The following is a 231,601-nucleotide window of genomic DNA, read 5'->3' on the forward strand; positions in this document are numbered from 1 at the left end:
AAAGTTTTTTCAAACATAACTTAATCCCAAAAGTGAGGAATATTTTAACATACATTTTGCATCAGTAAAATTTATCAGAAAAAAGTTATATAGGAACAAACGTTAATTAACTCAGTATCATATTAGTATCATAATAAATTATCTTCTGTTTGAAATTCTGAAAAGACGTTTGTAAATGAGACTTGATTAAAAAACAGTTGAAAAAATCATTTTATATTAGACTTTAAAAAAATCTGAACACACTCAAAAAAAAAAAATGGTTTATAACCATGAAAATTTGGGTACTTATACAGATTACAGACCGTGTTGAAATAATAATGTTAGTTAGAAACCAATTCTTAACATTGGTAATGGGCTTATTTAAAAAAAAAAAAAAACTATTCTGTACTTTCGCCTAATAATTTAATGAACAAAAGATATAAATATCGAATTCCACTTGAAAATCATTTCTAAAAATTACAAAAATTTGAATGACAAAATTTTAGAAATTAAGACAGGACGCCATGTTTTTTAGGTTTTTTTTTTTTGCTTGTTTTTATTTGCAAAGTATTAAAAAGTTGTTTGGTTTGTGAAAAATATCAACGTTTTTTTTATCATTTTGGCTTATCTGGGTGGCATAATGGTTAGAGTGTTTTCGAATAGACCAGGAAACCAGGGTTTAATCTTTGGTTGAATCATACCAAAGACTGAAAATAGTACTTAATGCCTCCTTGCTAAACACTCGGCATAATAATAAGGTGAGGATCCAAAGTAAGTGGAGCAATTTAGGGAAAACAGTATCGCTCTCCCCTACATCTTGGTGTCATGGTGTTGCAGGCAATGAAAAAGGAGACTTACAGTTGTCTTTGCCTAGAGGTGATAATCTGAGACACAGTAAGTATTGGAAACGATTAATTTGAAACAAGTTATTATTTCTATAGGATTTGAACGTAGAAGATTTGAATGTATTATCCCACAAGCATCAGCATCATCCATTAGACCAATCACACACTGGGTATATTTTAATGACAACAACAAACCGAAAAATGGTCAAAAAACAAATATATAACAATTAAATGTTACCAAAGGCAAGATGTTACTCTTCTACTTACCTGGTTAAGTTTTTTTGTTATTTAATTCATTTTAAGCATTTATTAAGTTTTAAATGCAAGTAGTTCCAAGCACTCAAAACAATAACAAAGATGGCAGACTGTGGAGTCTCGATAATCGTTCAAAACTCAAAAATAAAACAAAATGCTAATAGAAATCCACCCATTAAATGTCATGGTGATATTTATTTACTGGATTTCTACTATTATTTTTTGTTTATTTTCGAGTTTTGAACGATTCTCGAGACTCCAAAGGTAGCAGCCTCATGTTCAGTATCTTTATTGTCATTTGAAAGTGCTCAGCACTACTTGCGTTTAAGATTAAATAAATACTGTAAGTTTAAACACCAAAACTTATCCAGGTAGGTAGAAGAGTAACTTAGCTTGCATTTGGTAACATTTATTTGTTATATATTTGTTTTCGACCACATCTTTGGTGTCTTGTCTATAGTAAAACATGCCTCCCACACAGCCTCCCTACAAAAGGTGGATAAAATTTGATTTATAAAGTTTTTTTTTAATTAAAAATTACCAGCTAGCTTGATTTTTTTTTGCTGTAGTTTTGTCATAAAATCTTGCAAAAAGTGAGTCCATATCATCTGTGTCCGGGCAGACTTGTTCAAGCAAATCAAAGCTACAAGATGACGATTGGCTGCTGTCATTATCCAAAACAGATATATGTTTCGCTTTGATCTTTCGCAATTTCTTCTCAACTGACACTTTCAACTCATGAACCGATATTGCTCCCAACGTTAACAAGCTGTTCTCTCGGAAATCTTCATCAGTCGATTGCAGCACTATACTCCAAATAGCATCACTGATCGTGTTAATGGCATAGTCCTCTTCTTTTTTCTTTCGATCAGCTGTTATCTTGTGTGCTAAAAGTTTGTCCGTCACATGTTGTACAGATTCTTTGATTTTGTCTTTATTCCTGTGCAACACGGATCCGAAATTATTATACAGTTCGGCCAGAATGTTTATATCACCAAAGTCAGCTGCATGACTAATTTCAAATAGCAAGTAAATCACAATGTGACCATAACTTTCATGTGATGTTTTCATCATTTTTGGCTGCACGACAACAAACCATTCAGGTTTTAACGAAGGATTCACAGAAGTATTTGGGAAATTAGTAAATGTCATTTGTAATCCATATTTTTCCCAATGAACCAAATTAAACATGTCTTCATTGACAACAGGAGTATGTAAAGGTTCACCATTTGGGCCAAATATAAAGAATTCAATTAAATACATCTTGTCTTCATCATTATAATTGTTGCCTTGTATATTCAATCCAATTGATGAAAATTTAAGAAAGTGGTTGCTAACATTTTGTTGATTGAAAACATTCACTGCTACTGAGAGACCTATAATAGGTTCAGAATGTAAACTCTTTGTGATAGCCTGTTTAGCATGTGACCCTGTGATATTTAATATCTTCTTCTCGTTAATTTCAAACGTCAGAGTCGAAGATAAGTTTGGGTAGCAGGAAATCCCAGCTAATTCTAGGGAGTATTTAAAAACATGAGTAGGGTTGAAAATCTTCAATTTTTTAAGATATTCGTAAACACTTCTACTTTCAACCGCCATGTGTTGGAATCTCTGGGAAACTCTGAAATACCAGCAGGTCTGATATTCCAACTTCGTGTCAAGTCGACATGAACTACTTTTGTTAATTTGATTCTCACCTGTCTGAGGATGTTCTGAAATAGTATAACTTCTTTGAATTACCTCATTCGAAACGGAACTTGTTTCTATCTCAAATAATTGGCATTCGTTTTTGACAAATACTTGCATCTTTTTTATAATCAGCATCAAAGCCTTTAAGAAACCTTTCTGTAGATAGATGGAAATGTCTGGTATCTTATATCTCCCTGAAACAACAATTGTGTAGAAATAGTGACCCTTTTCCACTGTTGACTCTGGGCTTGAAGTGTTGATATCTATCCCAACCACAGAGGAATATCCAGAATTCAACATTTTCTTTTGTTCAAAGAAAATAATATTAACTAATTCCTCTACAGCAGAATGAATTGGCATGTTTTCCATTTAATTTTGTTTTTTCAAAGAAAAATATGAACTTTACCTTTATTTAAAGTTTGTGTTTGATGTTTAACTTGTATCGTCTGCTAAAAATTGTAAGCTGTGCGAGTTACCTCCCCCTAGACGAGCGGGCGTCAGGGGGCGCAGTAGTGTTAATTTCAACCAATGGCGATCGAGCATTTTATTCACTGCGGAAATCTGTAGCCTCTATTTCTTCCAGAAGGTAAAATTTTGTATATTTTTTTTATTTTTCAATAATTATTTGGATTATTAATTATTTATTTTCTCAAATTAATTAAATTTAAACTTATCGAAGTATACTGTAAGTATTTTTATGTATTAATTTATATTTTTTGTGTTCGCCTTTGTCTTTTAATTCGACCATGTGTTTTTTGTGTCTGGAAATCGGAGGTCGAGGGTAAAAAAAGAAAAGAGCAGAAAATTTAAACTTTTGTGTATATTCATGTTCACCTCATGGCTTTTATGTTTAGTTTATTTTCTGAGATATTTAGTTTTCTTAAATGCAATTCCTTCGAGGAGCACCGCTCCTTCGTTGATTTACGAACAAATATGAACCGTAATAACTTGACTTTTGTCTAAATTCTTTCCATCCGTCGTATTTAAAGACTTCAAGAAGGTGAATACTCTTACGAGCTACAAACCCTTGTACACCCTCGACGTAAATACCCCCGAAAAAAAACAACAAGCAGCAAAGTCTCATCCGTACACAGTTGAGATCCCCAGATGTAAGAAAGCCTTCTACTCTAATAGCTTCTTCGCCAGAACTGCTAAACTTTGGAACTCTCTTCCGGGATTCTGCTTTTCCATGCAGAAGTTCAAGTGTAATATGAACAGACATCTTGCTGCTCAACTCCCTACATAGTATCTCTGCACGAGTCGTGCAGCGTGCACTGTTTCTTGTTTGAGGTGAACATGTAAAAAATTAAAATAAAAAAATATCCCAAATGTAATAATTCTTATTTCAGTCACCTCAATTATTTTGAGTTAAATGAGTTTATTTTTATTTTAACCGTGTATATATATATATATATATATATATATATATATATATATATGAGAGAGAGAGAGAGAGTAATAATAACTAAAAACAGTAACCGGTACTTGTTCAGTTTAATCAAGACATTAAAAAATGAAAATATCGAAAAAGGTTATATTGTACGTATCCGTTATGGACCGAAATCCCCTCGAAAAACAAATCACTTAATTTCATCAAGTAGCTTTTTTATACAGCGAAAAAAAAAATACAATTTCGGGTTTGTATTACTGTACACATAGATTCGAAAAAGTTGTCAAAAAACAAATATATAACAAATAAATGTTATCAAAGGCAAGATAAGTTACTTTTCTACCAAACTGGATATATTTTTCGTGTTTTTATTCAATGTAACATGTTTATTCAGCTCGAAAAACATACACTGTTTACCGATGTAATATATATTGGAAAATTCAAGATGGCGCCTCACTCCCTCTTTAACACGGTAAGTTTGGGAAAAGATGTTATAAATAAAAAACTAGAAAAAATACTATTAAAAAACCCGCCGAATATGTCAAGCTATGTCACAGTAACATATATTGAGCGAGTTATTAACAGTATTTTATCCAGTTTATTATTTATATCACCTTTTCCCAAACATACCGTGTTAAAGAGGGAGTCAGACGCCATCTTGAATTTTCCAATACATACATCGGTAAACACTATGGTTTTCGAGCTGAATTGAATAAAAACACGAAAAATATATCCAGTTTGGTAGAAAAGTAACTTATCTTGCCTTTAACATTTATTTGTTATGTATTTGTTTTTTGACAACTTTTTCGAATCTATGTATACAGTAATACAAACTCATAATTTCTTATGATACCGAACAAAAGGTTCGATTTTTAGGAATTAAGGCTAGTATTAAAGATGGGGAGGGAATGTCGGCGCTTTACATTGAGTTATCTACCCGTGGCGAGTTCAAAAACTTCCAAAATGGCTGACTTCAACGCGCTGTCATAAAAACGTGTTTTTCCGCTGTAAAAACAAAAATATTCGATCAAATTAAGTGAAATTTTTTTTTCGGAGATCTTCAGTTCAAAACGGATACGTACAATATAACCTTTTTTCGATATTTTCATTTTTTTAATGTCTTGATTAAACTGTACAAGTACCATCACCATCTTTAAACAAGTCAAGAAAAGGCTAAAAAAAAAAAAAAACGGACTCTGGTTCATAATTGGCGATTCAGAAGCATAGGCGACTCTAAGTTTGACCGTCGGTGTCAGGCGAACTTTCCTGTTTTAATTTTAAATAAATTTGTAAAATATATTAAACAAAAATAAATAAAAGTGTGTTCAAAAGTTTCACATATTTTCTTTCATGTCAATTTGCTTTTTTATTTTTGATTAAAACAGGAAGTCCAGAACATTTTCGTATCGAGACTAGGTTTTTTTCACCTAACACCGATATGATGGTATGGTCGCCTATGCTTCTGAGTTGACTCATAACCTTAGCCCTATTTGCCTCCATGTGAGAGCAGAGATCAGTTAGATACAAGCTCGTTTTTTTTTTTTATTTGCCCCCCCCCCAGGAGCATTCTGAATAATGTAGAATACAGACCGTTGTGATTCTTACATCTTTGAAGTCTCGATAATAACTAAAAAATAAGGCAATACTGTTAGAAACCTACCCAATATTTTTTTTTTTTTTAACTTTTTTTAAAACTCTTTGTCACCCCCAAACAAGGTATATCGCCATTTGAAAGGAAAGAGGCTACTATTTGGGATTATGTCTAACAGCGGACTGTGGGGAGTTGAGCAGTGAGATTTGTTCACATTGCATTTAAACTTCTGCTATTTAGTACACACTTAGGAAAGCAGGAAACAACTCCAAAATCTCAAAAAGTTTGAGGGGAGAAACTATTAGAGTACAGGGCTTTCCAGCGTCTAAGAATGTAAACGGTGAAGGAGTGGGATTTTGCTGCTTGTTATGTTAATCGGGGAATGTAAATTAAAGGAGCACAAATGATATCAGTTCATCAGAACACATTCCATTAAAGTACTTGCAAAACAGGCACGGGGATGCAACATTGCGGTGATGGGACAGAAGTTGGAGCTTGGCCGACAATGTGGGACCTATTAGATTTTAGACTCTCTTTTTGGACGTTGTCTAAGAGTGTGAGACTAGTGGTAGATGCACCAGCCCAGATGTGACAACAATACTTCATACACGAGCAAATTGTAAGTTTGTAGAGATAGAGGATACTTTCTGGTGTGAGTAGTTTTCTAGCACGGTAGACGTTGTGACGTGATCAGATGGCAAGGCAGACCAAGAGTCACAGGTAAAGTGAAAATTAATGCCGAATCAACCCTATTTAGTCAGAAATTGGGCATAGGATGTTATTTTAAATCAACAGGCTATAACTATTTCCTATATTTTTTCTATATAATACTTGTCGGCTAAACTTCTCATGAACGACTGTTGAGATAAGATAATTGTTTTGGCTTCACTTGAACAGCAGCCCAGGTGCAAAGAGTTATTATTAAAAATTAAAAAATTAAAAATTGACATTTTGATATTTGGACTGGTCCCATGAGATGACCTGTGTTGACCCCCATGTCATTCTTACTGTGAGAATCGAAGAGTTTCACAGTGAGGGTAAAAACCAGTTGATTTGGATTAACCAATCGTTACGAGCCAGGGTATAATGTAGATCTCCTAATTGGTTATTGAGGATGGATGCGATCGCTGTCCCCACACATCTACCTCCACATAAAAAGAGCTGCACAAAGCAATTTTAATAGGGAAAGAAAGAGATAGAAGGATTCCGCTTAGCAAGAAGTCTAGAGAATCCATGTGGGATCCCCACTCGTGACTCCCCTCAGAACATCAAGCAAAACAGGTCCGAAAAGGAGAGTGAACTGATGGGCTAGTTAGTTCTTATCAAAGTCCAACCATAATCCAGAAATTACTGAGAAAAAGTTTTAAGTGAGAATTCCCAGAGTAAAGAATTTTGGTGTGGTGAAGGCAATAGTGAGAACCCCATTCAAATAGCTGTCTAAACGAGAGAGAACAGTGATTACCTCCACTGCCTTTCTAATAGAAACCTAGAATTACTATTACAACAAGTGTCTAGCCAGCACGCTACGAAAAAAAAAAAAGATGTGTGAACAGTTTTTTTTTGTTTTTTTTATTTCATTTTGTTTTTTTTATCAACAACTCTGTATAATTTTGTTAATACTTTACAGAATGCCCAATTATTAGTATAACCCGACGTGCCCCACCTTTGGTAGGTACTCTAGTACATGAGCTCGTTTTAGCCCTTTCCAATCACAGAACACCCACAAAAGTTCAACAGTTATTCTGGTTACCTAGAACAGCTCTCACAACACGACAGTTTGACTTAGATCGTCTACACGGGGACAGAGTTTGACGAGGGATTCTGGTTCTTCTGTTTCAACAAGAAAAGTCTGCCGATTCAGGGAGATAGATGTGGCCACACGCCACATTGTGATTGTTTTTGTTGATTCACAGGCCACAACCATCTCCTGGCGTCGAGGTAGGTACTTCTCTCCTAATAGATGGCTCCTGAAATATAAGTTGACCATCCGGTCTGGTAGCAATGTAATGACCTTCGCAGAAGCAATAAGTAAAACTCCAGTCGTTGATTTTCTTTTTTAGAAAAATTATATTAACAGAAACTATATAACTATAAAGTTCTAATATAATACCACTGTACAAAGATACGAGGGGTGTGCAATAAGTAATGCCCCTAATCCACTTCCCATAGCAGTAAAACAACAAAACTTAGCACAGTTATTAGTCTTTCTCTACATAGGAACCACCCAGAGTTATGTATTTCTCCCATCGTTTGATGCAGCTCTGGAGACCGTTTTTGTAGAACACCCCAGGTTGGTCCTCCAACCACGACGTGATTTCAGAAATAAAGGTCAGGAGAGTAGGGAGGATGGGAAAGATTTCATAGCCACATGCCCGTGCTTCTGATTTGTCGACATGCAAGTTGTGGACCGAAGCGTTGTCCTGCAGGAGGAGGGTACCTTTGCTGATTTTGTCCCGCCTCTTGATTTTGATAGCTTCCCTTAATTTCCTCAAAAGTGAAGCATAATAGGCTCCTGTAATTGTGGTACTCTTTGCCAGGAAATGTGTCATCACTACTCCATCCTGGTCCCAGAAGACTGTGAGCATGACCTTGGCAGCGGAGGGCTGCACACTTGCCTTCTTTGGAGTTGGCGAGTCCAAGTGCTTCCACTACATTGACTGGGCTTTGGTCTCTGGATCATAGTGATGGACCCAGGTTTCATCCTGTGTAATCAGTCTTTTGAAAAACTTTGACTCATCTTCTTGGCACATCTCCAAATTCATCTTCGAGCACTCAGCGCGTTCTCGCTTCTGGAATGGTGTGAGCTACCTGGGAATCCATCTGGCGGACACTTTATGCATATGCAAATGATCATGAATGATAGTTTCCACAGACCCTGTACTAATCTTGACATCTTGGGCTATTTGGCGAATAGTTAGTAATGCACCGATCTGTCAAAATGGCAACCTCAACTTGACAGACAGATGCTTCATCAATGGCAGAGGGAGGGGGGCGACCAGGTCTGGGAGCTGTTTCCACAGACTTCCGGCCATGTTTGAATTCACGATGCCAGCGTTTTACAAAGTCATATGATGGGGCATTATCACCAGAAGTTTCTTTCATTTCATCAAAAGTCTCCTGTGGTGTGCGTCCTTTCAAATACAAAAACTGGATCACTGCTCGACATTCAACAGGCTCCATTTCACACCTGACTCAGTCCAAACACCTGTAAAACAGAAACCACAATGAATTCAGAGCTGTAATTTGCTACATAACCGGTAGAGATATAAATAATTGCACATGCAAAATTTCAGCTAGATCAGACAACTGGAAGTGGGTCAGGGGCATTACTTATTGCATACCCCGCGTAAATGTATAGACAGTTGAAACCAAATCCCTTCAGAGTCCACAGTCAACACACATTGCATTTTCCGCAACTTATGGCGCTTAGTAATAATATTGTTTGTGCAAAATACGATATGTGACAAAAGTATTCAGTTGAGAAGACATTTCCAGATATTCCATAGTTGGATATCTTGTGAACTAGACTTTTATGCAAAGACCTATTGCTCTCCTGAGAGGAAATCTCCGTTGAAAAATTCACTGATCCTATATGAAATTACTGTCAGTACATCAGCTGTAGATCTCACCTGACGGAAACCATATTGCTTGTCGCTGTATAATTTTGTTAATTTTTATTGTATACTTTACAATAATGTGCTTTTCTTATATTTTATTGCAATAAATCGAATACTGAAGAACAATAAAAGTGAAGGAACTGATTTGTTTTGTCACCACTTCCGGTAGCAGCTACACTGAAAGTTAGGAAGTACATTAGTTGACTATAACCACACTTGATCTCTGTATGAGATACATAGATGTTCAAATATTCCATTAAAGTTATCGTTTACATCTCAAATGTTGAATTAGTAAAGAACTTAATAATATCAATTAGTTTAATTAATATTATTAGTTAGGATGTGGTCTCTTGGTCTTGGATTTCAGGACAAGAATTCATCTAGTCTGGTGGAGTGTTGTTACTTGAGGTACCATCACTTGCAGAAAGTGCACCATTTCTCGTAAAAGCCACTGTGGGTTACCCATACTGAAGAGATCTTATTTGGGCCAAAAACCTTATGTGGTTTTGAATATTTGGTCGGGGTTTACTTGTGAAAAGAATCCTTAGGCCCAGTTGCCTTGACAAACCTCTGTACAGAGAAACTTTAGACACTCGAGGATAGTGTCTAGTAGGCATCTGTTTCTGATTGTGGTTTATAGAAGAAACTGGAAATTGCCACAGCAGTTTACTAACCTGAAGTTCAGGAAAAAATTAAAAAAATTTAGTGTTAATTTACTGTCTAATGATGAGTCGGGTTGTTACAACAGAATATTCTTTTCATTCTTTTGACTCTCGGTATATACCCGACACAGACGCACTTAATCAACCGAGAACTACATCCGTCTATATAAAAACATACAAGATAATATATGCTCAAGAATGAAAAGAATATGCTGTTGTCACAGACCTAGTAATGAGTCGGCTATTTCTGATCTGTTCAGTAAATTGTCATCAGAAAAATTCACATCATTTTCTGTACAAGTACCAAAAGTTTTTATTCTTTTAAACTTCATTTTAAATGTGTGTTCCGTCGAAACTTAATTTTATTTAGAACTCAATTTAATTAAATAAACAAAAACGCAAACAAATCTTTATGATGTATGTACCTGTCACGGAACGAAGATGTCATATTCCGAAAATCATCTAAATTGATCAAGTAATTTTTTTATACTAAGAAAATCCAATTTTATCAAAAACAAGATGGAGGTTGTGAGACACCATGTTTTTTAGAATGTGTTAAGATTCAAGGGCGACAATTCAATTTAACTACTGAGATTTTGTTTGGATTCAAAATAATAAAATTTTTTAGTGACTAAAAATCATACATTTTTGATTTTCTTAGTTAAAAACCAAAACCAAACTACTTGATCAATTTATGTGACGTTTGGAATATGACATTTTCATTCAGTGACAGGTACATACATCATAAAAATATGTGAGTATTTTTTTCTTAAGTCGAATTCTAAATAAGAACCCATAATTATTTTACACTCTTGCTTCATTCTATCAAAATTCTTTCTGTCTTTCAGATTTGCCGTATCAACATGGATTCTACTTCCACTGAAATGCTGTCATCGCTAACAGCATCAAACATCAACACGTTTACTGACACAAACCTGACTGACTATATCGACATTGTCACCACTTACAAATGTCGTTTCTGCAGCTTCACGTCTTCCTATCCGCAGGGGGTCAGCAGTCACGTGCGCAATGTGCACATGAAACCGAGCACTGCTCTTCCTCCTGCCCCTCCTCCGCCACCACCACCACCACCACCTCATAGCTTGACATCCATGGACATTCCCACTCCACCGATTGTTGAGCAGGTTGAAAAATTTACCTCTGACAGCACCGTTGAAGAACGCATCAAAGAAACTTTAAAAATACAGTCCTCTGAAGCTTCGACAACTTTGCAGCCGTTTTCAGCATCTGACCATATTTCTATTGTTGATAAATCGCAGATATCGACCCTAATAGGATCGCCGACCAGTGGGGGTCAACAGGTTATCTTTACCCAGGCAGCTGGAACCCAACCCCAAGTAATAACCAGGCAGAATGACTCTACTGGTAATATTGTATCATCTTCTTACCTCCCGATGGAGACTGCAGTCACTGATGGCAGCTCTTTGACATTTCTCAGCCAGTCGTCACTAGAATCGCAGACTTTTAACCATTTTTCTGTTGCCTCTTCCGATTCCATATTGCCTGACACCCAAGTTTGTTTTAGCCCTGTAAAGACAAAAGAGTTGTTTCTCTGCGGTCGGTGTACTGTGGGTTTTGACTCTATCGAAGATTGCAAAACGCACATGATCCAGGTGCACAATGCTCTACCATTGGGATATGGGACAAACTCAAATGTCAAGCGAGTCAGCGTTGGCACCCAGGTAATGGCGACAAAAAAGAAACCAGGTCGGAAACGCAAGAATCCTGTACCCGTCAGATCGCCATCACCAACATCTGATAAAGATTGGGAAGAAGGTGACTCAACTGAGTGGTTCTCAACCAAGGGTCGAAACCGTCGCAAGATCCGGCCACCGAAGGCCCTGAAAGATGATTATTATTTAGGTAAAAATAAGAAGCGGACGAAGGAAGCATCGGTGCTCAATGAGGGTTATGACCTTAAGTGCACAATACAAGGTTGTTTTGCAAAGTTTAAGAAAGAACAAAGCCTAAAGATTCACAAGATGTGCCATATGAAAGAGAATGATAAATCCAGCTTTGTCTGTACGGTTTGCGCCCTGGAGTTTTCTGCGTGGAAACATCTTCGGATGCACTTATGGCGGAACCACTCTATTGACACAGATCTGTTCTCTTGTAATAGCTGTGACTTTCGGACGGACACGGTCCATAAGCTTTTAGTGCATAAAGAGATACATGGAGACGAGAGGCCTTACACGTGTGACGTGTGTTGGAAAGGATTCAAGCAGTTTAGCCAGATGCGCAACCATCAAATGATCCATGTGGAATATCAGTCCAACGAGTCCGACCGATGGTACACAACAAAGCAGTGCGAAATCTGCAAACGGTCATTTGCCAATCAAAAATGTCTGAATAAACACATCCAAGCTGTCCACAGTAAAATCAAGCCATACGTCTGTACATATTGTGGACATTCGATGGCACGGAAAGCAATGTTACAGCTGCATATACGTATTCATACTGGGGAAAAACCATTCAAGTAAGTGTGAAGAAAGTGTAGTACCTGTTCTGTTTTTGCTTTTTTTTTTTAAATTTAAATTACTATAAATTCATTACTTTTATTTAGGAAAAAAGTGTAGTTCCTGTTTTAATGTTTTTTTTTTTTGTTTTTTTAATTTTAATTTGTAATAAATTCATCATTATTGGCGCAGAAGAAAATGTAGTATCTGTTCTAATGTTTTTTTGTTTTAAAAAAAATTAATTACTTTTGGCTAGGAAGAAAGTGTAGTACTTGTTCTGATGTTTTTGTTTTCCTTTATTTTTAAATTTTAAACTGCAATAAATTAATTATTTTTGGCTAGGAAGATGTAATGTCTGTTCTAACGTTTCTGTTTCTATTTTTATTTAGATACTATAAATTGCAATAAATTGCTTTTTAATCCTTTGAATAAAAGCGATTATAAACAAACATGATGATGCAACACTGTGCAAATTTTTTTAGAAACTACAATCTGGTTTATATATATTATTTCTTAATTGGAATTCATTTTTGAGATGAGCATTATATATAGTAATTTATTTTTATTTCGGACTATTAGTCTCATCTTTATTAGTTGTTGTTTTTCATCTTTATTGGTTGTTGTTTTTCACGACGTTTCGTCCGACTATTCCTCTGGCCTTCGTCAGATGGTAACCGCGACGGATAGGAACTTTGAATCTCCTAACTGCATTCTCAGCAATCACTACCATCCGGAATTGTTGCCGTCTCACCACGTTTTGGCCAAGTAAGCCACTGGCACGCTTTGGGTAGGATTGAAACTAAATAAAGATGAGACTAATAGTCCGAAATCAAAATAAATTAATATATATAATGCTCATCTCAAAAATGAATTCCAATTAAGGAATAATATATATACCAATCGATACGGACACAACTATGGAAGATCAGATAATAAATAAATGTGGATTTATAAGATCAAAGAATCCAACCTCGATCGCCCTTCGGGGCCCGTGGCGCAGTTGATAGACGTTGAATCTCTGCAGTTCCAAATGGACATTGTCTGAAGATAGCGGTTTCAATCCTACCCAAAGCGTGCCAGAGGTTTACTTGGCCAAAACGTGGTGAGACGACAACAACAACAGTTAGGAGATTCGAAGTTCCTATCCGTCGCGGTTACCACCTGACGAAGGCCAGAGGAATAGTTGGCCGAAACGTTGTGAAAAACAACAACCAATAAAGATAAAAACAACAACTAATAAAGATGAGAATAATAGTCCGAAATAAAAAAAAATTAATACAATCTGGTTTCTAAAACTTTTTTGGAATCAATTATGATTCAGAGATCCCAGAAAAAATCCAATATGAAAAAGACAAATTCAGGTCGACACCAGTTTCTTTTGGTTTGACTATTCTGCACAGAAAACAAATGGATAATAAATCAAAACTGCCTGAAGACGACTGTTGAAACTCAGTCAAAAATACTTGCAAAAAACAACCAAAAGAAAAGAAACAGATGAACCAAGATGACTATGGAACTTTCTTGCACAGATTCAACCTAGAAATAAGAACGACAATTTGAAAAATTAAAAAATTATAAAAAAAGCTCATTAAGCAATAACACTCTGTGCTATTCAACAATACTTGTCTGAATATGTATATATATATATATATATATATATATATATATAATTTAAAATTTAACTCTAACTTTTTTCTATTCTCTCTTCTATTTCAGGTGTGATGTGTGCCAATATGCGACGGGTGATCACAATTCTCTTCGTCGTCATAAGATGCGGCATACCGGTTTGCGTCCATATAAATGTCAATATTGTGCGTATTCCTGTATTCAAGCCATATCGCTGAAAACACATATGAAGAACAAACACCCAGGATCTTCCGGAATCTATCACTGTGATATCTGCAACTACAGAACTGTAAATTCTACAAGTTTTACGAACCACGTCAACGACCATAAGAATGGTTTGATTGAAATGCAACAAGAACCGACAGCCACCAGCAGCGAGATGACAGCGATGACGACATCGACTGTAACAACAACCACAGCGCAATCCACCTCCCTGGGGAGTAAGGTCAAAGTGCAAAGGGTCAGTGATATTGACAGTGCATCTGCTATTCAAGCCCACGTAGCAACTGTTGAAGACGGAGTCACACATCTAAGTCCAGACGATATAGTCAAAATAGCACAAGCCAGCAGTGATGGTCTCGTTTCAACAGATCTCACAGCAGCGGAACTTATTTATGCTATTGCCAATTCGACTCAGCACGATAACCCGGTGTTGGCCGGGATGCAGGGCACCATAAACATATCTTCGAAAGAGGGTGTGAACACACACACTATCACATTACATCTGCCACCAACGTCGCAATCGGGAGTCGTTACTGGAGATGCAAGCTCTTCACAGTCAGGATCAGGGGGGCCAACGTTATTAATGGTTCAACCCATTGAGTTGTGTTCTGTCGATAACGAAGGTACCACACAGACAGTGTCCGCTGAAAATATTCAAGTCGCTTTTGAACAAGCGGAAACTTCCGCAGTCATGAACTCAGAAAATGTCATGAAGACAAGCGAAAAATCCATAACTGATAATTCTTTGCTATGATTACGGATTAAAAGTTATTTGCTGTAAATTTATTTTTATTTCTGGACACTGCGACACAATTATCTTAGAAAACAAAAATAAGAAGGTTTGTGTAAAATGCCAAATCTATAATTCTTCAATTCTTTAAAATGCAAGCAACTAATTCTTAAAACTATGAGACTAAGTTGTATTTGAATTATCAACTCAGTTATTTTCATAATGTTTCAGCTGATGTAACCTCCGACCTTCTTCACATGTATCTTGTCGAACCCTGGAATCTGTACAGAATTTAGAATGGAACCTTTTATTTAATCCATGGGAGTAGCATGTTCTCATTCCATCAGCCACGACCAGATAGAAGTCTTTCAATTGTATTCTTAGTATCGTCTGCACTGAGGATTGAACTTTCAAACTTAAGAAGAGTTTCACTTAAAACTGAATTTTACCTAGTACTTTATCCGTTATGCCACAAGCCCTTGTAATTATGAGAATAACACTTGAATTATTTTTCTCAAGCCCTCGACCTGCCAATATGTCTACACCTCGGCAATGTTGAATGAATACAGCTCGTGGCATAAACCAAATCGAATAGCAAAATGCAACAAGCCATACAAAGAGGTAAATTCACTAAAGAATGGTTCAAAGCATAGTGCTTCTTTAGGCCAGGATTTGATTCTGGCATTCAGTAATGACATTTAAATCTTTCGGTGTTTTTCAATCCAACACTAGCAGATGTATCATCATTGTTTTCATCTCAAGAGAAGAAAAGTAGCTTTTGCTCCTTGGAACAATCGGCCAGAGGAAGTCGTGATTATACTTATCATAATCAGGTTTCAAAATGCACTGGAAGAAGCATAGAATGGTTGGAAATGACTTATATACCATACATTACGACCGTGTAATCCCTACAGCTACCTACCTTGAAAATGCTGCTGTGAAACCTGACATAGTTATATGGAATAAGTCAGAAAGAGTGGCAACCTTGGTTGAAGTGAGTGTCCCTAATGATGGAGGTCTGAACAGAGCTGAAAGAGAGAAAAAGACCAAATATCAAAGTCTCATGTATGATATTTTTTACTTTGATATAATTTACCTTGATAGAGTTCAAAATAGACTTTGTAGCCTCGTAGGAGATGTCCTTTTCTCTTCCTTGCAACCTCTATCTCACAGAAGAGATGTTGCGAGTTTGTCTCTGATGTATCGTTATTTTCATGGAAAGTGTTCGACTGAGCTTCAATCTATGGTTCCCCCTCGCCAAACTTTCACAAAAAACACTCATCTAGTTGTAAACACTATCAATAATTTCCCCCACTCTTTATCTGTGCCTAAACCTAAACGTAGATTCCATGAACAAAGCTTCTTTCTTAGAACTGCACGCCTGTGGAATTGTCTTCCGTTTTCCTGCTTTCTGGCTCACTACAATATGGTTGTGTTCAAGTCTAACGTAAATAAGTTCTTGATGAGCCGTTCCATATAAGTTATCAAATTTACCAAATTTTCATTACTAATGATTACTATATTGTCCAATTTCTACTGTACACTTTTTAACCCTTATCCTTGAGTGGCTTCTTGGCCTTGATAATGTGGTGACGCCTATGTAAAAAAAAAAAAAAGAAAAAATGATATGGAAAGAAATTGGAATCTTAGGGAGATATCAGTCATACCAGTTATTATAGGTGCCACAGGACTTATGAATAAGAACCTGAAGTCCTACCTAACTAATATTCCTAGTGAACCAAATGCAAAAGAAATCCAGACAATTACACTTAAGGGAACAGCGAGGATACTAAAAAGAGCTCACGGTTGGTTTCAATAAAAAGCAGGGCAATGTTGGCAGCTAGTTTGGCTGCCCCATACCCAGCTTTACAATCTTCAAAGGAAGAAAATTAAAAAAAAAGAATGGTATTATCATGAGTTGCACCTTCCTCTTGGTGCGAATTGCAAACTCACATGACTTATTTTTCACCATTTCTTCCGAGCCAGGGCAAGTTGGTTGATGGACACCTAAATATTGAGAAATATCCAATCAAAAACGTTTTCTCTCCACCTTCCCCTTCGCTTTCCTCTGCCTCTTTTACCTTCTAACATAACTTCCAAAGCATAACTTTAACAAATCAGTGGTTGATTGTTTCACATGGCCAAAAAGTTTTTTGCAAAGTAATTTGATGGATGATGAATAGTTTTTTTGTTTTTGTTTTTTTTCTCTGTCGGACGATGTCCTGTAATTAAATGCATTACATGATTTTGAAACACCTCAATGCGATTGGCTAGTTATTTCTCCCATGTGATACTATCAAGGCCATATAAAACTACTGAGAGGATATAAACTTTTATTTTAAAAGTTATCGGCACCGTTTTTGATTTTAAAATGCAATGTTATCCATCTTTTTAACTGATTTGCTGCATTTTACTATCTTCTGCCAATGTCCACAGACAATAATGAACTGAAGCAAATACATTGAGGATATTGTGAAGGTTGCTGCAAAGAAGGTGGGTTCCCCTTATCATGCTAGAAAACTACCTGAGAATATCCTGTACCTCTACAAGGCCACCATTCACCCATGCATGGAGTATTGTTTCCACATCTCGGCTGGTGCATCTCTGCCTCTTGGATAGGGTCCAAAAAAAGGTCTCCAATCCAATAGGTCCCACTTTGTCAACTAAGCTCCAACCCCTGTCCCATCGCCGCAATGTTGCATCCCTGTGGAATGTGCACTTGTGCCCCCTCGACAAACTTGCTTAGCAGCAAAATCACACCCCTTCACTGTTGAGGTCCCTAGACGTCAGAAAGTATTCTACTCTAATAGCTTCTTCCCTAGAATGGCTAGACTTTGGAAATCTCTTCCTACTACCTGCTTTCCTTACTGTACTGATATGCAGAAGTTCAAATGTAACGTAAACCAACATTTTAATCTTTCTTAGGCATTGTCTCAAATAGTAGCCCCTTACATCCAAGTGGCAATATTGAAGGGAAGTAAAACAAAACAAAAAAAAAAAAAGAATCTATTGAATTTCAAACTAAACTCTCACAAAAATAACTAGGAATGATAAATTAACACTTCTTCTGCACTTCTACTTGATCGTGGCTGACAGAATAAGAACAATCTACCCTTGTCTATTGAATTAAAGGTTCAGTTAGAAATTCTGTATGCATTACAAGTTCAATATAAAGCTTTATAAGTTCGAAAAGATACATTTGAAGAAGGTCAAAGGTTACATTTGCTGAAAAGTGAGAATAATCGTAGAAATGAGAACAGTAGTCCGAAAGATACAAATTAGCAATCCTCATCTCAAAAATTCTAAAATATGCAACGATTTTTTTCTAATTCAATGTTTTAATTTCCCCCAAAAATCAAATACTTATCCAATTTTGATTAGATTCTTAGCAATTTTTTCCATAAATTATATATTTTATAAGAAATATGCATTCACAAATTTAATATGTCTAGTTGAAAGCTTCTTTTTTTAAAACTTTTGCTTGCCCCCATACAAGACATAGTATCACTGAAGCATAAAAATTGCTAAGAATCTAATCAAAATTGGATAATTACTTGATTTTTTGGGGACAAAAGTGTTCCGCATATGGTCTGATAGTAGATTTGTGGAAATGGAGACTAGTCTCACATGTGAGAAAGTGTTTAGAAGAATAGCGATAGGGAGAACCGATTTTATGAGAAGCAGAAAGAGCAATCTAGGGATCTCAACTGTGAAGGGGTGGGATTTTGCTGTTTGTCGGGGATATTTATGTCAAGGGGGTAGAAGTACTTGCAGTTCTTCGGAGCATTTACCGTTAAAGTACTTGTAGAACAGGCAAAGGGATGCTACATTTTGTCGATGCGGCAGAGGCTGAAGCTTAGATGACAGTTCAGGACCTATTAAGTTGGCGACTCTCTTTTGAACCGAATAAAACTTGAGCTGAAATCGAAGCCAAAACCTAAAGCCAGTGAGTCAAGTACGATAACCATTAGGCCAGCTTGACATGATCTTTAAAAAGTGTTTTCAAATTTACTTTTTCTTAACATAAGGAATCTGTCATTTTTCCATTTTGACCCTTTAGCAGCCCTTTTTCCCCGGATGTAAACCAACTAAAAAGTTTTTCACCTGTCTGAATACCCTATATACAAAATTTCAAGTCTAGATCCAAAATGTATTGAGTATATAGGTTAAGAAGTGTTCTCTCACTCACATTCTTACCTTTATAGGTGTGTAAATTATATTAAATATCAGTCGATTAATATTCTACACATTTATTTTCATGAGTTTGATGAAATTTCAGTTTGGAATAAATTAACGTAATTTCACAATTTTTTTTTTTTTTTTGTTATTTATTATTCAAATCAATTTGAATTCTTTGGACTACTGTTCTCATCTTGGATGTTATTTACACATTTCGGACGATATAATCTCTGACCTTCTTTTAGTATATCTTGTTGAACTCTGAAATCTTCACAGAATTTTGAATGGGACGATTTATTTAATCTATGGGAGTAGCATAATCTTATTCTGTCAGCAATGACCAGATGGAAGTCTTAATTAATTTGCAACTGTAATCTTATGATCAGCCATCACGTAAATAACTATCGATCAATATATGGTACAAATTAATTTTCCTGATTTTGACGAAATTTCAGTTTTGAACAGATTGATGTAATTTTTTGTTTTTGTAATATGCTATTGAAAAAGTGACGCTATATATTTTTCCAAACAATATTAGCGATACAAATAATAAAACTAAGGAAACCTCTAAAGCACTATTAATTCCATTCATACCATCAGAGGGATAGGGTATTTCTATCTTTACTGCTACTGATTCATCTTAATTCTGTGCTGATTAAAGGGAAGTATCAGTTTTCTTTTGCTCAAAAATCTCCAAAAAATCACTCTTAAATCATAACGTTAAAAATCTCCAATCTTTCGTTTTTCTACACCTGTGTGTGTGTGTGTGAAAATAAAAGTGATTTTGTTTGTGTGTGGAACATTCTCTACCAAACTACTCTGTCAATTTTTGGTATACAAACTTGAAACTTGATATATAGGGGATTTGGACCTGTGGAACAAATTCAATTTAATTTTTAGCCAGTAAAAATAGCTGCTAAGAGGTCAAAATTTAAAAAATAATTTAACCTTGGCAGGAGTAAGTTGACTAAACGTCAGCTTCACGCAGAGTTAAAATTGTAAATGATTATGGGTTTGTTTTACAATTCACAGAGCTACAAAAAAGTGATAAAAATCCAAATATATAACAAATAAATGTTAGCAAAAGCAAGATAAGTTACTCTTCTACCTATCTGGAAAAGTTTTGAGTGTTTTTACTTATTTTAAAACGTGTAATCAGTTAAAAAAACATAGACTATAAAGCAATCGGTATGAACACGAAAATGGCAGCGAAAACTAACAGCCTACATATTTAAAGTTCTGATAATGCCTTAAACATAAAATTAAACAAAATGTTGTTAGAAACCAACCTAATATATGTTAATTTTTTAATCGTGTTAAATAAATCGGTAAACTTCCTTTTCAAAATAACAATTGCTAATAATAAAAATGTTATGTTGCGAAGCTCCTCATTTTCGCTCGACTGCAGCATAATGACAGATTAGATGAATCTGCAATGTGAAATATGCCAAACAAATATAAGCCAAACAAGCGAGATGGATTTGCTGAAAGCTCTACATTTGCCAGCATAGATATTATCTTAGGGATGAATTGATTGCATTAAGATCATGTGACGCATTTATCCTGAATAAACGATTCCAGAAAAATCAAAGTCTTATATCGCATGAAAGCTGACTAGCCAATGAAAACTTGGAAACAAGTCTTTAGATGACTATGGAAAGGAATTTGAAGAAAGTTGAACCTGATTGAAGAGTGAAATTGTAAAATATTTAAAAACATTCGTCTCCCTAAGCAAGAGGAAAAAAATAACATTAAATGAATAGAAAGAAATAGATGAAATTTTGGGCAACTATCAGGTGACGTATAACAGAATTTGATCGCTGTGTATATCTATCTATATTATTTATTGGTAGTTGCAACTCAATGAATGTTAATTTTTTTAAAGTATAAATAAACAATAGGAAGTTAAATTCCAGCATCCATGTCTTTATTCATCTTTTTAAAAATCCATATCTTGACAAATCATTTCGTTGGCACACAACCATAATAATAATAGAGTTCTATATCGTGGATTTTCCGTAAGTACAACTCATCAAAAGAAATTTTCCAAAACATCAGAAAATAAAAAAAATAATAACATTCACATTATTAAAATAGTATGAGTGTTGTTTTTGTTTCCTTGATTTTCTTATGATTTGGGATTTACTTGCTAATGAGTTGCACTTAAGAAAAATCCATCATATATAACTCTGTTATACTTTTCCATGTGTTGATGCAACAGTCTGTCAAGATTTTTTTTTTTTTTTTTTTTTTTATGAATAAATATTAGAATCCAACTATCTATGGTTTTATATGTATACTAGAAGACTGCCCGGTCATAAAATACGCATGAATATTGAATTTCAATTAATGCAGATTTCTTATTTATTATAAACAAAAATACCGTAGGTATGAAACGTAACGCTAAATTCCTTTAAAAAAAAAAAAAAAATGAAGTAAAGAAAATGGAAAGAAACTGACGTGTATGCGAGTATTATGTTTTTTCTAAACAGTTCACTTTTTGTAAGTAAAAAAGAAATACTCAAGCCGAGATCGAAACCAAAACCTAAAGACAGTGAATCAAGTACGATAACCATTAGACCAGCTTGACATGGTCTTTAAAAAGTGTTTTCAAACCTACTTATTCTTAACATAAAGAAGCTGTCATGTTTCACAACCGCGCATACGCAGTCGTGAAACAGTTGACAAACAGATAAAAATCTGATGATCCCTCAAGTATCAATTTTTCAATTTTGACCACTTATCAGCCTTCATTTCCAGATAAAAACCCATTAAAAAGTTTTCCACATGTCTGAATATCCTATATACCAAACTTCAAGCCTGTAGATCAAAAATTCGTTGAGTATATAGGTTGAGAAGTGTCCTCACACACATTCTCACTTTTCTAGATATAAGTGTTGTAAGAAAATGGTTAACAATGGAAATGTAATGGAGGGAAGAAAGGAATCTTTTGAAAATGTTATTTTAAAATGAAATTTGGCATTTGTAATTTTTTTTTTTTCAATTTATTTATTTTCTTTGAAAAAAATGTATAAACAAAATTATTTTTTTAAGTTGTTTTTACAAATATTTATTTGTCTTTTAAGGCATGAAAAAATATTTAATAAAAAATAAAAGAAAAAATTGATTTTCTGAAAATGTTTGTGCGTTTATTTTTTAAATATTTTTTTGTGTGTGTGTGTGTTTTTTTTGTTTCATCTAAGAAACCAGTAAATAAGGTCGAGTCGTTGCTTGGAGTTTGTTGCGAAAGTGGAAATGAAAGGCTAGAAAACTATTGTTGCTGTTTGGTTGTTAAGATTTCTGCATTAGAGTTAAGAGAAAATTATGTCTCACAATGATTTGAAGTCTTCATCATTGGTTGCAGCTATTTGTTAACTCACAGGATTTCAGGTTTTTACCCACGACATCAGGAACAGAAAGTTTGTTCTAGAGCACACGAGGAAATGATTCCGAAGCAACATTGTCACTTTTACTTCATTGATTTGCAGTTCTGTATTTAAGACGTCTTTGCTTGCCACATGCAGGGGTAGAGATGACATCTTGATTCAGATTTTCATCAGGCATGTTAGCCGGGTTACAACCCTAATAGTGCTTGAGGCGAAACCTATCCATTATGGCTGACTCTACCACAAACCAGAGTTTAAGACAGCATAGCTCTGACACTATTGACATGTAAGGAAGAGTTGAACTTTAGAGAGGAGCTGCTGTTGATGCTAGCCTTTGCTCGAATATATACTGAATTACCTTGCCTAATGTTACATGCAAAGGAATACTTACTTATACATGTAGATATTGAAATCGGCAAATGTGTATTATAATAAAGATTATGGATCAAATAGATTTGAGGCACTCCAGAGTGAATAACAACCTTTTCTGTCCTCGGTTAGTGAAGAAGAAATCCTTCTAGAATGAGACAATTTTTATTTTTGTTCCTATCCAAAGTGCCCCTTTTTGAGGAGCTAACTTTTCTCCACATTAAAAACCGACCTTGTGTCTGCCCTTGTGGGGAGGCAAGTAAATAGGAACAACCAAAAGTGCACATTTTTTTTTTTTTTTTTTTTTTTTTTTTTTTTTTTTACTGCCGGTTTTCTTATAAAATGAAGATTTTTATAGTGAAAAAAAATCTAAATATTTTTTAATAAAATCCAATATTTAAATTATTTACAGAAATTGTCATGGTAAAACATCTTTGTACAACATCATTTTATTTGCTTCTATCCGTTTTTTTTTATTTATATATTTTACTTAAAAATAATTTTTATAAATAAAATAAAAACTATGTATTTAAAGTTTACAAAACATTACAAAACAAAACATCTACAAGTTTGTTGAATGATTTTTATATATTTTGCTTAAATGATTTTTGTAAATAAAATAAAACTATGTACTTAAAAATCTCCAAATTTACAAAACATTCCATTAAAATACTAGTAAAACAAGTACAGGGATGCAATATTGTAGTGATGAGACAGAGATTGGAGCTTGATTGACAGTGCGGGATTAGCTAGATTAGAGACTATTTTTGGACCCTGTTCAATAGAGAAATAATAGTGATTGTTTACAAAGAAATGAAAAATACATTCTGGTGGATTTAACTTTATAAATAAATTATTTAAAAAGAAAATGATTTTAAAAAAGCTTCTTTTAGTATTTTATGCTCTTGATTTGAATATAATAATTATAGCTGCCTGTGTGTATGTTTGCTCAGCTAAAAGTAAAAAACGATAAAACAAATACCCACAAAGTTGGTATATTGTTAACCAGCATTGGCCTGGATGAATAATATCTAAAATGTAGAAAAAAATATTAATTCTCTGGGGTCAGTTTTTCGGCATTATTATGTACTTATTTGCAAAGAAAGTGCCGACTCATTCTTAGAGAAATTTATTATATACAAGAGAGTTGTCTGGTTGTCTGTGTATGCATTCAGCTAGAGAGGAATGGGCTAAGCAGAAGAGAAAAGATTGGGGAGAGAAAGATAAAGAGACACATAGAGAGGGGGTGGAGAGATAATTTATAAAAATTGTGTATATGTCCAGAGAAAGGAATGGGCTGAGTGAAGAAGAAATGTGACTGCACTGAGGGAAAGAGAGATAGACGTTTTAATAGAAATATGTTATAATTTTGCACCAGGCAATGCTGGATAGCCCTGTTAGTTCATAAACTAAATATATATGTGTATGTATATATATATATATATATATAGAGAGAGAGAGAGAGAGAAAAATTTTATGAATATAAACAAATTTACATGGTTGCGACACTAAACATGCTAATGTTTAAGACAAATGGTTGATTAAAACCAGAAGTTCTCATCAGGCGACATAAACATACTTATATGTCTACTCTGTGGAACATATAGGGATGAAAAACATAAGACGTTGTCGTCAGTGAAATTTTTGTTGATTAATTTAATCATGAAATAATTTAAAAATTGAACAGTGGCACATATCGACAAAAGTTATTTTCACAACTGATTGAATTCAGAAAGGTTATAATCGTGTATTGAGTGACAGTGTTTCGATTCTGAATAATGAAGGCAGATGTGATACTACCCGCCCCCACATGATATTTGTGGATTGTTTCAGAGTTTGTGTTTTTTGTTTTACTTTTTTTATACTTGCGAACCCATGCGAACCCCATTCGACAGCTACCAATGTGAGAGACGACAACACTGCCAGAAGAGAAAAGGAAGGAGAAGAAGACCGTGGAAACAACATTAAGATCACTGTGTGTTGTCGAGCATGGGAAGCACACATGATCTCACACAGAAAAGGGCTTACTAAAATCATAAGATTAAGATATTTTATTTGATAGCTGAAGTTGAATAATGTCTATACTTTGAAAGATTATGTTAGTCTAGAGTTGAAATTAAAGTTTGTCTTTGAACTGACAAATACCGTTAAATGTCTGTGCAAAAAAAGGTTTTTCTTCTTCAGCTTGCAACGTTCTCAGTAAACACAAAAAACAACAATCCTTTTTTTGTTTTGCTGCTCATAGAAAATCACCATTTCTTTTTTCCCACTGAGATGCGAATAAACCGTACATTCAAACGACTCCAAGTCAACAAAAAATGTTTTCGCCAGTGAAAGAAATACCAGATTTTTATACGCTCAAATTCGACCACGTCTAAATTTGCACGTTATGTTTTCGTTTTGTATCAGTCGGGTTTTGAGTTAGAGTGCCGGTGACCTTTTACAATACGCACACGCACTACTCTTGGACGCTTGTTTCTTTGACCGTTGTCACAGTTGGGTCAGAAATTAACAATGGAAATAAATTATTTGCTTGGACAGTCTGATTTTCAAGGAATAATTTTCAGAAAAAAAACATTTTATGTTGGCAAATTCAAAAAATTATGAAAGTTCACTTATAATGTAACATGTTACATAATGTAACTTGTTACATAATGTAACATGGTTGTTACAGTTTAACTGTGTCGTTACATTTCAACTACTGCTTTTTCGACCATGTGATGCATTTTCTCTCTTGCCATCCAAGAGTCAAAACACGTCTGATCGCTTCCTTTGCTCAACCATGTGCGACCCTTTTTTATTTTCCTTTTTCTCTTCTTCCTGCAACATCAGCGCATGTACACTTGCTTAATTTGCATATGTGCTAAAACGGCTGCTGCTGTTAATATTTTCGCTAGTCAGCTATCCTATGGCTGCTGCTGATTTCATTTGGTGCAATACAATAGAAGTGCACTGATTTGTTGCAATAATATCTGATTAATAACCTGTTAACAAATACGTAGGCTAATTTTGAACTATCATGACCCAGAATTAAGATCCATTCTTAAGGGTAAAACAAGGGTTTTCATTGGCTGACCAATCATAAGAAAACAGAAAATATGAATTGTGGTTGGATAACGAATCACAAAACTCAATAAAAAGTTTCTAATAAAATAACTGACAAATAATAAATCAAATAGAACTGCAGAAACGTTGTGTAGATAACAGTCAAGATGAGAACGTTAGTCCAATGAATCCAATTAATACAAGCATTCATCCCTCATCTAAAAAACTCAAAACTGGAAATCAATCGGGGGAAATGCCAAATTGAATATCTGTCTTTTGTGTTTTTACTTCGGATTTTAACAACAATTCCGTTGTCCATAACCGTTTTCTATTTTTAACGTGTTGGTGCCAAGTTGACCCTGTTTTCTGGACTGCTCCTTTTCTCTTAGAATGGTGTTGTTATTTAATGCCGAACCTTAGAACGGTGTAGCTGGAATTCATGATAGAGAAGGCCAACAAAGACAATTCAATCTTAAAATAACTTATTTACGTGACAATGAGATTATGTGTAAACATGGCAGGCTAGAAAGAAAATGGCTGCACAACTCTTAGAATATTTCCGAAGTTTCTGGCAGTGTGACGTTGATTAATTTTATCTTCAGATTGACCTGTAATATGAACCCTCTGAAACTATAACAATTCAATTACTGCTTTGGTTCACGTTATACTTAAACTAGCCTGGGTATCCAGCATTCCCCCAGGTGTTTGTAGGTGTGTGTTGGGCAAAAAAAAAATGGTAGTAGGCAGGCAGGTTTGAATCCGTGATGCGAAGGCGGAAAAGAAAGTGAAAGAAAATCTGACATCTTACCGCTACTCCATGAGGCGACTGGAAGTTCGGACGTTAAAATTAGGCAAAGTCAATCCAACCGATACAATGACTTGCAAAAATGGCTTGCAAAAAATTGACTCTTCCTTGTAGAAAACTGCCCAGTTGAGGGTGAAGAAATTAATGTTTTTGGCCAATTTTTCGATATTTGTCGTCTGAGACGTTGACCTTCAAAATGATACTGATCTTGTGAAAATCCGTCGCGTCTGTCGAAAATTTTAGGCAGACATACATACATACATACATACATACATACATACATGAGGATGATGATTGCAACGTCTTGTCAGACGAATGCCACTCTCTCAGACACTTAAAATCTATGAGCCCAAAAATGACTTCCATCGCCACAGGACCATTTTTATAGACAAATGCCTGAGGGAGTATCTGTACACAGATGATGTTACAGAGTCTTAGCTTTGTACGACAGCTAAGTCTCTCTCTTGGTTCAAAATGTTGAGATCCAGCAACAAGCAAGAGCAAGATAGCCAGCAACAAGTTAAACTGCAGACCAGCTTAATGCAGGTACTGGTCTCCCGTTTTATGGTTTTTTAAATCAGAGATTTACTTTTCCTAGAAAGGTTGCCTTCACCACGGCTTACGGAAGCCCTCTCCACCCCAGCATATACATACACACAAATACACACGGTGCTAGTTGGCCGTTGACCCCGAAAAAGGGTTCATTTACCCTTTGAAAGGTCTTGTTTTCAATCCTTCAGGCAGACTAGCCGCCCTCCTCACCAAACAAGTCTGGTGGGGGAACCAGTTTAGTCGCTGGTGACCCGACCATGAGGCAGGTAGTACTGGGTTACATGGTACCAGTAGCATATGACATAACCTGACATACATACATACATACATACATACATACATACATACATACATTTAAACAGACAGGTGAGATTTATATTATAAATTATAATATGTGAAACGCAAAGCGGTAATGTATTGTGCAAATAACACTCAATATGAGAACATTAGTCTGGTTAATCAAAATAATGCAATTATCCATCATCTAAAAAATTCAAAAATGTAAAAGAACTGATATTTGAAGAATTCACACGAAGTGTGTTGGTTGGCTCAGTAGATGACAGTCAGTCAGTCTGTTAAATTAATAGAAAGAACTGAAATCATTAACCAATCAAATGTATCGTGGCCATTACTCTCAAACTGTGTTTGCTACAGTTTAAACCTCTCTCTCATACCCCAAACATCGTCTGGCATCATCGAAAGGAAACAAACAAACTAAATAAATCCGACTTAGCTTTTCCCCCTGCTTTAGCAAAAGGCTTTTATTAACGTTACTTTCCGAACAATGTTTGCTTCTTGTTTTTTCTAACTGTTCATTTCGTCTGCCATGAGATTAACAAAACTCTACCGTCTCTTTTTTTTCCCCCCACCCTCGACACAAATGAATTATCGTATCATCATTGTTATCTTTTTTGTTTTTACACGGAAATAAAAAAATGTCTTAAACAATGAGGTGCCAAGTAGGACGTCCCCAAGTACGAAAGGGCGAATGCGGTATTATGGTGAAAGAAGATTCTAGCTAAGAGAAACTTTTGTTTAGTTCTAGAGTGACAAGGATGACCAACGACCCCCATCTGCCTCCTTTTTGGGTTGGCCTTGTGCCTAAGTTTTTTGTTCATGTTCTTTTTTTTGCCTGAATAAAAGATTTAATATCTCAAAGTGTAGTATCTGTCTTCAGATGCTGCCCTTCAATTTCTTGTTCTTTGTCCGTGGAGGAGAAATCCTTCACGACTGAGATAATTTTTATTTTTGTTCCTTTTCTCCACGTTAAAAAACGACCCTGGTGTCTAACTCTGCCCCGTGGGGAGGCATTGTAAATAGGAACATAATCAAGTTATCTAAATTAATTTTTTTCAATAAAGCTGTAGTGTTGTTTTCTTTAGAGCGCCAGTTTTATTATTATTCTCAGTACTTTATTTAATGTAACAAAGTTTTATAACATTAATAACAAAAAATGTAAAATACAACGATATCGTAATTTTTCTTAAACAAAACATCGAGTAAATGTAAGACAAAAAAGGATATTTTTTTCAACTACTTTAGTAAAATAGAGTTACCTCCCTTTCAAATTAACGGCATTCGATATTTATCTTTTCAATGACAATAACCTCCACGTTTTGTGCTGTAAATAACGAATTGTTTCCCTTTCATATTTCTTTTATTTTTTAAATTTTTTTGCGAATTCTTTTCTTAGAATCAACCAACCAAATATCGCAACACCGAAACGAAAAAGTATTTTTAGTTTTGGAGAAAGTATTACAAGATGGAGGTACAACACCTTAGGCATTTATTTATCAAGGTGTTTCGTTGAAAAAAGGTAAGTTCTGTAGGACGGCACCCTATGTTAATCGTCCTCAGTGAGATTCTACTTTTTAGGCGATTACATGTAAATAGAAATTAAGAAAATGCCCAAGACTAAAAAACAAAGAAGAAGAAGAATTGGTTATATATCCTTAAAAACATTATCTGATCCGTAAATTGGTGATTATTTTACGTTAAATTTATATGTTAAGCTGATCTCCAACTCTAAAGCCTAAAATATTGATTTTTTTTTTTTTTTTTTTTCTCATCAGTATATTCAGGGCAGGCTTTTTATATGTAATCGCTTCAAAAAACAACAACAAAAAAAAACAAAAACAGAATCTAATGGGGGGGGAGGAAGTGAACTAATGTAGGGTTTAATAATACTAGAAGTTCTTAACAAAAACGGGATGTTTTATCCGACAATAGTTTTAATTATCATTTTTTTTTATTATTATGGCGATGCAAATGTATATTAGCTTATCTTCACATAGATCAACTTCTATAATATCTTGTAACAAAATGTCATCAAACGAAAGGGAAACAAATCCCTTTTATAAACATCAACGATATATACATTTATTTGACTTACACCGTTGGGTGTAGCTTGCCAAAAATTAAGACAGTATCACAGTGAAGTTAGTAATAATAAATTAAGAAAGTTCAGCCGCCAAAAATATTTTCTTTGCACAGTTTATCTTAGAAGAGATAGCCTTACTCAGTTATCAAGTTGACAAGAAGACGAGGAGTAGGAAACGGTCGACATCTTTCTTCATTGGGGCCTGGAAGGATGACGGCTGTGTAATTCCCAATGGGTATGGTAGTAATCCTTCAATAGTTTAATCGCAATTAGTGCACCCTAGAGGCTGTTTGGTCATTGTGTGATCAAACTACCCAGTAGGGGCTGTTCTCTGCAAGAGGAAAGGGGTTTGTATTACTGTACACATAGATTCGAAAAAGTTGTCAAAAAACAAATATATAACAAATAAATGTTATCCAAGGCAAGATAAATTACTTTTCTACCAAACTGGATATAATTTTCGTGTTTTTATTCAATTTAACATGTTTATTCAGCTCGAAAAGCATACAGTGTTTACCGATGTATTGGAAAATTCAAAATGGCGGCCGACTCTCTCTTCAACAAATACTTCAATAAATACTGTTAGAAAGTTGCTCAATATATGTTACCGTGACATAACTTGACATATATTCGGTGTTTTTTTAATAGTATTTTGTCTAGTTTATTATTTATAACACCGTTTCCCGAACTTACCGTGTTAAAGAGAAAGTCGGCCGCCATTTTGAATTTTCCAATACATCGGTAAACACTGTATGCTTTTCGAGCTGAATAAACATGTTAAATTGAATAAAAACACGAAAATTATATCCAGTTTGGTAGAAAAGTAATTTATCTTGCCTTTGATAACATTTATTTGTTATATATTTGTTTTTTGACAACTTTTTCGAATCTATGTGTACAGTAATACAAACCCGAGGAAAGATATGTAGATGTTCTCTGCAAGAGGAAAGATATGTAGATGTTACAAATGATTTTTTCATTCAAACTTTCAAAGAATCTTGTCTCCTCTATCGTGGTTATTCTACCCACAGGTACATTGATTTTTTTTGTTTGTTTTGTAGAAGACTAGGATATATAAATCCTAATCCCATTACAAAAGAAAATAATGAAACGAATGGAATGAAGGAAACAAAACTCAATTGCTGGATAAAATAAACGTGTCGTTTATTTACTGTTGAAAAATGAATGTTTTAGGTATAACACGTGTTCATGTCCGCGCGGGTGTAACCATCGTTTGTTGCGGGACTGGTAGTGTAGAAAGAAAAGGAAATGTGTGTTCATCTCAAGTTCGGGTCACTATCGTTTGTTCGCGCGTGGGAAGAGAAGTGAGTGATGTAGTGGAAAATGGGAATGATAGTCCAGCGTGTAGACAAAGAAAAGGATAGAGGGTTGACATCAGTTAAACTGCGCGCCATGTTAGCAGTCAGCTACGTGGTGGTGTTCTCTAGCACAAGTTGTAGATAGAGAGAGAGAGAGAGAGAGTCAATCCAGTTCATGGAGAGAGAAAGCATATAAGGTGTACGTACGGTCTGTTAGCTTTTTGCCCCTCATGGTAGCAAGTGGCGTGAGGTGTGCGCGCCTGCCGAAATGGCGGCGGCTGGTGCGCCGACCACTCACCTCGGAAGGCGAGTTGGAAAAGGGCTGGAAACAGCTTGTCTCTTGCTTTTATAGTTGTTTCCGGTGGTCTTTTACGCATGTGTGGATTTCCTTTGAAAGGGGAAGTGACGTTGTCATTGTGTGCGTACATGTGCGTACGTTAGTGTGTGTGTGTATACACGTGAATGTGAGTGTATGTATGCGAACGTGAATATATCTACTTGTGTGTACATGTGTGCGTATGTTTGTGTGCGCGTATGTATATGACAAGTAATATAGCTTGAGATGTGATCGCGTGCTTTTGTGTGAGACTAGAAAAGGCTCGCGCAGTTTACAAACTATTTTGTGATGAAAAACTGTATATTTTTCTTATTGTTTTGTTTTTCTTTGGAATAAAATCGATTGTGTGAGAACTTTTATCGATGGAACACACATGAAACTCCTTCGAAGTAATCTCCTCCAGCTGTAATGCATTTGTTGTATTATTCCAACAACTTCTAGAAAGCCACATGGAAGTCCTATTGTATGAGCGTATCAATAACCCTCATCACAGACTCTTTCATCTCCTCAATTGTCCCATAACTACAGCCTTTAAAGTTTTACTTGAGCTTAGAGGATAACCAAAAATCACAGGGAGCAAGGTCCGAATTATAGTGAGGGTGAGGAACTGTTTTTATGCCAATTTTAATCATGACAATAAAATCTTCCGCATCTTCAGTTCCTTGTGAATAATTGTGTGTACAGTTTCCACACTGGCATCAAACTGTACACTTATTGTCTCGATAGACTCACGATGGTCCTTATCCATGAAATTCTCTGCTGTTCTTACTTCTTTACTCCTCCCACACCTCTCATCATCCCTCACAGACCCCCTGCCTTCCTTTAATCTCTTATGCCACTCAAAAACTGATGCTTGATTCATGCAAAATAGTTCAAAAGCAGGCTGAAGCATTCCATACGTTTCTGTGGCATTTTTTCCAAGTTTAAAACACAATCTTGTTGTATATCGTTCTTCTAAAGTGTCCTCACGTCCAGATTGTATTTTTGAAATTCACCAGCTGTGACAGTCAGGCTTTAGTAGGGTGTATTCCAATTCCTGCTGTAGCTGTTCATTTGAACCTGAAATCATAAAAATTGGTCATTGCATAAAATCTATAGCAATCACATACTGAATTTTCAAAAATCTACAACAATTTTGAATGTCTGTACAAAAACGTCTGCAATCTTATTGAAAGCACCTTGTATAAAAAAAATAATAAAAATTAAGATTTAACGGTTAGAAAGATCAGACGAGTGTGAAATTGTTCTTAATGAATATTGTTAATTATTAAAAATAAAACTGAAATATTTTGGGGAGTGTGGAACCACCCTCTAATTGCCCTTGCTCCCAGGTCCACTCTGACCCAGAGTGGTAGTACCTGTTAGGGTCCTAACTATGGGTTAAGTAGAAACCGACTTGAAAAAAAACAAATATATTCTATTAAAAATTTTTCTTCAAAATCACTGGATTCGGCATTAAATAACCTGAAAAGGGTTGATATGCCGTGAAACAAAAACAACCAACCAACCACCACCATGGCATATAAGAGGAAGAAAAAAATAAGAAAGGAAAAAAAAATAAAACAAAAGAACAACTGTCCAATTTCCTAAAGATGAATATTTTATTATTCGAAAATTTGAAAAAAAGAAATGCAATTTTTTTTTAATAAATAGCAATCTATAAATATAGAAGCAAAAATATGTATGTATGTATGTTCACTTTTTGTGTATGTCCGAGAAAGGCTTCTTTCCGAGAAGCAATCGATCGACTCACTTCTTCTTAAAACTTTTTATATCACGTCTAAATAATGATATCTACGACTTAACAACGAGGGTCGCCTGTCTATTTAATTTGCTCGACTTTGAAAAGATAAATATTCAACATTTTTTGCTCGCCGCATGTGGATTAGACTTTTTTGTATAATAAAAGCGAAACTACTGATGGTATTTTTCCGGTCACAATCGCCCGAAATGTCCGAAAGCAATCAGCTTTGATCAATGTGGAGTTTTTCCTTGACAATTGCTATTCAGTTTGGACAATCCCCTTTTTATCGGAAGCTGGTTTCCCCCCAACATCTTTGGGAGAAAAAAAAAAATCCTTCCCACAGTACTGTCAATTCTAAATACTTAAATAAATTCAAACATGTTTCCGTTCCTATTTCGTGGTGGCCCAGTGGTTAACGTCGCACGTTTTTTTTCACACTTTGATTTCCAACTTCGACTCAAAAGGTTCGGGTTCGGTCCTTCATACTTACCCACCAAAACTTTTTTTTAATTTAAACCCCCCCCCCCCGACACAAAAACCCGAGTGTTTTGATTTACCCAAAACAACACACACCTCCAAACATCCGGGCAACGCCGGGTACCCTCCGCTAGTATTTATTAAAAACAATTTCACACTCGTCTGGTCTTTTGAATTGTTAAATCTTAAATTATTATCGAGTGTTTTAGACAATGAATTCCTTTTTATTAATAAAAATTATTTTTTGTTCAATGCTGTGCAGGAGATTAAGATTTCTATGTAAGTTAAAATTCAAATTAGTTTAATTCCTATTTCAATCACGTAAATTTTTTAGAGTAATTTTTATTAGTCATCATCATCATCATCATCATCAGTTTAACATCCGTTTTACAGGCATGTGTTGAACGGTTTTTAGAAATACATTTCTAAACTAACATATCTCTGGCCAGGTCTTTATCTATTCCTCTTTCTCTCAGGCCCATTTTTATCACTTCCTCCTATGTTTATTTTTTTAGCCTTTCCCTGTAAACTGAACTTGCTACCTCAACTGTTCTACATCTACTCTCATCCATTCTTTCAACTTGGCCATACCATCAGTCTCCTTTTCTGCACACATTTCCCAATACTGTTTGCATGTGATCTTCCGCTGAGGTCACCAGTGTAGGAAAGCGCATATAAGCACGTTAGAAAATATCAGCAGTATCCGAAGAATGAATGGCAAGCGATTGTATTAGCAGCAGGAGCAGCGATTGGATGCGTATGCAAATTGGCAAGGATGCACAAACTGGCATGAAGAGAAGAGGGAAAAAGAGGGACACCACGTGGTCGAGAAACAAAGTTGACACCGAAGGAGACAGACATGTAAAGTGAAGGTGAGAATGGGCCGGCTGTGGTCAGCGTGCAGTTAGATGAAAGACAAACGCAGCCAGGTTAGATGGACGTGTGGCAGCAAGAGGTTTTTTTAAGTGGTACCGAGATGGGAGAGCAACAGTAATAAAAACTTTTTCTTTCTTTTTTTTTTTTTTTTTTTTTTACACAGTGATCACCACTTATCAAGGGCCGGAAGCCACTCAGGGATAAGGGTTATTGCAAGTACATTACGTTAGTGTGGAGATTTGATGAAGTGTTTAATTAAGGGGGCGGTTCATTAGGAATTTGTTAACATTGGACTTGAAGACATCCAAGTTGTAGTCCGGAGGGAAGCAGGCAGACGGAACAGAGTTCCACAGGCATGCAGTTCTAAGAAAGAAGCTTTGTTCATGGAATCTGCGTTTTGATTTAGGCACAGATATAGAGTGGGGGAAATTTTTCACAGTGGATTCAGCTAGACGGGTGTTTTTCGTGAAAGATTGGCGAGGGAGGACCAGAGATTGGAGTTCAGACGAGTACCTGCAATGGAAATAACGATAAAACAAGGAAAGGCTCGCAACGTCTCTTCTGTGGGAGAGAGGTTGCAGGGTAGAGAAAAAGGCATCCCCCACTAAGCCACAAAGTCTATTTTGTACTCTGTCAAGGCAGGATAGGCTGTTTTTAGCAGCTCCTGCCCAGATATGGCAACAGTATTCCATCCTTGGACGTACTTGGCTTTTATATAGATAGAGAATTGCATCAGTAGATTCTTTCCTTTGTTTGTAACTGTGATGTTACAATCAGATCTAAGCCTATTTTTAAAACTCCCATTCCACATCCATTGTTTTTTCTCTTCATGCAACGCATGTCCTCAACCTTCATTGGCCAGATTTCACTTCCATACATCATCACACTGCATACACATGCCTGATAGACTCTTTCTATGGTTGACAGTGGTAATCCTTTGTTGGTTAGTTACTCCATCAACTCCTAACTCTTGCATTCATACTTTCATCAGCTAGTGCTCCAATTCTAACCCCAAAACTTTCATCCATTCTTTCAATGTGACTAAACCAACAAAGTCTCCTGTTGTCCACACATATTTCTCTGTTATGATGTCATCAGATCCAAGTTTGTTTTTAATATTCATGTTACACATCCATTGTATCATTCTCATAATTTTTCTTTGCCTGATAGACTCTTCGCTTGGTCAATGTTGGTAACACTATGCTGGTTAGTTATGAGAGAAGTTCTCTAGACTTACATCACCACTCGTATTCTTTGAGTTTTTTAAATCTGTCTGTGAGAATAACTTTCCAGATTGAGGAGAAATATTTGAAGAATGTTCACCACAAAAAAAAAAAAAAAATAGAAATTTAAATTTTTTTAACAATTTCAATCAAATCAGATATTACATATTTTTATTTGTCACCACTTACTTTTGGTGGTGCCGAAAACTTTCTGGCAGATGTTTAGGAGACTAGAGACCTCAGGATGCTGGTTGAATTTTAATTGAAACTAAAGTTTTCTCAATTTATTTTTCAAATTCCAGACTGGGCTTCACACAGAGATCACCAAATTCCGAATAGATTCCGTTCCTTCCAATCGACGTCTCTTCAACCAGATCAGCGTTATTTGATAACAACTCTAAGAATATCACCAGAATGTTCCGAGGCAACCGCAGAACACACGCTGAAGGCAAAGCTTTGTTAATCCTGGTTTTTCTTTTTTTCTTTTGGTATTTGTTCCAGCGGCAGAACTTTGTGTCGATAACCAACAACATGAAATATTCTTTGAAGGAAAACCGTAATGTCAGCAGTGATTCAGAATTGCAAAGACTTTTTCGGATTTTTACGTTCCGACAAAACACCATAGATCAGCAACATGGCAAAAAACAGATTTTGTCGGAACAAAAAACAGATTTTGTCGGAAAAAAAAAACAGATTTTGTCGGAACAAAAAACAGCCGAGGAAAGTGAAAACGACAAAGAAAAATGGATTTAAAAATAAAATTTGTGAAATTTTTTAAAAATTGTGAAAAAAAAAAAAAAAAAATCAATTATTTGAAGAATAAAATTATGGTGCAAACTTTTTCATCAAATATCAATAAAATTTTTTTTTAAATATGATAACTCTCTTGCTTTGGGATTGAGTTATGTTTGAAAAAATAATCCATTTTAATTATTCTTGATAGCCATTATTTGCAATTTAATCATTAAATCACTCATCTCTTATTAAGTTTCTGTCTATCACTTTCATCCTCTCAAATTGTTGTGTAATTCCTGTTCTTACTCTCTGTTGTTTGATCCCTTCATTCTTATTTTATATAGTACTAGCGCTAGCGGGGGAGAGGGCTGTGCCCAGTCGTAAAATATACTTAAATATGATATCTTAATTTGTCCAAATTTTGAATATATTATTATAGAGTCGTGATTTCAAAAGTAAAAAAAAAAAAGTATTTGGGTGCCTGAGACTGCAAATACCTTTTTTATTTTTCCATGATGCCATATTGAATTCAATATGGCGTAATGGAAAAATAAAAAGGTATTTGCAGTCTCTCTTCCAATTTTCGGATTTTAATCATGTCAAATCACACTTCAATTCCTTTTGACAGATTGAGTGTTGCTATTTCATCTGATGAGTTAAGGGCATAATAGATTCACTGATTGATATAATAATTAAGTGATTGATTTTGTGCTACGAAACAGATAGTGCCAAGAATTGTATAAGCCAACTGAATTAAAGGAATAAATTATAAGATGGTCAACATCATGAATTTTGGAATATAACCATTATATGTCATTTATTCTCTATATTGCTCTGTAATTACATTGAGCTTCTTAAATAAGGATTGATATATATTATAAGAAAATACATTTTTACAGAAATATATGTGTGTGTGTGTTTTGTAATTGTAGATTCTTTTAGAAGTCGGCTTATGCAAGTGCTAAGTCTGCAATGAGTTAAATATATTATAAGAAAATACATTTTTACAGAAATATATGTGTGTGTGTGTGTGTATCTGGGCAGGAGCTGCTAAAAACAGCCTATCCTGCCTTGACAGAGTACAAAATAGACTTCGTGGCTTAGTGGGGAATGCCCTTTTCTCTTCCCTGCAACTTCTCTCCCACAGAAGAGACATTGCGAGCCTATCCTTGTTTTATCGTTATTTCCATTGCAGGTGCTCGTCTGAACTCCAATCTCTGGTCCCCCCTCGTCAATCTTTCACGAAAAACACCCGTCTAGCTGAATCCACTGTGAAAAATTTCCCCCACTCTTTATCTGTGCCTAAATTAAAACGTAGATTCCATGAACAAAGCTTCTTTCTTAGAACTGCACGCCTGTGGAACTCTGTTCCATCTGCCTGCTTCCCACCTGACTACAACTTGGATGTGTTCAAGTCCAACGTTAACAAATTCCTAATGAACCGCCCTCTTAAGTAAACACTTCATTAAATTTCCACACTAACATACTGTACTTACAATAACCCATATCCCCGAGTGGCTTCCGGGCCTTGATAAGTGGTGACCACCGTCTAAAAAAAAAAAAAAAAGGTAAATAATAAAGTAGGTAAATAATTTTAATAAGTAGGTAAAAAATGTCAGAAACGGAGGGAAACTTCTTAAAAGTTCGACTTGACAGCCCAGAAAAGTCAGTCGCAAAAAGGTCAAATTTAATTATAATTTGAAATTTGCTCATTAAGTCGCTTGTCTCTTATTTAGTTGATCAACATTTATTTCTTTTAGGCTTTTTTTTTCATATATGAACAAAAGACATGGTAAAATATTCTTTCTTCATATAATATACTAGTGCTGGTGGTGCGGGGGGGGGGGGACTTTGCCCGGTCATAAAATATGCTTAAATATAATATTTTAATTTGTCCAGACTATGTATATATTATTATAGAGTCATGATTTCTAAAATAAAATAAAAATATTTGGGTGCCATCAGCTAGAATCGAAAGCAAAACTGTAGCATTCAAAGCTGGTGACGTTACCACTGCAACAACATGACACGTATATAAAGTGATTAAAAATTAAAAATAAACCAAGATGAATGTACAAAATGTTTAACGATTTTTACAATTTTGACCAATTTTTGACCCCTTAAAAACATTTCAAGCCTCTAGCGCCGCTCTGTGACTTAGTTTTGGAGGAGATAGATTTGGAAATATGGAGACTGACAGACAGACCAACATAATACCGTTAATATATTAGATATACACAAAATATATGGTAAAATAGTCCTAGGTTTGATTATTGAATTATGTTTGTGAAATTAAAATTTTTTTAATAAGTGTTAAATGGAATAAATTCTAATCTAGCAAACAGCAATTCTTCCTTCTTTTGTCAGAAACATCACTCATGGAATGTGAGGATTAAAAACAAAATAAGCGAAGCAACTATCATGCAGCTGCCGAAAGTAAACGCAAGATCCACTTTCTATTCTCCTTAAATTGTTTTTCGCCGTAATTTACAATTTACTCACCAAATCATCTATTTCTTACCAAGGTTCTGTCTATAACTCTCACCCTCTCTCACTCTATGTTTATCTCATTTTATACACTGCTTATACTCTCATTTCAGTAACTCTCTCTCATTTTGTGTCTGTTTACTTTCAGATGTAATAAGACTAACTATAAAAGAGAAAATTAGAATAATCTATAATATAAATCTCACCTTTCTGTTTAAATGTATGTATGTATGTATGTATGTATGTGTGTTTGTATGTCTGCCTAAAACTTCCGACAGAGGAGACAGATTTTCACAAGATCGATATTGTTTTAAAGCTCGACCCTTCGGACAACAAATATCGAAAAATTGGCTAAAAACATTAATTTCTTAACCCTCAACTGAGCACTTTTCTACAGGGGGGAGGGGGTCGCTTTTTTGCCGATATTTTTGAAAGTCATCACCTTTTTTCTATTCACCAGCCTTAATTTAAACCTTTGCCACTTCCGGTTTGGCGATGAACGCAATGGCAAAGATGTCATTTCTTTTTCGTGTTCTTTTCGTCCTTCGTGGTACGGGTTCAAGCCTGCCTGCCTACTACCACTTTTTTATTTGCTCAACACACACCTCCAAACACCCGGGCAACACCGGGCACCCAGGCTAGTTCATTATAAACACAGAGGGAATATCACGAAAGTGGTAATATTATCTAACATGTAACTGGGGAGAAAGTGAGAGAGAGAAAGTGAGAGAGACAGAGAAAGAGAGAGAGAGAAAGTGAGAGAGACAGAGAAAGAGAGAGAGAGAAAGTGAGAGACAGAGAAAGAGAGAGAGAGTGAGAGACAGAGAAAGAGAGAGAGAGAGAAAAAGTGAGAGACACAGAGAAAGTGAGAGAGAGAGAGAAAGTGAGAGACAGAGAAAGAGAGAGAAAAAAGTGAGAGAGACAGAGAAAGTGAGAGAAAGAGAGAGAGAGAAAGTGAGAGAGAGAGAGAGAGAAAGTGAGAGAGAGAGAAAGAGAGAGAGAGAGAAAGTGAGAGAGAGAGAGAGATCCAAACTATTTTTTTATGTATAAATTGTAACAAAGAATTATTTTATTGTCAATAACCTGATGCAACGATAATAAATGAAAATTGGTCAGAAACAAAGTTTGATTTTTTAACTTAAATGCTACCTGGGTCTTTATTTATTTTACTGCTTATTCACCCCAAACAAGGCACAGTGCCACTTTGATATAAGGGGCTACTATTTAAGATAAAATTAGTAGGCATACTATGTTGGGAGTTGAGCAGCAAGATGTCTGTTTACATTACACTTGAACTTTTGCGTGTCAGTGCAGTCAGGGAAGCAAGGACCCAGGAAGGAATTCCAAAGTCTAGCAAATTGAGAAAGAAACTATTCGAGTAGAAGGCTTTCCAGCATCTAGAGATCTCAAAAGTGAAGGGGTGGAATTTTGCTGCTTGTTGGGATAGTTGGGGGTATTTATGTAGAGGGGGGTACAAGGGCTTGAAGTTCGTTAGATAACTTTTGAAATAGTATTAGGTTAAGAAGAAAGTTCTTGCAGAATTTTAAATTTTGATTTCAAATGATGTATTTTTAAATAAGTTTGCGTTATAATAACTTTACTTTATATATTATTTCAAAGAACGTTTTCGCTCTATCTATTCGTTTGAATTACAATCGTTTTAAAACAATTATGTCTTCTTTTCAGAACGTTTAATACAAGATGGAAAAGAGCAAATTTGCACAATTTTCTTATTTCAATTCAAGCTAGGCCAAAAAACTGCTGAAACAGCTCGTAATATCAACAAAGCGTTTGGCCCTGGAACTACTATTGAACGCACAGCACAATGGTTGTTTAAGAAATTTTGTGGCGGTGACAAGAGTCTTAAAGATGATGAGTGTAGTGGTTGGCCATCAGATGTTGATAATCAATTAAGAGCCTTAGTTGAAGCCAATCCACACATAACCGATTGAGAACTTGCTTCTGAATTAGATGTAACATATACGACGATTTCCAATCACTTGAGAGAGATTGGAAAGACAAAAAAATCTTGATAAATGGGTGCCTCATGAATGGAACAACAATCAAAAGAAATGCTGTTATGAAGTGTCATGTTCCCTTCTTTTACGCAATAATAATAACTCATTTCTCAACAAGGTTGTGACCTGTGATGAAAAGTGGGTTCTTTAAGACAACCAACAATGTGCAGCTCAGTGGTTAGACACTGACGGAGCTCCACAACACATCCTGAAGCCAGAGTTGCACCAAAAGAAGGTCATGCCGACCGGTCTCATCCATTACATTTTTTTGAATGCGGGTGAAGCCATTACGGTGGGAAAGTATTATTAACAAATGGATGAAATGCATCAGAAACCTTGACAACAATACCCAGCATTAGTCAACAGAAAAGGCCCAATTTTTCTCCACGACAATGCCTGACCATATGTTGCTAAACCAACCTTGCAGAAGTTAAATGAATTGGCTACAAAACTTTGCCTCATCCACCATAATCTCCAAACCTCTCACCTACCGACTACCACATTTTCAAGCATCTTGACAACTTTCTGCATGAGAAATATTTCAAAATCCTGAGCAATATCAAAAACACTTTCAGCAACTTCATTGCCACTAGAACACAAGATTTTTACGCTACTGACATAAATACACTTGTTTTGTGTTGGCAAAAGTGTATTCATTCTGATTGTGCTTATTTCAATCAATAATTTTTGTTTGAGCCGAGAAATGTTCATCTGAATTTAAAAGTAAAAATCGCAAGAACTTTCTTGTCAACCTGATATATGTTAGGAATCTGTTTAAATTGAATTTGAAGGCTACCATGTTATCGTCTGCAAAGAAGCAGTTCCATGGCAATGTATTCCACGAATGGGCACATAAAGAAAGAAAAGGAAGTTATTTTTCATTGTGATAGAAAAACAAGTTCTTGCTGTGAATATTTCGCAAAGATTAGAGCTTAGTCAAACACTTTCCATGAAACTAATAATAGAATAGAAAGAGACTCGCAACAGCCACTGAGATTTTTTTTTTTTTTATTACATTTTCACCCCAAACAAGGCACATTGCCACTTTGGTGTAGGGGGCTACTATCAGGGGAAACATCTACTGGGGTACTATGTAGGGATTTGGGCAGCAAGATGTTGGTTCACGTTGCACTTGAATTTATGCATGACAGTACAGTTGGGGAAGCAGTGACCTGGAATGGAATTCCAAAGTCTAGCAGTTCTGGGGAAGAAACTACTGGAGTAGAAAGATCTTTTACATCTAGGGATCTCTACAGTGTGGGGGTGGGATTTTGCAGCTTGTTGGGTCTGTCGGGGGTGTTCATGTCGTGGGGGCACAAGTGCTTGCAGTTCATCAGAGCATTCACCATTAAAATACTTGTAGAACAGGCAGAGGGATGCAACGTTTCGTCGATGGGACAGAGGCTGAAGCTTAGATGCCAGTTCAGGGCCTATCAGATTTGCGACTCTCTTTTGAACCCTGTCAAGGAGCGAGAGACTAGTAGCAGATGCACCAGCCCAAATATGACAGCAATACTCCATACATGGGCGAATGGTGGCCTTATAGAGGTACAGGATACTTTCGGGTGTTAGTAGTTTTCTAGCACGGTAGAGAGAGCCCACCTTCCTCGCAGCGGCCCTGGCAATGCCCTCGATGTAATTGTTCCAACTCATGTTTCTTGTGAACGTTAGGCCAAGGAGCTTGAAAGACGTACTCTCAGATAAAGAGTCATTGGCCATTGCTATAGGTGGTAGAGAAGATTTCTTGTAATTATTGAATGAAACCAGTTAAGTCTTGGCGGCATTGAACGTGACCATCCATTTTTGTCCCCATTCCACTACTGATTGGAGGTCATCCTCTAGTGTTTCTGCCATTACTTTAGATATATGTTCATTTGTTTTCCTGTCGTGCCTGCTATAGAGTGTAAAGGATTGTGAATAATGTTTGCTCGATGCAGAGGACAACTCGATAGATATTTACTGATATTAGACTTGAAAACAAACTTGTTCTTATCTGTATGGAAGCAGCTCGATAGTAACGTGTTCCACAGGTAGACAATTGTTGGAAAGAAACTCTGTTCATGAAAGTTCTGTTTGATTTAAGGTACACAAAGGAAGAAAAGAGATTTGTTTGCAGTGTTCCTAGAAAGATGCGTTCTTGCTGTGAATGTTTTATGAGGTGGACCAGAGATTGAAGCTCAGTCGAACACCTACCATGGAAACACTGATGGAGTAGAGAAAGAGGCTGTAGGGGAGATATCATCTCCCACTAGATTGCAAAGTTGATTCTGTACTTTTTCATGGCAGGAAAGAATATTCTTAGTGGTACATCAACAGTTGTAACAAAAGTACTCCATCTTTGGTATGTATCTGACTCATATTCAGGTAAAGGATTACATGAGGAGTACATCAGATACTCTTATTGTATAATTCATTCTGACAAACGTTATCTTCTATAATATAAATCTCATCTGTCTGTTTAAATGTATGTATGTTTGTATGTTTGCCTAAAACTTTCGACAGAGGTGATGGATTTTCATGAGATTGGTATCGTTTTGAAGCTCGACCCTTCAGACGACAAATATCGAAAAATTGGCTAAAAACATTAATTCCTTTACCCTCAACTGGACACTTTTCTACAAAGAGGGGTCGCTTTTTTCGCCGATATTTTTGAAAATCATCCCCTCTTTTCGATTGACTAGCCTTAATTTAAACCTTCATCACCTCCAGTTTGGCGATGGGCGCAACAGTAAAGACGTTACTTGTTTTTTTTTTTTACACGTTCTTTTCCTCCTTCACGGTATGGGTTCAAGCCTGCCTGCCTGCCTACTAGTTTTTTTTTTTTGTTTTTTTTTTGCTCAACATGCACCTCCAATGATTGTATCAGAATTGGGAAAAATTTTGGAGTCGTCCCATCACTAATATATATATATATATATATATATATATATATATATAGTTTCAAAGCTTAATACAGCTAAAAAATATAACACCAACAGATCTGTTAAAAACGATAAAATCGTGCATAAAATTTGAAAAGGCTTCATAGCTCAGTGGTAAAATGCAATGTTATGGATTGTGTAGTCATTGGTTCGATCCTTGCGAAAAACTTTAATCATGTTGACAAAGGCAGATAGCTAGAAACACGCATGTCAATGGACAACTTTTATGCACATAAAAATATTAAAAAATAAATAAATAAAATTAAATTAAATACGCCTCATCAATAAAAGGGGCGAGACGTATTTATATGCAAAATAAAGAGCAGTTAACTCCCTCAATGCTACGCCGCTACGGTAGCAAATTAAAAATTACAAACAATGTTTCAACGCTGTTAATATTGCTAAAAAAAAAAAAATAACAACAGATCACATATATTTTATTTATTAAATATTTAAATAATTTTATTTAAATATTTATGAAATATTTTTTATTTGCATAAAACTTATCCATTAACATGCATTTCTGGGTATCACCTGTCGTTAGCATGGCTAAACTTTTTTAACAAGGATTGCACTTGTAACAGTTTATCCATTCTGACGACGGGTGATATCCAGAAACACGTTTTCATGTATAACTTTTGTGCACGTAAAAAATATTTAATGAATATTTAAATAAGAAAATATTTAATGCATACAATTATTATTATTATTATTATTATTATTATTATTATTATTATTAATAATAATAATAATAATAATAATAATAATAATAATAATAATAAAAAGTATGTCCCAAAAGAAGGGCGACACAAACTAACAAAGGGCAGGTAACTCCTTCAACGATTAGGTAAGAAAAACAATTAAATACAACAGAATTGCTAATGAAAAAATTAACTAAAAAACCCCAATACTTGAAAATGGATTCTATCATAAAAGATGAATGGTAGCTTTATGACGTCATCCATCTTTGTGATGTCATCCAGTGTGTACAATGACAAGATACAAACAAAGAAACAAACAAGATGTCAACAAAGTTATTCACTAGACTTGACTAATGTGCATACTTCAAAGAGCCTCGTCACATGCTTGAGAACAAACTTCTTCCACCCTTCACAGTTTGGGGCCAGTCTTTCAGCTGTCAGGAGCGGTATACTTGTCTCAACCTTCGTCTGGTCAGTTCATTTTCTTCGTGATTGTCCTCTTGATCTTTTTACAATTTTCTTTATATGATTTCTTTACCTAGATATATCTGAGGCTTTTGACAGGGTATGGCACGATGGTCTTCTCAGGAAAATCAGATCATGCGATATCACTGGACGAATACTTAACATAATTAAATCCTTCTTAAATAAGAGAAGATTCCAGTAGTTGTCGTACGTCAAAACAATATGATATAAATACGGGTGTGCCTCAGGGGTCGATCCTTGGAACTTATTCCTAATATTCATAAATGACCTCCCTGATGAAATTGTCTGAGATGGGTATATTTGCTGATGACACCACACTCTATAATAGGCACGATAGGAAAACAAATGAACACATATCTATGGAAATGGCAGAAACACTAGAGGATGACCTCCAATCAGTAGTGGAATGGGGACAAAAATGGATGGTCACATTCAATGCTGCCAAGCTTAAGCTTGTTTCTTTTAATAATTACAAGAAACCTTCTCAGCCACCAATAGCCATGGCTAAGTATAACCTGAAAGTACTTTGTTCAAACTCCTTGGAACATTAGTTGGAACAGATACATTGAGAACATTGCCAAGGCTGTTGCAAAGAAGGTAGGCTCTCTCTACAGTGCTAGAAAGTTACTTACGCCTGAAAGTATCCTGTGCCTCTAGAAGGCCACTATTCGCTCATGTATGGAGTATTGTTGTCAAAATTGGGCTGGTTCATCTGTTACTAGTCTCTAGCTCCTGGACTGGGTTCAAAAAAGAATCGCCAACCTGATAGGTTCTGAACTGTCATCTAAGCTTCAACCTCTGTCCCATCAACGAAATGTTGCTCCCCTCTGCCTGTTCTACAAGTATTTTAATGGTGAATGCTCTGACGAACTACAAGCACGTGTACCCCCTCGACATGAATACCCCCGACAAACCCAACAAGCAGCAAAATCCCACCTATACACAGTAGAGATCCCTAGATGTAAGAAGGCCTTCTACTCTAATAGTAATAATACTCTAACTGCCGGAACAGATACTACACTTTTATAACAGAATATATATATATAAAAGTTTTTTAATTTTTTTCATAATATTATTATTTTGTATTCCTGCACGTCACCAATTAAAAACGAATAAAGAAAAGTTATAAGCTTTTATACTTTTCGCATTCTTTTTTATTCATATATATATATATATATATATATATATATATATATATATATATATATATATATATATATATATATATATATATATATAAAACAGTTTCACCCAGAATAATCTACCATTTATTTTATAAATTAAATATTGCTGCAGACGAGCAGTTTACAATAAATATGAAAAAAAAGTCAAAAGGAAACCAAACTTTTTATTCTTGGTTTTATTCTCCCAGCTTGAAACCTAAGGTAGCATGTTGATATGATGTTCTGTAATATTATTAATGAACAAATATTATTAAGGATTTGACAAGAGAGAATGTTCTTATCGTTGTTTCTACTCTCGAGTATATCCGACACAGAGAATCAATCGGAAATCACATCACTTTTTTTAAAAACGTATAAGATATTAACTGATATATACTTGCGAGTCAAAGTAATGAAGAGAATATCGTCTTGTCATAAACCTACTCATTATTAAATTATCGGATACTCTGTTGGATTTCTTTCTGCCAATTATATCGATAGATTGCTCAACTATTTGATGTAAGTTAAAAATCTTTTCCATTTTTTTTTCGTCGCAGTACTTACTATAACAACAACCGATTTTCCTCTACTTTAGATACGGTTGTTTGTATACACTCATCTTTTAAACGTATTTTTAGCGAAAACATTTGTTGCGTTCTCACAATTGGTATAAATTCCAAAATATACGAAAAATTATCCAGTAGATGTGTTAAACAAAATCATTCACAATTACGTTCTCTTAAAAAAAAAATGATGGACCTTTAATTTAAGTCAAGGGAATATGTCAGTTTATTCATACTGAACTGGTCGCACAACTGTTCCGTGGTAAAACATACGATAAAACTCGATAATTCGATTATTTTTCTACTGGATCGTTTTTCGTAATTTTTTTTAATTTGTGCTAATTTCAACATGCCACGTAAGTATTAATAATGTTTTCACCTGAAATGCGTTGGTTTATAGGATCATTAATCTACGCAAACACCCAAATTTTATAGTAAAAAAAAGGGGGCGGGAGCTGAAGATCGATGTATACTTTGGTGAATGAAGTTGGACCCGGAAATGCGTTACCAGCTGATTCAAGGGGCGTAACTCTGCTCTCCGCTGCCTTCTTTAATTATCTTTTTGCAGGAGATTTCTAAAGGTGGCCAGGTCACCAGCATCTAAAACTCCTGCGCGCTCGCTCTCTCTCTCGGAGAATCATTTTAACTTTTTACAGCACTACCAAAAAAGTAAGTAAACGCACACATATAACCACCAATGTCTTTTTAGTTCTTCAGGATACAAAAACGTACTTTTATGAATATATTAGTACGTTAAATAGCCACCAAGTACTACTCTCTTGTCTTATAAAACTATATATATGTTGTTGTTCCCTTTTTTTTTTTTTTAAATATCCGTTTTTTATGTATATTGACAGACTTTTATATACTTAATTATCTTTAACATATTTTTGTTAATTTAAAAACAAAAACAAAAAGAAGAACGAACGCTAAACTATTTGAAATATCAATCCTTTTTTCATTTCATGTCTTTAAATTAAAAAAAAAAAACCTTAAGGATTTTAATTTTTTAAAATTTTAGTTTGCATATAAGTTGTTTATTTTAATTTCTTCTTTTTTTAATGCATATAAAAATGGATCGCTAATTATTTTAATCGATTAACTCCCATTAACGAGGAAATAAATTATTACAATAATCATAGATTTTATATATATATATATATATATATATATATATATATATATATATAGAAATCGATTACTGCAATATATTACAACTTGGATTATTCAGACGACCATTTTCATCAGTTTGGCCGATGTCATCTCCGACCTTCTTCAGGTGTATATTTTCAAACTTTGGAACCGTCTATTCGAAACTGGAACCCTTTATTTAATCCACTGGAGGTAGATTGTTTTTATTTTGTCAGCCATGACTAAGCAGAAATTTTAATTATTATTTTATTCTTAGTTATAATCGCCCGTAGTAAGAATTGAACCATCAACCTCCAGAACTGACGGTTACAGCCGACGTCTTCAACAGTTACACCATATGTCCCCGATGGACTAAATAAACGTGTAAATTTTAGATAGTATTTTCAAGTTAAAATTTTTACGGTATCTTTTGTTTATAAAATTGTTAGGTGAAAGTCCAGAAGACTTTTTTTTACCCCACCCCCACCCCGTGTTAAGAATGGGTTTTTAAACATTATTACGTGCTTATTAAGAATTATTTAATTTAAAAACAAATATATATATATATATATATATATATATATATTTATGATTTACGTACTCATTATGGAACCAAAATATCATATTCCAAAAATTACGTAAATTGATGGGGTAGTTATATATATATATATATATATATATATATATATATAAAATCGTTTTTAAATAGTTTTGAGCGATTTCAAGAGTACATTTTATCCATTATAAGGTTGATTTTGATCTCGGTAGTTAAATTGAGTTGTCTCTTTATGAATTTTAATACATTAAAAAAAGATTTTTCGGTATACCGATTTTTCTGTATTTTTTAAATATTTTTTATTATTATTAAAGTCGAATTCTAAATAAGAACTTAAAGTACTAGTGCACTTATTGATCCGTGCTGAAATAATAACGTTATTATTTAAAAAGCCATTATGGAAGGGAAGGTGTTTTGTACCTATTCTGTACTTTAACCTTACAATTGAATAAAAAAACACATCATATTATTTTTTTTCAGCACGGTTCGTAATCTGCATAAATACCAACAAATGATTTGGTTTAAAATTTTGTTGAGGTTTTCGAGTTAAAAAAAAAATGAACCTGTTGAAGGTTACGTCGGCCGAAACGTTGTAAAAATAACAACCAATATGAAAATAGTTGTCTGAATACTTGAAATTATCTAAATGTTACAAATGTTGCTTTTTATTTATTTTTAAGTAATAATTACGCACTTAAAATATATATTAACTCATTAATTATTTACGAAGATTGTTTATTTCTGTTTTGAGATATTTATTTATTTTTCAATTTCATATCTACTAACAAAAAATCGGAATTCTTATCCAGAATCCAACAAAAAGAAGACTACAAAAAAAAAACAAAAAAAACAATTCGATGCTTGTTAGAATAGAATCGACAGATCGATTTTTTTTTTTTTTTAATATGTCGTTTTAAGCAAAAACAAGGTGCTTGTCCACTTATCGAACCGCATTTCACGGGGAACGTGGACCCTGTGTAAACTGGTTTTAATTTAATGGCCGCTCCCTGGGGGTTTCTTTCACTTTCTTCGTACTTTTTTTTTTTTTTAATCGAGCGTGTATTTATTACTTTTTAATTTTTTTTTATTTCGGTCGACCTAGACGAGAGGATCCAAAATGGCCGACCAGGACTGAGATATGACACGTGACCGGATGTAAAGGAAGAAATATCTCATGTATTTAATTTAAGCCGTCGTTTCGTATCTTACAACATATACAACAAATAAATGTTAAATAATAATGAAACCTTACCAAAACAAAACGAAGTAAAAAAAAAAAAAAAAAAAAAATATCTGACAATTCATCGGCTCTAGCTGAAATAATTTATTAAGGAAACAACGGCTCTAGCTGAAATAATTTATTAAGGAAACAACGGCTCGAGCTTATACTAATAAATAGCAACTTACACACAAATAAATGTTAAATAATAATGAAACCTTACCAAAACAAAACGAAGTAAAAAAAAAAAAAATATCTGACAATTCATCGGCTCTAACTGAAATAATTTATTAAGGAAACAACGGCTCGAGCTGAAATAATTTATTAAGGAAACAACGGCTCTAGCTGAAATAATTTATTATTTATTTGTTGTATATGTTGTAAGATACGAAACGACGGCTTAAATTAAATACATGAGATATTTCTTCCTTTACATCCGGTCACGTGTCATATCTCAGTCCTGGTCGGCCATTTTGGATCCTCTCGTCTAGGTCGACCGAAGGTACCATTTGGGACAACAACAAAAAAAAAAGAGCATTATTTGAATGTGTATGAAAAAAGTGGGGAAAATATAATAAAAACAAATAAAATAAAAACAAATAAAATAAAAGTATAAATTTGGTGCTAGTAGTAGTAGTAGTAGTAGTAGTACACTTACTGACCCGCGCTATTTTTTAAATTGTATTTCGAAGTTTAATTAAAGTTTTATGTTTTTTGGGGGGGTTTGTATTACTGTACACATAGATTCGAAAAAGTTGTCAAAAAAAGAAATATATAACAAATAAATGTTATCAAAGGCAAGATAAGTTATTTCAGCAGGGTTCAATAAGTACAAAACTTAGTACCAAAAACAATAATACTTATTTGTCATGTTGAAAATAGTAATATATCCAAAAATTACGAAAATACATAGAGTAGAAAATTATTTATAGTTAAAAGAAATTTTTACGGAAAATTGGAAAGAAAAGCTAAAGCATTTTCCTTAGCTGTAAACACCTTGAAAATTGCGAATATAGGGGACATACTTATCTCCCTTTTACTTTAATGGGTGGCATTCGTTTAGCCTTATAGCGATAGACTTTTCTTTCTTTTTTTTTTTTTGCAGCAGTTGTTCTACCTGATGAATTTTCGTAATTTTTGGATATATTACTATTTTCGACATGATAATTAAGTTGTGTTGTAGTGTTGTAGTACAACAGTAACACTGTTGTTGTACTGTTCTGACTTGAAATCATGTTTTAAAAAAGCGATCTGTCGCCTCTATTGTAACAAGGAAACTCATGATGTATTGATGTAACGTACCCGTCACGGAACAAAAATCTCATATAACAAGTTTTCATACTTAGGCACTTATGTTACCGTGTTGAAATAATCACGTTAAGAAAGCCATTCTTAGCATGAGGAGGGGAGGGTGTTTTTAATTATTCTGTACTTTCACCTAACAATTTAATAAAAAGATATTGTAAAATTTTAATTAATTTATTTAAAAAGGCATCGTTTTTCCCCTTTTTTTTTTTTTAACGATTTTTCGCATAGCTATTAAGACCGACTTTAAAATCTCGGTTGTTCGAATTGAGTTACCTTCCTTAAATATGGAGGATCAAAATACACGATTATTGTTTATCATAAATTTTTAAACAACAAATGATTTTTGGAGTATGACATTTCCGATCCGTGACAAGCATGTACATCATAAATATTGTCCTGTATTTTTTTTTTAATTAGGTTGAATTCTGAGCTTGCAAAAAAAAATAAATAAATAAAAAAATAAATGTTGCAAAATTTGGCGGACCTGAAGAATTTTTACCCCCCCTCTCTATTTTTTTATTTACATCTTTTTTTCAAATTTTTTCGGCAGATTATTATCAAATGAATACTAGTCTACCAGATTATAAAAAAGAATTCAATATTTAAATATTTGTAGAAGCGCTCAGTTTCTAATGCAACGTAAATCTTTTTTCTTTTTTTTTTTTTTATATGGTAGTCACCACTTATCAAGGCCCGGAAGCCACTCGGGGATAAGGGTTATTGCGTGTACAGTAATCAATGGGACAATATCGTAGTAATCGTTAGTATTGAAGATTTGATAAAGTGTCTTACTTAAGGGGGCGGTTTATCAGGAATTTGTTAATGTTGGACTTGAAGACCTCCAATTTGTAGGCAGGTGGGAAACAGGCAAACGGAAGAGAGTTCCACAGGCGTGCACTTCTAAGGAAGAAGCTTTGTTAATGGAATCTACGTTTTGATTTAGGCACAGATATAGAGTGGGGAAAATTATTGACAGTGGTTTCAGCTAGATGGGTGTTTTTCGTGAAAGATTGGCGAGGGGGGCCAGAGATTGGAGCTCAGACGAGCACTTCCCATGGAAATAACGATAAAACAAAGACAGGCTCGCAACGTCTCTTCTGTGGGAGAGAGGTTGCATCCCCCACAAAGTCTATTTTGTACTCTGTCAAGGCAGGATAGGTTGTTTTTAGCAGCTCCTGCCAGTACACTATCCTTGAACGTACTTCGCTTTTATATAGATAGAGAATTGCATCAGTAATGAGATACCTTCTGGAGCGGTAGAATTCTACCATTTTTCCAGCGACCTTGACAGCAGACTTGATGTACGTGTTCCATTTCAGATCAGGAGTAAAGGTCAATCCCAGAAGCTTGTCAAAACATGGAGCCTCCCCAAGACGAGAGCCGTCCATTTCAATTGATGCCAGATGGGGATCAGAGCGTTGATGATAGGAGCTTGGTTTTAGATGCATTAAAAGTAACCAGCCACATCTTCCCCCACTGTACCACACGCTCAAGATCAGAGGAGAGAGAATCAGATTTGTCATTTACGACCTTTGATGTGTTGTCATAGATGGTCGTGTCATCAGCATAGATGTCAACAAATGATTTCAGTATATGATTTGGGAGATCATTGATGTAGATCAGGAAGAGAGTTAGGCCTAGGATGGACCCCTGAGGGACTCCAGCATTAATACCTGTGGGCCTCTGATTTCTGCCCATCAACCACTACTCTTCTGAGCCTATCAGAGAGAAATTATTTAATGATTAAGAAAATATTTCCAGTTATACCGTAACTGGAAATCTTGTGAAGTAGGCCCTTACGCCATACTTTATTGAAGGCCTTTGATATGTCAAGAGCAATTGCCCTAGAAAAGAAGCCTTTGTCGAGAGATTCACTAATCCTATGAGATATAACCGTTAGCCCATCTGCTGTAGATCTTGCAGAACGGAAACCATATTGCATGTCACTAAGAAGGTTGTTTCTGATGAGGTGGTTGACTACTTTATTTAATATGGATTCCAGCAACTTACTCATGACACACAGGAGACTTATTGGTCTATACTGAGAGGGAGATGACTTATCACCTGAATTCTTAAATACAGGACATACTAATGAGGTTTTCCAGGGTGTTGGGAAACACTTCTTAAGGCACCGCTTAAACAGTTTTGTAAGTATGGGGGCAAGTTCTGGTTGAAGCTTTTTCCACACTATAATTGGAATGCCGTCAGGGCCAGTAGCTTTACTGGAATCAAGGTTCTTGATTAGCTTGGTGACCTCATGCACAGATATTTGCATAGCGTGTTGTCTGTTATAGGAGGAAATATGGGGAGTTGATGGCCTTCGTTGCATAGGGTAGAATTAGCTGCAAATTTCTTGGCAAATAGTTTGGCCTTGTCGGATGCCGACGAGATTATCTCAGGTTCACTGATCATCCATTTTAGAACCGCTCGAGGTTTTTAGGCCAAATTTCATGAATTGAGCATTTTTAAAGCAGTTCACCCTTTTTTCTTCTGTTTTTTTTTTTTTAGATTATTTAAAAATCCAAAGGTTTTAAATAAAAAGGCTTAAAAATACGAAATTGGTAAAACTTGGTCTGAAAACATTGAGTGGTTCTAAAATGGGGGATCGATTTACTAGAACGTTGCATTAGAAATTGAGTACCCCCTACAAATATTTAAATATTAATTCTTTTTTCATTTTTTTTTTTTAATAATCTGGTAGACTAGTGTTCATTCGATAATAATCCGCTGAAAAAAATAAAAAAGAATAGGGGGGGGCAAGATTCTTCAGCTCCGCCCAAAATTTATAGTTTGAATATAGGATTGTGTAACTAATACCCAGAGTCCACTCAGAAACGCAAACCACCTAGTGGTATCAGTAGACGTTGTACTCGAATCCTAAACCCAAGGTGAAGAGCCATTGCTCAAAATAAGGTATTACAGAAGAGGGGACTGGGAAGCCATCAGAGAACGTATCAGAGATGCCCCATAGACCGATATCTTTTCTCTCCCTTCTGAACAGTGTGCCAATGAAACAACTGAATAGTGCGAAGCAGGCATTGAAGCACATGTCCCTGCACGGAAGTATTATAACACGCCCCCACTCACCTCCATGGTTCACTACAGATTGTGCAGCTGCCATTGCACAAAGACAGCATGCACTCTGCTGGTTCGTGCATCATAAGTAAAATGCAAATAGACAAAACTTCATCGATGCTAGAAATCATATTCAGAAAGTAATAACCACAGCCAAAAGAAAGCATGATGAAATAATTAGGGAACGCATTGAATCGCAAAAGATAGAAACTCGGGATTTCTGGAAAATCTATAATAGTGTAATAAAGGGCAATCAGTAATTCCCCCCACTATCCAATGACCAGAAGGTCGCATGCATGGCAACCGAAAAGGCGGGATTGCTTACTCTGTGATTCGCCTCCAACTCAACCTTAGAGCCAACAAACAACTTCCAAACTATGCGGACTGAAGCCAGAATTGATGATTTGAAAATCAACCTTTCTCATGTCTGCGATATCATGAAAAGCTTAGGCACCTCCAAGGCATGTGGCCTGATCTCATCCCTGCTATACTAATTAAGAAATGCTCAGCTGAGCTAGCCCCCCATACTTTCCAAAACCCTACAACAATCTCTTGTTGAATCCTGCTTCACTGATAACTGGAAGATAACTTCTATGGTATAAGTGTACAAGAATTCTCGCGAAAGAACTGACCCTTTTATCAATCTCCTCCCCCATCTTTGCTAAAATCTTTGAGACGCTAATCAATCGCGCACTAGTCCACCACTTTGCAAAAGCTAATCTTCTTTCTGACAAACAGTATGGATTTAGGCAATGTCGTTCAACTGCAGATATTTTAAGTCATCTCTGAATGCATATACCATGCAGTGGATAAGGTAGGTGAAGCCAGGGCTGTAACCCTCAATATATCCAAGGCCTTTGACAAAGTCTGGTATGAAGGGCTGCTAAAGAAATTCAAATCATACGGTATAACTGGACGAATATTAAATATAATTAGATTCTTCTGACGAAGGCCGGAGGAATAGCTGGCCGAAACGTTGTGGAAAACAACGAAAAAAAAAGATGAGAATAATAGTCCACAATAAATAAATTAATATTCTTGGACCTATCATACATTTAATAAAACACAATCAAATAAAAAAAAATACAAATTAAAAAGTGAAATCAATATATAATTAATAACATTTGCATCCAATAAAAAATAAAATTTCGCAATTTCACAATTTCTGGAAGCTTTCATCTTCAATGCATAATTATTAGGGATTGTTTTAGCTTGAATCGAGTAAAGCAACTGGTCCTGACGGTATTCCAAAAAATTTCAACTGGAACTAGCTCACATACTTACAAAGCTGATTAAACATTGCCTTAAGGAGAAATGCTTCTCAACACCCTGGAAAACTTCATCAGTCTGCTCCATATTTAAGAATTCCGGAGATTCGTTTTCAGCATACCCCAAAAACTCTAGAAATAAGTTTTTTAAGGTAGATTTTGTGTTGGTCTACCAGGCCACAATTACCGTCATTATACGTGCCGCTCTAAATAAGCATCCAATAAATTTATAGGAATACCCCCCCCTCCTTTAAACACATTGCGGCATACCTGGCGTCTCTTGGAAATGCTTATTTTTAAAAATTTTTTATAATTCTCAAATTATAAATAAAATAACACGTCTTATTTCCTTTTTATGAGTGTCAGTTATTAATGCAGACCCACGATAATATTGTGCTCTGTTTTAATCAAAATGAACTATTTTTTGGGTCTTGTTAAGATGGTTGACAAATTGATTTTTAAAAAAATATGTTGTTTTAAACAAAAACAATATTATGTACTTAATTGTCAAGTCGAAAATAGTAATATATCAAAAAATTATGAAAATTCATCTTAGTAGAACAACTGATACTGTATTTTTAGTAAAAAAGAAAAAAAGTATATCGCTATGGACAACAAATATGAACAAATAATCTAAAATATGCGTTCCGAGTTATGTCCCCTCGTTATTTTACTTTATAATATCAAAGAAAAATGCAGTGTTATTCAATTTTCTATAAAAAATACTTTGACCTAAAAATAACTTTCTACTTGATGAATTTTCGTAATTTTGGGATATATTACTATTTTCGACATGACAATTATGTATGTAATATTGTTTTTGCTTAAAATGACATATTAAAAAAATCGACCTGTTAAAAGAAGCACCTATTTTTTTTATTCCAGTACCTTGAGTAATCTAGTTTCAAAATGTTTTTATTTTTCGAAATGGTTTTATATAATAAAAAAATATAGTGTAAAAATTTTTAAGAAAAGCCGAACTATTTCACATCTGAAGTATTTTATTTTAGCAAAAAATCTGAAGAAAAAGACCGATTAACGTTCAATTTTCAATTATAAGCAAACTAGAAACCATTACGTATTCTTCACAAAGTAAAATATTTCAAAGAAAAGATTATTTTTTATGTAAACTTTTCAAGCCGTGCCACTATATTGTGTTCCGCAGATGGGCACTTCTATGGAAAGAAACTTTGTTCATGGAAATTACGTTTAGATTTAGGTTGAGAAAAAGGGAATCTTGAAATATATTTTTCTATGTATCTATAAAAGTGAGAATGTGTGTGTGTGTGTGTATGTGTGTGTGTGTGTGTGTGTGTGTGAGGACACTTCTCAACCTATATACTCAACGGATTTTTTGATCTATAGACTTGAAATTTGGTATATAGGATATTCAGACACGTGAAAAACTTTTTAATCAGTTATCATCTGGAAAAACAAGCTGCTAAGGGGTCAAATTAAAAAATTGGTATGCGGGAGTTGTCTGATTTTTATCTGTTTATCAACTGTTTCATGAATGTGCATGTGTGAATGGTTACCATGACAGAATACCTTTGTTAAAAATATGTAGGTTTGAAAGCCCTTTATAAAGATCATATCAAGCTAGTCTAATGGTTATCATACTTAATGTCTTTAGGTTTTAGTTTCGATCTTAGCTCGAGTTTTTTTTTTTTTTTTTTTACAAGAAGTGAACTGTTTAGAAAAAATATAATACTTGCATCACAGTTTCTGTATGAATTAAAATATAATATTTATGCATATTTTATGACCGGGCAACGCTGGGTGGCCTGCTAGAATTATATAAAACCATTCTGGAAATAAAAAGAAAAGAAGATTTTAAAGTAAAAGACTAAAAAATATATTTTGAATATAACCTATTTAAAAAAAGTAATAAATATATAATCCGCAAAAGAAACATTTCAAAGTAAAGACTTTTTTTTATGTAAAATTTAAAAATTAAATTTAAATTTTGTAAATATTAATCAGAAAGGACTTTACCTCAGTATACACTGGTATGAATTCTGTTAAACAAAAAAGCAGAAATCAATGTCAATTTATTTAACTAAATCCTATTTTTCTTTAAAACAACTTTTAATTATCAGGTGAGGATGGGGGCAGACAGTGGTAACAGGTTCATTATGGTTGTTACTTTGCTCTCCATGGCTGCCAGGGTCCATCAACTTTTGAAAGAATCTGAACATTTCTACTTGCCAACAACTACTTCTACCAACTCTTCTGCTCTTCACTTCACTATGTTGGAATTTTTTTTATTATTTATGAGGAATTTTCGTTTCTACCTTTCGTGCATATTTGTCTATTTTATAACAAAAAAATGTACCTATTTATCTGTGCACGCATGAAGATATGAAAATTAACATTTTATTTAAAATTTTAGGTAAATTTTGGAAGTTTCTAAAGTTTAATTTTTGTGTTTCAATGGATGTATATTTTGTAATAATGGTTTAAAAGTTAGGGGGATAACAATCTGACGTAACAAAAATGGAGATAAAATAAGTAACAATGTATAAATATTGATTCTGTTGATTCATTTAACCCTTATCCCCGAGTGGTTTGCGGGCCTTGATAAGTGGTGACTTCCATGTAAAAAAAAAAAAAAAAAAAAAAATAGCATAAACTGATGACGTCATTACTTTTCTTACTCAATTGGAAGTTCCTAATCTAATATATAAAATGCTATATGTCTGTCTCCATATTTTCAAACTCCGAAACTAAAGCGGCGCTAGGGGCCTCGAATGATTGGATTTTTTTATGGACCGTTCTTTTATGGGGCTTTAGCCAGTTAAAATAATTTTTAAGGGGTCAAAAATGGGTCCAAATTTTAAAAAATCGTTGTATATTTTGTACGTTCATCTTAGTTTATTTTTAATTTTTAATCAGTTCATATGCATGTCACATTGGTGCTGTGGTAACGTCACCAGCTTTGAATGCTACAGTTTTGCTTTTGGTTTCGATTCTAGCTGATGGCACCCAAATACTTTTTTTTTTTACTTTTGAAATGAATACATTATAGCAATATATACAAAATCTAGACAAATCAAAATATCATATTTAAGCATATTTTCCGCCGCTAGTGTAAATATATTTTTAGAAAATTTAAAACTTCTCTTTTGTTGGCGCTTGTCATGTCATTCTGGGTGTTAATAAATGTTTTTATTAATTTGATTTTTATTTTCAAAAATAATTCTCAAGTTAAATGATGGAAAAAGCGAATGTCAATTATTGTCAAAATATATGTCAACAATTTAAAATGTCAATCAAAATATTGTTTTGTTGTTCGTTAATGAAAGATTTAGACATATGTATAATATTAAAATGGAAGACGAGGAATCATCAGACAAAATAAGGAAAAGTTGAGGGAAAATTAAGGGAAAAAAATCTCAATGGCCATGGCATTTTGAAGCTAAATACTGTTAATTAGTGTTGAGCTTTTCTTATCTTGATAAGTTTTGCTTTGTTAAAGATTCACTCTTTGATAACATATATATATATCTATAATATAAAACTGTGTGTGTGTGTGTTCGTGGTCACGAATAGGCTCCTACATGGTTGACTATTTTAAAAAACTGATCACATATAATGATAGAAGATGTATCGAGACACAGGAATGGGTATGTTTGATCTGGCAGAACGGTGGTTCATTAAAATTGTGGGGTCTGCGGTCGCGCCTTGTCCACAAAGTATGGAAATAAAAAATTAAAAAAAAAAAAAAAAAAAAACGTCTACAAGTGTTTTTGATATAGATGTACATAAGAATACTTTGATAAGTATGTTTTAACTTAAATAGAGCTGGTATAATAAAATTGTGAGGTCTGCGTTCGTGCCTGGCCTCCATAGAATGGAAATAGGCACAAACTTTAATAAAGACTTTTTTTCATATCTATCTGCATAAGTATAATTTGATAATTATGTTTCAGTTTGAAGAAATATGGTATAATAAAATTATGGAGTGTTCGTTCGCACCTGACCTCCATAGAATCGAAATATGTCACAAAGTTTAATAAGGTTTTTTAATATAGATCCACAGAATATTGTGATAAGTGTTTCAGTGTGAACAGGTATGGTATAATAAATTATGGGGTTTATCTATTTTATTTTTACTTTCATCATATTTTGCTTTGGTTTTGATACACCCAAATTCGAAGCTATCTCTTCACCCCCCTTCCTTTTTATAACCTGTCATGCTTTCATAAATCAGAGTCTATTTTCTGTAGGCTGTTTTTGAACCCAGTCAACGACGGGTACTTTTGCTAGTATATATATATATATATATATATATATATATATGTGTATGTGTATATCTCTGCAGAATGCATGTTTGCATCTGTTCTTAATTTTTATATTGATACATTTATGAGGCCACTTTTTGCCCATGTGTATGTGGTTCTCGTCTCTGGGTGGTTTATACTTAAAAAAAAAAAAAAATTTATTTACTGTTAGGTCCTACCTGGTATAGTCTGAGAATTAAGTTGATCATGTTTTAATAATATACTAGCAGGGTGATCCGACGTTGCCAGGGATTGAATGATAATGAATGTTTCACATTCCCATATTTTTATTGTCATTGAAATATCGCCTATTTTTCAATCAAATTGACTGACTGCTCTAGTTGGGGACCCATCATAGTGCACCGGGAGGAAACTCACATATCTTTCACAGTGACTAAGTTCACAATACATTGTAGTCTACATTGCACTGTAGAGAACTTACTGTTTTTATAAAATTACTTTTATATGTAATGGCTTGAATTAAAGTTTAAAATGCAAAAGTTAAGTATCATACTTTAAGTGTGCTATAAACAGAAACATTCATTTCAAATGCACCCCTGTCATATTGAAGAACCTGCTGTTGATTTTATATGTTGGGCCTTTCAGCTTGTGTGATCATAAAACTTCTCAAATGCACTTGTGATATTAGGCTGTGTAAGGTGTTAATTTTGGTCAAAATCACCTGTTCCTTTTTTCATTGAATTATTTCATTTATTGATATTTATCGAAGACATTCTGATACAAAACCTATCTAAGAACACTGCCAGGCACATAAAGTACCTTTGTGTGAAATGTCATAAAAATCAACCCAGCTGTTTTTTGATTCCATAGAAAACGAACTCACAAATGCACACAAATTTCCTTTTATGCAATAGTAAAGAAGAGAGGAAGTAATTTACAAAATCATTGAAATGTCTTGCATGTTTAAGAAACGGAAATTCATCCTAGTCGATATAATTTAATTTATTTAGAAGTATTAAATTAGTTATGTTGTAGCTCGTGCTAACTGATTGGGCTGTCTGAAGAGAATGGCTTCCTGACCAAAAAATGCACGAAACATTGATATTATTTATTTATTGTGGACTGTTATCCTCATCTTTTTAGTTGTTGTTTCACGTTTCAGCCAACTATTGCTCTGGCTTTCGTCAGGTGGTAACCACACCGGGGCCCATGGCGCAGTGGATAGAGACGTTGAATCTCTACGGTTCCAGGTGAGAATTGTCTGAAGATAGCGGTTTCAATTCTACCCAAAGCTGGCGAGAGGCTTATTTGGCCAAAATATGGTGAGACGACAACAATTATGGAAGACAGTAATTGCGGAGTTCTTATCCCGTCGCGGTTACCACCTGACAAAGGCCTGAGGAATAGTTGGTCGAAACGTCATAAAACAACAACTAAGAACGATGAGGATAATAGTCCGCAATAAAAAAATTAATAAAGCAATATTCATCTAAATAATGAATTCCGATTAAATAATATATTGATGTTATTGTTTTTTTTTTCTTTTTTTTTGTTTCAAGATTCAATCATGTTCTACAAAGTAAAAAACAATAATTTTCCCCAACAAAACATCCAAACAAAACTCCATGAATAAATATTTGACGATATAAAGAACTTAAAGCATAAAAACCTTTTCCGAGATGACTAGATCCGATATTAAATAACTTGAAAAGGGTTGATATGTCGTAAAACAAACGAAACCAAATTGCAAAAATGATTTTTATTGTACAAAGTAATTTATTAAAATACCGCACTTGTTATATCAGAAACGACACTGCATTAAAAAACAACCAAAAGAAAAAAAAAAACTGATTGAAGACAAAAAAGATACCACACTTTGATCCCAACCAGAAGGTCTGGGAATCTACAGGAGAATAGTAACTTGCGAGAATAATTTGCAAAGTCTATTAATTTAATTATTTGTTGCAAAGACAATTTTATTTTCACAAAATTAACATGATTAACTTGTTTTCTAAGAAACTGAAATGCATTCTGTTGGAATTAAATTTAATCAGTAAATGTTGTATTGAAAGCTGCATTTAAAATAATCTCTACATATATAAAGTTGCATTGTTTGTTGCACTGACATTGATATTAAAAGCCCACTTCTCTATTTTAAAAGTGAATACACCTTCTTTATATACTTAGTCGTGAATATGAATATACCAATGACTTCAAAAAAGATAACTAATTTGCATATTTCTTTAAAACAAACTTTTATTGATTCACTGTTCATATTTTTTTTCTGCTTTCTTTTTGAATAATTAGTTTCATTTCATTATTATGCACAGTTCTATTTGTGCTTATTTTCTATTTTGTGCATAAGTACATCACATTTGGAGCTGCATTTTAAAGTAAATGTTTGTGTAGAACTGTCTCTACCAAACTACTCTGTCAAATTTCGATCTACAGACTTGAAACTTGATATATGGGGTATTCGGACATGTTGAACAAAGTCGACTTGATTTTTAGCTAGAAAAGGGAAAAAGAGAGTTGCTAAGGGGTAAAAATTGGAACTTCACAGGCATAATTTAACAATGTATATGTTCTGCGCATGCACAAATATGCATATAACTGTGTTAATTTTTCAAGTTTTGATATTAATATCTTGGTAACCCAGACAGTAGTGAATACCGCTAGAGAACTAAATGTTTTGATTTCGATTCCAGCTGATGTCACCCAAGTCATATTTTTTAAAACTTTTTAATGCAGTACTATATATTGGGTACAATATAATAATAATAATCGATAGAGAATTGGCTCTATAATAATAAATACGAAATCTGCATGAATTAAAATATAGTTAAACATATTTTATGACTGGGCAATGCTGGGTGGCCTGCTAATTTATTCTAAATATGATCTGTATTTCACAAAGTAATTTGTTAAACCGTTTGACTTGTTTTTTTTTGTTTTTTTTAAGAAATGGAAAAGCATTCTAGTGGATAAAAAGTTATCAGTAAACTTATACTGCACTTTGATCCAAGTTAGTATGGTCAGGAATCAACAGAAGAATCCTTTGAGAACAATATGCAGGTTCTATGTGCTAGCCATAATTATAGTTAGTGTTCTCACACACAACCAGTTTCTATAACAACCATCCTAAGCTGTGCAATTGCTATTTGATCGATTCCACAAAGCCATGAACACTTGCAAATTAACCGGAGTATATACATAAAACGATTGTCTTTCATTCGTTGTCCTCTTTCTCTCTCCTCACCATACAGACAGTCAAATAAACAAGCGCCACACGATTTTTATCACTTTTGATGCCTTAATGTACTGATGATGCTCAAGGTTCATAAGAGTAGTAGTTGAGGGGCAAAAATCAGAAGCCCACAGTATTAATGCCGATGTCCCTCAGGGGTCCATCATGGGCCCAACTCTTTTTCGGATCTACATTAATGATCTTCCAAATCACATCCTTACATCATTTGTAGACATTTATGCTGACGACACTACCATTCATGGTACCACATCTAAGACAGTAAACGACCAAGTTCTCTCCAATTCTCTCTCCTCTGATCTTGAGCATGTAGTACAATGGGGAAAGGAGTGGCTGGTTACTTTTAATGCATCTAAAACCAAGTTTCTCTCTTTACATCATCAACATTCTGATCCACATCTGGCATCAATTGAAATGAATGGCTCTCGTCTTGAGTAGGCCTCAAGTTTTGACAAGCTTCTGGGCTTGACCATTACTCCTGATCTTAAATGGAACACGTACATCAAATCTGTTGCCAAGGCCGCTGGAAAAATGGTGGGATCTTTCTATCGATCCAGTAGATATCTCACTGCTGATGCAATTCTCTATCTATATAAGAGCCAGGTACGTCCAAGGATGGAATACTGTTGCCACATCTGGGCAGGAGCTGCTAGAAAGGACTTGGCCTGCCTTGATAGAGTTCAAAATAGACTTCGTAGCCTCGTAGGAGATGTCCTTTTCTCTTCCTTGCAACCTCTATCTCACAGAAGAGATGTTGCGAGTTTGTCTCTGATGTATCGTTATTTTCATGGAAAGTGTTCGACTGAGCTTCAATCTGTGGTCCCCCCTCGCAAAACTTTCACAAGAAACACTCGTCTAGCTGTAAACACTATCAATAATTCCCCCCACTCTTTATCTGTGCCTAAACCTAAACGTAGATTCCATGAACAAAGCTTTTTTATTAGAACTGCACGCCTGTGGAATTGTCTTCCGTTTTCCTGCTTTCCGGCTGACTACAATATGGTTGTGTTCAATCTAACGTAAATAAGTTCTTGAGTAGCCGTTCCATATAAGTTATCAAATTTAACAAATTTTAATTACTAATGATTATTATATTGTCCAATTTCTACTGTACACTCTTTAACCCTTATCCTTGAGTGGCCTCTTGGCCTTGATAATGAGTTGATACCTATGAAAAAAAAAAAGAAAGAAAAGTCCAATGTGAACAAGTTCTAATTGAATCGTCCCCCTAAGTAATCCAAGTTACAAAATTCCCACTGTTTACTATGCTAAAATCACAATAACTAATGTATACCTATTAACCCTTATCCTCGAGTGGCCTCTGGGCCTTGATAAGTGGTGACACCCTTGTAAAAAAAAAAAAAAAAAAAAAAAAAAAAAAAAAAAAAACATTGCAATCTTCTCATAAAAGAAGGTCAGCATCTGGGTCCTTCAAAAAAGTCTTTTTTTTTTTTTTTTTTTTTTTTTTTTTTTTCCAGATAGTGACAATTCAGGTATGATTTAATTTAGGAAATGTGAAGAAATCACTATGGAACTAGATCGGAGGGAGTAAGTAGGATGAAGAATCCTTTGAGAACAATATGCAAATGAACATTTGAAATCAACTCAACATTTGAAATCATTTGAACATTTTTATCATTGATACCAACTCTTAAATATTCTTCTGCAATTGACAAAATTTCTGGTTTCATCTTTTTCACTTGTCTTACTCTTATACTCTGTAATATGAAAAATATTGATCAGTTTTTTGTAACTGATCAATCATCGAGAATAAGTGTAAGCAATTTAGACTCTCTTCTCTGTCATGGTAAGCATTTTTTTTTTTCTTTCATTAACTTCAATAGGGTTTCAGTTTTCATATTGATGGTAGAAGAGATCGCAAGTGCAGCTGCGACTGTTTGGCTAAACTTGGTCATTCCAATATTGATTTTACGCTAACCAAGGAAACTCGCTCGATCATTTCTGACAGTTTTGATTGACGAATAACCGATTCATTTGTAATTTATGACTAATTTCATTTTGCGATTGTTTTCATATTTTTCTGGTTTTATATATATTGAAAGTGTGTATAAATTGCATCAAAACTTCATATTGACTGCATCAAAACTTCATATTGACTGCATTAAAACTTCATATCGACTGCATTAAAACCCATTTCATAAATTTCTCCATTCAATATTTATATCATTATCTCAATTTTCGCCTTTTAATCTTCTCGACCACTGATTACCATGACAAATAACAGACTGCCTGAGAGCTCATCATTTGAACTCTTTGGCTTGACATTCGTAGGTAACATCAGTGAGAATACATTGAGGACATTGCCAAAGCTGCTGCAAAGAAGGTGGACTCTTTCCCATGCTAGAAAATTACTCACACGTGAAAGTATCCTGTATCTTTACAAAGCTACTATTTGTGCATCGAGTATTGTTGCTGCATGTCAGCTGCTGCATCTAACGCTAATCTCTCTTAGACACGGTTCAAAAAAGTCTCCAATTTAATAGATTCTGTACTATCGGCTAAGTTCCAACTTTCAATTGATACACCATCAATCCATTCCTCGTCAACTTGCATGTTTACTTTGTCTAACAACTATTCATTCATGGCTGGGAAAAATAGCTCCATGCATTGTTTTCTGTGTTGTACACTTTCATGTAATGGTTGCATCAAACAACAGCATGAAACGTTCTGCAGCTTTGCTCTAAATTTGAAGTTTTATTTCTTGTATTGAAATATTGAAAACATTTTCTAAAAGTATGACAATTTGATTGAAAAATGTTTCCAATTGAGCAACTGTTCTCATCCATTTTCAAATTTATTTAAAATCGGAAAAATATCATAATTAAGTAAAACTATGAATAAATACTGTCTTTTGCATTTTAGAAGAATTTTTATGTTGATCCCTTTTTAGATGATCTAAATAATCTTATATCATCATGAGTCGCATTTTCTGCTTGGTGTGGATTGCAAATTCACGTGACTTATTTTTTGCCATTCCATTCTGATCCAGGGCAAGTTAATTAATCAATGCCCAACTGTCGAGAGATGTCCAATCAAAAACATTTTCTCTCCATCTTCTCCTTGGCTTTCTCTACCTCGTTTGCCTTCTAACATAACTTCAAAGCATAACTTTGACAGGCCAGTGGTTGACATCACTAAAAAGTTTAAGGGTTTTACTTTGAATTTTATCAAATAGACAAGGTAGGGAAGTAGTTTGATGGAGGATGTTTGTTTGTTTGTTTTTTTTTTGTTTTTTTTAATCAGGCGATGTCCCATAATGAAACGCATTATGTGATTTTGAAACACCTCAATGCAATTGTTTAGTCCATGTAATACGCTAATCTAATATACAGATTTTAATTCTTTTATTTCTTATCAAAATCATCTTTTCATAATCTCTACAGCTTTATATGGTTCTAAAATATTTGTTTTTTAATTTCTTTATTGAATACAAAAAAAAAAAAACGTTCACCATAAACAAAGTTTTTATTTTTGTTTTTTGTTTTTCGAAGTAGGTAAACATTTTTCATTGGCTAATCGAAAAATAACTTCGTCATTGGCTGTTCGAAAGATGGATTTTATAATTTTTATAAAAATCTTCACTTTCAGCGTCCTGACAAAATGAATTTGTCAGTATAGATTAACGTTTTATAAAATCATGAAGTTTTTTCATATATAAAAAAAGAAATGTGTTTCCTTTTTCTACTGATCATTACGGCGTCTTAAATTGTCCTAAATTATCTGCAACAAAACAACATTACATTAGTAAATACTAGTTATCTCCCTTAGATAAACACCAAATCCCAAACAACCGCCCACTGTTCAGGGTTAAATGCAACACATTGTTGTCAAAGCTTGCTGCTCCAAAATCTGAATGGGCTCAGTCTTTGAAAAACAAACTTTTTATTCCAGTAGCATCTCATTTGCATATGCTCTCTGAGAATTCACGTTTGCATGATCATTGAGGATAAACTTAATTGAGCATCATTTTGTTTTTTCTTTTATTCAACAGCTGAATGCAACAAGATGCACAAACATGCAGGCGTTTTTGAGAGAAGTAATATGTCACACTTATTACTAGTGGTGAGACGATTAATCGGAATCGTTAATCGTAAGAATCGTGTATTTTGGGAGGTATCGGAATCGGAATCGCATCGTTAAAAAATACCTTAATTTTCCGATTCCTTCATTACGATTCTTTTAGTCTGATGTTGAAAAAAAGAAAAAAAAAATCCTGATATTTCTAACCGCAAGAGAGAAATAAAAAGAAACCAAAGAAATTCATTATTAACAGGGCAATGCTTAGTGCCCCTCCCTTACAAGGTTCATTCATTCAGATCTATTGTAATCAAAACTACAAAAGAGTTAACTTGAAAAGAAGTATGCAGGGCTCTACATTGCGAGTAAAAATAAAAAAAACGCTTATCTTTTTGGTGATTGTTTTTTTTTACTGACAAATCTTCTAATAGTGAATGAAAATGCTTTTTCAACTTATATTTTCTTAAAATAAAACGAGCAAAGTCAAATTATTTAAACAGTAAAAGGTTTAATAGAACAATATACTTTTTTTTTTCTTTTTTTAAAAGAAGGCTTTTGAAAGAAATATCTCTAAAATGAAATTGATCACGTATTATTTCGCAAAGTTTTGACAGTAGTCGGTTTCTTTTGAAGTTTCAAAAAAATCGACCCCATACCTATCTCTTCCAAACCTAAAGTTATTAAATAACCCCTTCGTTAATTTAAGGGTATTTAATTCAATTCAGTCAAGTTTTTTTTTTTTAATTTCATTGAAATAAAATCCATTATTTTTTTTTTTTTCTCCAGAAAGATAAAACCCTGAATTTGATTATATTAAAAGCAGAATAATATAATCTTTTTTCTAGAATTTTAAATTGAAAATTAAAAGTGTTTTGCACAGTTCTTTCTTTGCCGAACGAAAAAGAAATTAATATATATATTTTTAAAAGGTTTTGTAATCAGTTAATTTTTATGTCTAAATAACATTTACGATTAATTAAATGATTTCATTTTTAAAAGTATTTATAAATAGAATTTTACTAAGGACTTATAGTTGGGTTTGTATTACTGTACACATAGATTCGAAAAAGTTGTCAAAAAACAAATATATCACAAATAAATGTTATCAAAGGCAAGATAAGTTATTTTTCTACCTAACTGGATATATTTTTCGGGTTTTTATTCAATGTAACATGTTTATTCAGCTCGAAAACCATACAGTGTTTACCGATGTATTGGAAAATTAAAAATGGCGCCCGACACTCTCTTTAACACGGTAAGTTTGGGAAAAGATGTTATAAATAATAAACTATACAAAATACTGCTAGAAACTCGCTCAATATATGTTACCGTGACATATTTTGATATATATTCGGTGTTTTTTTTTTAATAGTATTTTGTCTAGTTTATTATTTATAACACTTTTTCCCGAACTTACCATGTTAAAGAGAGTGTCGGGCGCTATTTTGAATTTTCCAATACATCGGTAAACACTGCATGTTTTTCGAGCTGAATAAACATGTTACATTGAATAAAAACAAAAAAAATGTATCCAGTTTGGTAGAAAAGTAACTTATCTTGCCTTTGATATTTGTTTGTTATATATTTGTTTTTTGACAACTTTTTCGAATCTATGTGTACAGTAATACAAACCCGGTTATTTTGTATCTACGGCGCCATGTCACGTGGTATATTGTTTTTTTTTTTTTTCATTACGCATGTTCATTTATAAATTATTAAATTAAATATTTATCTTTTTTATATTTAATTAGTATATATTTTCTTTTTCTTCCGCTATATTTTTTTTATTTAAGTCATTAAATCTGTTAATTATGAGGACCAAAATAATGAATCGTGTGTATTTATTCTCTAATTTTCTTGTTTTTGTTCTGTTATATAAATTCTATTTTATTTGTTTTTTCTCTGAAGGATAAATTCTATTTTCTTTGAGTTATTTTTTCTGTATTCCAATTAAGTAAAATAAATTTTCTCTAGAATACATTTTGCTAATTTTCCCGTTTAGTTTGCTATATGATAATTTTATTTAATCCAAAAAACGACGGTGTAGACATAAAATATCTCTTCCAAAGTTAGGGAACATATTTGGGAACTACCGACCATAAGTATAAAACTACCTGGTATATTTCAAAACAATAAATTCCCTAGGAATCGGAATCGTACTTGGTATCGGAATCGTTAATCAATATTTTCCTGGAATCGGAATCGGAATCGGAATCGTATAAAAATTAGGAATCGTCCCAACACTACTTATTACAATGCTCTCCCCCTTTTCTTTAGGCCGACTGGTGAGGTGACAATATGCTTTGTGCCAAACTTCTGTCAACTGTTTCGATTTTGTTCAAACGTGTTTGATGACATGTCGTTTTACACATTTCAAGGTGTTATTAAGATAAATTATTGTTTTTGCCTTATTCAAACAACTGATTGGATTCTGCAATTGGCTATTTAGATTCATTGACTTTGTTTTTAATCTGTTTTTAAATCCCTTCTATGCACATTACTTAGAGTTTTGAAAGTTTTAAATTTATGCAAACAGGTAATTCTTTACCTTTATTTTATTAGGTATTGCCTCTGGTGGTGAGAAAAGTCTACATTTTTAAACTCCATAGAATAAAGCAAAATCTATTTTGCTATATACCTAGTTTTAAACATTTGAAGAAAAAAAAAATCCAATTGTTTTTTTTACATACATGCAATTACAATATTAGGTAAATATTTTTTATTATAGTATTTTCTTTTTATGGAAATCACTCTATTTAAGTCAGCAGTGCTCAATTATATGAATCGCGCTTTGTAATTATATAGCAATTTTTTTTTTTTTTTTTTGAAAAAGTTCACTTTATTTACAAACATGTAAACATAAACTCATTAATTTTTGTCCAACAAAAATTGTGACTAATGTTTATTTACGTTATTCAACGAGTAGTAATTGCAGGGAGAGCTAATCCATCCTTTGTTTTCTTTATTTTTGTTTTATATTTTAAAATCAAGAAGAAATTTTATATTTTAAAATAAAGATGAAATTTTATATTTTAAAATCAAGAAGAAATTTTATATTTTAAAATCAAGAAGAAATTTTATATTTTAAAATCAAGAAGAAATTTTATATTTTAAAATCAAGAAGAAATTTTATATTTTAAAATCAAGAAGAAATTTTATATTTTAAAATCAAGAAGAAATTTTATATTTTAAAATCAAGAAGAAATTTTATATTTTAAAATCAAGAAGAAATTTTATATTTTAAAATCAAGAAGAAACTTTATATTTTAAAATCAAGAAGAAACTTTATATTTTAAAATCAAGAAGAAACTTTATATTTTAAAATCAAGAAGAAACTTTATATTTTAAAATCAAGAAGAAATTTTATATTTTAAAATCAAGAAGAAACTTTATATTTTAAAATCAAGAGGAAACTTTATATTTTAAAATCAAGAAGAAATTTTATATTTTAAAATCAAGAAGAAATTTTATATTTTAAAATCAAGAAGAAACTTTATATTTTAAAATCAAGAAGAAACGTTATATTTTAAAATCAAGAAGAAACTTTATATTTTAAAATCAAGAAGAAACTTTATATTTTAAAATCAAGAAGAAATTTTATATTTTAAAATCAAGATGAAATTTTATATTTTAAAATCAAGAAGAAATTTTATATTTTAAAATCAAGAAGAAATTTTATATTTTAAAATCAAGAAGAAATTTTATATTTTAAAATCAAGAAGAAATTTTATATTTTAAAATCAAGATGAAATTTTATATTTTAAAATCAAGAAGAAATTTTATATTTTAAAATCCAGAAGAAATTTTATATTTTAAAATCCAGAAGAAATTTTATATTTTAAAATCCAGAAGAAATTTTATATTTTAAAATCAAGAAGAAATTTTATATTTTAAAATCAAGAAGAAATTTTATATTTTAAAATCAAGAAGAAATTTTATATTTTAAAATCAAGAAGAAATTTTATATTTTAAAATCAAGAAGAAATTTTATATTTTAAAATCAAGAAGAAATTTTATATTTTAAAATCAAGAAGAAATTTTATATTTTAAAATCAAGAAGAAATTTTATATTTTAAAATCAAGAAGAAATTTTATATTTTAAAATCAAGAAGAAATTTTATATTTTAAAATCAAGAAGAAATTTTATATTTTAAAATCAAGAAGAAATTTTATATTTTAAAATCAAGAAGAAATTTTATATTTTAAAATCAAGAAGAAATTTTATATTTTAAAATCAAGAAGAAATTTTATATTTTAAAATCAAGAAGAAATTTTATATTTTAAAATCAAGAAGAAATTTTATATTTTAAAATCAAGAAGAAATTTTATATTTTAAAATCAAGAAGAAATTTTATATTTTAAAATCCAGATGAAATTTTATATTTTAAAATCCAGATGAAATTTTATATTTTAAAATCCAGATGAAATTTTATATTTTAAAATCCAGAAGAAATTTTATATTTTAAAATCCAGAAGAAATTTTATATTTTAAAATCCAGAAGAAATTTTATATTTTAAAATCCAGAAGAAATTTTATATTTTAAAATCCAGAAGAAATTTTATATTTTAAAATCAAGAAGAAATTTTATATTTTAAAATCAAGAAGAAATTTTATATTTTAAAATCAAGAAGAAATTTTATATTTTAAAATCAAGAAGAAATTTTATATTTTAAAATCAAGAAGAAATTTTATATTTTAAAATCAAGGAGAAATTTTATATTTTAAAATCAAGGAGAAATTTTATATTTTAAAATCCAGATGAAATTTTATATTTTAAAATCCAGAAGAAATTTTATATTTTAAAATCCAGATGAAATTTTATATTTTAAAATCCAGATGAAATTTTATATTTTAAAATCCAGAAGAAATTTTATATTTTAAAATCCAGAAGAAATTTTATATTTTAAAATCAAGAAGAAATTTTATATTTTAAAATCAAGAAGAAATTTTATATTTTAAAATCAAGAAGAAATTTTATATTTTAAAATCAAGAAGAAATTTTATATTTTAAAATCAAGAAGAAATTTTATATTTTAAAATCAAGAAGAAATTTTATATTTTAAAATCAAGAAGAAACTTTATATTTTAAAATCAAGAAGAAACTTTATATTTCAAAATCAAAATGAAATAATTTTTTATATAAAAAAATTTATTTATCTAAATCTATTTTCTCTCTTTCAGTTCCACCATTTTGTTTTTCGCACCTTGGAATAATTCTTCTGCATAAAATGAAACGCTCGCGGATTTCAGTTTATGATTTTGTGAGATTTTCATCCAAACCAATTCAATTCCACTGATTACTACGGAACTTTTAAAGTTGTCAAATTTTTAACAACTGAAAAAAAAAATTCTAAAGAAAACAAAAAATGTGTGCAGGTATTTGACAATATTTGGTAGATATCGAGTTATCATGACGTAAAATCTTACACACAAAGTTAAGGAATTTTTGTTCCTTAATTCCCCCTTCTCCCCCCCCCCAAAAAAAAATTATAATGGAAGATTTTTCACAAACACATGAAGAAAACCAAACAAAAATGAATTCTTCTGCAGAATTTGCAAGTTTTCATGAAATCAAAACGGTTTTTAGTGACTATTCAGACAAATCCTTTAAGTGCGATTATTGCAAGAAGACGTTCAGTTCTTCTGCGAATTTAGTGAAGCATAACAAGATGCACAACCTCTCTACAACTCTGCGGATGAAATCCTTTCAGAAAGCACTCTGTTCGTCGAAAGGCTTCTCCAAGAACCTGAAAATGCATTCACTCTTTGAGTGTTCGTTCTGCAAGAAACTCTTTGCACATAAAAGTAACCTCACTCAACATTTGAGGATTCACTCAGGTGAGAAGCCATTCGAGTGTAATCTCTGTGGCAAATCGTTCACGTCTTCAAGTAATTTGGTGCAGCACGTCAGCACACATGCCGTTCAAAACCCGTTTAAATGCGGGTACTGCAAAAAAGTGTTCACAAAATCAAATGAACTCACAAAACATATCCAATCGCATACAGAGACGAGGCCAAACCGTATTTCCCTGGTATCATCTCCACCATCCGATGGGCTTTCAAATTTTTCTGCTCCCATCAACTTGGTTTGGACAGCGCCGGATCACGGCAACCAACAACAGCAGCTATCAAATGAATCACAAGAACCATCGAGCGAGATATCTTCACATTCCACGAGCGCGAATTCTGCGACAACCCCAAATGAAACAGAAGGGAAACCTGACCACACGTATTGTTCTGGGAGTAGTCATCTGCAGCAGAATTCTTCACGCAAAGAAAAAACTCTACTTCCATCTAAAAATGTCGAGCCAATAGTAAAAAGTAAAAATTATTTAATAGAAGGCACTGACAAACCACTAGCACCTGATCATACGTACTGGTCGACTTGTGACCCCACACAAAATAACAGTAAAAAGAAAACTAAAACAACAAAAGAACCAAAATCCTTACATTCCAGTTTGTATAAAAAGACAAAGTTATCAACACAATCTTGTACAAAGGTGAAGTCGGACTCTGGATCGGATCACACATACTGTACAGGAGGTTCACATCACAAAAAATGTCAAATGTTGCCAGAAACATCCAATCCTGATCTGGATTCGAATGGTTATGGAACCAGAAACGAAGATTATCTTAAGCTAAACAATTGTGGACCACATGAAAAAACGTCTGCTGACCACACCTACAGTTCCGGGAGTGGTAACAAATCCAATGTTAGCCAAAAAATCAAGTCTGAGGCAGCTCAGATATCTCTGACAAAACCCAAGCAAATCATCTTGGCAAATAGAACAGATAATTCGGGTTTAGATCCAGATAATATGGATCCCAATCCAGATTGTTTGGATGCAGATGCTGTGATTATGGAAGCATCTCAGGATCGTCTGCTTCCGGATCAAGACCGTGTGAATCCAGATTGTGATCGTTTGAACCCGGATCATATTTATTGCATTGACCTTGATGTGCAAATCATTTCTGTTGGTCAAGAAGTGGACCCTGATGTCGACAGAGGTGTCGAGTTGGTTAGCACTGTACAACATGGCCAACCAGATCACACCTACTGTCATGGGAAAAACAAAATGTCTTCCCGTGAAGGAAATAAAGATGGGAGTAAAAGAAGTGCTAAGAAAGAAAATAGTGTTTGCCTTAATGACTGCTGTACGGAGGAGACGCTTTCAGTTACCGTTCCTCCCAATCGTGACATTTTAGATCATACTTATTGCTTTGGAGATAAGTTAGTACACAATACTATTGCTGACTGGGACAATGATCATACTTACTGCTCGGACAATGGTCATCTTCAAAATATTACCTGTTCTGATGATTGGAGTTCGGGCATGAAATTTGATCACACCTATTGTCTTGTGCAGACCGTAAGTCGTCATTTTTAGGTCCTCAAAGAAAATTTTTTTGTTTTGTTTTCTGTTATTTTCTGTTTCATTTTGTTTTCTTTTTCATTTTGTTTTCTGTTTCGTTTTTTTTTTTGTTTCGTTTTTTTTGTTTCGTTTTTTCTGTTTTGTTTTTTTCCTGTTTCTTTTTTTTTCTGTTTTTTTTCCTGTTTCTTTTTTGTTTCTGTTTCGTTTTTGTTTCGTTTTTCTTTTGTTTTTTTTCTTTTTTGTTTCATATTTTCTGTTTAGTCTTTTATATATAATTTTTAATCTTTTTATTTATTAGTTAAATGTGTTAACAAATCTTCATCAAAATTGATTTGATTTTAAAAAAGAAAATTATGATTAAATAGTACAGCCGGCGGTTGTTTTTTTTTTTGTTGTTGTTTTTTTGCATCAATCATTATTTTGACTTGATTGCCAGGAAGACATTTTCGATAATAAACCTAGATTTTGAAAAAAAAAAAAAATGGTTGTCGTTTGTTTTATTGTTGTTTTAAAAAATTTCTAATTTTGTCAAACCTACAGAAATATGCCGTTAGATTTCTGGCAGCAAAAAGTTACCCCCCTCCCCTCCCCGAAAATAAAAACTCCTGCTGACCCTAAGACCTTCTTCATCATCTTATGAAGAATGTTTGGTTGGGCACAGGGATGCCTTTTTTTATGACAATCGTTATTTGCATGAATCAATAAACAGTATAGAGATGAAAATCAATATTTATTACTTTGCCCCTCCCCTCCTTCCTGAATATTTATTTTTTTCTTCATTCAAAGATTTGAAAAGGTAGATAACTCCACCTCCCTTACCATTCAACGTTTAAACCCCTTTTCTTTCTTTTCTGTGTTAATTTAAGTACACACACATACATATATGTTGGGACTATGAATCTGGAAGTTAAAAAATCAGAATTGGAAAAATTTATATCTAATTTTTGATACGAAAAACGATTCTTTTTATTGATTTTATTTGTTTTTTTGTTTAAAACTTAATTTCATGGCTCATATTATTGATGGAATGATAAATATTTATTGATTTTAAACTACCAGTAGAACAAAAACTCTATAGATTACTCTACAAATGTACTTTTACATTTGCGAAAATATATGTACATATTACATGGGTTTTTGCAGTATAGTTTATTTTGTGCATACATAGTTTTGCTATTTCACTCCTGCAGTTTAATAAATTTTAGGTTTTTTTAAAGTTTAGGATAACTAATTTCTCATTCAAACATAGTCTACAAATGTTGTCTAGGTTTCTACATGTGCTGGTCTGTCATACTACAGGGTGAAATGATAAAATTATCGCCTTAGAAAAGGCAACATGATTCCATTTCCGTTTGATGAAAACTGTTTTTCTATTTTTATTGCAGACCATCTAATAGTTGGTCAGTCGTGTACAAATCCCAAGAGCCATATGAACTTTCTATCATGTCTGAAAGTGACACAATGTTCAACGAGCGAAATCGAAGATGTGCCGCTGTACAACTTTTGCTCTCTACCGATCCAAGTTATAACAACAGGACCATTGCCAGCACCCTCAAAATGCAAATCCGGACAGTTTAATGCTTGGAGGCACAGTTTCTGGCCACGGTTATGGTCTTGTGTGTGGTTTCAAGTGAGGGCCACATCAAACCACCTCACATCTTCGAAGTTGGCTTGAAAATCAACACCAAAGTGTACGTGGATCTGCTGAAGAGTGTGGTGATCCCCTGGTGCAATCAGGTGGCCGCTGGCAGACACTGGGTGTGGCAGCAGGACTTTGCACTGGCCCACAAGTTCAAAAAGACCTAAGCTTTGCTTCAGAAAGAGTGCTACAACTTTGTACCTTTCTCTCTCACTAGCCGCCCTCCTCCTCTGACCTGAACCCACTAGACTACTTCATTTGGTCATACGTCAAGAGCATCACCATGACCTCCAACAACACCAAAGCTAACCCGATTGCCACCATCTGTCGAAAATTTCTCAAGCTTTTGCCAGTGCTTGTGGAAAAGGTATGCTCCCAGTTCCAGACCTGTATCAAGAGGGTGATTGAGGCTGAAGATGGCTTCATTGATTAAATGTCAGCTCTTCTACATAATCAAATTACCTGAATTGATTTTTTCGATAAGAGTTTTAAAATAAAACTGTAGTTGTTTTTTTTTTATTTATTTTTTACTGCGACAATTTTATTGTTTCACCCTGTATTATTGGCAATTGTTCATTTTCTCGATTGACACAAACTAAATCAACTAAATCAACTAAAGCAACTAAATCAACTAAAGCAACTAAATCAACTAAATCAACTAAAGCAACTAAATCAACTAAAGCAACTAAATCAACTAAAGCAACTAAAGCAACTAAATCAACTAAAGCAACTAAAGCAACTAAAGCAACTAAATCAACTAAATCAACTAAATCAACTAAAGCAACTTATATTTTTTGAAATATTGAATCATGTCACATTTGCAGAATGTATTTTAAATGTGCAGAGGAGTTAAAGGTAATTTCAATTTTTAGTTTGCTAAACTAAAGAATTAATAATGAATACAAAAATGATACAAATTGACAGTACCCCCTTTTCATTGACGACGTAATTTCACTGTGTTCTCTCATGCGTCTATGTAGTACGTGTGTACAGCTTGCTTTCCTCAAAAACCGAACTTTCTTATTCTTCAAACGACTTGCTTATATACAGCCCAAGATCATCTAATCTGCACACAATCGTTGAGAATTAGTTCACATAACCATCGAAGGCAACTGGACGTCGCCATTTTGTTTTTTTCTATCATTCAACAGTCAACCCCTACAAGACGCACAGACGTGGACGTTTTTGAGGTAAGTAAAATTTGCACTTATTACTTATAAGACATTTTTTTTTTTTTTTCCAAAATTTGTTTTTTAAAATTAATCAAATGGGTTTTAAAACTTTAACAACAAAACAACAAATGTTAATGAAGAAAAACTATTTTCTGTTGAAAAAGAAGATTCTTTGCGATCGCTACGTACTGATAAAAAATGAAGGCATTTTCACTACAAAACTTACGTGGGGTTTTCAATAAGTTTCCAGATTTTTTTCATATGGCCACTTTTATTGATAGTATACATGTGAAACTTTAGTCCCCTTCGAATTAATCTCCTCCGGCTGCAATGCACCTGTTGGACAGTTTCAACAACTTCATGGAAGTCCTCTTGTGTAAGCGTGTCAATGACCCTCGTCACGGCCACTTTTATCTCCTCAATTGTCCCATAATGACAGCCTCTAAGGTTTTCCTTGAACCTGGGAATAACCAAAAATCCCAGGGAGCAGGGTCTAGACTATATAGGAAGGGTTAGGAACTGTCTTGATGTCCATCTTAGTCAAATAGTTTGTGACAAGGACACAGTTGTGAACTGGTGCAATTGCACAAACTTTGCACAAATCTTCCGCATCTTCAGTTTCTCGTTAATAATTGTGTGTACATTTCTCACACTGACATCAAACTATGCACTTAGTGTCTCTATAGACACGCAACGATCCTTATTTCTTTATTTGGCCAATCAACTCTGGTGTTCTGACTTCCTTACTCCTCTCACGCCTCTCATCATCCCTCACAAACTCCCTGCCTTCCTCGAATCTCTTATGCCATTCAAAAACTGATGCTCGATTCAGACATAATGGTCCGAAAGCAGTTTAAACCATTCATTCCATACGTTTCTGTGGCATTTTTCCAAGTTTAAAACGGAATTTTATTGCAGATTGTTCTAAAATGTTGTCGCATCCAAATTGCTTTTTTGAAATTCACCAGCTGTGACAATCAGGCTTTACTAGGGTATATTTCAATTCCTGTTGTAGCTGTTCATTTGCACCTAAAATCATAAAAATTGGTCAGTCGTCTCATAAGATGTGTAGCAATAACATACTGGATTTTCAAAAGTCTGCAACAATTTTAAGTGTCTGTACAAAAAAAGCCTGGAAACTTATTTAACGCACCTCATATTTTTTTTATTTGGGACAAAATGTTTGGTATACTGCATGCTTTGCATGTGATAGAATTACTACCTAGCAAACCTAAGGAAGCTGTAAAGTAGACCTCATTTTCCATGAACTTTGGGAAAAGTGAATTAAAATCCAAGCGTGAAATTTTAAATTTTGATTAAAGTGAAAAAAGTTATTTGGATTCTTCGGTTTTCATCTTTTTTTTTTTTTTTTTTTTAATAAAAAAAAAAAAAATTGGTTTTCTCTATCACCCTAATCACTTTCTCACACGCGAGAATTTTCTTTTTCTCTACAAATTTACTGTTAAACCATGTATGGAATACTTTTGTCATATTTGAGCTGATGAATCTCTGGGTTATCGATAAGATGCAAAAAATGTATTTATAATTTGATTCCTCCACCCCCACCCACTCTTTCTTTGTAACCTTTCTCTCACAAGGACCTGATGTTGCTAGTCTCAGTCTTTTCTATAAATACTATTATTGCATGTGTTCTTCAGAATTCTATCTTTTCCCTGCTTCCTTTGTACCAGCTCGTTTGACTCATTGGTCTAGTGATCTTCCATCAATTCACTGTTTTATTACCTTATTGTAATAATAATTTCTGATTCCAGTAATTTTTTCCAAAAATTTCAATTTTATGAAACTCTCTTCCTGCTGATTGTTTTCCTCCTACCTGTTGTCGTGGTCTTTTTAAGACGGAGGCCAGTAGGCATCCACTATCTTTGTACTTGAAGTTTTGTACACATTTTTATTGAAAAAAAAATTACTGTTAATTCTAATTGATGCCAAAAACTAGTGTAGAAAATTTCAAATGTTATATGCAAGAGTTCCTCTGGCATCGCAAAGTTTAAAAAAAAATACTTTGGAAACAGTTTACATGAACTTTGAATGTATTATTATTTGCTTAAAGATTTTATTAAAAAATATATTTTAATAATACAAAAAACTTATTTTATTTTATTTTATTTTTATTTTATTATATTATTTTATTTTATTATATTATTTTATTATATTATTTTATTTTTATTTTATTTTTATTTTATTTTATTTTTATTTTATTTTTACCTTTTAGAATTCTAAAAATTAAACAATAGAAATTGTGATAAAAAGTTCAGGATGTGAAGTAGAACTACACTCAGGTCTAGTGAATCAGAAGAATAAGCGATTCAAAGTTTGCAGATAAAAATTTGCATTTATATAAAATTGTCCTGCTTACTAAACCAAACAATCTGCTTTTATTAAAAAAAAACAATCTAATTGGCGTAAAAGAAAATGTGAAAAAGTTTTGTTAAAAAATTTACTTTGGCAACAGTTTACATGAAATCCGCATGTATTATGTTAAAGTTTTTTTTTTTTTTAAATTAATATATTTTAATACAAAAAAACATTTTATTGTATTTTTCTAAGTAATAAATCTCTATATATAAAAGTTTTTTATATATATATAAAAGTTTTCTATATATATATATAAAAGTTTTCTTTATATATAAAAGGCAAATGCGGCGCGCGCATGTTTATATGTCTCAAAATGGCTTTTTTCACCGACAGTCCCGGGGTCGTTACTATCGCTTAGAAGTGTTTATATACCCCCTAGATAATAATATATACGATTTGGGAATGCGGGTCACATCTAGATTTATTTATAGCGACTTTTCCAAAATTATTGCTATTTTGGCTTCTCACGTGTTGATTCGGCTTTTTCGTATAAAAAGCGAAATTAATTCAAAGCTAAGGCACTGTTCCCGGCAATCGCACCAGGGGAACGTCCAGAAGCAATCAGCTTTGATCAGTGTGGGGCCAAACTCCTTATATCAGACAATTGCTATTCAATTTGGACAACCCCTTTTTTATGGGGAGCTGGTTTCTCCCTCCCCAACATCTTGGGGAAAAAACCAGTCAAAGTTGGGTAAACAAACCCAAAAGCTGCCCCACAGTAAAAGTTAACTCCGCTACTTCTATTTGACCTCATTAATGAGGTCAAATAGAAGTAGCAGAGTTAACTTTTATTGCGGACACGTGTCAATTCTGTTTTTAATACTTAAATAAATTCAAACGTGTTTTAGTTACGCTTTATTGCTGGCTGAGCGGGTAACGTGTCAGGTTTTTTTCACACTTTATTTTCCACCTTCGCCTCAAGGTTTCGGGTTCAATCCTAACTACTTACCAAAACTGTTTTTTTTTTTAAGCCCCACACACACAAACACTCGGGAAACGATTTGTTACTTCGCTTATTCTTTTGTTTTGATCCCCCCCCCCGCCCAACACACACACCTCTAAACACCCGGGCAACGCCAGGTACCCCCGCTAGTTAATAAATGTATCACAAAGTAATATATTTTTTATAAAACTAAAAACAAATTCGAAACAATGAAACAATGACATTTTATTATTTTATGCAAAAAATAATTAAGTATAACTTATTTTTGTAAAAGATTTTTTTTTTTAATTAAAAATGTGTACAAAACTTTTTTCTTTTGATTTTTAACTAAAACAAGAAGTTTAATGCTAGTAAGACTCAGCTGCTCTCCTTTAACAATTACAAACAAGAAGCCTCTTCAACCACCGATATCCATGAAAAATAACACCTTACCTGAGAATTCTTACTTTAAACTCCTCGGCTTAACATTTACAGGCAATATGAACTGGAACAAATACACTGAGGACATTGCAAAGGCTGCTGCAAAGAAAGTTCCTGTTCTACCCTAGAAGACTACTAACACATGAGAATATCCTGCACAACTACAAAGCCACCATTTGCTCATTTTTTTTTTTCTTTACATTTTCACCCCAAACAAGGCACATTGCCACTTTGGTGTAGGGGGCTACTATCAGGGGAAACAACTACTGGGGTACTATGTAGGGATTTGGGCAGCAAGATATTGGTTCACGTTGCACTTGAACTTCTGCATGTCAGTACAGTTGGGGAAGCAGTGACCTAGAATGGAATTCCAAAGTCTAGTGGTTCTGGGGAAGAAACTACCGGAGTAGAAAGATCTTTTACATCTAGGGATCTCTACTGTGTGGGGGTGGGATTTTGCAGCTTGTCGGGTCTGTCGAGGGTGTTCACGTCGTTGGGGCACAAGTGCTTGCAGTTCATCAGGGCATTCACCATTAAAATACTTGTAGAACAGGCAGAGGGATGCAACGTTTTGTCGATGGGACAGAGGCTGAAGCTTAGATGCCAGTTTAGGGCCTATCAGATTTGCGACTCTCTTTTGAACCCTGTCAAGGAGCGAGAGACTAGTAGCCGATGCACCAGCCCAAATATGACAGCAATACTCCATACATGGGCGAATGGTTGCCTTAAAGAGGTACAAGATACTTTCGGGTGTTAGTAATTTTCTAGCACGGTAGAGAGAGCCCACCTTCCTTGCAGTGGACCTGGCAATGCCCTCGATGTGATTGTTCCAACTCATGTTTCCTGTGAATGTTAGGCCAAGGAGCTTGAAAGACGTACTCTCAGATAAAGAGTCGTTGGCCATTGCTATAGGTAGTAGAGAAGGTTTCTTGTAATTATTGAATGAAACTAGTTTAGTCTTGGCGGCATTGAACGTGACCATCCATTTTTGTCCCCATTCCACTACTGATTTGAGGTCATCCTCTAGTGTTTCTGCCATTACTTTAGATATGTGTTCATTTGTTTTCCTGTTGTGCCTGTTATAGAGTGTGGTGTCATCAGCATATATACCCATCTCAGAGGCAATTTTGTCGGGGAGATCATTTATAAATATCAGGAACAGTAGAGGTCCAAGGATAGATCCCTGGGGCACTCCCGCATTTATATGATATTGTTTAGATGTACGACCGTCGAGGACATCCTGGATTTTTCTCTTATCTAAGAAGGATTTAATTATGTTAAGTATTCTACCAGTGATACCGTATGATCTAATCTTCCTGAGGAGACCCTCATGCCATACCCTTTCAAAAGCCTTAGATATATCTAGAGCTACTGCTCTGCCCTCTCCCGCGTTGTCCAGTGAATGGTATATGCGTTCAGAGATTACAGTGAGGATGTCTGCTGTGGAACGGGCTTGTCTAAATCCATATTGTTTGTCAGTCAGACGTTTAGCATCTGTAAGGTGCTGGACTAGAGCATGGGTTAATTAAGGTCTCAAATATTTTGGCAAAAAGTGGGAGGAGGCTAATAGGGCGACAATTTAATGGGTCAGTTCTTTCGCCAGAATTCTTGAATACTGGTACCACAGCAGCAGTTTTCCAACAGCCCGGAAAGCAAGATTCATTAAGGCATTTGTTGTAGAGTTTGGAGAGAACTGAAGCTACTTCGGCTGAGCACTTTTTTAATAGCACAGCTGGGATGATATCGGGTCCATATGCATGGAGTATTGTTGTCACATCTGAACTGGTGCAACTGTCTCCAATCTAATAAGCCCCACTTTTTCAACTAAGCTGCAACCTCTGTCCCATCACCACAACATTGCATCCCTGTGTCTGTTTTACAAATATTTTAATGGAATGTGCTCTGATGAACTCATTGCACTTGTACCCCCTTGACGTATATATCTCTAACAAACCCACTTAGCAACAAAATCACACCCCTTCACTGTTGACGTTCCTAAATACCAGAAAGCCTTCTACTCTAATAATTTCTTCCCTCAAACAGCTAGATTTTGGAATTCCCTTTCTGGCACCTGCTTCCCTGACCATACTAATATGCAGAAGTTTAAATGTAATATAAACCAACATCTTGTTAATCTTTCGTAGGCATGGTCCCAAATAGTAGTCCTTATGTCCAAATGGTGATGTATGCCTTGTAAGGGGTAAACATCAGTAAAAAAAAAAACGAAAAAAGTCTGGTTTGGTAAGCATTTTTATATCAATTCAATTTTTTCTTTATCTGACAACGTTTGCTGCAAACTTCAAGTCACCTGTTCTTCTGATTCACAGTCAATCCTCACCACCATATGCATATACATCTTTTATAACAATTCAAAGTTATTCAATAATTGAAGCTATAAGATTTTTCTGCCAAAACGAATAACTTTAGCATTAAATAACATCGGAGTTCATACGCTAGAAAACAACCAATCGGCCAATTTTGGTGTCATAAAAGCTTTCAACAACTGACATGAAAAGAAACTATAAACAAGTTATCTCCCCTTGTTTAATAAATTTTTTCAGAAGAAAACAAAAAAAAATCGATTAAAAAAAACAATAATATCTACTGATTTTTGTATTAATTTCAACTAAAAGCAATATCTATTTAATTGGCATGTCAGAAATACTTAAATATTACCGCATTATTTTAAAAAAAAACAAAAAAAAAACACGAGTTTTCTATCTTTATATCATAAAAATCTGTCAGTATATCATAAAAATCTGTCAGTATATTTCTCTAGGAAGAAATGACATAACAAGGGAAGTAACTTGGTTTCGTCAAGTCAAACGCACAATTAAAAAAAATTGTCAAGTTGCAATCTATTTACCTTTAAAACTCGTCAGTGTTTTTTTTTAGGCAAATATTTTATTTTTGCTAATTTTTGTCAAAAAATCTTTCCTTTATTTTTTTTTCTACCCTATCGTTTTTTGTAATTTTTGGATATATTCATTATTGTAACATGACAATTTAGTGGAGACCATTACTTTGCCTTGAAATTCAATATTAAAAATTTTGAATTTCACTGTTATAATGTAGTTGCACCTAAGTTTGTTCATGTATCAAGTTTTTGCTGGTTTTTATAAAGGAAATTTTAAACGATTGTAATTTATTTCATGCATATTGTTATTACTTAAACTTATAATGATTAATTTATAACTTTTTTTTTCACATTATTAAAGCATCATTCATATTTTTCTGCAATATTCTCATCTATGTTCATCTCCACATAGCACTACTGACCAAAGATCTGCTCGAAGAATTTGGTTAAGAAATCTTGCTCCATCCTGCATGTTGTTCTTTCACGAATTACAAAAGCGTTTAGATGGCCTTGTACTAACATTTTGAGAGGAAATTGAACATTAGATTCATATTTCACATCAAAATCGAAAGAATTTCACACGAGAAATAATCTCGTTGACAGATGGAATTAAGTTGTATAGAGCAAAGGTTGTTATTTCTATGAATAAAGATTTTAAAAAAAGTTTTTCGTTTTCAAGATGAAGTTTTAAATCAATAAAAACTTTTGAAAAAAAAAAAAAAATCTTTGCACTGAGTTGACATGTATATATAGAGTGTCCGAAAAGAAAAAAAATCATAACTTCTTTAATTTTAAATATATTTCTTTAATTCTTCAGAGCATGTAGAGTAATTGTATCAAAGTCATCATGAGTTGTTACACCATCGAGGAACGGATATTTATCATAGTTTGAGCTGAATTCAAATTCAAATCTGTCGGTATCTTTTGGAACATCCTGTATATATCCCGAAACAGTGTTTCATGGTAAACAACTGATGATCCCTTGAAAAAAAAAAAAAATTGGTATTATAGGAAATTCGAGAGAGTTGATGCAGTGATTGCAGGTGATTAAATGACTTACTGACTAGATGTTTTTGTAACGAATGATAAAAAGTAATTTTTTGTATAGTTTTAAAGGTTAAAAACTTCAAAGACTATATATATATATATATATATATATATATATATATATATATATATATATATATTATTGAAATTCGTTAGTTTGGAAAGATAGTACAGTGCAGAATTTTCTAAAAAGACAAACATTTATTTGCTTAAAAACAAAGTTTCGATAATATAACGGAATCATCAGGAATGGTATCTGTTTCTTTTCTTTTTCTTTCCTCTTGACATAGTGTTGCTATTAACGTCCATGTGATCTTCTTCAACAACGCAATATTTTAAAATGTTCGAAATCAGGAGGAACACTTGAAATCAATTAATGAAGTTTTTTTTTCTCCTCTGTGTAAGCATTGTTTAAATTTTAATTGAAATTTGTAAGTTTATGAATTTCTTACAAAGTTCTGTTAAAATTTAAACGTTTACTTCAAATAGAAAAAAACACTTGACACAAACACACATAAATATATGTGTATGTATGTATGTACGTAATATATATATATATATATATATATATATATATATATATATATATATATATATACATACACACACACACACAAATTATTTAATTGAAAGAAATTGAAAATGACATGGCTGGTCATCATGCTAAAGGGAGATAATTCGTGATGAAACTGATTGATTTATCTCCCTTTAAATATTTTTATTAGGCTAAGGATCAGTGAAAAGTGAGCAAAGAAAAAAGTTTAACTTTTCAAAACTGTAACTACAAAATGTCAAGATTTTTAATTTCAGATTTGTAATTAATCCAGGAAACATACACAAAGGCAAAAACCAATCTATTGTCTTGAAAGAACAGTGGAATCACCTCGAAAATAGCGTGATACCGTGTGTTTCTAGATTTTTAGATCGGTCGTCAGCTAAACAAAGAAATGAGAGATGTTAAGTTTTTCAGACGCTGAACCTATGATATAAATCATTTGTAATTTGCCAAGAAAATATTTGATGGACAAATTTTTTGATGAAGTTTTTCTGAAAATTATGACCGAATTAGAAATGAGCATTGATTCATTGTGTTCATGCGGAAGCCGTTTATCAAGTTTTTTCATCAAATGAATTTGCTTCAATAAATCTTCTGTCATATTTGATGACGAGCTGTTTATTGTGTTGCATGCTTCAGATCAAATATAGAAATGTACACGTTGGAGTAGAGAGGAATTAAAATGAACAGTGATATATATATATATATATATATATATATATATATATATATATATATATATGGCGATTAAGCTACACTGAATATTCCGCGTTTCATCCACTCTAGGACTCCTCAGGCTAAAGTTTACGCATAAATCTATACTTTCGTATATTAATTTTATGTGAGTAAATTAAGTAGTTATATATATATATATATATATATATATATAGATATGTTCAAGCAAATGTTATTAAATGCAACACGGAGACACTTTGCTTTATGATTCTTTTTTTTAGTTTTTCGATTTTCCGTATTATACAGAAAATCGAAAAATTAAAAAAAAGAATTCTATAGCAAAGTGTCTCCGTTGCATTTAATAATATTTGCTTGAATAAAAAAATGCTGCCTAAATATACCAATTTCAAATATATGCGTATATATATATATATATATATATATATATTTCATTAGTTTTACATAAGCATTTATATATCGCTATACGTTCATTAGCAGGTTTTAGTTAGCTAGTTACAAATAACTAGGGACTTCTTCGGCGATACAAACAATAAACCTAAAGAGGTCTCTAGTTACTTGTAACTAGTTGACTGAAACATGCTCATGAACGTGTAGCAACATATAAATGCTTTTGTAAAACGAATAAAAAGTACATCTTGCTCTACTTATTGAGCACTCTTGTATGAAGCTCATTAAACTTTATTGGTTGCTTTATCTCTGGAAAATATTAACTTGCAATTATATATAGTGACGCCTAAAAGAAAGTCTATACTTGTCATTTTTTCAAAAACTGCAAATTTAAGTTAAATTTAATGCAACTGTTTAAACAACTTATACCTCATTTAATTCAGAATATTATGAGAAGCTGAAAAGCAAGTATGACAATCAAAGGGAAGATCTTCAATAAATATGTACTACCTGTGATGATCTACGGTAGTGAAACATGGCCCTGACAATTCGCCAAAGTGAAATCTTGGCAGTAGCAAAAAAGGAAGATGAAGATAATGTTAGGCATCACTCTATAAGACAGAAAGGCAAACATCTGGATCCGCCAACAAACAAGAGTTATTAACATCAATACTGCCATCAAAACATCCAAACACAGATGGGAAGAGCACGTAGCCAGACAACATGACAACAGATGGTCCATTAGAACAAGAGAATCGACACCTCGTGAACATAAGAGGCCAAAAGGAAGACCAAGAACGAGATGGAGGGACGACCTGATAAAGCTCATGGGTCCCACATGGCAGCGACTAGCTTGGGACAGAGTTAGATGGCTAAAGTCCAGGGAGAGGTTCCTCATTGAATGATAAAACCCTTGTTAATGTTGAGATATATATATACACACACACACATATTTGGTCATTATTAATGCTGTTTGAAATTTTCATAAACAATTCAAAAATTGACAATAGGTATGCAAAATAAGAAAACAGTTTGGGAACAGAATAGTTAACAAAGCTTGTTCCATGTCAAGAATGAGGATCTACATAATAATGTTTAGAAAACCATTCTAAACATTGTGACGTATACGTTAACTATTCTTTACCTCTTCTCAATGATGAAATATTAATGTTTTTTTTTTCGCACAAATTATAAAGATTTGGTCAGTTATTAGATATATTTGGATTATTGTAAAAAGGAAAACAGGATATAAATAATAATAATAATAATAATAATAATAATGGCAAATAGATTAACATGTTTATCTAAATCACTTCCTCAAAATGAGATTCTACTTTTTTTAGATGATTACGTGGTGGGAAAAAAAAAGAACTTATTTCAGAATTTCGAGTAACAAAGCAGTTTTGAACATAAATTTAACGTAAAATGATCATCATTTCCGACCCATTCAAACTTTTCAATCTTGTCTAATCGTTAAAAAATCAAAACAATAGGCTCATAAGAGTAGTGGTTGATGGACAAAAATCAGAGGCCTGCAGTATTAATGCTGGAGTCCCTCAAGGGTCAATTCTGGGCCCAACTCTCTTCCTGATCTACATCAATGATCTCCCTAAACACATACTTAAATCATTCGTTGACATATATGCTGATGACACGACCATCTACGGCAACACATCAAAGGCTGTAAACGACAAAGTTCTCTCTGATTCTCTCTCCTCTGATCTCGAGCGCGTGGTTCAGTGGGGGAAGACGTGGCTGGTTACCTTTAATGCATCTAAAACCAAACTCCTATCTTTACATCATCAACGCTCTGATCCCCATCTGGCATCAATTGAAATGGATGGCTCTCGTCTAGGAGAAGTCCCATGTTTTGACAAGCTTCTGGGTTTGACCTTTACTCCTGATCTGAAATGGAACACGTACATCAAGTCTGTTGCCAAAGTCGCTGGAAAGATGGTGGGATCTTTCTACCGCTCCAGAAGATATCTCACTACTGATGCAATTCTCTATCTATATAAAAGCCAAGTATGTCCAAGGATCGAATACTGCTGCCATATCTGGGCAGGAGCTGCTAAAAACAGTCTATCCTGCCTTGACAGAGTACAAAATAGACTTTGTGGCTTAGTGGGGGATGCCCTTTTCTTTACCCTGCAACCTCTCTCCCACAGAAGAGACGTTGCGAGCCTATCCTTGTTTTATCGTTATTTCCATGGCATGTGCTCGTCTGAACTCCAATCTCTTGTCCCCCCTCACCAATCTTTCACAAAAAACACCCGTCTAGCTGAATCCACTGTGAAAAATTTTTTTGTTCTGTTAGTTACAATAATAAATGCCTGAATCTCGTTCTTCTTTGGGGAGGGGTCTAAGTTTAAATGTAGATATTTTCTTTTTAATTCGGAAAACTTCTCTATTTTATCCACGATTTTAATAAACTCCTTGTGAGATTTTTATCTAAATTATTTTTCACGTGTCCAAAGGGAAGAAGTACTCTAAACATTATCTGCAAAGAAGTCGGTGACAGAAAATGACAGTGTTTGCCAAATTGAAAAACTTTGTCCAGAGCATTTTAAATCTTTTAATGACCAAGTGTGAACTCCTTGAAATGTTTTGCGAATATGTACGAAAATCTTTACTACAAAGAGATGTTTACAGTAATTTTAAAAAAATTTTTTTATTACAATTTCACACCAAAACAAGGACAATTGCCACTTTGATGTAGGGGGCTGCTATCAGGGACATAAGCTACAGGCGTACTAAGTGGGGAGTTGGGTTTTAATATATATATATATATATATATATATATATATATATATATATATACACACACACACACACATATATATATATATATATACACACACACACACACTAAAATTGAGAATACTGATTCAATTTATCTTATGTTTTTCTTCAATCTTTTTGAGATTGTATAAGAACGAAGGTTGTGTTACCATTTTTTTTGTTCGTATTCATCCTCAAACAAGGCAAACTGCTACTGAAACATAAGGGGCTTCAGAGACACACTCTGGAAAGAGTTGAGCAGCAAGATGTCTGTTCACATTACATTTAAATTTCTGCATGTTGGTACAGTTGGGGCAGCAGAGATCATGGAAGAGAATTCCAAAGTATAGCAGTTTGAAAGAAGAAACTATTAGAGTAGAAGGCTTTCTAGCATCTAGAGACTTCAACAGTGAAGAGGTATGATTTTGCTGCATTTTTGGGTTAACCAAGAGTATTTATTTGACTGATGAAACTAGAGCATGCTACTTATGTGGATTAAATACAGTTCTGTTCAAAATTCTGTGCAGATTCCAGACTTTGACAGAAAGATTCTTGAGTTCAACAAGATCCACCTGAAGAAGGTCGAAGGTTACATCATCCAAAACATTGTGAGAATAACATTGAAGACGAGAACAGTAGTCTGAATAATCCAAATAATACTTGTTTATTTATAACTTGGTTGCATCTATTCGGTGTTGGCCGGGAGATTTTCTTTCATTAAGAAAAAAAAAATGTAATTTAAATAAATGCGTCAAAATTTGCAGAAAAATTTGTTCATTAACATTTTAAGTGGAAACAATGAAAAACTTTGGAGGTTTTTGTTTTTATGATTTAAAATTATAAATAAAAGAAACAAAAAAGCATGTTGCTGGATTTTTATCATTTTTTTTTTGTTTGTTTTTTTTTTTTAAAGTGAATGAAATTTTTATAAAACTATAACTAATGTTGTTTTAATCTCCTTAAAATGTATAGCAAATGTAAATGGCTTCTAAAAATTTCAATCTTTTAATACAGTAGAATTTGCTAAGCCAGAAATGACTTTCTATTCCACAGTTTAAATGATTTCAAATTCTTTTCATATTTCAAAGAGTCACAAGATAATTCCTTTAGTTTTTTTGTTTTTTTATGAACAAAATATTTAAATTGCTGATTTCCTTATGAAGAAACTAGAAAGCATTCTGGTGGATTGGAATTAATTTGATAATGAAATTAATTTTTTAAGTAGTTTTTAAAATTTAATTTTTATTTGAAACCATTGCATTTTTGATTTGAACAAATTATAAATAATGATATGCAAGTCACATAGAGGCGAAAAATATGCACACATACACACGAGAAGTTGTCTCATAATTTTATAAACATATGAAAAAAAAGTGACCCATTGAGTCAAGTATTGAGCTCTGGTTAGATTAGCCTTACCAGGAAAAAGTGATTTTGTAGACTAGTTAAATATTAAGAAAAAATTTGGAATTAGTCTTTTTCTGCTCACTATAACTTTATCTATATCTCTCTATCTATCTCTTGTGCACGTGTCATGGGTTGAATATTATACTATTATCATCAAATCTAATAGATGCCGCACTATCAGCTGAGCTCTAACCTCTGCCTCATCACTACAAAGTTGTATCCCTGTACCAGTTTTACAAGCAGTTTAATTGAATGTGCCTTGATGAAATCATAGCACTCGACATTCATACTCCTGACCAACTCGACAAGCAGAAAAATCCCATCTCCTTACTGTTGTGGTTCCAAGATTTCTTCTCTTGGACTGTTAAGCTTTGGAACTTCCTCCCTGTTTCCTGCCTCCCTGCGCGTACTAACATGAAAAAATTTAAATGTAATATGAACAGACATCTCACTGCTCAACTCGCCACCGTCACCTGTTAGACACAATCCTAAATTATAGCTCCTTATGCTCCAAGTGGCAATATATTTGGGGTGAAAACTTGTCGTGATATCCTTCTTGTTTATGATGGACTATTCCAATTATTCTTTTCTTTATTACCTTCAGCAGCTAATAAACATAGAGAGAGTGGAGGAAGCGAGAGTGATAAATACTGTACAAACTAGGAACAGAGATAAATAAGGGTCAAAGAACAAATAGTGAGAGAGGATGAGAGTTATAGACAGACATTTAGTAAGAGATGGGTCACTTTGTAAGTTAATTGCAAATTACAATTAATTAGAACAATTAAATAACTCAATCCTAAAATGGAGGAATATTTTAACATATATTTTGTATGATTAAACTATGAATATGCCGCAGAGAAACAAACGTTGATTAATTCAACCTAAACTGTATTGAGGATAAGAAAGAAGTTTCTTTTGCCCTTGAGTGACTTCAATAAAAAAAGGTAGATTGTCTTCAGCTGAATTTGACCTTTCGTGTTGTATTTATCAACATTTAGCATTTCACTGACAAATCGGCAGAAAGCATGACCTTTGACCCAAATAGCATGTATATGCATCTTAACCTTTTCAGCCCTACAGGGTCAGCAAACAAAATTCCATGGTTACAAATATATATATAAAAAAAAAACTATTTTATTTCATTTTCACCCCAAACAAGGTGCACTGCTAGTTTGATGTAGGAGGCTAACATCAGAGACATAAGTTGCAGGGATACTATGTAGGGAGTTGAGCAGCAAGATGTTTGTTTACATTATACTTGAACTTCTGCATGTCAGTACAGTTGGGGAAGCAGGAACCCAGGAAGGAATTCCAAAGTCTAGCAGTTCTGGGGAAGAAACTATTAGAGTAGAAGGCTTTACTTACATTTAGGGATTTCTACTGTGAAGGGGTGGGATTTTGCTGCCTGTTGGGTTTGTCAGGGGAATTTATGTCGAGGGGGTTCAAGGGCTTGTAGTTTGTCAGAGCATTCACTATGAAAATACTTTCAGAACAAGCAGAGGGATGCAACATTTCATCGATGGGACAGAGGTTGAAGTTTAGGTGACAGTTCAGGACCTATCAGGTTGGCAACTCTCTTTTGAACCTTGTCTAGGAGTGAGAGACTAGTGGCAGATGCACCAAATGTGACAATAATACTTCATACGTGGGCAAATAGTGGCCTTGTAGAGGTACAGGAGACTTTCAGGCGTAAATAACTTTCTAGCACAGTAGAGAGAGCCCACCTTCTTCACAGCAGCCTTAGCAATGCTTTCGATGTATCTGTTCCAACTCATGTTCCTTGTGAACGTTAAGCCGAGGAGTTTGAAAGAAGTACTTTCAGCTAATGTATCTTTAGCCATAGTTATTGGTGGTTGAGAAGGTTTCCAGTGCATGGTATACATGTTCAGAGATTACAGTTAGAATATTTGCAGTATAGCAGGGACGCCTAAATCCATATTGATGGTCGGACACAAGTTTAGCAACTGTAAGGTGATGGACTAGATCTTGATTAATTATGGACTCAAATATTTTGCCGAAAGTAGGAGGCTAATGGAGCGATCTATTAATGAGTCAATTCTTTTGCCAGAATTCTTGTAAACTGGTATCACAGAAACAGTTTTCCAGCAGTCAGGAAACCAAGATTCGTTAAGGCATTTGGAGAGAACTGGAGCAACCTTAGCGGAGCATTTTTTTAATAGCACAGCCGGGATGAGATCGGTCCACATGCTTTGGAGGTGTCTAAGCTTTTTTATGATATCATGAACTTGAGAGGGGGTGATTTTCAGATCATCTAGTGTGGTTTCTTTCCACAAAGGAAAATCAGGGAGGGAGTGGCTTGCTGGGTCTAAAGTAGAGTTTGATGCAAATTGATGGGCAGGCATGTTAGCTTTTGCAGTTGCCGTGGAAACAACTTCATGATTGTTGGATAGTAGGGGAATTGTTGATTGCCCATTATCTACTACACTGTTGTAGATTTTCCAGAAATTATGATTTCCTAATTTTTACGCTTCAATGCATTTTTTGGTGGTTTTGGTATATTCTCTTTTTTTTTTTTTTTTTTCCAATTCTAGCTAATATAAACTTTTGTTTGTTTGTACTGGACTTACGCCGGTAAATCTGCAGTATGCATGCTGCCTCTGAGCAATGGCAACTGCTAAAATAGAAGTAAATCATTGGGGATAGTGGGGTTTGCTATAGAATTTCTGTGTGGGAACATGTGCTTGAATTGCCATTTTGAACCATTGAGTGTTTAGCAGGAAGAGAAAAAATATTTCCCCATGATGATGAGTTCCCTGATGGTTCCCAGTCAGCCTTCTTATAATACTCTGTCGTTTTGAGCAATGGCTCTTCAGTTTTGAGTCTAGAATTAAGGACAATTTCTACCATTATCACAGCATTCCTGAATGGGCTATGGTCATTCGTTACATACTCATTGGGAACTGTGGTCAGAAATAGATCTAGAAGTGAAGAATGTTGATCTTGCTGATCTGGGAAATGTGTCGAAAACGTAATTGTCTGTGATAAGCAATGAGATATAGAGAAGCTATGTGTTATGCTACCAGCTGCATCTGTGTAAGTAGAGAATCCAAGCCAATGACTGTAGTGGACATTGAAGTCACCAAATTCATGTACTTGTGCGCTAATATTGAGGAAGAGTGCTGTATCTATGCTGTCAGAGACTTTATTTATAAAGTACAGTTTGGGTCGAGGGAGAGTGGTAGAGAAAATATAAGTAACTAATATTACGTTGCATGTTAAGTCTAAAGCACATAAAGGCCTGATCATCTGATTCTAGTTTCGTTTCTCTAGTCAAGGGGAGGGTGTTTTGAATATATACTCCAAATTCGTGCATATGTCTGTCTGAGTCCTTACGGCAAAATGGGAGATAATCAGGCATATTAAAGTAATTAGAGGGGATGGAGGAGTCCAGATATAATCTCACTCTGAGATCATCACATCTAAGTCTGTCTTTAAGACTTGCATTACACATCCATCATATCATTTCTCTTCATGCAACGCATGTCCTCAATCCACACTGGCCAGGTTTCACTTCCATATATTATCACACTGCATACACATGACTGACTAGATTCTTTTTTCACACAAATTCTATTTTGACTTCCTGTTTTCTTGTGGCAATTCCTCTTTTTTTTAACAAAATGGTTATATTTATCAAGACAAGATGCCACTCAAGGACAAGGATTAATGAGATAGAATAATTGTTAGAATCATGTTCGAATACTTGTGGAGATGGTTTTCAGTAGGAATCTGCTGATATAGACTTTTATGATGAAAAAGTTGTAACCTACAGGGAAACAGTTCCATGGTAATGTGTTCCTCAGATGGGAAGCCCATGCAAAAAAGTTCTGTTCGTGCAAATTTCATATTTCCCCTGACGTCAGGCACCGTTATCAAGAATTTTTTTGTTTCTTACAACATGACAGGCGTTTCATGCTTTGCTACAATTTTGTCAAGTATTTTTGGAGGCTAGAAATAACAAACAGCTATGCAGACAACTGTAACAGACTGCAGATGCACGTATGCAAATGCATATGAAATTACATCACTGTAAGGAAAAAGACTAAAAAGGAGGGAAAGCATGTTAGAAAAGACGATCACTTGAGAGAAGACGATCATAACCATAAGGAGAAGTCACGTGTGACAGGAGAATGAGAAGAAAAAATGTTGCATAAAAAAATGAGTTTGAATTATTCTTTGTTTTTGTCTCGTTTGCGACATACATTGCTACAACGTGTGGAATCCGTGTGTAAAACATGTGTAAAACATTACACAAAAAATACTCGATTATAAATATTTTTTTTGACTATGGAGGAGTCACCACTTATCAATGTCAAGAACCATTCGAGGATAAACGTTAATGAGACAGAAATGGTTGCCAGTCATAAGATGAAGAACACTATGGGAGTACTCTCGTAGATCAGTCGTATGAACTGCATTTGGTTACTTATAGGTCAGTCCATGACAAGAATTTGTTTACATTGAATTTGAAGATGGCCAAGTTGTAATCAGCCAGGGAGCAGTCCTGCAGCATTGTGTATTGCATTGGTGGAAAACTCTTGCGGAGAAGCTAGTTTGTGGCAATTCCGTTTGGAACGAGGAACATGGAAGGAAAAAGTGATGGTTTTTCTTTGTTGTGGTAGGAAGACAAGTTCTTGCTGTGAATGTCTTATAAAGAGGAACCAGAGATTGGAACTCAACGCGACACATTAACTTAATTTGCTAACCCAAACTTTGAAATTTCCTTTCTATGTCATCTAATGCGCCAACCCAATTTCGCAGCGCAATCAACAGTCTGTCCAGCCAGAAAGAAGTTTTTATTTCTCCATCTTCTAGAAATTCTAGGTAATATTATCGTCATCATCATTATCATCATCATCATCATCATTATTATCAAAGAAAGGTGACGGTGGCTAAGTGGTCAACGACACTGACTGACAACTTAGGTGTTCCAAGTTTGAATCCAATTCGTTCCAGAGAAACATTTTCAATTAAGATATATTGGCAATCTTCATGTGGTCTCTACCCAATGTCTTTCTCGATGCTTAACTACATCTGGCCAAGTCCTTCTTTCTCTCAAGTCTATTTTTATTACTTCCTCCCATGTTTACCTTGGTCTTCCCTTGTCAACTGAACTGTTCTACACCTACTAACCCAAAAATTTTCGTTCATTTTTTTTTCAACATCAAAATCTCCTCTTTTGCATACATTTCATATCATCGTTGTCGTCGTCGTCATCATTATCATCATCATCATCATTGTTGTCGTCATCATCATCATCATCATTGTTGTCGTCATCAGCATCATTATCATCATTAATCATCATCATGAGCATCATCATCATCATCAAAACAACAACCCTTCCTGAAGATCCGATACTTCAAAGAATCTAAAGATTATATAATACTGGACCAATCTCAGGAGCCCATTCTAACACTCTTTACCTCCCCCGAAAGGGGAGAAAGATAAATTTATTGTCCATATTTACTTGACAGAGCAAGATACAAGACTGATTTTTAATGTGGCGATAATCCAGCTCTGGATTGGTGCAAAATGAAAAATTTACACAGTCTAGAACTGATACTACACTCTGATCCCAGTCCAAAAGTATTATTATTTGTTGTTATCTTGGGCTCCTTTTTATAACTGTTCTTAAGTGCCTGTTTTAAGTGCTAGAAACTCCCTTTAGTGACCGATACTGACCTCGTGGGGAGAGAGTTACACATGCCTAATAGCATTACTATTATTCAAAAATTTTTTTTTCAAACTTTCCTAGCTCCTCATTTGAAGTTGTTAAACTATTTGAGCAAATAATAGAAATAAAAAGTATTTTCTGATAAAAATCAAATTGTTAGACGGAGGCGCCGAGAGACCGTATTTTGCCTTTCAAGATATAAAGGGTCATTCAATTGCTTTGTCGCAGAAATTTGGCGAAATATGACTCGAAAGGTCAAATGAATGTGTAACCATGCACGCTCTGCTTGAAAGGATAAAATCTTTATTTGCTAGCACGACCCTAACCCCGACCCTCTCTATGCTCCTATTATCTGAACAACATCAACACTTTTGGGTTATTTTATACTGGAATGTAAGATGTTTGTCTCTTATATTAATAACTAGTGGAGCTACCCAGCTTTGACTTTGAAACAGTAAACATATTCACTTACAATCGACTTATAAGTGTACTATTAACACTTGCCACAAAAGAAAATATGGAGAAATACTAATTTTGTCTGGTTTTTCTCGTTCTCTGCTGATTGGTTGAATCATGGACCTTTACAGCAGAATTATAGAAGAAGATTCAGGCCTCAGAAATGAAATGCTTCAGAAGACTGCTTCACGTCTCTTACAAAAACCACATAACGAATAAGGAAGTTTTTTTTTTTTTTTTTTTTTTTTTACATAGGCATCACCACATTATCAAGGCCCAGAGGCCACTCAAGGATAAGGGTTAAAGAGTGTACAGTAGAAATTGGACAATATAGTAATCATTAGTAATGAAAATTTGGTAAATTTGATAACTTATATGGAACGGCTCATCAAGAACTTATTTACTTTAGACTTGAACACAACCATATTGTAGTCAGCCGGAAAGCAGAAAAACGGAAGACAATTCCACAGGCGTGCAGTTCTAAGAAAGAAGCTTTGTTCATGGAATCTACGTTTAGGTTTAGGCACAGATAAAGAGTGGGGGAAATTATTGATAGTGTTTACAGCTAGACGAGTGTTTCTTGTGAAAGTTTGGTGAGGGGGGACCATAGATTGAAGCTCAGTCGAACACTTTCCATGAAAATAACGATACATCAGAGACAAACTCGCAACATCTCTTCTGTGAGATAGAGGTTGCAGCGAAGAGAAAAGGACATCTCCTACGAGGCTACGAAGTCTACTTTGAACTCTATCAAGGCAGGACGTCCTTTCTAGCAGCTCCTGCCCAGATGTGGCAACAGTATTCCATCTTTGGACGTACCTGGCTCTTATATAGATAGAGAATAGCATCAGCAGTGAGATATTTACCGGATCGATAGAAAGATCCCACCATTTTTCCAGCGGCCTTGGCAACAGATTTGATGTACGTGTTCCATTTAAGATCAGGAGTAATGGTCAAGCCCAGAAGCTTGTCAAAACTTGAGGCCTCCTGAAGACGAGAGCCATTGGTCCTTATAAATATCTCCTCACCACAATCAGGAGGCGCAAATTAAAATGGTTTGGCCACGTAAAAAGAGAAGAGAGGCTTGCAAAGACAGTGCTCCAGGAAACAGAGGAGGAAGAAAGAGAGAAAGACAGAAGAAAAGTTGGGAAGACAACATCACAGAATGGACAGGATTGAAGCTGAGCAAGGTGGTCAAACGTGACAGGGAAGGATGGAGAGGACTCGTTGACAGGTCATCTGTAACGCTCCAACGGCAACCGCCATGGGGCAGAATCTATATTCTGGCTGGTTAGTAATGACAAAAACTAAATTGTTTTTAGTTTTCCACACCACCAAACTGAGGAAGCTACTTTGTATAAGCTAACAGGAAAAGATAGCAAACACTGGAGTCATCACTTGTGCCAGCCTCTCAAGCATCTCTACCATCCTGAAGAAAACTCAGCTTTGCAAGGTTGGTCACATAGTCTGCATGTCAGACTACACAATACTCAAAGAAGCTTTTATTTGGTGAGCTCCAGCATGGCAAGCCCTCCTATTATAACATTGTGCATGTGAGTGCAGAAAAACGTGCATATGCAAATTAGGAAGTGTGCACGAGAAGAGGAAGAAAAAAAAGGAGAAAAGGAGAAAAAATGCAACACGTGCTCGCAGGAGAAACAAAAATGGACGACAAAGAAAATGAAGTCGTAGGCGAGAAATGGCTAACTAATGCCAGCATGAGGTTGTTTCGGGGAGAAACAAAAGTGGACGACGAAGGAAATGGACATGTTAAGTCGCAGGCGAGTAATGGCAGGCTAATGCCAGCGTGAGGAAGAACTAAAAACGTGCCAGATAAAATGGGCAACAAGAGACATTTTAAGCGATGCCGAAAATAATGTAGCAAAACCTTGTGTTAAAAGAGAGAAAAAAATGCCGACCCACATTTTTATTTCTTTCTTTCCTTTGTTTGTTTGTTTGCTTGTTTGCCCATTTGCGACATAACAGCTACGTTACATCACGACAGCCAGCGAAAAATGGTTTAAAGACAAAATCTAAAGTCATCACTGAAGGCCTTCAATATTGACTCAGCATCACAGGAGCAAATAGTTTCAGACAGGATTAAGTGACGTGCTGCTGTTAATGACGGTGCCTTCCAATATGAAAGTGACAGGAAAGCTGCCACAGAAAAACGCAGGCAGCACAGAAAAAAACGATGCTTTGTAGTCTCCGACACCTGCTATGATTCCTTGTCCTCACTGAAGCGAACTTTCCAAACATGGATTGGGTTTATCATCTCCGCACTTTTTGATGCTCACCTGTTATTCACCCCTCCAGGATGAAATTTCTCCACCCACTCCTAATTCTTGCAATCACACTAGCACCTACTCCAACCTGTGCTCCAATGATATCATCAAGATAAAAAAAAACTTTGATAATCTCAACATCTTTACTATTCAAATATATGAGGGACGTTCCTAAAGTAATACCTCCTATTTTTTTTTATTCCAATTGTATCACCAGACAAAACTTCCTGACAATCTCAATAGCTTCACCATCCAGATTTATTTTCTCCACATCCGAGTTCTCATCCATCACCATTGTCGGACACTTCTTGCACATGCAAACTGGTTATCGTCTTTCTCTCAACTTACCGGTACTTCAACTGCACATCCTGTGGATGCAATGTTTACAAGAACTATGAAAAAATCAAATTGCATTCGACTCACTTTTCACAAATCGAGCAACAGAACTTTCATCTGGGTGTAACATGACCATGGCTGTTACACTCAAACCGTGTTGTTACATTTCAACTACTTAGACCTGCACGTTGTTTGATAGTTCGTTGCAAACAAACAAAAAATATTAGCTTGGTGCAAAAATAATGTCGTTTTTTAACATTGATCAGAATTGGAAAAATCGGAAGCTTTGGGGGAATCGAAATTGGTATCGGAATTGGAAAAATTGATGCCTATTTTCTGATGCCAAAACGATTCTTTTAATTTTTTTTTATTTGATTTTATTTAAACCAAAATCTTCCATTGCTGATAATATTGATAAAATAATAAATATTTATTGATTTTAAAATACAAGTAAAGCTAAAATCGATAGATCATCCTCCACAAATATATTTTGACGTTTAGGAACATGTCTGCATATTTAACATGTGTTTTTATAAAAATCGGAGAAATAACAATCTTATAGTTAAATAATTGGAGATTTATAAAGAATCGGAATTGGTAATTGTATCGGAATTGAAAATTTAGTTCAGAATCGGTAATTGTATTAGAATCGGGAAAAATATTAGAATTGTCTCATCACTAATATATGATGTCAGCAAATTCGTTTTCGAACATTGCCATTACTTGATATAGCACACAAAAAAAGAAGATATACAGAAACATGAAAACATTCAGTGATGGGCCGCACGAAGGTGGCTTTTAAGCCCTGTCAAAATCTTGCTTTTCTTGGCACACATTGTACAGACGTGTTCTTTATGTTCTCTTTTATGTATAATCAAATGCCGTTTCAAACCACTTGCTGTTTTGTATGTCCGCCTGCAGTTGACACAGGTTAGCTCTGGCAACTCAAGACTGCTTTGTGTCCCACTGCGCTGATGAGTAGTCTGGTGGCTCATCAGCCCAGCTTTGCTCAGACATAATCTTCCGCACACCTCACACTCCAGACCAATTTGGCACCCCCTCCCATCCAGGGCTCCTTTCATATAATACTAATATATATATATATATATATATTTGATAAAAAACATTATTTTTGCAGCATATATATAAAAGCCAAGTACGTCCAAGGATGGAATACTGCTGCCATATCTGGGCAGGAGCTGCTAAAAACAGCCTATCCTGCCTTGACAGAGTACAAAATAGACTTCGTGGCTTAGTGGGGGATGCCCTTTTCTCTACCCTGCAACCTCTCTCCGACAGAAGAGACTTTGCGAGCCTATCCTTGTTTTATCGTTATTTCCATGGCAGGTGCTCGTCTGAACTCCAATCTCTGGTCCCCCCTCACCAATCTTTCACGAAAAACACCCGTCTAGCTGAATCCACTGTGAAAAATTTTCCCCACTCTTTATCTGTGCCTAAATCAAAATGTGGATTCCACGAACAAAGCTTCTTTCTTAGAACTGCACGCCTGTGGAACTCTGTTCCGTCTGCCTGCTTCCCACCTGACTACAACTTGGATGTGTTCAAGTCCAACGTTAACAAATTCCTAATGAACCACCCCCTTAAGTAAACACTTCATCAAATCTCCACACTAACGTAATGTACTTGCAATAACCCTTATCCCTGAGTGGCTTCCAGGCCGTGACCACCTTGTAAAAAAAAAAAAAAAGCAACCTAATAAACAAATATCCAACTCATATTTTTTAAAATGCAAATGCAATGCATTTTCTCACAAAACAATGCACTTCATAATCTGTCTGTTCTACATCTACTAACCCGAAAATTGTCATCCATTTTTTTTCAACGTGACCATATTATCAAAGTCTCCTCAAAGTCATTTCTATATGCTGTCCAGATTTAATAGGTTGCATGAGTCATCATCATCATCATCATCATCAATTTAATGTCCCTTTTACATGCTGGCATATGTTGGATGGCTTCTAGAAATTGACTTCTAAATGAATCTGTGGCCAGGTTTTAACGTATCTCTTTCTAGTCCATTCTTATTACTTCTACTTACTGGACCTGATACCTCAACTGTTTCACATCTACTAACCCAAGAACTTTCATCCATTCTTTTACTTTGACTAACAAAGTCTCCATATCGTGTCCAGATTTAATTTTCCTCTGAGATCATCAGAAATAAGCTTGTCTTTAATGCCTGATAAATTCTTCCCTTGATTGGCAGTCATATCGCTAAGTTAGATACTTTATTTTTTTTTTACATAGTAGTCATCACTTATCAAGGCCCGGAGACCACTCAAGAATAAGGGTTAAAGAGTGTATGGAAGTCAATGGGAAAATATCGTCATCATCGTTATTAGTGGAAATTTGGTAAATTGAATTTTTTTTTTTTTTTTTTTTTTTACACAGTGGTCACCATTTATTAAAGCTCGGAAGCCACCCAGGGATAAGGGTTATTGCAAGTACATTACGTTAGTGTGGAGATTTGATGAAGTGTTTACTTAAGGGGGCGGTTCATTAGGAATTTGTTAACGTTGGACATGAACACATCCAAGTTGTTGTCAGGTGGGAAGCAGGCAGACGGAACAGAGTTCCACAAGCGTACAGTTCTAAGAAAGAAGCTTTGTTCGTGGAATGTTTTTCGTGAAAGATTGGCGAGGGGGGACCAGAGATTGGAGTTCAGACGAGCACCTGTCATGGAAATAACGATAAAACAAGGATAGGCTCGCAACGTCTCTTCTGTGGGAGAGAGGTTGCAAGGTAGAGAAAAGGGCATCCCCCACTAAGCCACGAAGTCCATTTTGTACTCTGTCAAGGCAGGATAGGCTTTTTTAGCAGCTCCTGGCCAGATATGGCAGCAGTATTCCATCCTTGGACGTACTTGGCTTTTATTTTTTATTTAAGGAGATGGCTCATCAAGAACTTGTTTATGTTGGACTTGAAGAAGATATTGTATTCAGTTGGAAAGCAGGAAAACGGATGAGAGTTCCACAGGCGTGCAATTCTAGGAAAGAAGCTTTGTTCATGGAATCTGCCTTTAGGTTTAGGCACAAATAAAGAGTGGGGGAAATTATTGGCCAGATGTAGTTAAGCATCATTTATTCATTTCATATGAATCGGATTGTTTTATTGTTGGCATTAGTTTCCCTGATATCTTTCTAGTTAGAATTCTTTCAAGAAAGACATTGGCTACTTTTGGGAGAGACCAAATGAAGATTGCCAATATATCCTAAGTGAAAATTTTTCTGTGAAATTAAATGTATTTGAACTTGGCATTTCCAGGTTATCACTGTGTGTCGTTAACTACTTAGCCACCGTCACCTTGCTGCTGCTGCTGCTGCTGCTGCTGCTGCTGCTGCTGCTGCTGATGATGATGATGATGATGATGATGATGATGATGATGATATATTAACATTTATTTAAGTTGAAAAAAATAAATAAAAATCGTGATTTTCTGTTTGGCTATCAATCATGAAAATATTGAAAGTTTAGAAAAATAAAATAAAATATTTTGTTAATCAAAACGTGAAAAGGTCAATAATTGATGCCGAATGTTTGTTTTGGAAAAACTGTCAATCAGAATTTCTTGTCTCAAAGATTTACACGGCAAAGGCGAACATTATTACATATTACTTAGCAATGATATGGTTTTAAAGTAACATATAGATATGAATTGCTAGGTGCATAACGTATTAGGTCTGATTAACAGGGGTTTTCTGACATAATCATAAAACCACCACATCTGGGCGGTATCAATAATTTCCCCCACTCTTTATCTGTCCTTAAACCTAAACATGGAATCCATGAACAAAGTTTCTTTCTTAGAACTGCATTCCTGTGGAATTCCCTTCCATTTCCCTGCTTTCCAGCTGATTACAATATGGCCGTCTTCAAGTCCAGCGTAAACAAATTCTTGATGAACCATCTCCTCAAGTAATCCTACTAAATTTCCACTACTAACAATTTCTACAGTATTGTTCCATTGACTACCGTACACTCATTAACCCTTATCCTCGAATGGTCTCTGGGCCTTGATAAGTGGTTACTCTTAATTAAAAAAAAAATGTCATTGATTCAGTACCAACAGAGGCTTAGCACTGATGGATGAGAGAATTGTGGTGCCCAAATCTTTCAGAGGAAAAGTATGATATTTGCATTCGACCCATCATGGTGTGGTTGGCATGAAAGTTCGTACTAATGATCCCGCATATTGGGTCGATATGAATGTATGAATACGCAACTTCAGAACTAATCGCATCATATGTTCAAGCATTGCCACATGTCAGCGACGTGAACCACTTGCAATAACTCCAGACCAAGATCGGCCTTTCCAACAGATAGTGATGGAACATTTTTGTAACCTTATACACGTTTTACATACATGTTTACATGTAGACATCCAGGACCCACACGTTGTAGATTCAGTCACAAAAGAGACAAAGAATAGGAAAGAGGAAAAGAACTTCAACTCTTGTTTCATGATTTAAGAAAAGACCTTTGTTCTTCATTCTCCCGTCAAGCTGTCCCATCGACGAAATGTTGCATCTCTCTGCCTGTTTTACAAGTATTTTATTGATGGATGCTCTGACGAACTACAAGCCCTTGTGGCCCCTCGATGAAAATATCCTGACAAACCCGACAAGCAGCAAAGTCCCACCTCTACACAGTAGAGATCTCTAGATGTAGGAAAGCCTTCTACTCTAATAGCTTCTTCTTCAGAACTGCTAGACTTTGAAATTCTCTTCCAGTTTCCTGCTTCTCCAATTGTACTGACATGCAGAAGTTCAAGTGTAATGTGAACAGACATTTTGCTGCTAAACTCCCTACTTAGTATCCCTGTAACTTAGGTCCCTGATAGTAGCCCCCTACATCAAAGTGGCAATGTGCCTTGTTTGGGGTGAAAATGTAATTTAAAAAAAAAAAGAAAAGCTGTTACGTCACTCACGTGATCTCACATATGCTTCCGAATAATCTCCTGAATCTGAAATTTATTTATGTAGCATAGTGTGGGCTGTCCTTTGGTCCTCATTGTGCAAAAACAGCTGATGTTGTGTTGCGAACACAAAACAGTTGTTTGTTTCTCTCTCTTTTTCTCTGGTGTCGTAGTGGTTATGTGACAGTCGTAAAGATATTGCTCTTTTCTTCTTCCTTCTCTTTATAACTTTATGAGACAATCAAAAAGAACCATAAATAATTCCTTTTCTTGCTATCGCCAGTGTTGTGTTGTGAACCCAACACAGCTGTTCATTTATCTCATTGAAGAATATTACTCGGTTCATTGGATAGTGATGTCATCAACATTGGATAGTGATGTCACATCACCATATTAACAATAAGATGGTCCATAATCTTTTTGCCAGACCCCAAAATTATGAACATGTTGTAAGCAGCTGTATGAATAGTGATGTCTCTCAGCAGTGGTGACAATAGCAGTAACAGTGATTTTGTTCTTTTCTTGGATAGAATCCAAAAAGGAGTCTTCAATCTAAAAAGTCCCACTTTGTCAACTAAGCTCCAACCCCTGTCCCATCACTGCAATGCTGCATCTCTGTGTCTCTTTTACAAGTATTTTTTTTTTTTTTACACAGGAATCAGCACTTATCAAGACCCGGAGGCCACTGGAGGATAAGGGTTAATGGGCATACATTAGTCAATGTGATTATGGCGTAGTAAAAATAAGTAGTGGGAATTTCATGGAATATGCTCTGATGAACTTGTTGAACTTGTGCCCCCTCGACGTATATATCCCCAACTAACCCGCTTAGCAATAAGATCTTATCCCTTCACTGTTTAGGTTCCTAAATGGCAGAAGCTTTCTATTCTAATAGTTGCTTCCTTCAAACAGCTAGACTTTGGAATTCCCTTCCTGCTACCTGCTTCCCTGACTGTACTGATATGCAGAATTTTAAATGTAATGTAAACCAACATCTTGTTAATCTTCCCTAGGCATGGTCCTAAATAGTAGCCTTTTGCGTCCAAGTGATGATATGCCTTTTTAGGGGTGAACGTGAATAAAAAAAAAAATGGAATTTTCCATTTTCTGCGTAATTATTCTAACCTCGCGTTGAGAATTTTCGATTTTAATCTTACTTTATGCTTACGTATTTAAACATTTTTATTCAAACAATTATTTATTTATTCTTTTTTTTGTGATGTAAATGTTGAAAGGAACAATGAGAAGACTCGAAAACAGTGAAAAAAAAATATATTAACAGAAAACACAGACAAGTATGTTAGTGGAGTGGGAACTTCGCTTAACTGAAGGACAAGTAATGTTACGACTCTCTTCCTCTGAGTCTGGAGTCCAGACTGAATGGAAAGAGACCCTGCTTACTGGAAATGACGTCAGGAATAGTCCATCGTCAGAATTTCTTATCATTTTGTTCTAGCTGGGGATAGAGCATTATCCTGGATGCGAGACGTTCACTATATCATGCATTTCAACCGAGAGATCTTTTCAAGATTCTAACCATCGCTTTAAGTGCAATTGTTTGTAACTCTCTTGCACTTGGTTCATCGAGTATATTTGTCAGATAATTTTTTAAATTCTTCATGAGTCTGCCTGCTCTTGTAATTACTGGAATAATGGAGATCTTCCTAAGATTCCAGTTTCTTTTCATGTCGCGTATAAGATTTTGGTATTTTGTTATCTTTTCCCTCTCTGCTCAGTTTAACCAATCATCATTTAAGGAACACTGACTTCTAATAAGGTTGTTTCTTTTTCGTTTCTATCCCATATCACTATGTTGGGTTTAAAAGCTCCGTTTTCAAGGTGTAATGTTATGACCCTTTAGGCTGTGATCATAGCGTAGTATCTGTTAACTGTAGCAAGCGGAAGCAATGGTCAAAACGTTATTATTATTGTTATTGTATTCTTGTTAATTGATTTGAGTGACGGACGGTTGCTGGATCAGTTATTATGATTAGAAGAATAAACAATTAAATTGCGAAAGAAATGATTGACGCGTGAATCGCAAAAGGAATGTGAAAATAGAAAATAGATGCAAGCATTATTTTGGGGTTTTGAATAAATAAATAACTAGGTGGATTAGATTGGTATGAGACACGAAATTAGGTGACGTAAGAGAACACGTGATGTAGTTAGTTTTGGAGAGATTCAGGGAGTTGAGGATTGACCACCAGAGCAGACAGACGTCTGGACAAGGGTGGACCGACAGCTAGGAGCGGGCTGTATGAACAGAAAATGTAGAAACTGCAGATCCTGTGAAAACCATTTGAGACAACTGTAATAAATTTATATTACAAAAATATAAAGAGTTGTTTTAATGGTTTCACAAATAAGAACAGATGTCTCAATTGGTTGGTGCTGATCACTTCATGGTTCGTCACGGAGCAGCAGGAAGTTAAAAGAACTCTTCAAGAAAAAGGTATGAAGCATATATTATTCTTCTTACATATGAACTGTAAAAATACCCCGTGTGATAAGTCTGATACAACATGACTCGGTTTACACGTCAATATCATGTCCCCTGGCTAAACAACATACATACGATTTATATGTTTATTATCTGTCTGTTAAAAGAACAATATCTTACATCCACTAGATAACACATGACACGTTTTAATACATCATCGCCTCCAATATAATTCAATATACAACAAGGGTATGCAGCTGTAGAAATTGCATAGTCATAGTGGATGGTGTATAACTTATTTCCAACTGTTCTTTCTGGTAAACATGTTCCCATGACTTGCTGTTGCATTCGATATTCAACTTTTTACAAATCGTCAAATGGAAATATTTACAACAATCCATTGGAATATAGACTTTTGTCATTCATTTACTATATTGCACTGCTGCAATTATATTGAGCTTCTTAAATAAGGATTGGTATATATTATAAGGAAATAAAGTATATTTCCACACACACACACACACACACACACACACACACACACACACACATATATATATATATATATATAGTTTGAAGTTGCTATTTTTCAAAAGTAGGGTAACCAATGAAATATAACGAGGTTAATACAAGAGTGCTCAATATGGAAGTAGAGCTAGTTACATTTTCAATTTGTCTTTACATAAGCAGTGATTTTGTTGCTACACAGTCAAAGAAACCAAGTTAGAATATATATAGAACCCTCAAGTATAACACCCACATCTAGAAAAACCTGAAAAAGGAAAATCATTTGGTTCACTTCTCCATTCAACCAAATGGTCAAAACGAACTTGGGGAGAAAATTCATAAATCTCATTAAGCTACACCCCCCCCCTCCAGCAACACGCTCCACAAGATATTTAACAAAAACTATCAAATTGAGCTACATTGCGGCAATAACTTAGAAAAAATAATAAAAAACCATAATAACAAAATTTTAAGTAACGACGCAGAACAGAATCTTGGGAACAAAAAAATAAAGACATGCAACTGCATTAATAAATCCAATGCCGCCCTTAAAGAAAATTGCCTTACAACTTCTGTAATTTATCAAGCTAATATAAGAGCCAAGGAGGACCCCACCACTTGCAAATTCTACATTGGTCAAACTAGCAATACATTTAAACAGAGATACACAGGTCACAAAAGCTCTTTCTCAAACCCAAATTACAAGGATAAAACATCATTGGCTGCATACTACAATGATTTAACGAGTAGAAATTTGACACCAATTGTTGACTGGCACATTCTGAAAAGAGCAAAAAATTGCCTGTCACAAAATTCACCTTGCCTTCTTTGCCTGAATGAAAAACTATTTATCACGAAATTTAAGAATAGGGATAAAACCTTAAATAAGAAACAGGAAACCTCAATAAATTGCAGACATTAAAAATCGCATCTGCTTTCTCACTTGCTAATTACTTCCCAATAATCCCAATTACATTCAACTCCAACACAACCCTCATGCAATATCCGACAGCTAATCACCTACAAATCTAAATCTCCTTAAGTTCAATATTCACTAAATCCTAAACCACACCGTTCCTGGAAAAAAAACACAAAAAAAAAAAATCCATATACATATATGTGCATATATCTATGTATATGCGCACACACACACACACACCAAATAACTTGGAAGCAAATTGCCCGCAATATTATAAATATTTAATAGGCCCACCGAATCCACCCATTAACCACAGAGTTTATATTCGGCATACGCATGTCTGATGAACCACCGATAACACTTTCTCCCCTAAAATCTCAGTAAAAATATTCACTCGCAACAGAAATATCAAATTAATATTCAGCTAAATGGTATACTCGTTGCCTGTTTGTTAACTTTAATACTAACAAAAATGGAATAACACTTGGTACAACCTGAACATATGTAGAATAAATAAATAAATAAAAATAAATAAATAAAAAACAAAATAAAAAATAAAGAACACAATTAAAAGCATACACTGCAAGCATTAATCATTAATTATTCTCTCTAAAGCCAATAGTGATATTTCCACCAAAGTGAAACACTCAAATAAAACCTTTTAAATTGCTAACCGCAATCTTAACACATCTTTCAAATACCACAATCACTAAGTGTTGACCTTAATCTAAACGATAAATAATACACAACACAATATGATATAGACGTTGAAAAATAACTCCAGATAACACCTATATACATCTACTCCGAGTAGTTATATATAACATATAAGCATTTAGATACGTATGAATACATAGTTTTCTACATGCATACGATCCATGGGCACTACTATTTACAGATATTTAATATAACCCCCAGTAAAAGTTATATGAGTGCGAATAACTGTGTGTAATTCCTAATCACCCTTCATGCGAAATAATCATTATCGCTAACCATCATAAGGTTAATTATAACATATATTCTGAGTTTTGCAATTACAATCATTATATAAAAGTTTTAATGGCAAATTTACAAATACACCAATTAATAAACCGGCATTAAATATACAAAGTAAATATGAATAAATTTTTAAGTGGACAAATAAAATAAAAATAAAAAATAAAGAATGAAAAACCGATTTTGTTTAAATAAGTTAAAACAAAGCTACCATTATCAAACGATGACGGCCCTCCCTCTCTCCCTTTTCTTCTCTTCTTTTTTCTCTTTTTCTTCTCTTTCCCTTCCTCCCCATTCCATCACCTCCCCACCTTTTCTCTTTTTTCCGTTTTCTTTCCTTTCTTTCTTACACCCCCCACCCCCTTCCTCCCCTCCACCGTTCACTATAAGCCCAATAAATGGTCAATAGATCTGAGTTGAATCTTTATGTAAATAGGAATACTAAATTAAACCAGATAATAAAAAAGGAATTTTGAAACAACCTACCCACACAGGCGGCGCGTAACCAGACATGCTGACCTCATCCTTGTTTAAGATAACATCTACATCGCTCTAACTTTACAACCCTTAACCTTACAAACACATTCCCCAACACAAACAGGAAATGACTGAAGGAAGAAACGGTAAATAAGTTAATAAACAAATAGGGAAAAAAATGAACTAACAAATTCGCACCTAATCAACCCTCTTCTCCGCGCAGAGAGAAAAAAAGAAGGAAAAAAACGGCCTTCACTTTGCTTAAATTTGATTTTCGGTTTTCATTTTGAATAGTGCTTATTGCCTGAAGAGGTCTCTAGTTACTAAACACTAGAAGACTGAAACATGCTCATGACTGTGTAGCAACAAAATCACTGCTTGTGTAAAGACAAATTGAAAATATATATCTAAATATATATATAAAAAAAATAATAAAATAAATAAAAATGTTATATACATCCAAATTAAAAAGGGCGACTTTCTAAGTAAATAAAAAAATGAGTTCCGAGGCGGCGCCAATATTAACCGTAGTTATCGCTTGAAAAATAACAACAATAACAATATATATATATATATATATATATATATATATATATATATATATAATGGAAATAATACTCGGACCAAATAGAGTTTGTTCCTCTCTCTCTCTCTCTCTCTCTCTCTCTCTCTCTCTCTATATATATATATATATATATATATATATATATATATATATTTTTTTTTTTTTTTTGGCATATTTATATATCTTACTACTTTTCCCCCCGCCCACTACTACATTCAATATTCAACTTCTTGCAGATCATCTAGTCCCTTGTGTCACATCGTATAGTAGCCATACCCCAGCAGAACCTTACAGGCGGTTCACACTTTCTACTTCTGTGTGGCAGAACCTGCATTTGTTGTCATTACTGAGATCACTCAGTTTCTTTTCGTATATTTTTAGCAAAATTTATTTTTCAAATGTGATTGATGAGAAAATATAATTCATGGCCTTGTTTGGGGATTGAACTCACAACTACTTTTTTGTTCACAAAATTCTGAATGGGTAGTTTCCTTCTCCAGTTGTCTGATTAGCCCTGAATCAAACCCATAATTCGTTGTCTCCTTTTTCTGACCAGACATTTACAAATTATCTGTCCTTTTTAGGACAATTTCTATTTCAGTTTCCCGAGCTAATTTTTAACTACATTGCAACGTTCACACTGGACCAACATCGTTACAGAACGAACCAGATATGCTGAGCTGTTCTCCAATTTCTGCGCGACGTTTACACTTCGACTATCAATGTTAGAGACACAAGCTGACCACCTACTAAACATCAACGTCTTTACAGGTGACTCCACGTACACTTTTCATAATTATACATTTGAGCCGAATAAAAGCAGCTATTTTTATTGAGTTCGTGTGTTTGTCACTTTCTTTTCTTGTTCATTGCCGTATTGTCCCAGTTGTAATGCTCCCCACCCCCATGCGCGCACACACACACACACATACACAACAACAACAACAACAACAACATCTAAATTTGTTTCTTGGTGTTTTATAGGATTGAACCAATTTTAGAAATAAATGAATTGCAGAAAAATCTTTATGCTATACGTACCCGCCACAGAACAAAGATGTCATATTCCAAAAGCCACATGAATTGATTAAGTAGTTATATATATATACTTCATTTAATCACATAAATTAATATGCAAAAGTATAATTTTATGCATAAACTAAGTATTTACTTCAACAGTGCTCAATACATAGGTAGAGCTAGGTAGTAAGTTAGGAAAATATATATGGCAATTAAGCTACACAGAATATCTGCGTTTCATCCATGCTAGGATTCGTCAGGCTGACAAATCCTAGTGTGGATGAAATGCGGAATATTCTATGTAGCTTAATTGCCATATATATTTTTCTAACTTACTACTACTATATATATATATATATATATATATATATATATATATACATAGTCGGTCAATTTAGCTCTTATGCATAGATCATTGTATAACGATTAGATCACTGTGACTGACGTAAAGAACATTTAAAAATAAAATGTTAAATTCAACGTTATTTCTTGTGATTAAATGGTAGCTGATTAGATACGGTCTTTGCTAATCGAGCCAGAGATGGCTTGTGTTGCTGGGTTCGAATCTGTCGACTGGTGTTAATCGTAACACCCTGCAGTGAAGATACCTGAAAGGATGAAACACTAGTGTCTGTAGGTATTATTATTATAATAATTATTATAGTAAAAAAATAATTATATATATATATAATTTTTTACAATTTTTAACGATTTTAGTGAAAAATTGTAACCATTGTTCTCTATAGTTCGAATTGAGTTGTCTCCTTTGTTTATTAAACATGGCTCACTTCGTCATAAAATTTGGTCTTTTTAGTTTAAAAAAATTTATCAGTTTAGATGATTTTTGGAACATGTCATCTTCATTCAGTGGTATGTATAGCATATATTTTTTTTTTTAAAAGATTTTTCTGTATTTTTGATTTGGAAATAGGTTTAATTCTCCATAAGTGCTTCTTTTTTTTTTTTTTTTTTTTTTTTTGCTTACATCTGCTTTTCATATTCCCTTATTTTTGTGTGTATTTAAATCACGTTGAGTTCGAGGTATTTTTTTACAAAGTTTTACACCCAGATGACCTCCCTTGGTAGGAGTCAACAAGATGGCTTTCCCACGGAGGGTGAAATGATATTCATGTCATGAAATAATTCTTTTCTTATTTTGAGAGAGAGAGAGAAGGATAGATAGATAGAAAGAGGGGGGAGAATTTGCTTATTTAACTTTCACCCTTAATTCAAACCAGAAACTTAGTTTTGCCTAAAAATATGTTCAAATCCCCCTCCCTCTCTCTCTCTCTCTCCCTCTCTCAAGTGCGTGTTTATTTCTCACTTTATTTTTTCAATTTTCATATCATTTTGTTTTTGCTGGGAATGACGCATCCTGCCGGATGTCAGATATTCATTCACTATCTCATACACTCCAACCGAGAGATCTTTTTAAGATTCTAACCGTCCCTTTAAGTGCAATTGTTTATATCTATCTTGTACTTGGTTCACCAGGTATATTCGTCAGGTAGTTTGTGAAATTCCTTTCATGAGTCCAGTTGCTTCTATAATGACTGGAATGATGGCAATCTTCCTAACATTCCAATTTCTTTTCTTGTTATACATATAATGTTGATATTTTCTTATCTTCTTTCTCCTTCTCTGCTCTGTTTAATTCAACATCATTAGTGTCAAATGTTTTTGACTCCTAATCGGGGGGGGGGGGTATGATACCAATGATATCGTTTTTATAACCACAAGTCACAATAAGCAACCAATGAAAAGCTTCCAAAGTTACTATAATAATTGTTGAATTTTGGATTCAATCAGTTCGCCGCCATCTTTGTTACTGGCAATTACACTCAGGATCGTACTGCAGTACTGCACTGCTTCTTTTCCGCCATCTTTGTTCAACATAATGTCTCAACACTTGACAATTAGGGACGCTGATTTTAACCAGGTTTGCTACTTTGGTGTCCTATATCACTATGTCAGGTTTAACAGATCCGTTTCCTAGGTATGTAGTTGTTGGAAATGCATGCGTGTGTGTGTGTGTGCGCGACTAAACTCCAATCTATTGCCCCCTCTTGCCAAACTTTCACAAACAACACTCGACTAGCTACAACCACTATATATAATTTCCACCACTCTCTATCTGTGCCTAAATCTAAACGCAGATTCCATGAACAAAGCTTCTTTCTCAGAACTGGCCGCCTGTTTGTAAACTTAGCTTTCATATAAGCTGTATTGCCTGAAGAGGTCTCTAGTTACTGGTAACTAACTGACCGAAACATGCTCATGACTGTGTAGCGACATATTATTGATCATGTAAAACAAATAAAAACTATACCCTGCTCTACTTCGGTATTGAGCACTCTTGTATTAACCTCGTTAAACGTCATTGGTTACTTTACCTATATATATATATATATTTATATATATATATATATATATATATATATGCTAATGAAGCCAGAGATGGCTTTTGTTGCCCGGTTCGAATCTATCGATGTTAATCGTGACATCCTGCACTGATGATTCCCAAAAGGATGAAACACTAGTGTCTGTAGATATTTAATAATTATTATAGTAAATATATATATATATTTACAGGTAAATTTCAGCCATTATAGGGCTGATTCTAAAATATCAGTAGTTTGAATTGAGTTGTCTCTCCCTCATTTATTAAACATAGCGGATCCAAACACGCTTCATCATAAACTTTTATTTTCTTAGTTAAAAACAAAACTACTTGATCAATTTACATGATTTTTGGAATATGACATTTTCGTTCCGTGATGAGTATGTACATCATAAAGATTTTTTAAATCTATTTTTTTTAATTACGTTGAATTTTGAACTTGCACCTTTAAAATCGGTTAAAATCAAGTTCCTTCTGTTTTTGTTTAAATTCTTCGTCAGCTGATCTGATCTAATATTTATAAATGCTCTGGAAAAGTCACTTCTGATTAATTTTTACTAGATGCAAACGAATTTGGCTGTTTTTTTTATTTACTTGTTAGTCACCGCTTATCAAGGCCCGAAGGCCACTCGAGGATAAAGATTAATGAATGTAAGGTGGTAGAGTAGTAGTCGTTGTGTAAATTGGGTAGAATTTGATTATTTATGGGAACGGCTCAACAAGAACTTGTTTACATTAAAGTCTGCTATGTTGTATTCAACCTGGAAGCAGACCAGCAGAACAGTGTCTTACAGACAGGCTGTTCTGGGAAAGAAGCTTTGTTCATGGAATCTTCGTTTAGATTTAGGCACAGAAAGAGAGTGGGGGAAATGTTTTTTTTTAGAATAACAATATTTTCATACTGATAAACAATTAATCAGAAGTGACTTTTCCGGGGCATTCGTATATATCATATATATATATATATATATATATATATATATATATATATATATATATATATATATATATATATATATGAGAGAGAGAGAGAGAGAGAGATCAGCTGAAGAAGAATGTAAACAAAGATGGACGAAACTTGATTTTAATAAAAAATTCAATATACATGAGAAAAACACACACACAACTACGTACACATGCGAAATGGTCGCACAATTATGAATCTAGAGATTCGGGAATTCTCATTATTTATGATGATAGCAGCATGGCAGCTTGCGATGATGTCAATTTGCTCAGCCAATCAAATTGCTGCGTGTTCGCGCAGCGGTGACGTCGCGGATTTGCCAGAGAAACCCAGAAACGCTTTCTTCTCCCGTCGCGACGATTTCTCCTTTCGGTGCCGTCTCTCTGCGAATGGAATAGAACACAAATTACGTGAGAAACTTGAAAACCTAAAACCATGAAATACTTTCACCTCATCGCTACGGCCTTCTTGGTGGCTGTCATCTGCATAGAAACCGGTAAGAAAATGTTTTTCATTCATTCCATTTGATTGAGAAATTTTCTTTTTTTTTTTCTTTTCTTTTTAACAAATTGTCCGCTTTTTTATTTCTGGGATTAAAAAAACAAAAAAAAAAAACACGCTTTTTTTTCTTCTTCTTCTTCTTCTTCTTTAAAATCACGTCCTTTTAGGGTTTTTTTTTTATTTTAAGAAAAAAAATGCAATGAAATGATACCTTACAAAATAATAATAAAAAAGAAAACTTAGGAAATAGATTTAGTCTTTCGAGATTGGATTACAAAAAAAAAAAAAAAAAAAAGGAAAAGAAGAGATGGAATAATTTTATGACTTGATTTTTTAAAATATATTTTTAAGCAAATATAATTCTTAGTTATTATTTTTTCATTATTGTTTGATGTTTGTGTAATAATAAATAATGACTATAAATTATATATCCTTAAAAATTTTATAATTACATTATATACATGTGTTTGTGCGTGTAATTATATATATATATACCTTTTAAAACTAAAGTTCATTATTTAGTGTTACGAATTGATTTTATTATAATCTCTTCTTTCTTTCTCTTCTTCGAGATAATGGCATTGCCTTTGATTTCATCGACACAAACGATTCATACTTGTTGCTCCAGAAACCAAAATCTTTTTTTTTTTTTTTTTACTAATTTTTTAAGATGCATTTTTAGTGGAATCAAATATTTATTTTATTTTGCAATTTGAATTAAGACACAATAAAAGCATTTATTTCTGTATATAATTGACATTCTTCGCACTAGGTTCAAGAAAAAAAAAGGGGGGAAAAGTGCCCCCCTTCCTCTTTCGCTCTCTCTTTCTCTAACCCGCACGTGCGTGCGCGCGCACTTTCTTTTTTCTCTTGTTACTCTCTGGTGGAGGATCAGTCCTTCACGACTGAGACAATTTTTTATTTTTGTACCTTTTTTCCACGTTTAAAAACGACCCTGGTGTCTAACTCTGTCCCGTGGGGAGGCATAGTAAATAGGTACTCTCTGTATTCCTTAAAAATATTTTTGTGAGATTTTTGTTTTTATAAATCGTAAATCAATATTGATTTACAATAGAATTTTTTGTTGCGTTTAATCGATTTCGGAGATCATAATTTTCTAATTAATGTTACAGCTCAATTGTATGATAGGGACTGTTGAAATATCTCACTTCTTTGGCTTGTTTTTCTTTTAAATTTTTATTTTTTATAAACGTTTTCGATGAAATCAAATGTTGATCTTAGATGGTATTTTATTCGTAAAATAAAATCCCAATTTACTTTCTAAAATCTTTAAAATGTAGCCTTAATTCACTATTTTAATCGCTGACGATCATTTCTTTCTGTTTTTTGTTGTTTTGTTTTTTTTTTTTTGTTTGTTTTTTTTACGGGAAATTGAAAACAAAAAAAAAAAAAACTAATTTTAGAGTAAACACTTCAAATTCCTTTTCTGCACACACAAAAAAAAATAAACTTTAACATTCTTTGAACGTTAATGTACTTTAACGAATTTCACAGAAAAAACGAAGGTTCACAAATCGATAATTTTTATAATAATCGACAATCCCAATAAAACGAATGGCCGCCAGCGATTAAAACATTGAATTCAAGTTATATTTTGAAGGCTTTAAAAAGTAAATTAAAATTTTATTTTAAAAATAAAAATATAATTTAACACTAACAAAATTCATTTTATCCAAAATGTGTACAAAAAAAAAGTTGTGATTTTTTCAAGTGTTAATTAGACCATACTTTTACAAAATAAAATGTATCCCCCTCTTTCTCTTACGCTCTTTTTCTCTTTCTTCCTCCCTGTCGTTATCTCGTCCTTACCCCCCCCCCCCTCAAATCGCATCTAATATTATCTCACAAAAGAAACGGAAAAATCTTATCGATAGGACAGAGGTGCTAATGGCTCTTGCCGCACAAAAGAACCATTAAACTTTACTTTTTTCTTCTCTTTAAACTTTAATTCAAGCCGAAAAAAATTGCCTTCTAATCGGCAGTTTAAAGGCTTCACAATCACTTTCGAATTTCAAATAGTCACGATATATAACTTGGTCATTTTAATCTATTAATAGTTTTTTGGCGCTTCTACACTATTGGGACAAAATTTAGGAAATCGTAAAACTGAATTTCACATGTATTCCTCGTATTTTTAAGATGATTACAAAATTACGAAAATCAATAAGATAGAAAATTATTTATTAAAGAAAATAAAAATAGAAATTGATGAAAACGATCGTAAGACACAGGAAAGTTCAAGAGGGAGGTAATTTTCCGTTTTGATTTAAACAAGATGACGGCAATTTTCCCTTGTTATCACGATTAAAGTTGTTTTGTTCAATAATTCAGTAGTATTCAGGTAATTTCGGCTGCGTAATTTGGAAGCTACCAATTGTAACTTATTAGGTTTGACAAAAAAAAAAAAAAAAAAAAAAAAATTAAAACCATTGTTTTTTATCTGAACTCCATTTATCGACTACAAATTAACGTCCCAATACTGTAAAAGCGCCTCTTTTTTAATGCCGTGCGAAAGTAAGCAAACTTTTAAATTCATTGAATACATTTATTTTCCCCGAACAATCCTAAAAACTTTCTCTTTCTTAACTCTGTTTATTTTGATTTTCGAAAATGCGCCCCTATCGTATTAAAGAACCGAGTAACGTTTTGTGCGATCATTTTAGATGTTCTCCTTGGGGAAATCAGGATTGCTTGACTTTGTTCTTTTTCATAACCTTGTGTGCGCGAAATGTGTTGGGGGGAACAGGGATAAAAGAAATCTTTTTATTCGGATCGATAAATATTGGTCAATCCATCGGGATTTCCCCATAATTGATTCGATTTAGAATCTGCAAATTACATTAAAAAGAAAATGATTGAATTTCTTTTTCTTTTTTTTTTTTCTGTTTCTTTGTTTTTATTTTTTTATCCTTTTAAAATACGCCACAACAGCAAGAACAAGAAACTTGATCCCCTGATGACGCGAATAGAAATGCGTGTGCGTCAGTGTGTGTGTGTGTGTGTGTGTGTGTGTGTGTATGTGTGTGTATGTGTGAGGGGGGGTAGAGAACGAGAGAGGGGGGGCGTTCGACGCAAACTTTTTCAAGGGTCGTAATTCACATTTTCGTTGTCTTTTTTGACAAATAATAGTTGTTAATCCTTAAAGAAATAAAAGTGCAATAATTATTTTTTTTATCTCGAAATCAAAAAATTTAAAAAGCAGTAATTATCATACAATAGTGTCAAATGGATAAAAAAAAAAATGACTAATTTCCTATGGTTGCTTTATTTAAAATAGCAGAGATACTTGTCGTTGTCCTCCTTGAGTAGGGTTGGTTGTTTTTGTTTTACGGCATATCAACCCTTTTCAGGTTATTTAATGCCGAATCCAAAGATTTTGAAGAAAAATTTTTTAATAGAATATATTTGTTGTTTTCAAGTCGGTTTCTATTTAACCCATAGTTGGGACCCTAACAGGTACTACCACTCCGGGTCAGAGTGGACCTGGGAGCAATGCCAATTAAAGGGTGGCTCCACACTCCCCAAAGCCCGCAAGCTGGGGCCTCACCACTGGATTTAGTTTAAGGTCATATCCAGGACCCCTGGAGTATGGGATTGATTTTTTTTTTTTAATTTTAAAAGTGTACGAACAGCTTTCTTTTAAAACTTTCTCATCCTCCGACTATTCGATATCTGCCCATTTGCTTGTCTCTGCTATCACGTACACACACGCACAAACATATCTATCTATCTATCTATTATATAAAATAAACTTTGTGTGTATCTGGATTCGTTACCTATGGACACAAAAACAATTTTTATGAAATTTCACACGAATGTACTTTATGTGCCTGACAGTGTTCTTAGATAGGGTTTGTATGGGAATGTCTTCGATAAGTATCGATAATCAATAATGGAAATAATCCGATGAAAAAAGAAGCAAGTGATTTTGACCAAAGTTAACACCTTACACAACCTAACACCGCAAGTGGATTTTATATATATATAAAAAAAAAAGCAGACTCCTTCAGTCTTGGACAGACTATGGATACCCATGAAGGGTTGCTTGCGTGTGAGATTTTTGTGGCAGGAGGTGCGCAATCTACAACCACACTTCTCCTGAGACGACATTGTTAAATCCTAGTGACAAGTGAAGTACAGGACGACTGGAAACAAATGCCGAGATAAGCGGAGAGCTCATACAGGGTCTAAAATTCCTAAATGGTCACCCATCTGGTACTAACCAGGCTCAACGTTGCTTAACTTCGGTGATCTGACGAGAACCGGTGTGTCAATGCGATTATGCTGTATTATATGTATATTATATATATATATATATATATATATATAGTATGAAAGGTCGACTAATAATGGTCGGCTATCGGAAGAATTTCCTATTGACAATGGAGTGAAGCAGGGTGATATACCTGCTCCAACATTGTTTTCGCTCTATCTGATTGCTGTGCTTTTGTATGGTTTCTGCAATTTTGATATGGATATTTATATCAGATTCCGAACAACTGGAAAAGTGTTCAACCTCAGAAGATTCCGAGACACTTGTTAATGATGGACTTGTTAGGGAGCTGTTATATACTGATGATGCCGGCTTGGTGACACACTCCCCAGTTGATATGCAGTTATGATGGATCTCTTCACGAATGTTTGTACCTACTTCGGACTGACAGTTAGCATTAAGAAGACTAAGGTCATGCATGCTCCTGCTCCTGATAATCTGTATGTGGAACCTGATATCTTCGTCTATGGAAAGCGCCTTGAAATGATAAAAAATTTTGTCTACTTTGGTAGTACTTTATCAAATGATGGCACTCTTGATGCGGAAATAAGACAGAGAATCAGCTAAGCATCAGATGCATTTGGAAGGTTACAAGACAGAGTCTGGTTTGATGGTGATCTAACTCTGACAACTAAAATGTCATTTTATCAAACATGTGTATTGCCATCCCTATTTTATGCTTCTGAAACATGAACCTTGTACCGGTCCCAGGTAGAACAGTTTGAGAGGTTTCATCAACATTGCCTTAGACACATTCTTGGTTTAAAGTGGGACAGTTTCATCTCTGATACATGTATATTGAATAAGGCAAAAACCACTAGCATTGCTACCACTGTTATAAAGAACTAGATGTGTTGGCCGGGTTGTCTTGTCTGGCTTGATGCTATCGACTCCCAAAACATGGTGAGCTTCTTGGCAAAAGAGACCAACCCAACAAACGTTTTCATGATAGCATCAAGGACAGTTTGGTGAGCGTTCATATTCCTGTTGACAGTTGGGAGTATGAACACAAGCAGTGGCGGCCACTGATATACAGGGGTGCAGAACAATTTGAAGCAGCCAAGATAAAACGAGCGAAGCTCAAGAGAGCATATAGGAAACTCCAAACTTTGCCGTCCAATCATGGAGATGTTTGGATCAGTGAAGTGTGTGATCAGGCTCTGTTGTCCGAGGCAGGTCTTCTTAATCACATGAAAGCACGTGCCACAGGACTTATGAAGAAGAACCTGAAGTCCTACCTAACTAATATTCCTGGTGAACCAAGTGCAAAAGAGATTCAGACAATTGCACTTAAGGGAACAGCGAGGATACTAGAAAGAGCTCTCGGTTGGTTTCAATAAAAAAGCGGGGCAATGTTGGCAGCGGGTTTGGCTGCCCCATACCCAGCATTACAATCTTCAAAGGAAGAAAAATAAAAAAATACAAGCCCCGTTGCTGTTAGTTTCATCCAAACCAATTAACGTCATCAGTGTCATGTCTGTTTGAGGGTGTGCAAGTCGCTGGCAGGACTGAACAGTCATCTTCGGGCACATGGACTTTAAGTGACTGAGGGAGTGGCACTCTTCTGTCAAGACAGTGCAATCATATATATATATATGAAGTGAAAATTAGGAATTAAATTCAGTAAACTTTTAAAAATTTATGTAATTTATTATTCGACAAGCAATACAAAAATTTTAAGCTTTTCCTTGATCCATGGATTTTCAATAAATGACTTAAATAAGCAGGGATGTTTTTTAAGCAAAGTAATGTTAATAGGAAATTATAAATTTTGCTGTTTAGCACATATACTGATGAAAAACTAATATATATATATATATATATATATATATATATATATTTGGTAAAACTGGTAATTAGTAAAAACCTGATGAGAGTGCTCAATACTATTGCAGAGCAAATATGTGCTTTATTTTTTATTACCGTAACATGGTCAACATGGTCCAACATCCGAAACATATGTAACCAAACAGATAAAATGGTAATAAAAAATAATATATATATATATATATATATATATATATATAATAAAAATTACAATAAGTTTACCAAGGTAATCAAAATGGTAAACTTAAAATATATTATAAATATTAAAGAGTTAATATTTACAAGTAAAATTCCATTTGTGCTTTTTCCAAGGAACTCTGCCTTTTGGATTATTTTGGACCATTTGGAATTTACCTATCGGATTGAAATTTTAAATTCTACCGTTTTGGATTTTACTATTTTTGGATTTTTACCCTTCACCGGACTGTCCATTCATGTGAAATCTTTTTATTTTTATTTTTATTTTGCCTCCTGTTCCCCTTAACTCACCCTTTTTTTTAACCAAGTAAGATCTGTGACTTACTTGTAGTTTCATTAAATACTTTTATATGCAAAATCCGATCCTGCATTTTGCTAATTCCTGCCCTCTGATGAGAAGGAGAGTATTTCTTCGAAACTCCGCGGATTAAGGACTATCCACTTATCTTGTGTTTCCTTTTTTAAAATTAAATATGTTTTTAACTCTTTTTCAAGATGTCTTTTAACATGTTTTATTAATCATTTGTTCATATATATATATATATATATATATATATATATATATATATATATGCCAAAAAAAAAAAAAAAAAATATATATATATATATATATATATATTGAAAAACTAAAATTATATATGATTCACACTGAAGAAGACTGAAGAATCGGTGGGAAATTATGTGCTTTTGAAAGAAACGTTTTCGTTTTTTTTTTCGAAAGAATTTTTGTATTCCTACACAACAAATATGCAAATAAATACAGAAAAAATATAGACATTTATATATTTTTCGTATTGATTTTTTATCCATATATATATATATATATATATATATATATATATATATATATATAGCAAAACTGGTAAATAGTGAAAACTTGAAGAAGGTGCTCAATACTATTGCAGAGCAAATATATATTTTATTATTATTTTATTACCGTGTTATCTGTTTAGTTACACATGTTTCCGCTACCGAATCGTATCGTATCATCCAGTAACTTCGTCAGACTTGGACAGAAGTTGTTATTATGATTTGAAAAGACGGTATTAGAAGAAGACGATTAAAAAGGGGGGGGGTCTGAATTTAGATCCGACAACATTTAATTTTTAAGATTTAACAACTAAAGAAGAGAAAGAAAAAAAGAAAAAAAGGGGCGAGGTTGAATTAAAGAAAACTTTAACCAGACACGACACGGATTTCCAGAATATGTAGGGAAAGAGATAGAGAGAGATAGATGGGGAGAGGGGAGGGGGTAAGTGAAGAGAGGAAGAGGGTAGTTAATAGTTTAATAAGGGAAAGGGAGATACGTATGAAACAGGTAGTTATCACGATTTAGTCGTCCGATTGTCTTGATGTCATATGAGGTTTGACACGCGTTAAGGATCCACTTCTGTTCAAGTCTGACGAAGTTACTGGATCGTTGATACGATTTGGTAGCGGAAACATGTGTAACTAAGCAGATAAAACGGTAATAAAATAATAAATAAGTCTATATATATATATATATATATATAGACTTATGTGTAATATACTGAGTTCGTGTAATTCAGTAAATTTTCAGTCTGAAGAAATGCTGGTTTTTGAAAATTTTCAAACGATATAATGCTTGAAATTATCGAACTGGACATTGAAACAATTGTAACATAAAATGAAATACACTTTTCGTTGCCATCAACACTTTGTCTTGAAGTCTTGATTTTGCACATACAGTATATATATATATATATATATATATATATATATATATATATATATATATATATATATATAATTAGAGACATCTTCAGTCGATTTTACTTTTACGAAAGCCAAATTCTCAATAAAAATTGGAGAAAAGTTCACAAAAGTTTTTGTTTGGTAAGCAATCACGTGATATACGGCTTTTAAATTTGTGGAAATAATTTGCTTTACTTTGGTATTGAGCACTCTTGTATAAATCTCGTTAAACACATTGGATGTTTTCACATTTGAACAATATTAACATGGAATTATATATATATATATATATATATATATATATATATATATATATATATATATATATATATATATACTGTGTGTGCAAAATCAAGACTTCAAGACAAAGTGTTGATGGCAACGAAAAGTGTATTTCATTTTATGTTACAATTGTTTCAATGTCCAGTTCGATAATTTCAAGCATTATATCGTTTGAAAATTTTCAATAACCAGCATTTCTTCAGACTGAAAATTTACTGAATTACATGAACTCAGTATATTACACATAAGTCTATATATATATATATATATATATATATATATATATATATATATATATATATATATATATATATAGTGTTATAATGGAATAATTCCAGGAGGAAATCCGGGTATGAGAGCTCAATGTGGTAAACAGAGCAATAACATAAAAATATAACACGGAAATTACATAATTGTCGATGCAATAATTTATTTCAACCTTATGGTATTTTCAAGCATCTAAACTAGTATCAAAAATGTAATTGTCTAGTTTAGATGCTTGAAAATACCATAAGGTTGAAATAAATTATTGCATCGACAATTATGTAATTTCCGTGTTATATTTATATATATATATATATATATATATATATATATATATATATATATATATATATATATATATATATAGTGAATATATGACAAAAGACGATATTCCAAAGTTCATGATGTTGACCATGTTATAATTTATTCCTTTCATTCAGTTGACTTATACAATTCTTGACAGTATCTGTTTTGTAGCACAAAATCAATCACTTAATTATTATATCAATTAGTGAATCTATTTTGCCCTTAACTCATCAGAAGAAATAGCAACAATCAATCCGTCAAAAGGAAATAAAATGCGTTTTGACATGATCATGTCAAAACGCACTTTATTGCTTTCTATTATATATATAAATATATATATATATATATATATATATATAGTCTTGGAAATTATCCAACTTTTGTGAGTGTGTGTGAAAGAAAGAGAGAGAGAATTACGATGTTCCATATTTTATGTTTTGTGATTGTTTCAGTACAAATAAACTAAACGCATCGTTCCATCAAGTGCAAGCTATATTTACCACGTGTAGACTCACATCTCAAACATGTATGCGTACTTTATCAGGTGAAAAGACAACAGCCGACCTGGCAGAAATAGGTGACAGCTACTTTTCGAATTACACGAACGCCAAACATTCAAACTGTAGGCAACATAGATTGAAATAAATACATAGAAGATACTGCCAAGTCGGCTACAACGAAGATGGGCTCCCTCTACCGGAATAGAAAACTTCTCACACCTGCCAGTATCCTATATCTTTATAAAGCAACCACACCTGCTTGGATCAAGTATTTTTTCGTCACATCTGGGCTGCTGCATCAGCTTTTCCTCTTGGACAGGGTGCAAAAGAAAGAGTTTATAACCTAATAAGTCCCGCACTGGCTGCCAAGTTCCAGCCTCCATCGCATCACCGCAATGTTACATCTCTGTGCTTGTTTAAGAGTACTTTCATGGATGTGTTCGAATGAACTTACTGCACTTGTCTCTCTTCAACCTAAATGTCCCCAATCAACTCGGCAAGCAACAAAATCCCATCCCTTCACTGTAGTAAAACTTTCTTCTACTCTAATAATTTTTTTTCTTAAACATCTTGCCTTTGGAATTTCGTCTCTGCTCCCTGTTTACCTGACTGTGCACACGTGCGGAAATTTAAATGTAATGTGAACAAACATCTTGCTACACAACTTCCCACTTAGGATGCCTCCTATAAATCTGACCCTTAATTCACAGTTGCCCGTTATGTCTCAGTGTCAATGTTTCTTCTTTGGTGAAAGTAGAAGTAAAAAAAAAAAAAAAACAATGAGAAAAAAAAAAGTGATACATAAATAAAAAATGCTAAAACGAAATAAAAGCAACAATAATAAACACGCAAGAAAAGTTGAACGAAATAACGAATGTACGGCAACCTGGATTCATATTTCAGAGTTTAGCAACAAAATCTTCGATAATGTCACTAAATAGGGTTTGCGGATGATATGAGAAAAATAAGTCATCAAAAATGTTTCTTATCTTAAATATTATGAGTAATTTCGAGTAAAAAGTTCATTTATTTTATCCATCGAAACTCGAGAAATACACGATTAAAATCTGTAAATCTTGAATGAGTAAAATTCAAGATGGCTGCCATCTGCAATTTTATAGTGCAAATGGCAGCCTTTATCCTACGATCAAAAATCAAGATCGAGTGAAACGGGATGAACTGAGGTAAATCTGAAAAGTCAGAAAATGACAATGAAACAATTGTTATTAATATTTCTATGAGTAAAATGAAATTACAAGGAAAATAATTTTAAAAAATTTAATTTTTATTTATGTAGAATAAATGCATGAAAAAATATGAAAAATAATTTAAACAACTTTTACAAAACACTCATTTTTAACATAAGATTTTTTTAATTTAAAAATAAAAGTCGTTTAGGTACTGATGTTATCGTGATAGCGTTAATTATTTTTTATGTTTTTTCCTTAGATTCATTTTACATAAGTTAAAATGGCTTGCTGGCACATGTTCCCCTGATCTTGGGTTGTGTTATTTTAAAAAGGTTTTTGCTGAGTATCGTTCATTCATTTTGTATGAATCAGATGATTCTATTGTTGGCATTGGTTTCCGTGATATCTTTCTAATTAGAATTTTTTCTAGAAATACATCGGGGTTTTATGGGAGAAACCACATAAAGATTGCCAACATCCCTAAGTGAAAGTGTTTTTGTGGAATAAACTGGATTTGAACATGGCACATCCAAGTTGTCAGTCTGTGTCGCTAACTACTTAACTATCATCACTTCCATGCTGTTGTTGATGGAATGAAGATGTGAATAAAATGATTTTGTAAAGGAGGAGTTTGTTCACCTAACCACAAAATTAATGGTAATGAAATGAGTCAATATTTTTTAAGTTTCTTTATCATCAGATTTACAGTGGTTTCCATGGATTCTTATTGTAGCAAATGAGATGCCAATCATTGGTGCAGATACATCATCACATCCCAATGTGACTGCGAATCTCAAAGAGCAGCATTTCTTGAATAAACAAACTCAAATATCTGTGCATAGTAAAAACATCTGGTATTTGCACAACGATGCTAACAGCCATGTGTATTCCTCAAACCTTTTGAAAGAATTTCCAAATTTAATTAAACCTTTTCCTTCATACGAGGAAATTCAGCATCAATCGTATTATTTCGCTTCTTCAGATTATTGTTTTCATCTTGACTATTATTTTCACAACATTTTGGTCGATGTAGCCTCCAACCTTCTTCAGAAAGATGTGGCTGGTTAATTTTAATGCATCTAGAACCAAGCTTCTATCATTAATGCTCTGATACCCGTCTGGCATCAATTGAAATGAATGGCTCTCGTCTTGGGGAGGCTCTATGTTTTGACAAGCTTCTGGGTCTGACCTTTACTCCTGATCTGAAATGGAATGCGTACATCAAATCTGTTGCCAAGGCTGCTGGAAAAATGGTAGGATCATTCTACCGCTCCAGTAGATATCTCACTATTGATGCAATTCTCTACCTGTATAAGAGCCAAGTATGTCCAAAGATGGAGTACTGTTGCCACACCTGGGCAGGGGTTGCTAGAAGCAGCCTCCATTTGCATCATCTATTGTCAAAGCAAGACATGTTCAGTTTACAAACCATTGTTTTAGAGCAGTAAATGAAATTATTTCTTCCCTATTTGTGTGGAACCCTATTACCAACTCCAGGAGTAAAATGGTCACATACCCAGATGTCATTGCAAGGTGGGACTTGGAAGCAGTCATGCAGGACTGGAATATCTGGCATGAGCATGTGAACTCCATCATCTTGACTACAGTCGAAAAATGATGCTAATGAACTGTAAGTGGAATATTGCATATGAGTGTATGTAGAGAAAAAGTTTATGTGCTGAATAGTGTGTGTGTGTGTGTGTGTGTGTGTGTGTGTGTGTGTGTGTGTGTGTGTGTGTGGTGATAGCAGTCATTAGCCCAAGTAAGGAGAAAGAGACAGTCTAGCTGATGTTATCTGTAGCAGATCGAGAGAGAGAAAAAAGCAAGAGCAAGCCTCTGCATCTCTTTTTATAAGGCAGATCAACATGCCCTCTCGCATCACAACAAGGAGAGATAAATCGAGTTTGACACCACCTAATGTTATGCATGTGTAATTGGGGGTTAAGAAGAGAATTAATGCTACTTAATTCTTTTAGCACCGTTGACTGTTTCAGGATTAGCCAATCATAAATCAGATATTCAGTTTGAGTTTTGCTGTGAAAAAGTTGTCAGTTTTGTTAATTAACTATAAATGAGTACATCATTAGGTTGTTCTAGTCAACCAGGAACAAATATTGTAAAAATAAAGGAAACTATCTTTAAGAAAAAAAAAAAATAGTGTCATTTCCCCCCCCCCATACCCCCCCATACCCCCCCCCCTGAATCTTTTTGATATTGTTATCTTTTTTCTTTCTCAGGTTATGGAATAAAATGTTACGTCTGCAATTCTCACCAGCAGCAGAATTGTCAAGATACTTTCGATAACACCACGCACAAGCTCCGAGACTGCGGAGAGGGCTACGACAGGTGCCGAAAGATTGTACAAGAACGTAAGTGGCAATTTCAACACTGATTTTTCGTCTCCATTTTGTTTTATGATTTTATTTCTAAGATGGCAAATTCAATTCGGATTCAACATTTTAATGTCCGTAAGTGTTGTGAAATTATTTTCTTTGTAACATTCGTTTATCTTTGAAGAAAAAAAATATGATGTCAGTCATATGTTGTTGTTTTTTTTAACTACGACTCCCCACTTTAAAGGTGAGGCGTCAATTGAAGGAAATCCAATTCTTAATTCTGGCATCTGTTTTAAAACTCTGACATTAAAAGATTGTTGAATCTGACATAACCTTGAAATAAGAAATTGACTGAAATATAAAGTCGTCGTCGTTGTCGTCATCATCATCATCATTTAATGTCCATTTCTATGCTAGAATTGGTTGGATATTTTTGCTTCATGGCTCCTTTCACTTTTCAGTTGTGTGCAATCTTGTCATAATCTCAGCTTCCTAAGATCATCCTTAACTGATTCCATCCTTTACATGGTCTAACCCTAATCCTAACCCTTAAATCCATCAACCTCAATAAACTTACATCTGCTGGCTGCATTTATCTTATCCATTTTTTTCAACATGTCCACACTGCATCAATCTATTCTGACACAAAACATCAACTGTTGTGAATGCGTAATCGATTCCTCAACTCTTCTGATGACTACAACAGACATCCACCTCACCATCTGCATATTTGTTTTAGAAATTCTATTAATGTCCTCCTCTTTAAAAGGTCAAGTCCCACTACCATACATCATGACACTCCTAACAAAGGTGGTCACTAGAAAAGTGGGAAATTTGTTAAATAGCAATTTTTATTTTTATAAAAGTTGCAAATTCGTTATTAGGGATATGTTCCTTTTTTGGTGAATGATACCTGCTTCATGACCTTCTCGTTTCAAAGTTACGAGATCATCATCAAACTGATGCTTTAAAAAGCATCGCAAAAAATTGGTAACATAGCTTAACATTTCGTCAGTCCTTATGTAGAATAATCACTTTTGAAAAGAATATTCACTTTTGAAAAGAATAATCACTTTTGAAAAGAATAATCACTTTTGAAAAGAATAATCATTTTGAAAAGAACAATTACTTTTGAAAAGAATATACAGTTTTGAAAAGATTGAAAAAAATATTCACTTTTGAAAAGAATAATCACTTTTGAAAAGAATAATCAATTTTGAAAAGAACAATCACCTTTTGAAAAGAATAATAACCTTTTGAAAAGAATAATCACTTTTGAAAAGAATAATCACTTTTGAAAAAAATATTCACTTTTGAAAAGAATAATCACTTTTGAAAAGAATATTCACTTTTGAAAAGAATAATCACTTTTGAAAAGAATAATCACTTTTGAAAAGAATATTCACTTTTGAAAAGAATAATCACTTTTGAAAAGAATATTCACTTTTGAAAAGAATAATCACTTTTGAAAAGAATAATCACTTTTGAAAAGAATATTCACTTTTGAAAAGAATAATCACTTTTGAAAAGAATAATCACTTTTGAAAAGAATAATCACTTTTGAAAAGAATAATCACTTTTGAAAAGAACAATTACTTTTGAAAAGAATATACACTTTTGAAAAGAATAATCACTTTTGAAAAGAATATTCACTTTTGAAAAGAATAATCACTTTTGAAAAGAATAATCACTTTTGAAAAGAATATTCACTTTTGAAAAGAATAATCACTTTTGAAAAGAATATTCACTTTTGAAAAGAATAATCACTTTTGAAAAGAATAATCACTTTTGAAAAGAATAATCACTTTTGAAAAAAATATTCACTTTTGAAAAGAATAATCACTTTTGAAAAGAATATTCACTTTTGAAAAGAATATTCACTTTTGAAAAGAATAATCACTTTTGAAAAGAATATTCACTTTTGAAAAGAATAATCACTTTTGAAAAGAATAATCACTTTTGAAAAAAATATTCACTTTTGAAAAGAATAATCACTTTTGAAAAGAATATTCACTTTTGAAAAGAATATTCACTTTTGAAAAGAATAATCACTTTTGAAAAGAATAATCACTTTTGAAAAGAATATTCACTTTTGAAAAGAATAATCACTTTTGAAAAGAATATTCACTTTTGAAAAGAATAATCACTTTTGAAAAGAATAATCACTTTTGAAAAAAATATTCACTTTTGAAAAGAATAATCACTTTTGAAAAGAATAATCACTTTTGAAAAGAATAATCACTTTTGAAAAGAATAATCACTTTTGAAAAAAATATTCACTTTTGAAAAGAATAATCACTTTTGAAAAGAATATTCACTTTTGAAAAGAATAATCACTTTTGAAAAGAATAATCACTTTTGAAAAGAATATTCACTTTTGAAAAGAATAATCACTTTTGAAAAGAATATTCACTTTTGAAAAGAATAATCACTTTTGAAAAGAATAATCACTTTTGAAAGTCTGAAAGTTGTTTTCTGCTGCTCCTGTCCACAAAATCGCGATCAAAATCAAAATAGATAAAACAGATGCAATAATATTTAAACAAAACAAAATTTGAACAAAATAAAATTTAAACAAAATAAAATTTAAACAAAATAAAATTTAAACAAAAGAAAATTCAAACAATAAAATTTAAACAAAATTTAAACAATAAGATTTAAACAAAACAAAATTTATACAAAGTAAAATTTAAATAATAAAATTTGAACGAAATAATATTTAAACAAAATAAAATTTAAACAAAATAAAATTTTAACAAAGTAAAATTTAAACAAAATTCAAACAAAATAAAATTTACAACCTCAAATTTCCACTTTTTCAGCGAACATTCTGTAAATAACTCTCAGTGATAACCACATAGTCCCCCACTTGACAACATTACCACTGACCCTAACGTTGTGTCCATGATCTTCTCTTTCATCTTCTCCTCTGGTCATGCCATCACCTCTCACATTGGCAGCCGTCGAAGGGGTGCACACAGGTTTACAAGAATAAAAATTTGAAATAAAATAATTAATAAGGAAAATGCAGATTCTAACACGTTCTGTAAAAATATCAATTGCACACATTGCGTAACAATACTACTTCAACTTCTTTTTGTGTGCATTGGTAAACAACTTCTCTTGCCTTTGTTCACCTGATAAACCTATTTCCTCTTCTTTTGTAATATTTCGTTTTCTCTTTTTCCCTTACCTCTTAGCACTCGGGGGTGGGGACCTCAATAGTATCACATCCTAACCGCACTTGCATTTTTTTTTTTTTAAAACAACTATTACTTTCAATTCTCACAAAAACTATTGACTGCAGCCCCTTTCTGTTTGTAAAAAGACTGTATATGATTTTGTTTTTATTAGCTTGAAAAATTCCCAGGAATTTCTTTTTTTGCAGAATAAAGGGAGTTGATGTTAAAGTGACATTTTTGTAGGCGGCAGAATTAGGAATCATGTTTTAAAAATAAGATACTCCTTTTCCGTAAAATTTGGATTATTTGGAGAGAGAGAGAGAGAGATAGAGAGAGAGAAAGAGAGAGAGAGAGAGAGAGAGAGAGGGTCTATCATGACATCACAATGTATTCTGAGTCTCTAATAGTATCAACACAAGCTTCAGGTTGTGTTTGACTGTGGTGGATCCATTTATATTTTTATTTTTAATTTGGATTCTTCAGACTACTATTCTCATCTTGAGTGTTATTTTTACAACGTTTCAATCGATGCAATCTCTGGACTTCTTCAGGTATATCTTGTCAAACTCAAGAATCTTTCTGTCAAGCTTGGGAATCTGCACTGAATTTCAAACAGAACCCTTTATTTAATCCACAGGGGTAGCATGCTCTTGTTCCATCAGCCATGACTGGGCAGAAGTCCTAAGTAATTCTCAATTATATTTTGAATGTCATCTGCAATGAAGATTGAACCTTGAACCTTTAGAAGAATGTAACTTTGAACTGAATTTTACCAAGTACTCTATCCACTACATATGAAAACGATAATCCGAAGAATCCAAATAATACGAACAATCAATCCTCATCTCAAAAATTTAGAAACATGATTTTTTATTATCATCGATTTCCCATGTCCCCTTCCCAACGAGAAAAAATGGAGACCCCCTCCCCGCCTCTAGTAATCAATAGTATTCAATTAATTATTACTTTATAACGAGGATCATAAAACCTTTAAACGAATCAATAACTTGTTGGCATTTTCATTGAAATTTTTTTAATGAATTACAAAAGAATTTTTTTTTTTAATGAATTACAAAAGAAATAAAAAAAAAAAAAAAAAAAAACTTTCATTTTTGTCCTTTGTGAAAGATTTCAAAAAGATTTCAGAAATTTGCAATCGAAATAAATGAATCTTTGAATTCTTTGTGATTTATGCTGCAAAACAAACAAAAAAATAGGTCACCTAAAAATTAAACTTTCCAAATTATTCAAGAAAACCAGAATAAAAAGCTGAGGGAAAAATCGTCACCGATTTGTTTGGATGAGATTCGACATCAAACAACAAACACAAAAAGGCAAGAAGTTATCTTTAGTTGACCTTTGGCAACTAAATATTTTCGTTTACTAGCCAAATAGAAAAGTTACTAGCCAAACCCACATGATTTTTAGAATATGACATCTTCGTTCTGTGACGAGTATGTACATCGTAAAGATTTTTCTGTGTTTTTTTTAACAAGTGTAATTCTAAATATACAACAAATCTTAGGTTGCTACTTGGAGGTATAAATATTCAAATTTCTTCAGATATTTTTTAAACAGCCTTTGTTAAAAAAAAAGTATATTGTTCTATTAAACTTTTATTGTTTAAATAATTTAACTTTTTTCGTTTTATTAAAAAAAAAAACAAGTTGAAAAGATCTTTTTCACTCAGTAGTGAGCGTTGGAAGATGTCAGTGAAAGAAATACAATCGCCAAAAGATAAGCGTTTCATTATTTCTAGTCGACACTTTGAAAAATCACTTGCAAATGCGATTGTTTCACTCGCAATGTAGAGCCCTGCAACATATTCAAATGGAAACTTTATTACATACGTATATATCATGCTAAAATCTGTATAAAATAGCAGAACCAGTAAAAATTCCACGATAGTTGAAAAATTTTAAACACATTATAAATAAAATGAATAAAAATAAAATAAAACAAAATAACAACAAATTTCAAACATTTTTTAGCAGATTCGTTTTTAACCTTTTAAACATAAAAAGAATTGATTTAAAAAATTTAGATGTTTTTTTTTCAATTAAAATTCAACACACAACACGTTTTTTTTTCTGAATTATTTTTTATATAGAGTAAAAAGGAACGGATTTCAATTCACTTGCACATTTTTTTAATTTTAAAAAGAAACTACAATAAAAAAAAACTTACAGTCTCCTCTCAACATGATTTTTTTTTTTAAATTATGAAGTAAAATAACCAATTTGAAACCATAAACAGACAGCCATGTTTTTTTTGGGGGGGGGGGGAATTTTTGAAGAGGAAATGGTTTTAATGATTTTAACTGATAAAGAGCGACTATAAAAGGAGGTAATTCGTTTCTCATTAATTAATCTTTGCAATGATGACATTTTTTGTGACAGTGGATGTACGGACAAGTAAATTAATATTTAAATTCCCAAAAAATCTTAACTGCTACTTACTGACATAGGGTTTTTATTGTGCAACAATTCTCTCTCTCTCTCTCTCTCTCTCTCTCTCTCTCTCTCTCTCTCTCTCTCCTCTTATAATTCTCTTCATCGGCGCTTCTTTTCATCTTTTCCACATTTCATGAGCGGCCATAATCGTCTCGTCTGTTTAACTTAGATGAATAAAACTTCTCATGTAGGAAAAATACAAGGAGACGTTCGTTGAGTTTTCTTCAGAGTTTTATTAGAGACTTAGGAGAGAGAGAGAGAGAGAGAGAGAGAGAGAGAGAGAGAGAGAGAGAGACCACTGTATCCTAACAATCATTTTCTTCTTAACTTACTAACGTAGTAAACAGGTGATGCAACAGACAAACACTCGAGGTAACAATCAGTTTAGATTATTTCTACATTATTGGACGTGTCTCATTTGTATGCTTCCAATGGATTTAAAATCCTTAGTAACATTGTTCTCATTTTCAATTTTGACCTATTGACTCCCACCACCTCCACTTGAACTCACCTCACTTGTCTCTGTTTATAGATAGGTTATTGTGAAATAAACTAAAGGTGACTTTTATCAAAATTCACACTAGCTAGCTTAATATTTACTTACTGACATAAGCTCTCTGCGATGTAACACAAGCAAAAGTAATAGCTGATGTATAAAATAAAAGTGGCGGCTCAAACAACATACAATGAGGGAAGGTGAAAGTGATAGACTGAAGCTTATTAAAAGATGTCGCTTGGTGAGTTATTTGCAAATCCAGGCTTATTAGAACAATTTAAACAGAAGTTTTTTGTTGTTTTTTTTTTTTTTTTCAAATATAACTCAATCCCAAAACTGGGGAATATTTTCATCATTTTGTGTGATTAAAATAACTTATTAACGTAAGAAACGAGCGATGCAGATGAACAGACACTCAAGGTGACATTCAGCTTAGATTATTTCTACATCATAGGACAGATCTCGTTCTCATGGCTTCCAATGAAGAGACTGATTTGAAAATCCATAGTTTCTCTCGCTTGAAAATGTGACGTCATATCCTCATATCATTTGACTATGTTTTGTTTATCGCATTTGACCTCTTGCCCGCGTTTCAACTCATGTCACCAGTCTGTATTTGCAGTTAGGTTATTGTGACACGCATTAAAAGTGACCTTTATCAAAATTCACACTAGCTAACTTAATCGCTAGTATGTTACACTTTGACAAAGTCTTTTATGAAAAATCAGCTTGTATGATATTATTAGATGAATATTTAATATAATCAGATCTTTCTTAGCTAAAAAGATTCAGGAGGATAAATTGAATGCGCACACATGCAAGTCATGGGCTGAATCGTTAGAAAATAACTTTAGTAAAATGTTGCAAACCGTAACCTTAACTTGGACTTCGCTCAAGATTAATGAATAAGAAGACTTTAAAAATGGATACATTTAATGCCATAAAGACAAAGCCTCTTTCCTGAACAACTATAAGGTACCTTTTCGACCACCAGTTGTCATGGCTAATTGCATTCTTCCTAAAGTACAAGATTTAAACTGCTTGCCGTGACATTCTCATGGAACATGAAGTGCAATAATTACATAAAATATGTTATCAAGTCTGCTGCAATGAAAGTAGGCTCCCTATACCGGACTAGAAAACGTCTCACACCTGCCAATATCTTACATTTTTATAAACCCACAATTTGCCAATGTATGAAGAGTTGTTGCCATATCTGTTATGGTGCTTCAATTACTAGCCTCTCGCTCTCGGTCAGGGTGCAATGAGCATTTCTAACCTAATAAGTTCTACATTGTCTGAGAAGAACTAATCATTATACCAGTTTATACGTTTGCCTTTTGGAGTCACCAATGGAGGTTCATGCTTGCAAAGAATAATGGATTCTTTCATTAAGCAGAAGGAGTAAGTGGGCACCTTCTTTTATTTGGATGATGTGACAATATGTGGAATGAATCAGGAAGAACGTGATGAGAACTAGAAGTTTGTTTATGCAAAACGAACAGGTTTGCAACTAAATAAAGTCAAGAATGTATTTTCAACTAAGTCATTGAATATACTCGATTATGTCAACCAAGATGGAAAATTGAGGGCAGAAGAGCTGTCTACAGAGAACCAGTCTGTTAACCTTCTTAAAATAGTGGGGGAAGATGTGGCTAGTTACCTTTAATGCATCCAAAACCAAACTCCTATCCTTACATCATCAACGCTCTGATCCCCAGCTGGCATCAATTGTGATGGATGGCTCTCGTCTGGGTGAGGCCCCGTGTTTTGACAAGCTTCTGGGTTTGACCTTTACTCCTGATCTGAAATGGAACACGTACATCAAGTCTGTTGCCAAGGTCGCTGGAAAGATGGTGGGATCCTTCTACCGCTCCAGAAGATATCTCACTACTGATGCAATTCTCTATCTATATAAAAGCCAAGTCCGGCCAAGGATGGAATACTGTTGCCATATCTGGGCAGGAGCTGCCAAAAACAGCCTATCATGCCTTGACAGAGTACAAAATAGACTTCGTGGTTTAGTGGGGGATGCCCTTTTCTCTACCCTGCAACCCCTCTCCCACAGAAGAGACGTTGCAAGCCTATCCTTGTTTTATCGTTATTTTCATGGCAGGTGCTCGTCTGAACTCCAATCTCTGGTCCCCCCTCGCCAATCTTTCACGAAAAACACCCGTCTAGCTGAATCCACTGTGAAAAATTTCCCCCACTCTATATCTGTGCCTAAATCAAAACGTGGATTTCATGAACAAAGCTTCTTTCTTAGAACTGCACGCCTGTGGAACTCTGTTCCGTCTGCCTGCTTCCCTCCGGACTACAACTTGGATGTCTTCAAGTCTAATGTTAACAAATTCCTAATGAACCGCCCCCTTAAGTAAACACTTCATCAAATCTCCTCACTAACGTAATGTACTTGCAATAACCCTTATCCCTGAGTGGCTTCCGGGCCTTGATAAGTGGTGATCTCTGTGTAAAAAAAAAAAAATAAATAAAATAAAGACGTTGATATTCCGTCTCCGCGTGTGACCTTCCTTCTTTTACTGATATTGACTGCCACATACATTTAACATGTCACATTTAACAGGTTATGGGCCCAGGACTTGTATAGAATAACTAACCATCGGAAACTCTTCTGAAACTAAACATGGCTTCCAACTCAAGAAGATAGTCTTAGAAGGCAGGCAGTAGTAGTTTGCATACAAGTAATTTGTTGAAAAATTAACCCTTAAAGCTGTTTGAACTACTGTTACTACTGCTTTAGCCAAGCTGCATTTTTTTTTTTTTTTGCAAAGAAACCTTGTCTTTATGAAAGAGTATTAATACAACAGACGCGCTCTTAGTAAACAGACAAATGATTACAATTAATTCCCAATCGAACTTCACAGTCAAAACAAATTTTAGATGTATATTGTTGCGGGACTGGTGGATATATTACACATATCCCCCAGTCATACAAAATAGGAAAAATGAATTGTTTTGAGGAAGAAACAAACGTGTTAAATTGAATTAAACGAACTAGAATTTATTTCATGAAGAAACAAATGAAAGAAAAGGGTACAGCACGTGTTTAGTTTGGCGTGCGTCTCTCGCTGTTAACTGGTGAGAAGGAAAGTCTATTGTTGTAGAGAGAGAGTGAGAAAGTCAATCCAGTTTAGCACGCGTCTCTCGCTGTTGGCTGGTGAGAGGGAAAGTCTATTATTGTAGAGAGAGAGAGAGAGAAAGAGAGTGAGAAAGTCAATCCTGGCCATGGAGAGAAAAAGTGTGTAAGGTGTACGTACCGTCTGTTGACTCTTGCCCCACACATAGTAGCAGGGGACGTGATGCGTGCGGATGAGCGCCCCAAAAGGAAGTGATTGGTCTGTTGACCGCTCAGCTCGTGAGCCAAATCGAAAAGAAGGAAACAGCTCAGGTCTCTTGCTTTTGTAGTTGTTTCTGGTGGTTTTTTGCGCATGTGTGGATTTCCTTTAAAGGAAGTGACGTTGCCCATGTGTGCGTACATGTGTGTACGTTAGCGTGTGTGTGTGTATGCACGTGAATGTGAGTGTATGTACGTGAACGTGAATATATGTATGTGTGTATGTGCGTGCATATGTTTGTGTACGCGTATGTGTATGACAAGAAAAATGGCTTCAGATGTGAACGCATGTTTTTGTGTGAGACTAGAAAGGGCTCACACAATATTGATTGTGTTTAAGTTAAGTTTGGCTTCAAATCTGTTATTGTTTATTTGGGAAAAGTCAGGTTTTATGTTTTTTTTCCTCGTTTACAGTTAAGACAACAGGAAAGTCGTCATGACACATGCCAACGTCGTGTCGGGCACATTGCTGTTTCTGCTGAAGCTAGCCAATGTTTGCTTTTGGTTGACTGACATACACCGTGACAACCTTATAAGATATCAAGCAAACTTTCACACCAATTGGGGCTTTTTCAAGCAATTTCTTTTTATTAATCATTTTTTTCTTCTTTTTGGAAATGTAAAAGTCTCTCTGGGTAATAGTCCGTTGATTTGTTAACTTTTTAAGTATTTTCAAATGCAACATTCAGCTCACATGACAATGCTTTAAGAAATAGGGTGGCACTTTCAGGGATTGAATGAAAACAAAAATGGAGGAAAATTATAAACGCCCCCTCCCCCTTTATTCGCCTTAAACAAAGCATACTTTCACTGAAGTGTAAAGCGCTACTGTGGTAGAGACAAGATTTACAAGTTGAGTGGGGGCAACCTGCGTGGGAGGTATGTAGCAAGGTGTTTGTTTACATTACATATAAAGCTCTTCATGGCAATACAGTCGAGGAAATAGGGGGCAAAAGTGAATTTTAAAGGTTGACGAAAGAAGCTACAACAGTAGAAAATCTGGCATCTTTGGATGTCTGCAGCGAAGGGCAGGGATTTAGTAGTTGGCTAAGGGTATTTAGTTGAAAGGGTACAAGGGCAATATTTCTTTGCAGCACATTCCATGAAAGCACAAGGAATCAACGCTGTAGGCGAATTGTTTCTCCATTCCTCCTTTCATGTCTCAACTGAATCAAAGTTTTTGATTTTTGAGTTCTAGAAGGACTTTTGAGACTTGAGTCTGGAGGTATTAAAATTTGCATGAAGGATTACCACTTTGTAGTAGTGTGCAGGCTTTAAAACTAAGAGTGATCCACCCAGGTGATCAGACGAAATTTAGAGACTTTGAATTCCCTCCTGAACAATTCTTTTACACCGCCACAACAGAAATGTAAAAAGTTATTGAAAATAATATGTATAATCTAATTTAAAAAAATTCACTGTGTCTGTCTGTCGGTCTGTCTGTCTCCATATTTTCAAACTCTATCCCTTCCGAAACTAAAAGTCACAGAGCAGCACTAGAAATCTCAAACGATTGGATTTTTTATGGACCGTTCTTTTATGGGTCTTTAGCTGGTTAAAATGGTTTTTAAGAGGCTAAAACGGGTCAAAATTTTTAAAATCGTTAAACATTTTGTACATTCATCTTCATTTATTTTTAATCAGTTCATATGCGTGTCACGTTGGTACAGTGGTAACGTCACCAGCTTTGAATACTACAGTTTTGCTTTTGTTTTCGAGTCTATCTGATGGCACCCAAATACTTTTTTTTTACTTTTGAAATCATGACTATATAATAATATATACGAAATCTGGATAAATTAAAATACCATATTTAAGCGTATTTTACGACCGGGCAAAGCCCTCCCCCCCCCTAGTATATAAGAACGTAAAGAAATTGAAGCAAAAATCTTTTATTCACTGTTACCAAAAATGTTAGGCAGGAAAAAAAGGAAAGGTTATTTCGCAAATAAAGATTGTTTATCTCTCTCTCTCTCTCTCTCTCTCTCTCTCTCTCTCTCTCTCTCTCTAGAAAAAGAGAGAGAGAGATGAAAAGGAAGAAGGAACGGAAGGCTTGTAGTGAAATCAAAATTATAGTAAGAATGATGATGATGATGATGATGATGATGATGATGATGAATGAAATTAATTTAAAAAAAAAGACAACTATTAATTTCTTTCTTTCTTTCTTTTTCTGTTTCTTGCTTTACTTTTCCAATAACTAATCAATGGAGAGACTAATCAGAGCTACTTAACCCCTAAGAAACAAGATCTAAGGGACATACCGGGAAAAAAGGATAGTGACAAGGATCCCCTGTCTTCCAATCAAATGACCAGAACCAAAATAAAATAAGACTGCAAAAACGAAACACGGCAGTTACTGAGAAAAGGATGATGAGGAACAAACCATAGTTTGTTGCACTGAATTTCGGTCCAATACATTCGACCAGATTTCATTCCTCCTAGCTCACCATTACAACAATCATGGAACTTTAAAAGAAAGGAATTCGGGAAAATCAACAAAGACCAAAAAAAAGAAACGAAATCCTGTATTTCTTTCAACTACATCAACGTTCCAAAGCGCATGAACAACATGAAATTGATATTCATCATTTTTACACACATACGCATACAGAAAGACTGAAAAGAAATAAGTACTACTTATAAAAAAAACATTATAAACATTTATTTATTTTGTACAAAACCATAATATTTTGGAGGCAGAAATAAAATATTTTTTTAATTTTAAAAAGTAGTAAATTTCAAATTACTAAAAGGTAGAAAACCGCAAGCGTTTTTACTTTTAATGATGACCATCACTTTTTTCTGCTTGGCATATTTAGTAACAGAAATAAAAAAGTACAGAAACAGTATATTCGTACGAATCAGCATGGAACGACGTTTCAATTAAAATGACACTATTTGAATAAGTATGAACCTTATTGAAGCAGCCATTTTTTTTTTTTAAATAAACGGAAGCAAGCGCACAGGAAATGAACATTACTGTATTTGCTTGTAAAGTTAAATTTACAAAAAAGCCGAATTTGTAAAGTAATTTTAAAAAATTACTTAGCAAATTATGGATTAATTTTGTAAGTATTTTTTAAAGGACATTATTTTTTGATTTTATAAGGTAGTGGTGCACCAGTGCCTCAAAATTCTGTCTTAGCTCTAACGGTTTTCTGAGCTGCAATAAGTATTTTCTGAAAATAAATAAATACAGAATAAAATACATTTATGGCAATAATTTAACGGGGAAGACTAACAAAAATAACACGTTGCTATTTGGGTTTAATTCTAAAAATCCAACTGACATAATTTTAGAGAAGACATACATAGTAAACTGAACCTTTACCTCGGAATTGATGTAACTAATGTTTTTTTTTTTTTACTCATATTTACTTCAAAGGGGCAAATTACCACTGAGGCATAAGGGCCCACCATGAATTTGGGACCATGACATTATAGGTAGGGAGTTGAGAAGCGAGAATTAATTTTGACCCATCAGAAAGATTCAAGTTAATTCAACTTTGAACAATGAGAAAGAAGAATTAACTTTGACCAATTAGCAAGAAGAGTTAATTTTGTCCAATCAGAAAGCAGAATTAATTTTGTCCAATCAGAAAGCAGAATTAATTTTAACCAATCAGAAAGCAGAATTAATTTTGACCAATCAGAAAGTAGAATTAACTTTGACCGATTAGAAAGGTAAAATTTCATTTTTTAAAAATTTAATAATTAATGCAAAAAATATTAAAAATGAGATTAATTTTTACTTTTTTAAAACTTTTTATTTCAGTTAAATCAGAGGACAACGAGTGGGAGGTAAGGTACATCCGACAATGTGCCCAGGGAGGTTTGATCGGAGATGATGACAGACCATGTAAAGACAGAATCGGCACAAGCGGCGTGAAAATGAGGTACTGCCACTGCAAAAATATTGACGGCTGCAACACCGCTTCAAGCTGGAATCTACCCATCAGCCTCATGGTTGGAACTCTTGCTGGACAATTTCTCTGGCAGAAATTATAAGATTTTTTTTTTTTTTAAACATTTGTTTATGTTGTTTTCTATGTCATTAGGAATTGATAAAATGCTAAGTTTTAAAAAAATTTTATGATATTGAAACACATTTCGCAAATTTTGGCAAAAAATAAATTCATTTTTTCTCTTTTTCTATTTTTGCACTTTTTTCTATGAAGCAAAATTAGTTTAGTCATCAATTTGGTTTGCAGTTCTTGTATATGACAAGGGCACCTGTGACAATGAATGTTTCCCTTTAATTTAGGAGCTGTCTATTTATCTTTTTCTTTAGTTATTATTATTCTCAGTCTTCTTCTTCTTCAACTGTAATTAATAAAAATTTAAATGATTGGTCAAAAATAACCGACACTAAAATGAGTTTCAATACATCATCCCAAAAAACTTATTTTAAATCAAAATCATGATTTATTTCATTTTCTTGGCACTAAAACCTACAGAATTTACTCCATTTTGGAAATAGCTTTTGCCCTGTTAACAGTGGTATCTTGCTAATTCTGTGCAATTCTAGGAGGTCTGACCAGAGTGCTCTTCTTCTAGGGTGCTGGCTCTTCAAATCCCATTTTTCAACCCTTGTGTCACTTCATCCTGCCATGAGAGGGAAATAAATAACTTTCATTTTCTTAAGTAAAAGCAATTCTTAACAAATATTATCTGTTTCTGAAAATTAAATTAAAAAGAAAAAAAATGCTTATGTTTATCTTTTATCTGCATATTTTTCTGGAGATGATGTCTTGAGTTATCCGCCCTTTGAAATCGATGCAAGTTGGGAATTCTCTCATCAAAGTTACTCTTGATTATTCACCATGATGTTATCAATGAATTTCCTTCATCCTAGACTAAACTTTCTTGAAAACAACTGCAAGAACTTGAACATCTCATATTGTATCGTTGGTAACCACTTCATCACTGTTACGTAACAGCACAAGTAAACCATAATGCTTGACTTTAATTCAAATAGGGTTGGGACGATTAATCAGAATCAAGAATCAGAAAAATCAGAATTTTTGGGGATATCAAAATTAGAAAAAAGCGTCCCTATTTTCCAATGCCAAAAACGACTCTTTTAATCGGCTTTTTTATTTATTTTTTTAAATCAAAATCTTTCACTACTGATAGTAATGATAAAATAATGAAAATCTATTGATTTTAAACTATTAATAAAACTAAATCGATAGATCATCCTCCCCACCAGTGTATTTTTGCAGTTGAGCAAATATCTGCACATTTAACATGTGCTTTGACGGTAATTGGGAGAAAAAAAATAACTTTAATTATAAAGTTGTTATTATTATCATTATAAAGAATCTGAATCGTTAATTAGATCGGAATCAGGAATTTAGTGCAAAGCAAGTATTTGTATCGGATTTGGAAAGAACATTGGAATCGTCCCATCACTAGTCTGAAATTATTTTGTAGCTGACAGTTTAAAAACTTGAAAATTACTTTCAAAGGTTAACAAAGTAATCACATTGGTAGACATATTTTTATCTAGCAATTATAGATTAAAATGGCTGACTTGCTTCCTATATCATGACTCTTTGACATTCAAAAGTATCTTTGATTCCATTAAATTAGTGCTGAAAAAGTAATTTCTAGTTTGAATTAAAGTTTATGTTCAAATGTCAAGTATTAAGGTTTATTTGTGGTTCTCACCAAAAGGAAAACATTAGTTTTGAACATGTGCCTCTGCTATATTAAAGAACATGGTTTTCTATATAACGAGATTTTTATTCACAACGTGTTGTCTTTTATCATCCATTTATTTTTATGCTCTTGTTCCTCGTGTTAAATTTTTCAAAATAAACAAATTAATTAATTTTTCAAAATAAACAAATTAATTAATTTTTCAAAATGAAGAAATTAATTAATTTTTCAAAATGAACACATTCATTAATTTTTCAAAATAAACAAATTAATTAATTTTTCAAAATGAAGAAATTAATTAATTTTTCAAAATGAAGAAATTAATTAATTTTTCAAAATGAAGAAATTAATTAATTTTTCAAAATAAACAAATTAATTAATTTGCTGCGTGATTTAACTTCTTTAATGAAAAAAAAATCAACAAATGTTTTAAAGAAAGAAAAATCCCTTTTATTACATAAAAATTAGAACGAAACCTTGTTATTAAAAAAAAAAAAAAAAACGATTGCTATCTATTATTATCTACCCACCAGAAATTTTCTCACGAGTCATTATCAGTGATCGCTCACCAGCAACAACAAGTGACGTCCCATGAACTCTGGGTGACAATAAGTCTCCCCAGATTTCCAGCACTTTCCTCTACTTTTGATAACCATTGCAAATAACTTTTCGTACTTGCTGGTCCGACACATGACAGCGTGCAAAACAGACGAACATCATCACAACAAGATGAAACTAAAAAGAGTCATATAAAGTTAGACCCAAATAGCATTTAAGCTGACAAATTACAATGTGCTTCTGACTGGTCGATTCTCATTCGTTATTGTTGTATCATGTTATTAGCAATAAGATAACATGCTGAGTTATATATATTTTTTAATTACTTAGACAACTGCTAATATGAAACAATTTAAAATAAAAATCAGAAAAAGGTATGAAATATTTTAAATTGAAGAATATAATAGGAGTTGTCTACCTTAAGATTTAGAATGTGCAAACAGATAAAAATTAACAATTAAAATGAGTTAACTTCATCCTGCAGAATACCGGGTAGGAACAGCAAGTTATTAATAAGATTAATATGTTATTATAATTCTAAAAACTATTATCTAATACCTAACCCTAACACTAACCTATATTATATGTATTGTTGTTGTGAAGTTTATATGGGGTTTATTTAATCACATAAAAAAAGAAACAATTATTTAAAAAATTTTCTAAATGTTCGCAGATTTTCTGAATTGCAAATAAATTTCTAAACATTTTGATTCTTAAAAATCAAAAAATCAAATCTTTTTTTCAGTGTCTTTACATTTTCACTTATGAAGTTAAGCAACGTTGAACTGATTAGTACTCAGCTGGGTAACCATTTGGGAATTCAGAATGTTATAAGCAAACACCCAAACAAGGGGTAAGAATAGGTACTAGCCTAGCGTCCTGTCATGGGCTGGGAGTGAAGGGTCAAACCATCTGTTAACGTTATAAAACCAGGGTTAATTAAACACTGGTGCCACAATGGCATAGGAAAGCAGCCTTATTAATTACTTAGTTCCGTTCTCACTTCTAAAACAGAAATTTGATCATTGCCAAATATTGATAACCCGTAACCCATTTTGTATCTTTAATCACAAAAATACTCCATTTTCCTACCATCTTTTTGAAGTTTTTTGTTTAAAAAAAAAAAAAAACTTGCCCAACTGTGGCACCACAGAGTATCCAATTACGGGTACACTCCTCCCTCTCTCACATTACACCTCTTCCTCCTTCTCATATTAGACCTCCTACTCCCTATCACATTACACCACCTACTACCTCTTGCATTTTACCGCCTACTCCTTCTCAAATTACACCTCCTAATCTCTTTCAAATTGCACATCCTGCTTCCTCTCAAATTACTCCTCCTACTCCCTCTTCAACTTCGTCTCAAATCACAACTCTTATTGCCTCTCAAATCACACCTCCTACTCCTTTTTAAATTACACCTCCTACTCTTTCAAATTACGCTGCTGCTATCTGTAGTACTCTCTTCCAAGAGGTTCCAGTGGGCAAGCATCCCCCTCCTCCTCTCTTCATCTACGTCACAGGCATTTGATCAATTTTGTTTTTAAGATTTTTTTCATTTTCTTTTTAAATGTTATTTAATTAACAAAACTGTTGTTCTCTTTGGAAAAGTGCATTAAAAATATTTTTTAAGCACGGAGAGTTAGAGGGCGGGGAGAACCCTTGCCTACCCTCCAAATGCCCAAATCTCTGTTTATGGATTGACTGACACCAAATGTTTGACTTGTCTCGTCCACGCACCCTGTAACCATGCCTTCTTTTGTTCAGGGAACATTTGTAAGAACTTTTTGTAATTAAATTCATTTTTGAAAACCAAACCAAGTCTTTTGAAAATGTTTATTTATTTTTTATTATTTAAAAAATTTTATTTCAGTTCTCAAAAAATCAAGGGGCGTTTTTCCTGGGTCTAACATTTGATCTCTGCATGAGATACACAGATATTAAAAAAATCCATTAAGTTTCTCTTTATTTCTCAACCGTTGAGTTAGTAAAATCGTTAAGAACCTTAATTTTCTCCAATTGACCTTTGAAATCTGCTATACTATATATTTTTTTTTTGGTCCCCCCAACAAAAGGAAATTCACCCTTGTCCGTTTGTCCGCTCGTCTGTCCACACTTTTCTCAATAACTACGCCTTGGAATTTTTTGAAATTTTAAACATGATATGAGTAAAAAAGTAACAGAACAGAGTTTCCAGGAAACTTCTGGTTGCCCCCTTGGGAGTGCCTTTTCGGTTAAAATGGCTAAAATTGACACTTTTGTGCTTATTAAAAAGATTGATGCTTTCGATTTTTATAAAACTTTCTGAAAAGTAACTAACTGATTTCTATATAATTTTGGTTGTCTATACTTCGTGATAACTCTTGGGTGTGCCCAAGGGGCTCTTTTAGGGCGAATAAAAACACCCAATTTTTGGGACTATTTTACCATATTTGTCCAAAATTTTCTGTGTATGTCTATTTAGCAGTTTTGCATGATGCTGAACTCAAATTTAAATATGTTAAAGCCTTGGAGACTTTTGGGGCTAAATGGGGTGGGGGGAAGCAAACGATGGACTTAGTCATTTCTTTTTTTGCATAGTGCAGAACTCAAATTTACATATGTTAAGGCCTAAAACTGCACCGTTTATTCATTTTCACCAGAATTTGACATCCCCTGTGAACTTTTAGGGCTAAATGGGGGGGGGGATGCTGAACGTAGTCATTTCTTTTATGCCTCGTTCACTATGCACTCACGGGGGTGGGGGAAGGCATGCATGCTTCACTTGTCTCCTGATTTTACCAAATTCCAGGACAAGAATTCAGCTTTTCTGGTGGAGTATCGAGCTAAGTGTTGTTACTTGAGCTGGCATCATTGTGAGAAGGTGCGCTATTTCTTATATGAACTAATGTGTTGAGGGCATTGTACTTGTGCTTGGAATATTATGTGATTTTGAATATTTGGTCAGGGTTTACTTGTAAAATGAAGTATTCTCATGAGATGTTTTTCTAACAAATTCTTGTATTAAGGAATTTCTCACCGAAGACATTCACCACGGTTTGTATACCATACATGTAGGGCTTGTCGAAAAAAACTTCAGCGAATATGTAATCCATATGACATCATGTAATGAATATGTAATCCATATGACATCATGTAATGAATATGTAATCCATATGACATCATGTAATGAATATGTAATCCATATGACATCATGTAATGAATATGTAATCCATATGACATCATGTAATGAATATGTAATCCATATGACATCATGTAATGAATATGTAATCCATATGACATCATGTAACGAATATGTAATCCATATGACATCATGTAACGAATATGTAATCCATATGACATCATGTAACGAATATGTAATCCATATGACATCATGTAACGAATATGTAATCCATATGACATCAGAACAGTATTGAGAAACGATTCAACTCTCCGGAAACAACTTAAGAGAGTCAAGCCCCCTACAGAAAAAAAAATCATGATTAAGAACTGTGTGCATGAAATCCCATGTAAATGTGAAAAACTATACAAAGTTAAACATGTCGTACACTAAAAGTATGGTTAGAAGAACATTGAAAAGCTGTAATACATGGAAGGATTGAAAAATCAGGTATAGCTGACCATATCTAGAGGGAAAAGGGAAACCATCTACCATTATGGGACGAAATAAAAACGGTGGAAATTAAGACGACTCAAAGAAACAGCCCATATGTTGTGCGACGGTTACCTACTAAACAGACTTAGTATAGAATTTAACACTACATCGGAAGCCATTAATTATAATTAATATAGAATACATACAGTAATAAATAAAATATGGCAATAATGATAATATATGTAGGTATATGTGTGTGTGTGTGCACAGTAATATACACACATACATTGTAGATATATATATATATATATATATACACGCATTATATACATGTATATATATATAAACAATAATATATATGTACATATCTATATACATAATATATATATTTATATATATATGCATAATGCATATACATACACACACACACACACACATATATATATATATATATATAGTATTCCCTCGAATATCACGATAGATACGGACCAAGACCACCCATGATATTCAAAATTCTACAAAGTAGGACAAAACCATTATTTTATCTTATTAAATTGTTTATAGGCTGTTTAAAACCATCCCTGTAATGTTTATAATAATATAAAGATTATAAAACTTTTTCTTTTTTTTTTTTTTGTTACATTTTCACCCCAAACAAGGCACATTGCCACTTTAATGTAGGGGGCTACTATCAGGGACATACACTACAGGGGTACTATGTAGGGAGTTGGGCAGCAAGGTGTCTGTTCACGTTACACTTGGACGTCTGCATGTCAGTACAGTTGAGGAAGCAGGGACCCGGAAGGGAATTTCAAAGTCTAGCGGTTCTGGGGAAGAAACTACTGGAGTAAAAGGCTTTCTTACATCTAGGGATCTCAACTGTGAAGGGGTGGGATTTTGCTGCTTGTCGGGTTTGTCGGGAGTATTTACGTCGAGGGGGCACAAATGCTTGCAGTTCGTCGGAGCATTCACCATTAAAATACTTGTAGAACAGGCACAGGGATGCAACATTTCGTTGATGGGACAGAGTCTGAAGCTTAGATGACAGTTCAGGACCTATTAGGTTGGCGACTCTCTTTTGAACCTTGTCTAGGAGTGAGAGACTAGTGGTAGATGCACCAGCCCAAATATGACAACAATACTCCATACATGGGCGAATGGTGGCCTTATAGAGGTACAGGATACTTTCGGGTGTTAGTAGCTTTCTAGCGCAATAGAGAGAGCCTACCTTCTTTGCAGCAGTCCTGGCAATGCTCTCAATGTAATTGTTCCAACTCATGTTTCCTGTGAACGTTAGGCCGAGGAGTTTAAAAGAAGTACTTTCAGATAATGAATCTTTGGCCATTTCTATTGTTGGTAGAGAAGGTTTCTTGTAATTATTGGAAGGAAACAAGTTTAGTCTTGGTAGCATTGAATGTGACCATCCATTTTTGTCCTAATATAGGCACATATTCCATGCCCATGCGATCTTGGGGGTCAGATTTAGATGTTAAGTTAGAGTACGCTTTAATTATGAACTCATCTAGGGAAATGGTCGGCCCTATGCCAGTTTCGCTTATGGACAATATGACCGGTTTTGTCTCCTGCAATTGGGTTTCAACCTCTGGAAGGTTAGAACGTAGACTCCTGATGTTGGAGTGGAGGTCTATGTTAGAATTTGGAGTTCTGGGTTTATCTTGCATTTTTTCTAGAGACTTTTTATGGGGGAGTTTTGGGATTTGTGGAACAGGTCGACAGGCATCGTTAAAGCAGGGTGAAGAGATAAAGTAAGGGAAAAAAGGAAATGAAGAAATATTTTTTGCAGCACATGATAAGGTAAAGCTGTAGCAATTATCCCCTAATACAGCATCGAGAAGCCTCGCCAGAAGCTATTCACCAAATGGCAATACAGCAGCCCCAGTACATTGCACCTGCTGATAGGACGGCTTCCTTAGTGGTTAATCTAAGGTTCAGGTCCCTTACTATCAGGTGGATAACGTCAGCCCAGATAAAACGTTTACTTCCAGCACCCTTATTAGTGGCATGGCTATAAGGATAGACAGAAACAGAAAATTTCCAACATCTCAGGCAACTGTTCATGCAAAAATACTGCTGACCTAGAATATGGCTTTTTCTTTTCCTTTTGTCAGAAAAATCACTCAACAAAAGGAAATAAGTTGATCGGGGAAGAAATGTATGAAAATGAGTTTATCAGCAGAACAAAGGCATAAGAAATTTTTTGCCAAGGCACACAAATGTTGCTGAAAGACTATTATGAAGCAAGGTGGGGAAGTTATTTGAGGACAAAGAACTGAACAAGAAATTGCTCAACATATTTTAGAGTTAGTGTGTAGGTGGTTTTTATGCATCGATGCTACCTCCTTTAGATGGATCTTGTCAAACTTGGGAATGTTTCTGTCAAACTCAGAAATATGGACGGAACCCTTTATTTACTAAACAGGGGTAGCATGCTCTCGTTCCATCAGCCATGACTGGATAGAGGTCGTAATTCGCAATTGTATTTTTCAGTTGCCCACACTGAAAATTGAACCTTCAACCTTCAGGAGAAAATCACTTTTAATTTAATTTAATCACTTTTACAATTGATTTTTTTTTCCGAGTACTCTAACCACTGTGTCCTTCCGTCCAGATCCCGAAGTTCAACAGAAACATTTCCGAGTTCGACAAGATTACATCGACCAAGACGTGATGAAAATGATACTCAAGATGAGAACAGTAGTCCGAAGTATCCAGATAATATGAGTTTTTATGAGAGTTAGAAGTTGCAAGTTGGACACGATTAAAGACAGTTACGAGTTTGTGTCGTCTATTCTTTGTTGCTACTGCGTATCTTCTCGTCGTACCTCTTGCTGACATATCGTTCTGCAATGTTTATTGCTTCCTATTTGAGTGTTCTCTTTTGACGTGTCTTTCTTTTTTGAGCCATTGAGCCATGTTGTCTTTTTGTGTGGGTAGGATCTGCTTTTTTTGTCGTTGTGAATGCAATTTCTTCATTGCGTTTGAGAATGAAGAATTACTGTAAGATCAAAATTTGGAATGGAAGTTTATTTGGAGACAAATATTAAGTATAATATCATAACACAATTAGAGTTTACATTTTGTTATGGACGAGATGAACGGTTATATTTTTAAGTTAATCTATATGAATAAAAGAGTAGATGTATTTAGGTGTGTTTCTGTGTGCAAATATTTAACTGATAAACTCTTAAATTACTGCTTACATAACATTGAAATAAACAAGAAATAGTAATTATACATCAAGAGTGGTTTATAATGAGTAAAATCTTTGTTTGGATGAATGTATAACGGATACAGAAATATGTTAACAAGTTAAAATGCAAAATGTTCATTTCAACTTGCTGACATTTTTTTTTTTTTTTACAAGGTGGTCACCACTTATCAAAGCCCGGAAGCCACTCAGGGATAAGGGTTATTGTAAGTACAGTACGTTAGTGTGGATATTTTAGAGAGTCTACTTAAGGGGGTGCTTCATCAGGAATTTGTTTACGTTGGACTTGAAGACATCCAAGTTGTAGTCAGGAGGGAAGCAGGCAGACTGAACAGAGTTCCTCAGGCATGCAGTTCTAAGAAAGGAGCTTTGTTCATGGAATCTACGTTTTGATTTAGGCATAGATAAAGAGTGGGGAAAGTTTTTGACAGTGGATTCAGCTAGATGGGTGTTTTTTGTAAAAGATTGGCGAGGGGGTACCAGAGATTGGAGTTCAGACGAGCACCTGCCATGGAAATAACGATAAAACAAAGATAGGCTTGCAACGTCTCTTCTGTGGGAGAGAGGTTGCAGGGAAGAGAAAAAAGCATCCCCCACCAAGCCACAAAGTCTATTTTGTACTCTGTCAAGGAAGGATAGGCTGTTTTTAGCAGCTCCTGTCCAGATATGGCAGCAGTATTCCATCCTTGGACATACTTGGCTTTTATATAGATAGAGAATTGCATCAGTAGTGAGATATCTTCTGGAGCGGTAGAAGGATCCCACCATCTTTCCAGCGACCTTGGCAACAGACTTGATGTACGTGTTCCATTTCAGATCAGGAGTGAAGGTCAAGCCCAGAAGCTTGTCAAAACATGGGGCTTCTCCTAGACGAGAGCCATCCATCACAATTGATACCAGATGGGGATCAGAGCGTTGATGATGTAAAGATAGGAGTTTGGTTTTAGATGCATTAAAGACATATTTCTATTACTTTCAAAAATTCATTCATAGCTTGAAGTGGTCTAATTTTAAGTCTTTCTTAGCTGTCTATTGATAGCTCAAATGGTAGATAATGTGGCTGGAACGCTAAATGCTTTGGTTTCGATTCTAGCTAGAGGTACCAAAGTCATTTGTTTTTAAACTTTTGAAATCTGTACTATGTATTAAGTACAACATAATATTCAATAAAGAATTGGCTATAAATAATAAATCGACATCTGCATGAATTAAAATATATTTAAGTGTATTTTACGACCAGATAAGATCAAGTGTTCTCTACTAGTTATAAATAAAAAAAAATCCTACCTACATTGCCTGCAGGCATTTGTCAGTAAACAGGCCTTCTATATCTCGGTGGCCGTGACTTGATAAACTAGGTGACTTTAGCGTTCAAAGCATCACTAATGACCCCCCCACACACACACACACACAGTGTTCAGCTAACTAATATTTCCAGAAACTGTCGGATTAGTGTTGTATTTCCTTCTGTTTCTTTTCTTTTATTTTTTATACTGGTGAACACGTACACACCTGTCAGCAGTTGCCGATTTAAGCGATGAAGCTGTGGCCAAAACGAAAATAGAAAACGAAGGAGAAGAAGACCATGGAAAACGTTGGGGGTCAACAGCGGTTGTCAGAGGCGAAGGGCAATCACAATAGCAAGTTCAACCCCCCCTCCCAATTAAAATAAAATGTTTCACTCCATTTCCATAATGAGAAAATTTCTTTCTTTTATTTGTTTTATTTGCTATACAAATTAATACGGTTTTTAATTTCTTTTTCATTTTTTTAACTTTCCAGTTTAAGACGTTTTCTTTCTAATTTTTTTTTTTTTTTTTAACTTTACCGATTTAGAAGTTATTTTATATGAATATAAATATTAGTGTTAACACTGGCGAAACATTTTTTCCGTCATTTTTAATGGAAAAATGTACAGTAATAATAAAAAAACATTTTTTAAAAATCATTGTTATTCAATATTCGTTTAATTGCTGATAGACATTTTAAAAAGTAACTTTCAAGTTTTTATTTCACTGAAAATTTCAATTGGCAACTGAAATCGGAGTTGTTTAATTAAGTCTGTAACTCATTAGTTTTACCAAAATGTCAGATTTCATTCGCAACATCTTTTAGTTCAGAATGGCGACTTGATATCTGCTTTCTTTATATATATATATATATATATATATATATATATATATATATATATATAGTAATTTATAAAATATATATGGCGATTAAGCTACACTGAATATTCTGCGTTTCATCCAACTATAGGATTCGTCAGGCTTATGCGCGAATTCTGTCGTTGCTTCTTGTTTTTATACATGTTGAGGATTTCTAGTTGGCCAATCAGCTTTCTCGTATCCACCGCGCCCCTTCCTACCAGAATATTCAGTGTAGCTTAATCGTCATATATATTTTATAAATTACTAACTAGCTCTACCTACGTATTGAGCACTTTTGAAGTAAATACTTAAAGTTTACGCATAAATCTATACTTTCGTATATTAAATTTATGCGAATAAATGAAGTAGTTATATATATATATATATATATATATATATATATATATATATATATATATATATATATACTAGCAAGGAGACCCGACGTTGCCCGGGATTGAATGATGATCAACAAATATTTCACAATCCTATATTTTATTGTCATCGAAATCTGTGAAATCGCCCGGTGGGGGGGGGGAACTTTACGTGCCTCCATACAGTAACTTAGTCCAAAATATATGTTATTCTACTAATGTTTCTTTTATAAAATTATTTTATATTAACTTCTTTCCAGTTAACAAAAAAGAAATTAAGAAATTTACGTGTGGAGTTTGAACCTACAGACCACGTCATGCAAAAAAACAAAAAAACATGCTATCAACTTACCTACAGTAGAATTTTCACGGCCTGTTGTTCTATCATTGTTGCTAAGCGACGACTGTGAAAAATGGCTTTACCGATAATAGATAAATTAAAATAACGGTTTCGATTATCAATTATCGGTAATTATCGGGGGTGGGGGAGTATTCTGAGACAAAACTTAACTTAGATCACTTCCAGACTTATACACTAAAGTTCTGTAAATTTTAAAGAAAATCTGTTCCGCCGTTTCGGAATCTATAAGGAGCATATATATATATATATATATATATATATATATATATATATATATATATATATATATATATAATATATAAATATATACATATATAAAAAGTATATAAAAGTATATATATATATATATATATATATATATATATATATATATATATATATATATATATATATATGTATATATACTGTGTCAATCGTTTTATTGCAAATTAGTAAAACATCAATATTTTACTAAATATATGTCACAACAAAATGAAAATTATATCACCAAATGACTGCTTTAACACGAGTTATTTCCAAAAATTTTTATTCAAATTCATGCGATATTCACGAAGTTATGATATTTTATTCTTTATTGAGGAATTTTCACTGTCCATCGCTTTATTGCAGATCTCTTAAAATGTTGTTTTAGGGCAAAAATACTATGTCTTATCTTGCAAACTTTTTTTTATATTTTTCTGTCAAAGAATAATAAACAAAAGCCATCCTAGGTATAAGCGTCATATAAATTAATTTTTTATCGATATATCCACCATTTGTTTTAAATAACTTAACAGAGGAAGTCAATTGTTTGATCTTAAAAGGAGTTATGGCTCTAGCAACATCAACTATGTTCCTCCACAAAGTATCCTTTGAAGCAAATTGCTCTTCACCCTCATAAACTCCCTTTTTTAATATTGGCCATAGATATTTAATGAGGTTAAGGTCTGGAGAACACGGTGGTCAGGTCATGAGAGTTTCCCCAACGAATCCTATAGATTCAAGAAACGCTGCACCCGCCTCAAGCAGAATGGGATGGTGCATGTATAAAAATCATCTGAAAGCGACGTTACAATGGTAGGTCATCTAGCCATGTCAACAAATGATTATCCCAAAAGGTTGTGTATGCATTACTGGTAAGCTGTACACCTTCTAGTACTCGGCATGGCCTAACCAACTTATCCCCATTGATTCCTGCCCAAAACATGATGCCTCCACCTCCTTGTTTGTGATTAACTCTGTAACGGGTCAGAGTTCCATTCGGGTTTCAAACTTTGGTCCATCTATCCAGACTGTCACGAGAAGCATAGGCCTCATCCCTAAATAGGACCTGTTGGAAATCCATTTCCATGTAATTCTGTATCCAAGCCATTCGTTTTTCCCTATGTTGTTTGCTTAATGGAGGTCTTGGAAGAGGTTTGATGTTTCTTGCAGCCTGCCTGGATCTTGGAGCGATTCCAGCTTTTTCAAAAACGAAATCACTGGTACTGTTTGTGTTTCGGTTGACTTCCCTATAAATTTTCTGAATATCACAATCTGAAAGGTTTCTCCTGTTGCCCTTATTTTTCTGGATTTTGTGTTTGGGTTGTTCAAGAATGAGACCAAGGTTCTTGGATCCTTTTCCAGCTCCATGGCTGAATCTTTGATGGACAATCCTTCTGCGAGTCCAGCAAATATCCTTTGCTTTTCGATAACCTTTAATCGCCTGATTTTTTGGCATTGTAAGAGATCTGCAATAAAGCGATGGACAGTAAAATTTCTTTGATAAAAAATAAAATGTCATAACTTCGTGAATATAGCATGAATTTGAATAAAATTTTGGGAAATAACTAACATTAAAGCAACCCTTTGATGGTACAATTTTCATTTTTAGTGAAATATTGATATTTTACTAATCTGTAATAAAGCGATTGACACAGTTTATATATATATATATATATATACACACACACACCTGGTTATATCTATAAATATAAAAGCGAAAATGTATGTATGTGTGTTCGCTTTTTCTGTATGTCTACAAAAGGCTTTTTTCAGAGAAGCGGTCGGTCGCCTAACAACTTTTTAAAACTTTTTATATCACATGTAAATCGTAATATCTCAGAGTTAACAACGGAGCTCGCCTGTCTATTTAATTTGCTCGACTTCGGGAAGATAAATATTCAACAGTTTTCGCTCGCCGTATGTGGGTTAGGCCTTTTTCTATAATAAAAGCGACACTAATTGTCTAGGTATTTTTCCAGTCTCGATCGCCGGAAATGTTCGAAAGCAATGAGCTTTACTCAATGTGGAAATATTATTTCCTTATATCAGAAGACAATTGCTATTCAATTTGGACAAGTGGAGCTGTTTCCCCTTACCCCCAACATCTTGAAAAAAAAAAAAAGAAAAAAAAAGCATTCCCCGCAGTCAAAAGTTGACCTCATTAAGTCATTAAAACGTGCACCTGCTAATTTAAGTAATTAAATAAATTCAAACGTGTTTCCGTTAGCATCTCGCGGTGGCCCAAGGGTTAACGTTGCACTCTTTTTTTTTTCACACTTTAATTTACAACTTTGCCTCAACGGTTGTGGTTCAATCCTCATACTTACCTACCAAAACACTTTTTTTTATTTTACCCCTCCCCCCGGAGTTTTGATTTACCCAAAACCACACACACCTCCAAACACCCGGGCAACGCCAGGTACCCCTCGCTAGTATATATATATATATATATATATATATATATATATATATATATATATATATATATGTGGGTGCCCAGTGTTGCCTGGGTGTTTGGAGGTGTATGTTGAGCAAAAAAAAAAAAAGTGGTAGTAGGAAGGCAGGCTCAAACCCATACCATGAAGGAGGAAAAGAACAGGAAAAAAATGTGATGTCTTCGCTGTTACGACCACCGTGAACCCGGGAGTGATGTAGGTTTTAATTAAGGCTAGACAATCGAAAAGAGGGGATGACTTTCAAAAATATCGGTGAAAAAAGCGACCCCCTCCCCATAGAAAAGTGCTCAGTTGAGGGTGAAGAAATTAATGTTTTTAGCCAATTTTTTGGTATTTTTTATCTAAAGGGTCGAGCTTCAAACGATACCGATCTTGTGAAAATCCGTCGCCTCTGTCGAAAGTTTTAAGCAGACATGCAAACATTCATAAATACATTTATATATTGATAGTTCAAATTTTTGACCCAAACTGATTAAAAAGCTTGCCCTATCTCTAAATACCCTTTATGTAAAATTTTAAATGTTTCGACTAGAAATTGTCTGAGTAATTTGGTAGAAACCGCAGAGGTCAATTTTTTTAAAACTTTGACCCCTATTATGATCCCTTAATATTTATTGTTTTGAGCTCAAATCAAGTTATTTAGTTAGATCCATGGAGAGTAGATAATGCAGTGGATGTGTTATCGGCTGCTCCAGTAACTCTCGCTTCTCCTTTTTTGTCCCTCAGTCCTCATTTCTAATGAGTGATGTTTCTGACAAAGGGTGAAGAAAAAGCTGCTTCCCAGGTCGGTAGTATTTCGTGAACAGTAGTCTGAGATGTCGGAAATTTTCTGTCTCTATGTCTATCCTTGCGGCCATGTCACTAGTAAGGATGCTGGGGGTAAACGTTTTCATCTGGGCTGATGTTAACTGCCTGATAGTCAGGGATCCGAACCTTGGAATAACCACTAAGGAGGCTGTCCTATCAGCAGGTGCAAAGTACTCGGGCTGCTGTATTGCCATTTGGTGAATGGATTCTGGACCATGCAGTAGTCTCTGGTGGGGCCTCTCGATGCCATACTAGTGGGTAATTGTTACGGCTTTACCTTATCATGGGCTACAAAAAAAAAAAAAAATTTCCCGTCTTTCCTCTCTTACTTTCCCTCTCTGTTCTGCTCTAACCAAGTATGCTGACCTGTTCCACAAATCCCAAAATCCTCAACATAAAATATCTCAAAAAAGAAAACGCGAATAAACCTAGAACCCCATCCTCCAAGGTAGACCCCTACTACCATGTCTCCTTCTCCAACATCAGGGGTCTACATTCTAACCTTCCAGAGGTTGAAACCCAAATTTCAAGTGTTTAGACCCAAAATTCTAGGAGGAGTTTGGTAGGCAAAATTTTTAAAACAAAAATATATACGTATACATAATATGTATATTATATTTCCGTATGTATATGGAAACAATTTTGTGTTCACTATAAACGTTTTACGCAAATATTATGCAAGTAAAAGTCATGTAGAACATCTGCATTAATATAATTGTACGTAATAGTTAACTAAAGATGATCGTCCCATAAGAAAACCGAATAAATTAATAGGGAATTAATTAAAATGAATGTTTAAAAGAATATGCAAATTTGCTAGATCTTGCTAGTGAATGCAATTCCAGGCCCCATACATAACAAAATTGTATTTTCTTTTTAAATAAATAGAGAAAGGAATTTTGATATGAATATCAATACACACGCTTGAAAAACGAATTTATAGGAGTACTAGCATGGGTGCCCGGCGTTGCCCGGGTATTTGGAGATGTATGTTGAGCAAAAAAAAAAAGTGGTCAATTTTTTTAACTTTGACCCCTATTGTATTGGGAAATTAAGTTATTAAGTTAGATCCATGTCCAATGAACCTATATCTAAAATTTCAAGTGTGTAGACCCAAAATTATCGGAGGATTTTGGTTGGGTTCTCAAAGGTTAAATCGTTGAACTTTGACCCTTTATTGCCAAATTTCTGGATGAAAACCGATCACATCGATTTTCCCAAATCTCAGTATCCTGTATATCAAATTTCGAGTTTGTAGACTTAAAATTGACAGAGTTATTGCATAGGGAAATGTACACACACAGACACACAGCTACATAGACAGATAGACACTTTCACTTTTATAGATATATAGATAGATAGAAGATTATATATACAAACGTGAACGTGTCTGTTTGTCTATGTATATTTCCCGACACAATATCTCTGTCAATTTTCAGTATACAGACTCGAAATTTGATATGCAGGGTACTGAGATTTAGGAAAATCTTTGTGATCAGTTTTCGGCAAGAAATTTGGCTGTCAAGGGATCGAAGTTCAACGATTTGACCTTTGAGAACTCTACCAAACTCCTCTGCCAATTTTGGATCTAAACACTTGAAATTTTAGATATAGGTTCCTTGGACATGGATCTAACTTAATAACTGAATTTGAGCCCAAAACAATAAATGTTAAGGGGTCATAACAGAGGTCAAAGTTTAAAAAATTGCCAGCTTTTTTTTTTTGCTCAACATATACCTCCAAACACCCGGGCAACGCCGGGCTGAAATGCTAGTATATATATATATATATATATATATATATATATATATATATATATATATATATAAAATCTTATGAGAACGAATGCTGCATCCAAAAAGACGTGTGAGTGCACGTGCATTTTCGATGGCCTAATTCTGCGAGACATTACTTAACTCCCCCCCTTCTCCAAATGCTTTTTCAAATGCCAATAAAACAGGACCACATGTGGTTGTCACATGTTTTCTTCATTAAGTGTAAACAACACACACACACATAAAAACACATACACACATACACACATACATATTCGTGTATGTATAAATATGTGTGTACATCTGTTTATATATATGTAGATATATATACTCGTTATTTTTTTTGTATGTATGCAATAATAGTCATGAGAATGTTTCGGTCAGCTAGTTACCAGTAACTAGAGACGTCTAGTTTGTTTTCGTATAAGCTGTATCACCTGAAGAGGTCACTAGTTATTGGTAACTAGCTGACTGAAACATGCTCATGACTGTGTAGCAACATATTAATGCTTATGTAAAAACAAATAAACAGTATACCCTTCTCTATTTCGGTATTGACAGACACGTTAGTTTATATATATATATATATATATATATATATATCGTGCCGACAAAAAGAAAATCCGCACTTGTAATTTTTTCAAAAACTGCAAATTTAAGCTAAATTTAATGTAACTGTTTAAACAACCTATACCTCATTTGATTCGCCTTTTATTCCTCTTTAATTTTACCTGTTCATATTTGACTTTTAATTTTCTTTTTCAATTCAATTTATTACATTATATAATCAATTCTTAACGCTGCAATATTTTAAGTTATAAATTTATTATATTTTTTACTAGAATATCTTGTCCTTTTCTTTTCCAGTTTTAAAAATTAGTCCTTTAGTTTTCCATGTTTAAGCTTAACCATATTACTTTTCATACTCACATTTTTCTATTGTAATATATATATATATATGTATATATATATATATGATGATTGCAACGTCTTGTCAGACGAGTGCCACTCCCTCAGAGACCATGAGCCCCAAAATGACTTCCATCGACACAGGACCATTTTAATAGACAAATGCCTGAGGAAGTATCTATACACAGATAATGTTCGAGAGTCTTAGCTTTGTACGACAACTAAGTCTCTCTCTCGGTTCAAAATGTTGAGATCCAGCAACAAGCAAGAGCAAGATAGCCAGCAACAAGTTAAACTGCAGACCAGCTTAATGCAGGTACTGGTCTCCCACTTTATGGTTTTTTAAATCAGAGATTTGCTTCTCCTAGAAAGGTTGCCTTCACCACGGCTTACGGGAGCCCTGTCCACCTCAACACACACATACACACAAACACACACGGTGCTAGTTGGCAAATTCATTCGCCCTTTGGAAGGTCTTGTTTTTAATCCTTCAGGGAGACTAGCCGCCCTCCTCACCAAACAAGTCTGGTAGGGGAACCAATTTAGTCGCCGGTGACCCGACCATGAGGCAGGTATTACTGGATTACATGGTACCAGTAGCATATGACATGACCTGACATATATATATATATTTAGCAGGCCGCCCAGCATTACCCAGTCGTAAAATATGCTTAAATATGATATTTTGATTAATGCAGATTTCGTGTTTAATATCATATTATATTGGACGCAATATATAGTATTTGTCTGCTGCAAAGCTAAAAATTAAAACATTAACAAATAGCTATTACGTTATGCATGTATATTCATTATGCCATCGTTCGACCATAACCTGGCAAATTCCATTTTTTTAATGTTCACACTTTTGCACTAATTTTCCCTGGCCAAAATCCAAACATAAAGTTTCACATGGGTTCGAATATCCTATGTATTAAGTTTCATGTCCGTAGGCCAAAAACTTACAGAGCAGTTTGGTAGGTAAAATTGGTTAAACATATGTATATACGCATACATAAATATATATAGAAAGATGTTTGTGTTTACTATAAATTTTTTATGTAAATATTACACAAGTATAAATCATGTAGAATATCTGCATGAATATAATTACACGTTATAGTTAACTAAAGATGATCATCCCATAAGAAAACCGAAAAAACTAATAGGGCATTAATTAAAATGAATGTTTAAAAAAATATGCAAATTAGCTAGATCTTTTGCTGGTAAATGCAATTCCACGACCCATATATAACAAAGTTGTATTTTCTTTTTAAATAAATAGAAAAAAAGGTTTTAATATGAATATCAGTACACAAAAAAAAAAAAAAATTAATAGGAGTGTGCATATATATATATATATATATATATATATATATATATATATATTTATAAAATAAGAATTACAATTAAGTTTACCAAAATGATTCAAGATGGTAAAACTAAAGTAAATTATAAATATTAATGAATCAATATTTATAAAGTAATCTCAACCAGATGTACCTATTTGTGAATTATTCCACGGATTTCTGCCTTTTTGATTACTTTGGATCATCTTCCAATTTTTTTTTTTTTTAATTTTTTTTTTTATTCAATTTTCACCCCAAACAAGGCACAGTGCCACTTTGAAGCAGGGGGCTACTATTAGGGAATTAATTAGCGGGGTCATTATGAAGGGAGAAGAGTAGAAAGATGTTTGTTAACATTACACTTGAACTTCTGCATATCATTGCAGTTGGGAAAGCAGAATCCCGGAAGGGAGTTCCAAAGACCTGCAGTTCTGGGGAAGAAACTATTGGAGTAAAAGGCTTTCTTGCACCTAGGGATCTCCACTGTAAAGGGATGAGACTTAGTAGCTTGTCGGGTTTGTCGGGGGTAGTTACGTCGGGGAGGTACAAGTGTTCGCAGTTCGTCAGAGCATTCACCATTAAAGTATTTGTAGAACAGGCAGAGGGATGCAACATCTCGTCGATGGGACAGAGGTTGAAGCCCAGATGACAGTTCAGGACCTATCAGGTTTGCGACTCTTTTTTGAACCCTGTCCAGGAGCGAGAGACAAGCAGCAGATGCACCAGCCCAGATGTGACAACAGTACTCCATACATGGGCAAATGGTTGCCTTATAGAGGTATAGGATACTGGCAGGCATAAGTAGTTTTCTAGCACGGTAGAGGGAGCCAACCTTCCTTGCAGCAGCCTTGGCAATGCTCTCAATGTATCTATTCCAGTTCATATTCCCTGTAAACGTTAGGCCGAGGAGTTTAAGAGAAGTACTTTCAGGCAATGTGTTCTTGGCCATTGCTATTGGTGGTAGAGAAGGTTTCTTGTAGTTATTGAAGGAAACAAGCTTAGTCTTAGCAGCATTGAATGAGACCAACCATTTTTGTCCCCATTCCACTACGGATTGGAGGTCATCCTCTAGTGTTTCTGCCATTTTCTTGGATATGTGTTCATTTGTTTTCCCCTCATATCTGTTATAGAGAGTGGTGTCATCGGCAAATATACCCATCTCCGAAACAATATTATCAGGGAGGTCGTTTATGAATATCAGGAACAATAGAGGTCCAAGGATAGACCCCTGAGGCACTCCCGCATTTATGTCATATTGTTTGGATGTACGTCCGTCGAGGACAACTTTGATTTTTCTATTACTTAAGAAGGATTTAATTACGTTATGAATTCTTCCAATTACGCAATTCCCTTAGATTCAATACGCAATAGGGAGTAGAGCTTATTATAAGAGAAAGAAAATTAAAACTGTAAGTTGAACTTTACAATCAAAATTTATTGTCTGATAGAATACTCGAAAAAACAATTTACAAAATCCTTATTCTGCGGAGTTTCAAAGAATGCTATTCTTCTTATTCTTCTCATCAGAGGACATAAAGAAATCAGCAAATTATAATTGCAGCAATGCTAGAATTTGTTAGTTAAGGCATAAAGTGAAACCTCAATTTATTGTAGTTATAAATTGCCAAATAAAAAAGTGAAAAATGTTCGATATGAAAATATATATATATAATAATATATATAATATATAAACAAACCACGCATAATATTTCAGCTCGCATGAAAACCCTTTCAAGTTGATCCGAAATGCAAAATAGTTCTTTAGAAAGAATGGATTCCAAAATAATTCCAGCATGACGATGCATATAATCTGATTGGAAAGGCTTCAAAACAGCTGAAATAATGAAAATTGTTTTTTTTTCCGGGCGGTGCAGTAGCCCAAAGAGAAGTCTGTCCCCAATCAAATGGGACCTAATAGTAAAAAGAGAGAAAACCAGTATTAGATCCTTCATCATCGGCTTAATTAGAAAAATATTTACCTATAAGTATGACTTTGTAAATTGTTTTTTGGAGTATTTAGTTTTCTTTCTCTTATATATATATATATATATATATATATATATATATATATATATATATATATATATACACTCCTATAAATTTGTTTTTATTTTTTGTGTATTGATATTCATATTAAAACCCCTCTTTTCTGTTTATTTCAAAAGAAAATACAATTTTCTTATATATGGGTCATGGAATCGCATTCACTAGCAAAAGTTCTAGCTAATTTGCATATTCTTTTAAACATTCATTTTAATTAATTCCCTATTAGTTTTTTCGGTTTTCTAATGGGATGATCATCTTTAGTTAACTATTACGTGTAATTATATTCATGCAGATATTCTACATGATTTATACTTGCATAATATTTGCGTAAAAAGTTTATAGTAAACACAAAAATGTTTCCATATATATTTATGTATACGTATATATTTTTGTTTAACAAATTTTGCCTACCAAACTCCTCCTAGTGTTTTTGGTCTACAGACATGAAACTTCATATATAAGGTATTTGAATCCATGCAAACACATTAAACTTTTGGTTTTTAGACATGAAACTTCATATATTGAATCCACGCAAAACTTTATATTTGTGTTTTTGCCCGGAAAAATCGGTCCAAAAGTGTGAAAATTAAAAAAAAAATTTCCCAGGTGAAGGTCGAATGCCGGTATTATGAATGCATAACGTAGTAGCTATTGGTTCATGTTTTAATTTTTAGCCTTGCAGTAAACATATTTTCATAGTCCAGTCATTGACTGCAGAGGCAAAATAAATCGTGAGCTTAACCTTTTGGTTTCGATTCTCGGTTTTGGTGCATGAGTCTTTTTTTAATGTTTTTAAATCATTACTATATATTTCATCCAATCTATCTATCTATCTATAAAAGTGAAAATGTCTGTCTGTCTTTTCTCTATGGTAGTTAAGGAAGACTATTATACAGAAAAGCATTACTTTACATATTCCCACTTTTTAATATATACATATGCACATAACCTTATGAACAGTACATATGGACCGAGCAAAGCCGGGCGAAACTGCTAGTATATATATATATATATATATATATATAATGGTTGTATAGTTTGGTTTCTTAGATCCACTGAAACCCATGTGATTATTAAAGAGTGTTTAATGGAGAACAGAGGAGCTTTCTTTTTTCAGTCTGATGAGGTGGGTCTCTCTGAATACATATATCTATATAATTATAAAACTCAAATGACCGTGTAACGGGTGTTGTAATCAAACATATATGTTTACGACTTCCGGTTGCGCATGCGTGTAACGTGATCCCGGGCAATGCCAGGTATCCCGTTCATTTGACATTGTTAAATACCATTGTCATTTGGTCCACCTGTTGTATTTAACTACCAGGCCACCAAGCCAGTGATAAGTTAGTTGGACAGATAAATAAATAAATTGAACCTAGGGAGAGATATGGTTACGAAAGAGAAAGAAGACTTTCACAGGAAAAGAGAAAATAAAAAGAATACAAAATAAGGGGATAGAGAAAGGAGTTTATGAGAGAAGAAAAAGAATATAAGATAATGGGAAAGAGAAAGAAGAGGTTCAGAGGAAAAAAAAGAAAAGTAATCTTCAAATGACAGAGGGGGCCAGTTTTATAAAAACGATTGTTTTTTTTAGAGATAGGGTTTTTCACTGGCTGGCATCAAGACGTGCACATCGCCATCGCCTCGCCTGGGGGGTGGGGGTCAGAACCCCCCTATAAGAGCTAAGTTGAAAAGTTCTTGTTCTTAGCTGGGGAATTAGCCAGATGAACTTAAGTTGTACAACCTGCACGAGTCATTGAGAACTAGCCCGAAGTTGCCAAGTGAAAGAAAGCTATTGGAAAAAGAAACTAATTAAGATTTTATTTTACCTTCTTAAAGGAAAAGCACCTGTAACTAGAAACTTAATTACTTAAATCTAATGATCTAAACTCTTCCTTTGTACGAGATATATATTGAATTCTTTTTGTTTTGTCAAATAGTTAACTGTGTTATCTGAAAATCATCTCCAGCATTGTCATTATTGATTTTTCAGCTCTGCCCTGAACACTGATATTCCAGCTGCAACTGTGAGTAGCACCCATCTGCTGACACCAGTACTCCTGCAGAAGAAATTCAACCACAGAGGCTGACGTCGGACGGCTACCTAACAGTACCACAGGTCTTGCCCCCAACCCCGGACTTGGGGTTGTGAGTGCTGTATGCTCTGAGTATCAGAGTGCTATTTTGTAGAGGCCAGAGAGCGCCTGGTTGCATTTTGATGGGTCCATCCCTAGACGATTAAGAATGTAGCTCTGCCAGGTTGCATCTATGGTCCTGTGAGCCAGGAGTGACGAACACAGACAGAGGTACATCACAAGTATGCTCTCGTGAACCAGGATAGTGACGGATGCGGCCCGGCCCCGGACAAAGAGGGGGTAGGTTATATGCGTACATAAACAGCATGATGACCATAAAAGCATTTTACAATGGCGATTTTCCCACCATTTTCCTTTTTTTTAATTTATTCTCCATGTTTTAATACACCTTTCTTAAAAAACATCCATACATTTTCTTATACAGTACCAACATAAATAAATAACCCAGAAAATATGTTTTTGTAATTTATGTTACAAATAAATAATCAACGCGACAATAAAGTGCATTGTTTTACTGTGTACGTTTTCAGCGTCCCAATTGTTTTTTGTTTTTTTTTCGGATTTAAATTATCCAAATAAACAATTTTTAATACAATCTGCTTTTTTTTTTACATTGTTCATTTCTGCATTGTCTTAATTAGTTTTATTGACCTTATTATTAACACATAAATTAAATATTTGACCCAATGGGTCATGAATGTTTATTTAAAATAAATGAAAAAAAGTTTCATTTTATTTTCATTTTCTATTTAAAAAAACATTCTTAACATGGGGTGAGTGTTTTTAACTATTCTGTACTTTCAACTAACTATTTCATTCAAAAAAGATATATTAAAATTTGAATTTAACTTTAAGTATTATGGTATCAGTTCAGTGCACATTCACCTATAAGTATGGCAAACCACTTATAATTCAATGGCTGTAAGTTTTTTTTTTTTTCAAAAATAAACAATAATAAACAGAACAACTTATAGAAATCTATCTGTATTCTTTTTTCATTTTAATATACTTTCATAGAAATGTTTCTGTTATGTCACAAAAAAACTATTTTCTTTACGTCACAAGTGTCACGCTCATACATTAATTCCATAGCTAATATAACATACTGACCCAACGGATCACAGGTAGTCTAGTAGAATTTAAATAGTAGAATCTAGTATATATTAGTGATAGGACAATTCCAATATATTTCCTGATTCTGATACAATTACTGATTCTGATTTCTATTCTTTATAAATCTCTAAATATCTAACTATAGGGTTGCTATTCCCCCCCCCCCCCGTTTACAGTAAATAACATGATGAAAATGCAGATATGTCCTCAAACGATGAAAATACGCTTGTGAGGGACAATCTATAGATTTTAATTTTACTGGTTGTTTAAAATCAATAAATTATTTTTTTTAACATTATTGCCAGCAATGGAAGATTTTTTTTAAAACCAAAATGAATAAAATAGATAATTAAAAATCGTTTTTGCCATCGGAAAATAAGCACAAATGTTTCGAATTCTGATGCCCCACAAAAGTTCTGATTTCTCCGATTTATATGTGTGTGTGTGTGTGTGTGTGTGTGTGTGTGTGTGAGAAAAATATTCAATTACATTTCACCCTTTATTTATATTATACCAATCCTTTTATTTATGAAGCTCGATGTATGTTAAATAGAACTACAGAGCATACACAAATAAATAGCAAAAAAAGTCTACATTCCAAATTCCCAGATGTTCATCTCACCGTTTATTTCTTTCAGCATATTAAAATGTTCAATACTTGACAACACCTGTTTCGTTGCACAAAAACAATCATATAATTATTGTGTTAATTTATTAATATTTTCCGCCCTGACTCATCAGAAGAACATGAACCCATCAATTTTAAAAGAAAATAAAAAGAATATAAAGAGCAACCGGAATTTTGTTTTATGATATTTACGTCATCTTTGATTTTAATGTAGAGTCATTCATGCTTTACCAACGTATTGACATAATGGCGTCATATTGTTTTAATTAACACTAAAAATATCTTCTTTTTTTAAAATTTCTAATTTATAGATAGTTAATATTCATTGTCTTAGATAATGTTAACAATGGTTAAATATATATATATATATATATATATATATATATATATATATATAAAATAAAATAAAAATTTTTTCTTCTTCACTGATTTTTTTCTCTTTTTCTTCACTGATTTTTCTTAATTACTTTTTGTCTCGGCAGCCGTGTCAAACGCATATCTTATTTTTCTTTTATCAATATTATTGGAATTTTTTCCCCTTTTCCTTGTACATATTTGTGAATTATTCCATGGATTTCGGCCTTTTGGATTATTTTGGACCATCTTCCAATTACGTGATTTCCTTGGATTTTACTTGTGCGAATGAAAATTTAATTAACATTCTTGGATTTATTTTTTTGGATTTTACCGTCATTGGATTATTAACCTTTCACCAGACTATCCATTCACGTGAAATCACCTTTTTCGTCACCATATTCCCTCTGCTTCACTTTTTGTTATCAAGTAAGATCTTTGGCTTACTTGCAGTTTCATCAAATACTTTTGTATGCAAAATCCAATCCCGCATTTTGCTAATTCCTACCCTCTGATGAGAAGGAAAGTATTTCTTTGAAACTCTGCGGATTAAGGACTATCCACTTATTAAGTTTTTCCTTTTCAGATTAAATATGTTTTTAACTCTTTCTCAAAGTATTTTTTAACATGTTTTATTAACTATTTTCTCTTATATATATATATATATATATATATATATATATATATATATATATATATATATATATACATATATATATATACATATATATATATATATATATATATATATATACATATATATATATATATATACATATATATATACATATATATATATATATATATATATATATATATATATATATATATGTTCTAAATAATTTTATTTAACAATCAGTTGGTATGGAAACCTGTGATTATTACAAGATTTACAAAATATTACTGGCATTAATATTCTATAAGTATAAATAAGAATTGCTCGATATACAGGATAGAGCAAATAAATTAATTGTAGTGATTCAATGAATTTCAAAAAACCTTATTGAAATGAAGTGTTTGAGTTTCATATCAAAGATTTTATTATTCTAAACAAGACAAAGAATACTTTAGAAATTTAATCTCTTTAACCTATAGGGTTTCGATGTCTACCATCTCATCAGAGGAGAGAAAATATTAGCAAATATTTATAAAGGTATGTACCCTATTTGCTAAAGTCAGTGAGACATGGAAAGTCAAAGTCAACATAATGAATTAATCAGAAGTCATGTAGCAAGAGGATTTGAAGAAAAGGATGTATATATATATATATATATATATATATATATATATATATATATATATATATATATATATAATCCTTCACCCACGAAGGGGTGCCTGCACGTAAAATTATTGTGGCAGGAAGTGCGCAATCTCGAACCACACTTCTCCTTAGTCAACATTGTTAAATACCAATGACAAGGGAAGTGTATGTACCAAACGACTGGAAACAAATGCCGAGATAAGTGGAGAGCACATAGAGCACCTAGAATTCCCAAATGGTCACCCATCTGGTACTAACCAAGCTCAACGTTGCTTAACTTCTGTGATCTGATGAGAACCGGTGTGTCAACGCGATTATGCCATATATATATATATATATATATATATATATATATATATATATATATTCAGGCAGATATTATTAAAAACAATGTTTGACACATTGGTACCTCTGGTCTCAAGTTCAAGATATCTCCAGGAATTTCAGATGCATTGAACAATATTTTCCATGACCTCTGTAGTGTACCTGGATCTCAATTGATTCCGATGTCTTTTGAATGGAAATTTGTCGAGTCATTCCCAAGACTTAAAAAATTGTACTAGATGTCCCCTTGCTAAACACACAGCATTATAAGGAGAGGGTCAAGGGCAAGTGGTGTAATCCTGTAAAATAGAGTTGTGTTCTCCTCTATACATCCGTGTAACTGCTAATGAAAAGGGAGCCTTCAGGTGACCCTTGACTATAGTCGGTCACTTTGCTTTAGCTTCTATCAAACTATCCTCGTGGGGTGGTATGTAAATAAGAATTTGTATATTTCAACTCTAACCTGTCCATTTTTGTTACTATTCCTTCTTCATAGCCGTAAAGGTCTTGAAAAAACTGTCACTTGGTTTATAGACTCTAGTCATCTGTTTTTCTTTTGAAGGTTTCTTTGCTGGGATAAGCAACAGCCTATGAAACAAAGCATATTTTTTCGTACAAACATTAACTGTGCAGGGCAGTAAAAAATGTATGGCTTATGCACTTCATTTTATTGTAATAAAAAAAAAAAGGATTATTTTTCACAGTCAAATAATTTCTTCCTTTGAACTACGAAACTTTGGAATTATTTTATGCTCCACCCGGGCAACGCCGGGACACAGGTTGTGCTAGATACTTGTATTTTGTTTGTTCACAAGCCTGATAGATTCTCAACCAACATTCCGCCATTCTACCAACATCACAGCTTCGTACTTCTCCCCTCCGTTGTCCCCTCCCTCAATTCGTAACATTACATCCTGTTATTCTTCTCTCATTTCCATGCCATCCAGGACAACCAATAAAAAGTAACCCGAGAACTAATCTCCCTGTTGTCTTAGGAAAAAAAAACATGGAAGATTTATTTACTCGAAGAAAGATGTTTTTCTTTTCTTTTTTTTTTTTTGTCCAAGTATATCTGACAGAAACGCATTACCTACTTCCAAATATACTGGATTGTTTCAACAGTGCTCACTTAAAATGTTAGAAGGAGATATTATATAGAATCGTTTGGTGCATATACTAGCAGGCCGCCCAGCATTGCCCGGTTGTAAAATACGTATAAATATTATATTTTAATTCATAAAAAGACTGAGACATTTTTTTTTTTAATCACATTTTTACCCCAAACAAGGCACGTTGCCACTTTGATGTAGGGGGCTACTATCAGGGACCTAAGTTGCAGGGATACTATGTAGGGAGTTTAGCAGCAAGATGTCTGTTCACATTACACTTGAACTTCTGCATATCAGTACAGGTGGGGAAGCAGGAAACCGGAAGAGAATTCCAAAGTTTAGCAGTTCTGGGGAAGAAGCTATTAGAGTAAAAAGCTTTCTTACATTTAAGGATTTCAACTGTGTAGGGGTGGGACTTTGCTGCTTGTCGGGTTTGTTGGGGGTTTTTTCATCGAGAGGGTACAAGGGCTTGTAGTTCGTCAGAGCATCCACCATTAAAATACTTGTAAAACAGGCAGAGGGATGCAACATTTCCTCAATGGGACAGGGGCTGAAGTTTAGATGAGAGTTCAGGACCTATTAGGTTGGCGACTCTCTTTTGGACCCCGTCCAGGAGCGAGAGACTAGTAGCAGATGCACCAGCCCAAATATGACAACAATATTCCATACATGGGTGAATGGTGGCTTTGTAGAGGTACAGGATACTTTCAGGCGTAAGTAGCTTTCTAGTATGATAGAGAGAGCCCACCTTCTTTGCAGCAACCTTAGCAATAATCTTGATGTATCTATTCCAACTCATGTTTCTTATGAACCTGAAGACAAGAAGCTTGAACGAAGTTCTCTCAAGTAAAATATCTCTAGCCATAGCTATTGGTGATTGGTAAGGTTTCATGTAATTATTAAAGGAAACTAGCTTTGTCTTGGCAGCGTTGAATGTTACCATCCATTTATGACCCCATTCCACTACAGACTGAAGATCTTCCTCTAGGGTTTCAGCCATTACCTTAGATATGTGCTCATTAGTTTTCCTCATGCGCCTGCTATAGAGCGTGGTGTCATCGGCAAATATACCCATCTCAGAGACAATTTTATCAGATAAGTCATTTATGAATATTAAAAATAACAAACTTCCAAGGATCGATCCCTGAGGAACACCCACATTTACATCAAATTTTTTGGATGTACATCCATCGAGAACAACCTGGATTCTTCTCTCATTTAAGAAGGATTTAATTATGCTAAGCATTCATCCAATAATACCATAGTATTTTATTTTCATCAGAAGACCATCATGCCATACTCTGTCAAAAGCTTTATATATATCTAGGGTTACTGCCCTCACCTCCCCTGCTTTATCCAGCACTTGGTATAAACGTTCAGAGATTACAGTGCGAACATCTGCAGTAGAACGGGCTTGCCTAAATCATATTGGTGGTCTGACGGAAGTTTAGCAGCTGTAAGGTGGTGGACTAGAGCTTGATTAATTAAGAACTCAAATATTTTGGTGAAAAGTGGGAGGCTAATTGGGCGATAATTTAATGGGTCAGTTCTTTTGCCAGAGTTTTTGTAATCTGGTACTACAGAAGCAGTTTTCCAGCAGTTAGGAAAGCAAGATTCGTTAAGGCATTTGTTAAAGAGTTTAGAGAGAACAAGAGCGACCTCAGTGGAACATTTTTTTAATAGCACAGCCAGGATGAGGTCTGGTCCACATGCTTTTGAGGTGTCTAGATTTTTTATAATATCATGTACTTGGGAAGGCGTGATCTTCAGATCATCTAGCGTAGTTTCTGTCCGCAGAGAAAAATCAGGGAGAGAATGGCTTGCTGGGCCCAAGGTAGAGTTTGAGGCAAACTGATGGGCAAGCATGTTAGCTTTCTCAGTTGCTGTGCAAACAACCTCATGATTGTTTGATAATGGAAGTATTGTCGATTGCCCATTATTTACTACACTGTTGTAGATTTTCCAGAAATCACGAGTTCCTAATTTTTGCGCTTCAATGCGTTTCCTGGTGGTTTCAGTATATTTACTCTTAGCTGTTGCTACTTCTTTCTTGCAATTATTTCTAGCTTCTATATACCTTTGTTTGTACAGGACTGATGCCGGATAAATCTACGGTATGCATGTTGCCTCTGAGAAATGGCAGCTGTGTATGCAGAAGTAAACCATGTGCCTGCAAGTATTATGTTTTTCTAAACAGTTCACTCTTTGTAAATAAAAAAGAAAATACTCGGGCTGACATTGAAACCAAAACCTAAATACAGTGAATTAAATATGATATCCATAAGGTCGGCTTGGCACGATCTTTAAAAAGTGTTTTCAAACCTATTTATTTTTAACATAATTAATCCATCATGTGAACCATTTATGCATGTGCGTGCATCAAACAGCTGACAAACAAATAAAAATCCAATGACCCCCCCCCCACATACCAAATTTTCAATTTTTACCCTTTAGCAGCTATTTTTTCTGCATGAAAACTGATTAAAAATTTCAAGTCTGTAGATGAAAAATTCGTTAAGTATATAAGTTGAGAAGCACACATGTTTTTATTTTATAGATATATAGATTAGTGCGAACATTGGTGAAGCATAACTTTCCATCATCTGGGCTGGTACATCTACAAGTCTCTCACTCTTAGACAGAGCCTAGAAAAGAGAGTATCAAATCTAATAGGTCCTGCACTATCGACCAAGCTCCATGGACTGTTAGACTTTGGAATTTCCTCTCTGTTTCTTGCTTTCCTGATTGTACTAACATACAGAAATCTAAATGTAATGCGAACAAACATCTTGTGGTTCAACTCACTACATAGCCCCCTGTACACATGATCTCAATTATTAGACACTCACATCTAAGTGGTATCATTCCTTGTTTAGAGGTGAAAAAGTGTTTTTAAAAAATCCTTATCTCCAAAAAATTTAGAAAAATATTCTCGGGCTCTGTGAACTTTCATTCTTCACAAATATGTTACACGTTTGTTTTTTTTGTCAATAAAAATGAAATATTTTGTATGAATAGACATTGTCGTTCTTTCATTTAATGATGTCTTTTCCACAAGTGGTTCTATTAAAATGTTTCAGATTTGGTGCTTAAGCTTCAGAGGGCTTAAGAAGAAATTGAAATTCAGGGAATATTGCTTAATTGGTGTACAATAACTAAGGATCGAATTGGAAACATCTGAATACGTGCTTCTTCATTATTAAAGCGAAAATCGAAGGTAAAAAAAATGAATTTTTATCAAAAATTTAATGTTATCCGCTTAATTTTTAATGTCAATTTCAACTAAAAGCAATTGTTATCTTCAATGGTGTGAATTCTAAATAGAAACGTTGATTTAATTTGAATAAAATAAAATATGCATCAAGTTATCTATTTTTTTTTTTTTTTTTTTTTTTTTCATTACATTTTCACCCCAAACAAGGCAAATTGCCACTTTGATGTAGGGGGCTACTATCAGGGGCAACAACTACTGGGGTACTATGTAGGGATTTGGGCAGCAAGGTGTCGGTTCACGTTACACTTGAACTTCTGCACGTCAGTACTGTTGGGGAAGCAGGGACCTGGAATGGAATTCTAGAGTCTAGCGGTTCTGGGGAAGAAACTATTGGAGTAAAAAGATCTTTTACATCTAGGGATCTCTACAGTGTGGGGGTGGGATTTAGCAGCCTGTCGGGTTTGTCGAGGGTGCACACGTCGTGGGGGCACAAGTGATTGCAGTTCGTTAGAGCATTCACCATTAAAATACTTGTAGAAAAGGCAGAGGGATGCAACATTTCGTCGATGTCATGTCACAATTAGTTAAATATTACTTCATTATTACAAATATTTTCATGATTTAACAAAAGAATGATTCAGCCATATTTGTTTGAGTGACGTAAACACAAGGGACGTAACTCATAGTTTGGAATATTAATAACATTTGTTTATTATTTAAAATTTACAGATCTTTTCAAAAACTATTTTCAAGAATAATTAATTTTTTGGTGCTTCTACATTATAAGAACGAAATTTTGTCGTTGATAAATGGAGTTTTCAAATAAAAAACAATGGTTTCTACGGATTTTTTTTTTTTTTTTTGTCAATTCTAATAAATGTTACCTTCCAAATTATGCAGTTGAAATTACCTAAATATTATTGAATCATTTAAAAAACAAAAACAAAAAAAAACTGCTTTAATTGTGTTAGCAGGTGAAAATTTGCGGCCATCTTGTTTTTATAAAATAAATCGAAACGGAAAATTGCCTACCCTTTGAACTCTCCTGTGTCTTACATAAGCAAATACGATCGTTTTTATTAGAATTCTATTTTCTATTTTCTTTAATAAATACTTTTCTATCTTATTGATTTTCGTAATTTTTGGATACAATAGTCTTAAAAATACTAGGAATACGTAGATACCATTATTTTCATGTGAAATTCAATATTATGATTTCCGAAATTTCGTTCTCGTTCTGATAGTGTAGAAGCGCCAATTTTTTTTTTACTTTATCGTTTTTCGTAACTTTGGATATGTTACTAATTTCGACATGACAAGTAGATACCATTGGTTTTATTTCGATTTTGGATTTCCACTCGAAGAACCACGCTTGAGTATTAAAATAAATGTTTGCGGCACATATTATGACGCTTGAAATCCCTTTAAAATATTCCAAATATCTGGAGATTGATCTATAACACCTATGATTAAAATTTCATAAAAATTGGAAGTATCTAAATTTTCACGAAACGCTTCCAACCCCGCCCCCTTTTGTATAAAACGGCATTAAACTAAATATAGTCCACATTACTCATCGTAGCAGCTGTGTTTTAACGATGTACAATGATCGGTTAATTAGTTTGCCCCTACATAAACAGGGGCCTTATCCTCCCCCCTCACACACACCGGGGAGATGTGACAGAAATTGAAGAGTCGATGCACAAAAGAGAGCACTGGCCTGCAAAAAATGCCTGAGCAGCCTAGTCAACATTCCTCGTTAGGCGAACCCTTTCTCAGAGAAGAAAAGCCTGAGCTCCTAGTACTGCACAGGACAGCAATGGACTGTAGTCAAAAGGGGGGGGGGGCATTTCAATAATAGGTGATCTTTTAAACCAACGCATTTCAGGTGAAAACATTATTACAGGTCGAAGTTAGTATAAATTTTTTTAAAAATTACGAAAAAGGATTTAGTTGATGGATGTGTTAGATATATTTTTAAAAAATCATCCACAAATCATCCACAATTACTTTCTGTTTAAAAATGGCAGAATTCAAACCACTTTAAATTGAGAAAGATAAATCAGCTTGTCATGCTGAATTGGTCGCACAACTCTTCTACATTTAACACGAACAATAAAACTCGATAATTCGATAAATTCTATTTTCACTTCTAGTGGGCTATTTTTCGTGATGTTTGGAATTTATACTAATTTTGACATGCCACGTAAGTACGTAGCCATTTTTCATTTGAAATGCGTTGGTTTTCTACACAAAAGCACTATTAAAAAAGTTGGTGTTTGTTAAAATAGAGTCAACAAATCGATTTTTTTTTTTTAAATATGTGGTTTTAAGCAAAAAGAACAGTGTTTACTTTCTTGTCATGTCGAAAATAGTAATATATCCAAAAATACAAAAGTTCATCGAGTAGAACAATTGTTATTGGGTTTTTAGTAAAAAAAAAAAAAAAAAAAAAAAATTCCATCGCTAAAAAAAGTCTGCCACTAAAGCGTCGAAAAAGGAGATAAGTATATACTTGTATTCGCAATCTTCTAGGTGTTTATATCTAGGGAAAATGCCATTTCCCCAATTTTTCGTAAAATTTACTTTTTGCAGATGAATTTTCGTAATTTTTGGATATACTACTATTTTCGACATGACAAGTAAGTACTGTTGTTTTCGCTTAAAACAACACACGCACACACATATATCTTTTAAATCGATCTGTCGACTCTTTCTTAACAAACAGCAAACATTTTCTAATAAAAACAAATAAACACAATGGTCAATAATATTTATTTTTATTTTAAGGTGAAAATAATTGTCACGTGAAAAATGGGGAAATTATAACCGCTTCATCATGTCATGAGCCACACATGCGTATTACAAATTTCTAAGTGTCACCATTTTTTTAAAAATCTATTTTTTAATCGATATTTTAAAAAAAATTTTTTTAAATATGATTCGAAAAATAAAATGTATCAATATTTATAAATTGTTTAATATTGACTTAAAATATTGAAATATTACCTGTGGTTAAAACGGCCGAGGGGAAGGGGGTTTGTATTCAGGTAAGAAAGAAAGCGTCACGACCACTACCACCATCATTATCATCATCATTATCGTCGCACTCTCTCGAAAAAAACAGGTGCTCGATTCATTATTGGTTCGAGAAAAATGCGTATTTCCAACTCCACCATGGGTTTTGCAATTGTTTTCACCCTGTTAACGATCGTGCCTTCATGTAAGTCTTAATTACCTATATTTATCATTCACCCAGGTACAATTACATTAACCTTTAATTAAATAATTATCCCCAATACACAGCGGAAACCTACTTGAAAGTTGCTTTATTTTTCTCCGTCAGTTTTCGTGGACTTCATTTCCGTATGTGACAAATATTTTAAAATAAATAAAATATATAATCACTGTATATTTTATATAATCGGTAATATTAATTTTTTTTATTACTTTTTATTTTTATTTTTTAAATCTGATCTATAGGCTATAAACAAAATAAATGTCTTTGTCTATTTTTTTATTAATTCCGTGAAAAATGGCCGGGTATGACGACCCTCTTTCTTCCGTTGGTCGCAAAACGGCGACTTTTTTTCTTTTCTTTTTAGTATTTTTGTTTTCTTAAAGGTGACAAATTATAATTTTGTCATTCTTCTTAGCTTTTTAAGAAAAAACATTTTATTTTATTTTTTTTATTGTGCGTGTATGTTTTAAAATATATAATTATAATACCTTAACATTTTCCCGATTTTTTTTATTTTCTTTTTCGGGCAATTATTTAAATATTTCTGTCAACTGACCTGGTTTTCTTTTTTAAAAAGAAACAAAACAAACAAACAAAAAAAAAAGGTGTTGGTCTCAAACGTCCTTTGTTGATTTTCGAACATTTGTTCAAATTCGTTATAAAGAAAAGACGTTTTATTTAGACTTTCCGTTTAAATCAAATATCTATTTTATTAAAAAAAAAAAAAAAAAAAAAAAAAAAAAAAAAGCAAGTTTGTCATAAGTTTAAATAAAAAATCAACATTATCCCCAAATAATAATAATAAAAAAAGACATTAAAAATGGTTTAACATAACAAAACAATTTGGACTTATGATTGTCCGTTTTTCCCCGTGAAAAAAAAAAATCAAATCTTTTTAACTAAAACTACTTGAATATCAAACAATTATTATAATTTATAACTAGATAGTTATAAATTATAATGATCCATACCCGGCGTTACCTGGAGGGAAGGTTTAGAAAATTGGTTTTAATTTAGAATTCTTCACTAGTTTGGAGACGGAATGCGTTGTTGTGATAAGTGATTTTCTCTATTAATTCGCACTTTTTATTTTAAGATTCAAATATTAATAACTACATTTTATTTCAGTATTTAATTTATGTATTTCTGTTGTATTAAATGCTAGCTTTAATTTTTTTTTTTTTTTTTTTTTTTTTTTTTTTCTCGTCCATAAATGTTTATCTACCAAGTTGATCTTAAATATTGTATAATCAATCCATTATATTATCATTTTCAGTCCCCCACCCCTAATTTCTGGCTCCCATCTTATCTCGCAATTACTTATAATCGTCACCAACTAACTTCGGAAGAACCCCCCCCCCCATCCGATTTTGTTTTATATCATAAGTTGCTTAAAACGTGATTAGTTAAAGTTCAGAATAAAATCACGCTTTCTCTTAACGGTTAATTTAAAAAAAAAAATCTTCTGAACGCTATTAAAAGTTAAATTCTTCACTAGTTTGGAGACGGAATGCGTTGTTGTGATAAGTGATTTTCTCTATTAATTCGCACTTTTTATTTTAAGATTCAAATATTAATAACTACATTTTATTTCAGTATTTAATTTATGTATTTCTGTTGTATTAAATGCTAGCTTTAATTTTTTTTTTTTTTTTTTTTTTTTTTCTCGTCCATAAATGTTTATTTATCTACCGAGTTGATTGCAAAAATAGATTACCTAATTGTACTCATTTTTAGTTCGTGGGAGGGGAATCTATCACCATACTTTCCCTTAAACAGGTCCGTTGGACTTTTAAGTACAATACTTAATAGTTATTTTTTTTATTTTATTTTATTTTGATTTTTTTTTTTTTTTTTTTTTTTTTTAATGGAGAGTAGAAAACGCATTGTGGATGCGTTATCGGCAGCTCCTGTTACTCTCGCTTCTTCTTATTTGTCCCTCAGTCCTCATTTTTAAATGAGTGATTTTTCTGACAAAGGGAGAAGAAAAAGCTGTTTTCTAGGTTGGCAGTATTTTTGCGCGAACAGTTGGCAGAGTTGGTGGAAATTTTCTGTTTCTATGTCTATCCTTGTAGCCATGTCACTAGTAAGGGTGCTGGAGGTAAACGTTTTGTCTGGGCTGACGTTATCCGCCTGATAGTCAGGGACCCGAACCTTGGATTAACCACTAAGGAGGCTGTCCTATCAGCAGGTGCAAAGTACTGGGGCTGCTGTATTGCCATTTGGTGAATGGAATCTGGACCATGCAGTAGCTTCTGGTGGGGCCTCTCGATGCCATACTAGTGGGTAATTGTTACGGCTTTACCTTATCATGTGGTACAAAAAAAAAAATTCTTCGTTTCTTTTTCTCTCTTAGTTTCCCCTCTCTGTCCTGCTCTAAGTAAATCTGTCGACCTAGTCCACAAATTCCAAAATTTCATCATGACAAGTTTCAAGAAAAAATACACGATTAAACCCGGTTCTCCAACTTCCAACGTAGACCCCTACTACCATGTCTCCTTCTCCAACATCAGGGGTCTACGTTCTAACCTTCCAGAGGTTGAAACCCAATTACAGGAGACTAAACCAGACCTTTTATTTTTAAGTGAAACTGGCATTGGACAGGCTATTTCCCTTGATGAGTTTGCAATTACAGGATACTCTAACTTAACTTCTAAATCTGACCCCCAAGATCGCCATGGGCATGGAATATGTGCCTATATTAAAGATAGCTTTCCATGTGGGAGGGACATCTCCAGGGAAGATCCTAACTTACCTTATATGTGCTTCCGGGTTGCTTTAGCTCACACTACTGCATTTATATTTACTCTCTATCGCCCCCACAACAGCGGAGTTACTATCTTTAAAAGCATATCTGAGAAAATTGACCAAGTCCTTTCTACTTATCCTGCAGCTAACATTCACGTATGTGGAGACTTCAATGTTCACAACGTCGAATGGTTGACCCACTCAAACAAGACCGATGATGAGGGGAGGTTCTGTCATGATTTCTCCATTGCCTATGACCTCACTCAGATTGTTCAGGAACCTACCCGTGTGCCCGATAATGACGGCCAGTATGCGAGCCTACTAGACCTTTTTCTCACAACTTGCCCTGAACTATGTTCAGTTTCTGTTCTGTCGCCTCTTGGATCTTCCGACCACTCTGTTGTATCAATTAAGATAAAAATGAAATGTAATAAGTCCCCAGACGTACCTCTTCATCGTACAGTATATCGATACACTAAGGCTGACTGGGATAGCTTCCGTACATTTATATCTGATCTACCTCTGCATTCCATGTTTAAAAAGGATGTGTCCTCTATAGTATTAGACCTAACTGAATGGTTAATTGTAGGTATTGACCATTTCATACCCTCTAAAAAGTTTCAGCAAAAACCTAACAGCCAGCCATGGTTCTCTCCAGAATGTGCTGCTGCCATTGCGCACAGAAATCACTTTTTCCACTGCTTCAAACGTAATAGATGTATGGAAACTAAAGCCGTTTTCAGGACTGCCAGCAACCATTGTAAGAAAGTAATAAGGAACGCAAGAAAGTTGTATGCTCAATCTGTTAAGTCCAAAGTAGCTGAGCAGCGGCTTGGTTCCCACCAGTTTTGGCAAATAGCAAACAGAATCCTGAACAGAAGCGTGTGCTCCATCCCAACTATTATCAATGGATCTGAGGTAATCTCGTCAGCATCAGACAAAGCCAAACTCTTTGTCAAGAACTTTGCAGCTAATTCTACCCTTTGCGACCAAGACCGCCAACCCCCAATATTTCCTCTTGTATCAGAAAACACGCTATGTGATATACGTATATCTGTACGTGATGTTGCCAAACTAATCAAAAACCTTGATTCCAGTAAAGCAACTGGCCCTGATGGTATTCCAATCATAGTACTCAAAAAACTTCAACCTGAACTAGCGCCCATACTTACAAAACTGTTTAAACGTTGTCTTAAGGAGAATAGTTTCCCATCTCCCTGGAAAATCTCATCAGTATGCCCTGTATTTAAGAATTCAGGTGATCGCTCATCCCCCTCTCAGTACAGGCCAATAAGTCTCCTGTGCGTCATGAGTAAGTTGCTAGAATCTGTATTAAATACAGAAGTAATCAAACATCTCAACAAAAATAACCTTCTTAGTGACACTCAATATGGTTTCCGTTCTGCTAGATCTACAGCAGATGTCCTTACAGTTATATCGCATAGGATTAGCAAATCTCTCGACGGTGGCAATCTTTCTAGGGCAATTGCTCTTGACATATCTAAAGCCTTTGATAGGGTATGGCATAAAGGTTTACTTCATAAGATCGCTAGCTATGGTATAGCTGGAAAAGTCTTCTCAATTATTAAATCATTTCTTTCTGATAGATTCATAAGAGTAGTAGTTGAGGGGCAAAAATCAGAAGCTCACAATATTAATGCCGGTGTCCCTCAGGGATCCATCCTGGGCCCAACTCTTTTCCTGATCTACATTAATGATCTTCCAAATCATATCCTTACATCATTTGTAGACATTTATGCTGACGACACTACCATTTATGGTACCACATCTAAGACAGTAAACGAGCAAGTTCTCTCCAATTCTCTCTCCTCTGATCTTGAGCACGTAGTACAATGGGGAAAGGAGTGGCTGGTTACTTTTAATGCATCTAAAACCAAGCTTCTCTCTTTACATCATCAACATTCTAATCCACATTTGTCATCAATTGAAATGAATGGCTCTCGTCTTCAGGAGGCCTCAAGTTTTGACAAGCTTCTGGGCTTGACCATTACTCCTGATCTTAAATGGAACACGTATATCAAATCTGTTGCCAAGGCCGCTGGAAAAATGGTGGGATCTTTCTATCGATCCAGTAGATATCTCACTACTGATGCTATTCTCTATCTATATAAGAGCCAGGTACGTCCAAGGATGGAATACTGTTGCCACATCTGGGCAGGAGCTGCTAGAAAGAACTTGTCCTGCCTTGATAGAGTTCAAAATAGACTTCGTAGCCTCGTAGGAGATGTCCTTTTCTCCTCCTTGCAACCTCTATCTCACAGAAGAGATGTTGCGAGTTTGTCTCTGATGTATCGTTATTTTCATGGAAAGTGTTCAACTGAGCTTCAATCTATGGTCCCCCCTCGCCAAACTTTCACAAGAAACACTCGTCTAGCTGTAAACACTATCAATAATTTCCCCCACTCTTTATCTGTGCCTAAACCTAAACGTAGATTCCATGAACAAAGCTTCTTTCTTAGAACTGCACGCCTGTGGAATTGTCTTCCGTTTTCCTGCTTTCCGGCTGACTACAATATGGTTTTGTTCAAGTCTAAAGTAAATAAGTTCTTGATGAGCCGTTCCATATAAGTTATTAAATTTACCAAATTTTCATTACTAATGATTACTATATTGACCAACTTCTACTGTACACTCTTTAACCCTTATCCTTGAGTGGCCTCTGGGCCTTGATAATGTGGTGATGCCTTTGTAAAAAAAAAAAAAAAAAAAAAAAGTAGTTTTATTTTATGAAGAAAATCGTTTTAAACACTGAAAAGCGATTAATGTGAAATATATAGCATTACAAGGCTGGTCTGATCAGTTTGAATTATTGTGGAATTATCTAGCCTTGTCTTTTTTTTTTCTTTTTTTTGGGGGGGGGGGGTATTTTTACGACTTGCTCCAGAAACACCCCCAACCTCCTCATGTTAAGAACGGCTTTCGGAATAAACACCCTCCAACCTTGAAAGCCGTTCTTAACATGGGGAGGTTGGGGTTTTATAATACGCTGGGTGGGGCACGTCGTAAAAATTTACCTTTTTTTCAAGATGACGTGAGACCGTCCTTTATTGTTTACTCATAAAATTTGGAAATGGTGGGGGTGGGGTGGGGGGCCCACCGTTTCCACCATCGGTGGGTTAAATAAAAATTATGGCAATAGTCGTAGAAGAACGCGAGAAAAAACTGTGTTTATGCATTAAACGTAATTTTGTTGTTATCCTATTACAAAATGAATAATTTCCAATAAAAATCCAGTTTGTATTATGCATTTAAAATTGAGAAAATCATGACAGAAAAGTGTCAACATTATGTCAATAAGCCGGAACAAAACAAAATGGCCACCAAATTTTACCTGATGTCGTGTTTAACGAAACTGAGTGAAAACTGTTTTTTTTTCTCTCAATTTTAGATGCGTAATATTAACTGGATTATTAAAGGAGATCATCCCTCAGTAATATATGACAAAAACAACAACATACAACTAGTTTTGATGTTTAAACATATTTTTTCTCGCGTTTTTCGATGACCGCGATCTTTATAAATTGCCGAAATTATCCAAGAGGATAGCCCGTAAAAAAATTTGTTACAACGGCCATATTCAGCTGGGAAGAAGTCCCGTGGTGTTGTGTTCTACAGATGCGAAGTTCTTAGAAAGAAACTCTGTTCATGAAAGTTCTGTTTGATTTTCTATACAAGGAAAAATATCTTAACAGTGGTTGAAGCTAGACAAATTTTACTGTGAATGCTTTACAGAGGGAATCAGGGATTGGAGCTCAGTCGAGCATCCACCATGAAAATAAAGATAGAGTAGAGAAAGACTGATAACGCGTCTTCTGTGGCGGGAAGGGGAAGAAGAGCCCGAAATTATTATTTTTATTTTTTTTTTTCCGGAGATTTTTGCAAATTGTTTTTTATTTTAGGAGAGTTCTGCTTCCTTTCCCCGTGTTAAGAATGGCCTTTTAAATTTGCCATGGGATATAAAAATGTACGAGTGACATTTTTGTTGACCCCACGAATCCACCTGTCATGTTTTTTATTTTTATTTTATTTTTTTTATAAAACTTATTTATTTTTGTCAAAAGCAAATAAAAGCTTTTGTCTCCCACCTCCTAAAAAATAAAAATCAAGGCAAATTTCTACTGAGACGTAAAAAAACTACTGTGATTTAGTGGCCATATTTATAGGGTATGTTCTTAGTGGGGTAGCAGATATTTGTACACATAACATTTAAATGTCTATGTTTGTACAATTGGAGAGCGCAGGGATGAAATTCCAAAGGCAAGCGGTCCGAGGAAAGAACCTATTAAAGTAGAAGTTTTTTTAGCTTCTGTGTGCCTCTATAGCAAAGGGGTGGGATTTTGCTGCTACTATGGTTGCTCGTGGGTATTTACATTGAGGAGAGATACAAATACAAATGCGAACATATTTGTACGAGTAAAAACAAAAATTTAAAAACGTTTGAGAACTTCACAAGATGTTCATTTTTTTAAATTTCTTCAAAAGAAAATTTTATTAAAAAAAAATGTTCATGGACTTTGTAAATGTGTTCGTCTTACAAGCTTTATTTGTTTTTCCAATTTTCTCTTCATTTTTGTTCAGGGATGCTAAACATTCACCTGTTATCTCATAAATTCCAACCGAGAGATCTTTTTAAGATTCTAATCGTCACCAACCAAGTGCAAGAGAGATTCAAACAATAGCACTAAGCTATTGTTTAAATCTCTCTTGCACTTGGTTCACCAGGTAGTTCTTTTAAATTATTTTTTCATAAATTTGATTGCTCCTATCATTTACTGGAATGATGGAGATCTTCCTAAGATTCCAGTTTCTTTTCATGTAGTACGTAAGATTTTAGTATTTCGTTTAATAGTTTGATCATTGCTGTGCTATTTTTGATCAAAATAAAATACATTTGACCAAATTTTCTTGGGTAATATACTTTCAAAATATATTTTCTTCGGGGAGGGGGGAGAATTACTCCGAAAATGTAGGATTTTCTAGACAGACAGACAGAAACTATAACTTTTAACTTGATCGTCCATCTATATCTTCTGTTTCTAACAGGGTTGTGGAGTCGGACTTTTGCCATCCGCCTCCTAGAATTCCTATGATGACGACTCCGACTCCTTTGATATTTTTGACTCCCAACTCCTTGACCCCTATGTGGAAATCTATTATACGAGCCTCCCACACCTATTCAACAAGCATTTAATAAATACTTTTCGTGTATATCATTTTTACGTTTAACATTCATTTTTATGATAAATATATTCACATATACACTCAACCAGCTTTATAAATTAAGTGACGGTAACAAAGGGATAAAAAATTTACAATTAAATTTTATGTTTTCGGTTCAATAGGAAATACAATATTTAGGGATAGGGAAACCTCTTTAGGCCATGGCATTTCGAAGTCAAACGCTTCTCATCAGAAGAGGGAAGTAAAGACATATTATACAGAGAAGAAATTTTTTAAAAGATAATATTGCCTTTATGAGAAGAGGATCAAAGGAAAAACAAGCTTTATTTGTTTTTCCAATTTTCGCTGTTTTCTTATATCGCAATTTCTTAAACGCCACTCGCAAAAATTCAGAAAGGGATCACGTTTTATTTTAACGGTTAATTAAATAAAAAAAAAAGTCTTTTGGACGCTGATATTAAAACTAAGTCTTTTCAAATCAGTTTGCACTCTGGAGACGAATGCGTGTTCGAGATAAGTGTATTTTAATTTTTTTGTTTAATTTCTAATATTAATAACTACATTCTATTTCAGTACTTAATTCATATTTTTATCTCCTGATTGTTTTATTTAATGATAACGTTTTCTCGTCATAAATGTTTATTATATCTACCATGTTGATTGCATGAACGGATTAGGAAATTGTATTCATTATTAATTCGTGAGAGGGGAATCTATCACCATACGTTCCCTTTAAAAAAACACGCCAGTTGGACTTTTAATAGATTTTTTTTTTAAAGGAGAGTAGAGAACGTTTTGTGGAAGCGTTGTCAGCAGCTCCCGTTACTCTTGCTTCTCTTTATTTGTCACTCAGTCCTCATTTTTTTAATGAGTGATTTTTCTGACAAAGGGAGAAGAAAAAGCTGTATTCTAGGTTGGCAGTATTTTGCGTGAACAGTCGGCAAAGATGGCGGAAATTTTCTGTTCTATGTCTATCCTTGTAGCCATGTCACTAGTAAGGGTGCTGGAGGTAAACGTTTTATCTGGGCTGACGTTATCCGCCTGATAGTCAGGGACCCGAACCTTGGATTAACCACTAAGGAGGCTGTCCTATCAGCAGGCGCAAAGTACTGGGGCTGCTGTATTGCCATTTGGTGAATGGATTCTGGACCATGCAGTAGTCTCTGGTGGGGCCTCTCGATGCCATACTAGTGGGTAATTGTTACGGCTTTATCTTATCATGTGCTACAAAAAAAAATTCTTTGTTACTTTTCTCTCTTTGTTTCCCCTCTCTGTCCTGCTCTAAGTAAATCTGACGACCTAGTCCACAAACTCCAAAATTCCATCATGACAAGTTTCAATAAAAAATACATGATTAAACCCAGATCTGAAACTTCCAACGTAGATCCCCACTACCATGTCTCCTTCTCCAACATCAGGGGTCTACGTTCTAACCTTCCAGAGGTTGAAGCCCAATTACAGGAGACTAAACCAGACCTTTTCTTTTTAAGTGAAACTGGAATTGGACAGACTATTTCCCTAAATGGGTTCGTAATTAAAGGATACTCTAACTTAACTTCTAAATCTGACCCCCAAGATCGCCATGGGCATGTAATATGTGCCTATATAAAAGATGGCTTTCCGTGTGGTAGGGACATCTCCAGAGAAGATCCTAACTTACCCTATATGTGCTTCCGAGTAGCACTAGCTCACACTACGGCATTTATATTTACTCTCTATCGCCCCCATAATAGTGGGGTTACTATCTTTAAAAGCATATCTGAGAAAATTGACCAAGTTCTATCAGCATATCCTTCAGCTAACATTCACGTATGTGGAGACTTCAATGTTCACAATGTGGAATGGTTGACCCACTCAAACAAGACCGATGATGAGGGGAGATTCTGTCATGATTTCTCCATTGCTTATGACCTCACTCAGATTGTTCACGAACTCATCCGTGTGCCCGACAATGACGGCCAGTATGCAAGTCTCCTAGACCTTTTTCTCACAACTTGCCCTGAACTATGTTCAGTTTCCGTTCTGTCTCCTCTTGGATCTTCCGACCACTCAGTTGTATCAATTAAGATAAAAATGAAATGTAATAAGTCCTCAGACGTACCTCTCCATCGTACAGTATATCGATACACTATGGCTGACTGGGATAGTTTCTGTACATTTATATCGGATCTTCCTCTGCATTCCATGTTTAAAAAGGATGTGTCGTCTATAGTATCAGACCTGACAGAATGGTTAATTGTAGGTATAGACAATTTCATACCCTCGAAAAAGTTCCAGCAAAAACCTAACAGCCAGCCATGGTTTTCTCCAGAATGTGCTGCTGCTATTGCGCACAGAAATCACTTTTTCCACTGCTTCCAACGTAATAGATGTATGAAAACTAAAGCCGCTTTCAGGATTGCCAGCAACCATTGTAAAAAAGTAATAAAGAACGCAAGAGAGTTGTATGCTCAGTCCGTCAAGTCCAAAGTAGCTGAGCAGCGGCTTGGTTTCCACCAGTTTTGGCAAATTGCAAATAGAATCTTGAACAGAAGCGTGTGCTCCATCCCAACTATCATCAATGGACCTGAGTTAATCTCGTCAGCATCAGACAAAGCCAAACTCTTTACCAAGAACTTTGCAGCCAATTCTACCCTTTGCGACCAAGGCCGCCAACCCCCAATATTTCCTCCTGTATCAGAAAACACACTATGTGATATACAAATATCTGTATGTGATGTTGCCAAGCTAATCAAAAACCTTGATTCCAGTAAAGCAACTGGCCCTGATGATATTCCAATTATAGTACTCAAAAAACTTCAACCAGAACTAGCACCCATACTTACAAAACTGTTTAAACGTTGTCTTAAGGAGAATTGCTTCCCATCACCCTGGAAAATCTCATCAGTATGCCCTGTATTTAAGAATTCAGGTGATCGCTCATCCCCCTCTCAGTACAGGCCAATAAGTCTCCTGTGCATCATGAGTAAGTTGCTGGAATCTGTGTTAAATAGAGAAGTAATCAACCATCTCAACAAAAATAACCTTCTTAGTGACACACAATATGGTTTCCGTTCTGCTAGATCTACAGCAGATGTGCTTACAGTTATATCTCATAGGATAAGCAAATCTCTCGACAGAGGCAACCTTTCTAGGGCAATTGCTCTTGACATATCAAAGGCCTTTGATAGGGTATGGCATAAAGGTTTACTTCACAAGATCTCCAGCTATGGTATTGCTGGAAATGTCTTCTCAATTATTAAATCATTTCTCTCTGATAGGTTCATAAGAGTAGTAGTTGATGGGCGAAAATCAGAAGCTCACAGTATAAATGCTGGAGTCCCTCAGGGGTCTATCCTGGGCCCAACTCTTTTCCTGATCTACATTAATGATCTTCCAAATCACATCCTTACATCATTTGTAGACATTTTTGCTGATGACACTACCATCTATGGTAGCACATCTAAGACAGTAAACGACCAAGTTCTCTCCGATTCTCTCTCCTCTGATCTTGATCACGTTGTACAATGGGGAAAGGAGTGGCTGGTTACTTTTAATGCATCTAAAACCAAGCTTCTATCTTTACATCATCAACGTTCTGATCCCCATCTGGCATCAATTAAAATGAATGGCTCTCGTCTTGGGGAGGCCTCAAGTTTTGACAGGCTTCTGGGCTTGACCTTTACTCCTGATCTTAAATGAAATACGTACATCAAATCTGTTGCCAAGGCTGCTGGAAAAATGGTCGGATCCTTCTATCGATCCAGTAGATATCTCACTGCTGATGCAATTCTCTATCTATATAAGAGCCAGATACGTCCAAGGATGGAGTACTGTTTCCACATATGGGCAGGAGCTGCTAGAAAAGACTTGTCCTGCCTTGATAGGGTTCAAAATAGACTTCGTGGCCTAGTGGGAGATGTCCTTTTCTCTTTGCTGCAACCTCTGTCTCACAGAAGAGATGTTGCGAGTTTGTCTCTGCTTTATCGTTATTTTCATGGAAAGTGTTCAACTGAGCTTCAATCTATGGTCCCCCCTCGCCAAACTTTCACAAGAAACACTAGACTAGCTGAAAACATTATCAATAATTTTCCCCACTCTTTATCTGTACCTAAACCTAAACATAGATTCCATGATCAAAGCCTCTTTCTTAGAACTGCACGCCTGTGGAATTGTCTTCCGTTTTCCTGCTTTCCAGCTTTCTATAATATGGTTGTCTTCAAGTCCAACGTGAACAAATTTCTGATGAGCCGTTCCACTTAAGTTAACAAATTTACCGAACTTCCATTACTATCGATTACTATATTGTCCTTTTGATTACTCTACACTCTTTAACCCTTATCCTTGAGTGGCCTATCGGCCTTGATAAGTGGTAACGTTTATGTAAAAAAAACAAAAAAAACAAGCAAAATCTATAAGGGCTATAGTAGCATGGGTTGCTTATTATTGATATAGGCCCGTTTTTTTTTTGTTTAGTTTCTTTTTGGGATATGATCGTAATTCCGGATCGATCCCAGACTAATCCAATTGCTAAATTCTATTTGATTCAGGAACTGGATAACTTTTGGATTACAATTCAATTGTTATCCGATGTAATCCATAGTGATCTCACTAAGACAGAATTTCCATTGATCCTGTGTGATGTCACAACAAAAACAGCTGTCCAGACAGGATTGGCAATGATCCGATGGACTGAAATATCTTGAAGTAGAAGCATTGCAGTACAGTACAAAATATGATATATCTCCAAAAATAAGAGCAAACGATACAAAAACTGCTAAATTGTGCAACTGATAAAACCAAACATAAAAACCATGTAGAAAAAAATAAAATAAAATAAAAAAAAAATAATCATCTAACTTCTTAAGTCAGATAAAAAATTCTGACTCTGACTCCGACTAAAACGTCCATCTCCAACTCTGACTCCGCAACTCTGGTTTCTAAAAAGTACCAACTACTGAAAGGAAAATGCAGAATTTATGTAGTAATTTAATAGAAAAGTCAATTTATGTATTTCACATCGATTCAACTAGTAATCAATTTCCACAAAGATGAAACTTAATATATAAAATTTCAATAGAACTATTAATAAATGAATGATATACTACATCAATGTTCTATTATTCATTGATTTTTATTTTTTTATTTCTGGAAAAATTAATTGTGTTTCTAACAATCTCTGATTGTCCATTTGCCAATCTTTTCTAGAACTTTCTCTTAGATTGCCTCGAATTTGTCACCTTTTCATCTAGTAGTCGATTATAACAGCCTGGATTATCCGTAATTCCAATTTTGCTGAAAACGTTATTTTGTTCAGAAATTTTTATGAAATTGTACAATTATATGGTCTTGATTTAATATATACAGTCCTGGTCAAAATCATAAGACCACTTAAGAAAGTAAGCGTTTACGCATATTATCGAATTTTTAATCAAACGAATGGTTGAAACCATTGCCAAAACGGAAAATATGGAAAAAAAATTAAATCTGCTTCATTCGAAACCTTAACCCTGATCTAATAATTATTTTTTAAAAAAACAAACGCAATTATAAATTACTAAAAAGGGTCTCAGTATTTAATATAGCCTCCATTATTACGAATTCAAAAATTCTCTTCGGCATGTTTGCGACTAAGTTTTTTATCAGTTGCGAAAGAATTTTATCCCATGTACTGAAAACTGAATCAGAAAGTTCCTTTATCGAATCATACTGAGTTCCATCCTTGAACACTTCTTTTGCCATCCATCCTCAAAGATTTTCAATGGGATTGAGGTCCGGAGAACATGCTGGATGATCTAACAATTCTATATTATTTGAAGAAAAGTATTCTCGTGTTTGTTGAGAAGTGTATCGAAGCATTGTCTTGCTGGAAAATCCCATTTCTTCCACACAGACGTGGACCTTCAGTCCTGATAGAAGCATTTTCAAGCATTGAAATGTACTTCAATGATGTTTGCCGGCCTTTCACTACTTGCAACTTTAGGGTCCCAGCTGACGAGAAAGCACCCCAGATCATTAAAGACCCTCCTCCACTATGTCAAGTTGAAAAAGTTTCTTTGGGCAAATTTTTATCATGCCAATAGTGTTGAAATCCATCTGAACCATCTAGATTAAACTTTTTCTCATCGGAGAAAATTCCTTCTTTCCACTTCTCTTCATCCCAAGTCTGGTATATGGCGGCATATTTAAGTCGGTTAGTTTTGTGCTGTTCAAGAAGACATGGTTTCTGCAGTCGCTTTAAATGATTGAAACCCTTCATTTTCAGATGCCTTCTGATGGTTTTAGGACTACATTCTGCTGCTGTTTGGCTTTTCAATCGACTTGAACTCATACTGGAGTTTTTTTTAAACTTCTGATACGGCGATCCAGTGATGGGGTTATTTTTTTTGGTCGACCTGGACTCTTTTTGTGGCCATATTGATCTGGATTTCTTAAAAAATTTGTGATTACCGTTTTGCTACAATTCACTTGGTTTGCAATGGATCTATGGGAGAGTCCACCCCTATTAAGCTCAAAGATCCTTCCTCTCTCAAACTTTGATAATGGTTTCTCTTTTGCCATTTATAATTTAGTAAGATGTTTTTTTATCCACTAACAAGTTGCTTTTAGTAACATAGAAAGCTTTTCGTATTCATTTTTTCAAAACTAGCCGATTTTATTAAAGTGATCTTATCATTTTGACCAGGTGAAAATGTTTGTTTTTTAAAAAATAATTATTAGATCAGGGTTAAGGTTTCGAATTAAGCAGATTTCATTTTTTTCCATCATATTTTCCCTTTTGGCAATGGTTTCAACCATTTGTTTGATTTAAAAATTCAATATTATGCGTAAATGCTTACTTTCTTAAGTGGTCTTATGATTTTGACCAGGACTGTGTGTATGTATGTGTGTGTATATATATATATATATATATATATATATATATATATATATATACACACACTAGTACATAGGTTTAATAAAGTATACTGAGAAATACAGGGTGACCCCCCCCCAAAAAAAACAGGCCCCAACTCTAATTAGGCCCCGTTTCTTAGTGTTTTGTCCAAACGAAATTTAACACTGTGTATTCTTTGTCCCAGCTCCTAGTGGGGTCTTTGTGTACTCCCAGTCGTTGATTCTGCCATGTCCTGTAAAATAAGAGCAATCGGTGAATAAATAATGGAGATATCACGTTTTTTGGGGGGAGTCACCCTGTACTTTAGCAAGAGTTAAACACATATTTATTATCTGGAAAAGAAACAGAGGTGAAAGTCCTTAATCCACAGAGTTTCTAAGAAATATTTTCCTTCTCGTCAGAGGGGAGAAGTTAGCAAAATGCATAAAAAAATTTTGCCTGTAAAGTATTTAAAGAAAAAGTATGAAAAGGATCATACTAGCATTAAAATGAAATGTACAATAATGAAACAGATGGTTCGGGGTAAAATGTAGAATAATGAAACAGATGGTTCGGGGTAAAAAAAAAAATTGGTTTCCCGTGAAAATGTGTTCCCTTGGCTGCGGAGTTCAAAATCCAGTAAATCCAAGAAAGTGGTTGGAATAATATACCCATGTCTTCATGTAGTTTAAACATATATATATATATACATATATTGTTAGTGATGGACTGGTGATACACTCCTCAGTAGATATGCAATTAGTGATGGATCTCTTCACGAATGCTTGTACCTGCTTCGGACTGATAGTTAGCATTAAGAAAACTAAAGTCATGTACACTCTTGCTTCTGGTGATCTCTGTGGAACATGATATCTTCATCTATGGAAAGCACGTTGAAGTCGTAAAAAATTTTGTCTACTTTGGTAGTACTGCATCAAATGCTGGTACTCTTGATGCAGAAATAAGACACGGAATCAACTAGACATCAGATGCATTTGAAAGGTTACAAGATAGTCTAGTCTGATGGTGAGATAACTCTGACAACTAAAATGTCAGTATATCAGACCTGTATTGCTATCCCTACTCTATGCCTCGGTCACAGGTAGAACTGCTTGAGATGTTTCATCAGCACTGCCTTAGACACATTCTTGGTTTAAAGTAGGACTAGTTTTGTCCCTGATACATATGTCTAAAATATGGCCCAAATAACCGGTATTGCTACCATTGTTATCAAGAACCAGATGTGTTGGGCGGGTCATCTTGTTTGGTTTGATGACTGTCGACTCCCAAAACAGTTGTTTTATGGTGAGCTCCTTCTTGGTAAAAGATCCCAGCACAAGCCCAAAAAACGTTTTCGTGATAGCATCAAGGAGAGTCAAGTGAGCTTTCATGTTCCTGTTGACAGTTGGGAGTCCCTAGCGTCTGATCGTGAGCAGTTGAGGGCACTGATATAGAGTGGCACAACAAGACAGCACGTAGGAAACACCAAACTTTGCTGCCCAATCATGAAGATCTTTGGATATGTGAGGTGTGTGACCGGGCTCTCTTGCTCAAGGCAGGTTTTTTTAATCACATGACATGAAAGTGCATGATGATATGGCTTCCGTTGCTGTTAGTGTCTTCCAAACTAATGACCGTCCTCAGTGTCATGTCTGCTTGAGGGTGTGCAAGTCGCTGGCAGGACTGAAAAGTCATCTTCGAACGCATGGACTTTCAGTGACTGAGGGAGTGGCACTCATCTGACAAGATGTTGTAATCATTATATACTAGCAAAAGTACCCATCGTTGACTGGGTTAAAAAACAGCCTACAGAAAATGGACTCTGATTTATGAAAGTATGATAGGTTATGAAAAGGAAGGGTTGTAAAGAGATAGCTTCGAATTTGGGGGTATCAAAACCAAAGCAAAATATGATGAAAGTAAAAATAAAATAGATAAACCCCATAATTTATTATACCATACTTGTTCACACTGAAACACATCACAATATTCTGTGGATCTATATTAAAAAAACCTTGTTAAACTTTGTGACATATTTCCATTCTATGGAGGTTAAGCGCGAACGAACACCCCATAATTTTATTATACCATATTTCTTGAAACTGAAACATAATTATCAAAGTATACTTACGCAGATAGATATGAAAAGTCTTTATTAAAGTTTGTGCCTATTTCCATTCTATGGAGGCCAGGCGCGAACGCAGACCCCACAATTTTATTATACCATCCCTGTTTAAGTTAAAACATACTTATCAAACTATTCTTATGTACATCTATATCAAAAACGCTTGTAAACGTTTTTTTTTAAAAAATTTTTATTTCCATACTTTGTGGACTAGGCGCAAACGCAGACCCCACAGTTTTAATGAACGACCGTTTTGCCAGATCAAACATACCCATTCCTGTGTCTCGATACATCTTCTATCATTATATGTAATCAGTTTTTTAAAATAGTCAACCATATAGGAGCCTATTCATGACCACACACACACACACACACACACACACACACACACACACACACACACACACAGCTTTATATTATATATATATAATATATATATATATATATATATATATATGTATTAGTTTTTATTATTCTTTATGTAAATAGTCATATCTTCCTATGATGTGCAGACCATTTCGACTATAATAGATTTCATCAGGCAAAAAATTCAACCCGTTTTAATTTTAGAGGATAGAAAATATACTTTGGAATATAGCAAAGCAAATGGACATTGGAATATAGCAAAGATGTTGTTCAAATATATATATATATATATATATATATATATATATTAATATAATGATTTATATCATTCGCTGTCCATGTTTATTCCTTTGACGGAGGTTCAATGCTGTTTTGCTATTCGGCCATTGTGGCCTAAAGGACCAAATGAAGATTTGGTTTTAAAAAGTTGATTTTCAAGGGTTTTCAGGTACAGTATGAACGAATATCATAGTTAAATTTGTCGACTAATAGAAAAAACATGGGAAAATGAAAGTCTTAATAAGAACTACTTGCCAGTCACAAATTTAGATTAAGGAAGTTTTTTTTTTTTTTTTCACTATTAAATTGGCCTCTGACCTCATCGAAACTGTTGGTCATGATCGCCTATCTTCCGGTAGGATGGATTCTTCTTAGCATCTCAGCTCCAAGTTGATTTCTGCTGAAAAGCAAATAGCTTCGCATGCGAGGAAAAGAAGACAGACTCAGGCTTTCTATGAAAAAAAATTTTTTTACATATATACATCGTACAGTTTGATTACACCAGAAAACAACATTCTCCCAAAATCTTATTCTTCATTTTCATGATGGCGGTCAGGATGGATGGAGGGGGGGGGCGTCCTCCGGGAGTGTGTGTTTTTCTCAAGATTTGGGTTCAATCTGCTAATTTGGGCCTGGGTGTTCGTTTTTATAATAAGGTAACGAGGTTGGTCGAATGATTCGCCAAACCAATCAGGGTCCGACACGCATTTTGTGTGTGTGCATTTCAGTAATCCATCCATAGTTTTGTGAATCTGAGCTCAATTAATGTAGTAAGAGTCTAACATATTTAAAAAGATACCGACAGTATAGAAGGATGTTCACTTGTTTTTAGTTTGTTTTCATACTGCTATTATTCTCTAGAATCCAAGCATGTTGAAGAATTCTTGATATTAAATTGTGTTTGGACCTGTTTAAATATATCTTAACTATTGCTGCTATCTCTCTTTTTATTTTCACACTAGCGTGGGATACCCGGCGTTGCCTGGATGTGGAGAGGTTGAGGGGGGGGGGTTAAAATAAAAGTAGGAAGTCTGGGTGGAGAGAAGTGTTAAAAAGAAAAAGTAGTAGCAAGCTGTGATGCGAAAAGAAAACCTGACGTCTTACCGATGCTCCATCGTCCAGCCGGAAGTTTAGAATGTTGAAATTAACAAAGTCAATCCAACTAATACAATGACTAGCAAAAAATGGTGACGCAAAAAAAAAAGACCCCCCCCCTACCTTTGTAGAAAACTGCCCAGTTGAGGGTGAAGGAATTAATGTTTTTGGCCATTTTTTTCGATATTTGTCGTCCAAAGGATCGACTTTAAAACAGTACTGGTTTCGTCAGGTTCCATCGCCTCTGTCGAAAGTTTTTGCAAGACATACACACACTCACACCTCACACACACACTTTGCCTTTTATATATATACTAGCGGGGGGGTATCCGGCGTTGTTCGGGTCTTTGTAGGTGTGTGTTTTTGGGTAAATGAAAAGAAAAATCGTTGGTTGTTAAAAAAAAAAAAAATGAAGCCTTGACGCGCAGTTGGAAAATAATAAAGTGTGAAAAAAAAAGTGCGACCTGGAAGGTGCTCGTTTTTGACGAGTTATTGACGTGAATTTTGAGTGCGGGACAGTGTTTTATTTACCACGAGTCTGTTGGCTTCTTTTTTTTTTTATATGAAAAAGTTTAACGCACATGCGGCGATCGTAAGCAATAGCTATTCAGCAGTTAACATTTTCTGCGGGACAGTTTTTAATGAGGTCAATAACCTCTGTCGGCTTTAATATTTAATTTACTCTTTTTCTTCATATATGCAAAGCAAGTTGAACCAAATATATGCATTCTGCTTAAATTTGTTTTTTTACAGCAGAAAGATTCATATTGAGTTTTAGATAGTGTTTTGTTAAAAGCACCTGTTGTGTATATAGGCTGCTGCCATAAGTGCATACGTCCAGAGGCTTTTAGGGAGTTTTGATTCAATGAGTAGGCATCTTGCCATTTCAAAAAGTGTCCGCCACGCAGTTCAGCAGTCCCGTTTTGGTGTGGCGATCTAGGAGCTGATGTTTCATGCCTAATATGATGGTTAATTAGTAAAAGTTCAAAGTCTTTATTGGTGAATTCCGTACCGTTGTCAGAGCGAATACACTTGATTTCACCGTAGGGGGCTATGCCAGCTAGATATTTCTTAATTGCTAGCAGGGTATCAGATTTGTTCTTTAAAAAGTAAACCATTATTAAACCTGAATGGTCATCTACGAAATTTAACACATATCTATAATGTTCTCTGGCCATCGGTTCTACGAGACCGTTCAAGTCACAATGCACCATTGATAAGATTTTTTTTGGCCTTTTTGTCTGGTATCTTGTTTTGATAGTTTGTCATTTTCCCTTGCGTACAGATGTCGCAGTTGAAGGTTTTTGATGTTTGTATTCGCATTCCATCAACTACAGTCGGCAACTTTTTGATATCAGGAATATTGCAGTGTCCAAGAATTTTATGCCATGTCTGTAAATTATGGCAGGCGGTTTTTGATGGGACTACGCTATTTAAATAATATAGTCTTCTATTTTCTTTAATGTCGAATACAGTTCCTTTCGGGTATACCAGTTTTGATTTATTGGGGCTAAAGTTTATATTTGCACCTTGTTTTGTGGCAGCTTGTACAGAAAATATATTTTGTTTAAATTTTGGGATTAGAAGAGCGTTTTCTAGAATACAGAAACACAGTCCCCCTTTATTGTTCTTTAGCGAGATTTTCGCATTGCCTCTTTTCAAAACGATATCATTGACTCGACTCCCGTCAGCTAGTTCTACAAAATGATTTTGTGGCTTAAAGTTGGGATCAAAATTGATAAAATCAGATTCCTTTGTAATCACATGTGCCGTGGCCCCACAATCGACAAGAAAATTATCATTGCTTGTTGACGCATCAAATGTACACAAAATAAAAATGTATGTTCGCTAACAGAGCTCTCTACATTTTTAATGTAGTCGCCATTTTGAGTCCTGTATCTACATTGGAAACTCTTGTGATTAGGTCGTCCACAATTATAACAAATAATTTTTGTACTTTTCTTAGGAAAAAACCTGCTTTTGGCAAAGTTGCGTTTTTTATTCCTGGCATTCGATTTTGGTGTTTTTATGTGTTTATTTTTAAATTTCATGATATTTGTGGATTCGTTTTTTTCTGTGATCATTTTTTCAGTTTCTTCGTAACTTCTTAGTGCTACCTTAAATTAGCTAAAAGTCATGTGTTTTTCTTTCTGGGTTATCACGGTGGTAAATGGCTTGAAATCACTCCGTAATCCCTTAAGGACCATGGAAATTAACAGACTGTCACTTATAACTTCAGACATTTTTAAAGAATTTGCAGTTGTCTCGACTCTTATAATATAATCAGTAATAGTTTCAGCTTCCATTCGTTTTAGAGAGGTCAGTTCAGTGTATAAAGAAATAATTTGGGGTTTTCATTTCGATAAATAATGCTCTCTCAATATGTTTAATGCTTTGCAGCCGTTGTCCAGGGCTTCTCTCATTACCAGTGATAGACTTCGGTCATCTAAACACTGTATTAATTCCGCAAAGACAGTTGCGTTCTTTTCAATGAAGTCGGGGTCGTTTCTGTTTTCAGGTTGTGCTTGTAGTACTTGGTGTAGCTTTTGGATTCGTAGATATCCCAGAAATTTAACTTGCCACAATTCGAATTTTGATTCGGATCCATCGAAATAAAGACGCACGCTGGGCCCATAACCTCGAGAAGTGTAAGCCATTTTGAGTTTCAGAACAGTTTCAGATGGTTCGCTGTTACACACAAGTCCTGGTAGGTGACTTGTTTGTAGTAGACAGTTCCACAGAACAAAATATTCTTACCGTGTCGAAACCCGGGAAAAGAACATGTGAAATTGCTCCAGAAAAGGTTTAATATTTATGAAGTAATTCTGTTTTCTGATTGGTTGGTAGCAGAACGTGAATTAATTTGATTCGTCAGTTCTTAGCAGCATCGCTTATAAATAGAATCGTCCGACTGTGTGGGATCATACCCCATTAAAAGGTCCAAAATATTGCAACAGTTTTTTACCTAACTTTGGGGAAAACCAGCTCCCTGTTTATTAGGGGAAGTGTCTCGTCTCGAAAAGAAAGCAACCGTCTGATATGACGATAAGCCGACATTGACCAAACGTTAAATTGCTTTCTAGAGACCACTGGCCTTGGGCCAGGGTATTTATTTGCTCCCCCACTGAGCAAATTAGGCACAAGGCCGATTTTTAATGTGAGGAGTGAAGGGGAAATGGGTGTTGTGGGGCCGTTCGTCTGGAAACAATCGACCCAACAACTAACAAGGTAGACACAAGCAGAAAAACGGTGAACAGGCAAAGAAGAATGGCAGTCACAGAATGTTCGTTTAAAGGACGGAAGATCGCCTTTTTATTTGTCAGAAATAAATATGGTAGGAACTGGTCTGCTGGACGTTGGAGTGACCTGGAGGTGTTGATCAGGTCTGGAGTAGTCAGCTAACCATACGGGTAGTCTGGATTCGAGAATCGGGAACAAGAACCAGATGTTAGGATGATCTCGGGTCCTCGTCCTCGTCTGGATTGATCGGCTGGACGTTAGGAACTAGAGACTAGATGTTAGGATGCTCTAGAGTCTTGACATGGTCTGGATCGGTCAGGAACCGGGCTGGGGGGAGTCTAGGCACTGGAGCGGTCTAGGAACGGTATCCGGGACTGGAACAGGGAGGCAGCAGACTGCAAGGCAGAACAGAGCTGCACTGGAGGAAGGCTGAGTGCTGCAGGCAGGAGATGCAGGAAGCTGAAGGCTGCAGGCAGGAGGTTCAGGAGGCTGAGTGCTGCAGATAGGAGGAGCAGGAAGCTGAATGATACAGGATGGTGACAGGCAGTAAAACAAAGGGGAAGGTCTTTCGTAGGAACTAGCCCTGAAAAGGGCTCTTTGAATTACTGCTGTTGCAGCTGTTGGGCTGAAGCTGGAGCGGCTGCTGCTGGATTTGGTCGACGTGACTGGTAGCGTCGGTCGTCGTTCGGGAGCCTCCTCCTACTCCCGGCCAAAGCTGCTGGTTGGCCATCAACGTGCTGTACTTATGAGAACGTGTTGTTACAACACGTGCCGATCTCAGAGAGGGAAAACAAATGAACAGAATTAATTCTCCGCCGAATCAAATACAACCAAAAGAATTCCATGCGTAAATTGATTGTGTTTATGTTCGATTCAGCTCGGAATCATGGAGAAAAGTTGAAATTAAGTTTACTTCACCTCAGTTTGACTTGATATGATGGTTATTTGCCACTAGGCGGTGTATAATGAGATCGTTCACCAATGAAAACAAAATGGCCGGCATGGCAAAACATAAGCTATGATGTGAGCGCACTGCGACATGGGGACCAACTCCCCGGGGAGTAGGGGAGCTGGATAGTGACAATTGGTATGAAGGGTTGGTATTTATTTGCTCCCCCACCGAGCAAATTAGGCATAAGGCCAGTTTTTAACATGAGTGAAGGGGAAATGGGGACCAACTCCCTGGGGAGTAGGGGAGCTGGATAGTGACAATTGGTATGAAGGGTTGCCTCTACATTGACCAAGGTCTTATATGTGGGGTTGCCCCCCACATATGGTCTTTGCTTGCAGTATCTGCCGTCTTAGCCCGAAGGCCTGGTCATGATTCAAATCAAGTTTCGCTTTTTTTATATCGAAAAACGAAAGTAACACGTGCCGATCCGAAAATGTTAAATATTTAACATTTCAAAGTCGGGCAAATAAAATAGAGAGGCGACCACTGTTGTTAAGTCATAGATATTATCATTTAGACGCGATATAAAAAGTTTTAAGAAGTTGTGAGGCGACCGATCGGTTCTCTGAAAAAAGCCTTTTGAAGACATACACAAAAAGCGAACATACATACACACATTTTCGCTTTTATATATATAGATACATAGATAAGATTTTGGTTGTAGTCAGTTAACTTACTTCCTAACTTCCGGTGTAGCGTACCGGAAGCGGTGGCAAGGCAAATCAGTTTCTTCACTTTTATTGATCTTCAGTATTTTTTATTGTGAATCGATTTATTGAAATAAAATAGAAGAAAAGGGACATTATTAAAAATGTAAAAAAATGACTTTATTTGCACTTATAGTAACAAAATTTAAAAAATTAGTTTTTATTTATTTGTAATTTTAGGTTTATGAAATTATGAAAATAATTTTTTTGATGGGAATTTATATAATAAATATATTTATGAAAATAGAAAAAAGATAGGAAAAACATAAAAAAGAGTACATGCACAGGAGAAATATAGATGTGGGAGAAGAAAAGCACTTTTGCATCCGAATTTGGTTGCTGGAAATGAAATGGTGCCTGTGAACCTATAGAATTTGGACGCAGTAAAGGTCAAACACTATCAACCTTTTAAGATCTGTAGCTCTCGTCAGCCAGGTTTTGCATGCTTTGTAAAAATATCACAAACATTTTTATTCAAGTTAGAATTGTTTTCCATGATATAAGCATAATTTTAAAATAAAAAACAAAATACATTTATAAGCCAAATTACAACGAAATATTATGAAAATAAAAAAATATTTGTTTAAAATTAATATTTCGTATCATGTGCACCAAGCGTATTCTTTCAGCATTTGAAAATAACACAGCAGATGAACAACACGTGGACTCTTTATTAACTTTTTCTTTAATGACTAGGAAAAAATTGTATAAAATTCTGAAGATGGTGTCTTTCATCGAAATATTAATTAAAAAATATATATATATTTGTTTACTTTTCATAATACTGTGTTGTAATTTAGCTTATAAACATATTTCATACATTTTTTTATTTTATTTTTATTTAAGTAAATATAAATTAAGACTTGATTTGAATGTTCAAATTCATCTATTTGAAATAGTTTGGATTTGGAAATCTGCTGTCTTTCTTATCAATTGAAAAGATCTCTGGTAAATTTTTAGGGGTCAAAGCTAATCCTCAGATTATTGAAAGTTTTACAAATACAATTTTCTCTTTTGTGTGTTTTAGCATTTGCTGACTTTAAATGATAATTTTATGAATAATGTTTCTGAATTTTTGAGATGAGGATTGGTTATTTGGATTATTTGGATTCATCAGACTACTGTTCTCATCTTGAGTGTCATTTTCACACGTTTCAATTGATGTAACCTCTGACCTTCTTCAGGTGTATCTTGTCGAACTCTGGAAATGTATCTGTCAAACTTAGGAATTTAGACAGCATTTTGAGCGAACCCATTATTTACATCACGGGAATAGTGTGTTCTTTTCAACCGAAAAACATACAATTGCAAATTACTTAGGACCTCTATCCAGTCATGGCTGACAGAACAAGAGCATGCTACCTCCGTGACGTAAATAAAGGGTTCCACTCGAAATTCCGTCCAAGTTCGACAGAAACATTCCTGAGTTCGACAAGATATACCTGAAGAAGGTCGGAGGTTACATCGACCGAAACGTTGTGAAAATCACCTAGTTTTATTTACAAGAAAGATATTTACAGTGTATTAACATGATTTTTGTTCTTGAACATACTTCTGTTGTTCTGATAGGTACATCATACTAAGCTCTGCTTCCTTAATTTTGTATTCTGTCGAGTGGGGTATTTATGTTGCTTTTTGATTATGTTTTTTAACTTTTCTCGTTTTAATATTTTATCATTTTCCCACGGTACTTTTCGCTTTACCTTGGGCTTCAGAGGTATACACTTCTTTGCTGCTTCTTGGTGCGATCTAACAAAGTTTTCGTAGGTGGTATTAGCAGTTGGTTCCTGCTCTTGTGCTTGTAAAGCATCAAATCTGTTTCGCAGTTCGAAGATGAATCTCTGTTTGATCTGATTGTCATGTGACAACGTTGACCAGTTGTAGGGCTGTCTAGATGATTTTTTAGTTTTGTTCGCTCGTAGGCTTAACTTCAACTTAGAGGTTACAATCCTATGATACAGTAGACACACCATAGAAACTGCTATAAGCTTCACAGTTATGACAGCTATTGATCCACTTCTTATTCATAAAAAGATAGTCCAGTTGTGCCTTGTGTCCATTTGGGGATTGATGTGTCCAGAGCTTACCGGGTCTTTTCTGAAAACGGGTATTCATACATTGTAGGTTGTTTTCAAGGAGAAAAGTTAATAGATATTCTCCATTTCGGTTTGTTCCATCATGGAAAGAGAACTTATGCTTGTTGCTTTCCCGTCCTATATGTGCATTCATGTCACCTCCGATAACCAATAAATTATGTTTGGGGATTGAGTGCACTATTGCTGAGAGTTCATCATAGAAATTCAGGATCTCTTGCTTGTCACTGACGTTGGTAGGGCTGTAGCAACAAATAACAGTACAAGGATTACCATTGAAGGTAGCAAGAATTATCCTTTGTGTTATCTTCTTAGCACTTTTCAATGATTTTAATGCTCGAGGGCTAAGCAGAAGTCCTACTCCCCTAATGGTACTATTTGTCGAATTTTTCCATGCTGACGCTAATACTAGTGTCCAGCTGTTACCAATTTCATGGTACTTTATGTCCATGTCGTTGTGGAAGAGACGGTGCTCTGTAATACACACAATATCGATATCGTGTTCTTTGGATGAAGCAACAAGTTCTGATATTTGAGATGTGGGTTGAAGTATCCGTACATTAAAGGTGGATATTTTGATGGTATGTCTACATTTGGCTAGCTTAGGTTTTAGTGCTTTTTTTTTTTTAATTACATTTTCACCCCAAACAAGGCACATTGCCACTTTGGTGTAGATGGCTACTATCAGGGGCAGCAACTACTGGGGCACTATGTTGGGATTTGGGCAGCAAGATGTCGGTTCACGTTACACTTGAACTTCTGCATGTCAGTACAGTTGGGGAAGCAGGGACCTGGAATGAAATTCCAGAGTCTAGCGGTTCTGGTGAAGAAACTACTGGAGTAGAAAGATATTTTACATCTAGGGGTCTCTACTGCGTGGGGGTGGGATTTAGCTGCCTGTCGGGTTTGTCGAGGGTGCTCACATCGTGGGGGCACAAGTGATTGCAGTTCGTCAGAGCATTCACCACTAAAATACTTGTAGAACAGGCAGAGGGATGCAACGTTTCGTCGATGGGACAGAGGCTGAAGCTTAGATGCCAGTTCAGGACCTATTAGGTTTGCATCTCTCTTTTGAACCTTGTCTAGAAGCGAGAGACTAGCAGCAGATGCACCAGCCCAAATGTGGCAGCAATACTCAATGCATGGGCGAATGGTGGCCTTATAGAGGTACAGGATAATTTCGGGTGTTAGTAGTTTTCTAGCACGGTAGAGAGAGCCTACCTTCTTCGCAGCGGCTCTGGCAATGTTTTCAATGTAATTATTCCAACTCATATTTCCTGTGAACGTTAGGCCAAGCAGTTTGAAAGATGTACTCTCAGATAGGGAGTCACTGGCCATTGCTATTGGTGACAGAGAAGGTTTCTTGTAATTATTGAAGGAAACCAGTTTAGTCTTGGCAGCATTGAATGTGACCATCCATTTTTGTCCCCATTCCACTACAGATTGGAGGTCATCCTCTAGTGTTTTTGCCATTTCTTTAGTTATGTGTTCATTTGTTTTCCTGTCATGCCTGTTATAGAGTGTGGTGTCATCAGCATATATACCTATCTCGGAGGCAGTTTTTTCGGGGAGGTCATTAATAAATATTAGGAACAATAGAGGTCCAATGATAGACCCCTGAGGCACTCCCGCATTTATATCATATTGTTTAGATGTATGGTGGTCAGTGCCGGCACACCAAGTAATGACCCTTGGTTACCCATGTGGCGGTCGATGCGGTTCTGGTTTGATTTAGAGTCATATTGAATCTTTCGATAGCTCGGATAATATCACCTGTGTGAGCTACGTCTACAGGCGAATCGCAGTAATTTCTCAATTAGTTGAACCTGATCGTTGATCTCTTAATGATTCTTCTGCTCAGTGTCTTTTGTGCCCTGCCATTGACTGATTCTTTAGTTCTTCCGCCAAGACGCATAACTGTCATGCTGCTCCCCATGACATTACTAGATCGAATCCAGAATGCAGCAGATAACAAACAATCCTATCTGGCAAACACTCCGGAAAATGCATGTTCGAAATGGAAAGCACATTTTGAAAAACTACTCGGAAACAAACCAGAAGTAACAGACCAACCAATTCAGCCGATTGTTGTACAGGAACTCGATATCGAGAAGGGTGATTTTACAATGGAGGAACTTCTAAATGTACTAAAGAAGACCAAGAATCGTAAAGTTGCAGGCTTAGATAACATACCTCTTGGAGTATGGAAGACAGGTGGTTTCAATGACATACTTCTTAAGTCATGCAATTATGTATATAATCAAAAAATTATTAATATATGGAGGGAAGGATGCATACTTCCCTTCTCCAAGAAGGGTTACCTAAGCATACCAAGCAACTACAGAGGAATAACATTCACTCCGATTACAGCAAAACTCTACAATGCCATGCTTCTCAACCGTATCCAACCAAAGATCGAAGAAGTGCTCAGGAAGAACCAAAATGGATTTAGAAAGAATCGCTCTACTACTAGTCAAATACTTACTGTTAGGAGACTGATTGAAGGAGTCGAAGCAAAAAACATTGAGGCAGTCATGATCTTTGTAGATTTCTCCAAAGCATTCGACTCTGTACATAGAGGAAAATGGCCAGCATATTAAAAGCATATGGCATTCCAAATGAAGTCATTAATGCTATCATGATGCTATATGAGCACACTCGAGCAATGGTCAGGTCCCCAGATGGGGACACTGAATTTTTCGACATCCGCACTGGAGTTCTACAAGGAAATACTCTTGCCCCTTTTCTTTTCATTGTCTAACTTGATTTTGTACTTCGCACCTCTTTTGATATACACAACATGCTAGGCTTCACCCTAAATGAATCCAGAAACAGACGTCATCAATCAGCACACATGACTGATGCAGATTACGCAGACGATATTGCTTTGTTCGCAAACAACACTGCTGATGCGCAAACACTGTTACGTAAGCTAGAAAAGTCTGCAAATGACATTGGTCTCCACATAAATGCGGATAAGACAAAGTTTATGACTTTCAATGTGAAGGGAGAGATCAGGGCTTTGGTTGGATCAACACTGAAAGAAGTCGCTGAGTTTACGTATCTGGGCAGCAACATAGTTTCCACAGAGAGAGATATCAGAATTTGCATCTCAAAAGCATGGACCGCATTGGATGGGCTACATTCAGTATGGACTTCGAGACTGGCTGACAAACTGAAAAGGCAGTTCTTCATGGCAGTGGTAGAGTCTGTCCTTGTTTATGGTGCTACAACCTGGACACTCACCAAAAGATTGGAAATAAAACTAGACGGCACATACACCCGTATGAACAATATTAAATATATCTTGGCAAAATCATCCCACGAAGCAGCAACTTTATGGCAACCTACCTGCCATATCTAATACCATCAGAGAAAGACGCCTACAATTTGCCGGTCATTGTCTGAGGAGCAAGCATGAATTGGTGTATTGCTATGGACTCCACGACACGGACGTGCAAGCAGAGGACGACCTAGATCCACGTACATCCAACAAATAGCACACAACACCAACTGTGAACCTGAAGATCTGAGGCAACTGATGGAAGACAGGAAACTCTGGAGAGGAAGAGTCACATTGGTCCGGGCAAAGAGTCCGTGGTGGTGGTGGTGGTGAACAACAACAACATGATTTTTACCGCCAACTGTTTTACATCTATTGACCCTAACCCAAGATCTCTCATCCATTCTTTCAACGCACATCTCCATGTTGCTATTTAATCTTCCTTAAAAGTCATCAGATCTAAGCTTTTCTTTAAAACTCCCATCACAGTTCAACATTTCATTTTCATATCATTTCTCTCCCTGCAATTTTATAAACGAAAATATGGCGGTAGTGATATTCAAAGAGACTATAAAATAAAACAATAATTTCTGGAGACCTTCCAAATTCTTACATGGGTCAGGATCAATCTTGATTTCTTTGTGATTTGATAGAATGTCAGCCGCTCCCCCTACTTCCCTGCATAGACCACCAGACTTAAGCTTGATGTAGTTTCATGTGGATGAATAAAGATCTATTTTTTTTTTTTTTTTTTTTTTTTTTTCGGTCACATGGGCATTCCCTGTCAATTTGATCAAAAGAAAAGTTGTTTTGATTAATTTTTTTTTTAATTATTTATTTATTTTTTTTTGGGGGGGGGGAATCTAGTGCATGGACAACAAAAAGTGCTCAATAACCGGAGAATATCTTCTTCTCTTCAGGTCTCCTTGTAAGTACATTTATATTTTTGAAATTGTTGTTGGAATATCAATAGAATCGACATATAATAATGAAAAAGTGCTCAATATCCTTAGTATAGCATGTGTGTCCAAGCAGAACTTCATGTGGACCTGGGCAACGCCGGGTATCCATGCTAGTCTATTATATAAACGATAAATGTCTGTTTTTGTTGTGTGTGTGCGTTTGTATGTCCACTAAAAACTTGTCATCCAGAAAGCAAGAGAGAAGGAAAGAGAAGGTTTAACGGTACACTTTCGCCCCAGGCAATGCCGGGTAGCCCAGCTAGTTGAAATATAAAACATGACTTTTTGCATTTCAGAATTTTTTTAAGATGAGGATGAATAATTTGTATCATTTTAATTAGCAAGACAACTGGTCATGGCTGACAGAATGAGAACAAGCTACCCCCAGCCCCATGGATTAAATAAACGGTTCCATTTGAAATTCTATACATATTCCCAAATTTGATATAAAAAAAGAATTTCATATCAAACTTGGGAATTTATTAGAATTTCAAATGGAACCGTTTATTTAATCCATAAGTTCAAAAAGCTGCACCTGGAGGTTAGAGGTTACATCGGTGAAAACCTTGTGAGAATAATATACTAGATGAAAAGTTGTCTGAATAATCCAAAGTGACTTTTTGTTTCTTTATTCCAATAATAAATGTAAGTGCAGTCTTCGTTCAAAATGGCATATATACGTTGCATCGTTTGTTTATAAATGACTGATTATTTCGTCCGCAAAAACATTTAATTTCTCCTTTTCTTTTTTTTGCCTTAAATGAGGCAATTCAGTTAAAGTGCAGGCGTGATTATATTCACAGAAGAAAATGTGCCACACAAATCAATGTCTTATCGACTTTAAACGGTTGCAGTTGACATGTTAGGTTTGAGAAGGAATCCCTGCTGTCTTAAGACATTTAGATATGTAGAACAACTCATAGGGTATAACAATATCTATAAGTGCAAATATATATTTAATGTATATATACTAGCGGGATCCATGTTCTGAAGTTGCTATGGCAGGGGGACACCCCACTTTCTTCCAAAGTGGAAACCACATCCAAATATCTTATAAAACCGACTGTAATGTTGACACTCTTTTCAATATCGCTCCTTTTTTTTTTTTTCTTGGTATGATGATGTGGTCTCCTTGAATTAGGATTCCACTGAAACATGTATGCACATATGTAACCAATTATATTTGTATAATAAACAGACTGTATAATAGCTCTGTCCTGCATCGAGCACTCTTTAATAATCACACGGGTTTCATTGGATTTACTTCTAGGAAACTAATCGATACATACATTTTATAAATATATATATATATATATATATATATATATATTTTTTTTTTTTTTTTTTTTTTTTTTTAAACGATATTTAGGTTAGTGTCTCTACCTTGGAGATCGGATGTTTTTTTAGAAATTGGCCATTTTTTTTATTTTGGACGTAAACAGATATTTTATTTATTTATTTTTTAAAACGGTGATCTACATACATGCATGTTTCGGGCCCTACCCCTCTTCTTCTTTATATATATATATATATATATATACATGCTAGCGGGATCCATATTCTGATGTTGCTATGACAGAGGGGATTTAGGAAACCAAGAAAGAACGTGATTGTGTTCATGCTATTTTAAGTTGTAGTCTGCAAGAAATCGATTCTGTAGGCATGTTATTCATTTATCATATCTAATATATAAAAGGCAAAATGTGTGTGTTTGTATGTCTGCCAAAAACTTTTGACACACGTGACGGATCCTAACTACATCTCTATCGTTTTCAAGCTCGATCTTTCAAACGACAAATATCGAAAATTAGACAAAAACATTAATTTCTTTACCCTCATCTAACCAGTTTTGTGCAAGGAGGGGTCGGTTTTTGCGGCGCTATTTTCGTTCCCTTTTCGGTTGGCATGCTTAATTTCAACGTTAGAATTTCTGGTTTTTGCGATAGACATCAACTAAAACGTCACCTTTTTTTTTTTTCTTTTTTTTTCCTTCGCGTTACGAGTTAGAGCTTGCCTGCCTTCCTATTACCACTTTCATATTTTTAAAATTTTTTTTAACACCTCTCTCCACCACTTTGTTGTTTTGATTTTTTTTTTTTTTTTTTTTTTTTTACTCAACACATGACATATCCGGGCAATACCAGGTACCTCTGCTAGTATCTATATAAAAGAGAGTTGTGTGCGTGTTTGTTGTATGGTCTGCTAAGACTTTTGAAATCAAAATCAAATAAGAATAATCCTAGTACTGTTTTACCACGTTTTGAAGATAGTAGTTTTAATCCTACCCAAAGCAGGCCGGAGGATGAGTTGGCCGAAACATCGTGAAGTAACAACTATGAAGATGAGGATAATAGTCCGCAAATAAATAATTACAAAAAATTACTCATCTCAATGGAACTCCCCCCCCCAAAAAACCCCCTAAAATCTATAAATGCAGAATCAGTACTTTTTATTCTCATTATTATTATTTAAGATGTCTACTGATTATTATATTTTATCGAATGCATAGAAATGATTTCAAAAGTAAAAAAAAACAAAAAAATGACTTGGGTGGCATTAGCTAAAATAGAAACCAAAACATTTTTTGTTACAATCTGATCTAAGAACACATGCATATCAAAACTATAAAAATTAATGCAGTTAAACGTATAAATGTATATTTGTGCATGTGTAGATGATACGTTTACTCTATTTATGCCTGCCAAGTTCCAATTTTTAAATTTTATTGACCAAAAATTGACAGAGTAGTTTGGTAAAGGCTGTTCTGCACACACACACACACACACTCACTCACACACACACGCACACACACACACACACAGAAATTCGCTTATGATGTGCTTTTTTATGTTGATATTTATTTAATTTAAAAAAATGATTTTGGAAACTGAAGTAGGACGACCCCTGGAGTGAATGTAGTATTATTGTTAGGGATGTATCAATTAGCAAATTGGCTGATTACCAATTACTCGTCCAATTAATAGGTTTTTTAATGCCAATTTATCAGCAAATTTTGTTGTCATAAATGATACTGATATTAATTCAATCATATTTTAAACGAAGACATGTTAATTCCCTTTTTTGCTTGCCAGTGATAATTTATTGAAGATACATACATCGTCTACACCATATTATCAAAGAACAGGCATAACACACTGATAACAAGTAGACTTTTACAATTGCACTGAATTTGAGTCAAATAGATGTAAGCATATGAAAAATTTCCCTCGTTTCTCTTCCTATCGAATTAACATTTTATTTTTTTGTACTTTAAATCATTTGTCAAAGAAAATTATTCCTTCATCTTTCAGTTTTTATGATGAGGAATTGTACAGTAAATTGCGACGATGTGCAAACCGAAAATAAAGTATTCTTCATCAGTCATATTCTTGTTCCTCATTTTTGGGCTCTTGCTACTATTGCATATATATTTTTCTTTTTCTGGTTTAAATAATGTATATTTTATTAGGATAAAATTACTTATAAGATATCAGACACAAGTAATTTAAATATGTAAAAAAAACAAAAACAAAAAAAAAACCCCGAAATACTGACAACAACCGTCAACCATTATGGCAACCAGTTTCTGCTGGAATTATTTTGATGTCAATCCCAAGAATAAGAATACAGCTGCTTGTAAGTTATGTCAAACCATCACATCAAAGGGTAGCAAATCAGCAAAAACTCTTACAATGACTAATATGTTAAACCATTTTAGAAAGGATCATCCAAAAACAGTAAAAGTTGCAGATAAGAAAAGGAAACCCAACTAGTTTTGCATTGTGAAAAAATGAAATTGGATGAAGCCAAGATAACTTTGGCAGGTGAAGGGGTTAAATAGTTGAATTAAGAAGTGTTAAAAAAACAAAAAACAATGAATCGATTCTGAACTTCTTATTTCTGTAAAACATGATACACACTTTTTTTTAATTGAAATTTCAATTTGCAATTATTTTCTAAGTTTTGATGAGAAAACTTGATAACAAGTCGAGCCCTATTTTTTTAATTTATTTATTTTATCAAGAAAAACTCATTCCCACGACAAATATTCAAACTGTCAAGTAAGCTAACTTTCTAGGCCAAATGTTGAACTCATATTCTTTCTCTCGCCCATAAAATGTTTGTGTGTGTGTGTGTCTATGTATGTATATATATATATATATATATATATATATATTAGTAAGTTATGAAAATATATATGGCAATTAAACTACACAGAATATTTCGTTCTTGTTAGAATTTGTCAAGCTTACGAATTCAAGAATGAAAAGCTAAATATTCTGTGTAGCTTAATTGCCATATATATTTTCATAACTTACTATATATATATATATATATATATATATATGGCAATTAAGCTACACAGAATATTTAGCGTTTCATTCTTGAATTCGTAAACTTGATGAATTCTAACAAGAACGAAATGCTGAATATTCTGTGTAGTTTAATTGCATAAATATTTTCATAACTTAATACCTAGCTCTACCTATGTATTGAGCACTGTTGAAGTAAATACTGAAAATTCACGTATAAAATTATATCTTCATATATTAATTTGTGATTAAATGAAGTAATTATATATATATATATTACAATAGAAAAATGTGAGCATGAAAAGTAATATGGTTAAGCTTGAACATGGAAAAGTAAAGGACTAGTTGTTAAAACTGGAAAAGAAAAAGACAAAATATTCTAGTAAAAAAATATTAAATTTATAACTTAAAATATTGCAGCATTAAGAATTGATTATATAATGTTAAATTGAATTTTAAAAAAAATGCTTTTTAATCGGTTTTTGGCCAAAAATTTGGCTGCCAAGGGGTCAAAGTTCAAAAGATTTTACCTTTGCAGTCTTTAGTAAACTATTCAGCCAATTTTGGGTCTAAACATTTGAAATTTTACATAAAGGGTATTCAGACATGCAGCAAACTCCTCCACCAATTTTGGGTCTAAACACTTTAAATTTTAGATATAGGTTATCTGAATATTAGTTTTAACTTTTTAATATATATATATACATACATATGCTCATAAAATTATGAACAGTGCATAGGGCCCAAGCAAAGCCAGGCTGAACTGCTAGTAAATTACTCTAAAGTAAATGCCTTTTTTTTCTCAGGTGTTATATTTTTATCTATATATTGTTATCGATAACTTTTACAAAATGCGTGCTATAGTATATACACTCTGATGACCGTGGTTTTTGTAATTGAACAAGAACTTGTTAATCAACAAAGTTTTATTTATTTTGCAGATGATAATATGACAAGCAAGAGAGTTTGTGTCAGTATGGGAGGTATGTGGATGAGGGTGATATGTGGTTGGTTGGACAACAACGGAAGTTTGTCACTGGCTCCTCTCTCTTCTCTCTGTCTGATTGTCTTCGTTTTGATTTATTTTTATGTTAAAATTCCATTGGTTAGAATTACTGTTCACTTATTTTCACATTCTTTTGTCTTATGTATTTTGTATTTTTAGCAATTTTAATCCAGAGTTAAATATTTCTCCCATTGTTTCACGATTTTGATTTTTCGATCGGAATATAGGGTTTATGTCATCGCTAGCTTTACATTTTATGATTTCCATTTTGGTTTTGCTCAGCTCCGATATTTTCTGCCGTTGTCCGTCACCTATGCAACCTACACACGACTTGTGAATTTAATATTCAGTTGACACTTCTTCCTTCAGAGGAAGCCAGTTCAACCTGTCTAGAGTAAATGTCATCTTTTTTTTTTCTTAAGTAAAATTTAAAATTTCAATCTTTAAAATTTTTTTCATCTTTCAGGTTTTTCCATCCAATGTTACCAGTGTGACAGCAACGAAGACATTTCCTGCCCTTCCAACGAAAAGTTTGACACAAAAATCAATGCCTTAGTAAATTGTGACAGCTTTGAAGCCCATGTGCCTGGCCAGTTTTGCATGACAAAAAGACAAGAAAGTCCTGGTTGTAAGTACAATATTTCACTTTGCTGTCTTTTGAGTTTTTATTTTCTTAAGAATAAAAAACATCTTGAATCAAAATGAAAACAGACGAAAGTTCTTCAGAAATGGACGAGAATGGCAGGCATAAGAGATATAAAAACATTGGAATAGGAATGCGAGGCGTACATTTTTTAGCAAAATTCTGATTCGCAAATATTGTAAATTAGAAAAAGCAGAATGTCCAAACAATAATGAAGAACACACTGCAAATTCAAGAGAATGAAAAGTTTGGCAGAAAGAAATCAATTCTGAGTTTACCGAAAATTAATGTTGGGATGATTAATCGGATTTTAGGATCATCGGTATCGGAATAAGAAAAATTTGTATCTATTTTTCGATGCCAAAAACGATTCTTTATATTATCTTTTTATTTGATTTTGTGTAAAACAAATTCTTCCACTACTGGTAATAAAAATAAAAATAATAAAATATTAAAATAATAAAATAATAAAAAATAAAATAATAAAAATAAAAAAATAAAATAATAAAAATAAAAAAAATAAAATAATAAAAAATAATAATAAATAAAATAATAAAAAATGAAATAATAAAAAATAAATAAAATAATAAAAAATGAAATAATAAAAAATAAATAAAATAATAAATAATAAAATAATAAAAAATAAAATAATAAAAAATAAAATAATAAAAAAATAAAATATTAAAATAATAAAAAAATAAAATAATTAATAAAAAATAATAAATGAAATAATAAAAAATAAAATATAAAATAATAATAAATAATAAAATAATAAAAAATAAAATAATAAATATGTATTGATTTTAAACTAATTGTAAAACTAAAAATTATAGGTCGTCTGTTGCAAGTGCATTTTTGGTGCTTAAGAAAATATCTGCATATTTAACATGTGTTGTGGAAAAAATAACTTCTTCGTAGTTAAATATTTAGAGATTTATAAAGAATTGGAATCAGTAATTGTATCGGAATCTGGAGGTTAGTAAGGAATCAGTAATTGTCTCAGAATTGGAAAAAATATTTGAATCATCTCATCACTATCAAAAAAAAATTATTTTTCAGAAGCAAAAAAACTTTGTTGAGGTTTAGAACATTGTATGCATCAGTTGTGACCCCTAAAATTATTTTGGATGTCGAAAATGTCACATATGTCAAAAAAACCAAAAAAAAACCCAAAAAAAACCTGAGAAATGGAAGACAGGTTTGGTTACTAGTTTCCTATTACAATCTAGAGTTGAACGAACAGAATGTCAGTTCACATTATTCATGCGTTGTGCCAGATTATTTTCTTTTTCTTTTCTTCAACAACAATAGGGAAGATGTTTGCTCTTGATATCAGCAACAGTAGTCGTCTTCTTCCTTCTCTTCAGTGACAATATTAAAAAAAAAAACCCAAAAAACTGTTACCCATTGAAAACACGGATGACATGGCATCCAAAACTGAATCAATCTTAGAGCAAAATTCAAACTTCTTATTCAGCGATTCTGGACTGCCAACAACCGCTCTGCATAATTGGAACTCTAACCCTCAATCATTTCAGGTTCATGCCTGTGAGTGCATGCTAGTTGTGATTGCTTATCACTCAGCATTTCTGCACTGTCAACAGAAGAAAGAAATATCCCTGATGAATGATAAATACTAACAGTTAACTCTACTGCTCCAGTAGATATCTCAATACCAATGCAATCCTCTATCTGTATAAGAGGCAGGTATGTCCTAAAATGGAGTACTGTTGCCACATCTGGGCAAAAGCTTCTCGGCATGCCCTATCCAGCCTTGATAGAGTTCAAAACCGGCTTCTAAACCTAGTAGGTGATGCCCTTTTCTCTTCCCTGCAACCTCTTTCCCACAGAAGAGACGTTGCGAACATGTCTCTGCTCTATCGTTATTTCCATGGCAAGTTCTCAACTGAACTCCAATCTATGGTTTTTCCCTTGCCAAACTTTCATAAAAAACACTTGACTAGCTACAACTACTATATATGATTTTCCCCTACTCTCTAACTGTGCCTAAATCTAAATGCAGATTCCATAAACAAAGCCTCTCTCCTAGAACTGTCCAGCTGTGGAACACTGTTTTAATGGCGTGTTTCCCAGTTGATTACAATATAGCAGCCTTCAAGTCCAATGTAAACAAGTTCATGTTGAACCGTCCCAATAAATCAAATTCTACCCAATCTATACCACCTTATGTTCATTAGTCCTTATCCTCGAGTGGCCTTCAAACCTTGATAAGTGGTGACTCCCAAGTAAAAATAATAATCCAGCATTATAACCGGAGACTGGTACACTGCTAACAAAATCACGACAACATTGTCTCAATTACTTTTATCCAATGTAATGAAATAATATAAAAATAAAAACAATCAAACAGAAATACGATTTCTAAAAATAAGGCAATTAGATACTAACACAACTGACAATATTGAAATTACCACAGGCAAAAACAAAAAAATTCTAAAGCAACCAAACAAACAACTTTAAAAAACGAAAGACTACAAAAGTCACAAGTCTGATTTAAAAAAAAAAAAAAAAAAAAATACAGATGAGAAAAAACATTTAAAGATAATCCTAAAACAAAACTTAATTAAAAAAAATAAGAATTGCAATTTTTTGTTGCGCACAAAATTTAATTTATTTTTTATTTTTTCATCCAACAGGGAATGGTTGGATCAAAATCACACGTAGATGTGCAAGTCGAACCCTTTCAGGTAAGATCATTGAAAATGTCTCCTCAGCTTTCTTTTCTTTTTTTGAGGTACTTGTGCAGTTTACTATACAATCTCTGACAATATTTTGTCAGCATCTTCTGGCAGGTTACATAAGCAACTGAAAGATGCCAAAGTGATTAGCCGATCAGCTGTCAGAAGAAAAGTTTCAATGAAAATGTGAAATTCATTAAATAAAAAGAAAAATGTTTTAAACTGAAAATGACTTTTAACTTTGCTATATCAAACATGAACCCCCCCTCATTTCTGCACATTAAGAATGGCTTTCTAAATAGAAGACCATTCTTAACAAGGAGAATGAGTAATCTTGAATTAATCAATTAATGGGAAATCTTGAATTAATCATCTTCTCTTCAGCATCTTCTGGCCACATGCATAACCTGCTAGGAGATGCTGACACAACCCTTATCCTTGAGTGGCCTATCGGCCTTGATAAGTGGTGACGCCTATGTGAAAAAAACTTGCTGAAGATTTGGTCATAAACTAAATAAATACCTTTTTTAAAAATAAGACTTAACATTTTCTGTGGTCTGTCATGCTTATTTCAAACTCCAGTAGAGCCTCCTATGCTTACGCATTCAACATAAGGTGCGTCCATCCAGAAAGCTACCCATTAAGTGATGTATATGCATTTGTTAAATTCTTATGAGACATGAACAAACGAACATGAAATCAATTGCAAGATTCACTTTAATTTTTGTCAGATAAAATGAGAAGAAAAATTATCGTCTGTTCAATGGCAGAAATTTTGCATCTTAAAAGCTTTAGACTAGCCTTGAAACATTACATTAGTTACTTGTAAGTTCTATATCATTATCCCTCGAATCAGGACTGTATACTATTCAACCATATCTCTGGCAGCATAGATGCAGCACTCTACCTAGATACTAATGTTCAGGGGCATGGATTTGGGGATTTTAATGTCCACCACAGTGGATGGCTTGATTTCTTGAACTACATAAACACAACTCGTAGCAGCACACATAGCTTCTCTAGCTCATTCCCTAACACACAGTTACGTTCCCGACCCATTTCCCAGAGTAGATCAACAAGCCTTAATTCTAGATCTTTTCCTGACTACTCAATGATTCTGACAAATGGCCAAAGTCCACTATTGAATGCCAATCAAAAATGTAAAAAAAAAGTTAACTCTTGTTTTTGAGGTAATAGCAAGCAAGTTTTATTTTGATGATTTTTTTTTTTATTTTTTTTAACACTTATTTTAGTAACAAAATTGCAAGAAAATAATCATATCTTCAAAGATTTTAGGTGCTTGTGTAGATTAGTAATTTTTTAAACCAACACATTACAGGTGAAAACCTGGCATACTTACACGTCATGTTGAAATTAATAAAAATTAAAAAAAAAAATGATCCAATAGATGAAATTCTAAAAGTATTTTAAATAAAAAAAAAAGCACAATTATATTCTGTGAAAAAAATATGGTAGTACATATTTAGTCAAAATTATAGATTGCAGTTATCTCCCCTTGGGTTTTGCAAACTCTCCAGCATGAAAAACCTACTATAAAACTCTATAAATCGCTAAATTTTATCATTTTTATTTTTACTCGTAATTATTTTTCTACTGGAGCATTTTTTTAAAATTTATACTAATTTCAACATGACATGCAAGTACTTAATGTTTTCACCTGAAATGCATTTATACAAACGATCACCAATCAATACAAACACCAAATTTTGTTTAAATAAAACTTTAACTTTCATCATTTTTGAAGAAATAGCAATGCATATGTTATTGTTATGAGGTAAGCTGATCTACCCATTCCAAGAACAATGGACTCGTCCAGTGCCAATAAAAATAGATACAACATTGAGGTTGTAGTTCCTGCTTTGGCATCAGATTGTTGTCACTTGCCAGTTGAGATTCCAATTTGATACCCAACCAATGTTAGTTAAATCTGCTAGTAGAAATGTACTCTTTGATTCCCAACGCAGCCAATTGTCAGCTGTAATCCTATCCGTGGTTGCTCGTCTGTAGATTGTTGTCGCTATTTTCTTGGAATATTTCGTTCTCATCTGCGCTAACATGTTGACAAAATGTAGGTTAAATTCAAAACTCTAAATATCAGATTGCTTGCATAAAGTCATAAACAATTTTGTGAGAATGGAAAAATATTTTTTTTTGCAAAAAAATTCATTGCATCATTTAAATTGAAAGGCAGCAACCCATGCTGATTTTATCGAATTAATTGTTTAGTTTAAATTGTAAAAAGCAAACAAACAAAAAAACTTTAATATTCAGGGTTATCTGACGTTACCTGGGAATATGGATAACAAAATAGAAGAATTAAGAAAAAGTGTGTGTGATGTTTCTCTTGTTCTCTCCCCCACCTCCTCCTCTCTCATGCTTTCTCTTTTCTCTTTCTATCCTCTCTTTTCTTCTACCCTCTCTCTATCTCAACTGGTTCAATAGAAAGAGCAAAAATGTTGATCGTAACATAATTTAATTGTTGATTTTGAAATTATTACAAACACAAGAATTAAACGAGGAAGTTTACTTCTCCCATACAAATTTGCCCTCTGTTGAACCCCCCCCCCCACCAGAGAATGAATATTCTAGTTTTTTGTTTCCAAAATCGATTTAAGGTCATACTGAATCTGATGTAAAATTTGTAAGTATGCCTTATGTAGTTTTTGACTATTTGTTAGACATGCACACACACACAAAAATTTCACTTGTTTCTTGATATAAACTAGTTAAAATAGCATCAATTGGAAATAAAGATTTTTTAAAATGATGTTTTCTGTATGGAATTAAGTTGATTTACATTTTATTTTTTTAACATTTTATTTTTTTAACATTTTATTTTTTTAACATTTTATTTTTTTAACATTTTATTTTTTTAACAACATTTTATTTTTTAACATTTTATTTTTTAACATTTTATTTTTTAACATTTTATTTTTTAACATTTTATTTTTTAACATTTTATTTTTTAGCAACATTTTATTTTTCAACATTTTATTTTTTATTTTTTTGACATTTTATTTTTTATTTTTTTAACATTTTATTTTTTATTTTTTTTAACATTTTATTTTTTATTTTTTTAACATTTTATTTTTTTAACATTTTATTTTTTAACATTTTATTTTTTAACAACATTTTATTTTTTAACATTTTATTTAACATTTTATTTTTTAACAACATTTTCTTTTTTAACATTTTCTTTTTTAACATTTTCTTTTTTTAACATTTTATTTAACAACATTTTATTAACAACATTTTCTTTTTTAACAACATTTTCTTTTTAACACCATTTTCTTTTTTACAACATTTTATTTTTTACAACATTTTATTTTTTAACATTTTATTTAACATTTTATTTTTTAACATTTTATTTAACAACATTTTATTTTTTAACAACATTTTCTTTTTAACACCATTTTCTTTTTTACAACGTTTTCTTTTTTGCAACGTTTTCTTTTTAGCAACATTTTCTTTTTTAACAACATTTTCTTTTTTAACAACATTTTCTTTTTTAACAACATTTTCTTTTTTAACAACATTTTTTTAGCAACAATTTCTTTTTAACACTTTCTAACAAAATTTCCTTTTTAACGGCACTTTCTTTTAAACATTTTATTTTAAACAACATTTTCTTTTAAACAACGCTTAGGGTTACTATTTCCTAGAACTGTTTCTATACCGTCTAGATCGTAATATATAGGATTTGCGAATGCACGTCACGTTTCGATTTATTTACATCGACTTTTATAAAATTTGTGCTGTTTCACTGTGTTGCATTGTTAGTAAAAAATTTGAAACTAACTGACACAAATTCAGTTCCTCGGCTTTCGTGCCGGGGACATCCAGAAAACAAATAAGACAAATATCAGACAATTGCTTTTCAAATGGACACCCCCATTTTTTATGGGGACCGCCCCCCCCCCCTTCAAACATCTTAGGGAAACAAAACCAGCCAAAGTTGGGTAAACAAACCCAAAAAAACTGCCTCGCAGTAAAAGTTAACTGTGGGATTTCTATTTGACCTCATTAAATTCAGTTTTCAGTCCTTAAATTCAAACGTTTTTCGGTTACTCTCCCTAGCTGACCGAGTGGGTAACGTGTCAGTTTTTTTCAAACTTTATTTTCCACCTTCGCCTCAATTCAATCCTACCTTACCAAAACTTTTTTTTTGTTGTTTTCATCTACCCCACCCTCAACACGCACATCTACAAGCACCCGGGTAATGCCGAGCACACCTGCTAGTCTATATCTATATTTATATATAAAAGCGAAATTGTGTGTATGTATATATGTATGTGTGTCCACTAAAAACTTTCGACAGACAACGAAAATTCACAAACTCAGTATCATATTGAAGCTCCATCCTTCGCACAAAAAATATCGAAAAATTGGCCAAAAACGTTAATTTTTTTCACCCTGAAATTGACAATTTTCGACAGGGGTGGGGTCAACAAAAACGGTCCTCTCGTGACGATGACCAGTTCTATGCATGCGTCACATGACGTACTGACCTGATTTACTTTAAATACTCGAAGAACTAACTAAATTTCATGTACGTTGCGTTAGCTTAGTTGGTTAGCGCGTTGGTTCATTATCTAAACGTTTTGGGTTCGAATCATGGTGTGAGATGTCTTTTTCTTTTTTTCGATTTTTTAAATTTAAATATTGAACCAGTGTTATTTAAAGCCATTTTTCACATGACATTAGTTTTTCTATTTTTTTTTTACTTCGCTTATCCACCCCCGACCACACACCCAAAAAACACCCGGGTACCCACCGATTTTTTTTAATTTTAATACTGAAACAGGCTTATTTAAGCCATTTTTCACATGTTCGTTTTTCTGTTTTCATTTTTGTTTTTTCGATTTTTACATTTAACATCGTTCGTTTGCCTTACGTTTTTTTTTTGTGACGTTAATATACTGGGTTCGTATATTACAAACAAGTCTATATATATATATATATATATATATATATATATAGACTTGTTTTAATATACGAACCCAGTAAAATTCAGTATAATTCAGTAAATTTTCATATACGAATGATATTTAAGCCAAAAAGACATGACTTAAAAACTAAGCTACAAAATTATCATATTTCATAATTGAGCATTAATATACTGTGGAAGCAAAACCAAGACTTCAAAAAAGGAATTGGTAGCAATGCTTGAAATTGTCCAACCGGTCTTGAAACAATTGTAACTTACAATGAAATACACTTTTTGTTGCTACCAATTCCTTTTTTGAAGTCTTAGTTTTGTTAATACAGTGTGTGTGTGTGTGTAATATATATATATATATATATATATATACTCGGGGTTTTTTTTATTCAAAAGTAATGGACTAATGAATTCAACGAGGTTGTTAGATAGTGCTCAATAAAAAGAGCTGATAATACTTGTTTATTGTTATATAAACATGCTCACATCCTGCTGCTACAAATAGCCACTTGTTTCAATCAAACAACAGATATCCTCAGGCAGCGACTTGACTATTCAAAAAGGTTATTCATTTAACTTTTGAATAGTCAAGTCGCTGCCTGATGATATCTGTTGTTTGATTGAAACAAGTGGCTATTTGTAGCAGCAGGATGTGAGCATATTTATATAACAATAAACAAGTATATATATATATATATATATATATATATATATGTTTGACCTTTTTTTAAATAAAATGTTGGAGCCAAAAGAATTTAAAGAAAGATGGCCTCAGAGTGCTATTCAACAAGCTTTCTCATTTCTGCCACTCAAGAAAACTGGAGGAACATAAAAGATTATAGTTCATTAAAACCGTCCATAGTTTTTTTTAAACAAAAAAAAAGTCTGATCTTCAAAAATGTGTGTGTGCAGAATGTGCTGAACGAAATTAATAGATCCGTCCATACAAATTAGTCTGACGCAAATCAGAGACAAGAAAGTATTTAAATGTCATGAGGACAATTGGTAATTACCAAATTAAATGACATCCTCACAGAACCCACGTGAATTATAATTCTGTTTTTTTTACTAAAATCATTTATCGTATCAGCTGAAATGGGTGACCAAATGTGATAACACATATTTACCCACTCAATAACAATTGCTGACCCCCAACATTGTGTGCCATTTCTTGTTCTTGAAATGGATTCCTCCTTCTCTTCTTGTTTGCGCCATGTCATCATCTCCCATGCATTGGTGACGGGGCACATCGGCACACAAGTATGAAAACAAAACAAAAAACCCCACAAACTCTGACACATTTTACGTGTGTGTGTGTGTGTGTGTGTGTGTGTGTGTGTGTGTGTGTGTGTGTGTGTGTGTGTGTGTGTGATGCCATTGACTGTCTCAACACTGCAGCCCCCACAAACCATGAAAACCAGACATGAAGTCAAAAAATAAAAATCTTGTTATAAAGAAGAATTGGTGTCTATAACTATATGAACTTGTTGACAATAAGTCTGCTGGTAGATGTGTTTTCTTAACTTCCAAACTGGAGTGTATTTCCTAATATTGGTCACAATAAGTTCAGGGAAGATAACTCAGAATTCTACAGTCAACACTTTAAGTTAACCCTTTATGACCTGAATTATGATGTAGATGATTAAAAAATATTTATTGTTAATTTTAGTTTAAAGGGTAATGAGACTATGATTGTCTTCAAACTGGAAAAATAATGAACTTCAATATTTAAACTACCACTGAGAGATTTTGTATTTCATAAACTTACCTTGATTATTATCAACAGTGTTTGAAAACTGTTTATGACAACAAACGAAATCCTCCACTCTCTGAGACAGATAGCAATATACTGAATGTAAGCAATGGACAGTTACAATCTAGAGGTATCTGGCATCTGCCCAGATACTGAACTAATACGTACAAGGCATTTTATTTATGCCATTATATTCATTTATTTATGACTGAATGAATTAGTTTAACCAAGTCATTAAGGGTTAATTGAAATGATAAACTGAAGATTATATAATTTTATTTTAATCTTCAGTCAAATATATTTACTTATTCTAAATTCATTTGAAAATGATAAGTGTATATGCACCCTGCATATTTTTTGTTCTAAATTCTGTAGTGGAATGAGGACAAAAATGGATGGTCACATTTAATGCTAAGAAGACTAAACTTGTTTCCTTTAAGAAACCTCAACCACCAATAATAATAACAATAGCTATGGTTAATAATACATTACCTGAAAGCACTTCATTCAAACTCCTCAACTTAACGTTCACAGGGAACAGATACATCGAGAGCATTGCTGAATCTGCTACGAGGAAAGTGGGCTTTCTCTACTGTGCTAGAAAGTATCCTGTACCTCTACAAGGCCACTATTCGACCATGTATGGAGTATTGTTGTCACATTAGGGCAGATCGATTTGCAACTTTTTTCAGAAAATCAACATGGCACTGGTGATGGGATTTGATGTGATAAGAACATATATCAGAAATTAGATTCCAATCTTGAACAGAAAATTGAGCATTTAATTTTAAATATTTTGTAGAAAAATGCTGAAAAATCCTTCATTTTCATAGCGTTTTTCACAACACTGACTTTGAAATTTCACTATTTTTATAAAAAATTCAATTAAAATTGCTATATTTCTATGAAATACATTGAAAGAAAAATAAATACATGAATTATAATTTAAATTGTGTATCACAACTAGCAAAATATTTCAACCTTTACTAACTAATTTAACTTAACTAATTAGCAACTAAGTCTTTTAAATTTCACAATTCAAAAGATATGTGGAGATGTATCACACAATATAACAACTTGATACAAGTTACAGAACCATGTATTTTAATTTTTATTAGAGGCAATAATATAAACTAAATTGTTCTGTATAATTTCCTTTTGAGGAAAATGAAGGTCTAATTTGCTGGCATGATGACTTTGTAATAATTTGTCTATGTCTTGCTTCCTGCCCATATACAACTTTTTGAGAAAAATCAATCAAATTTGTCTAGTGTGTGGCTGCAAAATTGATAACAGTAATTTTTTCATTTTTTTGTGTTGTTCACTATTTCTGGAAAAAACAACACAAAAAAAAAAATTATTTGAAAACACTTATCTTTTTTTAATATTTTTGTGATGTAATATGAATAAAAATAACTATTGTTTGGGTAAATTAAGAAAACTAATAAAATTTAATGGATAAATATTTATTTACCTAATGGACAAAATCGTTTGAATGCCCTCTTCTTTCACATCTAATTACTCTGAGTTTATCATCGATATTATATTTTCCGGAAGTAGTGCAAAAGCACTATATTTTGAACAGTTTAAAACAGTGATTTGGATTTCAGTTAACTGTTTTGTTCTCTGAATCATATTAAAATATACTGTTGTTGGTTAAAAAAAAATATTGTCGGTTTTGATCTCAAACCAACTAACTGCATACACTTGGATGATAAATTTGACCAAAATGTTTAATTTATCACAGTGTTTGAGGATAGACAACTCTAGTCCATAAACACATTAATCTTGTGGCTTATGTTAGCCATCTTCCTTGATTCAAGGGCCCAATTTCCTAAGTTAACTTCTCCACAAAAAATGCCAACAGCATACTCAAAAAATAGGCTCTGGTCTTCACACTTAAATTATTTGTTTCTTCTGCTGTCAGATAATGATGATTGGGAGGGACACTAATGTTTTAGAATTCTACATGAGGCAAATCTTGATAATTATTGATACAAAGTTTCCCCAAAGGACCATTAAATGTTGTTAGGCTTTTTGTTGTTCCATCAATTAATTTAAAAATTGCTGTAAATGGCAGTTCTTCTAGTGGAACCTGAAAATTGGAAAATTTGAATGTTTAATAATAGAGCCAGATTACATAATGAATATCAATATATTATTTTATTTTTCACAAAAAAGGAACATAATTGTAGGTGAATCTATAGAATTAATTTTACCTTCTTGTTAGAACGACAAGTGCAGATTATGTGTCTTGTTTGACAATTTTTTGTTTTGCACTTTACTGCAATTTTACTGATCTCAAGACAGAAAGTTTACAGCTACAAGAAGATATATCAAACAGTCTGTGTAAGTGTTCCTTCATTCTTTTCACTTTGATTGCTGCAAGAGATTTCCTGTCAATCTGTTTGGCCCTCTAATAGCAAAATATATTGACCTTCTGTCCTACATAATGTTATCTTAACAAGGGCAATTGTGGGTTGACTACTTGCCGAATACTAATTATTTCCTTGGCAATCACCCAGAAATATCACTATTTTTGAAGTGGGGATAACTGTTTTCGAGAAAAGTCGTGAAGTTGGGGGTGCTGTTTCATCCAAATGACAAAGTGAACCAGCAAATTTTGTGAACCACAGGTTAAAACTGAACGTTGTGCTTTTACTGACATTCTAATCTGAAAAGTAAAATAAATAAATGAATTATAACTGAAAGAAACTGTATTAGGCTATCTTCCAGTTTCATACGCAAAAAAATAAGTGCTAGTTATAAGAAATAATGAAAAACTTTGTAGAGTTGAATTAGATGTATTGAAGAGAGAGGACCAAACAAAATCAGAGGCATAGTAGTGTTTAGTTTAGACATTTTTAACAGATTTTAGCTCCTCCTTCGATAACATGAATTTATCCATAAAGAGATTCATTCTTGCTGTAGCTGTGCCATTTTAAACGAGTGTTTAGAGTTTGAAAAACCAGTGCATTTATGCTACCATGCTATTTTTAAAAGTATTTTCAAGTTAAATTTAATTTTTATGAAATTTTTGTTTATTAAATTTTTAGGTGAAAGTACAGAATAGTTACAACCTCCTTCCCATATTAAGAATGGCTTTGTAAATAAGTTATTTTAGCACAATAACATAGATGCATAAATAACGAAAAACCTTTAAAGAAGTTTGCCCAACTCCCCACATAGTACCCCTGTAGCTTAGGTCCCTGATAGTAGCCCCCTACATCAAAGTGGCAATGTGCCTTGTTTGGGGTGAAAATGTAATTAAAAAAAAAAACCCAAAAAATGAACATTCAATTTCCTTTTCTTTCACATTCAATATTAATTTCTATAAAAATATTTTCTAAAAAAAAAAAAATCAGTTCATGGATATTTTGTATTAAAAACAATTTTTACTTTCAGTTGAGAGTTGAGATATTCTAATGTTTCGACTTACATTTTTTTGTCTTTCGTTGAGAGATATTCTTTCAATTAAGTAATACTGTTTACTTCCGAGAATTTTCAAAACCATACCTCGTTTGGATCAGTAAATATGCTAAATTGTGCCAATTTTTTTTACATAGGCGTCACCACTTATCAAGGCCGATAGGCCACTCAAGGTTAAGGGTTAAAGAGTGTACAGCAGTCAAAAGGACAATATAGTAATCGATAGTAATGGAAGTTCGCTAAATTTTTTAACTTAAGTAGAATGGCTCATCAGAAACTTGTTCACGTTGGACTTGAAGACAACCATATTATAGACAGGTTGAAAGCAGGAAAACGGATGCCATTTCTATAAAATATTCCTGGATATATTTGTTACCTCTTCTGATACAATTTAAAAATGTAATTTTATTTGTTTTATTTCGTTTGTAATAAAAATTGTTGCAAAATTTTTTAAACTAGACGTTTTTTTTTCTTTTTAGGTGTTGCTTGGGGATGCCGTTGGTCTTGGGACGAGGCTGGTGTTTTCACGGAAACTTGTTATTGTGACGTTGATGGCTGCAACTCTGCCCCTCACACCAGGGGGCATCTTAGTTTGATACTCTTCTTATCGTCAATTGTGTTGACCTTGTGCCAATTATTTTGGCTTTCATGAAATTTTGATTTTTTTTTTTTCCTGATTTTTAACTCTTAAATATTCCCTCCATTTCTAAAAGGAATCCATTGATGTGAAAATCAAACTTGACATTTTCAACATCAAACTTTATATAAATATAATATTTTCATATTTCGATCGAAATCAAGACTTTTTTTTCTACTTTGTTCACAATCATCCAAAAACCATAATTTTTTTTTTTTTTTTTTCAAATTGTTCCATTTTGGTCATGACAACTCCAGGAGTCTGAAACATCTCGGCAAATTTCCATAACAGTTTGGTTTTATATTGTTTGAATTAATTGGATGACCATTATCTTAATTATTTTCCTAACATTTCAACTAATGTGACCTCAAACCTTTAGGTACGTCTTTACAAACTTTTGAAACCTGTTCAGAATTTCTGATCGAACACTTTATGTAGGTCCAAAAAATAGATTGTTCTCCGTTTGTAATCCGTGACCAAGTAGAAGTGTTAATTTTTATGTTATTCTTAGTTATCATTGCCCGTAGTAAGGATTGAACCTTCAACCTCCAGAAGAATCTCACTTTAGAACTGATTAAACTAACGTGTTTAACCATTAAACCATATATTCATGTTGTAGGTAATATTGGTTGAACCATGACTATAACAACCAAGTTGAGAATGAATAATATAAATTATTATAGCTTACTAAAAAGAAAAAAGTGTTTGAATAGTTTTATTTGAATTTATTATTGTATTTAATATTTGATAACATGATGGATGGTCTGCGATGTTGTTTGACTATTGCAGCACTAAATAATGGTCACTATTTTTCTGTTTGGTTTGTAAAAATTCACAAAACTTTTTTTTTCAATTGTGAAAATGAAAAAACAATTAATATGAAGTCAAAAATGTTATTTAAAAATCATTTTTCCAGAATTTTGGAAATTACATTAATATTTTGAAAAAAATAGCAATCATTTTTTTTGTTTTTTAATACAACCGCAGTTTATTAATCAAAGCGCTTATGTTTTTAAAGTAAAATTTAATAAATATAATCTACTTTTGAAATAAATTAATTTTATTTTATTTTAGCGAAATGGACCGAGATTTTACGTTTCTGAGTCTTGCAGTTCCAAATACCAAAATGTCAAGATTATTGTAACAAAGGATTTTTTTTTTTTTTTTTACTTTGTTGCTTTTTCTTCAAACTTTTGTAATTTTGTACAAATATAATTCAGAGTATATTTTTTACTTTTTGTATAAGCCATTGATTTTAGATATGAATAATTTTCAAATTGTCCATCTTTTTAAATATTAAAAAAAAGGAAAAAACAGTTATTTTATCGACTTTGTTGTTGGATATGTTTGAAATAATACAGTTTTTTCTCTTTACTTTTGAAGTAAATTTAACTTTATCTTAGATATAAGAAGCATAAATGAAAGCCATGAATTAAAAATTACAACAAAATACTCAAAGATAATTAATCCTTATTCCATGGAGTGTCAAAGAATGCAAAATTCTTCTCTTCAGAGAAAAGAAATATAGCAAATTGAAGAGAAGAATTTTGCATTCTTTGAAACTCCATGGAATAAGGATTAATTATCCTTGAGGTATATTTTACATGTAAATTTTAATTTCTGGTTTTTATGCTTCTTGTGTCAAGCGCTATTATCATATTGAGTTTTTTTATTTGGTTGGGATTAATATATTAATATTAATATCAGATTAAAATTTACATTTGCTTTTGTCTAATAAACTTTCTTATCTACTGCCTGATTGGTGTGTGTGTGTGTGTGTGTGTGTGTATGTATGTATATATATATATATATATATATATATATATATATATATATATATATATATATGGTTGTATAGTTGTAGTTTCCTACATGTGAATTCACTGAAACTCTTGTGTTTATTAAAAGGTGCTTGATGAGCAAACAGAGCATGATTATAGTAGATTTAATTAAACATTATTGGCTACATATGTGCACACACGTTTTTGCTGTGACTCTTTTCAGAGAAACAGTTGTTATCTTCGTTAAGACCAAACTCAAAAATATTCATTCTTTTTACACAAAGTTTTTATCTAATTTTAATAAAAAAAAACAAACATTTTTTTCCCTTTTTTTTTCTTTTTGTCTCATATTTGAATTTTTTCTTTATTAAAACTAAATAAGAATTTTGTATAAAAAGAAATCAATATTTTTTAGTTTGATCTCAAGGAAAACGAGGCTTGATGATGTAGTCAATAATGTTTGTGTGTGCATATATATAAACACAAACATGAAATAAAATCTTATTTCGCTGCAGTACAAATAAGAGTTGTTTAACTATTTACTTAAGATAAATTTTTGGTGAATCCTAAAAAATGCTGCTTGACACTATTTCCAAATAACTTATTTGATAAAACAATTCTATTCTATTTTTTCTTTTTTCAACTAAAATTATACAATTCCTTACTAATGCATTATGGTCAAATATTCTTCCAACAAAAATATTTTTACTTTTAAAAATGTTTAATAAGGTAATTTTTTAACAAATTTTTTTGTCTTAATCCAATGTCTTTTTCAGTCTAAATTGATCGCATTATTTTCTTGTCCAGAATTCCCCCATATTAAAAAGAAAAAAATTATGATGAAAGAAAAATATCATATTTCAAAAATCATGTATATTGATCTAGTGATTTTCTTTTTCAAATTTTATGTGTAACTTGAAAACGGTCTAAAAAAAACAAACAAAAAAAAAACAAAGGGAAATAATTCAACAAGAATTCATACTTGCTACATTTATGTTGTAATGCCTATGAATTCCAATTAATTGCTAAAAAATGATTTTCTTAAAAATAAAACTACTTGATCAATTTTTGTGATTTTTAGAATATGATATTTTCGTTTCATCATGAGTACATATATCATACAGGTCTGTTTCCTTTTATTTTTTAAATATAGGGGCATTGTTTATTCTTATTTTTCTTTTGATGGGCTACCTCCCCCCTTTTTTATTTTCTGAAGAAAAACAAATCAACCATTTTGTATCATTAATATTTTATCTAAAATAGTGAAATATTTTGACTATTTTTGCATTTATTTTTGCATTCTTCTATTACACATAGTTTTTGTCAAAAAAGAAAACAAAATCACTAAAACAGATATGAAGGTCGTTCCGAAAGTAATGCCTCTTATTTTTTAACTGAAAAAGTTGAAGAGCTGTGAAGACAGGTGTAGTACCATTTTAGATTTATTTTTCTACACAATCACTACCATTCGCAATGCACTTTGATGTAAACGTTGTAAAAGTTGGCGCCGACTGCCGTGGTCCAGTTTTCATGGTTGTGATTACAGCATTGTCGTCGTCAGAGGTGGGAGAATCTACCCATGTAATTCATTCTTCAGGGGTCCAAACAAGTCGAAATCTGACCGTGATTGGAGACCTCTACGATGAGTAAGACAGAACTATCCAACCGGAACTTTGTCATAAAAACTTGCGTATGGCCTGGCGTTATCATGTTGCAAATGGAATGTTTCTCTTTTCTTTGACCTTACCCAGTTAATCCAGGCCTTCAGTTTTGTCGACGTTTCAATGTAATTGACAGTAAACTCTGGTTCCAAGAAACCCAGCAGAATGATGCCCTTCATGTTCCAGAAGACGGTGCACATCATTTTGTCTCCAGATGTTTGCATCTTGAATTTCTTCTTTTCTGAGGAGCGTGAGTGGTGCCATTCCATCAACTGCCATTTGGACTCTGGCTCAGAGTAGTGACACCATGTCTCGTCACCAGTGAGGATGCAGTCAAAGAATCTGTTACCTCCGGCTTCATACTGATGTAACCTATCTAGCACTGACACTTTGCTGTATCCTCAGGATAATAACATTGTTTCCAGTGCACTGACACTCACCTTCGACTCTACACGCATTTCAGTCACCATTATCTGCCAATCAGCGCAGATGAGTTGAGGCGCACTAAGTTTTTTAGGGTGGTGACTTTGTATGAGTGACTGGAGCTTTGTCATTCATATCTGTCACTACTCTGAAATCAATGGACCCATCTAACAGTGCTGACATCAACTGCATTGGCTTTGCCTTCGTCAACATTCAGCTGGTGAATGTTGATCAGTTCATCTTATTTTTTGGTATAAAATTCAGTGATGGATCTCTGATTCTGATGCATGTTTATGACAAGGGTTGTTTTCTTACACCGTCAATATCTGCAACGAAGAGATGAAACTTTCAGGTCATGAATGCATAAGTTCAGTCATTATAACAATGTCATTTGCAATGCCGTCGGATCCATTTGAGCAAAATAAAAAAAAAAAAAAAAAGGCATTACTTTTGGAACGCACCTCCTATAATTCTGTGTTGCAATACTTCTGTTTTGAAATAGTGCCGAGTGACATTTATTTTAAAATTAAAACATCCCCAACAGTTAATGCTAACCAACATTTTTTTTTTAAATACTGTACACTGTTGAAAAATTTTATAAACAAATTATTGAGAAATTTTAGAAAAGTTACGACAAAAATATAAAACGTTAACTTTAAACAATAAAAAATAATTTGAAAAGATTTGTTCGTATTTTTATTAAAACAATGAACTATTTTTACACAAATCGGAATTTATTATGGCGAATCAATATTTGCTTTCGTTTTCCATGCAAAGGGAGATAATCGACATTTTATCTCCCTTTGATTTAATTATGAAAAACCGTGAAAATATTTTAATTTCTTGTCTATTTATAAAAATTTAAAATTTGATTCTGTTGATGGTTTTCTTCTGTAGTTCACTTTTTCAATATTCTTATGTAAAAATATTTAAAAAGAAGTATTTTTTTTACTTTGATGGGTGCTTTTAAAAATATAAAATATTAACCAAAAAAAAAAAAAAATTACTTACGATGTTAATATTCCAATTGTTTGTTTTTTTTTTTGGTTTTTATCTATCTATCTCTATATATATATATATATATATATATATAACCCCCCCCCCCAACTTTTCTATATTACATATTTAAACTAAATTTTGTTTATAAAAAAAATATTGTGAATATCAATTCCTGGAAATTTGTCTTAAAATTTATCACAAACCATTTTACTGCTTTAGAAATGAGAATTAAAATTAAAAAGCAATTTTTCATTTTTTTAATTTTAATTAATGAGTTTGATATAAATTATTATTTTTTAATATTTAAAAAAAAAGTAGAAACGAAAATTCATAATTATTAAAAAAAATTACCTACGTAATTCAATAAATCTCAAATTATTTGGCGGTAAAAGTCCTCATAATTGTATTCTTGAGATTACTTGCACTGTGGATTGCACCATCAACCTCTACAAGAGTGTCACTTACAACTGAATTTTTATCTAGTAATTTATCCATTACGCCATGGGTTCAAAATCTGTTCCTGTACAACACTTAGTGAATGATTTTGCTTAGTGAAAGAGAAATCCTTCTAGACTAAGAGAAGTCATATTTTGTTCCAATCCAGACTGCCCCTGTCTTGAGAGAGCTTGATTTTCCCCACATTAAAAAAACACCTTGTTTCTAACTTTGCCCTCGTGGGGAGACAAGCAAATAGGAACAAATGTAATAAATGTAGTTTTTTTTAAAATTATTTAATATAAAATTGTAGTATTATATTTATTATTATTAATAATTAATAATAATAATAAACTCCCCCTCCTTCACACATTCACGTTCACCTCGTTTGAAAGTTTAGTATTTCTTATGTTTTTGATTTATTAGATAATTTTTATTTTTTATTTATTTATTTTTTTTGCCGTTCAAAATTTTACAAGTTAATGTTAAGTTTTTTTTTGTTTTTTTTTTAATATTTTCTCATTAATTCGTAGAATTTAACGTTAGTTCATGTTTTTAAGATCAAATTTGAATATTTT

At 33.9% G+C, this 231,601-nt stretch overlaps 4 protein-coding genes, 1 long non-coding RNA gene and 1 pseudogene across 6 annotated transcripts; 5 read left to right on the forward strand and 1 right to left on the reverse strand.

Moving 5' to 3' along the window:
• Positions 1-3,273: 3,273 nt before the first annotated feature.
• On the forward strand, positions 3,274-16,445 carry LOC145252445 (uncharacterized). Its single transcript, XM_080111848.1, has 3 exons — positions 3,274-3,354; positions 10,877-12,525; positions 14,222-16,445. The coding sequence occupies exons 2-3, from the start codon at positions 10,892-10,894 to the stop codon at positions 15,105-15,107; spliced, it is 2,520 nt and encodes an 839-aa protein (XP_079967974.1). The 5' UTR covers positions 3,274-3,354; positions 10,877-10,891; the 3' UTR covers positions 15,108-16,445.
• A 12,538-nt stretch (positions 16,446-28,983) lies between these two features.
• LOC145252446 (uncharacterized) lies at positions 28,984-36,616 on the forward strand. Its single transcript, XR_013863601.1, has 2 exons — positions 28,984-29,235; positions 36,078-36,616. It is a non-coding gene; the product is annotated as an uncharacterized LOC145252446 (long non-coding RNA).
• An 8,308-nt stretch (positions 36,617-44,924) lies between these two features.
• On the forward strand, positions 44,925-74,809 carry LOC145252447 (uncharacterized). 2 transcript variants are annotated; one of them, XM_080111850.1, is made up of 2 exons: positions 44,925-45,108; positions 72,136-74,809. In XM_080111850.1, the coding sequence occupies exon 2, from the start codon at positions 72,447-72,449 to the stop codon at positions 74,340-74,342; it is 1,896 nt and encodes a 631-aa protein (XP_079967976.1). In that variant the 5' UTR covers positions 44,925-45,108; positions 72,136-72,446; the 3' UTR covers positions 74,343-74,809. The 2 variants fall into 2 exon arrangements, with proteins under 2 accessions (XP_079967976.1, XP_079967975.1); XM_080111849.1 differs by lacking the exon at positions 44,925-45,108 and adding an exon at positions 47,399-47,518.
• Positions 74,810-114,881: 40,072 nt separating this feature from the next.
• LOC145252448 (UPAR/Ly6 domain-containing protein crok-like) lies at positions 114,882-145,556 on the forward strand. The gene is made up of 3 exons (XM_080111851.1): positions 114,882-115,107; positions 127,927-128,058; positions 141,290-145,556. The coding sequence occupies exons 1-3, from the start codon at positions 115,047-115,049 to the stop codon at positions 141,520-141,522; spliced, it is 426 nt and encodes a 141-aa protein (XP_079967977.1). The 5' UTR covers positions 114,882-115,046; the 3' UTR covers positions 141,523-145,556.
• Positions 145,557-168,698: 23,142 nt separating this feature from the next.
• Positions 168,699-168,815, reverse strand: LOC145253143 (5S ribosomal RNA; annotated as a pseudogene).
• A 7,383-nt stretch (positions 168,816-176,198) lies between these two features.
• On the forward strand, positions 176,199-227,044 carry LOC145252449 (uncharacterized). The gene is made up of 4 exons (XM_080111852.1): positions 176,199-176,358; positions 212,070-212,231; positions 214,904-214,954; positions 225,567-227,044. Exons 1-4 carry the CDS (start codon positions 176,292-176,294, stop codon positions 225,737-225,739), a joined length of 453 nt encoding a protein of 150 aa, XP_079967978.1. The 5' UTR covers positions 176,199-176,291; the 3' UTR covers positions 225,740-227,044.
• The last annotated feature ends 4,557 nt before the right edge of the window (positions 227,045-231,601 follow it).

This window comes from Euprymna scolopes, chromosome 29, assembly GCF_053919585.1.
Source record: "Euprymna scolopes isolate OS-2025 chromosome 29, ASM5391958v1, whole genome shotgun sequence".
NCBI lineage: Eukaryota > Metazoa > Mollusca > Cephalopoda > Sepiida > Sepiolidae > Euprymna > Euprymna scolopes.

Coding starts and splice junctions, on each gene's coding strand:
- LOC145252445 (XM_080111848.1), top strand. CDS start 10,892: ATGGATTCTACTTCCACTGAAATGCTGTCATCGCTAACAGCATCAAAC. Junction 12,526..14,221: donor ACTGGGGAAAAACCATTCAA/GTAAGTGTGAAG, acceptor CTTCTATTTCAG/GTGTGATGTGTGCCAATATG.
- LOC145252447 (XM_080111850.1), top strand. CDS start 72,447: ATGGAAGATTTTTCACAAACACATGAAGAAAACCAAACAAAAATGAAT.
- LOC145252448 (XM_080111851.1), top strand. CDS start 115,047: ATGAAATACTTTCACCTCATCGCTACGGCCTTCTTGGTGGCTGTCATC. Junction 115,108..127,926: donor TGTCATCTGCATAGAAACCG/GTAAGAAAATGT, acceptor TTTCTTTCTCAG/GTTATGGAATAAAATGTTAC. Junction 128,059..141,289: donor CCGAAAGATTGTACAAGAAC/GTAAGTGGCAAT, acceptor TTTTTATTTCAG/TTAAATCAGAGGACAACGAG.
- LOC145252449 (XM_080111852.1), top strand. CDS start 176,292: ATGCGTATTTCCAACTCCACCATGGGTTTTGCAATTGTTTTCACCCTG. Junction 212,232..214,903: donor AAGACAAGAAAGTCCTGGTT/GTAAGTACAATA, acceptor TTCATCCAACAG/GGAATGGTTGGATCAAAATC. Junction 214,955..225,566: donor TGCAAGTCGAACCCTTTCAG/GTAAGATCATTG, acceptor TTTTCTTTTTAG/GTGTTGCTTGGGGATGCCGT.